At 46.0% G+C, this 288,358-nt stretch overlaps 4 protein-coding genes and 1 non-coding gene across 18 annotated transcripts; 3 read left to right on the top strand and 2 right to left on the bottom strand.

Moving 5' to 3' along the window:
- Nucleotides 1-43,819: 43,819 nt before the first annotated feature.
- TRNAG-CCC (transfer RNA glycine (anticodon CCC)) lies at nucleotides 43,820-43,892 on the bottom strand. The gene has a single exon. It is a non-coding gene; the product is annotated as a tRNA-Gly (tRNA).
- A 24,017-nt stretch (nucleotides 43,893-67,909) lies between these two features.
- On the top strand, nucleotides 67,910-103,918 carry GRHL3 (grainyhead like transcription factor 3). 2 transcript variants are annotated; one of them, XM_024982639.2, is made up of 16 exons: nucleotides 67,910-67,993; nucleotides 80,408-80,594; nucleotides 83,236-83,297; nucleotides 85,422-85,767; nucleotides 86,020-86,093; nucleotides 86,566-86,719; nucleotides 86,945-87,056; nucleotides 88,730-88,824; nucleotides 91,250-91,408; nucleotides 91,931-92,009; nucleotides 92,123-92,256; nucleotides 93,909-93,943; nucleotides 95,105-95,193; nucleotides 95,983-96,068; nucleotides 98,583-98,647; nucleotides 102,967-103,918. In XM_024982639.2, the coding sequence occupies exons 1-16, from the start codon at nucleotides 67,977-67,979 to the stop codon at nucleotides 103,079-103,081; spliced, it is 1,809 nt and encodes a 602-aa protein (XP_024838407.1). In that variant the 5' UTR covers nucleotides 67,910-67,976; the 3' UTR covers nucleotides 103,082-103,918. The 2 variants fall into 2 exon arrangements, with proteins under 2 accessions (XP_024838407.1, XP_002685819.3); XM_002685773.6 differs by lacking the exon at nucleotides 67,910-67,993 and adding an exon at nucleotides 68,974-71,600.
- Nucleotides 103,919-106,492: 2,574 nt separating this feature from the next.
- STPG1 (sperm tail PG-rich repeat containing 1) lies at nucleotides 106,493-170,277 on the bottom strand. Of its 8 annotated transcripts, XR_009491167.1 has the most exons (13): nucleotides 170,187-170,276; nucleotides 167,647-167,848; nucleotides 167,060-167,189; nucleotides 163,952-164,070; nucleotides 159,470-159,610; nucleotides 150,727-150,845; nucleotides 140,663-140,764; nucleotides 135,433-135,603; nucleotides 129,179-129,287; nucleotides 121,724-121,889; nucleotides 110,852-111,042; nucleotides 107,797-108,811; nucleotides 106,493-107,670 (listed from the first exon to the last, which is right to left on the bottom strand). XR_009491167.1 is itself a non-coding variant. In XM_059876823.1 (12 exons), the coding sequence occupies exons 5-12, from the start codon at nucleotides 159,540-159,542 to the stop codon at nucleotides 108,735-108,737; spliced, it is 1,008 nt and encodes a 335-aa protein (XP_059732806.1). In that variant the 5' UTR covers nucleotides 159,543-159,610; nucleotides 163,952-164,070; nucleotides 167,060-167,189; nucleotides 167,647-167,848; nucleotides 170,187-170,276; the 3' UTR covers nucleotides 106,493-108,734.
- Nucleotides 168,997-226,132, top strand: NIPAL3 (NIPA like domain containing 3). 5 transcript variants are annotated; one of them, XM_005203252.5, is made up of 13 exons: nucleotides 168,997-169,101; nucleotides 171,663-171,763; nucleotides 172,447-172,779; nucleotides 193,372-193,440; nucleotides 195,184-195,355; nucleotides 198,057-198,116; nucleotides 204,905-205,050; nucleotides 208,504-208,600; nucleotides 212,173-212,308; nucleotides 214,560-214,648; nucleotides 216,367-216,430; nucleotides 218,170-218,264; nucleotides 222,150-226,132. In XM_005203252.5, exons 3-13 carry the CDS (start codon nucleotides 172,687-172,689, stop codon nucleotides 222,347-222,349), a joined length of 1,221 nt encoding a protein of 406 aa, XP_005203309.1. In that variant the 5' UTR covers nucleotides 168,997-169,101; nucleotides 171,663-171,763; nucleotides 172,447-172,686; the 3' UTR covers nucleotides 222,350-226,132. The 5 variants fall into 5 exon arrangements, with proteins under 5 accessions (XP_005203309.1, XP_005203308.1, XP_059732798.1 ...); XM_059876815.1 differs by lacking the exon at nucleotides 168,997-169,101 and adding an exon at nucleotides 169,118-169,625; XM_005203251.4 differs by lacking the exon at nucleotides 171,663-171,763.
- Nucleotides 226,133-241,041: 14,909 nt separating this feature from the next.
- On the top strand, nucleotides 241,042-279,118 carry RCAN3 (RCAN family member 3). 2 transcript variants are annotated; one of them, XM_010802530.4, is made up of 5 exons: nucleotides 241,042-241,246; nucleotides 255,288-255,542; nucleotides 274,230-274,403; nucleotides 275,460-275,631; nucleotides 277,024-279,118. In XM_010802530.4, exons 2-5 carry the CDS (start codon nucleotides 255,348-255,350, stop codon nucleotides 277,206-277,208), a joined length of 726 nt encoding a protein of 241 aa, XP_010800832.1. In that variant the 5' UTR covers nucleotides 241,042-241,246; nucleotides 255,288-255,347; the 3' UTR covers nucleotides 277,209-279,118.
- The last annotated feature ends 9,240 nt before the right edge of the window (nucleotides 279,119-288,358 follow it).

Below are 288,358 nucleotides of genomic sequence, written 5' to 3'. Positions count from 1 at the left end.
ATCACTGACTCGATGGACACAAGTTTGAGTGAACTCTGGGAGTTGGTGATGGACAGGGAGGCCTGGCGTGCTGCAATTCATGGGGTTGCAAAGAGTCGGACTCAACTGAGCAACTGAACTGAACTGAACTGGAATTCCATCACCTCCACTAGCTTTGTTTCTAGTGATGGCCCTCTTGATTTCACATTACAGGATGTCTGGTTCTAGGGGAGTGATCACACCATCGTAGTTATCTGGGTCATGAAGATCTTTTCTGTATAATTCTTCTGTGTATTCTTGCCACCTCTTCTTAATATCTTCTGCTTCTGTTAGGTCCATACAATTTCTGTCCTTTATTGTGCCCATCTTTGCATGAAATGTTCCTTAGTTATCTCTCATTTTCTGGGAGATCTCTAGTCTTTCCCATTCTATTGTTTTCCTCTATTTCTTTGCATTGATCACTGAGGAAGGCTGTCTTATCTCTCCTTGCTATTCATTGGAACTCTGCCTTCAAATGGGTATATCTTTCCTTTTCTCCTTTGCCTTTAGCGTCTCTTCTTTTCTCAGCTATTTGTAAGGCCTCCTCAGACAAGCATTATGCTTTTTTGCATTTCTTTTTCTTGGGGATCATCTTGATCACTGCCTCCTGTACAATTTCATGAACTTCCATCCACAGTTCTTCAGGCACTCTATCTATCAGATCTAATCCCTTGAATCTATTTGTCACTTCCACTGTATAATTGTAAGGGATTTAAGTCATATCTGAATGGTCTAGTGGTTTTCCCTACTTTCTTCAATTTAAGTCTGAATTTGGTAATAAAAAGTTCATGATCTGAGCCACAGTCAACTCGGTCTTATTTTTGCTGACTGTAAAGAGCTTCTCCATCTTTGGCTGCAAAGAATATAATCAATCTGATTTTGGTGTTGACCATCTGGTAATGTCCATGTGTAGAGTCTTGTGTTGTTGGAAGAGGGTGTTTGCTATGACCAGTGCATTCTCTTGACAAAACTCTATTAGCCTTTGACCTGCTTCGTTTTGTACTCCAAGGACAAATTTGCCTGTTACTCCAGGTATCTCTTGACTTCCTACTTTTGCATTCCAGTCCCCTATAATGAAAAGGACATCTTTTTTGGGTGCTAGTTTTGGAAAGTCTTGTAGGTCTTCATAGAACCGTTCAACTTCAGCTTCTTCAGCATTACTGGTTGGGGCATAGACTTGGATTACTGTGATATTGAATGGTTTGCCTTGGAAATGAACAGAGATCATTCTGTCGTTTTTGAGATTGCATCCAAGTATTGCATTTCAGACTCTTTGTTGACTATGATGGCTACTCCATTTCTTCTAAGGGATTCTTGCCCACAATGGTAGATATAATGGTCATCTGAATTAAATTCATCCATTCCAGTCCATTTTATTTCACTGATTTCTAAAATGTCGATGTTCACTCTTGCCATCTCCTGTTTGACTACTTCCAATTTACCTTGATTCATGGATCTAACATTCCAGGTTCCTATGCAATATTATTCTTTACAGCATTGGACTTTACTTCCATCACCAGTCACATCCACAACTGGGTGTTGTTTTTGCTTTGGCTCCATCTCTTCATTCTTTCTGGAGTTATTTTTCCACTGATTTCCAGTAGCATATTGGGCACCTACTGACCTGGGGAGTTCCTCTTTCAGTATCCTATCATTTTGCCTTTCATACTGTTCATGGGGTTCTCAAGGCAAGAATACTGAAGTGGTTTGCCATTCCCTTCTCCAGTGGACCATGTTTTGTCAGAACTCTCCACCATGACCTGTCCGTCTTGGGTGGCCCTACATGGTGTGGTTCATCGTTTCATTAAGTTAGACAAGGCTGTGGTTCATGTGATCAGATTGGTTTGTTTTCTGTGATTGTGGTTTTCATTCTGTCTGCCCTCTGATGGAGAAGGATAAGAGGCTTATGGAAGCTTCCTGATGGGAGAGACTGACTGAGGGGGAAACTGGGTCTTGTTCTGATGGGCAGGGCCATGCTCAGTAAACCTTTAATCCAATTTTCTGTTGATGAGCAGAGCTGTGTTCCCTCCCTATTGTTTGACCTGAGCCCAATCCACGTCTCCACCAGACACTCCTGGACACACACAGGCAAGTCTGGGTCAGTCTCTTGTGGGGTCACTGCTACAGGTCTCTTGGGTCCTGGTGCACACAAGCTTTTGTTTGTGCCCTCCAAGAGTCTGTTTCCCCAGTCCTTTTTAAGTTCTGGTGGCTCTATTGTGGAGTTAATGGTGACCTCCTCCAAGAGGGCTTGTGCCATATCCAATTCTACTGCATCCAGAGCCCCTGCCCCAGCAGCAGTCCACTACTGACCCACACCTCCACAGGAAACACTTAAACACAGTTTTGACTCAGTCTCTGTGGGGTCTCTGGGTCTTGGTGCACACAAGGTTTGTTTGAGCCCTCTGGGCGTCTCTGGCGGGTATAGGGTTTGATTCTAAATGTGATTTTGCCCCTCCAACAGTCTTTTTGGGCCTTCTCCTTTGCTCTTGGACAGAGGGTATCTTTCTTTGGTGGGATCCAACATTCTCCTGTCGATGGTTGTTCAGCAACGAGTTGTGATTTTGGAGTTCTTGCCGGAGAAGAGTCACGTCCTTCTACTCCACCCTTTTGCCACGTTATAGTGTAGCTCTGTGTTTTTCTGCCTCTGCTGCTGAATGTATAATCCTCAAAAGCAAGGCTTTTGTTATTCATCCTATTGACCTCCCACTAGTCTCTCCTGCTATAGCTCTGGCCACACACAGGTACATTTGGTGAGTGGCTCAATGGTAAAGAATCCACCTGTAGAGCTGGAGACACAAGAGCCATGGGTTCAATCCCTGGGTCAGGAAGATCCCCTGGAATAGGAAGTGGCAACCCACTCCAGTATTCTTCCCTGGAAAATTCCACAGGCAGAGGAGCCTGGTGAGTTATAGTCCATGGGGTTGCAAAGAGTCAGATACAGCTGAGTGACTGAGCATGCTCACACACACACATACACACACACACACACATCAGTCAGTCAGTCAGTTCAGTTGCTCAGTCGTGTCCAACTCTTTGCGACCCCTTGGATTGCAGTGTGCCAGGCCTCCCTGTCCATCACCAACTCCCGGAGCTTACTCAAACTCATGTCCATCAAGTCAGTGATGCCATCCAACCATCTCATCCTCTGTGGCCCCCTTCTCCTCCTGCCTTCAATCTTTCCCAGCATCAGGGTTTTTTCTAGTGAGTCAACACACACACACACACACACACACAAATATGGTGCCAGGCACTGGGCTGAAGCCCACAAGCGCATTGCCTCTCCACCTCTCACAGAAATCCCCAGAGTGGGTCACGTTAACCACATTTTACTGATGTGGCAACTGAGAATCAGAGAGTTGAAGTGATTCAAGTCACCCAACAAGGAAGAAGCAGCATCAGGTTCCAAGGCAGGTCTGTCTGATTCTGGAGCCTACGAGGCTGATCACTGAGCCACCCAGCCTCGCTGAGAAGTTGTGCAGTTGAGTCAGTCAGCAGCCAGTGTGGCATGAGGCTTGTCACCTGCACTTCCTTAACTCCAGTGACACCTGAAAGAGGCTTTTCTCTAGTCAGACTCTCTTTCTCTAGGGCCCTGGAATCAGGCTGCTTTCATGGGGCCAAGACCCACCTCCCCTGGCCCCACCAGTGGGGGCAGAGGGCTTGGCACAGCGCTGAGCATAGGGCAGGCACTCCAGTCACCTTGTCAGCTGATGGATAGAGCAATTGTGTGACGCAGAGAGCCCATGGGTCACAGCCCTTGTTGTGAAATGGCTCTGGGTTCTAGAGCAGGGAAAATTCCTTCCTGCCCACCTTGGGAGGGATGGGTTGCCAGAGGGCCAAACACCCAGAGATTGAAGGCAGTCATAGGGACAGCTGCAGGTGTGGTAATGGTCATGTAATTTTCCAGTCCCTTCCCCTCTCCTAGTCCTGTGACCATAGCCAGCTGCCAGTCATCCCATGCACTGGAGTTCACAACACGCTTTCACATCCATGAGCCCGTCTCTAGGTAGGCGTGGATGGGAGGCAGCTTGGCCTGGTGACGGAACGCAGGTTGTAAAGTCCTCAGACCTGATTAGACCCCGGCTCTGCCACTCACTAACCTGAAGGCTTTGGGAAATTTACTAAACTTCTCTGAATCTGGGCATCTTTTGTCTATAAAATGGGGATAAGACTAGTCCCTTCATCATAGGGTCCTGTGGGAATTCAATGACAGTTGTCACAATTGCAAGAACTAAAAAAAAAAAAAAAGAATATTAAAAAATTAGGTATGCCTTCCATAATGATGATAAGAGTCTGTGGCCCATTGGATACGTGACTTACCCAAGGTCACCCAGCTCATATGTGGTGGATCTGGGACTCACCCTCAGTTCTGCTGATCCTGCTGCAGGGACAGTACCAATAGGTGTTTTTAATATAATCCAGCCAAGCTGAAGAGGCTTGGAGAAGGGTTTCAGGCTTCCCCTCAGCTTTTATCATGCTTCTCAGGGACAGGAGAGGGCACGAAGCTGGGAAGCAGTCTGGCGCTCAGAGGCAGCAATGTGGGAGCAGGGAAGGGTGGAAGAAAGCAGGGATCCCCTATGATGTGCTTGCCTCCTTTCCACAACCCCCCCAAACCCCCACTGCCTAAGGCCTCCTTCCTGCCAGTCTTCTGCCTGGTGGTGAAACTTTCCAGTCTCTTAGTGATTTCCCAAGAAGAATGAACCACACCTCAAAGAAGCTATTTGCCTAAATCATAGGATGTTCTTGGCTCATTCAATGAATGAATATTTATGAAATCTCTACAAAAGCAGACAACCCTATAATCAGGGCTAGAGGGCGGAGGTGCAAGACCGAAAAAGATCTGGGCCCGCAAGGATCTTCTGATATAAAGGTGGACCCAGGAAGTAGTACTGGGTGGAATGTATTTCTGTCCCCTCCACCTCATTCCTGGTTCACACACACTCAGGTTCTTTTAAAATCAGTGTCAGTCCTTCAGTTTAACTGGCACGCTGTGGGTGGAGTTTGGCTTCTTTTAGTCCCCAGGGTCTGTCTGGCTGGGTGGGTTTAGAGGGAGCCAAGAGCAGACAGCTATTTAACATTCCCTGGGAGAGGGCGGAATGACTCACAGGTTGTCTTGGGCAGTGAGTGCCAACTGGCCCGGTGTCAAATCAACACCCGGGAGTGGTAGACTCCATGCCCCTGGCTCTCAGGCCCTACCCTGAAGGCAGCTGACATTTCTGGGAGGAAAAGATGTCGGGCAGAAGCTTGGATGCTCTTAGCCTCGTATTGGCATCTTCTTAAGCCTGTGGTCTCCTTTGTCCTAGGTTTTCACCTCTACGGGATGTGACGAACTTGAGAATATGTTGTTGTCAAGGCCTGTTGGGCCCACTTTCGTTTTCTCTCTCCCCCTTAGAAAGAAATGAGATGTGGAGAAGAGGAAACCCTCTTTCACTGTTTGTGGGAATGTAAGTTGATACAGCCACCGTGGAGAACAGTGTGGAGGTTCCTTTAAAAACTAAAAATAGAGCTATCATATGACCCAGCAATCTCACTCCTGGACATACACCCTGAGAAAACCACAAGGCAAAAAGTTACACGTATCCCAATGTTCATAGCAGCACTATTTGCAATAGCCAGGACATGGAAGCAACCTAGATGTCCATCAACAGAGGAATGGATAAGGAAGATGTGGTACATATACACAATGGAATATTACTCAGCCATAAAAAGGGACAAAATTGGGTCATTTGTAGTGATGTGGATGGATGGATGGCCATCACACAGAGTGAAGTAAGTCAGAAAGAGAAAAATAAATATTGAATATTAATGCATATATATGGAATCTAGAAAAATGGTACAGATGAACCTATTTGCAGGGCAGGAATAGAGACGCATAGAGAATGGACATGTGGACACAGACGGAGAAAGCACAGATGGGACAAGTTGAGGAAGTAGCATTGACATAAATACCCTACCACGTGTGAAATAGACAGCTGGTGGGAAGCTGCTGCATAGCACAGGGAGCTCAGCTCGCTACCCTGTGATGACCTAGGTGGCTGGGAGGGGGCTCAAGAGGAAGGGGATATATGTGTACATATGATTCACTTTGACTGTACAGCAGAAACTAGCACAACATCGTAAAGCAATTATACTTCAGTTAAAAAAAAAAAAAGAAATGAGTCACTTGAGTATTAGACAAGAAATACCCATCTACACAATTTGAAAAAAGGGAAAAGTAAAAAGAATGTTTAAAAACCATATTTATACCCGCCACCCAAAGTCAGCTACAAATTTTGGCATATTTTATTTGAATCCTTTTTATTGTATCGTTTAATAAAAACTTGGATGCTAGGCTTAATGAAATAAGCCAATTACAAAAAGACAAATACTGCATGATTCCACTTTTCTGAGGTATCTCAAGTAATCAAATCAAAGAAATTGCAAGTAGGTGTTGCCAGGGCCTTGAGGGTAGGAGACATAGGGTGTTGTTGTTTAATGGGTTATAGATGGGTTATAATGGTTAAGATGAAAAAATTCTAGACCTCTGTGGCACAACAAGACACTTACAGTTAGCAATGCTGTACTATACCCTTAAAAATTGTCAAGAAGGTAAATTTATGCTCTGTGTTTCCTGCCATAATAATAAAAAAAAATTTGGTCTTACATGACTGTTCTGGTATACATGGAGCTTTTTATCCTGCCTTATTCATTCAATGTAAAATATGCAAGTAAATCCACATTCTTTACTAGCACTATTTTTAGCAGCTCCATAATATTTACTGGGTAGCAATTTCATAGTTAACATTCTCCTTTTGAATATTTAGGTTGTGACTTTATTGAATAAGCACAGATGTAGTGAGCATATCTTCTCTAAAGATTTTCTCAGTTTAAGAATCCCCAAGTTAGTCTCTCTAGAGAGAAGGTGCAGGATCAAAGGATGTAAACATACTGTGGCTTTTGATACATTGGTTGTTTTCCAGAAGGGCTGCACTAATTTCCACTCTGACTAGCAATGAAAAAGAGTGTTTCACCACGCCTTTGGCAATACCGGGTGTTATCATTTTCTCAAATCTGGGCTGATTTGGTAGGCAAACATTTGCATCTTGTCTTAATTTTCATTCCTTTGATAACTAATGAGAAGGAACATCTTTTGTGAATAGTTTGTTCCTATCTTCTAACCATCCCTTTCTTTCATCCCTTTAGCATTTGGCGTCTTCAGAGTGTTTTGGATGGAGTTGCATAAGACCGTCTTCCCAGGATTGGGCTTTTGATCCATCGCATAACCTCCATGGGGTGGTATGTGTCCCATCTTCTCTTCAGACTTGAGGTGGCCCTCTTCCAACTCCTGCACCTTCTTCAAGGCCCTATTAAGGCTCCTCTTTCCCTCTGAAGCCCACCCTGCTAGCCCCACTCTCTATTTTTCCTTTCCACTTTGTTCAGCACAATCAGGCTTTCATAACTTGGTTGTTGTTGTAGAATCGTTCGGGTGGGTCTCTGGTGTTTCACAGGGTCTCAGCTTCCCAGGGAGCCTGGTCTCCCCCGCACTTTTGCAAGATATGCAAATAAATGCACGTTGAATGGATTTGGCAGACACCTGCCAGGTCTGAAACTCTCAGACTTCCTCTGCTCGGTGCCCAAACCACAGCCAACCCACGGGTCCACTTCAGGGGAAGCAGTGATGAGTGCGGCTTGGGTTTGAATTCCAGCTTCTCTACTGACTTACGTGACTGAACTACCTATACTTGCTGGGTCTCTGTGCTTGCCCTTCCAGGGTCTCTGTTCCCTCAGCTGTCAAAAGGGGTGATGGTTTCTACTACACTTGCTGATGCAGAGGTTAGATGAGATATCTTGAAACAGAGGTTTGAACACTGTTTGGAGCAAAGTAAACACACATACACAGGAGTTCTTCTGAGTTCTTCACCGCTGATTCACGTCTCCTCATTCAGGAAACTCGACTATTCTGAGATGACACCCGTATTAGTTCCTTATTATTGTATTCTCTAGTACTTCTGAAGGACAGAAGTCTCAAACTGGTTTCTCTGGGCCTTAATCAAGATATTAGCAGGGCCCTGTCCCTCTGAGGCTCTAGGGAAGAACCTGTTTCCTTCCCTTTTCCAACTTCTGGAGGCTCCCTGCATGCCCTGTCTCATGGCCTAATCCCCCATCTTTAAAAAAATTAAAAAAAAAATTAAAACCGACTTCAAGTACTTTAATGTTTATTTATTATTAAAACAGTGACTCAGGGGGTAAAGAATGACTTCTATATCTTTAAATTTTCCTCATAGCATAAGCTACAATCCATTCCCCTACTTGTTCTTACGATTCTCAAATGCACTTTTCCAGAATCTGCAATTTGGGGAGCATCTACTATCTTCTCCTAGCCAGGTTTCCCTGCTCCTGCAGTTGAGACTATATTACACAGTCGGTGAGAAGTGGCAAAGGCAGTGATTAAAAAAAAACTAGCATCATCTTGAGGTAACTATTTTGAGTGAGTTTTTGAACGGGCTCAGGGCTCTTCCTCCATCTTTCAAGTATGGTCTCTTCTCTCGCACTGCTGACTGTCCTGCCTCTGTCTTATAAGAACCCTTGTGATTACACCTGATCCACCAGATAATCTTTCTATCTCAAAGTCCTTAACTTAATCACATCAGCAAAGTCTCTTTTACCTAGTAGGGTAATGTAGTCACAATTTCTGGGGATAAGAGGTGGGCATTTTGGGGGGTCTTATTCAGCCCACTGTATCCCCATGCCTGCTTGATTGGGCTCCCCACATCCTGAGCACTTGGCTGGTTTGCATTCATACTGGAAGAGACTTGGATGGAAACATGATTGATTATGGAGCGATTCTTGGGGTAGGTGACCTGATTCACCTGGGGATGGAGATTCTTATAATGCCACGAGGAAATCAGGACTCAGAGAGGCTCAGTGCCAGCCCAGGAGCAGACAGTGAACTGCAGACACAGCCAGAGCTGGGGCCCAGCAGGGCCGCCTGTGTCTGGGGTGTCCTCAGTTACCACCTGTGTGTCTATGGAATGATATTCTGCATTTATCTCCTTTAAGATGGGGCTCAAAGACTGCTATCTCCAAGAAACCCGAAGAAATTAATTTTCATTTTTTTCTGGACTTCTGCTTTTAAATATTTATATTTATTTTTAAATTGAAGTATAGTTGATTTACAAATTGTGTTAGTTTCAGGGGTACAACACAGTGAATATATATTCGCTCAGTCGTGTCCGACTCTTTGTGACCCCATGGACTGTAGCCTACCATGCTCCTCCGTCCATGGAATTTTCCAGGCAATAGTACTGGAGTGGGTTGCCATTTCCTTCTCCAGAGGATCTTCCCAACCCAGGGATCAAACCTGGGTCTCCTGCATTGTAGTCAGACGCTTTACCATCTGAGCCACCAGGGAAGTCACATCATATATATATATATATATATATATATATATATATATGCTCTTTTTCAGATTCTTTCCCATTATAAGTTATTATAAGATGTTGAATATAGTTCCTTAAGCTGTACAGTAAACCCTTGTTTATTTTATGTGGAATAATGGGTATCTGTTAAACCTATACTCCTAATTCATCCTTCCCTTCTCTTTCCCCTTTGGTAACCATAACTTTGTTTTCTTTGTCTATGAATCTGTTTGTATTTTGTAAATAAGTTCATTTGTATTATTTTTTAGATTCCACATGTAAGTAATATAGTATTTGCCTTTCTCTGTCTGGCTTACTTCTCTTAGAATGATAATCTCTAGGCCCATCCATGTTGTTGCAAATGGCAATATTTCATTCTTTTTTTATGGTTGTGTATATGTGTGTGTGTGAACACGTATCACATTTTCTTTATCCATTTATCTGTTGATGGATGCTTAGGTTGCTTCCATGTCTTGGCTATTATAAATGGTGCTGTTATGAACATTGGGGCATATGTATCTTTTTGAATTAGAGTTTTCATCTTTTCCAGGTATATGCCCAGGGGTGGGATTGGTGGATCATATGGTGACTCTATTTTTAGTTTTTTTTTTTTTTAAAGGAGCTTACATACTGTTTTCCATAGTGGCTGCACCAATTTACATTCCCAACAATAGTGTAGGAAGGTTCCCTTTTCTCTACAGCCTCTCCAGCATTTATTATTTATAGACTGTTTGATGATGGCCATTCTGATCAGTATGAAGAAATTAATTTTCCATGTTTTCAGAATAATATGCTTGGATCTCTACCATGCATAGCTGCATATAAGCACTGTAGTCTAGCATTTGAGTGTGGGCTCTAAAGTAAGATAAACCAAGCTTTGCACTTTACTAGCTGTGAAATGGGGGTCATAACTCCCCCCAACAGTGTTGTACAAACTAAATGCAAAAATAAACAGAAAACATCTCACAGTGGTTGGCAGACAGTAAGGGCTAAACACAAGACCATTCTCTCCTACTACCCTCTAAGTCCTTTTATGAGCGGAAGTAGACCTTATCCATCCCTCTATCTCCCAGAGAACTCAAAGGAAAAAAAGAAATAAAATAACCAGTGACACTCATTTACTGCATGTCAGCATCTTGCTGCATACACGTATTTCCTTTTAATTTCCACAACAACTGGTATTATAATTATCTCCATCTTACAGGTCAGGGAATAGAGGCTCAGAGAAGTGGAGTGACTTGCCGAAGGCCATGCAGAAAGTAACTGGCAGAGCTAAGGTCTGAGTCCAGACTGTGTGTGCCTTCAGAGTCCAAGCCGATTCAACAATTCACCCACAGTTCAACGCAGCTTCAGTTCAGTCGCTCAGTCATGTCCGACTCTTTGCAAGCCCATGGACTGCAGCACACTAGGCCTCCCTGTCCATCACCAACTCCTGAAGTTGACTCAAACTCATGTCCAGTGAGTCGGTGATGCCATCCAGCCATCTCATCCTCTGTCGTTAGCTTCTCCTCCTGCCCTCAATCTTTCCCAGCATCAGGGTCTTTTCTAATGAGTTGACTTCACATCAGGTGGCCAAAGTATTGGAGTTTCAGCTTCAACATCAGTCCCTCCAATGAATTTTCAGGACTGATTTCCTTTAGGATGGACTGGTTGGATCTCCTTGCAGTCCAAGGGACTCTCAAGAGTCTTCTTCAATACCACAGTTCAAAAGCATCAGTTCTTCAGTGCTCAGCCTTCTTTATAGTCCAACTCTCACATTCATACATGACTACTGGAATTATGTTTCCTTGAGAGCAGGTTCTGTGTCTTACTTCTCTTCACATCAGAACCAAGTATCTGTAGATACTGTGCCTTGGACATGGACATTTGCTGGATGGATGGATGGATCGATGGATGAGTGGATGGGTAAATGGATGGATGGATGGACAGGCGGATTCGTTAATGAGTAGAAGAACAGAAGAGTTCCCAGATAAAGTACTTTCACACCAAGCATTCCTGTTTAATAGCTTTCTACTCCTTTTCCCAGGGACAGGCTTAGAGTGGAAAAGACTACAGGAGACAAGTGTGGAAGGAAACACTCCTGTGATGACCAAGCCTCTTTCATATGTCATTGTGGGGTGGATACAACCGCAGTCAGATTCTAGCCATGACAGTCATGCCCGCCTCGTGGATGCCAAGAGGCAGACTTCCCAGGCACTCATCAAGCATGGCGCCAGAACCTAACTCATTCTTTAGCTCTTTCCTCCCCCTCTCCCTCCACCAGCAGCCACTGCCCTACTGCAATTCTAGAGCATATGAAGAGAGGCCGTGGATCACATTTTGCCACCAGAGCCACCAAACCCCCAGAGAGGCCTGAGACCAACTTTGGCCCAGGAAGTGGGTCAAAAGCCACTGCCTCATTATTGAAATAGTAGCAAAATCCTGAGATGCTTAATCACCATGCTGAGCTGATAGCATCTTTGCCTTCCCATGACAGATACCCCAGGAGGAAGGGCGGGAACCCAGGGCAATGAAGATATCTATCTTCAGCCCATACTCCCTTGGGAGGGATAAAGGAGAGGATGCATTCAAGCGCTTACTGCAGAACCTGACTCATAGTAAGTGCTCAATAGGTGGGAGCTGCAAATATTTGTGTTATCAATTATGATTTAAAGATGATTAACTGCTACTGAGGAGGCACCTTACTCTGGCTACATTTAGAAAGTATTTGAAGCCCATGGTTTCATATCCGAGTGCATGTCACACCCTAAAGAGGTGACAATAAACATAAAAAGGAAAGATTGGTTTTGACGCCAGGCAATCTATAGAGTTCTGGGGAGTTGTTCAGTTCAGTTCTGTTCGGCTGCTCAGTCGTGTCCAACTCTTTGTGACCCTACAGACTGCAGCACACCAGGCCTCCCTGTCACGAACTCCTGGAGCTTGCTTAAACTCATGTCCATCGAGTCAGTGATGCTATCCAACCATCTCATCCTCTGTTGTCCCCTTCTCCTCCTGCTGTCAATCTTTCCCAGCATCAGGGTCTTTTCCAATGAGTTGCTTCTTTGCATCAGGTGGCCAAAGTATTGGAGTTTCAGCTTCAGCGTCAGTCCTTCCAATGAATATTCAGGACTAATTTCCTTTAGGATGGACTGGTTGGATCTCCTCAAGAGTCTTCTCCAACACCACAGTTCAAAAGCATCAATTCTTCAGCACTCAGTCTTCTTTATAGTCTGACTCTCACATCCATACATGACTACTGGAAAAACCATAGCTTTGACTAGACAGATCTTTGTGGTAAAGTAATGTCTGTGCTTTTTAATATGCTGTCTAGGTTGGTCATAGCTTTTCTTCCAAGGAGCAAGCATCTTTTAATTTCATGGCTGCAATCACCATCTGCAGTGATTTTGGAGCCCCCCCAAAATAAAGTCTCTCACTGTTTCCATTGTTTCCCCATCTATTTGCCATGAAGTGATGGGACCAGATGCCATGATCTTAGTTTTCTGAATGTTGAGTTTTAAGCCAACTTTTTCACTCTCCTCTTTCACTTTCATCAGAGGCTCTTTAGTTCTTCTTCGCTTTCTGCTGTAAGGGTGGTGTCATCTGGGTATCTGAAGTTACTGCTATTTCTCCCAGCAATCCTGATTCCAGCTCATGCTTCTTCCAGCCCAACGTTTCTCATGATGTACTGTGCATATAAGTTAAATAAGCAGGGTGACCATATACAGCCTTGAGGTATTCCTTTCCCGATTTGGAACTAGTCTGTCGTTCCATGTCCAGTTCTAACTGTTGCTTCTTGACCTGCAGACAGATTTCTCAGGAGGCAGGTGAGGTGGTCTGGTATTCCCATCTCTTGAAGAATTTTCCACAGTTTGTTGTGATCCACACAGTCAAAGGCTTTGGAGTAGTCAATAAAGCAGAAATAGGTGTTTTTCTGGAACTCTCTTGCTTTTTTGATGACACAGCGAATATTGGCAATTTGATCTCTGGTTCCTCTGCCTTTTCTAAAACCAGCTTGAACATCTGGAAGTTCACGGTTGAAGCCTAGCTTGGAGAATTTTGAGCATTACTTTACTAGCATGGGAGATGAGTACAATTGTGTGGTAGCTTGAACATTCTTTGGCATTGCCTTTCTTTGGGATTGCAATGAAAACTGACCTTTTCCAGTCCTGTGGCCACTGGTGAGTTTTCCAAATTGGCTGGAATATTGAGTGCAGCACTTTGACAGCATCATCTTTTAGGATTTGAAATAGCTCAACTGGAATTCCATCACCTCCACTAGCTTTGTTTGTAATGATGCTTCCTAAAGCCCACTTGACTTCACATTCCAGGATGTCTGGCTCTAGGTGAGTGATCATCATGGTTATCTGGGTCATGAAGATCTTTTTTGTACAGTTCTTCTGTGTATTCTTGCCACCTCTTCTTAATATCTTCTGCTTCTGTTAGGTCCATATCATTTCTGTCCTTTATTGAGCCCATCTTTGCATGAAGTGTTCCCTTGGTATCTCTAATTTTCTTAGGGGAGTTGTTAAAACCATGAAAGTTATTGTATTTATTGCCAATATTTCTACCGCCATGCTTCAGTGTTCAGGTATGAAGTCAAGGGGACCTGTAAGCTTCTGTGGGTCACTTATACTCCCAGAGCCTCAGTTTCCATCTTTGTCAAAGTCCTCCTTGTGGACTTGTTAAATGATTTGATGAGTGCTGGTGTCCCTAAGCCTGACAATTGAATGAGAACTTCGGGAATAATGACACAAATACAAATCCTATATCTCCAGCAAGCCCCTAGGCAGGTCTAATGCAGTGGACAGCATATCTGCTTTGGGGAACCATGGAGTCAACATTTGCAAATGAGCTTAGCACTGTTCTTAACATTAGTGAGTACTCAGTAATGTGAGAATTGGACCACAAAGAAGGCTCTGCACTGAAGCTTTCAAACCATGGTACTGGATAAGACTCTCAAGAGTCCCTTGGACAGCAAGGAGACCAAACCAGTCAATCCTAAAGAAAATCAAGCCTGAATATTCTTTGGAAGAACTGATGCTGAAGCTGAAGCACCAATACTTTGACCACCTGTTGTGAAGCGCCGACTCATTGGGAAAGACCTTGATGCTGGGAAAGGTCGAAGGCAGGAGGAGAAGAGGGCGGCAGAGGATGAGATGGTTGGATGGCATCACCAACTCAATGGACATGAGTCTGAGCAAGCTCCGGGAGATAGTGGAGGACAGAGAAGCCTGGCATGCTGCATTCCATGAGGTCACAAAGAGGCAGATATGATTTAGCAGCTGAACAACAGCAGCAACAGTAATACGAATGATTACTGTCACCAGCAGCCTTAGGTGGCCTGGGCTCTCTATTCCTCACCTCTGCTGGCTGCCTTCATAACTAAGTCTAAATCCACACAGTGCTCGCCATGTCTGCTGTTACAGCTTAGCGCACGCCACGTGGATTCCTGCACTTGGTTTCCTCGCTTCCATGTTTGGTACCCCTGTAGTCTAGTACTCACCAGGTAGCACAATAATCTTGTTTTTCAAATGGCTAAAATCAGATCTTGATACATAAAACAAAACCCAGACCCCTCTCCATGATTTGCAAGATCTGGTCTCCCTCCAGTCTCACCAACTGTATCTTGATCTCTCACTCAGCTCCAGCCACACGAGCCTTCTTGCTGCTCTTAAAACAGACCAAACCTGTTCTCACCTCAGGACCTTTGCACTTACTGTTTCTTCTGCTGGATCCATTCCAAGGCTAGCCCATTCTCAACATTCAAGACTCAGTTCACCTCCTCAAAGAAGACTTTCATGACCACCTTTACAAATGTTCAGTTGTTTCTGACTCTTTGTGACCGCATGGACTATAGCCCACAGGCTCCTCTGTCCATGGGATTTCCAAGGCAAGAACACTGGAGTGGGTAGCTATTCCCTTCTCCAGAGGATCTTTCCAACCCAGGGATCTAACCTGAGTCTGCTGCATTGCAGGCGGATTCTCTACCATCTGAGCCACCAGGGAAGATTTTTCAGATGTTGCCTCAACATACTGTATTGCTTTCTGCATTTTTTTTTAATTAAAAAAATTTTATTGGAGTACAGTTGCTGTATACCTGTTAGGTTCAGGTACACAACAAAGTGTATTTGTTTGCATATCTCCACTCTTTTTTAGATTTTCCCTCCATATTGGTCATTACAGAGTATTGAGAAGAGTTCCCTGTGCTGCACAGTAGGTCTTTTTCATTACTTATCTATTTTGCATGTAGTAGTATGTGTACATCAATCCTAATCTTCCAGTTTATCCTCTCCTCTTTCCACCCCATCCCCCTGCTGGTAAATAACCATAAGTTTGTTTTTTACATCTGTGACTCTATTCGCATTGTTTTCTTTACAGCACTATCTGAAATGAAAATTTTAATTTATTTTAATTTTATGGTTATAGCCTGATAACTCCAGAGAGGAAGAGACCTTGTCTATTTTGTCTATTTCTATATTCTCAGTGTCTAGACAAAGGGCCTGGAAAATATTTATGGATATCATAAATATCTTCCTGAATCAATTAAGATATTGTTATTGTTAATATATTAAAATGTCTGTGATAGACTAGGAGTAAAAGGTGGATTTTAAGACAGAAGGTTGTGGGAACTTCCCTGGTGGTCCAGTGGTTAAGAATCCTTCTTCCAGTGCAGGGACATGAGTTTATTCCCTGGTCGGAGAACTAAGATCCTTCATGCCACAGGGCAACTAAGTCCTTGCTTCACAACTAAAGAGAAACCCTGCATGCTGCAATGAAGACTCATCACAGCCTCCAAATAATAATAAATAAAACAGTAGGTTGTGATTCTCTTTTTCCTAAACTTTCATTTCCAAAGCACACAGATACAAGTAAAATTTTACACACCCATATATGTATGTAAATCTGCAAGGGGACACATCAAAAAGTTGACTGTTTTTTGTTTACAGTCAAGATACACATATTTAAGATCAGAAACAACCTATAAAACAATTTCTATTTTGAACAAAACGATGTTTAAAAACTCTGTTAAAAAAAAAAATAGAGCAACCAACAGGAAAAAAAGAAGTCTCATTGTACCTAGAATTTGGGCTTACCATGTGAACATCACATTTCATCTCATTTCTCAACTTTTCATTTCCAAGGAGGTATGGAGCTGTCCCAAGGCAGCATGTGTATTAGTCCCAAGAGACACAATCTCTTCTAGAGTTTGGCTCTGGGCAAAATAAAGCATGGGAATCTTGAGATAAAGGAAATTGTGCAACTTGGTGAATAGCATGCTCACCAGTAACACCGACACATTCTTCAGCGGCTGTTTGTCATATCCACCCTCTATAAAAACCGAGGGAGAGTATCATATCGCAACTCAGCAAAGAAATTTTTGCATGTAGCAAAACTAAAGTAACTTGGATACATTGCCTAATATACGGCGCTCTCAGACACTCCTATGATGCTGACAGCAGCATCAGCTAGGCCACGTTCCAAGCACTTTATATGCATTTGTTGTTCAGTCTTTCGGTCGTGTCCAACTCTTTGTGACCCCACGAACTGAAGCACCCCGGGCTTCCCTGTCCTTCACCATCAGCTGGAACTTGCTCAAACTCATGTCCATCGAGTTGGTGATGCCATCCAACCATCGCATCCTCTGTCGTCCCCTTCTTCTCCCACCTTCAGTCTTTCCCAGCATCAGGGTCTTTTCTAATGAGTTAGCTCTTTGCATCAGGTAGCCAAAGGATTGGAGCTGCAGCTTCAGCATCAGACCTTATAATGAATATTTAGGACTTATTGGATCTCCATGCAGTTTAAGGGACTCGCAAGAGTCTTCTCCAACACCACAGTTCAAAAGCATCAATTCTTCAGCATTCAGTCTTCTTTATAGTCAAACTCTCATATCCATACATGACTACTGCAAAAACCATAGCTTTGATTAGATGGACCTTTGTTGGCAGAGTAATGTCTCTGCTTTTTAATATGCTGTCTAGATTGGTCATAGCTTTTCTTCCAAGGAGTAACTGTCTTTTAATTTCATGGCAGCAGTCACCATCTGCAGTGATTTTGGAGCCCCCCCAAAATAAAGTCTCTCACTGTTTCCATTGTTTTCCCATCTATTTGCCATGAATTGATGGGACCAGATGCCATGATCTTAGTTTTCTGAATGTTGAGTTTTAAGCCAACTTTTTCACTCTCCTCTTTCACTTTCGTCAAGAGGTTTTTTTAGTTCCTCTTCACTTTCTACCATAAGGGTGATGTCATTTGCAAATCTGAGGTTATTGATATTTCTCCCAGCAATCTTGATTCCAGCTTGTGCTTCATCCAGCCTGGCATTTCACATGATGTATTCTGCATATAAGTTAAATAAGCAGGGTGACAACATACAGCCTTGAGGTACTCCTTTTCCAATTTTGAACCAGTCTGTTGTTCCATTCCTGGTTCTAACTGTTGCTTCTTGACCTGCATACAGGTTTCTCAGAAGGCAGGTGAGATGGTCTGGTATTTCCATCTCTTGAAGAATTTTCCAGTTTGTTGTGATCCTCACATTCAAAGACTTTAGCATAGTCAATGAAGCCGAAGTAGATGTTTCTCTGGAATTCTCTTCCTTTTTCTTATGGTCCAACAGATATTGGCAATTTGATTTCTGGTTCCTTTGCCTTTTCTAAATCCAGCTTGAACATCTGGAAGTTCTCAGTTCACGTACTGTTGAAACCTGGTTTGAAGAATTTTGAGCATTACTTTGCTAGCGTGTGAGACAAGTGCAATTGTGTGGTAGTCTGAACATTCTTTGGCATTGCCTTTCTTTGGGATTGGAATGAAAAGTGACCTTTTCCAGTCCTGTGGCCACTGCTGAGTTTTCCAAATTGGTTGCTTTAATCCTCACAGTAGCCCTATGTGAGATAAATACTGTTATACAGCTATCATCATCCCCATTTTGTTGAAAACTTCAGCAACATGACTAAGCTTGCACAGATAGCAAATGGGTTTGGACCCAGGTGGGCTGGCTCTTAACCATCAAGCGATACTGCCCTCCAAATGAGCGGCTTCTGGGGAAATTATGCACCTCTTTCAACTCACGATGATTTCCTCTGTTCCTGTTCACTCAGGTATTTTGATGTTCAACTGTTTTAATGGTCATCATTCTAGCCAGTTCTCTCCCATATGGTCCTGTTCTTTATTGAAGTGTGCCTGAAGATGGCTGGGCTAGTAGGGTGGGAGGGTAGGAGTGTGAGCCTGGGGACCAGACTGCTTAGGGTTTGATTCCCCAGTTTAACACTTTCAGCTGTGTGACAAGTTTGTTTTTTTTTTTTTTAACTGCTCTTCACCTCAGTTTCCCCATCGAGAAAATGGGAGAGCCCACACCTACCTCTTATGGGGGTTGTAGAGATTAACCGAGATCATCAGTATGAGTGTGTTTGTTCGGCAATCTGGCTCTATCAGCAAGTCACTTGATAAAAACAAGTTCTTCTCTGCTGGGAGCCAAGTCCAGCAGCCATTCACTTATTCAGCTTCCTCTTCCATCATAAGCTTCCTTCCATCATTCAGCTTCCTCTCCCATCATAAGACCTAGTTCATGAGCAGTTCTAGTGACTTAATACAATAATGTTCCTGCAGTGCTTAGCAGGGTACCTGGTACATCGTCCACACTTAACAACCATTAGATACCCTCCTTGTCATCTCTGTGGTGTTCACATAAGAAGGTGGGTAAGAGTAGGGGCTCTCCAGGGTCACCCCGCCTGGATTCTGGGGCAAATTCCTTCACCCTTCTAAGCCTCTGTTTCCCCATCTGAGAAATGGGATACTAATAATACCAAATGTGACATTGTGTGTAATGCTTTGGCACACTGCCCTGGCAACGAAGCCCTCAGCTACCCCACTTACTGATGTGTGTTTACCCAGTGCCCACTTGGTCCTAGGCACCCGTTCCTCTGGGGCAGGAGTTGGGCTGATTCTCCATCTCAGGGGTCCTTAGCTTGTAGACCACCTGCCCTGTGCTTGCCACACACTCTACAACAGATGAATGGCTATCCCGGGGAAAGCTAGCCTGGGCCCTGGCTGAGTGGGCGGGTGGAAGAGGTTCTGGCTTGAAGCTCAGGCATGAGTGCATCCTGGTCCTTCTGTGCTTGGCAGACACTGTTGAAAGCTGAGGCCCAATTTCAGGGCTGGGCCCTGGCCCCCGGCCCAGAGGAAGCCCTTGGTCTTGCCGGTGCTCTGAGTGCACACCGGGTTTAGGCCCGAACAGAGCTTCCTTTGTGTGGTGACAGCGGCAGGTAGCTACTCCTGGGTGGCAAGTTCCTCGGTAGAGGGCAGCCATCAGCTCAGTAATTGGGGGATCACGGGGCTGAGCCAGCTGGGCCACCCTGAGGTGCCTGGGCCTGGAGACGGGACCCCAGGGCCTCAGAGCTCGGGCCCTTTCACCCCAGGATGTCCAGCCTCACCCAAAGCCCGAGGAGAGATGAACCAGAGACAGCACAGGGCCAAGGGACAGCTGTTATCTCCACAGTGGAATCTGGAAACTTCAAGGAGGGGATGGATGGTTCTCAAACCCCACTGAGGTCCTTAAGCCAGCCAGTCTCAAGTTCATCTAGTCCTCACAGCAAGCTTTGGCCAGGCAGGAATGATTCGCTTCACTTGGGTGCTGAGGAAGTGAGGCTCAGAGAGGTTGTGGCTGAAGGGTCCAAGGGTACCCAGCTGACCACAAAGCCCTCCCTCCTGCCCTGCCCAGTCGTGCTGAAACAAGAGGAAGACACAGAGGGCCAAAGCCGGTGTTTCACTCCACTGAACATTCGATGAGCCTTCCCTCTGTGACAGGTGCTAAGCCAAGCAGTGTGTGCCCACGTCTCATTCAATCTCAGCATTTCCTCTCCGAGGTGGGTATATTACCAGGCCTCTAACAGGTGAGAAAAACTGAGACCCAGAAGGCTATCTGTCCCAGGGCACACAGCTAATACGTGGCAGAATGAGAATTTATACCCTCATGTCTCTGGCCCCAAAGCCAGAGTCTTTCCTTTCCATTTTACATTACCACATAGTGGAGAGCCTGGGAGAATGCATTTCAGAATCAGGGTGGGGGCTGCATTGGTTGAGGAGAGGGTGGGGTGGGGGTGCTGGGGAAGAGGGTAAGGAATAAAGGCCCGAGGAAGTAAGCCCACGGTGAGTTATTACTGTATACTGATTGAAGCAGGTTGGTAGTAGTGTGAGTCTTTTTAGCATCTTTTTTTATCGGACTTCTCTGGTGGTGCAGTGGATAAGAATTCACCTGCCAATGCAGAGGACACGGGATCGATCCCTGGTCCAGGAAGATTCCAGATGACTCAGAGCAATGAAGCCCGTGTGCCCCAGCTACTGAAACCCACGCACCTAGAACCTGTCCTCTGCATGACAGAAGCCACTGCAATGAGAAGCCCGCGCACCTCACTGAAGAGTGGCCGCCACCCACTGCAACTAGAGAAAGCGTGTGCAGAGCAACAGCAAAGACCCAGTGCAGCCAAACGTTTTAAAAAAAATAATAAATAAATAAAATTATTTTAAAAACTCATTTCATTAAAATATAATACCCATACAGAAAAGAGTAATATACGTTAAAGTGTACCGATCACGAATTTTCACAAACTGAGTACTCCCATCAGCACCTAGATAGAGAAGCAGACTTCCGTCGATCCAGATGCCTTGTGCCTCTGTCCTGACCACGTCTACCCTCATCAACTGGGCATATCTAATTTGTTCTTTAGCTGAATGAAATCGCACATCATGGATTCTTTTGTGTCTGGCTTCTTTCGTGCAATATTATGTTTCTGCACAGCCAGTGTGTCCTTCAACATTTTATCTTAAATATTTTCAAACATAGAGCAAAATGGAAAGAATTTTACAGTAACTCCCACAAGTCTGCCCCCTATATACTGCTATGAATATTTTACTGCACTTGACTTTTTAAAAAATATTTTTATTTATTTATTTGGCCGTGCCAGGTCTTTGCAGTACGTACTTGTTTTTCTTACATATAAAGCTATCTCTCTATCCGTTCATTAATGCCTATTTCACTATTCACTTCAAATGAAATTCAGTACCCTTCCCCTAAATACTTCAGCACGTATGTCATTAAAGAGTTTAAGGCTTGCTCACAATGTTTGTATTTTTTATCAAAATTTATATACAGTGAAACGGACAAATCTTAGGTGCACATTTATTGAGATATGATAAACATACATGTGGAACACCCAACCCTATCATCCCATCACCTTAGGAAGTTCCCTCTTGCCTCATCCAAGTCAGTGCGTATGCTTACCACCTTCCAGTCCTCCACCCCACACCTCTAGGCAACCACCATTCTGACAGCTTTCTGTAATCGATTATTTTCCCTATTCTAAATGGAATCATACAGTATGTACTCTTCTGTGTAAGGCTGCTTTCACTCAGCTTAATGTTTCTGAGACTCCTCCATACTGTTACACACATCAGGAGCTGGCTCCTTCCCACTGGGTAGTATTCTGCTGTAGTGATGCACTGCAGTGTATTTGTCCATTCTCCCATTGATGGACACCCGGGCTGTTTCCAGCTTGGAGCTAACGTGAAAAAGATGCTATGAACACGCTTAAACAAGCTCATTTAGAAATATATGCTTTCCTTTCTCTTGAGTAAATACTAAGGAGTGTACTTTGTTCTTATTAAAAAACTGACATTCTTTTCCCAGTGGTTGTATCATTGTCTATTACCACCCACAGTGAATGAGAGTTTCAGTTGCTCCATTGTCTTGTCAACATGAGATATTGTCGGTTTGCTTTAATGTTTCAGATGGGTATGTACTAATATCTCATTGTTGTGTTCATTTACATGTCCATGGAAAGGTGGCTATCGGTCCTTGCTGAGGCTCACAGTTTAGTGAGTAGGGTCCATATTCTCTGTTTCTGGTCCCCCTGGCTACTGGGCACAATGAATAAGAGCCAGCTCTTGAAGTACCATCTTTATTTTAAAATAGCATTTATTGTGGTTGAGAATGGTTGGACTGCCTGGATTCAGATCCCAGCCTCACCACATACGAGGCGGATGATGGTGGGCAAATTGCTTAGCATTTCTAACTCGTTCTCTCAAATCTTTTCATAGGTTTGTAATGAAGACTAACAAGATAATACACATACTGTGCTTAGGTCCATGCCTGGCACACAGCTAACACCGGCAAATTCAGTTGTTTTGTTATTTTTGGGTCTGACTAGAAAAGTTATACGTAGTTACTGTAGAAAATTTAGAAAATGCGTAAAAGTAGAAAAAAGTTTAAAGTCATATTCACTCTACCACTCAACTGTTATGAATATTTAGTGCATCTTTTTTAGTATTTCCTATGTAAAATTTTTTTAAAAAACACGATTGGCATCATACAGTATATGCAATTTCATATTCTCTTTCCTACACTTAATGCTACGTGGTTGACGTCTTCCTACGTCACTGCATCTTCTTTGAACAGTCTACTCTTAAAGAATATCCAAAGAATGCTGATGTTCTGGGAAGAAACGTAGCACGTTGGGAGCGTGTCCTATGTGTGTAAGGCTGTAAGGCCGTGGGTTCAAGATCAACAACTCTAGATATGGCCTTGACCACACAGAATACTTCCTTAGAAAATTTTTAAAGTCTTGGATTAACACTGCCAAACAGGAGCACCATGTAAAAACGTATCTTTTCACTTTTGCCCGAACATAAAAGTATGAGGCGAGAAAAAAAGAAATGGTGAAGAAAAAAATGAGATAATATATAAAAATGTGAAAAAATAGAAAGTAGAATCTTCTCCTCCTTCTCCTGATAATTTCACCATTAAAGGGCAACACATGCTTCCAAACATTTTACCTATAGAGGTACAACCATAGGCATAAGGATACTAGTAACTGACCCCAGGGTAGGGGGGTTCTGGATCCGACCCAAGCCCAGTTCCAGTTCTGACTCTCTCTTGTGGTAACTATGTGACCTTGGGCAAGTTAATTAGTCTCATTGGGCCTTGTTTTATCTTTTATTTTTTCATTAAACATTAAAAAAAATTATTTTATTTCTGGCTGCACTGGGTCTTCATTTCTGCATACAGGCTGTCTCTAGTTGTGGTGAGGGGGCTACTCTCTAGTTTTGGCACACAGACGTTTAACTGCTATGGCTTCTCTTGTTGCAGAGCACAGGCTCCGGGGTGCGCAGGCACAGTAGCTATGGTGTGCATGCTTAATTGCCCTGCGGAATCTGGGATCTTCCGGGACTGGGATCAGTCTGTGTGCCTTATGTTGGGAGGCAGATTCTTAACCATTTAACCAGAGAAGACCCCCGGGCCCCATTTTAAAGACTTCAGACAGTCATTTCTGCAGAGATTTTCAAATGTCTCCAGGGCCCTCAAATTTCTCAACCCTGGAGAGAAGCAGGAAAAGTGGATGACAGCCCATGCTTGAAGCTGGGTGTCACCTGAGCCCCTTGGACCAGACTTTCTCCTGCTGAACTGCTTCCTCAGAGTCCTGGCACCATGGGCAAAGTTGGGGCCCCCTAGAATTTCAGCAGGTAGAATGGATTCACCTGAGCAAATGGGCAGTTGCACAATTGCCCAGGCAGATGGGTGTTCGTGTGGAGTTACCCAGTGCTCACCCAGGAGGACGTGTTTACCTGGGGAGACGTGGATGTCTGGGCTTCACATGCCGCCCAGAGGCCCCAGTCATAGTCACCCTGTCCTTGTCGAGGGGTGGGATGGGGAATGCCACCACTTAGAGCTTCTTTAAAAACAGCATCACCTTCTCTAGCCTGGGGAGTCAAGCTGTGGTTGTCACCATGGGAGAGGGGGATGACTCATCAGACTTTTTTTTAATTTAATTTTTATTTTAAATTAGAGTATAATTGCTTTACAATGCTGTGTTAGTTTCAAGGCTACAGCACAGTGATTCAGTTATATATATATATATAGTCACTGTTTTCAGATTCTTTTCCCATGTAGTTTATTCCAAATGTTCAGTAGAGTTCACTGTGCTATGCAATAGGTCCTTGTTGATTATCTATTTTATAAATAGTAATCAATCAGTTCAGTTGCTCAGTCACGTCCAACTCTTTTCAACCCCATGGACTGCAGCACACCAGGCCTCCCTGTCCATCACCAACTCCCGGAGCCTACTCAAACTCATGTCCATCGTGTTGGTGTGTTAATCCCAAACTCCTAATTTATGCAGGACTTCTAAAGAAAGGTGGTGCAATTCACAATGAGTGACCCTCATCTCACTTAGGTCTTCACCAGGAACTGCCAAATGCCACCTTCAGCTTACTCCTTCTGGAGCCCAGTTACTTCGGCGTTTTCATCACCTCTCCAAGCTGACCTTATTCCACAACACAGGGAAAATCAATGGTGCGCTTAATTATTAATCAATGTCATGAGGAATTAAACTAAAACCCCAAGACACTCTGTTTTGTCTGGAGACGTCACAGAGCTGCTTCCTCCGGGAGGAGGGAACTGGGCCTTTTGTTTGGTTTGTTTACTTACCTGCACACATCTGGCCTACTAACTACACGGCATGGTGATTCATTTCAGGAGAGGCTGATCAGATGGGATGGCATCCAAGGAGGAACCGGGCTGGGAAAGGAGGCTGGCATCCCAGAATTGCCTTCCCGGTAACCGTGACAGCAGGAGTCTCCGGCTTTCCATTCACCCTCTGTCTCCTTCATAATGAGTTTCCTCCCCAGAAACCTCATTAACCCTGAGACTTCCTGAACATTTTCCGCAGGTAGATGGGGCTGGTCTTTGGGGGGGAGGGGGGGGGTTTCCAGGAAAACCCTGCGTGCTCTGCATGCACCAGGGAAGGCGACCTAACCTCCTCGAACCTCAGTTTCCTCACCTGCGAGAGGAGTTTCCTTGTGGAGTGTTGCAGGGTTTCAGTGCATTGACACTGCGTCCCAGGCTTGCTTCTGGGCCTCAGCACATGCTGCGGACTCTCCCTGAGACACAGTTCCCCTCTGCTCGCCACAGCTGTGGCCCCTCCACTTGACTGACATTGTAACAATCCTTCCAGCCGGAAGCAAAAGCTGTTTCTTCAGAGAACACCCACAGCCCGGTCAGGCGCTGGGTAAAGAACACACACAGTCCCTCCTTCTTTCCCTCCCAGCCTCAGCACAGCTGGGGTTTGAGTAACGCCTGCCTCCTTGGCCCAGACTGGGGACCCTGCGGAGGAGGGTTGGATCTGCGTAGCTCATCCCTCCGTGCCCAGTCCCTGCACAGGTCTGAGCCTTGGCTCACACTCAGGAAACATCAGCGTCCCTTTCAAAACCATGGCCGGTGGATCTGAAACGTCCAATACCAGCCTGAGGCATTAGGCTTGGCATCTTGTGGGATAAAGTTTGGGCCGAAGCCAAGGAGGCTGTGGCAGAAAGCTCGGAGTTCAGCCTGGGGTGCCTCATGGCTCTGGGCCCCAGAATGGGCTCCCCTAGAACTTGGGGTTCAGTCGGTTCCCTGATTCTGTGGTGAGATTAAGGGTGGGCAGGCCCAGACAGGCCAGGTCTGAGGCAGAGGCCGCTGGGGCGGGCAAACCCTGGGCCTCACCCTGTACTCGGCGCACACGCAGGCTGCTACACGCCTGGCGAAACTCGGAGGGCTGCTCCCTTCCTGCAGTTCCACCTTGTGTCCATCTCGAGAGAAAGGAAATGCCTGAAGGAGAGCGCGGGCCGATCAGGCTCCTGCGCTGGAAGGAAGACACACACACACGTGGGCCACCGAGCACTTGCGTGCACGCAGACACGCTCCACTCAGAGCACTTCGGAGCAAGGCCCAGCCCTCTGCTGTGGTTTTTATGGGCCCAAATTTCTCTTCTCTTTGGGTTATGGGCTAAGTTGAGAATTCTGATAATCATGGCCCAGGGCCACGGGGACCTGAGTGTCCGTGTGCCCCGGGGAACTGTACTGAGAATAAGAATAATGCCAACAGTGGCAAGCCTTTTGTCAAAGACTTACAGTGTGCCAGGCCCTGCACAGACTCTTGAGAGACAGTAACGAACAAAAGAGGTAAGATCCTCTGCCCTTGTGGTTGGAGAAGACAGCCGATGAATGAACTAAATAAGTAAGATATAGAGAGTTCAAAGGGCTTCCCAGGTGGCGCTAGTGGTAAAGAACCCACCTGCCAATGTAGGAGATGTAAGAGAGGTAGGTTCGATCCCTGACTTGGGAACATTCCCTGGAGGAGGGCATGGCAACCCACTCCAGTATTCTTGCCTGGAGAATCCCGGGGACAGAGGAGCCTGGCAGGCTACGGTCCATAGGGTCACAAAGAGTCAGACACGACTGAATGACTTAGCACGCACACACAGTGAGTAGAAGGTGACAATTGCTTGTTGTTGTTCAGTTGCTAAGTTGTGTCCAACTCTGCTACACCATGAACTGCAGCACACCAGGCACCTCCGTCCTCCAGTATATCCCAGAGTTTGCTCAAACTCACGTCCAATGAGTTGGTGATGCTGTCTAACCATCTCATTCTCTGTCGCCCCCTTCTCCTTTTGCCTTCAATCTTTCCCAGCATCAGGGTCTTTTCCAATGAGTTGGCTCTTCATATTAGGTGGACAAAGTATTGGAGCTTCAGTTTCAGCATCAGTCCTTCCAATGAATATTCAGGGTTGACTTCCTTTAGGATTGACTGGTTTGATCTCTTTACTGTACAAGGGACTCTCAAGAGTCTTCTCCAGCACCACAATTCAAAAGCATCAATTCGACACGTGGCCTTTTTAGTGGCTGAGTGCTACAGAGGAAAATAAAACAGGAAAGAACGATGGGCCTGAGAGTCTAAATAGTGCAATCAGGAAAGGCTTCCCTGAGAAAGCGACCATCTACCATCTCATGTCATCTTTTTTAAACTTTTATTTTTTACTTTTCTGGCAGCACTGCAAGGCACATGGGATCTTAGTTCCCTGACCAGGGATTGAACTTGTGGCCCCTGCATTGGAAATGTAGAGTCTTAACCACTGGACCACCAGGGAAGTCCTTCTGCAACCTTCTTAACAAGCTCCTGATGTTGTTACAATTTCATTCCCATTTCATGGATGAGGGAACTGAGGCTGAGAAAGGAAATGACCTTGCCCAGGGACTCTTGGCCTGTGAGGGCAGAGTTGGGATTTGAACTGAGGTCTCCCTGATGTCAAAGCCTTGGCCCGCCCTGAGATCCTGCCTGCCAGGTCCTTCGGAGTGCAGGCCCCAGCACTCAGAGCTGTGTTCAAAATTCCAGCTGCTGGGTTACCTGAAGAGGGACGGGCATGTGTCTCCAAGTCAGACCTGTTTGGGCTGGACAGCCCGGCCCCTGAAAAAGTTCTTTTGTGCTTTCTCTAAGGGCCTCACAAGAGGGTTAAACGCCCTCACATTACTGCTAATTTGGGGCTGCCTTTCCTATTCAGCCAGTGACAAAGCTGGGTGTTTGCACAAGCCTGAGGAATGGGACCACACGCACCGCCGGGGAGCAGGCTCCGTGCCCACAGCCGCCCCGCCCTCTCAGGCACCTGTTTCTCTCAGTGGAGATTCCCAGTCCTCCGGCTCTAGCCCTGTAAGTGTTGTGTGTGTGCTCAGCCGCTTGTCGTGTCTGACTCTGTGCGACCCCATGGACCATAGCCTGCCTTCATCTGAACAGGCCTTTGTCTGCCTTCCCCGACCCTGCCACCCCGATCCCCGTGAAAACCTGCTGAGAAGGAGTGGAAGCCCCATCTACAAAGGATCCCACTGAGCCTTGATTCAGTAACGAATCCCCATTGCCGTGAGCCAGAAATGTCTGCCATAATGAAAAATGAGCAACCAAAATGTTCATCGAAGGGGGAAATGGTTAAATAAATGGGAGGATATGTAAGCCGCAGATATTTAAAAAGAGTGAGGCAGATCTGTGGAACAGGAACACAGAAAGTGCCACACAGCTTGCTGTTATGTGAAGAAGGAATATTGCAAAATAATATATATATATAGTTGTTGTTGTTACTGTTCAGTGCTAAGTCGTGTCCGACTCTTTGCAACCCCGTGGACTGCAGCACGCCAGGCTTTCCTGTCCTTCACCATCTCCCAGAGCTTGCTCAAACTCATGTCCATTGAGTCGGTGATGCCATCCAACCATCTCATCCTCTGTCACCCCCTTCTCCTCTCACCTTCAATCTTCCCTGCATCAGAGTCTTTTCCAATAAATCGGCTATTTGCATCAGGTGGCCAAAGTATTAGAGCTTCAGCTTCAGCATCAGTCTTTCCAGTGAATATTCAGAGTTGATTTCCTTTAAGATTGACTGGTTTGATTGATCTCCTTGCAGTCCAAGAGACTCTCAAGAGTATTCTCCAGCACCACAATTGGAAGGCATCAATTCTTTGGTGCTCAGCCTTCTTCATGGTCCAACTTTCACATCCACAGGCTCTCATTTAGGCTAATTCAAAAACAGCCCCAAGTAGGTGCCTATAGCCTTTAATATGATTGTAAATACATATGAATTTGATTAAAAAGATTTAAAAATCATTGCTTTTTCAGAAAAATAATAAAAATATGCTGTGCTCAGTTGCTCAGTCATGGCCACCTCTTTGCGATTCCATAGACTGCAGTCCGTGGGGCTCCTCTGTCCATGGAATTTTCCAGGCAAGAATACTGGAATGGATTGCCATTTCCTTCTCCAAAAAATATGTTACAAATGCTTAAAAATAAAGAGGGTCTGAAAAGAATCCTTCAGATTGTTGATGGGAAAAAAGCAATTGGCTGAGGGTGGGGATGGGAAAATGAAGGTGGACTTTCAATGTTTTGACATATCAGCGTTTTCTTCTGAGATATTTTTCGAAAGTTTTAAAATAATAAGAATATATGTGTATTTACACATATGTATTTATGTATGTTTATCTGTGGAGGGGGCAGGGGAGAGAGAGAGACTTTTAATAAAGAATTCCCATTTTTGTTATGCACAATTCTCATTATTCATGATAGTTATGTCCTCTAAAGTTGCCACGAACCAATGAATTGAATTGAATGAGCCAGTTCTGAAGCACTGATCGTATAGGAAATACAGAGTTCAGTTTCTGGGAGCCTCTGATCACAATATTTTCATTCACTGATCAACAGAACACCTGGTTTTGTGTGCTTCTGTTTAAATATATCTTGTTTAACATAAATGGCTGGGACTTCTCTGGTGCTCCAGTAGTTAAGAATCCACCTTCCAATGCAGGGGATGTGGCTTCCATCCCTGGTTAGGGAACTAACATCCCACATGCTATGGTGCAACTAAGGCTTTGCACTGCAATGAAAAATCCCTTGTGCCGCAACTAAGGCCCACACAGCCAAACACACACACACCCACCCACACACACACACACACACACGCGCGTGTATGTATAAATCGTTGACTCAGCTAATGTCGACCCCTGTAACCCGTGGCCAAGTGGCTTCTGACTCACGTGGGCTCTCCATGCACCCTGTCCTGGCCGTCCTGCTGCAGGCACCAGTCAGCACTACGCTTGGGAGCCATTTTAAACAGTGAAATCAGCAAGAAAAAGCACAAACAATGTGAAAAGAGCAATACCAAATAGAGCACAAAAAGGACCCAGCTTTATTTGCTTATTTTTCCTTTTCATTTTCCAGCCACACCCCATGCTTGTGGGATCTTAGTTACCCAACCAGGGATTGAACCCAGGGACTGAACTAGGCATGGAGAGTGCAGAGTCTAACCCACTGGATCGCCAGGGAAGTCCCCAGGACCCGTGTTTATAGTATAAGAACTGACACAAGAAATCAGAGCCATGGCCAGGAAGATGCTGCTGGGGGCAGCTTAGAGTTTTTGCCACTCTGAGCGTGTCCCGGGGTGATCATGAAAGTGCCCTGAGGGACTTCCCTGGTGGTCCAGTGGTTAAGACTCCACACTTCCACTGCAGGGCGCACAGGTTTGATCCCCGGTTGGGGATCTAAGGTCCCACATGCTGCTCAGCATGGCTAATAAATAAATAAGAAAGAAGGTGCTCTGAGTATTGATTTGGGGATTATAAGGAATTTTCAGCAAGGAGGCAAGTTCACAAAAAAAGAATCTGAAAATGATGAAGATCAACTGTGTATAGTTCAGCCTTCCTCCCACTCCCAAGATCACTCTCATTTTGGGTTTTTAAGGTTCTGTTTGGCTTCTGCACGTTCCCTAGTGCCCACCACTGGCAGGCTGTGTGATCAATGTCTGAGCTCCGTTTCCTCTCCCGTGCAGAGTCGAGCACCTGCACACTGCCTACAACATTGCCTGACACACAGTAAGCACTCAAAAATGGCGCTGCCACCACCACCGCTGCCACCTGTGGTGGGCACCGGGGGTTCCACTGAGGTTTGGCAAAAGGCTGTCCACACGGGAACTCCAGGCTGGCATCCTTTCCATGAACTCTTTGTCCCATCTTTCCCTTCTCCGGCTGCACCTACAAAAGCAGACAACATCTGATTACTGGATGTGAAGGGAAGTGAAAGTCTCTCAGTTGTGTCCGACTCTTTGCGACCCCATAGATTATACAGAACATGGAGTTCTCCAGGCCAGAATACTGGAGTGGGTAGCCTTTCCCTTCTCCAGGGGATCTTCCCAACTCAGGGATTGAACCCAGGTCTCCCGCATTGCAGGTGGATTCTTTACTGGCTGAGCTACCAAGGAAGCCCAAAAATACTAGAGTGGGTAGCTTATCCCTTCTCCAGCAGATCTTCCCAACCCAAGAATCGAACCAGGGTCTCCTGTATTGCAGGCGGATTCTTTACCAACTGAGCTATCAGGGAAGCCCATGATTATTGGACAACTGAAGCCCATAAAATTACTTTGTGACACCAGCTCCAGTGGGAACTTGCCCCCTTTGCAATGCCAACCCCCTCCTCTTCTCTCCCATCACATCTGGTGTGGCTCTGCTCTCTCCTTGGGAGTCCCGTGAGACTGCCTAGCACGGGATCCCTCTGGCTTATGGTTAACAGTCCAGAAAAGGCTCAGGCTCAGGGCCAGACTGGCAGCTCACCAGGGCTGGGCTGCCGCTTACTCAATACTCCCGGATTGAGCACAGGCCTGGTGTGGATCTGTGTCCTGTGAAAGGCTATCCGCTGAAAAAACAGGGCCCAAGTGTACCGAGCTTCCTGCTCCCAACCTCCCACGGTACCAAGTAGAAGGCAAAGAACATGTGAAGGGTAGACACAATAGTAGAGTGTTTGTTAGCGTTCTGTGCTCTAGAAGCGGTATCTCACGTTCCTGGGTTTTCAGCTTAGTCTAGTGCATCTAAATTTCCTAAATGGCCCTAAAAAAATTTTTTTTTCACACTAATGAAACTACTATTTCATCAGAAATTTCACTCTAAGGCAACCTGGGAGAATAATGGGAACTGCAATTTTTAATTTTAAGAAACTTTTAATACTGGAAAGAATGGTTAAGAAATGAAGGAAGCATTGGACAGAGCACTCAAAGAGTATGTTGGGTGGGTCAACGCAGGAAAAGGGAGGAAACTAAATGCCTGACAAATGGATGACCAAACTAGCAAATGAACCAACTTGTGAATGAAATGGAAACGCTGTAGCACTCCTTCCCCTCCCCCACCCCCACCAAAGGAAAAGGAGAGCAGTGAAGGGAGCTGGCCAAGCTGGGGAAGCACGGGCCTTAGCACACTGCTATGTGACTGGCTCTGTGCCATGCCTTTCGAGTATATTAACTAATTGAATCTTCATGTCAATTCTAGGAGATAAGTACTACTGTCCCCGTCTTACAGATGCGCAAACTGAGACCCCTGGGAAGCAAAGCAACTGGCCCAATGTCATAGGGCTGGTTAGCAGGGCAGCTGGACTTGAACCTGCATGGCTGGTTCTATGGGAGGTTACCTCCCCAGCCACTACCAGTTACTGTCCCTCTGGGCTGTGATGGCTCTTATCCCTCAGAGGCACTCCCAGGAGGCTGACACCCTACCGGGTGGTGGGAGAGTAAGGCTGTGTCCTGCTCAGGATGGTGCCCAGATCCCGCTGCCCAGATCACTGGGTGTCAACAGAATTTTTCAGATCTTACGTCTGTCCACTTCTTGCCTCAAAACGAATGCTGGGCCCCAACTCAGCTGCTCCCTGGCCACACCCATGCATTCCTGTCTCTCTGCCTCTCCCACTGCTGTTCCTGCCTCAGCCCAGAATGTGTTCTCCCATCCTGGTCTATCGCCGTCTTCCCCACGTCTCTGAGCCAAGCTTCAATGCCACCTAGTCCGTGCAGCCCTCCCTGGGTGTCCTTGCTGGAACACATCATATCTTGCCTGCCTGCCTCTGGGCGTCGGTAGTTAACTCTTCATCATTGCCCCTCCTCCCCCCTCCCCCCTCCCCCCACCATTCCCACCCTAAGAAAGTCTTATCTACCAGCAGCCTGAACTGCACCACTCCCCACCCCTGATCTTAGGATGCTGGAGAGCAGGGAGCTTTGTCTGGCTCATGCTCTTGTCCCCCAGCCTGGCACAGAGACTGACATAGTAAATGAACTCTTGGATACAAGGAGGATATTGACAGTAAAAGTCAATGACAGTTTAGGGCTTTCCTGGTCAGTTAAGAATCTGCCTTACGATGCAAGGGACATGGGTTCGATTCCTGATCTGGGAAGATTCCACATACCTCGGAGCAACTCAGCCCACCTGAGCCACAACTACTGAGCCTGCGTTCTAGAGTTCTTAGCTACTGAGCTCAGTCGTGTCCGACTCTTTGCGACCCCATGGACTATAGCCCGCCAGACTCCTCTGTCCATGGAATTCTCCAGGCAAGAATACTGGAGTGGGTAGCCTTTCCCTTCTCCAAGGGATCTTCCCAACTCAGGAATCGAACTGGGGTCTCCTGCATTGCAGGTGGATTCTTTACCAGCTGAGCTACCAGGGAAGCCCCTCGACCACCGAAGCCGGAGCCATCTAGAGTCTGTGCTTGGCAACAAGAGAAGCCACAGCAACAAGAAGCCTGATCACTGCCATGAAGAGTGATCCCCGACCGCTGCAATTAGAGAAAGCTGGAGTGAAGCAACAAAGACCCACCAGAGCCAAAAAATAAAATAAATAAATAAATCTTAAAAAAAAAATTGTTTAAAAAAGTCAGCGACGGTTTAAAAGTCACCTGCTCCATAAATTAATGTTCAGCCACTAGCTGCTAATAACATGCTGGTGTTTCAGATCTTGGAGTCCAGGACTCAAGGTCCCTCAGTGTACCTCACTTGTCATCACACCTCTGTGCCTTTGCCTTGCTGTTCTACTATATTTGAAATGGGCTTTCCCATCTCAGCTGTACAGAGAATCCAATCCTTGCAAACTTGGTTCAAATCCCCCTCCTTCAAGAAACGTTCCCTAACTACTCAGCCCCCTCCTTTGCCCCAGAGTGAACCACTTCTTCTTTTTTTATTTAGCTGTGCTGCGTCTTAGTTGCGGCATACAGGAATTTTAGTTTCAGCATATGGAATCTAGCTCCCTGACCAGGCATCAAACCCTGCTCCCCTGCACTGGGAGTGCAGAGTCTTAGCCACTGAACCACCAGGGAAGTCCCCAAACTACTTCCTGTTTCCAGTTGTCTCTGCTCTTCACACCAACCTGGGTGGTGACTAAGCTTGCTGCTGTACTGCAGTGGATTTGTCTGTGTCTGTCCCCTGACAGCTCTTTGAGGCCAGAAATATGTCACATCATCTCTCAGGCCCCAGGACCAAACATGGTAATTTTCAAGCATATTTAAGGGTAGACTTCTTTTTCCAAAAGATTCTTTACTGCTCAGTAAAGAATCTGCCTGCAATGAGGGAGACCCAGATTTGATCCCTGGGTGGGGAAGATCACCTGGATAAGGGAATGGCAACCCATGTATTCTTGCCTGGAGAATTTCATGGACAGAAGAGCCTGGAGGGCTACACAGTCCATGGGTTCGAAAAGAATCAGACATGACTGAGCAACTAACACTTTCAGTTTAAAACAAATACAAGAAAAGCAGTTCTGGATAGAGATAGGGAAGGGGGCCAGGGGGACTCCTCAGACCCTGCCTGAGGACCTCTCTTGAAGTTCCCAAGCTTCTGCTGCTGCTAAGTCGCTTTAGTCGTGTCCGACTCTGTGCCACCCCATAGACGGCAGACCATGAGGCTCCCCCGTCCGTGGGATTCTCCAGGCAAGAACACTGGAGTGGGGTGCCATTTCCTTCTCCAATGCATGAAAGTGAAAAGTGAAAGTGAAGTCGCTCAGTCCTGTCCGACTCTTAGCGACCCCATGGACTGCAGCCCACCAGGCTCCTCCGTCCATGGGATTGTCCAGGCAAGAGTACTGGAGTGGGGTGCCAGTGCCTTCTCCGAGCTTCACAAAAGCTTAAAAACTCCTGACTCAGTACAACGCCGGGAACAAGGGTTGTTGTTGTTTAGTCACTAAGTTGTGTCTGACTCTTTTCGACCCCAGGGAAGCACTCCAGGCTTCCCTGTCCTTTGCTATCTCCTGGAGTTTGCTCAAACTCATGTCCATTGAATCAATGATGCCATCCAACCATCTCATCCTCTGTCACCTCCTTCTCCTCCTGCCCTCAATCTTTCCCAGCATCAGGGTCTTTTCCAATGAGTTGGCTCTTTGCATCAAGTGGCCAAAGTATTGGAGCTTCAGCTTCAGCTTCATCTTCAGTGCTTCCAGTGAATATTCAGGGTTAATTTCATTTAGGATTGACTGATTTGATTTCCTTGCAGTCCAAGGGACGCTCAAGAGTCTTCTACAGCATCTCAGTTCAAAAGCACCAATTCTTCAGCCCTTGGCCTTCTTTAGGTCCAACTCTCACATCCATACATGACTACTGGAAAAACCATAGCTTTGACTAGATGGACCTTGTTGGCAAATTTAATATCTTTTCTTTTTAATATACGGTCTAGGTTTGTCTGAGGAGGCCTAACAAATAGCTGGGAAAAGAAGAGAAGTGAAAGGCAAAGAATAAAGGGAAAGATATACCCAACTGAATGCAGAGTTCCAGAGAATAGCAAGGAGAGATAAGAAAGGGTTCTTAAGTGAACAACAGAAAGAAATAGAGGAAAACAACAGAATGGGAAAGACTAGAGATCTCTTCAAGAAAATTGGAGACAGCAAGGGTGCTGCTCAACAAACGCTTTTTTTTTTTTTTTTTTTTTTTTTAAGAAACGGCCTTTATTTCTTTATTTTTTTTTAAGATGTATTTGTTTATTTTTGGCTGCACTAGCTCTTTGTTGAGGTGCCCAGGGGCTACTCTCTAGCTGTTTCTCATTGCAGTGGCTTCTCTTTCAACAAATACTTTTCAAATGATTTGAAGACCAAATAGAGAATTCCTTACAGTACAATTGCAGACCCCTTGCCTGGAATAGGGGACACAGGAGGGCTTCCGGTCAGCAGTGATGGGAGCAGCCCCATCACTCTCCAGCCAGGCAGGGACCTCGCCTCCTGGACCACATTTTTCTGTTTCATAAAATGAGAATAATGGCACCTCACCCAGGCTGGCCTGTGATTGTGGATTATTCCTGGGGTTGGGGCTGTGTGCCCCTCGCTTCTCTCCCAGTCATATCATCCGCGTCCACCTGAAGGAAGACCGCCTGGGAGGTAGGAGGTAGGAGGTACGCCAGTCTGGGATGATGATTTGAGCTGGGGCTCTGGCGCCAGTTCCTGATTCTGACATTGATTGGCTGTGGATCATCTCTGAGCCTGAGTTTGCTCACCCATCAAATGGGGACAAACAGCCGTTCACAGGGTACAGAAGTCTTACAGTGGAGGAGGTACACCTGCTTAGGTCCGCACTGCCCTGCTTTGAGTCCTGGATCTCTCATTTTCTAGCCCTGGGGACCTTAAGCAGGTTAGGTTATTTAACATCTTTGAGCCTCAGTTTCCCCATCTGTAAAAACAGGATAATTATAGAACCTACCTCATACAACTGGATAAATGACTGCTCGTGAAGTGTTTAGGACAATGTCTAGCGTGTAGTAACTGCTACAGATATATGAGCAATTGGTACCACCCAACGGGTCTGTGATGAGGATTAAATCAGAGACTACTTAGAATATGCCCTATCCCAGAGCCTGGTATATGGTAAGAATTCAATTGACAAAAGCTGCTATTAAGCATTAATTTAGCTCAAATTCAGCACGTTACGTATGAGCTCTTGGGGAAAAAACAAACAAAGCTGCACAGGAACTCCAAGGCTTTCGATCTCACTGTGCGATCTCCTGTGAAAGGGGCCTGGGTGGGTGCCCCGCGGTGTGGTTCTGGGTGTGTCCCACCCCTGCCTCAGAGAAAGGTGCCCCCTCCCACCTGTTCCCATCTGTCTCCCTCGGAACCCTGTGTCTGCCCATCCATGCAGCGATCAGACTTGACCCTGGAGAGCAGCAAAGATCCTATCGCTGCCCCGGGGCTGACAGGAGGGATTATAATTATGGGTTTCACTGAAATTGTGGATGATGAACAGTGCTTTCTGTGGCTCCTCTAAGGGCTCCGCGGGCCCCTCCCCGGCCCCTCCCGCCTGGGTGCCCCCAGAAGCCAGCACTCCCAGCCCAGAGACTGACTACTATGTGCGCTAGGCGTTTTATGTGAAGTATCTCATTTTGATCCTCACACAGGGCGTCATTTCCTCCATTTTTCAGATGAAGAAACTGAGGCTCAGGGAGGCCAAGTGATCCTCAGTGAAGGTGGTGGCCAAAACAGGCTCCAAGGTCTGTCCAGCCCCAGGGTCTAGGAGCCTAACCTCCACCCCAGCGTGCATCCCACATGGAACCAAAATCTGGTTGTAATCGTCCAGTTAGGAACCTGGCCTCCGAAGCCCAAGAGCCCTGGGTTTGATTCTTGGCTTTGACCTGTGTCATCCTGGGCTGTCACATCTCCTCTCTGAGCCTGGGTTTCTTCCCACGTGTGTTGCAAGGACTAGCTGAGAAAATGGATCTAAGTGCCTGAGACAGATAGGGGTTCAGCAAGAGTCAGATATCATTCAATCACTGCTGTTGTTAGGCTGCATCGATGAAGAACACGGAAATCACTGTCTTCACAGATATAGACAGAGCATTAGGAAACCTCTTGCTATTAGACCTGCTGCACGTGACATTTTCAGTTTTGTCCAGACCCTGAGTCATGAAGAAGTGGACTGAGTCACAGGGTTTCCATTTTGCTTTTATTAAGCCATCAAGTTGCCAGCCGTACAGTAAACAATAGGATCTTGAATGGAGAGCAAATGAAATGGATCCCTGGGTTGGCTGTGTGAGTGGCATTCAGTCACTGAACCTCTCTGGTTCTGAGTTTCTCTCTAGATGAACGTGTTGATCTTTTGCCAGGAGGCTGGCAGGGACCACAGGGTAAAGCCTGCAGCTCTCAGAGGGAAAGGGGTTTTAGAAGTCCTGTGTCATCCTGTCCTTGTTTCCCTTTTCTTGTCTCCTGTTTCCGTGATGACTATCTGGGAGGGGAAGATGCGCAATAGGGAAGAAAAGAGGGAGGGGACAGTTATTTACTGATCTGCGAGCATCTCTCCAACGCAGAGCACCGAAGCTGATCATCTCCTGTGACCCACTTCCTTCTGTGGCCCAGAGCAAATATCACCCTGGCTGGTGGTGACTATGCTACGATCGTTTTGTTCCAACTTACTCACCTCTCCCGGCAAGCCAGGAAGGAAATACCACACCTGGCATTGGGCAATGCCAAGGCCCAGGGAGGGCTCCATTAAGCCCCAAAATGAACCCCGATTCCCATCTGCTGGGCCCCACCCGCACTATGCTGGGGCTTCTTCGCTAATTTATGAGCTTCTCCACTTTGCCTGTTATTGTGTTTCTCTTATTAATGAGCGGGCTTAGCATATTCAGGACTTCCTTAATTAGCGCTTCCTCCTTCCTGAGCATTCTGTCTTAGGACTTTTATAGGTCCTTTATGGCCTTGCACAGTTTGGCATTGTGCCAGACAACTTGGTGTTTCCACTGGAAAGCACAAAGCACGGGATAAGGGGCCGAGATGCCCACCTCCTTCCAGTGGATGGACTGGGAACCACGTCAGCTCAGGCCCAGAGGGGTTCTTGCTCCCGCGGGCCACCAGCCCACCAGCTCCTTCCATGGAGGGCAAACACCACATATGACCAGCGTGGAACTAGGCGGATTCTGTACACACACTTCTTTCAAAATTCAGAGGCCTCAAGTTTGGTCTCTAAAGGTGCATGCGTGCTAAGTCTCTTCAGTGTGTCTGACTCTGTGCGACCCCATGGACTGTAGCCCACCAGGCTCCTCTGTCCATGAGGATCCTCCAGGCAAGAATACTGGAGTGGGTTGCCATGCCCTCCTCCAGGGGATCTTCCCGACCCAGGGATTGAAACCGTCTCCTGCACTGGCAGGCGGGTTCTTTACCACTGGTTCCACCTGGGTAGCAGAGTTCTACCTCGTTTACAGCTCTTTTGAGCTCCCTGGTTTCTGAGGTAGGTCTGTGGGGCAGCTTTTCACTTTGGGGGCGCTTTTCCCTCCATTTCTCTCTGGCTGAGGTGGGTCGGGGGAAGGGTCGGAGGTGAGGGGACACAGTCCCAGGCAACAAAAACGCCTTTCTTTTCATTCCATGGCGTTCCACACACCGGCAAGCTTAATAAAACAGGTGGCAGGCCCGGCGAATCCAGGTGCTGACTCAGCCCTGACACCTCTTCCCTTTCATCTTGGACCTCGGCTGTTTTAACAGCCGCGCTTAATGAGAAGCGAAGGAAGAGTTTATCTCCTTAACACACCGCCCTGAAGCTGCTGTGCGTTCCGTGTTCCTCTCCCAGGATACTGGGGCCGTCATTTCTGGTTGTATTAATAATTTACCTGGTCTGCCCAAGAACTACTGATCGGGTCATCCTGAAAACAGCAACAACAAAGCCAAACCATTGATAGGGTTATTTTTTTTACGGGACGGGGGGAAGCAAGTTTATAAAGCACAATGGCTGATGTGCAATTCCATATTTTTGGTGGAAAAAAAAAGTTCCACTTATGGACAGAAGTACAGTTAGGAAGGTTTAAAAGATTAGCATTGAACGGTGGTATAAAATATTAAAAAATTTTTTTAGTTATTGATTGCCTTTGGTAACTTTGAAAAATTTCTCCAACAGGGAGGGAGGTGGGAGGGGGCTTCAGGATGGGGGATACATGTACACCCATGGCTGATTCATGTCAATGTATAGCAAAAACTACTACAATATTGTGAAGTAATTAGCTTCCAATCAAAATAAATAAATTAAAAAAATTTCTCCAACAAACATACATTAGATTTTTTTTTTTTTAAAGAGAAATCCACAAACCCCAGGATATCCATGGTTATTCAAACCTGGACTTAGTTTAAACTGTCTCTCAGATGCAGACAAAAAATCTATATGTCAGTAGCTAATTTCCACTTTTATCCCTCCTTCCTCAATTTAGACCCACCCTGCCTCCCAAGCCCAGGGGGTTGTAGCTAATGAGAAATTATCGCTCATTATTTGTGTTTGTAGCACATTCCCCTCCCGCCTGAGACCTGGCTTCTTCCCATAGTGAGAGCTGTCACAGAAGTGCGCGGCGGTGGGAGAGGCTGTCTTTCCACAGCCCTAAAATGTTTGGTTTCCCTAACCTCTGCTTTCTCCTGAAAGGCCAGGGATTAGAATTACTATCTGTTTCTCAGAGGGGGTTTGTTTATAAAAATTTTCTGTTCAAACCTGGGTTGAGACAAGCAGAATCTTGAGTGTGGAACCAGGCTTCTCTCTTCCGTCTGTCTGGGGCTGTGTCTTCTGCAAGAGCCAGGAGAAGGCCAGGCCTCAGAGAGAAGCTTCTGGTCTAAGTGTCTCCAGTTTTCTCAAAAATGGCCTGCCTCCTCCTCACCTGAAGTTAAGCCTTGGTGAAGTCTTGGTATCACCCCACTTTAAGGAAGGAGAAGAGCTTATAAAAAAGATCTAGAAGATTGGGAAGATGACAACCAGTCATTTAGGAGTAAAACAGCATTTTTGGTTGATGAAGTTTGAAAACTGATTTTGAAACCCCAGATGGTAGTTCCCAGGAGATGAGGAGAAATGCCCTCCAAGCAGGACTCAGCTACTGGAGCCACTGCTTCCCGGAAGTTTTCCTGGGCCTCCCTTCCACTCACAAAGCACCGTGGTCTGCAAGGAGGGCCTTCTGAGAGGCCCAGTGCTGCCTCAGTCTTGCTGCCCTGCTGCTGTTTCAGCCGACAGGCTGCAAACTTCAGAGGGAGGCGACCTCCCAGGAGACTATATTCACCCCAAGGAAGGCTTGTGTGAAGGGGGCTGAGGGAAACAGTGTTTGAATGAATACCAGCTCCACAGTGGGCACTCAGTAAATGAATCTTGGAAAGTTGTCAATAAGAACATGACCTCTGGGACTTCCCTGGCGGCCCTGGGGTTAAGACTCCCAACCTGTGTCAGGGGAACACAGGTTGGATCCCTGGTTGGGGAACTAAGATCCTGCATGCTGTCCAGGGCAGGGGGAAAAAAAAAAAAGAATGCGGACTCAGGAGCTGGTGGATCTGGGTTCACATCCCAGCACAGGCTCTGAGAGCTGAGTAGCCTTGAGCAAAGGAGAGCCGTGTGCCCAGCACACAGGGCTGCTGCAGAAGTCAAGTAGGAGAGCTCTCGTGCCGTGCAGAAGTGGGAGCGTCAAACAGTAACAGGGCGGCGAGAGGGGACTTAGGGAGGGCCAGCACTCTTCTGCATCTTGACCGTGGTGGAGGACACACAACAGCCTACATTAGTCAAAACCCACGGTTTCTACACTACAAACAGTGTACTTGTTGTCGATTTTTTGAGAAATTGGTTATCTCGATGATTCCTTCTGGTTCTGACATTCTTTGGATTTCCTCACCTGTAAGAGCTGTTGTTGGAAAAGTGATAAAACTGACATGCTTTCACATATGGTGGGGAAGAAAAGACACGTATGCTCTTACAGCTTCATTCACTCACCTCAGTGTCCTGGTCCTGTCTGCCCTCGGTCCCTTCAGGATTTACCCAGGCCAGAGAGGGATAAAGATGCCAGTTGGAGTCTCAGGTGGTGACCTGGAGCGGCCATACCTCAAAGCTGCATCATCCAGGATGGAAGCCCTGGTACACCACTTGCCTAGTGCGGCTTAAAATGTGGCAACTGTGACTGACGAACTGAATCTTAAATTTCATTTCATTTTAATTAATTTACATTTAAACCTAGAAACGGAATCAGTGTAAAACATTTTCCTATTAAAAACAGCTTTATTCAGACAAAGACAAATATCATATGATATCACTTATCAGTTTAGTTCAATCGCTCAGTTGTGTCCGACTCTTTGTGACCCCATGGATTGCAGCACACCAGGCCTCCCTGTCCATCACTAACTCCCAGAGTTGACTCAAACTCATGTCCGTTGAGTTGGTGATGCCATCCAACTATCTCATCCTCTGTCATCCCCTTCTCCTCCTGCCTTCAGTCTTTCCCAGCATCAGAGTCTTTTCAAATGAGTCAGCTCTTCACACCAGATGGCCAAAGTACTGGAGTTTCAGCTTCCACATCAGTCCTTCCAATGAATATTCAGGACTGATTTCCTTTAGGATGGACTGGCTGGATCTCCTTGCAGTCCAAGGGACTCTCAAGAGTCTTCTCCAACACCACAGTTAGAAAGTATCAAGTCTTTGGTGCTCAGCTTTCTTTGTAGTCTAACCCTCACATCCATATATGACTACTGGAAAAACCATAGCCTTGACTAGGTAGACCTTTGTTGGCAAAGTAATGTTTCTGCTTTTTAATATGCTGTCTAGGTTGGTCATAACTTTTCTTCCAAAGAATAAGTGTCTTTATATTTCATGGCTGTAGTCACCATCTGCAGTGATTTTGGAGCCCCCAAAAATAAAGCCAGCCACTGTTTCCACATCTATTTGCCATGAAGTGACAGGACTGGATGCCATGATCTTTGTTTTCTGAATGTTGAGCTTTAAGCCAACTTTTTCACTCTCCTCTTTCACTTTCATCAAGAGGCTCTTTAGTTCTTCTTCAGTTTCCGCCATAAGGGTGGTGTCATCTGCATATCTGAGGTTATTGATACTTCTCCCAGCAATCTTGATTCCAGCTTGTGCTTCATCCATCCCAGCGTTTCTCATGATGTACTCTGCATATAAGTATCACTTATATGTGGAATCTAAAAAAAAAAAAAAATGATACAAATGAACTTATTTACAAAACAGAGACTGACTCACAGACTTTGAAAACAAATGTATGGTTTTACCAAAGAGAAAAGGGTGGGGGGGGATAAATCAGGAGTTTGGGTTTAACATATACACACTACTATATATAAAATAGCTAATTAACAAGGACAGATGGTAAAGAATCTGTCTGCAAGGTGGGAGACCTGGGTTCAATCCCAGGGCTGGGACAATCCCCTGGAAAAGAGAGCAGCTACCCACTCCAGTATTTCTGCCTGGAGAATCAGTCCATGGGTCGCAAGGACACGACTGAGTGATTTAACTTTTACTTTTTTTGACTGTGTAGCACAGGAAACTCTACTCAGCACTCTGTAATAACTTACATGGGAAAAGAATCTGAAAAAGAAGAGATATGTATATATATACCTGAATCACTTTGTAGGTCTGTTAGTACCTGAAATGAACACAACACTGTAAATCAAATAGACTTCAATATGAAAAATAAATTGAAAAAGGACAAAAAAGATAATTTCATTGTTTTGGTATGACTACATTTTATTTTTAATATATCATTTTTAAAATCAAGATAGAATTCCTATACCACTCAATTCACTATTTTAAAGTATACAACTTAATGGCTATCGGTGTATTCACAAGGTTATACACCCATCACACTTATTCCAGAGCAATTCATCACCCCCTAAAGAAACCCTGTCCCTAGTAGCAGCCACTCCACACGCCCCAACTCCTAGTCCCCTGACAACCACCATCTGTTTCCTTTCTCTATGGATTTGTCTATTCTGGACATTTCACATAAAAGGAATCATTCAATATATATATATATGGTCTTTTGAGTCTGGTTTCTTTCCCTTAGCCTCTGTTTTTTCCAAGCTTTCCTCCTATTGTACTGTATTCCTTTTTAAGGCTGAACAATGAAAGTGAAAGAGGAGAGTGAAAAAGTTGGCTTAAAATTCAACATTCAGAAAACGAAGATCATGGCATCCAGTCCAATCAGTTCATGGCAAATAGGTGGGGAAACAATGGAAACAGTGAGAGACTTTATTTTTGGGGGCTCCAAAATCACTGCAGATGGTGACTGTAGCCATGAAATAAAAAGACGCTTGCTCCTCGGAAGAAAAGCTGTGACCAACCTAGACAACATATTAAAAAGCAGAGACATTATTTTGCTAACAAAGGTCCATCTAGTCAAAGCTATGGTTTTTCCAGTAGTCATGTATGGATGTGAGAGTTGGACTATAAAAAAAGCTGAGCACCAAAGAATTGATAATTTTGAACTCTGGTGTTAGAGAAGACTCTTTTTTTAAATAAAAGCTTTTATTATGATTTATTTGGCTGCACAAGGGTTATTTTAATTGCGGCATGTGGGATCTAGTTCCCAGACCAGGGATTGAACCTGGGGCCCCTCCATTGGGAGTGCAGTGTCTTAGCCACTGGGCCACCAGGGAAGTCCTAGAGAAGACTCTTTAGAGTCCCTTGGATTGCAAGGAGATCAAACCAGTCTATTCTAAAGGAAATCCGCCCTGAATATTCATTGGAAGGACTGATGCTGAAGCTGAAACTCCAATACTTTGGCCACCTGATGTGAAGAGCTGACTCATTGGAAAAGACCCTGATGCTAGGAAAGACTGAAGGCAGGAGAAGGGGACGACAGAGGATGAGTTGGTTGGATGGCATCACCAGCTTGATGGACATGAGTTTGAGTAGGCTCAGGAAGTTGGTGATGGACAGGGAAGCCTGCTGTGCTGCAGTCCATGGGGTCGCAAAGAGTCGGACACGACTGAGTGACTAAACTGAAGTAAACAACTGTATGGATATACTACCTCTTGTTAATTTACCAGTTGGTGGACATGTAGATTTTTCCACTTTTTGGTCCCTAGCCCTTGAAAATGTAGCATCCAAAATGAGCTGTGTTGTAGTATTAAAATCCGTATCAGAGTTTAACAATTTGTACAAAAAAAATAAGTTCCCCTCATTAAGCGACTTAGCAGCAGCAGCATTAATGCTTTATGTATATTGACTACACACTGAAGTAATAATTTTAATATGTTAGGTTAAATGTATCGTTTTTTATAAAGACAGCCTAAGAACAAGGCAGGAAAGAGTGAGCTGTTGAGGAGGGGCAGGGGCCCGTTCTCCCAAGATCTCACACCCCCTGCCCAGTGCTGAGTCTGAACAGGGAGCAGCGTGGGCCTGGCAGCAAGAGCAACCAATCTCACAGTCCCCCTTCCTTGGCACCCAGGGGAGCTCCAGAGAGGACAAGTCCAGGCAGGAGCTGGTGGATGACCGTCTCCCTGGGAGGAGACCCGAGACTGGAATCCCTGCACAAAAGGAGTAATTGGAGCGGCCAGCGACAACAGTGGCTTCTCTGAGCACCTGGTCTGTGCCTGGCCGGAGAGTCGATCAAGTCCCCACAAGCTCCTGGGCTCCTCTCCTTGCCCAGGAGGGAGGGCAGTGACTGGGCAGAGACAGAGGCGTCTTTCTCTGGGCACCAGGCAGCAGGGTCCCGAGCAGCCATGGGGAGGCTGGAGCCCAGGCCCTGCTCGGTCAAGTACCTTGGGTGCGTGTCCGTAGGCAAGTCCATTCCACTCTCTGGGCTCGTCAAGACTGGATGAGATGACTTGGAAGGAGTTTTCCAGCTTTACTATTTCAGGTTTCTGCGAAAAGTCCTGAGTGAGATATCGTGAGCTCAGGGCAGGCTTTATCCTTCCCAGCTGTGTGACGTCTATGCTCCTCATTCCCCGTCTTTAAGGTGGAAAAGTAATCATTACCTCACAGTGATACCACAAGGTTTAAACCAGACAAGTCGTTGCTGACAGTGCTCACTGTGTACCAAGCACTGTCCTAAGGGATTTGGATAGATGAGTTGATTTAATCCGTCCACCAAACCCTCTAAGGCAGGGGTCCCCAACCTGTGCGATCTAATACCTGATGATCTGAGGTGGAGCTGATGTAATAATAATAGAAATAAAGTACAAAATAAATGTAGCACACTTGAATCGTCCGGATACCACCCACCCACCCCACACCACCACCATCCTGCTCCGTGGAGGTCTTCCCTGAAACTGGTCCCTGGTACCAAAAACTTTGGGGACAGGTCTCAGAGGAGTCCCATTGTCCAAATTCATATAGTGAGGATGCTACAGAGCAAGGGTTTTGAACCCAGAACGCCCAACTCCAGAATCTGTTTCTTCACCCACATGCCAACCTGCCTCCAGCATGGATAGGAGGCATCACATTTCCTCAATAAATGTTGGAAAGGGGAGGAAGGTGATATTCCATGATTGTTAAAATACCTCTGGCGGAAACATTACTAAACCTACAGGGACACCAAGCCCAAAAGGATGAGGTGACGTGTCCTGGGCCACCGCCAAAATGGTGACAGCGCGAAACCCGTCTCCTGGCTCAGAGCTCCCCTATGCATTTGAAACTGGAGTAGATCTCTAGTTATGCATGCAAATCTGCTGGCAGATACGTGGCCCTGGCCTAGGCTGATTTCGGCTGATTAAGACCTGAATACCAGGGCAGTGCTTCTGGAAGTGCCTTTGCCTTCTTCTGTGCACAGTCTCTGAATTTCTCCAGGTACCATTTTTAGTTGTTCAGTTTTGCGTTATTAAGAACTGGCTGTTCAGGGCGCTTAAAGTCACTCTTGTCTTCGGAGACTCGGTTTAGATAGCTCGTGAGTGTTTGTTGTGTGAAGAGCGTGTACTAGGCATGGGAGCTACACACGGCGGGAGCTGTTCATACCTCCCTGCCCTGCCCTCTGGGAGTTCCAGTTGAATCAGACAGACAGAACAAATCCCCTTGCTCAAGAAAATTGCTTACAGATGCACCAAAATGATAAAAACCAGTGTTGGTGATGATATAGGGAAACAGTCACTCTGGTTCCCTCGTGGTGGGAAAAGAACTCAGTATAACCTTTCTGGAGGGCAGTATGGTAACAGGTATCAAAAATCATAAAATTGTGCCTACCCTAAAACCCCCCTGAAATTCTACTTCTCGAAATTGGCTCCAAGGAAATAATGATGGCTGGACACAAATTAGTTTAGTCGTAGTTCATGTAGCATTGTTTATAAAAATAGAAATATTGGGTACATCCTGAATATCCGTCAGTGGGGGACTGATAAATGAGGCCATATCTCCCATACAAAGGTCATAATGGAACATTTGATGTTGGAAAGAGATTCACATCATCAGCTATTGGGGGTAACAAGCAGGTTATAAACAGGATCTATGGTGTGACAGCAATTTTTTCTCCCAAGAATCTGCATTTGCTATAAGAAGAGATAACATTTGTTGAACTATGGATGGAGGTTCGTGACATTGTACAGGAGACAGGGAGCGAGACCATCCCCAAGACAAAGAAATGCAAAAAAGCAAAATGGCTGTCTGAGGAGGCCTTACAAATAGCTATGAAAAGAAGGGAAATGAAAAGCAAAGGAGAAAAGGAAAGATATACCCATTTGAATGCAGAGTTCCAAAGAATGGAAAGGAGAGATAAGAAAGACTTCCTCAGCAATCAATGCAAAGAAATAGAAAAAAAAAAAGAATGGGAAAGACTAGAGATCTCTTCAAGAAAATTAGAGATACCAAGGGAATATTTCATGCAAAGATGGGCTCAATAAAGGACAGACATGGTATGGACCTAACAGAATAAGAAGATTTTAAGAAGAGGTGGCAAGAATACACAGAAGAACTGTTCAAAAAAAATCTTCATGACCCAGATAATCACAATGGTGTGATCACTCAGAGCCAGACATCCTGGAATGTGAAGTCAAGTGGGCCTTAGGAAGCATCACTACAAACAAAGCTAATGGAGGTGATACAATTCCAGTTGAGCTATTTCAAATCCTAAAAGATGATGCTGTCAAAGTGCTGCACTCAATATGTCAGCAAATTTGGAAAACTCAGCAGTGTCCACAGGACTGGAAAAGGTCAGTTTTCATCCCAATCCCAAAGAAAGGCAATGCCAAAGAATGCTCAAACTACCGCACAATTGCACTCATCTCACACGCTAGTAAAGTAATGCTCAAAATTCTCCAAGCCAGGCTTCAGCAATACGTAAACCATGAACTTCCAGATGTTCAAGCTGGTTTTAGAAAAGGCAGAGGAACCAGAGATCCAATTGCCAACATTTGCTGGATCATCAAAAAAGCAAGAGAGTTCCAGAAAAACATCTATTTCTGCTTTATTGACTATGCCAAAGCCTTTGACTGTGTGGATCACAATAAACTGTGGAAAATTCTGAAAGAGATGGGAATATCAGACCACCTGACCTGCCTGTTGAGAAACCTATATGCACGTCAGGAAGCAACAGTTAGAACTGGACATAGAACAACGGACTGATTCCAAATAGTAAAAGGAGTACGTTAAGGCTGTATATTGTCACCCTGCTTATTTAACTTCTATGCAGAGTACATCATGAGAAATGCTGGGCTGGAAGAAGCACAAGTTGGAATCAAGATTGCCGGGAGAAATATCAATAACCTCAGATATGCAGATGACACCACCCTTATGGCAGAAAGTGAAGAAGAACTAAAGAGCCTCTTGATGAAAGTGAAAGAGGAGAATGAAAAAGTTGGCTTAAAACTCAATGTTCAGACAACTAAGATCATGGCATCTTGTCCCATCAGTTCAGTTCAGTTCAGTTCAGTTGCTCAGTCATGTCCAGCTCTTTGCGACCCCATGAATTGCAGCACGCCAGGCCTCCCTGTCCATCACCAACTCCCAGAGTTCACTCAAACTCATGTCCATCAAGTTGGTGATGCCATCCAGCCATCTCATCCTCTGTCGTCCCCTTCTCCTCCTGCCCCCAATCCCTCCCAGCATCAGAGTCTTTTCCAATGAGTCAACTCTTCACATGAGGTGGCCAAAGTACTGGAGTTTTAGCTTTAGGATTGTTCCTTCCAAAGAACACCCAGGACTGATCTCCTTTAGGATGGACTGGTTGGATCTCCTTGCAGTCCAAGGGACTCTCAAGAGCCTTCTCCAATACCACAGTTCAAAAGCATCAATTCTTCGGCGCTCAGCTTTCTTCACAGTCCAAATCTCACATCCATACATGACTACTGGAAAAACCATCCACTTCATGGCAAATAGATGGGGAAACAGTGGAAACAGTGGCTGACTTTATTTGTGGGGGCTCCAAAATCACTGCAGATGGTGATTGCAGCCGTGAAATTAAAAGACGCTTACTCCTTTGAAGGAAAGTTATTACCAACCTAGACAGCATATTAAAAAGCAGAGACATTACTTTGTCCACAAAGGTCCATCTAGTCAAGGCTATGGTTTTTCCAGTAGTCATGTATGGATATGAGAGTTGAACTATAAAGAAAGCTGAGCACTGAAGAATTGATGCTTTTTAACTGTGGTGTTGGAGAAGACTCTTGAGAGTCCCTTGGACTGCAAAGAGATCCAATCAGTCCATCCTAAAGGAGATGGGTCCTGGGTGTTGATTGGAAGGACCGATGTTGAAGCTGAAACTCCAATACTTTGGCCACCTGATGTGAAGAGCTGACTCATTTGAAAAGACCCTGATGCTGGGAAAGATTGAAGGTGGGAGAAGGGGATGACAGAAGATGAGATGGTTGGATGGCATCACTGAGTCAATGTACATGAGTTTGGTTAAACTCCAGGAGTTGGTGATGGACAGGGAGGTCTGGTGTGCTGTGGTTCATGAGGTTGTGAAGAGTCAGGCATGACTGAGCAACTGAACTGAACTGAACTGAACATTAGTTGAGTCACTTTTAGGTGTTATTTCAATCATATAACATAGATGCTGTCTTTAAAATTAAAAAATATTTATTTTTTTAATTTTCATTTTACAATTGAGGAATTGAGGCTCAGAGGGTTCAAGAGACTAGCCCACATGTATACAGCTAGGGTTAGAGTCCAGTTGGAGAGGTTGTGCACTTAACTGCAGGGCAGTGGCCTTCCTCTAAACGGGTAAAGTGCAGGGAAGAACAGCGGTGGTTCTCTTTGGATAAAATTTCTTCGTTATGTGCACTGAATTTTTTTTTCCCTTCTCAAAGACCATGGGTCTCTTTTGAAATAAGACAAAATCATTTTTTTAAATTTCAAATAACCTGACCTGTTGAATTCTACACATCAGAGACCAAAAGCACGATCTATTGAGAAGACTTTTCCCTGGCAACTCCTCTACCTGCCACACAGTGATTCAGGTTGAGGGCAGAATGCCCTAAGGTCTGGTCTTTAAAACTACAAAGGGGGACCCTCATCCTCAGCCAGGCCCCCTCAGGCAGAATCCCAAAGGTCAAGGTTGCAGTTGGGGGGTTCCAGTCTTCCCGTCAGCCCCTGAACTCCAGGGTCTGGACTTCACCTGCAGTTCTAAGGTGGGCACTTGGGTCACAATGGCCCTGTTCCTGTTGTAAGGCTTCAAGCCAATCCACTTCAGAAAGAGTTGGGCAAGGAGAAGCCCAAAGATTCTTTTTTTGACCCAAATCATAAAAATTCCCTGGAGTCATTCCCACCAGGGAGTTGGCTAGGGTTTTTTCATTTTGTTTTGTTTTGTTTTATTCCCTGGGCTGACTGGCTACTCTGCTGTGCTTGTGATAGAAGTATCTGTCACAGTGGCTTAGACGACTGTATCCTGCATTTGGAAAGAATTCTGTGTGTGTGTGTGTGTGTGTGTGTGTGTGTGTGTGTTTGTAGCACGTGGGGAATGGGAGGAGGAGGAGACAGGGAGTTGTAATCATAATAGCAAAATGATAATACTAATAAACTCAACATTTACTGAGATCTTACACATGCTGAGAGGTTTACATGCATTATCTCATTGAAGGAATCCTCCCTTAAAAGCCATGAGGTAGGCACTGTTACACCAGTCTCGAAGGTGGGAGAACCCATGCTAGGTCATATGAAACAACTTGCCTATGGTGATGTCATGCAACTGATAAATGGTGAAGTTAGAGTTACAAACCCAAGTCTTCCTCTAGTTAAGCACCCACTTCCTGGGGCTGTGGGAGCCTTCCAAAGACTTTACACTTCCCAGAAATACACACACACACACACTGTCAATTTCAGGGAAACCACTGTTTTCAAGTCTCACATCTCACCTGGATTTAAATGTGCCACTCTGGAGCTAGTCCAGCTTAATGGCTCTGAGATCAGGCAGTCCTGGGCTTATATCCTATTTCTAGCACAACACATTCCTCCGACCTTAGGCCTCAGTATTCTCAGTGTAAAGTAGTAATAGTAACACACACACACACATACATAATCACATAAAGCTTGGACAGTTCAATTCAGTATCTCAGTAGTGTCTCTTTGCGACCCCATGGACTGCAGCACAGCAGGCTTCCCTGTCCTTCACCAACTCTCGGAGCTTGCTCAAATTCATGTCCATCAAGTCAGTGATGCCACCCAACCATCTCATCCACTGCACATAGATACTATTGATTAGTTGCAAAGTCATGTTCAACTCTTTGCAATCCCATGGACTGTAGCCCACCAGGTTCCTCTGTACATGAGATTTCCCAGGTAAGAATACTAGAGTGGATTACCAGGGGATCTTCCCAACACAAGGATGGAACCTGGGTCTCCTGCATTGCAGGTATTATCTTTACAGTCTGAGACACCCTTAATTTGCCTATAATGTAATATAGCTAAACCATTCACATTTGTGATGCAGACTTTTCTCTTTTCAGACTTAATGGCTACCCAGGATCTCATGGGGATTAAGTGTGTGCATACATATATATATATATATATATATATATATTTCGGGCTTCCCTCATGGCTCAGCTGGTAAAGAATGCACCTGCAATGTGGGAGACCTGGGTTTGATCCCTGGGTTGGGAAGAACCCCTGGAGAAGGGAAAGGCTACCCACTCCAGTATGATGAGATGGTTGGATGGCATCACCAACTCAACGGACATGGGTTTGGGTGGACTCCGGGAGTTGGTGATGGACAGGGAAGCCTGGCATGCTGCGGTTTATGGGGTCACAAAGAGTCAGACACGACTGAGCGACTGAACGATACTGAGCTGATATATATGGGGTCACAAAGAATTGGGGTCGACTGAGCGACTGAACTGCTCTTTGCGACCCCATGGACCGCAGCACGCCAGGCCTCCCTGTCCATCACCAACTCCTGGAGTTTACCCAAACTCATGTCCGTTGAGTCAGTGATGCCATCCAACCATCTCATCCTCTGTCATCCCCTTCTCCTCCTGCCTTCAATCTTTCCCAGCATCAGGGTCTTTTTCAATGAGTCAGTTCTTCGAATCAGGTGGCCAAAGTATTGGAGTTTCAGCTTCAGCGTCAGTCCTTCCAATGAATATTCAGGACTGATTTCCTTTAGGATGGACTGGTTGGATCTCCTTGCAGTCCAAGGAACTCTCAAGAGTCTTCTCCAACACCATAGTTCAAAAGCACCAATTCTTCGGGGCTCGGCTTTCTTCATAGTCCAACTCTCACATCCATATATGACTACTGGAAAAACCATAGCTTTGACTAGATAGACCTTTGTTGGCAAAGTAATGTCTCTGCTTTTTAATATGTTGTCTAGGTTGGTCACAGCTTTTCTTCCAAGGAGCAAGCGTCTTTTAATTTCATGGCTGCAGTCACCATCTGCAGTGATTTTGGAGGCCCCAAAATAAAATCTCTCACTGTTTCCATTGTTTCCCCATCTATCTGCCATGAAGTGATGGAACAACTAAATATACGTATAAGGAACTTAGCACACAGCTTGGCTCACAGCAGCTGAAATACGTGATAGCACTTGTTGCTTTTCAAAATTAAAAAAAAAAATCTTATAGTTTTATTTATTGTTTGACTGTGTCCAGTCTTAGCGGCAGCTCTTGAGATATTTAGTTGCGGCACTCAGACTCTTAGTTACAGCATGTGGGATCTAGTACTCTGAACAGGGGTCGAACCCAGGGCCTCTGCACTGGGAGTGCAGAGTCTTGGCCCCTGGACCACCAGGGAAGCCCCTACTTTTATTTTTATGAATCTGGCTTCAATTCAATTTTGCAAACATTTGATGAGTACTTGCTGTGGGAGGGCCCTGGAGGGAGCTCACATCAGGGAGGCAGACGTGTACACGTATAATTCTCACGGAAGGCGGGCTATGGTAAGTGGTGTGCTGCTGGTATAGACGGAGTGCTTTGAGAGAATAATGGACAATGGAGTGAATTCTTGTCAGGGTGACCTATGTGGTAAGATTTTCATTTCTAGATTAAATTTACAACACAGGGAACTGCACAGATCTTAAATGTACAATACAATGAATTCAGACAAATGTACACACTCATGTAACCACCGTCGGAATTAAGGTAGAGGATCTCTCCATACCCGAAGAGCCCCTGTGCACCCCTCCCCTTCTAATCAAATCCTATTCCCCAAAGGCAACCACAGTTCTGATTGTTTTTTTTTTTCCATAACAGATTAGTTTTCGCCTATTTTTGACTTTTGTCTAAATGGAATCATTCATAATGTTCTCCTTTTGTGTCTTGCTTTCATTTAACATGGGTGGCCGGTTCTGAACTGAGCCTCGAAGCATTGCTAGGACTGAATATGTGACAATGGGGGCCGGGGAGGAAATCTGAGGCAAAAAGAACAGCTCAGGAAAAGGAAGGAAGGAAGAAAGACTGTATCTGGGGAGATCGGTGCCACTAGAATGAGTACCCGATGGGAAGGAGTAGGAAAGAAGGATGAAAAGGTAGGTTGGAGTTCTGCTCTATAGAGTTTTAAATGCCAGGTCAAGGCATATAACCTTTATCCTGAAGGAAGCAGGGAACAGGATTCCTGGGCAATAAAGTGGACTGATGAGATCTGGGTTTTGAGACCATATATATATATATATATATAGCCGGTAGCATAAAAATGGAGTGGGAAGAGCCTGGAGGCTAGGAGACCAATTATTAGATCATTCATTGCTTCACCCTACAAGTATTTATCTGATACTGGGCTCTGCACTTTGACTATTTTCCATTGCATTCCATCCCTGGCTTGGTCCTCGGAAAAGGAAGTGAATAAAAGTTGGTAAACCCTGTCTGCTGGCTGTTTCAAATTCTACTCCTCCTCTTCCGTGCAAAACCCCTGATTTTTTTCTGGAAGTAGCATCTTCATCAAATTGTGTTAAGAGACTCTTCGTCCCCATTGAGTATGTCTTTCTTGAAGACCCTACAGATCAGATGTCACCTTAGATTATTTATCATGTTATGTTAGATCAGCGCAGAGAAATAGGAAGGTCAGCTTTATACTCTGGTGGCAGGCTGAGGGTAGCATCTAAGTATGTTCCACAGTGGATCACTGGTTCTACAGGTTTTATAGATATATAGTAGAGATGAGGGGAGATGATCTCATGGTCAGCTCAGTTTGTTGAAAAAACAAACGAAACAGGCTTTCTCACTGCAGAACTCTTTGGTGACTTGGCTTGATAGCTGTATACGGTTAATTTCTAGAAGAGTCTGGTATGAAGCTTTCCCCAAATGTTTCGATCCTAGCACCTTTTCTGCCTGGAGCATCTTGGGCATTCTTGTGTCTCCCAGGATACATTTCTGGGATTCCCTGAAATGACTTCAGAGGATTTGGAAACAGTTTGGGTCCAGGAGAGTTATGGAGCAAACGGCACAGGAAACTGGAGCCAGAGCAGGGCAGAGCCACCTGCTGTGAAGAAAAGGCAGCTACTTCCTCGGGAAGGCACAGGGACAGAAGGGAAGGAAGTGGGCTTGCCGTGGGCAGAGCAGTTACACAAAAGCAGGAAGAGGAAGACACTTCCCAGCTAGAGAAGGAACGGGCTCAGGGCTGGACTAGACCCTGGAAAGGGCATCCACACTGCAGAATTCTTCCAGACTCTTTATCCTCAAAACTGGCTGCATTTGGACCTGGCATTTGCTGGGCAGGGGGGAAAAGTCCATGGTAACTGGCCATTGGACATGACAGTGACCGGGAAACAGGGTGCTCCATCTATCCCTGGAAACAGCCTCTTCCACAGACAGAAGTGAAAGTAAAAGTCGCTCAGTTGTGTCCAACTCTTTGTCACACCCATGGACTATACAGTCCATGGAATTCTCCAGGCCAGAATACTGGAGTGGGTAGCCTTTCCGTTCTCCAGGGGATCTTCCCAACCTAGGGACTGAACCTATGTCTCCCACATTGCAGGCAGATTCTTTACCAGCTGAGTCACAAGGTAAGCCCAAGAACACCAGAATGGGTAGCCTATCCCTTCCTGAGGGGATCTTCCCGACCCGGGGATCTTCCCGACCCAGTGATCGAACTGGGGTCTCTTGCGTTCAGGAGGATTCTTTACCAACTGAGCTATGAGGGAAGCCCCAAGAGCCCTGAGCTATCAAAGGACTAAAAAGCGATCAGGTAGGTCTTCTGGAAAACTGAGCCTGAGGTTTCATAAAAGGTGGGCAGATCTCTGCCTGGGCACAGCTTCACCAACAAGGCTTCACTCAAGTCTGCACGAAGTCACGGCTGCAGCGGATGCCCTGCAGTATACAAGTGCCAGCTCCACCACTGACTCTGAGCAAATCACTTTACTTTTCTGGACCTCAGTTTTCTCACCTGAAAAATTAAAACCACATTCCCCACCCCACGCCCACCCCCCACACCCCCCCCCCCGCCACCCCACAGTGAAGCCAGTAATTTTTAAAGTAAGATAATGGATGTAAGGTGTTTGGCACAATGCTGGGTACTCAGGGCTTCATAAAAGGTCCCTCTGTTTGCTAGTTACCACCAACAAATTCCTCTTAGACCCACTGTCTCTGTAAAGGTAAATTTGTTCCGTTAAAATGGTTAAGTGATGTTTTACTGTAGAGGGTAAAAACTGGTAGAACGAGTTGAAACAAACTGCTTTTCATTTTCAGCAAATCCCACCCAGCTCATCCCCCTGCAGCTTCAAACAGAGCCTAAGAATAACTCAGTGGGACTCTGCACTCATGGAGACTATCTGGGGAGGGACTCCCCAGTCCTTAGGGATGCTGACTGCCTCCCCTTTCCCAGTATTTGTCTCCTGCAGGGGGTGGCTGAGACAGCCAGGCGGGTCAGGAAGGGGGGTAGGGTCAGAGGTCACCAGACCAAGAAGAAACTGTTCTATTTCCCTGGCGGGCCCTGTTTTACAATAGATCAGAACATTTTCAAGCTACAGAGGAAACATCCCTGGCCATAAACTAATCCTTTCTGATTAGACTCTTGCCTAAGGCACAGAAGGGTAAAATCCTGGGGTATGATGTTGGGGGCTGGCTGGTTCATTGTGATGCGGTTCACTGTGATGCCCGCTTTGCTTTCTTCCCTGAGGCCTGGCTGTGGCTCTAGTAAGCTTCTTGGGCTCTTTCTAACAGTTCCTTGGTTGAGAAGGCTCAGCCTAGAGGCTGCTGGATGGGGTGGCTTTTGAAGATGGGGTCAAGGGTCCTGGGATTTGTGAAATGTAATTTTGGCAGATGAAAACATCTGGTACTTTTTTTTCCTTTCTGGGTTTTTATATATATATATACCTTCAAAGTCACAGTTCACAGATATTACATAGGTAAAAAGAACCCAACTGACCTTCAAACCCCAAACTTTCATTTCACAGTTGAAGAAACTCAGAGATGGGGAGTTAACTTGCCTAAGGTCTACACAGCCAACAAGTAGCAGAGCTGGAACTCATACCCCAATCTCTTGACTCTGGGTCCAGCACCTTCTCCCTCATTGCATAACAACAGGACTATGTGCCAGGCACTATATTAAATGCTTCACATGCATTTAATCCTCATAACCACCCTATGCTGCTGCTGCTGCTAAGTCACTTCAGTAGTGTCTGGCTCTGTGAGACCCCACAGACAGCAGCCCACCAGGCTCCTCTGTCCCTGGGATTCTCTAGGCAAGAACACTGGAGTGGGTTGCCATTTCCTTCTCCAATGCATGAAAGTGAAAAGTGAAAGTCGTTCAGTCGTGTCCGACTCTTCGCGACCCCATGGACTGCAGCCTACCAGGCTCCTCCATCCATGGGATTTTCCAGGCAAAAGTACTGGAGTGGGTTGCCATTGTCTTCTCCAACCACCCTATGAGGTAAATAATATTATTATTCCCATTTTTACAGATGAGAAAACAGAGTCCTGAGAAACAAGTTATGAAGCTCAGGGTCCCAGCTAAGGAAAGGCGGAGCCAGGTTTTGAACCAGGGTCTTGAGACCTGGAGCTGGTCACCATTCACAGGAAACTATCTAAGGCGCAACAAGCCTTCTAAGTTGACAGCCCTAACTTTCAATCCCCCAAACCACCTCACAGGCCACAAGGAGCCCCAGAGATTGGAGAGTGGAAGAGAGTGAAACAAACATAAGCTCCCAAGCTTGTCCCATCCAGACGGTGCTTGTGTCTGAGTTGTCACTTAGTTCAAGGATAGCCAAATGAAATACTGTGACCCTAAACTGGGCCATCAGTCAATTCAGAGACCACTAGGAATTTGGAAGTACAGTCAAAGCCACTGGCTAGAGAGTCAAGTCTCTATCATCTGCCTATCAAGATTCTGATCTCCAGGGAGATTTCTCTAGGGTCCATCAGTGGGTAAAACTGTGGGGATCTGCACATGACCTAGGAGGGTATGAAGGACTGAGTTTATTGAGAAAGGGAGTGGGTTGAGGCTGAAGGAAATCTCTCTTTAGGGAGAGCTGCCGAGGCATGACTCAGATTTCAGAGGCGCCTGGGCAGAGGGGAACATTCATGCTCACGTCCCCTTGGAGGCTGGGGAGCCTGGTGACTAACTCCCAGGCACACCTGCCTTGGGCTGAGTGTCCTGGGTGGCAGGAGCAAGGGAAGAGACAAGACAGGAACGCACTGTTTCACTGGGGAGGCCGGAGAGGCCCGTCCCTAATGATAGCAACAATAGCTTACATCATAGGACTGAGTGTACAAGAGTGGTGTAAATGCTTTGCATGTGTTACCTCATGTAAAACCTTACAAAGTAGAAGTTTAAAGATGAAGAAACGGAGGATCAAAGAGATCAAAGGACTTGCCCAAGGTCATACAGGTAGTAAACGGCAGACTCAAGATCTGAACTCAGGTAGCTCATCTCCAGAATCGAAGTTCTCAACTAGATGTGCTTTGTCGTGTATGTCTGTGTGCACCGAGGCAGGTGCATCTGCAGATTACAGTGAACTCTCGTGGAATCCTCCAACACACACGAATCACTGTTATCTGAGAGTAAAACCAATTTCACAAAACTACAACCATAGACAGACAAAGGTGGAAAGGTTTTCCCCAATAGACAAATTAGATGAAGGTTCACCCGCCAGGCTTCCATGTGGGCAGAAGGAGACACATTATTCACTTCTCTGCCCACCCTGTGTATAGATGCTTGGCCAGAGCTGGCCCTCACTAAGTTCACTGAATGACCGCTTTTTCAGGCAACAGAAAATGGTGGTTCAGGGATTGAATTTATGAGCCAAACAGCCTGGGTTCAAATCCCAGCTTGGTCACTCAATTCCCTCACTCCTTTAAGCCTGTTTCCACACCTATAAAGCAGAGGTGATGACTGTACCTCAATCTTTGGGCAGTTGTAAGGATTGAGTGAAACAGGGCAGGTAACATGCTTAGCCCAGTCTGATATATAGTTACGTGTTCAAAAAATGAGAGCTACTATTGTAATTTTTAATGATGAAATTTAAAAAAAAATCATTATAATAGTACTTTGGCCACCTGATGTGAACCGATTCATTGGAAAAGACCCTAATGGTGGGAAAGATTGAAAGTGGGAGGAGAAGGGGACGACCGAGGATGAGGTGGTTGGAGGGCATCACTGATGTGATGGACATGAGTCTGAGCAAACGCGGGGAGTTGCTGCAGTCCATGGGGTCACAGAGAGTCAGACTGAGCGACTGAGCAACTGAACTGAATGATGAAGTAAGTCTCCATACTCACTGAATGAACAAATGAATTGACATGTGAACACAGCTGGATTCCAGAGCAATTGGGGTGGGGGTGATGGAGTCAAATAAATGAGCCTGTCTGGGAGGGAAAGCTGGCCCTGCCACCGCAGGACACGTGGCCAGGCCGTATGGGCAGCCTGTCTGGAACGCAGGCTAAAAGGGGAGCTGGGACAAGTGAGGCGTGGTGAGTGGTTGCTGACCTTCCAAGGTAACTGCCCGCCTGAGGGACCTGATCTTGGTGTAAGATATGGTTTGCAGGTCCCTCTAGGCCAGTTGCTGAACTATTCTCCTTTCCTTTCCCCACTGCTTGACCATCTTCACCCCAACTGAGAGACTTAAAAACGTCTTCTGGGCAGGCCAGCAGAGGATTCGGAAAAACCCTCCCCTCAATGAGCAAGGGCAAGCACTTAACCTCTGACCATGTGGCCTCTGCCTTCCCCAGCAAATCCCCTCCCCTCCGACTTCACCCTCCTCCAGTGAGATGAGATCTAAACAAACATCAGAGGCAGCCTTAGAAGGAAAACCCTTAAGGAAAAGGAAAGGACTTTATGGGTTAATTGTGCCTATCTGAACCTCCCTAAGCCCGGAGCAGGCCACACCTGTCCCACCCCCCCACCCTACCCCAGCTCCCTCTAACCTAGGATGGCAGCCCTGACCCCAGACACTCACTTCTTCTATTCAGCAACCGGGGTTCCAGGATCCTCTCTGTCCAAACCAGGCCTTGTACATTCTTCCTCTGTAGTTCCTCAAAGAGACTGTCATCTGAATACCCAAGTCCCCAGTGTGACCCCTTCAGATAGATGAAATACAGAAGAAAATGCATTTTCAGCCTTGCTTGCCAGGGTGGTGGTAGGGACTAAGGTGCTTCTCACTTACTTTTACTTGAAGCTCTCTTTTATTTGGAAGTGGGCAGTATCTGGTTTAATGCCCTTTTTCTGAAGTGGGCTGGTGATGGCCCACAGTGGTAGGAGGTGGGCTACTAGGGCCCGAGGCCAGGTCCCTGGAGAGAGTGAGCCTCAGGGGCTGAGCCAGCCGGGTTCTGTTCTTCCAAGTGGGTCCTCTCCTTCCAGGACAGCGGCCACATTCTTCCTGGCACGGCTCTCTCTGGCTGCCTCCTGTTCTGGCTGGTTCCTGGCAACAGAGAAAGAATCTCCAGATAGCAGTCTGGCCGCTTCTTCCTTCTCAGTTCAGGGATAAGCCTTCTCTGACTTGCTATTCCTTAATAACTATAAAGAGTCTCTCTCTCTCTCTCTTTTTTCCCCCTATTAATGGGAGAAATAATGTTGACAGATACACGAAAAGAATAAACTTTTTATAAATCACCCCTGATCCTACCACCCCTGATACTCTCTGGTGCGTACCTTTCCTATTCTTTCTCCACTCACGGAAATGGGTTTTAAAAATAGGAAAGGACTCATTTACTAACGGTAAAGAGTAGCTGAAAGACTTAAAAGTTGGGAATCTGACCCAGGTTCATTCGAGACCAGCTCAGAGGCCCCCCCTGGAAATGACCTTGGGTGGAGAAAGCACCAGGAGATGGTGAAGGACAGGGAAGCCTGGTGTGCTGCAGTCCCTGGGGTCACTAAGAGTTGGACTGAGACACTGAACGACCACCAGACATTTCACTTCGAGGCCTCACTTCCCTTGTTTGTAAAATCAAGATAATAGTACTTACTTCACTTGGTTGTTGTGAGGATTAAAGGAGACTAAACAACTGATCTCAGTGCCTCGAACACAGTAAAGACTCAAAAATGCTAACAATCGTGCTGTAAGCATAGGAAGTAATTTCCCCGGTGTTAAGGGGCTTTCTGTAGCATCCTTTTGAACAGTGACACAATATCCAACTATATTCAAGGATCTTAATTTACTTTACTGAGACTCTGCTGAAGGATATTTATATTAATTCTAATTTTTCAGAATTATAAACAATGCTCTGATGCATATCCTTGCAGATAACTTTCCACACACAGATTATTTGCTTAGGCTAAATTCCTATGAGTGAAAATGTAAGATCAAAGGATGAGTTGAAATCTAACTCCAAAGTCTAGACTGATTCACACTCCCTCCAGCAAGGAGACAGCTTGCTTTCTCTCACTCTTGCCAACACCATTTTCTTTCATCTTTATCAACTTGATAAGTGGAAAAAAAAAAAAAACAACAACCCTGCTTCTCTGTTTCCAGATTTTTCTTTTTTTCTTTTAAGGGAGCTCTCAGGATGACTTTAGACCCCATGATTCCTCATGTCCTTCCGTTCCTTTCAGAAGGAATGTAGGTGGTGTTATTGGCAGAACTGTGATAAAAATCTAAAGTACAGAGTGTAAAAGGGCCTGGAGGCTGCCCACTCCTTGTCCTGATTCTTCATGAGTACAACTTCCAGGTCCTTCCATGCCTTCTAGTTAGGACTATATTCTGCATGTTGGGTGTGCGGCCTGTCCCTCCACTTAAGTCCAGCGATGGGGTAGAGAAGAGTATTAGGATGAAATAGGGCTTTGGGTGCACACCCAGGACAGTATAACGGGACCCACAGGATCCATAATGGTATCTATGGTGATGTGAAGTTCCAATCCAAGCTCCTTTGCTTCAGTAGGGGTATTTTCTTTAAGCCTCAGTTTACATGGGGCCAGTGATAACATTCTGCCCTGCCTCTCTGTGGCTTTATCAGAGAAGATAAACCATAGGAAAACACTATGTAAGCTGAAAAGAGCTTTACACATAGAAGAGGCTTTTTTTTTTTTTCTCCTGACTGCACTGAGCAGCTTGCTGGATCTTATTTCCCAGACCAGGGATTGAATTCTGGCCTCAGCAATGAAAGTGCCAAATCCTAACCACTGAACCGCCAGGGAATTCCCTGAAGGAACTGTTTTGAAGGAAGGCTGAGTGCTGAGTGCCATAAACTGTGTAGTCAGGCCGGTAATAGGTGGTGGCTGGGGATCCCTTTCTAAGCTGGGTGCTCACCTATAACACCAGCTACCTACTCCGGGCCATTAGCTCTACATGGAGACCTTATTTACTCCACAGATCAATCCACTGAGGGACGATGTGGTCCCTGAAATTTACAGACTGAGTCATTGGCCCAAAGGTATATGCTAATAACAGGAAGAGCAAGGATTCAAACTTCGGAGGTCTTTCCCTGGGGGTGGGGACAGAAGGCAACAGCTGATATCCCAGAATGTCAATGACCTTGTGTAAATTATACACATTTGTTCATTTTTCATTTATTCAACAAATACTTCTTGAACACTTGTTGAGATCTGGGACAAAGTACCAAGGGAGGTTTTTCCTTGTATAGTTTCTGCAGTCCAAATGCTAACAAATCCTTCCTTATCTTGTAAGTGCTATCAGCCAACCTATCTATTTTCTTTCCCTCCTTCCTTCTTTCCTTCTATCCTTCCATGACTTTGTTCCAAAAGGGAACACAGGAGGTTGAAAGGACTGTTCCCATGGCTTTGGGGTCATGTAGAGCTTGATTTGATCCTACTTAAATACTAAGTAGATAGCTAAGTGATCTTTGATGAGTTACCTCACGTTCCTGAGGCTGCTCCTCCTCTGTAAGATGGGGAAAATTATGACAACCATGCCACAGGACTCAAGACAGTTACATGATATGTACATGTAACACACCTAGAACTGTGCCTGGCACATACTGAGGACACCATGTTATCTCCTTTAATTCTCATAGTGATCATTTCACTGAGAAGGAAATCTGAGTAATGAGGAGGTGAAGTTGCTTGTCCAAGGTCTCGGGCAGCTGACTCTGGAGTTCCTCCTTTAGAAACTTGCTCAATACTCTAGGAGTTGTCTGTCTGGAATGAATAACGTGATCCCATTTTGCAGGGAGGAATGACACAAAGCATTTAAAGAAAGCATCATAGGGTAAGTGCTCAATAAATGATAATAATTCTAATTAAGATCTGATCTGATTCCTGAATTCACTGCCCAGAGCCTTCGGGTTGGAGAGCCCTATTCTCCATTCATGCATCTTATAGGGAAGCTCTGAGCAAGGACTGGGAGCTTTTATTATCTTTATCTCCACTTTTACTCCAGGAAGAATGGAACACGATGACCATTTAGTCAAAGGGCATTCATTTTGATTTAATTATGGCAGAAAGTGAAGAAGAACTAAAGAGCCTCTTGATGAAAGTGAAAGAAGAGAGTGAAAATGTTGGCTTAAAGCTCAACATTCAGAAAACTAAGATCATGGTATCTGGTCCCATCATTTTATGGCAAATAGATGTGGAAACAGTGGCTGACTTAATTTTGGGGGGCTCCAAAATCACTGCAGATGGTGACTGCAGCCATGAAATTAAAAGACACTTACTCCTTGGAAGGAAAGTTATGACCAACTTAGCATATTAAAAAAGCAGAGACATTACTTTGCCAACCAAAGTCCATCTAGTCAAGGCTATGGTTTTTCCAGTAGTCATGTATGATGTGAGAGTTGGACTATAAAGAAAGCTCAGTGCAGAAGAATTGATGCTTTTGAACTGTGGTGTTGGAAAAGACTCTTGAGAGTCCCTTGGACTGTGAGGAGATCCAACCAGTCCGTCCTAAAGGAGATCAGTCCTGGGTGTTTGTTGGAAGGACTGATGTTGAAGCTGAAACTCCAATACTTTGGCCACCTTGTGTGAAGAGCTGACTCATTTGAAAAGACCCCGATGCTGGGAAAGATTGAGGACAAGAGGAGAAGGGGACGACAGAGGACAAGATGGTTGGATGGCATCACCAACTCAATGGGCATGAGTTTGGGTAAACTCCGGGAGTTGGTGATGGACAGGGAGGCCTGGAGTGCGGTGGTCCATGGGGTTGCAGAGAGTTGGACACGACTGAACGACTGAACTGAACTGAATGACATTTAAACTGGGATTTTGTTTATAATTCCTAATCACAAAAGCACAATCAATGCAGAAACTTTGGTCAGGGAGGAGAAGGATAGGGAAACAATTAAAATTCTGTCATCCTGGGGAATTCTCTGGTGGTTCAGTGGTTAGGACTCTGCGCTTTCACTGCTGTGGGCCTGGGTTCAATCCCTGGTCGTGGAACTAAGATCCCCAGTTGGGGATGTAAGATAACACAAGCCGCCACATGGCCAAACAAACCAAATAAATAAATAGAATCCTGTCATTTTGGCACCCACAGAGGAGCACTGTTGACATTTGGGTATTTGTCCTTTCCATGTTTTTATATAGGTCAACAAATTGTCATTAAGTGTGGAACAACCATAAAGTTTTAACGTGTTAGAAAAGGAAGAGCTGTTAGTAGGGCATTCACACTCAACACTGCAAGGCCCCTACTGTAAACAGTGCTGTGACTGTGCAGTGCACAAGCTGCAGAGACAAATAGAGCAGCTCTGGCTCTCAGCAGTCACCTAACTCAGGGGTCCTAACCTTTCAGTTCAGTTCAGTCGCTCAGTCGTGTCCGACTCTTTGCAACCCCATGGACCGCAGCACGCCAGGCCTCCTTGTCCATCAACTCCCGGAGTTTCCTCAAACTCATGTCCATTGAGTCCGTGATGCCATCCAACCATCTCATCCTCTGACATCCCCTTCTCCTCCTGTCTTCAATCTTTCCCAGCATCAGGGTCTTTTCAATTGAGTCAGTTCTTCCCATCAAGTGGCGTCCCATCAGACGCCAAAGTACTGGCGTCTCAGCTTCAGCATTAGTCCTTCCAATGAATATTCAGGACTGATTTTCTTTAGGATGGACTGGTTAGATCTCCTTGCAGTCCAAGGGACTCTCAAGTGTCTTTTCCAACACCACAGTTCAAAAGCATTGTTCTTTAGCACTCAGCTTTCTTTATGGGCCAACTCTCACATTCATACATGACTACAGGAAAAACCATAGCTTTGACTAGATGGACCTTTTTTGGCAAAGTAATGTCTCTGCTTTTTAATACGCTATCTAGGTTGGTCATAACCTTTCTTCCAAGGAGAGAGGGTCTTTTAATTTCATGGCTGCAGTCACCATCTGCTGTGATTTGGGAGCAAAAACTTTCCTAACAGTTACTGAGTGCTATGTGTCAGACTCAAATTCATGTCCACTAAGTCAGTCAAGCCATTTAACCATCTCATCTTTTGCCACGCCCTTTCCTTTTTGCCGTTGATCTCTCCTAGCCTTCATGGACATGAATTTGAGCAAATTACTGGGAGACAGTGGAGGATAGAGGAGCCTAGAGTGCTGCAGTCCACGGAGTGACCAAGAGTTGGACATGACTCATCGACTAAACAACAGCAACGATGTGCCAGGCAGGCTTCCCCGGGCGCTCAGTGGTAAAGAACCCGCCTGCCAATGCAGGAGACGCAGGGTTGATCCTGGGGTTAGGAAGAGTCCCCTGGAGGAGGAAATGGCAACCCACTCCAATATTCTTGTCTGGGCAATCCCACGCACAGTGGAGCCTGGACTACATGGACTGTAGTCCATGGGTTTGCAAAGAGTTGGACTCTACTGAGTGACTACACAACAGCAGTGCACTTCACATACATTATCCTATTCCCATAATAAGCTTACGAGGGGGATACTATTTTTATAACCATTTATAGGTGGGGAAGCAAGCTCAGAACGCTTAAGTCATCTGCCCAAAATCACACAGCTAGTAAACAGTTGGGCTGGGATCTGAACCCAGGTCAGCCAGTCTCAGAGTAAAGCTATCAGACAGCACAGATAACTCTTAGCACTATGCTTGCAATATACAAACATGAAATAAATTACAGTCATCATTACTTACTGTTATTATTGTGAATACAATCATTATGTCACATATGATTGGTGAGTCTCTGTTTTCAATCTCCTCTGCCAAGAAACCAAGAACTGGGCCAATCCAAGAAGGGGAAGAGATGCCAGCCCAGCTGAGCCCTGGGCTGTGCCCACGCCACACAGGAGTAGGAAATGGGCAGGAGTGGGGGAAAGCTTGGGTAGCGTCTCTCTAAAAAACCTGGCACCTCTGAATCCTTCAGCAAAGGCCTAGAACAGACCACGCCCTCAGACTGGGAGGCTTAGCTCCTGCTGGAGGGTCCTAGCGACCTTATAATCTGGCTCATGGTACCCTGCTGACCTACCCTGGACCACAGTCCTTCCATCTCATCCAGGTGCCTTCTGGACATTCCGTGTGTGGAGACGTTAAAAACCCTCTGCCTCACGACCTGCTGATCTCTGTAGATGGGTGAGGGCGATTAAAGAGACATGATCCACAGGTGTAGAGAGAGAGGACCCATTTAAAAAGCCCAGCGAGCACAGACACGCTGCCTGGGTTCCCAGTCTCCACCTGAGCCCAGCCAGCATGAGTCACCCCCATGGCCCTTTACCTGGGAGTTGCAACACAGCTGAAAGAAACTTCACAGCCTTCCAGGAGGCGGGCAGACAGGGACACAGACAAGTGTGCCATCCTTCGGGCAGTACTAAGCTCTGCAGTTACAACTGGCACCAATGGCCCTCCTGCCACCAATAAACCCTGCCAAGGGCTTGGGCATCCAGGCTCTGCTCTCTGATCAGATCCCAACTCTAGCGCTACCCTTCCTAGGCCATGCAGCTTGAGGAACTTATTTAATCACTTCATACCTCCGTCTCCTCATCTCTAAAACAGGGATAACACAAGGGCCTATGGCATACAGCGGTTTTAAGGGGGAGACAAGGTATGCAAAGGCTTAGCACAATGCCTGATGCATGAGGTACGCTGGGCACCGACCGTCTGCCAGACACCATGGAAGGCGCTGGAGATTCAACAGTGACCCAGACAAGGTCTCTCCTCTTACGGAGTTTACATTCTAGAAGAAGGGATGAAAGACAATAAACAATTTAGAGAGATTTCCAAAAGTCACAAGGGATTCAGAGAGCCAGAATTAAGTGATGTGATAGTGACTGAATGCCTACTTTAACAAGGGTGGCGGGAGAGGCCTGCTCTGAGGAGGTGGCTTCATTAGCAATTATTATGATTATTTACTGTTATTTGTCAGGACCCCCTCCATTATCCCCAACATAGCTTCCAGCGAGGAACCAACCTCTGACAATTCTCTCCACAGGCCTGACCACACCCCAAGAGGGCTCCTCTGGATTCTGGCCTTACCTTGAAAACCTCCATCAGACTGGCAGGAGTAGGTGAAACTCCGCCTTTCCCCGAGAGAGAAAGGAGTGGGCCAAGATGAGGCTCTCAGGAAGACAGAGCAAAGGGGTGATGTGTCAAAAGGTGTGTGTGTGTGTGGCGGGTGGAGGTGGGGGGTGGGGAGGAGAAAAGAGAGAAAACAAAAGATACCAAGACCGGCTTCGACTTCAGTTCAGATTACTCATGGTGGAAGCTCTATAAAAAGTTCTAGCGTTCTCCTGTTTGTTTGTGGATCTTCTGGGTTTACCAACCTTGTTCTTTACGGAAGACAGCTCATGGCAATCATTCCACAATTACTTAGTCTAACAGGCAACTGATTTCTCCTGCGTTTCCAACGCAGAATGAAGCACTTACTGGAGTTTGGGAAATGACCGGCTAGCTAAAGGTTTCAAAGGTGATCGACTTCAACTTTTCCATCCCTTGTGTGCTGGCCAGAGGTATGTGGTTTGCTGACATCTCATTCAGATCTGTATCACTCCAAATAAAAGGCTGCCTGCATCCTACACCCCCACTCCTGGCCATCAACACACACACACACACACACCCCCTCCAGATCATAAACTCCAAGAGCAGTGACCCTGTCTTTTGGGCCTGTCTCCCCAGAACCCAGATTAGGGCCTGGCACACATTAGGTGTTCCATAGATGTCTGCTGAATTGAGGCCACTGACTTCAGCTCAAAGGGACAGCCACATGCGGAGTGAGATGACTGAAGATTCAGATCTGGGCTCTGACACTCAATAGCTCAGGCCCTTGGGCAAGTCACGTTTACCCTCTGGCTTCCATTTCCTCACCTGTGAAGTGTGTGTGTAGGGGGAGGAAGAGAGCGTGCTAATAGCTACCACAGTGGGTTGCTGTGAGCCGTCAAGAGAAATCACCTGAATAACTGTAAAAGACTGTTCAGAAATAAGCTTTCCCTTAAAGGGAGAGCTTTAGGAAAAAAGAAAGGGAACTCGCACAGAGGCCCACAAGGGAAGATCTGCTCTCTCCTTTGGGAATTCCCTGGTGGCTGTGAAGTAGTCCATGCTGGGTAGGGGAGGAGGCCAAGGGAATCTGGCAGGGTGGCGGGGGTGGGGGGTGAGGGGGAAGGATGGTCCAATGTTCCAAGTATCCAGGATACTAGAAACAGGAATCGAGATTTCCTGCAGCCAAGTATCTGTTTGTCCCTGTACTTTTCCTCTGGCTATCTTCTCCCCAGCATTTTTTTTTTTCCTCCTCCCTCCTACCTCATCTCCACCCCCACCCCCTCACCAAGGAAGGAATTGGCCAGTTCCACCCAGCCAGCCCCCCAATGGCTCCGCCCCCAGCTCAGCAGGCCAAGAGTTAACAGCTGCACCTGTTGAGGTATACCTGCTGTCGCCGGCACCTGTACCTGTAGCCAATCAGCGCCAGCACTGCCGGGAACCTACCTGTCAGCAGAATCCCCACACTGAAACCTCAACATAAATCAAACAGTTCCCTGGGCAGGGAATGTCTGTGTCAGGCGAGAATTAGAGAGGAGCGGTCAGCAGAGCCTCGGTGCCCGGTGCCGATCCATCGTTCCAACCCGGGAGCCTGGGAGCAGGAAGATGTCGAATGAACTTGAGTGAGTAAACAACCGTGGATGCCTGGCGCTCTCTGAGCAGGGAGGCTGTATGGGGTTTCTAGAAGGGGAAAGGGCAGGGAGACCGGCGCCAAGATTCACAGAGCAATTTGTAAGGGTAAATGAATGGGCTGACGATCTCACTCTGGCGTGTTGAGGCAAGCCCCGTCTCAAGCGAGAGCTCAGTGTTTCCCTGGGAAAATCTTTTTTTTTTTTTTTCTCCTTTCTCTCTCTGCTGAGCAGTTTCGAGCCAGGTAGGGAAACACAGGACTGAAACTGTGAAGGCTTTCGGCACCACTTACATTGAAGGGGCCCTGGAAGTCAGAAACAGCGGCCAATCCCAAATAGGCTTTCCATTTTCTTGCCCCAAAGAACTTTTTTGAGGTGGTTCTAAGAGCTGTCTTAGGCAGAGAGTTGGGTTTTTTAAAAGGGACTTGCTTGTTCGGTTTGAATAGTCACAAGTGGGAAAGTTAAGTGTGCTGGTTAAACATATGCACTCTTTGGTTGGCTTGACCTATGTTTGAATCCAGGCTCAGCTCCTCGTGTGCTGTGTGATCTTGATTTGGACAAGTCATTGAACTGATCTGGGCTTCATTTTCCTCATCTAGAAAATGGGTACAAGAATGTTCTGTAGGATTATTGAGAGTTAAGTGTGATAAACTCTAAAATGCTTAGCACAGAGCCCAGGTCTGAAGAAGCATTCAATAAAACGTGGTTGACTTCATGCAGAGGCTGTTCTAAGGCTGAGGAGTTTGAGCTGTGGTTTTCAGTGAGGTCATCTCTATTGCCTGACAGGACGCAGGTGACTTCTCACCCACAGCTGGGATTTAGAATCCCTGCTGGCTGATGCTGACTTTCACCATGGACTCCCAGCTCGGGGTCCAGACCTCAGAGAAGGTGGGATGAGGCTGGGATTCTGGGCTGCTGGAACCTGACTTTAGGGAGCTGGCAGAAACCAGGCTCCTAAAACACAGACTGTCCTTTTCCTTCTACCCTCAGAGGTAAGAGGGCAGAGTCAAGGATTGAACAATCTTTTTTTTTTTCTAGCTACTCCTTAATAGATTATTTTAAGACCATGAAGACCTAACAGCATAGCCTGTGGTGGGGCCTGACTGCAGACAAGATTCCATGATACCAGTCAGCTCTTGGATTCTCCTGGGTTAGCTATCTATGTCCATGGTAGAATCACTGGCCATCAGATTTTTCTGGAATGGGTTTCCTGGGGTAGATAACGTGTTAACAACTGGAATAAGAGCAGGTCAATGGAGCCAACGCTGAGGTTCAAGTTCCAGCTCTGCCACTAATCAGCTGTGTGACTTTGGCCAAGCCACTTCACCTGAAGGTCAGTTTGCTCACCTGTAAATGGTGGTCATATTGGTACTCACTTAGTGGAGCTGTTGGGGTATCCAATAACTGTAGAAAAGCAATTGGTTTAAATCCTGGTTAAAGGGCAATCTAAAATACCTTTGTTACTTCATACAGAAATAACTCATCCATGAGCATTTCTTGCTATTATTCTTTATTTCTAATATTTTTAATAATTCTAATTTAATATTTCTAGTATTCTTTCAATATTCTATTATTTCTTGCTTTCTATTATTCTATACTTTGAACCCCATTTAGCTTTGCTGGTCAGCACAGCAGAGACTGCAGACAGAAATGTATTCATTGGTGTTGCTTAGGGGTAAGTGTCTTGAAGCTGGGCTACTTGAACAAAAAGGTTTCATGCATTTCTCCTCCTTAATGATTTGAGTCTGAAGTCAGAGTTCCTGACAGTGGAGGCTTCTCCAGTTGGGGTGGGGTGAGGGGAACCTGTGCCTGCTGAGTAATTGCAGGCAGAGTCTGAAGTCATCACTAAAGATTACAATGACAGAGTCTCAGTGCCTGGGGGCTCAAGTGCCTTTACTGATAAAGTGGGGTTGGGGGCGGAATCCACTGCTTAGCTTGCAAGTTTTGAGCTGCTTGTGCTGCGGGCACTGTCTTGCTGCTGCCGTGCCCCAGAAGTGCAGTTAAAGAGAACTGGTCCTCGTATCCATCTTGATCCTGAAGAAATGACCACCTCTTGCCAGGCCCTGGTGCAGTGGGAAAAGCCCGACTTGCACAAGAGTCTAAATTCTGCCACTTAGCAACTTCAGGATCCTAGTGAATCTGCTTCTCTTTCCTGACCCTCAGTTTCCTCGTCACTCCAGTAAGGATACAGACATCTACCTGGTCGGGAAAACAGCGGGCACCCGTAGGTGGGCCACCCAATCTCGTGGAGGAGCTCCATAAATGTGAGAGCCCAATTACCAGGCCACGTCGAAGACTGGGTCTTGGCGGGCATGGAGGCCAAGCAGTGTAGTTAAAAGCCAGCTCAAGGCAGCTGGCAGGTGGCGCACGGGACTTTTCATGTGGTTGGGGCTGGGCGCATCTGCCAGCCTCCAGTCCTCCACAAACCGCTGGTGCCTCCAGCCCAGTGGTTCCTACCCAGCGCCTCCGGGGCTGGAGTCGGTCGGTCGCAAGGGATCCTGGGGCGGCTGGGGCGCCGGAAGTCGCCGCCAGACGCCCTTTTCTCGCGGGAAACGGTTCCGTGAGAGAGCTATACGGGTCGCAGTCAGGCTGCCATATTTGGAGAAGCATCTTTGTTGGGCGCGAGGGCGTATTGGGCGCCTGGTTGGCCAGTGCTGTCCCGTCCAGTCCGTTGAGGAAATGAAGGGTGTAGAGATTAAGTATTCAGCACGCGGTAGGTCTGTGGAATGAAGGAAAGAGAGGGAAGTGAAGGAGGCACGCCAGGACACATGAGCCGCAGTCTGGCCCCCACCAGCTGTCTGAAACCATCTTCCTCCCCGAAGCTGTCTGAATCTGAAACCATCTTCCTCCCCGAAGCTTGGAGAGCCTCAAGGGAGGGTAGGAGGGGGACCCGACCCATCCCATCCCGGTCTGTGACCTCAGGCCTCGCCGCCACTCCACCCAAGCTCCGAGAGCGCTTGGGCTCCAGACTGCCTGCAGCGCTGAAAGAGTTAACCAGGAACGCCTCCCGCTGTGGTTTTGTGGTCGAAACCATGATTGCCAGGAGCAAATTTTTGTCGTGTTATTAAAAGTCAGAGCTACTCTGCTGGTGAATGAAAAGTTAAAAACCCTCGTTAAGACCGGGCTGTAAAACGGGCAGACTGAGCCGAGAGGCCCCTGCGACGACCCTAAGGGCGGTGGCGCCTGCCACTCGGTCTACTGCCGTCTCCTAGGAGGAGCCCCCTGTCGGTGTCTGGAGCCCAGAGGGTCTTCAGGGGTCCACACGGAGGACGACGGGAAGGAAGAGTCTCAGGGCTGAAAACGCAAAGAGCGTATCCAAAGCACCCTTCGGTTAAAACAAAAGTAACAGCCAAGTCTTTATTTGAGCGGGGACTTCACAGTGGACACAGGGTCCGGTATTTGAGAAGGACATCATCTCCTGTAACCCTCCCAGCACTCCAGTGAAGGATGGGAGTATAAATACAGTTTTGCAAGTGATGGGATTTAAGCTTGTCCGACTCCCCAGGATCTTGCTGAAGAGCTGGGATCTTATAAGGGGCCGAAAGAATGCTCCGCACCAATGTGTCATCCTGCTTCTCACCAGCATGGATGTTGAAAACTGGTGAGATACTGCCAGACTGTTAACTCTGCTTATCTCCGAGTAGAGGAATGCGGGTGAATTCTGGTCTTTGCTTCCAATTTTTCTGTATATTCCATGTTTTATATATTGTGTTTTACAAAGTGACCCTGTGTCACTTTTGAAATGAGGAGAGGGAGGAAAGAGTCATATTGGTTCACCTTAAAAAACAAAAAAACGTATTCTCAAAGTGTGGTCCTTGGACCAGCGTCATCAGCGTCATCACCTGGGAACTCCGTAGAAATGCAGATTCTCAGCCCCACCCTAGAGCTACTGAATCAAAAACTCTGGGGGTGGGGTTCAGCAATATGTGTTTTAACAAGCCCTCCAGGTGATTCTGATGCATGATCAAGTTTAAGAACCATGGGCCTAGAAGACCTGGCTAAGGATGGGAAGCAGGAGGTTCCCAATTCCACACTGACTTGCAGTGTAGTTGCTGAGTCAGCAGGCTGAGAGCTTTGCTATGGGGTCACACCTGTGTTTGAGCCCAGCTCTGCCAGGTAGGATCCCTGGTGGCTCAGACAGTAAAGAGTCTGCCTGCAGTACGGGAGACCTGGGTTCGATCCCTGGGTCGGGAAGATCCCCTGGAGAAGGAAATGGCAACCCACTCCAGTATTCTTGCCTGGAGAATCCCATGGACCGAGGGTCTTAGCAGGCTACAGTCCATGGGGTTGCAGAGAGTCAGACAGGACTGAGCAGCTTCACTTTGCTTTCACTTTTCCTGCCAGGTACAGAGTGGGTAACTTTTGGATGGGCTCTTTAATCTTGTCAGTGTTTCTGCATATGTAAAGGGGTGATAACACCTACCTCACAGGGTGTGGATGAGAATGAAAAAGCACAAGGCCTGACTTATAAAATAACTTAGTTGCTTTCCTTCCCTTGTCTTCCTTCCCCTGTCTGAAACTCAAGTTTTTGCATTGGTGGTGGTGGTGGTGGTTAAGTTGTGTCCAATTATTGGGACCCCGTGGACTGTAGCCTGCCAGGCTCCTCTGTCCATGGGATTCTCCAGGCAAGAATACTGACGTGGGTTGCCAGTTTCTTCTCCAGGGGATCTTCCCTACCCAGGAATCAAACCTGGGTCTCCTGAATTGCAGGCAGATTCTTTACCAACTGAGCTACAAGGGAATTTTTGTTCTATTAATGGAACAAATAATCCTGCCTGGCTACCTCCATCCCTCCCAACCCCATTCCTTTTGCCTCTTTAAAAAGGTCAGAGCAGCTGATCTAGTGAAAGTCTTGAAGGGAAAGGCTCTCGCCAATATCTGGGCCTTCCTAGGAGGTTTGCAAGATGGGGAACTGTTGAGGGCAGGGGCAGCATGCTATTTACCTTTGTGTCCCAGCACCGAGCCTGTTCAACACAGTGAGTGAACGAATGAAGGGATGTGGCGCCTTGGGTCTCTAGGTGGAGTGCAATTTCTTTCACATCTCAACTGAATTACAGGAAAGAATTAGGAAAATTGGATAGGAAACCAAGAGGAGAAAATAGCGTGAAAAAAAATTCCCATCGAGGGAAGAATTTTCAAAGAGGAGAAAGTGAGTTTCTGGTATAATTAGAAAATGGCACATAATTAATTTACATGCAGCTAAAAGTGTTGGCTGGAGCCTGATGGGTCTTGGTTAACTTGCCCACCTGGATCCAGATGATGAAGCTGGCAATGCTTGCAGCTCTTTATCTGACAATCTCTGAGTATCTGGTCTCCTTCTGTCAATAGTAGAAGGAAAAAGTGAGTCTGTGAGTTGTCATGCAGTTTTCTGGGGGCTACCCCACAAAGTGAGTATTAGTAAGAATAATTCATGTTATTATGTGTTGGCACTATGCTGATTACTTTGCCTTCATTATCCCTTTGCATTTTCCAACAGTAATAGCTCACAAAGGTGTAAAGAGTAAACAAAAAAGTGACTTGAAATTGTTGGGCCAGCATCTGGCACTTGATAAGCCCTCAATGAATAATAGCTATCACAGTAACTCTGATGTTATTGCTCTCATCTTCTCCCATTTTTTACTGGTAAGAAAGTTGAGGCACAGAGAGAGGTCAAGAGTCACACAGCTAGTCATAGCAGAGCTGAAACTAGAACCAGCTCTGCCTAGCTCTGATGCCACTCTATAACTATTTACAAAGGTAAATACCATGTTGTCCCTGCCCTCAGAAGTTCCCAATTCTTGCTAACCTCCTTATTCAAACTGGGGTCATTATAGAGCCATTCCCTAAGCGCTGCCATTTCCCCATGGAGGCCCCCAAGTGAGCCCCCAGCAGGTGACACGGCACATTTCACAACCTGTGCACCGAGAAACCAGACGGGCCACTTGCAAGCACGACAACCCCGGAGCGGTCTGCCATGCCCAGGGAACACCTTCCGTGAGGATGACTGGAAAATGATTCCTCCGTGAGCAGTTGTGGCAGGGCCTCCCCTGGGTAATTAGTGAGTGTGATTGATCACTGCTGATGAGCTGTGTGGCTTACAACAGGGTTTGACAAGTCATTGGGTGTATCTGGGTGTCAACACCCAGCTCAGGCAGCCCCTGGAACTCTTCCTCCTCAGGCTGGAGGGAAGTGGGGCCCAGGTGCCTGGATCTGTCCTGTTTCAGGGACCTCCTTTAGTGGGGCTTGAGGCTGCCCCCTTGGTGGTGAGTTTTCTTCCCCCTTCTGTAAAATTAAGTCAGAGGCCTTACTTTTCCATCTCTGAATTACAGAAATGCCTTTGAGATAAGGTAGTAATTGAGCTGAGTACTGGACAGGAAGCTAAGAGACTTGAATCCCAATCCTACTCTGTGCTGTGTGTCCTTCGGCAAGTCAGTTGCTGCCAGAGATTAGATTTCTAGGGACTTCCCTGGCAGTCCAGTGGTTAGGAGTCTGCGCTTTCACTGCTCAGCAGCTAAGTTCCATCCCTAGTCGGGGAACTAAGATCCCACAAGCTGGGTGATGTGGCCAAAGCAGACAACAACAGAAACTAAAGAAGAGAGACTAGATTTCGAAAGTCTCTTTGCACACTAACTGGAACGCCAAAAAAAACCCCTCAACTGGTAGCTTTACATTTACTTAGTCTCATTCGGATTCTTAAGTGGCTTGGCCAGAAAGCTGTGGGTATTCAGAATCTGAAAGGACTTGGGGTGAAACCATACTTCACCACTGTAGGCATTTCACCCCTCTAGGTGTCTGAGGAGACAGCCTTGTCAAGGTTCTTGATGCTAGAAGACAGAGACCTCTGTTCTATGCCTGGTGCCCTGAGATAACAGCTAGGTAGCCTTAGGCAAGCCAGTGGCCTTCTCTGTGGCTCATTTTTTTCCTGTTATCAAATGGGGATAGTCATACCCTCCCTCCCTACCTTACAGGAGCATTGTAGGATCAGAGATGATGACAAATGTATGAGAAGCGTGTTGAAAACTATAACACACTATGCAAATATGAGGGATTGTCAAATCTCACACTTGAGTTTCCTCCTCATGCACTGGCCTTCCTTGAAACAAGGCAGTATATGCAAAAACCCTGGCTCACACCTGGCACACAGTAGGCGGACAATCTCTGGGAGCTGTCCCAAGCTTATGCCTTTGATCTGGAAGGTCAAAAATCCTCCCACACCCATTTCCACATTTCTTCTTCCCCTCCACCCCTCTTTTCAACCAGCATCTAGTTATTCCCCAAAGTTGAAGCAGGTCAGAAGTCCTCTGGCTTCTTTCCCTTCATAGCTTTCTTCGCCTGATAGTAGCTGTCCGTTTGTTTTTGTGGTCATATTTGTCTTGCCTGCCACTAAACTGCAACCTCTGTGACAATAGAGATCTTATTGTCTCGCCCACCCAGGACAAAGCCTGGCTCGTAGTATAATAAATATTGACAAATATTTATTAAAATGAGGTGTAGATGGTTAGGTGGATGGATGCCATCCAGCTTTATTGTTTTTTCCCCTCTCTTTGGCATCCCTTCTTAGAAACTAGTGGTTGGTGGAAAAGTGACTAGTCATGGAGTTCGATTCCAGGAGGCTGGCTTTGTAACTCACTGGGCCAGTCCCTTGGAACAGGTCACCTAACGTCTCTGTTGTCTGTTTTCTGGTCTATAAAGTGGAGATAATAACACATCATGTATGTTGGGAGGCTCCATGAGATAATGAATGTGAAAGTCAAGGCAGGGGGTTATTACACTGTCTCTCTTGTTTTTGACATGGAACCTGGTTCACAGGCAGGATGCTGGGAGAGGATGTTAATTTAAGAACCTCAGGCAGTGTGTCCCCTGTACTCTTATTTAGGGGTTCTAAGAAAATGATGGTCATGATGATGATGATGGTGATGATGGCTGTTATTTACTAAGCAATTATTCTCTGGCAGGCTCTAGGCCTAGCACATTTCTCATGTTAATACACTTAATTTTCCTAACAACCCAGAGATTATCCCCACTCTAAAGTAGCCAGCCCTGGTGACTCCATCACATGACTGTGTTCTAATTTTCTTCACAGCACTTATCACTAACTAAAATTAACTCATTTACCTTCTTGTTTATGGTCTGTCTTCCCCAATTAGATTGCAAGTTCCGTGGGAGCAGAGCCTTATCTGCCATGCTTTTGGCTGATTCCCCAGTGTCTAGAAGAGTCCCTGGTTGGCACATAGAAGACACTCAATAGACCCATTTAACAGATGAGAAAATAAGCCCAGAGAGGCGAAGTGCCTCACCCAAGGACACACGGTTACTTCGGTGTGGCAGGCTATGACCCTGATGTTATAATCCTTTCTCCCATGGTACTATGGATTCTTCTGTGCTGTACCCTGGTGAAGATTTGATGACAAGAAGGCTGCCCAGAGTCATGTCCTCTCCCTACACCCTCCTCCCTCATCCCCCTTTCACCTCTGTTTGTTGAGGAGCTCTGCTTTGGACAGGGACACCAACAGAGAGTTCGCAGAGGCCCTCAGGGAAGGTGACTGGTCTCCCCTCTTTGTTCTGGCTCTGTCTCCCACTAGTAGGGCTCACAGCTTCCTGGAACCCTTTCACATCCATTCCCCCACCTCAGCCCTCAATTCTAATCTTTAGGAGAACAGGGAGCCACACATTTTTAGATTTCAGTATTTGGCACATGAATCAATGCTAATTAACCTTATCCATAGCCAAGTCTTTCTAGAAGCCAAATACTTTGTCTTGGTACCTGACATTGATTGGTAGCATGAACAGGCTTGGGAACCAGAACTCTGGAGCTCCCCCCACCACCCCTAGTGCCTGGCCAGAAACTTCCAGTCGTCTCACTTCCTCACTTAGGCCCCGTTGCCTTGTGTGGGTGGGAAATCCTTTTCTGTCTAGCAGTGGAGGGTTGTATTCCAGAGGAGGGGAGCTGCCAGAATAAGAAAGACATTTGAAAGGAGATTAGCATGGGGTTAAGAGCTGCATCTTGGAGTCCAACAAGGCCAGGTTCAAGTTGCGCCTCTGCCGCTTACTAGCGGAGTGACCTGGAGGTAATATCACCTGAGTCTCGACTTCCCCAAAACCTATTGTGCAGAGTAGATAAGACAATGCAGAAAAACAGCCGTTGGAGTGGTGTAAATGCTGGTAAATGCTTGAGGTAGGGTAGCTGCTGTGTATCAAAGGAATCAGACTTTGGGGTCTCCACAGGATGGATTAGAGACCCTCACAAGCCAGAAAAGCCTCCCGGATGAACAGCAAACATTGTCTGTCTTTCCATTTCTGATGCCACTTTATCATTGTCTTCTAAAATTTAATTTTTGAATAGGGTAAGATAACTGATAGCTCGTTAAAGCTGATAAGGGCCCTTCCACCAGAGTCAGCAAATTGGCCCTAGGAACAGCCCCCCGCTTCAATATTTTAGCCTGGAGAATCCCATGGACAGAGGAGCCTGGCAGCTACAGTCCATGGGGTCAAAAGAGTCAGACACAACTGAGCGACTTTCGATTCACTGCCACATCTGCCAACGACTTACAGGGTGACCATGTCTTGCACCACTTTGCAAGCGCTCCGTGTCTAGCTCCAAGCTGGGCCAAGAGCATGATTACATTTTTGCACATTGCTCCTTTATTAGAAATTATAAATGATAAATTATTTCAACACCTGAATACCAAACTACAGCCTAAGATTCCATAGACTCAAGATTTTTGACATTCTGGAATGAGCTTTCTGTAACACATATCCTTTCTGTGGCATGAAAGCATCGGTCTTTTTATATTAAGCACTTGTTATATTCCAGTTGTGAGCATTCTTCCCGTGACGGGGTCACTCAGTCCTCATTGTCCTACATGGCAGGTGCTTTTATTTGACTCATTTTATAAACAAGGAGCGGTGCTAAGTGCGGGGGTTCCCAGTTGACCCCTAGAGTGGGGTCCACCGGGCCTTTCCCTGTTCCTTCTGTGCCCCCTTGGTTTGGGAGTTCCATTTAGGCTGAGACTGGGAGGGTTGGGGGCAGCCACCTGGGCTGGCTCTGTAAGTTCCTGTAACCCCAGGCCCAGCAGGCAGCTGGGAGGGGCCTTTTCTCACCTCTCCATCTTAAGGCCCGTGATTTATCGCAGCAGAAACTTGGGGTGTGCCTCCCTCTCCATGTCCCTGGAGCAGGAAGGTTTCTGTCATTTCTCTTTCCTGTGTGACAGCTCCCTCTCCCTCCCTTTCAGAGCCTCATACCCCACACCCCGGGGCTCAGGGGGATGGGAGACACTGCCCTGGAAGAAGCCCCTGGGAGAGAGCCACCCCCGGCCTGTCTGTGTGTGGGCCCGGCTGCTGTTCCCACTGTGTCTGAGAATGCAGGCTTGAGCTGCGGGGCAGCATGAGGGCGCTTCCCACGGTGATTCGTGAAGGCCCTCGCCCACCCGCCAGCCTGCCACAGTGCCTGCAGTTCCATAACTAGAGCGTTTCCCTGTTGTGACAAGGACTGCCTTCTTGCACTGCAGGACAGCAGTGTGGCTTAGCGGAAAGTATGTGGCTTGGGTACTCGACAGTCCCGGTTGTGCCATGGGCTAGTTGGGTGATTTGAGGGGCATTTCCTCCAAGTCGCAGGTTTCTCCATCTGTAAAATGAAGCAAATGATCCTTACTTCTAATGTTCTTGTAAGGAGCCGAGCTGACGAGTGGAAAACATACATTAATAGCACGGTGAATGGTAGCTGACGTTACTCCTGTGTCCCTCAACAGGGGAGAAGCTGTGAGACTCACCTAGAAAGGGGGCTTCAGGGCACCAGCAGACCAATCTGTGTCCACTTCATCTCCAGGGCTCTCTGTTCCCATCCTGGCTGTCTGCTGCTTCTCACCTACCGCTACCCAACATTCTTTGCTCTAAAATGAACATAACCAGAACTTCCTCACCTCTGAGCCCTTGCTCATGATTAAGAGCATGTTCTACATGAATGATTCACAATGCGTGGTCCCCAGACTACCAGCATCAGCATTACCAGGGAACCTAGGTGTGGGGCCTGGAAATCTGTGTTTTAACAAGCCTTCTGTGCCATTCTGATGCAGCGAAAGTTTGAGAACACTATTCTGTATTACAGCAACATCCTGCTCGAGCTTGAATCCCCTCTGGGCCACTCACTAACCCACTAACTGGGACCTTGGGCAACTCCCTTAATTTCTCTGAGCTTCAGTTTCCTCATATATAAAATAGGAACGATAATAGTACCTGCCTCACAGGGTTGTTGTGAGAATTAAATGAGGTAATCCTTAAAAAGTGCTTATCTCAGTGCCTAAACCATGGTCAATGTTCAGTGAAGATTAGACATTCTTTTTATCATCACCACCATTATTCTATATTATGTGAATATATATAATATATATATGTGAATATATATTTAGAATATGTATGTGAATAAATATATAGAATGTATATATATTCTATATTCCTGGGACCCTCCCCATACATGTTACATAAGTGATATAATTCCCCATGTTGAATGTCCTCCAAAGAGTCTTGATCACTTGTCTTTGAGCCCATGTGGCTTGTATTTGTCCACGTTCTCAGTGAACTGCCCAGGTTCTGCCTGCATAGGTGTGCCCTGCAGCATTCCACTCCAGTTCCTGGCATCTGAGCAGCTGCTTGGGCACTGTACAATAAATGTTGGTCTGAAATGCCATTTACCAAGACTAGATCTGCCTATGGGCTTCCTCACTCTGGCTTTCTCTGTCACTTGCCACATTCTCTAAGTTGAAGTGATCTCCAGCCTGCTGTGTCTTTCACGGCCTTGAAGAGAATGTCATCAGAGCCCATGCTGAGTGATCTGGAAATTTATTCTTTGCACCTTGTCATTGTTTTTTCCTATCCTTGTTACACTGATTCCCCTTGAATAAGTATCTACCATGGAAGCATTTTCTTGAATCTTCTCTCAAGCCTCGCAAGGTTGGGATTGCAGTCTTTCTGTTGTAGCTGATGGAACTGAGGCCCCAAGCCTACAGCTTCTACATGGCAACATTTGGTGGTGACCCAGAGCATTTGGCTCGAGTTTAGGTACTTTCTACTGCCCCATCTGTCCAATGATGACAGAATAAGCATTTCAAGTTTTCAAGGCTGGTAGCTCTCTGAATTCCTGAATGTTGATCTGAGGCTGACCATTCACAGACCTTCTGCTGTGCATGCATGCTCAGTCGTGTCCGACTCTACAACCCCATGTAGCCTGCTAGACTTCTCCGTCCATGGGATTCCCCAGGCAAGAATACTGGAGTGGGTTGCTGTTTTCTTCTTCAGGGGATCTTCCTCACTCAGGGGTCGATCCCATGTCTCTTGCATTGGCAGGTGGATCCTTTACCACTGAGCCATCTGGGAAGCATACGCATGCCTTCTGCTGGGACAGCCTAAATTTGACCCTCCTTACCTGTCTTTCAGTTTCAGATCTGTTCGGCTGCTAAAGAACGACCCAGTTAACTTCCAGAAGTTCCCCTACACTAACGAGGATGAGGCCTGGAAGACCTACCTTGAAAACCCCCTGACAGCGGCCACGAAGGCCATGATGAGAGTCAACGGCGACGACGACAGCGTGGCGGCCCTGAGCTTCCTCTACGATTACTACATGGTACGTCCGCCACCGCTGACTGAGCGTGCGTCTTCGCTCTCGGGCTTCATGGCTCTGCAGCCCACTCTGACCTCCCCTAACCCTCCCCGCGTTCCCTCACACCTCTGGGCCTTTGCACATGCTGGCCCCTCTGCCCAGCACGCTCCCCTCTCCCCTGGCGAAACCCTGCTCTCAGCTTTAAGTTACCTTGTTCATCCCCTGAAGGTGGGGAAGGATTTCTGGGATTTCCCATTCTGTGCCTCCTCTGGGCACCCTCAGCAAGTACCATCATTTTCCGGGACGCCATCTTCAGAAGCTTGCTGTTTGTGCGTTTACTCCTCCATGTCACCTATGACACTGAGCTCCTGGAGGGCAGGAACCATGTCACGATCATGACTGAGCCCCCAGTACCCCACACTGCCTGCCACACAGCACTGAATATGTATTGACTGAATGGGTCAGGTCCTTGGCCACACACACCACGGCGATGACCTCCAACCCACCGTCTTCTTTCTGTCCCTTAGGTCATCCCAGTTGCCCTGTCAGCCCCACCTGCCTATTCCAGCCCCACCTCCTAGAGCATGCCTTCTGCTCTTGAGTCCATTCACTTCCTTCAGGGCCCTTCCCAAAGCCCAGCTTCTCTCAGAAGCCCTCCCCTCATATCGCCTCTCCCTCTCCTGAGTGTCTTACTGTTGTTCATACCCTTGCTGCCACCATGTGCATTGTACCACTTCCTGACATCTTTTATTGTTCTCTAATTGTTTCTGGAGCCTTGACTTTGAGACTGTCCGTTCCTAAGAACAGAAATTAGGCCTCTCACATAGGAGAAGTGTGCTTAAACCTATTAGTAACCACAAGTACATAACACACATGACATCACCCCCTTCCAGTGCCTTTGCCAGACACTGCTAATGGATTACAACCTGTATTCTCACTGAAGATACATGAGGCTACAAAATCTTTTTCAGCCTAGTAACTCCAGGCAACCCCTACCCATCTGTCTGAATTGTCATATGACAGCAAACATTCTTGCTATCCCTGTGCTGGGTTATTGCTTCTATAGACTTTCCCAGATTGGAGGCTGGGGACATGAATAGCTGATTGTTGTGATGACTGAGTCTGAAGTTGAAGATTTAAAGCCACCTTGTAAATAAATCTTCAAATTCACTGGCCCAAGAAGTAGTGTATTCTACACAAAGGCAGGCAAACTCTGCAAATTCAGAGACCAGGTTGAGGGAAGTGGTCTCAGATACAAAAGAAACCCCAAATTATCTCTCTGGCTTTTGGTTCTCATCTAGGAGTGGTATGGCTACCCTCCCTTCCCTTCTCCCAGAAGACTGATGATGGAAAAGAAATTTGAATTGAATGTCTCAGCCTGGGGACCTGGTAGGAGCCAGAATTCTAGGTCTGAGCTTAAACTCCAGCCTGGGATATATTGCTTGAGACTGGGCCGTAAAATAAAATCTAGCACTGTCTCCCCCGAGCAAGAGCCCATTCCCAGGGCCACAGTGGTGGGGCCAGGCTCTGAAGGTGACACTTGTTACTGCAGTACAGCATCCCAGGGAGATACACCTGCCCCCTCCCCCTTCCCAGAGCACATTAGGTCAGAGGAGCACTGCAGATAGTCAGAGCACAGTCTGACAGTGTGGAAAGAGCACCAAGTTGGGAGGTGGAGACCTGGCCATGTGACTTTGGGCAGAATAGTCCTAAAGGTGACCACTTACTATTTCTTACTGAATGCTGGACACTGTGCCAGGCACCGTTCCTCATGCTCTCCCATCAGTGTGATTGAAAACCCAGGCGCTGACCTCACTAGACTTGGTCGGAGACCTTGTTCTGGCTTTGTTAGCTTTAGAGAAAAAAGACCCAAATTCTCTGAGATACAACAATATTAGAATCATAACTGTGGGAGGCGACATTTACATAGTGCTCCCCATGTGCCAGGTGCTAGTCTAAGCACTCACAAAAATCCCAAGGGTTGGTATCACTGTTATTCCTGTCGTAAAGATGATGACAATAAGGTGAAGAAAGGTTGAGGGCCTTGCCCAAGGTCACACAGCCAATATGTAGCAGATCTAAGAACTATACCCAGGAAATCGATTCAGTCTGTGCTCCTAATCACTAAGATGACAAAGCCTCTCTGGACTTCGGTTTTCCTCACGCATGTAACGGGGATAGCATTAGTAGACAGCACAGAGTGGTTGTAGAGATTAAATTACAGCACAGAGAAGCCACTTGGCACAGGGCCCAGTGCATAGGAAGTGCTCCATTAAAAACAGTGGGCATTATCTTTATTAATAAGTCTTCACAACCCACTTGAGGGAGGGATTGTCATCCCCCACTTGACATATGAGGAAGCTGAATCTCAGAAAAGCACAATCATTTATCCAGAGTCACACAGCACTTTTACGTAGTAAAGCTAGAACTTAAGCTAGGCCTGCCTGACTCCAAATTCCATGATTCCTAAGTGCTCATTTCAGGGTACTTCTCACTCTGTAACTTGGGGCTCAGACTAAATGGCCTGCTAACTCAAAGGACTGGCAGGTTTTCTCCCAATGACCAAGGTAGCTCCCCTGCATGGCCGAGTCCCCTGGAGGGGGTTGAGGCTCGTGACAGATCTTACCCAAGAGCCACACATAAATCTTTCTTCCTTTCTTCTCAGGGCCCCAAGGAGAAGCGGCTACTGTCCTCCAGCACCGGGGGCCGGAATGACCAAGGCAAGAGGTGAGGTGTGCCCTCACCACCATCCCCGCCCCTCTGCCCTCCCCCACCCCCACCTCACCTCGGGCCCCTTATCCACTGGGCACAGGGGGCACAATGCCAGGACTAGGGTCCACATACCCTTGTGCTTAGGCCCTCAGTTGTGTCCAGCTCTACAACACCATTGTCCGTGGGGTTTCTCCAGGCAAGAAATACTGGAGTGTACCATGCCCTCCTCCAGGGGATCTTCCCAACCCGGAGACTGAGCCCAGGTCTTCCACATTGCAGGTGGATTCTTTACCATCTGAGCCACCAGGGAAGTCCATGGTACCCTTAGGGGCCCACAAAAGTATTTTATCTATTTTAAAATCAGAAGGAAACGATACAATCCAGTCTGGGTTATATTTGTATTTATACTGAGGATTGTAAAAGGTTTTTTAAACTGTTTTTTTATGGAGGAAGAGACCTATGATCACAAAAGAGACTGGGGCCCACAGAGTCACAGTGAGACCCTGCTTGAGTGCACACACGCACACAAGTTTCTGCGGGCCACGTGGCTAAAGTTTACTAAAAACAAACTCCAAAGCCACAGTGCTGCACAAGCCCTGCTGGAAGCTTTTCTGTCCTAGCTTCAAAACCCTCCCTGCAGCCTCAAGGGGAGGGGACAGCTATGTTCCCGTATTTCTTTCCCTTGGCTCTCTTGGCCTCTGTCTGGCACTGATGCCTCGGGGCATGGATGTTCCTTTTCTTGTAGAGAGCAGCCCAGGCCATACTCATGGCCAGATGGGCACTGGAAGGATACTGCCCCCCTTTCTCTACTTTTCCTTACCCCCAGTAGGCAGGGCTTCTGCTGGGAAACCTTCTGTGCCTCTCTCTTCTTTCCGGAAAGCCCAGACTGCTAAGGCAGGCATCGAGGTACTTGCGGCTGGCTCATGGCCCTCCACTGCTATGAACAGTGGGTTTTTGTGTATGACATTTCCCTCAAAACCAATTTTTTTTAATGTTGTTAGCTTTTCTGATTGTAAAATAATACCTGCTGGTTATAAAGTATTCAAAGTCTATAGAAATGCATAAAGCAAAAAAGGAAGGAAGGGGAGGAGGGAGGAATGAATTGTAGATTATGTAATGTATTTGTTCATTTGAAGAAAATTGTTTATAGGTGTATGACAATTTTAGGGAAATTATGAATAAATAAGTATAAAATTCTAAAATGAGGAAGCTCAAGTTAATATCATAACTCCAGTAGCAACAGAGGTTGTCCTAAGAAAACTTATCATAGTAAAATATTTAACCAGCTGGCAAACAATATTTGTGTAGTTATAACAACTAAACTATCTATTGTTGAAGCTATTTTTAAATTTAGTTTACTTTTCAAAAACAAATTTGATGTAGTAACAAAATAAATACCCATACTGAAGCTGGCCCTTGAGAATCAGAAGTATGGTGGTGGAAATGGAAGACTGGTGCAATTACAGGAGGGCACCCATGGATAATAGAATCATCTTATCGTAAGGTCTGTGTGTTCACTCAGTGTCTCTGATTCTGTGACTCTCTGGGTCTCAGGTGTGAAAATAGTTTATCTGGCTCTTTTGACAAAGTGAGGACTGTATGCAAAAATTCTTTGGATTCTGTACAATGAAATGCATTAAAGACACTGTTATTTTTGCTTAAAAATATAAAGTAAAAAAGTAAAAGTTTCTTGCAATTCTACTTTCTTGTTTCCATTAATAGTTTGGGGTATATCCTTCCAGATCTTTTTTCTTAATGTACACTATTATCCACTCACAAATACCCACTCTTGCCCTCACCAGGAATGACTCAGTACAGTAATTTTAACGTGGGGACATTTGACTCTGGATAAGGAATGAATAAACTTTCCGTTTTTTAAATGACCAAGTACTGTAATGGATAAAGCAGGCATTTGCCCCCTGAACCTTGATCCTGTACCTGGTTCCTCCCTGCTTCTCCCTGTGACACGTTGGGCCCACTGCAGTATCTCATCTCAGGCATGTTGCGAAGACCTAACGTTACCTTGGATTAAAGAAAGTCAATATGTCAGTGTGATGGTCACCCTGCAATCCAGCCAAGGACCCCCTCGAGGCTCCGAGAAAAGAGGTGTACCCACTTACCCCTCCTCTCTCTCCTCAGGTACTACCATGGCATGGAATATGAGATGGACCTCACCCCCCTTGAAAGTCCCACGCACCTCATGAAATTCCTGACAGAGAATGTGTCTGGAACCCCAGAGTACCCAGATGTGCTCAAGAAGAATAACCTAATGAGTGTGGAGGGAGCTGCACCCACGCCGGGCAAGGCAGCTCTGCTCCCTGCAGGCCCCAGCAAGCTGGAAACCGGCTCTGTGGACAGCTACCTGCTGCCCACCAGCGATGTATATGATAATGGCTCCCTCAGCTCCTTGTTTGAGAGCATTCACGGGGTGCCTCCCACACAGCGCTGGCAGCCTGACAGCACCTTCAAAGATGACCCACAGGAGGTGAGGGCCCACCCCCACACCCCTCCAGCATCCCTGGGTACTTGCATGTACAGAAGGAGAGAAGACAGTGAGGCGGTCGGAGCTTTGGAATCGCTGGGGGAAAGAGTCCTTGAGCTGAGGCAGGGCTGCCATGCACTGTTGTCCAGGTTGTGCACTGACCAACCCTCACAGTTGTATGTAGTGGCCCTGGGTTGAGGTGCCAGTGGAACTGAATGTGAGCATATATTTTCCCTGGATTGTGTTTCTCTGCAGTCTCTACTCTTCCCAGATATCCTGAAAACATCCCCAGAACCCCCGGGTCCAGAGGACTATCCCAATCCCAAGAGGTAAGTTAGCCTCTCTGACCCTTGACCACTGGTCAGTGGGCAGGGGACTATAGACAGAGCTGTACACTGCCCCCAGAGCAAACATCATCACTGAATGCAGAGAGAGAAGCGAAGGCATGTAAAAGAAAAGAGTGATTTCTACATCCCTTTCCCAGGTTGTGACAAGCCACTCAGAACTGAGCACCAAGTTAGAAAACCAAGGTTCCATTGTGTCCTGGTCTCCCTGTGACTTGGTCACCCCTCAGGGCTCTCTTGTTTCCATTATTCTTTATTCAGGAGGATTGTACCTCAACAAAGCCATTAAATAGAAGCCCTGAAAACCCGGAAATGGAGGCCCCGGAAAGTAGAGTGATTTAGTGAGGTCAGGTGGTAAATCCATAGCAGAGCCTCAGGCTTCCTGCCCCACTGCCCTCTGGGATACTCCATTCAGCCTGGGAGCCCAGCCTCACTGTCCTCTCCCGCCTCCCCGCAGTGACTTTGAGTACACCCTGGGCTCCCCCAAAGCCATCCACATCAAATCGGGTGAGTCGCCCATGGCCTACCTCAACAAGGGCCAGTTCTACCCTGTCACCTTGCGGACGCCGGCAGGCGGCAAAGGTCTTGCCTTGTCCTCCAACAAGGTCAAGGTACGTTGGCTGCCCTGGGACTGCTTGGGAAGTGGGCGGGGTGGTCAGGTCAACCCTGCCTGCCAGGGTCTCCAGGGAGAGGGTGCTTTAGAGGCCTGCCCATTGCCACGTAGTGGGGGGCAGCCCGGCCAAAGGGCAGGGCTGCCTGACCCCGGCTCCAGGAAAGGATGAGGCTGCCCAGGCCTCTCCTGAGGCAGGGGGTCACGGTGACCACTGTGCTTGCAGAGTGTGGTGATGGTGGTCTTCGACAACGAGAAGGGCCCGGTCGAGCAGCTGCGCTTCTGGAAACACTGGCATTCGCGGCAGCCCACCGCCAAGCAGCGGGTCATCGACGTGGGTGAGAGCCCGCTCATACCCTCCACCCCAGTGTCTCTCTCTCTAACTCTCTGTCTCACACCTCTCTCACACGCACACACGCATGCGCGTGCGCGCGCGCACACACACAAACACACGCCAGTCAGGTCTTTCTTGCTGTCCCCCTTTTCCCCACCCACTTCTGACCTCTGCAGGGCTTATTTCTGACTCCAGCCGCCTGCCTGGGCCCTGTCTCCAGGTCATAAGCTGTGGGGTTTGCGGGGATTTGCATGTTGACTGGAAGCAGTGACCTCTTTTCTTTGTTGCTTTGGGATAAACAAGGCTCTGGGGGCCCCAGGAGTACCACATAAACAGACTCCTGGGGTGCTGGCTGGCCTGTCTGCATCAGGGGTCTTGACCAACTGGGATACAAATGCACGAGATAACTGTGCAGGCAATGGGTGAGTTGAAAGCTGGGAGCACAGTGCCAGGGCAGCTCTGTTTTGGAAGCTGCAACCTTTGTGCTTTGAAGGCAGGAAGGGAGCTGGGGAAGGCCTTCTGTGTGTGCCACCAGTCCCAGCCCTGAGACCCGGTGGGAGGCGCAGCCCATCCTCAGATCTCCAGGCCCTGGCTCTGTCACTCTCTTCCTGGCTGTGTGACCTGTGTCACCTCCCCTTCCTGAGTCTCAGTTTCTTCAACTGTTACCTGGGAAAGTGCCAGCTGCCCCATCTGCCTGCTGTGCAATTGCCGCCTTGGAGCCACGTGTGCTAGAGAGTGACACAAATAGGGACGATGCGGTGACCTCTGAGAGGCCAGGTGGCACAGTGGTTAGGAGCCTGGGCTCAGGAGCCAGAGAGAACTGACCTCCAGACCTTGCTCTACCTTTTCTGAGCTTTGTTCTTCTCATGTGTAAGCTGAATATTCATAGCATTGTAAGTGTATGGCTCAGTTCAGTTCAGTTGCTCAGTCGTGTCCGACTCTTTGTGACCCCATGGACTGCAGCATGCCAGGCCTCCCTGTCCATCACCAACTCCCGGAGTTTACTCAAACTCATGTCTATTGAGTCGGTGGTGCCATCCAACCATCTCATCCTCTGTTGTCCCCTTCTCCTCCTGCCTTCAATCTTTCCCAGCATCAGGGTCTTTTCAAAGGAGTCAGTTCTTCACATCAGGTGGCCAAAGTATTGGAGTTTCAGCTTCAACATCAGTCTTTTCAATGAACATTCAGGACTGATTTCCTTTAGGAGGGACTGGCTGGATCTCCTTGCAGTCCAAGGGACCCTCAAGAGTCAAGTGTATAGTAGTATTATCATTTATTTAATGCTACGAGTTCAATACTGGTAGTACTGATGGTACTATGGTTATGACTTCCACTATGACTGCGATGACCATTTTACCTGGGAGAGCTCCTAAATCACAGTCCCACTGAAAAAAATAAGCTCCACCCCAAAATCATGTGGGCCCTGGCCTAGTTGGCAAAGTTAAGGAGTCCCTCTGGGATTTGGGCAGATCTCCTTCCCAGACTGGACCTCAGTTTTTCCATCCATAGCCCAGGGCACAATGAGTAACTTCCTCCCTAGTTTGAAGCACGGTTCTTGGGGGAGAGGATCCAAGTCCCTGCCAAGAACGGGGCCCAGGCCCTAATGACCCCTCCCCATGGTGCCCCCAAATCCCTTGTCTCCTGACTCTCCTCTGGTCTCCTGTGGTCTCTTTGCAGCCGACTGCAAAGAAAACTTCAACACTGTCCAGCACATTGAAGAGGTGGCGTATAATGCACTGTCCTTCGTGTGGAATGTCCATGAGGAGGCCAAGGTCAGTGCTGGGGGCATGGCTGGGATGGGACTGGGCTGCCAGCAAGTCCCAGGAAAGGGACTGTCCCTAGGATTGTGGTAGCTCCTCCAGTGAGGGCGCCAGGGAGGAGGCAGGGCACAGGAGTGAAGGAGAAGCACAGGCTCTCAGCTAGAGTGGCCGGGCCCTTATCCCACCTTCGTGACCTTGGACAAGTGCCTTAGCTGAAAATTGGGAGTGTAACCTTAACATGGATGGATAGGTTGGCATGAGGCTCAGGTGAGATAAGAGAAGGGTAGAGCACAGCCTGGCACAGAAGTGGTGGCTGCTGTTATTAGTCCAGTCCACCTATTTGCCAGATGGGAAAACTGAGTCTTGTGCAAGCCGCACAGCAAGCCCCTGCTGCTGCTGACGGGGTTTCCTGACACGTGGGCCCGTGCAGAGTGTTGCAGAAGTGCTGTGGAGTCTGGTAGATGAAGGCTGAAGTCTGTTACCTCACTCGAGGAGCCCATAGGAAGGGAAGAGCAATCTGCCTGCTAGAGTTGTGGTGAAGATCCAAGGAGATCATGAAGGATGGAGCAGTGGGCACCTTCTATGCCAAGCCCATTGGAGAGGCCTGAGAAATGGAGCCTCAGCAATATATTTTTTTCATGCCAGTGATGAAGCCATGTAGTGCTTGAGACCAGCCTCACACTCACCGGTGCTGCCGGGTCCCTCTGTGTCTCTGTCTTCTGTTTAGACAGGTGGTATCGTGGAACGGGCACTAGTCAGAGGGTCAGGGGCTGGGTGACCTTGGGCCTGTCCCATCACCTTTCGGGGCCAGGCTTACCCCATCAGACCAAGTTTGGGTCAGGCTCATGGCAAAGGCCCTTCTGGCCTGGGAAAGCCGGAGAGCTTATCCCTGCCTCCCCACCTCCCCGCCTCCCCTCATGGGGCGGTCCAGGCTGCCCGGAGAAAACCAAGGTGAAGGGGCTCTGAAAACAGCAAGGAGAGGCACAAAGGCAAGGGATTACTATTATTCACACAGACACCCGGGACTGGGGAGGAGCTGGGGCCTCCGGTTCAGGGAGTGGGGGAAGAGTTTCGTGGGAAGGGAGAGGTGGGTTTCGGTGGGGATTTTCTCACAGCCTCTTAAGCCCCCAGGCTTGGGTCTTTGTCAGGTGTGAGCTGGGTGGGGGCGGCATCAGGGCTGAGCTGGCTGAGGGGAAGGTATGTCTGGCATGCATCTGGGGGCCTGGCCCCCCACAGCCAGGGAAGGAAGGGGGTCTGCTCCAGCACCACCCCACCCCCACTTGTTGAAGTCAGGATCGTTTCCAAGGGAAGCGTCCCAAGGAATAGGGGCCAGCGTGGAGTGGGGTCTGGCCTGGAGTCCCACACAGACGCCAGCAGTAGGCAGTCAGTAGGCGAGCTTGCTAAGAGACGTCCAGCTAAGACTGACCCCAGGCTACCATCAGCTGGACACAGGCTTCTGGTTGAGACGCCATCTGTCCCACTCACAACAACAGTTACAAAATGTCCAAGACCCCTAGGTATTCTACAACCCTCACCGCCACAGGAGGTAGGTTTAATTGTCCCCATTTTGCAGATAAAGAAACTGAGGCTTCATGAGGTTCAAGGACTTATCTAAAGTCACATGGCTTGAGGGGCAGAGTGTGAGTGGCCCCACGTCCAAGCTCATTCCTCTGCCAGCCTGCCCAACTCCCTGTGCGTTAGCAAGTCACATCCATGCCCAGAGCCTCCGTCTCCTCAGCTGTAAAATGGGGGTGGCTGGTTCAGCTGTGGCTCAGCTGGTCGTTCAGGTGCACAGGGGCATGTTCCACCCTCCGTGGCCCTGGGCAGGGCCAGCAGGAACGTATCTTCAGGAGCTGGCCGGGAGGGGATTTGGGCCCTTCTCTGAGCGACTTCCCTTTCACTTTTCACTTTCATGCATTGGAGAAGGAAATGGCAACCCACTCCAGTGTTCTTGCCTGGAGAATCCCAGGGATGGGGGAGCCTGGTGGGCTGCCATCTAAGGGGCCACACAGAGTTGGACACGACTGAAGTGACTTAGCAGCAGCAGCAGCTACCTTCTTACTCCGAGTTGCAAAAAAAAAAGAAATGAGGCTCTGGATTTTCAATTCCTGAAGGACCCTTAATCTCCCTCCCAGGCCCTAGATCCTTTGGGCTGCCCTTGGCAATCTAGCGGGAGCTGCATTGTCCACTGGCGACAGCCTGAGCTCAAACTCCGGTTCCCTTATGTGCTCCCAGTGTCGCCCTCGGACAGCGGCCCTCTCGGAGCATGGGTTGTCCCTGGAAAAGAGAGGTGGTGAGGTTTGCCTTCCAGGGGCATTGTGAAGCTGAGGGTGCCCACCAGGCGCCCGGAAGGCCTCATGGTACTCAGGGAGGTGGTGGGACTGCAGGTCTGGTGACCTGGGCCGGCTGTTTAGTGAGCTCCCTCCTCTGTCCCCAGGTGTTCGTTGGCGTCAACTGCCTCAGCACAGACTTCTCCTCACAGAAGGGGGTGAAGGGAGTCCCCTTGAACCTGCAGATCGACACCTATGACTGTGGCTCCGGCACCGAGCGCCTGGTACACCGTGCTGTCTGCCAGATCAAGATCTTCTGTGACAAGGTGGCTGGGCGGACCCTCTGCTGGGCCCTGGGCAGGCGGGCCAGCCCGACCTGCGCGTCCTCCTCAGCCACGCTGGGTGCACCTGTCTCTGCTTGCTCTCTGAACGTCTCTGTCTTTGTGTGCTTGTTGTTTGTCCGTCCTGCTCTCTGTGGCTGTGTTTTCCTCTGCTCAACCCTTCCTCTTGCTACACATCTCTTTCTAGGTCTCTGTACAAAGCTCTCCAGGTCACGTTTCTCTTTCTTCTTACCTCTCTCTGAGCTCCTTTCTCGTTTCTCTGTTCCTCTCTCCCCACACCTGTCTCCCTCAGTTTCTTCTTTCTCTGCCTCTCTGTTTCTCTCTCTCCCAAGGCTTTGCTGACCTCAGACAGGGCTGGGCTGTGCTGGGTTGGGCTGAGTGCTGGTACCTTCCCATTTCCTGATCTCACTCTGGGAAGAAAGCAACCCTGGAAGTCCCATAGTTGCAAGGAAAAGCAGCCAGCCCTCCCGAGACCAGTGGTGACCCCCGGCCCCCTCTCTCCCACAGGGAGCAGAAAGGAAGATGCGGGATGATGAGCGGAAGCAGTTCCGGAGGAAGGTCAAGTGCCCCGACTCCAGCAACAGTGGTCAGTGGGCCTGGGCTGGGCTGGGTTGGGTTGGCATGAAGCGGAGAGGAGACTAGAGGGCAGACACATGAACAGAGGGATCTCAAGGTACAATGCCTTCCTCTTCCCATCAGGCATCAAGGGTTCCCTGTTAGCCGGCTTCAGGGGCAATGAGACCACCTACCTGCGGCCTGAGGCGGACCTGGAGACCCCGCCGGTGCTGTTCATCCCCAACGTGCACTTCTCCAGCCTGCAGCGTCCTGGAGGGGTGAGGGTCTTGGGCTGAGAGAGGGTCTGGGCCTCTGGGTGGGGCCGTCTTAGCAGAGATCGGCAGGCAGCAACCTGCCACTTAGCAGGACAGGCCAGTTAGAGGTTGATAGGTCCTGACATCACCAAAATGGAAATATCTTTATTGAATCCCAGGGGACTCAAAAAATATATGTACGGTCATATAAGTTCAGGGACCTTTTCTACTGAAGAGTGTTCATGAAGAAATGAACTTCATATGCACTGAAATGTTTACTCTTGAAGCACACACAGGAGGTTTCTAATGTCCGAGCCCCAAGTTAGACCACGGCCGTGTCAGAGCTGGGTGATAATTATCATCCCAGCAATGCTTGTGAGGCTCACTTTACACTAGGCGCTGCTCTTTGAGCTTTCCATGCATCATCTCCTTAACCCTCATTACCTCCTTATGAAGTCGGTAATGTTGTTCTCCCTGGATTCATGGGGTGGAAATTGAGGCATTTAGACCAAAATTACACAGGCCGTGGCAGAGCCAGAACTGGAGTCCAGGCAACCAGGCTTCAGAGACATTGCCCGTCACCACGGGTTACACCACCTCTCAAGACAGGGAGCCACTCACCAAGCGCCTTGACCGGCCAGCCCTTTGCTGCGCCGTCTTGTTTCTCTGTCACAGGCTTCCTCTGAGGTACAGGCTGTTATTCGCATTTTTCCCGACAAGGTCACACAAGTCAGCGACAGAATCAAGGTCCCAGCGCCTGCCTGTTACTTTGCTTCCATATTACACAGTTTGACCGTTTCCACCCATTGACCTCCCCACCGTTTAAGTGGGAATGTTTTCAGAAATGGCCATCACTTCACCAAGGCATTCAGTGCATTGACTCTGAACAATAAGACAGCTTATGGAGCAGCCAGTCCTGACGTCGTCTTGGCATACATTTAAAGCCTCTCAATGTCCACCATACCCCCTTCTCTGCCCTGAGGTGATTCTGTGGCCCCCATAGCCCAGGAGGCTGCATTAACCCGCTCTCCCCCCAACCCCAACCAGAGGCCTCAAGTAGGGAGACACCACTTGAGGGATGGAAGCCCCCATTGCCAGGCTGCCAGCTCTCCTGTGGGAGGAAGTGGGGGACCAGTCTTTGTACCTGTGAGCCTGAGAGAGGGGACCTGCGGAGTGGAAAGTCCCAGTCCTGCCTCCTGGGGGGTTGCCCTGGAGACGGCCCTCTCAGGGCCTGGGTGCCTTACCCCGAAGGACCAGCGATGGCTGCACCAGATGGGCAGTGGCAGGTGCACAGGAGGGCTTGACAAGGCTGCCTCTCCCCCTTCCACTTGCTTTGCCTCAGCTCCAACTACCTAGTTACCAGCTGCAGGCCAGCCTGCAGTCCCAGCCCTCCTGGGTGAGCTCGGACTCACTGATTCTGCCCCGATTCCTTTAGCACCTCGTGTGTTCACCGAGTCCTGACTCATCCAACTTGGGCTTGGTGCTTCCTTTCAACTCAAGATCTCAGCTCACTTGAGGGGACTTATCTGAGAAGAATGAGCTGGAGAGGCATTAGAATTGCCTCCCTGCCGCAACCCCTCACAAAGATTGTCCCAGAAAGCCTCCAGCAGCTGAGGGCTCGCCTCGTCTTCCCGTGTGTCTGTGTGTGATGGAAAATGTGTCTCTCTTCCTTGCAGGCAGTGCTCTCAGCGGGACACGGCAGCTCCAACAGGTATGGAGAGAAGCAGCCAAGGGCCTCGCCTCCCTCCTGCTGCCCCTCGTTTGCTCCCAGCCTGCCCTCCCCTTTGCTGTCCCCCAAGCCAGAGGCTGGGCCCAGAGGAAGTACCCAGGAGACTCTGCCCCCAGCCCCCAAGCTAGACTCACGCTCCTTTCTCACTGAAACTGCCCGAGTTTTTATGGGTTTGTTTTATTTGAAAAGTTGGCGAATCTTTGGCGGGACACCTGCTTGTAAAACGGGAAAGAAAAAGCCTCTGAGATGGTGATGCAGATTTGGAGTGTGAGGAGGGCAGCTGTGCGGGAGGACGTAGGGGAAAACGCCCCGCGCCCCGCCCCGGCAGACTCCAAGAGGCCCGGGAGGGGCCCGGCGCTCGGCCTGCAGCCCAGGGTGGGCCTCCGCGTCCTTCCCGCTGTCAGCTACAGTCGCTTCACCGCTTTCAGCTTCAGCTAGAAATCTGTCAGAGGAGGAAAATGGGCTCATGAGGATGAGGCAGATATGAGAGGCGGCATGGAATAGAACCTCTGTAAACAGGAAAGCACTTTACGAAGATCACGTATTGTTGGTATCAGTCTCTTCCGTATAAAAGGAAGTACTGTCACACCAAATTATGTCACTTGTCACCTCACAACAGCCCCAGTGAGTCAAGCAAGCAGGGGTTATTGCTTCACTTTATACACAAGGAAACTGAGGCTCAGAGAAGTGAAGTGACTTGCCAAAGGTCACACAGCTATGAGATAGCAGAGGCAGGCTGAGACCTACATCTGACCTACTCCAAAACCCACAAGAGTCCCTCCTTCCACTGACTCACATCCAACTTGATTCTTTCAAAAAAGAATAATGTTGATGATGAAACAGTAGTCCATATTTATTGAGGCCCTACTGCGTGTCGCACAGTGTTCTAAGAGCAGCGTGTACTCCTTCAACCGTACACCTTTAGGAAGTACCCCTATAGACAAGGATCCTGAGAAGCTGTCACCCGGCTAGGGAGGGGCAGGGCTGGGATGTGAACCCAGCAGGCCAGCTCCAGAATCTGCTGCTTTACCTCTGCCCCACTGCTTTGCACCCACCCTCTTAGGGTCTTCTTTATCTCTGGGGCCCGTCAGCCTCTGGGATCCCCCCGGGTTCCTCACAGGCCTCTCCCTGCCTTCCCCACAGGCTGGCTCTGAAGCGCACCTGCTCGCCCTTCACCGAGGAGTTTGAGCCTCTGCCCTCCAAACAGGCCAAGGAAGATGATCTGCAGAGAGGTAGCCTCCTGCCCCGCCCCCTATGTGTCCTCCGAGCTCACCCCCGCCCCAGCTCCCCACAAGGCCTCCCCAAAGCCTCCACCTGATCCTGGTCCAGGAAGCCAGGGCTGTACCCGCCCCAGCTGGGAGGGCTTGAGGGGTTCTTTACTCTCTGAGGCTGGGGCTGGGCCAGGATTTGAGAGAAGGGCAGACAGTCATGGAGCTGGAGGGCTTCTGCCTGCTGTGACCTTGTTGGATGTGGGCGTCCTGGGGCAGCCATAAGGCAATAGGCTTGTGGTGTTGGGCGGTCTCCCCACTTTCTCTAATGGGGGAGGAGTAGGTGGGCTTTCCATACCTGGCATTCTGGCTTTGACACAGTAAATCCGTGACTTCCTGGGAGAGAGGGACTGGAGCTAACCATCAAGAAGAAACCAACCACCGACTAAGATCAAAAGCTTCTAGCAGCCTTGAACTGAGCCTTGCGCCCTGCTGGGTGTCATATCAAAACCACCCACAACAACTCTGAAATAGCGGTGGAGCTGCCTCCATCTTCCGTCTGGATAAGATGAGGCTTAGTGATGTTAAAAGAATTTCTTCAAGGTCACAGAGCTGGCAGGTGGCAGGCCAGGGATTCAAACCCACCAGAATCAGCAGAGTCTGAGGAAGTGAAGGGATCTACAGAGCCAGGTCGGGTGTTTCCCAGCTGGCAACAGACCCGCATCAAGGATTTGCTCTTTTTGCAGAAATTAGTCTTGGGTTAGCCCCCTAGATATTCCCTTGCACCTCTAAAGCCACCCCTTTGCTTCTCAGTTCTGCTGTACGTGCGGAGAGAGACTGAGGAGGTATTTGACGCCCTCATGTTGAAGACCCCGGACCTGAAGGGGCTGAGGAGCGCGGTAAGAGGCCTAATGGACCCCGCCCTGCCCTGGCTGCACCCCACTCTGCACTCCCATTTCCCTGCCATTCTTTACCATACAGTTCTGATTTCCCACAGGAAGACTCCGGGAAGGAATATTCTGGAACGTTGACTTTCTGCTGGCCCACCCATCCCGCCCCATCTGAGGGCGCCTGTGGGGCCTGGCTGTGGGGTGGGGGTGTGGGGAGGTGTGCCTCTGAGATGTTATCTCCCAACCAGACCCTTGGCTCCACCCGGGGAGCTGCACACACCATAAATCCTCCTTAATCTGATGCCTGCTGTCTGACAGGCCAGAGCTTTTTGTTGGCTTTGCAAACCTGTTTCTGTTTTAATGGGAATGAAACCCCAAAAGGCCAGGCCCCAAAGATACTCTTTTTTTTTTTTTCTTTCCCAGAGGGCCTCATTTCTCCAGCTTGTGGTTGGCCAGGGAGGCACTGGCTGGGGCAGCTGAAGGTGGTGTCTGGGCAAGGAGACCTTCCCCAACACCCTGAACTGCCAGAGAGTGGGTGAAATAGCCCTAAAGCAAACCCACAGCAGCTCTGTGGCTCAGCTAAACACTGAGCAAGCACAGCCTCCTCCAGGCCGGCTGTGCTGACAGGGTGAACCATGCAGAAAAGCCAGGTGGTTCTAAGATGTTAGGATGGGGAAGGAAAATGAATGGGAAAGCAAAGCTACCTTTTACTGAAGACCCACTACGTGGCAGGCATCCTGTCAGGCACGCTGCATTTGCTAGCTTACTGCATTGATTTAACAACCCTGAAAAGTGGGTGCTAGTAACGATCTCCTCATTTCCCATAAGGAAATAGTCTCCCAGAGGTCAGGTGACGTGCCAAGGTTACTAGCAGTGACAGATCTGAGGCTCCAAACTCGAGCTCTCTCCACTCTGCTGTGTTACCCTCGTCTCTTCACACTGCGTCAGCCCGGCTTGGCACCAGGCCCAGGAAGTTGGGCTCACAAGAGGCCATTAACGTCACTAGGATATATAGAGACTCCAGAGCTTTGGGTTGGACAGTACCTTAAGGGGTCAGCTCCCCACCCAGTGCCCAGACTCTGTCCTCAGTAACTCTGCCAAGCGGATGCCCACTCCTGACTGTATGCGTCAAGGATGAGGGGGCTCATTGCCTGTGGGGCAGCCAGACAAAGCAATTGTCTGTACAATATATAGTTGGAAAGTTCCTAAATTCTTGCTTAGACTGACTCAAGACCTTCCTGAGAGCGTCTAGCCACATTGCCATTACAGTAAGTAGTCTGAGAACTTTTCTTGCCTGGAGCAACCTCTGTCAGGGCAGAGACCAGCTGAGGAGCCAAATCGGCTCCTCTTCTTTAGGGAAGAGAGGAAAGGCCCAGAGAGGAGGACCTGAGCCTCGAGCCTGTGGCCTGCGCTTCCCGGCGGCTCCATGGCAGCCAGCGGTCCTAACCAGCGCCATCTGACCTCACTCACCCAGGGATGGCGCTGGGCTGAGACCTTGACCTAACCGTCTCAGTTCCTGTTCAGAAGCACCCGTGTGTACATTCCCATCATGACCCATTTTACAAAGGAGGAAACTGAGGCTCAGCGAAGTTAGGGACTTGTTCAGAGTTCTGCAACCCCAGGTGGTGGAGGTAGGACCAGACCAGTTTTGTCTGCCCCATGGGAAGCGTCAGAGGCCTGGGGACACAGGGCTGATTGGCTGGGTGAGCTCAGCCAGGCTGCTGAGGCCTCTGAGCTGCAGTGTCCTCTCTGGTGGACTAAGCTCCAATGTGCTGGGATGTGATGGGGGCAGGAAAGCTGGGCTCCAGGCTAGGCCTTGGGCACACACCTTATCTTCTCCAAGCTCAGCATCCTCACCCATCAAATGGGGTAAATAATTCCTGCTAGGAAGGGTAAGTGGGTCACCTCCTCACCCCTCACAGCAAGACCAGAGCATCCTCATGACTCCACTTCTGAAATAATAATGACCATTTATCAAGTACTGACATCTATTTAGTACATAGAGGAGCTGTCCTAAGTGTTATACGCAGACCGGTTCATTTAATTCTTTCAGTGACACTATGAGCTAGGCCTATTTCCACCTCCAGGATTGGTTTGCACAACTGGTCAGCCCGCCGGTGAGTAGGGAGCCCTCAGTGCTGGAACAATCTGGATGTCTGACCATGGCAAGGATTGAGGGGAAATGGTGGACGCCCTTTGGGATAGTTTGCAAGCATTAATTATGCTATTTGTCAACAGTTTGTTGTGATGTGGGAAAACTTATACAATTATAAGTAAAGCTGTCTATGCGAGATATAAAAATACCTGTACACATGACCAAAAGGCAGGAAGGAATACACTCAGATACTAGTAGTGTTTATCTCTGGGGCACAGGATTATGGATGATTATCGTTTTCTTCATTGTATTTTTCTACAATCTGGGTATATATTTTATGATCGGGAAATTAAAAGCCATCATGTAAAAGACTGCTGTAAATTTAGTTTTTGGCAGCAGACATTGAATCTCCTGCCTTTCTCTTCCAGATCTCTGAGAAGTATGGGTTCCCTGAAGAGAATATTTACAAAGTCTACAAGAAATGCAAGCGAGGGTAAGTGCCCAGCACAGCTCTAGCTCCTCACCACCCCCCTCCCCCGACCCTGCGCCTTTCCCTCTAAAGCGTTGGCTCAGGGAGCTCCCAGAAGGTCCACTCTGCCTGGCAGAGGCCTGCGGCTCAGGGTTGAGCTGTGCTTGTACTTGGCTTTGCGGAGAGGTAGAGGCGAGGTGGAGTTGGGGTGGAGAACCTTGGCAGTCAGGCCGAGGCCTCCTGCAGAGACCAGACTCTGGTCACTGTTGGGAAGGAGAGGAGTGGGAGACAGTAGAGAGGGCAGCGCAGGGTGTCAGCAACCCAGGCATTTGACCATGATGGTGATGATGATTGTGGCTGTCATTCACTTGACCACCTGCCCGCCGTGTGCCAGACTCTGGGTTGTTTCTCTCATTTCACCCTCGCAGCCACACCATGAGGTAGATACCATTCCACATTTTTCACAGACAGAGAATTGAGGCTTGGAGGTGCCAAGCGGCGTAGAGAGGGCAGGAGCGGTGAATAAAGGCACAGAGGCGGGAGGCCCAGCAGAGCTGCTCCCAAGAAGGAAATGCAGGCGATGAGTCTGGGACAGGAGTTGTGACTGGACTTCGTGTTGAGGGCACCCAGCCAGGGAGGCTCCACAGGCTTCCTCCACCTGCAAGTCTGGATGAAGCTGTACCTTTCAGGGAGGCCAGGCAATGCCTGCCATGTCCCATGGGCTCCGGGGCATTAGGGCTAGGGATCACGGTAGCCTTGCTCTCTGCCCAGGAGACCCCTCCTCAGCAGGGGTGGTTTAAGGGGGTGGAGTTGGAGGTCCACATGGTGACCACCTTCCGAGGCTTCCACTCAGCTTCGGAGCCGGTGAGCCTGGCCTCTGCAGCCCTTGCTGCCTCAGTCATTTTGCCAGCCCAGCAAGGGAACCCCTGTGTGGTGAGGAACAGTGACTGCCACTCCCTGCTGAGAGGCCCCCGGACCAGGGCCCTGGGAACCAGCTCCCCCATCCTCACCCACAGCTCCGGACACCCTATGGCTCATTTCTGCTACTCTTCCTGGCTGTCCCTGGAAGGTGCTCAGGCTTTGCCCCGTGGCGCTTGTCTGTGGCTCTCCTTTTGGAGGACTGCAAACTGAGGCAGGTTTTGTACTCAAGCTGAGGCCCCAGTCCAGTCGGCCCGGGGCCCACCTCCTTCCTTCCCTCATTCCGCGCCCACCCCCCACCATCCCCTCCCCTTTGGCTCCCACCCAGCCTCCCTCCCAGAGAACGGCTGGGGCGGGGGGAGGTGGGCAGCCCTGCAGCCCCTGGGAAGGGATCCTTTGGTGTTGGTTGTATGTGTGTCTAGGGTTCTTTGTGTGTGTGTTTTTTTTTCCTTCCGAGTTTCGGTTTCAAACTGGGAACTGGAGCTCACACGCTCTCCGGAGCAGAATCCACCTCATTGCGGAGGGCAGGCTCTGCTGTGCCCAGACAGGCCCAGCCCTTTTCCCCTTTGGTGCCAGTGCCCACACCCCCTGGCTGCCACCCCACCTGCCGCCACTGGCCTCTCTTCCAGATCCCACTTCAGGCTGGGTGGATGGGCTGGGAAATGCCTTTCTTCCGGTTCAGGCTGGGGGGTATATACACAGAGATGCCCCACAGCCCCAGTGGCTGAGTTGCATAGTCTTTCCCTTAAGCCCCAACCAGACATGTCAACCATAATTATAGTAACTTCCATTTGTGGAGCACTTCCTGCTTGCCAGGCACTGGGTTGCTGCTAAGTCACTTCAGTCGTGTCCGACTCTGTGCAACCTCATAGACGGCAGCCCACCAGGCTCCTCTGTCCCTGGGATTCTCCAGGCAAGAACGCTGAAGTGGGTTGCCATTTCCTTCTCCAATGCATGAAAATGAAAAGTGAAAGTGAAGTCACTCAGTCGTGTCCGACTCTTCGCAACCCCATGGATTGCAGCCCACCAGGCTCCTCCGTCCCTGGGATTCTCTAGGCAAGAGTACTGGAATAGGGTACCATTGCCTTCTCCAAGGCACTGGGTTAAGGAACCCCAAGCCTTGTCTCATTGACCCTTAGAATTTGCTGTTTCTACAAATGAGGAAACGGGTTCAGAGGAGCCCCTGGGTGATAGAGTGAGTACCTGGCAGGAATCCTGGCCTGTCTAAAACCCATGCATGCACCCACTATTTTATCTTGCCTCCTACGTGTTCCTCTAACCGCTAAGCAACGTGCAAATAAAGCTTGTGGCCAGGCCAGCGCATTTATTTTCCCAGCCCCATAGCTCAGGGCATCACCCAGTGGCCCTTCAGAAGCACCCACACCCCATACACGCCCCAACCATGAAAACCCCAGGCCTAGGATTGTCTGAGATGCCTAAATGAGAAGACTCCCCCCAAAAGTCTGTCAGGAGAGCAGAGGCCAGGCTCATTAGCTGCCTCCCTCATCTTTGGAGCAGGCTATTGCCATCACTGGCCTCTTTTATTTTCATAGAACCTTCCAGAAAGTCCTTTGGACAACGGTAGATACCATCAGCTTTACAGGCACCACTGAGTGCTTGAAAGATTAACAAGTACCTTGTTTTTGCTGGCAGCTGGCCAGGGGTTCTCTGTGAACCAGGACAGAAGACAGCCTGAAGCTGGCAAGTGACAGGAAGCCCACATTCTGAGACAAGTCCCTGCCTCTAGGGCCCGGCTGTCACTGACCCCTGAGGGGAAGAGGTCTGGGGGCCTGTCTGGGATCCCTTGTGTGCGGGAGTGCGCTCTGGGCCTGCTGGGAGGCCCTGCCTGAGAGGTGGGTGCACACAGGGCCCTTGGCCAGTGCCCGGCGCCTAGAAGCGCTCGATAAATGCCACCATCAGAAGCTAACAAAAAGCCCCGACGCTGACAGAGCGCTCACACTTCCAGCCCCTGGTCCCCTCTGGTCTGTCTGCCGCCTGCATCCTCCAGACCACAATCCCTCTGTGAAGTGAAGGCACTGCACTCAGGACCCAAGGAAGCCAGATCTTAGAATTAGATGCTGGCAGTCAGCACCCAGGCCTCGGAGCCTGAGCCCAGACCTCCTTCCAGAGAGCAGCAGCTGCTCAAAGCTGCTGTAGAAACAGCTGGACACAGGCCACAGGCTTCAGCTTCCCTGTCTCCATTGCCTCTCCTGATCCAGGGGATTCAGGGAGGACAAGGTCACGCCTCTCCTGGGATCCCTGGGAAGCAGACAGCTGGCTACTGCCAAGAGGAGGACCATGGGCGTCTCAGCCCCACTCCTGCCCAACGCAGATCATCTTGCCTGATCTTGAACTCTCCCCCAGCCCTGGATTTTACCTTCCTTTTATATGCCCCTTCCTAGCTTGTATTTGTAGGGTTTTGTTATTTTTCTTAAAAAAAACGACGCAGTGGAATGAGACAAAAGTCCAGATTCCAGTTCTGCCATTTCTTAGCTGTGCGACACCAGGCAAATGAGTGCTCAGCTTCCCCATCTGTGAACTGGAGTAATACGATTATCAGGATTCATTCTCCCAGGCCCTGCTAGATTTGAAACTTCTAGAGGGATCTCTGTGTTTGGAACAAGGCCTTGTACTTGGCAAGACCTCAGCAGATGCTGGTGAAGTGAATGAGGGGAAACACCCACCCCCATCACAAAAAGAAAGCTGCCTTGCACAGGTCAGGTCACAGCCTGGCAGATCCTTCACAGGGGAGGCGGCTCCCAGAGGGATGCCCTTGGCTACACTGTGGCCTTGACCCTGGCAGAGGGCCACAGCCCCAGAGGCTCTGTCCCTCTCAGGTCGGCCCAGGTCCTTGTCTGAAGAATGTGAGGGGGAGAGGGCCATGCCCCTCAAATCCACGATGGCATCCCTGAGATGTCAGCTTCCGGGGGTGGAACTGGGGGGCCCCTTGTGGCACTGGCTTGGGGATCAGGCAGGCACCCCAGGGCGACATGTCACAGCCTCCTGTTGAACCCACCCCTCAGGGGCCCACCTGCACTTGAGCTCACACTCCACATCCAAGTGCACAGCCTGGCCTGGTAACTAGGAGCGCTCTGTCTTCCCCACATCTGTGTGTTATTTGCTCACATACAGTGCGTGTGGACACTTGTGAAGAGAGGCAGTCTGGTGCAGTAGGCAGGGGGTGGCCGCCCGCAGGTCCGAGTTTGAGTTGGGCTCGTCCCCTGGGGAATTGTGTCCCCTCCAGTAAAGAGGGGCAGTGAATGCCCCCCGTGAGGGCTGTTTTGAGGTCGGAGAGCAAGTCCAAGAGGCGCCGGAAGTGCTGGGGCCCCCACAGGTGGTCACCATGTCTGTCACCTTTCACTCAGAGGCCCTGTCAGGGAAGAGGCCTTTCACCCTCTAAGCCCGCCTCTCCTCTCCTCTCCCAGAATCCTGGTCAACATGGACAACAACATCATCCGGCATTACAGCAACCACGTCGCCTTCCTGCTGGACATGGGGGAGCTCGACGGCAAGATTCAGATCATCCTTAAGGAGCTGTGAGGCCTGAGTGTCCACACCCACAGGCCTCTTGACGTGGGCTCCGGGGGTGCGGAGCCAGCTGGGAGGGGCCCCGAGCCATGCACGACCTCTCCTCAGGCCCCAGCACCGCTACTTGAACGTCTTCCCTGAGTGAAAAGGCCCTCGACCCACAGACATCAAGGCCCGGAGATGCCCCGGGAGGTGTCCTGATCTGAAGCCCCACGTCGTGCTTGAATCTACCCTCTGCGCGTCCAGCCAGACGACGCCGTGTCCATTAACCAGCCCAGCGGCCTGTGTGCTCCTCCTCAGACCTTCTCCCCAGCCCGTCTCCCTCAGGCTGCCCGTGCAGGTTGGAGACACCAGCCCTGTCTCCCCAAGCAGACTTGACCCTTGGACTCATTCTTGACTCTTCCAGTCAACTTCAGACCAATGACTTCTCACCCTTTTGGCCACTGAGTTAACTGTCAAACACTTGATTTTCCAGCGCAAATGACTTTTAAAAAGACAGTGTAGTGGACAGACTCTCCACATAGACTTCACTTCCTCAACACGGGTTGGAAATCAGAGCTGGCTGACTGGAGCAAAGTGGCCCCTGTGTGGAACAACCTCCAATCCCACTCACTGTTGCATACATTTCTTATTTACAGTTTTCACTTATGTTATATATATATATATATAAGTATATATTGTATATATAAGCAACATTTTATATTTTTCATGGATACATTTTTATCATTTCAAAAAATGTGTATTTCACATTTCTTGGATTATTTTTTTAGCTGTTATTCAGTTATGCATTTTGTATACTCATATGCTATTTAGTAATAAAATTCTCCATATATATTACTTCAAATGTCACACTGGCTCCTCTTGTGAGAGTCTTCCAGAAGGAAAGGGTGAAAGGAAACAGGGACTCTCTCCTCCTCTATCCTGTGAGCAGTTTCCTCGGACTTGAAGGATGGTGGTCAATGCTGGGTCCCGGTGAACCAGAGGTGCCCCCCTGCAAGGCCACGGGTCCTGATTCCCAGCATGGGCCCTGTGAGGCCTGTCCTGTCTGGCCCCACAGGCGGACGTCACCACCTCAGGGTCACTGACTCTGGAGGTGAAAGAGGCCTAGGATGCCCTCGCTGAGGACCTCACAGCGGGGCAGCAGACAGAGCCCAGGACAGAGAGTCGTGGACCCAAGCTCTCCACCAACTCACTTTTCCTGGAGCTGGCTCCTACCTGCTTACAGACTCAATCGTGAGCTCCCCCCAGCTCTGAGGTCAGTGATGTCAGTATGCAGGAGAGAGTGTTTACACCCCAGGACTTGACAGGGGCTACAAATCGGTCTTCATTTTCCCTGGAGAATGGGACAAATCATCCTTCCTTCCTCCCGCCCTTCCTTCCTTCCTTCCTTCCTTCTGGCTTACCCACACACTCCGCCTCTAGTCCTCAACTTCTTTGGCTGTAGAATGACAGGCATGTTCTACCTGAGCCATCAGGTAGCTGTCATCTTTAGAGCCCTGGGGCTCACTGGTGGGTCTCAAACCCCCCACAGTGTGGGGCATGGGACAGCAGGCAGTCCTTGGGTGTCCTCCCCAGACTTCATTCACAGCTGCTCTGCTTTTCTTCATGTGCATGATAGATTTCTCATGTTAACTTCTGTCTGAACTAAACAAGTTTGAAAACCATGGATGTCTCTCCAAGGGCCTTCCAGCTCTGACAGCCAATCCAGAGTCCTAATTCCCATTGCCCTGGGGCCAGGACTCAGGTCAGGCCAGGGAGGCCCAGGCCTACCCAGAGAGCTCAGTAATCAAGCTACATCATTGTCCAATGCAATGCTTTTTGAAATTAAGGCAAAAAAAAAAAAAAAAGACAAAATATCAAAACTTTGAAGGGAGTGTCAGTATTGCAGATGTTTTCCTTTGGCCTCAGATTCCAGCATTGCTTCCCTAGCACTGGTAGGGACCCCGTGAAGCACCCAGACTGCTCAGCCCACTCCAGGCCTCACTGCTGCCATGACATCACCGTGAGGGTGAAAGCGCAGAGTGTGTGGAGTGTCAGCACGCTGACAGGCAGGCCAGAGGTGCTCAGCATCTGTTCCTTTCCTTCCGGAACCACCGGAAGCAGGAAGGTGGTCTTCTCAACCCTGACTGCACCTTGGAATTCATCACCCCGGCAGCTTTTATCCCTGCTGCCCGGATCGCACCCTACAGCAACTATATCAGATTTTCCGGGATTGGGGCCAGACCTCAGTACCTTTAAAGCACCGCCCCGCCAGCCCCAGCCCCGCCGCCGCCGTTACTACAACATGCACTCAAGGTTGAGAACCCCTGCTTTAGAGAGGTTTAGAGCAGTGGTTACCCCGGCCTTGAGCGCACATTGTAGTATCAGTGCTTATACAGACCTCGCCACCTCTGAAACTTGACAGGGTCTGGAAGGGACTCAGGCACACAGGGAACCATGGGGACCAGGGCACAGCCTGCTGCCGAGCTCAGGAGTGAGTCCTGGGGCTCCCCATATACGCCCTCCACTCACAGCCTCCAGCAAAGCCTCTGAGGCCCACTGCTCACCCCTCCACATGGAGAGACAAGGCAGTCAGTGCCTTAGGAAGGCTGTTGGGAACTCAAAGAAAGAGAACCCTGGAAGCTTTGAGGAAATGCTGCCCTGCCCTCCGAGAACATCAGGGAGCAAAGGGCAGCTCCTGAGCCCGACAGCGGCCGTTCGGGGCTTGCCTTTCCTTCAGAGTGGAAAAGGCAAGAGGGTGAAGGCAAGTCCTCTCCAAAGAGGGGCCACTGTATAAAGCCGGCTGGTGGCTGATAGAGATGTCATCCTCTGCCTGTGGGGAGCTTCGCGTGGTAGATAATGAGTAAGCAAGCGGAGAAAGGGATGGATGAGGACCTCAGGAGACGGGGATGACGGAGTAGTGAGGAGATGAGGGGAAGGAGGGAGGGAGGGAGGGGAGGACAAGTAAGCTGACAGGCAGATAGATGAACGCATGCAGGCCCAGATGAAGAGTTCAACAGTTGAGTATATTCATGGAAACTTTGGGCTTCCCCGGGGGCTCATTCGGTAAAGAACCCGTCTGCAATGCGGGAGACCTGGGTTTGATCCCTGGGTGGGGAAGACCCCCTGGAGGAGGGCATGGCAACCCACTCCAGTATTCCTGCCTGGGGAATCTCATGGACAGAGGAGCCTGGTGGGCTACAGTCCACGGGGCTGCAAAGAGTCAGACAAGACTGAGCGACTCAGCACAGCACTAGGCCTTTGCTACTTTTAAGTGTGGTCCAAGGACCAGCAGCATCCGCATCACCTGGCAGCTTGTTCAAAACACACCTAAAACTAATACAATGTTTTATTTCAATTATATATCAATTTAAGAAAAGATATGTAGGCTCTCGAGCCCCACCCAGGTCTTGGAATAAGATTTCCAAGTGATTTGCATGCACATTAAAATTTGGAAAATACTTTATTAAAATATCAGTGTATCCTAACCCTAACTAGACTCTTTGTAATCACACCAATAACTTTCACAAAGATACCACAGCCCAAACCCTACCTCAAGTCAGTTAAATCAGAACTGTGAGGCTCAGGCCTGAGCGGTATGACTCTTGAATAGCTCCCGAAGTGATCCTACCATACAGCTGGGGCCTGGGGACCCTGGGGCTGGACGGAGCCGTGAGCAGCCTACGAAATCTTCAGAGAGGCTGGGTACCACCCAGACACACCCTCAGAGCTCAGGGTCTCAGCTCCAGCCCTGTCTTCTATGGAACACAGATTCTGCCTGGCCAAGAGCAGCCCTGACGGTGGCCCTGCCACTCTCCTCCCAGGGTGTCCGCCTTCCTCATCCCACTGGAAGGAGTTTCTACAGAGACAGTCCTCATCTGCACCCGGTGTATGGCCCAGGTGTCCCCGAGGGGAGCAGCCTGTCTTCTTCAGCCTCAGGGACCCCAGGCCTGGTGGCTTCCAGCCCAGGGACCAGCTAAGGTCCGCTGGGGTCGGAGGGACCTAAAAGTCAAGGCCTTCAGGTCCGGCAGTATTGTCAAGAGTCAAAGAAAGGTGTGGCTTCAAGTGTCAGCCTTTGGGGTCTTCCAGAATTCCTAGTGCCCAAGTGGACAGCTGATGACTGCAGAAGAGTTTCCTTTTTAGCCTGAATAAAAAATTTTTAATTGAAATAAGGTTGTTAACATCTCCAATCGAGAAGTTTCAGGTTTTAAAATTTCACAGGTTCTCTTGAAGAATCTGCAGATCTGGTGATACGTAGCAGGCCTTTAGAGGGACACCGGGCTGAGCTCCCGGACCTCCTCTCGCCTCACCTGTTTCGCTCCCTGCCTTGCCCACCCAGCCCTGGAAGTGCTTGACCTTAAGCCTCCAAATTCTGCTCCAACCTGACCCCTAGGAGAAGCTAGGGTCAGAGCGGATGCAGCACAAGGTGTCTGCCTTCAGGTCCAGACCCTGGACGCTCCTGGGGCCACACTCCAGACTGCCTCCTGGTCACCCAGAGCAGTGGGCTGCTTGCCAAGAACCTGAGGCTTACAGCAAGGCCAGCTTTTGTGAGAAATGAGAACTCGGTTTAATTGGACACGCTGTTCCATCCTCCTCCTGCCCTCTTCCTCAGCAGCCCTTCCCTGAAAGGAGAAACAGTCAGTGGCCAGTTCCGAGCTAAAAGTCATGGAGCAAAGTCTAAGGAGAGAGTCAAGGGCAAGCGGGGGCACAGGGAGGTATAGGAGAGGGCAAAGGAGGCTTCCACTTACAAGTCAAAGCCATGCGGGTGGCTAGGGAAGGAGGGCCGTGTGGTTAACTCTAGCTCCTCTGGGTTCCTTGAGAATCCCTTTTCCTTGCCAAGGGCGACTGACTTGGCAGGCCCGAAAAGGTTCGGTCAAGGTCATATTCAACTTGAGCTGGAGGTGGGGGGACAGAGACTGGGCCAGGGAAGGGGAAAGCCGGGTGAAAGAACCTACAGGCACCCCTCAGAACATCTGTGCCCGGGACTCTGGCCCCCGAGGCTCCTGCCTGCACCTGCCCCTTGAGCACAGAGCCGATAAGCGGACGGGTTGGCCTCCCCTGAGGGCGGGTGATGAGCTCACGAGAACACAGCGATGCTGCCACGCTCTTCCTGAGGTGAGACACGAGGCCTGAGCTGGGGGGCAAGGGCCAGGCAACCCCTCCAGGTCCCTGTCACTGTGCCTCTGGGCCTTCCTGGCCCCTAGTATTCCGGGAGGGATGTGGAGGTCAAAGGCCAAAGGATGGGAGGGTGCCGGGGCCACAGCCCCAGGGCCCTGGCTCATCATCAGGCTTCGGGATGGGGCATCGGCTGGCGGCGGCCTCCTCTTGGAGGCCGAGCTTTGCGAGATGCTGGAGACTGAGCGGGGAGGTGTGCAGAGCCGGCCTGGACGGGTGCGAGGGGTAAAGCGACGGAGTGGGGGCTCTGTCCACCTCTCGCTTCTGCTCAGGAATCCACGGGGCTCAGTGCAGGGTCGGGGCGGGGTTGGGGGTCTCCACGCTCCAGGGGGCGGCTCAGGACACGGACAAGCATGGAGTCTGGTTGCAAAAGCAGGCCAGGGGTGAGGGGAGGGGGCGAGGCCGCCCCGTGCCATCGGCTGGCGTACACACACGAGATGGGCACTCCCTGCTGCCCCCCTGGGGTGCCTGGGTGGGTGGCCGGGGGTCTCCTTGAGCTCGAATGCGGTGACTACAACACTGGGATCCATTTGTTGTCCTCATTGTAGAGAAAGGACTGCTTGCCAGGGAATTCCGGCCTGTACGTGGCTGTGGGGAGAAAGAGAGAGCATTGAGAAAGAAAAGGCCAGTCCTCAAGACCCTAACACTTGGCATCAGAGAGGGCGGGACCCCCTGATCAGGCCCCCCGCATCTGGCATCGTGGGGAGTCAGGGAAGTAGGGACTGGCCCAAGGTCGTTGGGCTCTGAAACTGGCCCGGGTGGGACTCAAACTCTGGTTTCCCACCTTCTTCAACTCACTAACTTCTTTAACAGAAGAAAATTTGCAAAGGAGTTGTATAAAATTTGAGGGGGGCTGGGGAATGAGGATAGCAATAGTCTTAAAGAAGCTGAGGGTCAGCTTAATGGGGTTTTGCTTTGATTTAGTTCAGAAATTAAAAAAAAAAAAAAAACTCTGAAAGCCATGACAACAGCAGCCAGGATCACTCAGGGCTTGGAAACCACAGCCTGGGGTGACTGGAAACTCTTACACTGATGCAGATTTGGTTCATGAGGGAGCCGCTGACGGGAAGCTTCCATGGCTGTCTAGGAAGGTCTGCATACACCGGAAGCCAAGAAGGCTGATATTTGCAAGTGCTTAGGCTGGGGGGGCCCTCAGGGAAGCCCACCTTGGCCTAGGGGAACACAGCAGCAGGAACCAGCCTGCAGCTGCACTCCAGGCACCGGCATGGAGAAGGTGCTCAGAGAAAGCTCCTAGAGGACCGGGCCAAACAGGGGCAGACCAGGATCCTGCTGTGCCCGGGGTCCTCCCGCTCACCACTCTCACGGCACCTTAGTACACTTGCCGAACTAAGCTGAGTTCTGCCTGGACTGGCCAAATGAGCCCAAGGCCGAACCTCTGCCATCTTACTGGCTTGATTATCACTATATTTCCAGGAACAAAGCCATGGGAATGACATTCTCCCTGTCCAGTCTACCTTACATTTTACTCACCTGTGTATGTGGAGGGATGGGGATGCTTTGGGGGGCTGGCACTGGACTTAAGTCATCTTTTCCTCCCTAGGGTGGGAGCCTCAGAGATACTCATTGAAAGACTGACTTTCGCAGGCCTGGCAGTCCCCGAAGTCCTGCCCACCAGCCCGCTTGTCAGTCCCCAATGCCATCAACTCTGCCATCGTGGGGGCCGTAAATGGCTAAAGAGCTCCACTGAGAACTACAAGTAGGTGAGGGGGGGCAGTGTAGACCACCCGCTGGAGCAAGTCCCCCGGCTGTCAGCTCTCAGGCAGATCTTGGTGGGGAGGGTAACAGGGTCCCACCACTCAAGCTCACCTGTAAGAGGGAGCGGAACTAGGTGGCTTGAAAGAGCTGCTCAGGTGGAGCCCTGGTTTATTTCAAGACAGACAAGGCATCGAGGGAAGAGAGTCTGGGTCTCAGCCTTGCCGCTTCTCCTCCTCGGGCTGTGACACTTGCTCTCTGGGCCCTCCCCATCTGGGAAGTGACCTCGTCAGATTAGAACCACAGCTTAAACATTTTTAAGAATGTGAACTTTTTAGACAAAAGCTGTGGCTCTTTCCCCCAGAAAATAATGCCTGCGTGCTCCAAATCTGCAGACAATTTCAAGTCACAGACCCACTACAGCCCACCTTTGTGCCTCTTGAACATTCCTGTTGTCGTTGTTTAGTCACTGAGTTGTGTCCAACTCTCGCGACCCCATGGACTATAGCCCACCAGGTGCTCTGTCCATTGGATTTCCCAGGCAAGAATACTGGACTGGGTTGCCACTTCCTTCTCCAAGGGATCTTCCCAACCTAGGGATCGAACCTGCATCTCCTGCATTGGCAGGCAGATTCTTTACCACTGAGCCACCAGGGAAGCCCCTGAATGTTCACAGTTCTCAGTTACAAATCCTTGGCCTGGATCATCAATAAGAGCCCTTTCACCTTAAAAAAAAAAAAACAAAACAGAAAACCTTTCATACTCTAAAAGTGTAAGCTGAAAAGTCTTCTCTATCCACTCTAACCCCTGTAAAGTGTTTGGCAAACAGCCTATAAATCAGTGGCATTTGATGGCCCAGGAATGACAAACAATTCCAGATTTAGTTTTTACAATCATTGAAGGCAGTCCTCTGACCTGGGCCGGGCATGCCTGGCTGGGACGGCCCCGCTGTCCACCGTCTGGTGTTGGACACGAAAGACGCACTGGAGATGAAGTGCTTGCGGGGCCCCGTGTAGTCCACGATCTCGTATTGCCCGGGGCCTGGCAGAGGTGGCTTCGGGGGCAGAGGCAAAGGCTGGGCAGAGAAGTTCAGGATGGGGTTTCTCCTTTAGAAAAGACAAATCGGGAAGATGTCACTAAGTCAGTCTATGGGGGAAGTGGCAGGTTTTAGCTGTAGCGCTGAGCCGTCTGCGAGAGGCCTGGATGCTGCGTAGGAGACCGGTTTCTGCTTCCAGCTCCACCGCCAGTGGTCTGGGGACCCTGGACTTCAGTCTCCTCGCCTGCACAAGGGCGATCGCAACAGGACCTATCCCATAGGCTTGTTGTCAGGGTTAAAGGAGATGACGCCCTTAACACATGGTGGTCAGGACAGGGCCCAGCACAGAGCGAGAGCTCGGTACACAGTGCTGCTGAGGATGGCCGATGTCATCGAGCTGATCAGAAAGGCAGACAGCATCAAAGCCATGGGCCAGCTCTGATCACGTGATCGTGCCTGGCTGGAGCTCAGAGTAAGGAACTGAGAAAGCTTCCCTTCGGTTACACAGCTGGCTGAGGGAGGGATTAACTTTTCCTTCTAAATCACACGCCCTAGGCCTTGCTTCAGCCCTTCACTTTAAGGCCAAACTGAAACGTGAAAAAAGTACAGCGTGGACGCACAGTGCACATTCAAGGAACATACTTTTTAAACGAGAGCGAGTTTTCTGGAAACCGCTTTTAAATTGCTCCAACTTCACGCTTCCTTCCCTCATCCATTCCTACAGTAAGAAACAAGAAGTGCCAAAGAGCACGTATATTTTAAGACTAACAGCTTTATTGGTCTTTCAATTTACCATCTAATTTTTAAAGGGACTTTTACCCTAGTGCTAAAAATTCTAAAAACACATTTGATCAGAACAAAAGCAGATTTACTGGAGATATAAACTGCTACGGACAAGCCCTGCTGGGGTTGGTTTCACTTATCCTTCTAAAATAAATGTAAACGTTTCTAAGTGGGATTAAAAATAACTGACATAATTTGCTGGGCACAGCAAAGACATGAAATAAACTAATATTTTAATAGGAAAAAACAAAAAAAGAACTAAGGCCTCACTTGGGCTTAATGGGAAGAACATCAGTAAACCACTTGTGACGCCTACATGGCCAGGAAACGGGACAGGCACCCGGAATTCCAAGGGTTTGCCTTCCCAAGATTAGAGGTTGCCCTAGCATTGATGTTTCACAAACATATTCGATATTTTTCTGGCAAGGCAGGAGGTAGGAGTGGAAAAATACTGGGTTGGAAATCAAGAGACCTCTGGATAACAATCGCCAACAATTGAGATTTCAGTTGTTTTTAGTTCTGTCTCCCCCTCCTTCAGGAAAGGGAGTCTTGTAAAGCCTGTTATTGAGAGAATAAATTAAAGAGAGATGGAACCTGTACCCGAACCCTCACTCTAATTCACTCTGAGACTGAGTCTCCCCATCTGTAAAATGAGGGGGTTGGACATGACAACCTCTAAGCTGTGACCTCCCTTTGGGCCTTGATTCAAAAAGTCCCACTGGGGCAGGGGATGTGGTTCGACCCCTCCCTGGGGAACTAAGATCCCACATGCCACAGGGCAACTCAGCCCAGGCGTTCCGAAGCCCATGTGCCACAATTAGAGAGTCCACAGCTAAAGAGCCAGTAAATAAAAAGAAAATAATAAAAAGAGAAAAGCACTCAGGTAATGAGCACAGGTGGGAAAAAAAACAAAATAAAAAACCCAAAGAGGTCCACTGGGTTGCCCAGGAATCCTGAGATTACAGTGAGGATCCCTCTACTCCCCCAGCCATGCCATAGAAGGGCTGCTCACTCCCACCTCGCATTTGCAACTTCTCCTTAGGTCTTTCACCAAAAGGTAGGAGAGGTTTCTCAGAGCCCTGAATGGCCCCAGGAGATGCACCCCAGCTTGACGTCAACCCATCCAAACAGAAGAGGGACTGGGATCCCCAGCGCTGGAATTCTGGTGCCCTTTGGCCAACATCTTCTGAAGAGAGGTGTTCTCAGACTCGGAGAACTATAGGCGACCTAGAGATGTCTCATCCAACCTCCTTCTTTTGCCAAAGAAGTTGGGGCCCAGAGAGAGGAAGTAAGTCACCTGATATGACAGAGCGGGTGGGGAGTCGTGCGGCTTTGCAACCCAAGTCTTGATGCCCTGCCACGTGCAGAGGGCCTCTTGGCAGTGGGGTGTTTTTGACTTTCGGAGTCACATAGGCCTGAGTTGGAACGCCAGTCAGCCAAGTCCCTGGTCCTCTCTGTTCCCCGCTTATAAGGGGTTGGAAGACTGGAGAGAAGCTATGTCAGGACCCTAGCACAGCGCAGTAAAAGGAGTCATTGTTATTACTACCATCCCCTGCAGTACCACTGCCTGCCGCCGGATCCCACACGGACAACAGAGCCTCCGAAAGTGAGGTTAGGGGACCCCTCGCTAGAGTTACCTTGAGGCAGGGTGGACACTCCCATTGCCGGGGGGTGGAAGGGCTGCTGTGGGCAGCCTACTTGAGGCTCACATCTTGGGATGGAGGAACAGCTGGCTTGGATGCTTGTATTTAGAATAAAGGTGGCCATGGGGAAAGGAGGAAAACTACATTGCCTCCTGGAGCTTGGGGGAGAATGGATACGTGTATATATATGGCTGAGTCCCTTTGCTGTTCACCTGAAGCTATCACAACATTGTTTGTGAATTGGCTATCAGTTCAGTTCAGTTCAGTTCAGTCGCTCAGTCGTGTCCGACTCTTTGCAACCCCATGAATCGCAGCACGCCAGGCCTCCCTGTCCATCACCAGCTCCCAGAGTTCACTCAGACTCACATCCATCGAGTCAGTGATGCCATCCAGCCATCTCATCCTCTGTCGTCCCCTTCTCCTCCTGCCCCCAATCCCTCCCAGCACCCCAGTACAAAATTAAGTTAAAAAAAAAATTAACTGAAAACAACCATAGCAAGAAGCTAAATTAGTCCATGAAGTTTGAAGATGAAGATAAAAGTCTTAACAAAGTTTGAACTTCCCCCAGATCACACCTCCCACAGGGCCAGGTGACATCCCAGCCTTGCTCACTAATGTCAACACCACCCAGGGCTCATTTTGAGGGAAAAGCTTAGCCCAACCACTTCTACCAGGTCTAACCTGAGGCTGGGCTATGCCACTAGCCATTTTTGGGAAGTATATACATCTTTATATATTAGGAGTTGCCTGTATAGCATATACATTTATGAAAAATAAAAATCACAGATGTGCCTAAAAAAAAAAAAATACATTGCCTCCTTTCTTTCCCTCCAGTTTGCATGGAAGAACTGATAATATATAGTGTGATCCACCACTCTCGCCTTATAAATAAAAGCTGGAGTCTAGTTGTTCTGAGCACCTTCAGGAGTTTGATGAGTGTGTGACTGGCATCATGATTCCTCGAAGTTAGAGCTGGAATGGGCCAACCGCCATATGAGGTCACCCCGTGGGTCTGGGTCAACCCGAGCCCAATTCTTTGAGTAGACTGAAGTGTCTACCCTCCTGACCAGCGATGGCCTGCAGGTGGCTGGGCAGGTGGGATCAGTCTCTCACCAGATTCTTGCTGAGAGTGAGTGAGAGCCGTCCTTCTCCCACCCCTCCATCCACTTGTCCAGGAGAGGCTTGACCCCACCAACTCAACTTTTGGATCTCTGGAGAGTGTCAGCCCCATATATGGCTCTGTGCCAACACTGTGGGGAGTCCAGACTGTAGTGGGCTAAGCACAGACCCTGAATGCTCCACTGTTAGTGACAGTCACGACTGCTGATGACTCAAGGCAGGACAGGCTGCACTCAGACAGGCTTGAGTCTGAATCTCCGCCTCCCCATCCACTAGCTATGCATCCTTAGAAAAGTCTCTTAACCTCCCTAAGCTTGAATTTCTTTATCTGTAAAGCAGTAGATAATAATACCTGCCACCCAGGGCTGTTATAAAGATGAATGAGTGCTGTTCAGTTCAGTTCAGTCGCTCAGTCATGTCTGACTCTGAGGCCCCATGGACCACAGCATGCCAGGCCTCCCTGTCCAACACCAACTCTTGCAGCTTGCTCAAATTCATGTCCATCGAGTCGGTGATGCCATCCAACCATCTCATCCTCTGTCATCCCCTTCTCCTCCTGCCTTCAATCTTTCCCAGCATCAGGGTCTTTTCCAATGAGTCAGTTCTTCACATCAGGTGGCCAGAGTATTGGAACTTCTCTATCAGTCCTTCCAATGAATATTTAGGACATTTCCTTTAGGATGGACTGGTTGGATCTCCTTGCTGTCCATGGGACTCTCAAGAGTCTTCTCCAACACCACAGTTCAAAAGCATAAATTCTTCCCTGCTCAGCTTTCCTTATAGTCCAACTCTCATATCCATACATGACTACTGCAAAAACCATATCATTTTTCTAAAACATGAAATGTTAGAATAGATTCCAACTGGGTGAATCCAGAAATCTCCCCTAGAAGAGTTAACATTTGCCCTGGAAAGTCATCAGGGCTTCTTTGGGTAGAAAGTGTGGACACACAGCCATGCTCAGCGTGTGCACACTCAGCCATGTCTGGCTGGCTCTTTGTGACTCCATGGCCTGTAGCCCTCCAGGCTCCTCTGTCCATGGGATTTGCCAGACAAGAACACTGGGGTGGGTTGCCATTTCCTACTCCAGGGGATCTTCCCAAAGGGATCGAACCCGCGTCTCTTGTGTCTCCTCAGAAGGGGGCATTTCCTACAGAGGAAAGAGCAGGTGCAAAAGCCTGGAAGTGGGACAAGCCAGGACTGGGCACAGGGAGGCGGAGGCTGGGGCCCTGGACTGCCTTCAAGCCTCCATCCGCCCGTCAATTCTGGGTTGTTCGCTTGGGCTTCTGACCATCCCCCTTACAGACCCTGATGGGAGTGACAGGAAAACTCCTACCCATGGCCTCTCAAAGCCACCTAACTCCCAGCCGCCTCTCAGAAACACCCGGCACAGTACCATCCAACAATTCCACGCCTTGCCCTGCTGGTCCTTTTTCCGGGAGCACCTCCTTTCCCCGGGAGCTCTGACCTCCTCTTCGCTTCTCATCTCCTCCAGGGAAACTCTCCCAGCCACTTCCCTCTCCATTTCCCACCTTCCTTCCCTGGCTCCCCAGAGGAGCATGGGTTTTGGAGTCAGACCTGGCTTCTCTGTTCCACCGCCTGAGTGAGTCTGCATCCTCTGTGAACTCTGTGTAACCATCCTGACCAGTGGGGGAGCTGGAAAACACCAGGCAACGTGAAAGCTCTGAGCACCGTGTGGCTGGCCCCTCAGTACATGGCAGCCATTCTTCTCTGCAAGAAACACACTGGCTTTCCTGCACTTTTGACTTTCCTAGCTCTCTATCAGAGGGGACGGGGCCTTATGAGATCCCCTGGAGGAGGGCACGCCAACCCACTCCAGCATCCTTGCCTGGAGAATCCCATGGACAGAGGAGCCTGGCGGGTTACAGTCCACAGGGTCACAAAGAGTTGGACACGACTGAAGCGACTTAGCACGCACGCCTGGTGTCTTATCCATCTCTGAGGCCCTGGTCCCTATTCCTGAGAACATTTGCCTGACTGCAGAGAAAAGCAGGGGGGTTGAAGCAAGCAGGGGAGCCCAGGCATCTGAACCCCACCTGACAGTTTTACCGTCATCCGGGCTGGTCCTTCTGTGTCACTGTGGGGCTGGGCAAATCGCTGGGGGCAGACTGGCTCGATCCCAGGGCAGCCACAGTGCACTGTGACCAGGGCTTTTATGAGCCTCATCACCAACTGATAAAAGCCAATCTGGTTCTGCCCGGTGGAAAGAAAACATCTATCAAAGGCTCTGAGTTGGCCACAACTGGATTAAGTTGTGTTTGCAGCTTCCAGTGTGAGCTATTTGCAAATCACCCTGAGAATAATGAATGTCTCCCAGAACGACTCAGCAGGTCACTGGGGGAGGGCATCGGAGACCCTCGGGACACTCCCAGGCACAGAGTCACTCTGCCTCAGGGATTCCCAGGGTCGGGAGGAATAAAGGGGCAATTTTTTCTCTTCATTAAAGGGCAGCCGATTGCCTCTAGGGTGGAATGTGGTATCTGTTTAACAGGGTAGCGGGTGACAGATTACAGCCGCTTGGGAAGAAGCATCCCATATCTAATTGAAAATCCCAGGGGAACTTTAGGTGGGTCCAGCGTAATTACCCAAATTGGAGCAGGGCCAATGGGGCTTGATTCTTCGGCTCTGGCTGTGACAGGACAGCGTGTCTGAGCAAAACCAGTGGCTTAAAAACTCCAGGAAACAGATCAAGGGTTAGAAAGATGTCAGTGGGTGTTTCACCTGCTTGCTGGCGTGAGTTGAAGGCAGCACCTAGGAGGAACTATTTTGATCTCCAAAAAGCCCTCACCCTGACTCACCCTGAGCCCTTGAGTCATCACTGTGACAGATGCTGAAGACCTGAAGAAATGAAGCCCTAGCTGACGCCCCTCCTCCAAAGACCCCCTGGGAGCTGCGACATCCTCTTAGCTTTTGAGTCAGCAACGTGGCCATGGCAAAGAGATGCTTGGTGATGTGTTCTGCAGCTGAGGAGCCCAGAAATGACCACACCAACACCCCTCTAGCCCTGGCATAGCATCTGCCCTGCAGGGCCACTCGAGAAACATCAGGTGAGTGTAGAGGACTCGCTCGCTCACACATTTCAATAAAAATACAAGCCACTCATAGAAAGCTTATAGTGTGCCAGAACTAGTGAATTGCGTGGATGGACAAAGGAGCCTTGTGGGCTCCAGTCTATAGGATCGCCAAGAGTCAGACATGACTGAAGTGACATAGCATGCCTGCACAAGCCCATTACAAAGTGTCAGCTCAGTTCAGTCGCTCAGTTGTGTCCAACTCTTTGCGATCCCATGGACTGTAGCACGCCAGGCCTCCCTGTCCATCACCAACTCCCGGAGTTTACTCAAACTCGTGTCCATTGAGTCGGTGATGCCATCCAACCATCTTATCCTCTGTCGTCCCCTTCTCCTCCTGCCCTCAATCTTTCCCAGGATCAGGACCTTTTCAAATAATAAAGTGTTCTTGCCCCAATTCCCAGAGGGTGAATTTGAATTCCCAGGGAGTTAAGTGAACCCCAACCCTGCCCCCAGCCTCCCAGGGGCTGGTGATCGGGAAGACAGGAGTCTCAGGGGCCGAGCCCCTGCCTATGCTTATGCCCACGATGCCACAGCCTCTTCAGCCCATTCCCAGCTCAGGAGGCCAGCAGGGGTCGGTGACATGGGCTCAGCCACTCCCGCGAGAATGACCATCTCCCCTGTCCTTTCTGCATCCTGAAGAAAGCAGAGCCCAAAATACCATTTTTGCAAACTGGAACCCCACCCGAGAACAGGGAACCATGCACGTGGCAGCAAGAGAAATAAGGACAGGCCCCCCACGTCCTGTTGCATGCACGTGACGCCCGGGCTTCCGAAACAGAGACATGGTGACGATGCTCAGATTCTCCACCGCTGCCCCACGCAGCCCCGGGGATCTGCGTATGAGGAGGCTAGGTGGAGCAAAGTCTCAGAATGTTGATGGGGAGGAAACAGCGCAGACCTTCTCTGGGGCCTGGCAACCCCAGGACAGGACAGGTGCTCCTTCCTCTCCCTTCTCCTCAGGGTCGCAGGAAAGGAAACAGAATTTGAACGTGAGAGACTGGAGTTTCTATGCTCCTAAAATGTGAGAGACTGGCATTTGGATGCTCCTGAAATACTACCATATCCAGCTGTATCTTTTCTTTTATATTACATCCCTTTCTCCATCATCCGCCATCAACAGATGGATGCTATTTTGAAATAACCAACAACATGCTTTAGTTTTATCTCTTTGCTTTAAAAAATAAAATGATTTCTCGATTTCACCCTTTCCATGTCAACTCAAAAGGATATCCCGGACCTTCCTCTGTGGGTCCAGGCTGGCTCCATGTTCACTGTCCCCAAATGCTCTCCTGAGGGACAGACACAGTGAGCAAAGCTGGGGTCATGGAGTGTCAGAAATGGAAAGATTTCCCCTCTTTTCACACATGGAAAAACAAAGGCCCAGGGAGGCACCGAGGGCAGCCCCCGACCCCAGAGCCTGCCGTAGAAACTGGGGTGCCATCCAGTCACCAGGGTGAACCCAAGTTTAAGAGACACTGGGTCTGACGTGTCCCTTTACTGCAGGACTTGTCAGAGCCTTGAACAACTTAGCAGACCTTCTCAGAGCCCTTAACAAGTTCGTGTGCACTGTGATGCCGCCAGGGGCAGGAGGATGGTGTGCAGCGACTCCTAGGTTTAGTGAGCAAGCATCATCCATTCAGGAGGCATCACGGAGAGCCAGTGGGCTCCAGAGCCACCCCGGACATGCCAGCAACACTGCACTGACCCTGCTGGAAAGACAGACCTTGAGGATGTGTGTGGCCACACAAACTCGGGGCCCACACCACCCCGCATTTGGGCGTACATTCCTCTGCCCTGCTCTGGAGTTGTTCCTGGAGAGCCTGGCTGAGGAATGGAGGGTGTTCTGTTCCCCTGAGCTCCCCCACAGCCTCCAGCTCAGCACCAGAAACAGCTAGGGCCTGCGGACCGACAGAGGCAAATGCCATAAAATGAGACTGTTTCAAACCACTCGTCCAAAGTCGAACGAAGGTCAAATGACACAGCTCTGAGGAAGACGTTAATCGTCCAAAGTCGAACGAAGGTCAAATGACACAGCTCTGAGGAAGACAGTTAAGCGTGCAGCACTCTCCCCTCTCCTCTCGTCGGTTCCCTGAAGAAGCTTCCAGAGTTGGGATGGGGGCTTGAGCTGCCACGCCACAAAACAACCACCGCCTCTACCCTCACAAATCCCCTCTGGGATATAGCAGAATAGCTGCTGTAATAAGAAGAGTGAACTATTTTCAAGCCCTTTCTTATCTAATCCACACAGCTTCTTGTGCTTAGTCACTCAGTTGTGTCCAACTCTTTGCAACCCCATGGACTGCAGCTCGCCAAGCTCCTCTGTCCATGGGGATTCTCCAAGCGAGAATATTGGAGTGAGTTGCCATGCCCTCCTGCAGGGGATCTTCCGAACTCAGGGACCGAACCCACGTCTCCCGAATTGCAGGCAGATTCCTTACCGACTGAGCTACCAGGGAAACCCAAGAATACTGGAGTGGGTAGCCTATCCCACTCTTTGCGACCCCATGGACTGCAGCCTGCCAGGCTCCTCTGTCCATGGGGATTCTCCAGGCGAAATATTGGAGAGGGTTGCCATGCCCATCCCACTGGGGATCTTCCCAACCCAAGGATCAAACTGGGGTCTCATGCATTGCAGGCAGATTCTTTACCAGCTGAGCTACCAGGGAAGCCCTGGTTCTTATCTGCACTTAATTACATGGAGACATGGAGGCTCAGGGAGGAGGAGTTTCTGCTAGAGACGGAGCTGTGATTCCCACTCAGGTCTGCTAACCCTGAAACCTGCCCTCTTGCCCACTCCATTGAGGGGCAGCATTGCACAAGCCAACCCGGAGGCAGGGAGCCCCTGACATTTGGAAACAGCCTGTTCCTGGAGACTTTCCTTTCCCGGTCCCAAGTCTTGCAGCCTGTGAAGAGTGTCAACATACAGAACCCCATATCCTTAGGGCATCAGGGACTTAGCTGGTGGGCTCCATCTGAGGTCTGAGTCCCAGATCCAGGCCCTGGGTTGGACACAGCAGGCTCACATCTTGCTCCTCTCCCTGACCCCTGACCCCTTGTCCTGGGCTGATGGTCTGATCAGACCCAGTGTTGCCAGTGTTCCTGGGCTGCCCACCCTCTCTGACCCCCTGTGGCATGGGCCCCACCAGCTGCCTGACCTCTCTGGAGGTTCCCAGGTGGCTACCCTTAGTCCCAGCCCCGCTGGTCAGCCCTCCCTACAATCACTGCTGCCTGGAGAGAATTATGCAGGGGTTCGGACTCAGAAATGACAGGATGACTGACCTTGATGGTCTTAGTTCTAGAAGTTCTAGACCCGTTTTGAGGAATATTAAGCCCTGTGAATTTCTGAGTCTCTGAGGGGAAAGTAACATTAAATGTATGGGAGATTAAAAACAGTAACAGAAATCCCTGTCAGCACTTTCAAAATTTGTTTTGAGTCACCATTTTTACCTACTATGTCAATACTTGTTTTTCAATCTGAAAGCAACATTCAGATAAATTATCCCCACTTTACAGTGGAGGGCATGGAGGCTCAGAGGGGTTAGCGCAGGGCTGATGGGCACACAGCACAGAAACTGCAGAGCCAAGGTTCAAATGCAGCAGGTCTAACCAACTCTAGAGTCTAGGCTTTTAACCTATCAGTACAAAACTATGAGAGCATCATTGCTCCCATATATCCTGCCACCCTAGTGGAGATTTTCTAAAAAATAGGATAATATCAGCACCAGGGGAGTACAGCACTGTGGGGAATGTTGGACGATCCAAACAGTCCTGAGCCTGAGCCCCAGAGGCACCTCCTTTTAGCTGTGTGGACTTAGGCAAGCCTCTCAGCCTCTCTGAAGCCTGACTTCCTTCTCTTTGAAGCTGAAACAATCATTCCTACAATAGAGTTGTCATGATCTTTGAAGATGTTAAGTTCCTGGCACACAATAGTTGCTCAATAAATACGATGCACTCAGCAAGTAGTTCCTGAGCGCCTGCTGTGTCAACAAGGGCTCCATGAGAGCTGCCCAGCCCGTGTCTGCCAAACTGTGACGCCCTCCCTTTCCCCCCATGTTAGGGTCCTTCCCCAGAAACACCTTTCAAAAGAAAGATCAGAATGATCAGGACTCACGGGATCAGAGTCTTTTTTTGAACTTTAGGATGACCATTTGGGTTGTAATAACCGGGTCCTGGGCCTGTTGACGTCAGCTTTAATCCACGGTCGGTTTTTGATTTAAAACAAGACATCAATATCTTTGGCGACTGCTTCACAAGGGATTCGTTGACATCATAATGCCCTGAGAGGAAAGAAATTTTAAGACAGAATAAAGAACCCTTCTCAAATAAATAAAAAGCGGTGCCTTACGCCTAAGAATGCATTTAATGACTCTAAGGCAGTATCGCTCCAGGATGGCCAAGTAATAGGGTCCGCCTGGAATAACTGAAAATAACATTCACCATTTAGAGAACATGTGTCCATGCAGCACAGACTTAACTCATTTAATCCTCACGGCAGCCCTGCAAGGTGGGTGTTAGCACATTGATTCTGAGCATGAGGAAACAGACTCACAGACATTCAGTACCTTGTGAAAAGACATTCATCTAACAAGAGGCTAAGCCTAGCGTCTTCCTGTATAAACTAAGGACAATAATTCTTCCAACAACCGGGAGGCTATGGTAGTAAAAGAACCTTTTAGGTTCCTGGAATGTGGTAGTTGTTCAGTAACTATTATGCAGTTTGTTGTTGTTATTTAGTTGCTAAGTCACACCTGACTCTTTTGGGACCCCATGAAGTATAGCCTGCCAGGCTCTTGTGTCCACGGAATTTTCCAGGCAAGAATACTCAAGTGGGTTGGCACTTCCTTCTCCAGGGGTTCTTCCCAACCGAGGGATTTAACTTGTGTCTCCAGCACTGCAGGCAGATTCTTTACTATTGAGCCACCTAGGAAGTCCAGTAATTCTTAATTATGTAATTCACAAATATTTGTTGAGCACCTTCTGTGTGGACCCAGAACCATCTGCCTTCAGTGTCCACTCATTCCTATAATACCCTGTCTCAAGAAACTGTGTCAGAAGAAAAGTACATTGTGCACATGCTATAAGGAAGAAGAGAATGATCTGGGCCGAGGTGAAGAGGGGGCAGTCTCACCCCTAAGGAGCTGGTGGATGAGTTACTTAGTTGTGTCCGACTCTGCGGCCCCACGGATTACAGCCTACCAGGTCCCCTGTCCGGTGGATTCTCCAGGCCAATACTGGAGTGGGTTGCCATGCCCTTTTCCAGGGGATCTTCCCCTCCCAGGGATCGAACCTGTGTCTCCTGCGTCCCCTGCAGTGGCAGATTCTTTACCACTGATCCACCAGGAAGCCCAAAGAGCTGGCAGCCCTGTAAGTGGGTGCAGGCATTTCGGGCTGCCAAGCAGCACTACTAGGCAAAGGCCCTCAAGATGCTGCACACTTTAAATATACATGTATTTTGATACACAAAAATATATGAAAGAAAGTGAAGTCGCTCAGTCCTGTCTGACTCTTTGCGACCCCATGGACTGTAGCCAACCAGGCTCCTCCGTCCATGGGATTTTCCAGGCAAGAGTACTGGAGTGGGTTGCCATTTCCTTCTCCAGGAGATCTCCTGACCCAGGGACTGAACCTGGGTCTCCTGCATTGTAGGCAGACGCTTTACTGTCTGAGCCACCAGGGGAGTCATAAAATATATATATATATATATATACTTATTTGTGTCAGGTCTCAGTGGCATCACATGGGATCTCAAGCTGTGCCACACGGACTTTCCAGTTGTGGTTCAGTAGCTGCGGGCTCAGGCGTACTTGCCTCGCGGCACATGGGATCTTAGTTCCCCCATCAGGGATCGAACTTGTGTCCCCTGCATTACAAGCCAGATTCTTAACCTCTGGACCACCAGGGAAGCCCTCCAAGATGCTGCACACTTTGACCCTGGTTTCCCATTACTTGGAAATTGAGAAAATTATTCAACATGATGGAAAAGCTCTAAGCCTAAAGGTAGACAGCACAGCAGTAGCTACAGTGTGAGAAATGGTGACGAGCCTAAAGGTTCAAGTACAAGGCCACAGTTATGGGGAAAAAGCCCACTCTGGTGGAAATACCAGCCCTGCGAGGGGTAAATGCAATGACCGTGAGACCCATGGCAGTGTTCTTGAAAATCAAAGTGAGAGAAAACAAGTAAAATAAAGCCTAACAGTCTATACTGTACTATATCAATGTACAACTGGATACACATAAATTAAAAATAGGTGGGAACCCAGAAAAGTGGGGGAAACTACACTAATGGTGGCATTGTGCATGCAAAAAATATTTGAAACCCTTCTAAACATCCTAAGGCTAATTTTGTTTTAAATGAAATCAACTTTTCCACTGCAAGATCACTGAAAACAGCAATATGGGATCTATTAGCAAGATTTTACTTAAATGGGAATAGTGGTAGCAAAAGTGAAGGGAAGAAGAGTCTTCATGGAAGCAGGTGGATAGATTATCTCTGTGCTGAAGGGCAATTTGGTCACAAATATCAAAAACCTTAAATATTTTACATACCTTTCGACTTAGCAGTTTCACGTTAGGCAATTTATCTAAGGAAATAATCTCAATTGTACACAGGTGTGAGCTACAAGGATGTTTGCTCCCACTCTATTTATATGAGTAATCAGTTTAAAACAACCTAAATCTCCAACAAGGGAGCATTTTTTCCCTTAAGTTATGGTACCACTGGATACTGGAATACTACATGACCATTTGGGCTTACCGGCTGGCACTAGTGGGAAAGAACTCGCCTGCCAACGCAGTAGACCAAGAGACATGAGTTCCATCCCTGGGTTGGGAAGATCCCTTGCAGGACGGCATGGAAATCCACTCCAGTGTTCCAGCCTAGATAATCCCATGGACGGAGGATCCTGGTGGGCTATGGTCCATAGGGTCAAAAAGAGTCAGACACAACTCAAGTGACTTAGCACGCTAAAAAAAGATGTTCTAGGAGAATTTTTATTTTTTTAAATCAGAGGATAATTGCTTTACAAGATTTGTGTTGGTTTCTGCCATACATCAACATGAATCAGCCACAGGAGGGTTTTTAATAACATGAAAAAATAGTCCCAGTATACCCTTAAATAAAAAAAACAAAACAGCTGTCCAGTTAGCAGCATTTATAATACTGGTATCTGAGATGGTGAGATAGCATCACAGACACAGTGGACATAAATTTGAGCAAACTCTGGGAGATAGTAGAGGACAGAGGAGCCTGGCACGCTCCAGTCCATGGGGTCTCAGAGAGTCAGACACAATGTAGCGACTGAACACTAAAACAATGTATCTCTCAAATTAGCTTCCTGTTTCATTTAGGCACATATTTATTTTTAAATTTTTATTCCCCTTACCAAAAAAAAAAAGTTTAAAGCAATGCTTGATTATAAAATGTTAAAAAGCAGAAGCAAGCAGGAAAGGCATTTATGCTCTCCCAGCCCAGAAAAAATCAGGTGAGTACTCTGCTGTAGTTACTCCTGGTCCTTCTCCTGTGCTCTAGATGCTGTCTCGTGGAGCTGGGCCCACGGTTCGGATTAAATTGTGTCGCCCACCCTTATTTTTTGGAAAGCTATTCTTTATTTTTTTTTAATTCTTTATTTTTTGTTACATGAACAATATTTTATTGCTGCTTTAATTTGTATTCCTTTGGCTTTTATTCATTTTTTATAGTTTATTTATTAATTATTTTTGGTTGCACTAGCTCTTCATTGCTGCTCTCAGGCTTTCTCTGGTTGCAGCGAGCAAACCTACTCTTTGCTGCAATGCGTGGGCATCTCATTTCGGCGGCTTCCTTGTTGCAGAGCACAGGCTCTAGATTTGTGGGCTTCAGTAGTTTCGCCACGTGGGCTCTAGTTGCTCCATCACATGCGGAATCTCCCCAGGCCAGGGATTGAACCTGCATATCTAATTCCCCGCATTGGCAGGCAGATTCTTATCCACTGCGCCACCAGGGAAGTTCACCCCTGTTTTTCAAGTGACACTTTAAGATAGAAGTATTTCCCCATGTTCTTATAACTTTTTTTAAAAAAGAGGAATAGAGAGGAGATCTGGAAAAGGTCAGTTTTCATTTCGGTCCCAAAGAAGGGGGTTACCAGAGAATGTTCAAACTACTATACAGCTGTGTTCTTTCACATGCTAGTAAGGTCATGCTCAAAATCCTTCAAGCTAGGCTTCAGCAGTTGGTGAACCGAGAACTTCCAGATGTAGGTTTAGAAAAGACAGAGAAACCAGAGATCAAATTGCAACATTTGTTGGGTCATAAAGAAAGCAAGGGAATTCCAGAAAAACATCTACTTTTTCATTGACTACACTAAAGTCTTTGACTGTGTGGATCACAACAAACTGTGGAAAATTCTTAGAGAGATGGGAATACCAGACCACTTTACCTGTCTCCTGAGAAACCTATATGTGAGTCAAGAAACAACAGTTAGAAGCAACCGGACATGGAACAACTGACTGGTTCCAAACTGAGAAAGGAGCATGACAAGGCTGTATATTGTCCCCCTGTTTATTTAACTTCTGTGGAGAGCACCTCATGTGAAATGCTGGGCTGGATGAATCAGAAGCTGGAATCAAGATTGCTGGGAGAAATATCAATAACCTCAGATATGCAGATGACACCACTTTATGGCAGAAAGTGAAGAGGAAGTAAAGAGCCTCTCGGTGAGGGTGAAAGAGGAGAGTGAAAATGCTGGCTTGAAACTCAGCATTCGTAAAAGTAAGATCATGGCATCTGGTCCCATCACTTCATGGCAAACAGAAGGAGAAAAAGTGGAAGCAGTGACAGATTTTATTTCCTTGGGCTCCAAAATCACTGTGGATGGTGACTGCAGCCATTAACTTAAAAGACACTTGCTCATTGGAAGGAAAGCTATGACAAACCTTGACAGCATATTAAAAAGCAGAGACATCGCTTTGCCAACAAAGAGTCATCTAGTTAAACCTATTGTTTTCCCAGTAGTCATGTATGGATGTGAGAGTTGAACCATAAAGAAGACAGAGTGATGAATAACTGATGCTTTCCAATTCTGGTTTTGGAGAAGACTCTTGAGAGTCCCTTGGACAGCAGGGAGATAAAACCAGTCAATTCTAAAGGAAATCAACTCTGAATATTCATTGGAAGGACTGATGCTGCAGCTGAAGCTCCAGTACTTTGGTCATCTGATGCAAAGAGCTGAATCATTGGAAAAGACCCTGAAGCTGGGAAAGATTGAAGGCAAAGGGAGAAGGCGGCTACAGAACATGAGATAGTTAGATAGCATCACTGACTCAATGGACATGAATTTGAGCAAACTCCGGAAGATAGTGTAGGACAGGGGAGGCTGTTGTGCTGTAGTCCATGGGGTTGCAGAGAGTCAGACATGACTTAGCGACTAAACAACAATGTCCACAAGAGAGGAGGACGGTGGGGAAGTGCCTGGCCTTGTGCTTGGAGCCTCCAGACTTTAGAAAATCCTGTCAGTCAATGTGTAAAGGTGGGCATTCTACTCAGAACTGAAGGCAGACCAAACAGGGCCCTCAGCCACTGGGGGGCCAGGTGCTCAGAGCAGCTGCAACACAGCGGGAATTCCAGTCACAGTTCCACACCTGGTTTCTTTCCACACCCGGAGAAGCTGAAACCACAGCGTTTTCCCAAGAGGTCTAACTAAGCAGATTGCTTCTCTCAGAGGAGCCGATTCCCCAGGCTCTGGCCCCTGGCAAGCTGGGGGACACCGGGGGAGTCTTTAAGGAACCAGGCCTCAGAGCTGGATAACGGGCCTGGATTCAAACCCAGGTGTGGAACCCTGTGCTAGTCACCTGCTCTCTGTATGTCATTTTTGCATGTTAAGTAGGGATGCTATAATAATAATGCGTGCTAAGTCACTTCAGTCATGTCCGACTCTTTGTGACCCTATAGAAAAGATTTGTAGCCTGCCAGGCTCCTCTGTCCATGGGATTCTCCCGGCAAGAATACTGGAGTGGGTTGCCATTCCCTTCTCCAGGGGATCTTCCCAACCCAGGGATCGAACCCGCATCTCTTACGTATCCTGCATTGGCAGGCAGGTTCTTTTACCACTAGCGCCACCTGGAAAGACCAATATGGTAATAATAATAACCCACATTCTTTGAGCACACAGGTGCAATGATCCCTGGGGCTTTGGAAGCTTGTGGCACACAGTAGGAGCTTAACAGATGCTAGTGCCCACCTGTGCCCTACCTGCGTGTTTCAAGGGGCCCCTGAGGACCCTCCCAGAGGGAGGGGCTGCCCACATTCCTAGGCTCACTGGTGGGACCTCTGGCCCAAACCCAGAGGTTTGTTCTCCTGTCTGAACAAACAAGGTGGGGTTGTGCCCGTGGTGATGCAAGGCAGGGAGCTTTAGCTGGGGCTCAACCTCCTAATTAGGGCTGGTTTTGTTATTCAGCCTCAGACTGATCTTCTCAACTTTAATCTGGATTTGCTGAAATCTGACATGTGCTGCAATTTTATCCACACCCTGCTCCAAGAAGCGTCACTGCAGAGGCACTCCTTCCCGGCTCCTCCTCTGGGCTCTGGGGCTCGGAGCTCCCTCGGGGGTCTCTGGGACCCATTTGGGAAGGTCTAGTCTAACCAGTGTTCCTGGAGTGAGGACTGTTATGTCACCAGCTCTCCCTGGAAACTTTTCACTGAGGCTAGTGTGGGGCACAGGACAGGGGCAATGCCTGTCCCCACCCAGCAGGGAAAACATTTGCCAGCAAGCCCTGTGCGTTCCTGAATCCCAGAGTCAGAAATTGCCTTGGGAGGACGGGGGTAAGAGGCTCCTCTGGGCTGAGACCTGCCATTTCTTAGCTGTGTGGCACTGAGCCAGTTGCTTCGCCTCTCTGGGCCTCCTTTGCCTCATCTGAAACACAGGACTAAGAGTTCGGCTCTTGGAGGACAAATGTGTGAGGACCACGTGCAAAAAGCACGGCGTAGGCACTCTGTGAACAGAGCAATTTCCCAGTGATTTGATGTTAAATGATGAAGCTGCTGGCTGCCTTGGAAGGAAAGGAATATTGCAGCCCAGTGCTCAGGGGTCACCCTGCCTTCCCCCAGGGTCTGCAATGGCAGCTGGGGTGTGCGCACGGGCACTCTTCAGGCTCAAGAAGACACCTCCCCAGCGGCTGCCCGAAGCAGGTGTGCTGGGTCTGAAAGGGAGGCAGACCCCAGGGGCTGGCCGTTCTTCCGCTGAGTAGGGAGCCGATCCCCTCCTCCTCCTATAACACCTACCTGCACCCCCACACCCCCAAAGTGTTAGTCCCTCCATCGTGTCCGACTCTCTGTGACCCCACGGATGGTAGCCCACCAGGCTCCTCTGTCCAGGAAATTTCTCCAGGTCAGAATACTGGAGCAAGTAGCCATTCCCTTCTCCAGGGGGTCTTCCCAACCCAGGGATCGAACCCAAGTCTCCTCCACTGCAGGCAGTTTCTTTACCATCTGAGCCACCAGGGAAAGAGACTCCCTGTGAAGGAACGGGTGCCCTGATGATCAGACCTGAAACAGGAAGCCTCAGGTCAAGGCCAGTGCAAAGCAGCTGCTTACCTGGGGCAGGTCCTGTTTTAGAAACAGTGAAAAGTCCTCTCTGGGTTTTGGACACGAACCCAGCTCGGGCACAGACGTTGTTCGCCTGCTTGCAGCAGGAGTCGGAGGCCTGGGGGAGAAAACAAGCACAGTGTACTCAACGCCTTCCTTTTGTGCCTCTCATCATGTCAGGACGACTGCACTTTGGGGTTAAAAAAAAATTTTTTTTTTTAAACCCATTCTCAGAAAATGAGCGGATGTGAGTGGAAAGGGTCATACTGGCTGTGCCCTCACCTTCGCCCCAGCTGCAGGGGGCGACGACTTTCATCAGCAGCCAGGGTCTAGGGACCCAACACAACACCGAGGCCGGCGCCCTGGGCCAGCCTGCAGACCCGGCTTCCCTGATCACCTCCCTCACTCGGGGAGGGGCATCCTGCTCTAGCTGTTTAATTTCTCTGGATTTGAGTTTTTTTCTCATCTGTAAGATGGATCAGATCATTCTTGCTCGACTTGAGGCAGAGAGCTGTTGGGGTGGGGATGGGGGGACGCCTAGTCAATATAAATCACCTGCTGGAAAGTGGGCTTTTTAAAAATGTGTAATGTTACATATAACTAGAATATGAAGAAAATCACTAAAATTTTTACTGAAAGACATAAAAGAAAACATAATAAATTAAAAGATAGATTGAGTTTCTAGATTACCCAAAGCTATAAAGATTTCCACCCAATTTATCTGTAAACTCAATGCAATTGAATTTAAAACCCACTAGGACATTTGTAAGTTGACAAAAGAATCATAAACCTACGTGTAAACATGTAGGAAAACTTAGAATACGTTTAGCGATATGGAATTGGTTAAGATAGCCACAGTAAATTCACCCAAAGCAACACTTTGCACTTTGAAACATTTGCATAGCGAAAAAGTTATTGACGTGGGAAGATGGTCACAAAATAGTATATTGGAAAAAAACTGCAATATGTTTAGTTTGAGCCCAGTGGGTAAACTAAATACGCAAATAGAAAAATAAAGTTTAAAAAATAAATAAATAAAAATAAAAAGTGTGTAAAGCTACCTAGGCAAATTATTTTCATTACTTTTTCTCTATGATTCTCATTCTTTTTGAACACTGAGTCCTACATATCCCCACCCTTATTCCTCACTGTTCAAACAGTCCTTCTATACGTGCAGGATATAGGACTTACAAAGAAATAGTGTAACTTAAGATTGTGATAAGATTTACAAAGCACTGTGTCGTCTTGACTTTTCTGGACTGACCAGAAGATAAAGATTTTGGTCGACTCAGGCAGTATACAGTTGAAAGTGTTCAGTGTGTTCAGAACTCTAAAAATAATTTTGGAAAAAAAAAAAAGAACCCTGAGATCATTCTTATGATGAGTCATAAATATGTTAAATGCCAGTTGGCAGTCAGTCTCCTGTATTCGTTAGATAAAAGATGCAATAAAAGTTGTACCTGCCATGGCTGGGACTATTTACTGAATGAGTGAAACTGTTTGCTGGGGCCAAGATGGCTTGATTTTCTGTGATACTCCTTTGTCAAAAAAAAAAATTTCTGAAGAAATGCAGATGGCATTTTGATTTTGTGTTGACAAAGGTAGAGGAATTCAGTTTTTCCCAGGGTACCAAATGGCCAGACTGCCTGCAGAGAGGGCAAACAGAAAGATCAGACAGGCCAGGCTAATTACTGGACACGGGGAGAGGAGCCCGGATGCCGGAGAGGAAGTAACAACAGGTACCGGGGAAAGGCTTCGAGTAGAGAAGCAAAGCCAGAGAGAGGCCTTGACAGCCTTAAAGCACAGCGTGGCTAACAGGATTACTGCATTTCTGCTGCTCGCCCCTTGACTCAACCATTGTTCTCCAGGTCTGAAAAAAGCCTCCTGTAGACAAAACACTGCTTCAGCTTTATTCTTCGCCCAGACAGAAAAGCGACAGAAAAGGGGGACATTTTTGTATACCGACACTGACTGTATGTCACGTGTGTTGCACCATTAGACTAAGAAAAGAGTCAGCTCCACTGGCAGGTTAAAAAAGAACGAAACAGATTTATTGCATTGCCATAAGAGAAAAAAACTCAGATATTATTAAGCAGAAATGCATGCATATGAGGGACAGTATAATCCCAAAACTGAGGGAGGGAAGAGGAAGAGAGTATGAACAAAACTGCCCCTGGTTTTGTTTTGTTTTGTAATGTATTTACTTCTTTAAATTGGAGGATAATTACTTTACAATATTGTGATGGTTTTTGCCATATATCAGTATGAATCAGCCACAGGCATACATGTGTTGCCCTGGTATTTGATGGCTATTTGAGGAGCAGAATGATAAGGGACTTCTACTCTCCGGTTTGTGGGTTTCTGTGATGCTTGGACGTATCTTATGATGAGTGTGTCTTACTTTCAGAGCCACATTAAAGCAATAATGAACAAAAAACCTGCAAACTAAAATCCATCTGTTGGCAGGAGGACAGAGTTCTGACTTGGGGAATGGTCATTCCTTGATTAACAAAGGAAGTCATGCCTTTAAGCCATAAGCATTTATTGCATGCTTCCTGCATACCAGGACTGGAGGGGAGCCTTCAGGGACAGTGGACTGGGGACATGAAGCATGAAGCAGTAACTAGAGCACCTTCAGCTTCCCCAGTAGGTCGCAGAGAGGGGGCGCTCACCTTCGCTGACCACTCAGTCTAAAATATATGCCTTCCTCCACACCGCGTACAAATTCTCTTTCTTAGGCGCCAACTCTTTGTCTTCCTCAAAGCTGGCCACAGTTTCAATCATTTTCCTTCCAGGTCTACTAGCTCTCGCCTCGAGTTCCCCAGTGGATTCTACATTATATCACGGGCACAGAGAAGTCACACGACTTATGACAGGAAGCTCAGCAGGGCTGGAACATGAAGACTCTGATGACCCCCCAGTTTTAAACCTCAGCGCCTAGCTGTTCTCACTGGTGTGCAAGTGGTCTCTTCAAGCTGGGTGACTTTGGGCAAGTCCCTTCCCCTCTCTGAACCTCAACTTCCTCTTCTGCAAACTGAAAATAAGAGAATCCACTTCCAGGTCCTTGTGAGTATGAAATCAACGAATACACAACTCTGAGAACAGAACACGGGCCACGAAAAGTGCTTCGTCATCTCATCATCATTATTTTCAGGCTCTGATTACCCTAGGAGAAGAGTATCTGGAGCTATACTATCCCAAACAGAAGCTACCGGCCATATATAGCTACTGTCCAGCCATGCTGGGCACACGGCTGATCCACGTGCAGACGGGCTGCAAGTATAAAATACACGTGGAATTTTAAAGATTTAATATGAGGGGAAGAATGTAAAACATTTAATTAGTACTTTTTATATTGATTAGATATTGAAATATCTTGAACATACTGGGTTAAATAGAATATATTATTAAAACTAATTTCACCTGTTCCTTTTTACTTTTAAATGTAGCTACTAGGAAAACAGCAGAGATATCACTCTGCCAACAAAGGTCCATATAGCCAAAGTTATGGTTTTTCCAGTAGTCATGTACGGATGTGAGAATTGGGCCATAAACAAGGCTGAGTGCTAAAGAATTGACGCTTTCTGATTGTGGTGCTGGAGAAGATTCTTGGGCGTCCCTTGGACTGCAAGGAGATCAGACCAACCAATCTTAAAAGAAATCAACCCTGAATATTCATTGGAAGGACTGACGCTGAAGCTGAAGCTCCAAACTTTGGTCACTTGATGCGAAGAGCCGACTCATTGGAAAAAACCCAGATGCTGGGAAAGATTGAAGGCAAAGAGAGAATGAGGGCGGCAGAGGACAAGATGTTTAGATAGCATCACTGACTCAATGGACATGAATTTAAGCAAACTCTGGGAAATAATGGAGGACAGAGGAGCCCGGCGTGCTGCAGCCCACAGGGTTGCAACTCAGTGACTGAGCAACCCAAACAACTAGGAAAACAAATTACTTCTGGGGCTCCTGTTGTATTTCTTTTGGACAGTGCTGGCCTACCAGGCACTTATATTGCTTTGAGCACATTATAATTGATTGGATCCACTGAAGAAGGTGGGCAGGATCTTTGTAGTTGGAAAAATAACTATTATTTATAAGTATCATAAAAGAAAAAGGAAATTTAAACTGAAGCATTCTAAGACCAAAATATTTGGAAATTCTAGCGTAATAATATTACTGCCTTATGTGCACTTCATGTCTTAGGTATTTCAGAGTGCTTTCATATTGAGCTCTCATCTGCTTCTTATAATAACCCTATTGGGCAAATATAATTAATTCCATTTTACAACTGAAACCTGAGAGGTATCTTGACTTCCCCAAAGACAGTTCTACTGATTTCCATGTATTGCGGAATCCTCATGCACCAGGGGCTGTGCTAAGTAAGTACTAGGCCTAGATTACCTTGTTTAATGTTTGCATTAGCATCAGGGAGTGGACATAAAACCCCACTTTGCGTGTGTTTGAACTAAGTTACTTCAATTGTATCTGACTCTTTTCAACCCTATGGGCTGTAGCCCACCAGGCTCCACTGTCCAAGGAATTCTCCAGGTAAGAATACTGGAGAGGGTTGCCATGCCCTCCTCCAGGGGATCTTCCTGATCCAGGGATCGAACCCATGTCTCTTACATCTCCTGCATTGGCAAGTGGGTTCTTTACCATTAATGCCACATGGGAGGGCATAGCCCCATTATCCCACTTTACAGATCAATAAACTGAGTCCTGAAAGGCTAATGGACTTTCCCAAAGCCACACACACATAGAAAATGGCAGAGTCAAGATTTGACCCCAAGCCCATCTCTCATCCATTAACCACACTGTTCTGCCTAAGCGACTACAAAGTGATGGGAACTGGAAAAGCACTGAAAGTGAAAGTCGCTCATTCATGCCCGACTCTTTGTGACCCCATGGGCTACACAGTCCATGGAATTCTCCAGGCCAGAATACTGGAGTGGGTAGCCTATCCCTTCTCCAGAGGATCTTCCCAACCCAGGGATCTAACCCGGGTCTCCTGCATTGCAGGCGGATTCTTTACCAGCTGAGCCAAAGGGCAGCCCAAGAATACTGGAGTGGGTAGCCTACCCCTTCTCCAGCAGATCTTCCCAACCTAGGGATGGAACTGGGGTCTCCTTCATTGCAGGTGGATTCTTTACCAACTGAGCTATCAGGGAAGCCCTGGAGAAGCACTACTGTTAAAGAAACCAGTTTTCTGATATGGAAAGATAGAAGTTTATTTTCCCTGTAACAATCTAAAAAGTAAGTGAATAATACAATCACTGTTATAGATGAGAAAACCATCCCAGAAAGTTATGTGATAGGTTGTTGTTTAGTTGCTAAGTTGTGTCTGACCCCATGGACTGCAGCATGCCAGGCTTCCCTGTCCTTCACTGTCTCTTGGAGTTTGCTCAGATTCATGTCCACTGAGTCAGTGATGCTATCTGCTAAGTCACTTCAGTCGTGTCAGACTCTGCGACCCCATAGACGGCAGCCCACCAGGCTCCCCCGTCCCTGGGATTCTCCAGGCAAGAACACTGGAGTGGGTTGCCATTTCCTTCTCCAGTGATGCTATCTAACCATCTCATATTCTGTAGTCCCCTTCTCCTTTTGTCTTCAATCTTTCCCAGCATCAGTCTTTCCTAATGAGTCGGCTCTTTGTATCAGGTGGCCAAAGTATTAGAGCTTCAGCTTCAGCAAAAGTCCTTCCAATGAATATTTAGGGTTGATTTCCTTTAGAATTGACTGGTTCGACCTCCTTGCTATCCAAGGGACTCTCAAGAGTCTTTTCCAACACCACAATTGGAAAGCATCAATTCTTTGGCACTCAGCCTTCCTTATGGTCCAACTCTCACATCCGTACACAACTACTGGAAAAATCACAGCTTTGACTCTATGGACCTTTGTCGACAAAGTGAAGTCTCTGCTTTTAATACACTGTCTAGGTTTATCATATTAGCTTACCTTCCAAGGAGCAAGCATCTTTTAATTTCATGTCTGTGATAGAAGCGACTACAGTAAGAGTTTTCCGGGCCAGAGGTTTTTCCACAGCTCCATACTGACCTCCGTGTTGCCCACAGCTTTCTCTGGGTTCAGAAAATTCCCTATGAGAGCCTTGCACAGCCTCATGTAGCCACTGCATAGTCAACAAATGCTAAATAATTTACCAATTGGGTTAAAGGCTATTTTGCAAAGCTCCCCACATCCCTTCTTTTATTTTTAGTAAACCATTCACTCAATATATATCTAAGAAGCATAAGAAGTGTTCTTACATTGTACTGGTTTGGTGCAGGGGTTTCAAATTTGAGCACTTTCTCATAGCTTGGCAACTGGAACATGCTGGAACAGGAATTGCTGAAGTCTTTCTTTGAAACAAGACGAGATGGGATAGTGTATGCATTAGCTGCCGGGAATTTAGAAACGATGGTGTCCAGTCGGGCACACTGCAAGGAGAAAGTCAAAGGAATCCACATTATCATGTATCTTATGACTTCCAAGGCCAGGTATCAGGAAGATGGTGCTCAGCACCAGGTCTAAAAATATTTCATATAAGGTGAAACCCTGGCAGGTAACGCAGATAAAATGACCTCAGGCTTTGAGGATTTGTCTTGGGAAATGCAAGTTCAGACATGTGTTAACTTCTGTAAACTAACTCAAATTATTCATCTTATGTTTGGGACTTGGCAAAAGTAATTTTGCCATAAAAGCATTTCCACCCAATCCCGTTTCAGGCCACTTACACTTGACTCATCAGCTGATGGGTGATTTATATGATGGGAAGCTTTCTGCTTTCTTCTTCCAACCTTGGTTTTTCCTTTGAGTGAAACTCTCACTTCTTGTTTCTAAGGTTAAATAATCTGAATTTCCTAAATAAGAAGCTTGCTTCTCGCACCTTAAAGGTCCCAGGGCTTGCCTCCTCCCTATGCCTCCCATCCCCCACCAACCCACTGATTTCATAAAACCTTACAATTTTTTTTTTTCCTGCTCTTTCAACAGAAACCAATCCTACTCCTTCCAGGAAGCCATGATTAACTATTTTCAGTTAAAAAAACAAACAGAATCAATGTTTGCCAAATGAAAAGGGACAAAAGCCATAAAAACTAGAAGATAACATCACCTTACCCTGGGATAGTATGGTAAGTATTGAAGTCTGATTTAAAAAAACACAACTTTTTTTTTTCATTATTTTATGGTTAAAAGCTTGAGAAAATTGCCCTTGGTTTCCTTCACTTGACGGGTCAATAACCACACAAGCACAGAAAGCGGAGGAGGCCGTGGGAAGGCCTGAGCAGCCCACCAGACTCCTCTCTGTACATCCGGCCATGCTTCTCACCATCTGGGTCATTGGCCACCACCTGCCACCAGAAGCAGGGGCGCTCTGTCCAGAGTCTAGCCTGGGCTCGAGTCCCAGCTCTGCCTCCTCCTAATTGCAAGGATCCATCTATGTTCCCAGAAGTAAGGTCACCCCAGCCTTGGACTCACTTTACCTGTGCATTTGGGGCAACAGTTAACTGAGTACCTTGCAGGGGATGTTCCATCGAATCCATATGACAAGCCTGGATCAAGGAAATTATGATTATCCCTGCTTTACAGATGAGGACCCCAATCTTCCTCAGCTAGCGAAGTGGTGGAACCAACATTCTCACCTCCATGAGACGATACGGATCAGACACCCATTCCGAGGAAGAATGGGCTGAGAGGAGTCACAGCTGCGTGTTCTCAGCTACAAGATGCTGCTGCTGCTGCTGCTAAGTCGCTTCAGTCGTGTCCGACTCTGTGCGACCCCATAGATGGCAGCCCACCAGGCTCCCCCATCCCTGGGATTCTCCAGGCAAGAACACTGGAGTGGGTTGCCGTTTCCTTCTCCAGTGCATGAAAGTGAAAAGTGAAAGTGAAGTTGCTCAGTCGTGTCTGACTCTTCATGACCCCATGGATTGCAGCCTACCAGGCTCCTCCATCCATGGGAGTTTCCAGGCAAGAGTAATGGAGCGGGGTGCCATTGCCTTCCCCGCAGCTACAAAATGAGTAGCTGCTAAATGCCTGTGGGAAGTTTTAGTTCAAGAAGGATCACTATCTGAAACCGCCTGTGCTCATCGGTACAGACACACCTGTGCTCTCCTTCTAACTTCCAGGGAAGATGGGTGGCAAGGTCAGACCATCCTCAGGGCTGCTGCGTGTAGTGTGTCTCTCCTGAGTCACCCAGAAGGCTGGGCAGAGCGTTTTGCTAAAGCGCTGTTTCCCTGAAGTTAAAGCAAAACGTTATAGACAAAGTTTGAATGGAAGAGCCTGCCACTGTTGCCCCCATCTGGTTGTTGCTGTTTACACCCCTTTATTGAGCCTACATCTTCATGAGCTTTTTGGCAGCTTATATACTGAACACTTCGGTTTCATGGTCAAGAGAGGATCAGAGGCCATGGACATGGACAACAGATTTGTCTGTTTTCTTTTGTCTTTTTCCATGACTGTATCTATTGCCTCATCTTGATTTACAAGCAAAACCTAGCAGACCTACAAAAATAAGTGTTTTTGTTTTGTGGTTTATCTAGGAATAATACAGAAAATATTGATGCTGTTTTTGGTGAAGAAAATCAATTTTGTATAGTTTTATTTCAACTTAAATAAAATGTGAGTTTTGTTTAAAGTTCAGGTACATTTTTTTGGTGGGGACAAAACAGATTCTTGGGGTAAATTATCTTTTCAAAAATATTTATCACCTTCACAGTTGAAGATAAATTTGCTTGGTTATTTTTTTTTGGTAGGTGGTTTACTACTAGGGAAATTTAAAAATCCATTTTAATTGTGAAATTATTAAATGCAAGATTTATCTAACTTTTAAAATATTATATGTTGTAGGACCCCTGAAAAAAAAAATAAACAAAGCACTATTTTCCAAAGTGTGTTCCTTGGCCTTCTAGTTCTATGAGATAAGGTTGTGTTGGTGGCCTCTAACTGTGTTGAAACAGACATTCCCAAACTTCTTCCATCATAGGATCTTTTTGGCTTAGAATACCTACTAACATTCTCTTTAGGAAAAACTGCTCCAAAAAATTCCCATCTGAGGCAAAGTTTCATCAAGCATCACAACAGAATTAGCCTGAGTCTAGCTGAAATGACACTCACTCATCAGCCTACGCCTTGGCTTTGTTTTAATTGCCAGGCCTCCGGTCTCCAACCTGGCCACATGCTGGCATTCGTGAACCTCTCTCCAGCACATAATAGCTCTTCCAGAGACACTGAAGCCACCGCACATATACAGAAAAGCCATGGAAATACACCCCACCACACACACACACACACACACACACACACCTGCCTCATTTGACTTCCTACCCAGTCCTGTGAATAATTCTGGAACAAAGCTATAGAGTATAGTCATGAAGCTCTTCAGATTATCTGAATTTAGAGAGATGAAAGGTCCTCTCAAAAGGCTGGGTGCAGTTGCTCCAGTAGTCATCCAGAAGTTTCTAAAATGTATTGACCCACAGCATTTTTGGGTCAGCGCCACCGGGAGTCACGCTTCTGATGGCCACACCAGCATCAGTAAGGCAGATCTTTCTCTGATGTGGTGGTTTTTAGTCACTAAGTCGTGTCTGACCTTTTGTGACCTCATGGACTGGAGCCTGCCGGACTCCTCCGTCCGTGGGATTTCCCAGGCAAGAATACTGGAGTGGGTCGCCATTTTCTCCTTCAGGGGATCTTCCTGATCCAGCGATCAAACCTGTATCACTTGCACTGCAGGTGGATTCTTTACCGTTGAGCCACCAGGGAAGCCCTCTCTGATGGGGACTGCTTTTAATCCCTGTAGGGTCTAGGATCTGGGAACAAGAGCCTCTAAATGTGAAAGGCAGCAAAAGGAGGGGTGGAGGAATGAAATTGGCGGCCAGTTCTGGAAGGAACTAGGCGAAATGTGGGAAGCTCCTGATAGATCTCCACTTAAGGCCCCTGCCCGAGGACACAGGAACTCATGTGTTTAGAAACATAAATATAAACCCGTATATCCATCACAGCAGGAAGAAGAAGCCTGAACAACTCAGCGTCTTTGGGGTTTGGTCTGAATTTTGTAAAGACCTGATTAGATCCTGTCACACACAGATCTGCCCTTGGGCTCCTTCTCCTCCAGATGGCCCAGCCTGGTCATTTGGAAAGTTACTGCACGTACAGCCTAGCAGGGAATTGATGGTGTGCTCTGATTCAGCACCTGCTCTGGCACCAGGGAGGAGCGGGCAGTGCCACTACTCGGCAAAGCTCTCAGAGAAAAAACCTAGGTGTTGCAGGAAGTATTGTTTGTGACTCAGGTGGCAACAATCATAACACTGAACATGTTTATAAGGCTCCGCAGTTTCAAAGACTATTTCACTCATTGCAACGTCAATTTGCCCGGGGCCTCTGGGGAGTCTTCACTCTGTGAGGCAACTGGGACACAGAGGGTGACGTGCTTGAGGTCACATCGAGGTTGAACCCACAGCTGAGTCAGGATCAGGTCTTAAGTCTTGTCTCTAGTGCCAGGCCGTTGTGAGATGGCACTACTTTGGCCCATTGCTTTGTAGTGTCTTTACTCACAGGGCTGGAGGTAGATGGGGGCTGTCGTGAACTGGCTCGGGGCTTGCGCAGCCTGAACATCTTAGCTAGTGAGGAGTTAACTCCCAAGTCAGTTTGCTCCTTGAGTATTCAGCTCAGTCAGGCTCGAATTCCAATGAGTGGCTGCATTCAGTGTGACTTAAATGGCCTCTTTGTGTGTGTGTGTGTGTGTGTGTGTGTTTTAAATCAATTCCAGTGTCAGGTATCATAATACATTTTTGCAAGAAATTATTCTAACTTTTAAAGGGACAGATGGCATAGGCATCTTATTGATGCTGGAGTTTGGATTTGCTTTCTTTTTCACTTTCCTACCTCAGCGAGTCTTACCCTACTTTGACTGCCCTTGTTGTATCTATTTTATCTTGCCAACAGATAGATGTTCAAATAAAGACTATCCTTGCCCAGGTCTGGTCAGAGACACTGGCACTTCATTTAGCTACTTGAGGTTTGGAACCATCCTCAAAGATAAAGACCCACATCTTACAAAGAAGAGAAATGGAGAGGAGAGGAATATTGCCAAATTCCCGGCCTGCTGTCTGCTTTCTTTCAGGTCCCGTCAGATTTCTCAGTAACGTGAATAACCCAGTTAGACTAAGAGGTGTAAAAAGTCCTGCTGGGGCAAGATGCATCATAAGAATTTTGTCTTGGTTTGGGAGTCCACTCCATGCTGACAAAATTGGTGATCAGGTTCTGAATATGCTTCTAGCTTCTCTTCCCACTCAGGGAGTGGGTAGCAGTGGGGGAAAAAAATTACTTAAAGATCTAGGCTCCAGTTTACCTGCATGAAACCTGGGCAGACCATTACTCTCCTAATTAGAACCACAGGTCTTTGGAGAGAAGGGCCCGGATGTCCAATATATGATTAAGCCATGAAGGAAGCAAAGTACTGAGCGATTAGTGCCCTTATTCAGAGAAGGTTCTCACCATAGAAGGGAAAGTGCATGTCCCTTTCTTGGACAACGACACGCTGTCGAACACAGGGGACTGATGAATGACGTTGTAGAACCCCGGGCCTGGGATATCATCCTGAAAGGGAAGAGAGCATGGTGTCATCGCAAGACTTTCCATCCACGGTGCTTTTCTGCGAGTTTTACATCCATTTAACCCTAAGCTTCATTGGAATCCTCTGGGACAGGCGGAGATGTTGCCTCCCGGATGACAGCCCAGCTCCACCAATTCTTGACCTGCCCAGTCACCATCTAAGTTCACAAGTGCCGGGGCTGGGACTCCAGCTCAGGTCTGGGGCCACCCCCCACCCCCACCAACCACAGCCCTTGTTCTTTCCACTACTCTGTACTGCATTCTAGGACGATGCTATGGTTTCTGCGTGCCAACAGACGCACGAGCAGAAAAACGGATCCCGAGTGCATCAGCGGCTGTGCAGGTGAGCGTGGGTTGATGGGTCCGCCAAATCCAGGGCGAGGGAAGGGTGACCGATTTCACGTTCACCACACCCCACCTGACTCAGCTTCCTCCCCAGCCTATCAAAGGAGAAACCAGGGAGTGTTTCTGTTTATAAAGCAAAGTGAAACAAAAACCACCTTCATCCCAAACAAGACCATCTCTAACTCTCAGACAAAAAGAGGTGGGCTCATGGGGCTCAAGTGCTCAGTGATGTGGGTGTGTTACACCGAAACAAAAGCTTGATTTCTAAGCTCATTTCTGCTGCTGCAGTTAATTGGGTTTGCATCTCATTTTCCGTGCTGGTTACCAGGGGGAGGTAAATGTTGACAGAAGTTGGCCAAACAAGTGACGTGAAATGACAAGGATGCTCCTCTGTCTCGAGGGTTTACTGGGTGCCTCCTTGGTGCCAAGAGCTTTTCAAAGGTTGTCCCATTTAATCTCCAATGAGAAAGGGATGCCCCCATTTTATAGATGGAGACACTGAGGCCCACGGAGATGAACTTGCCCCAGGGTCCCACTGCTGTCAGTGGCGGCGCCTGAGTTCAGTGTTACGTGACGGTGTACAGCCTTTTGCAGTAGAAATATTATCGGGTCCATTATAACGAAAGTGAGGCCCAGAGATGTTGGGGCCACAGCTAATAGATGGGGAAGCATAAATTTAAACCTGAGCAGTCTGATTCTCCTCGCTACTTCCAAGGTCTGCCACCCGGGCTCCTCTTGTCCCCAGCCATCCCTACTGCCTTTCACAGAGCAGAAAGAGAGCTCAAGTCCCCATGGGGCCCTCCCCGGACTCTCCAGTCTGGATCCAGCCGTGTGTGATGATGGGTTAATATAAGGATGTGGTCATCGGGGCTGTCAACAGATTCTTCTGGGACTTCGCTGGTAGTCCAGTGGTTAAGAATCCACATTCCAGTGCAGAGCATGTGGGTTCAATCCCTGGTTGGGGAACTAAGATTCCACGTGCCTTGGAGCAACTAGGTCCTCCCACCACAACTACTGAGCCAGCGCTGCGCTGCAGAAGCCTGTGCACCACAGTGAGAGAAGGCCGCATGCTGCAACAAGCATGCAGAGTGTTCAAAAAAGAAGAACAACAAAAACCAAAACCACACACACAGAGCAGGTTCTCCTGTGCTGTTTTAAATGCAGTGAAGCCTTTGAGTCTTGCTCTGTTGAGGTGGGGGCATGGAGGCTGACTCCTACCTTGCAGGTGAAGGTGATCCCTAGTGGACAGAGTGGGGGCTGACTGCCGGGGTGGGGGGTGAGGCAGGCTGCAGGGAGATGTAGCCCAACCAGAACCCTGGCCTGTGGGTACGATGTGAGGGGCTACAGGAAGAGGAACAAGAAAGAGGCTTTTTTCTAGGGGGCTGTTTGCAGGACGGACGTGTTTATTGATGGTCACTGAGTGCCGGGCACTGTTCTAAACTCACACATTTAATCCCCATGTTAAAGATGAGAAGACAGAACCCAAAGGGATGAGGTTCAAGGTCATGAAGCTAGTAATGGTCAGAGCCCGAATCTGAATCCAGGAGAGTCTGCTCTTGACCATTAAGACAAACTAACTCTCAGACGAGTGTGGGATAACATGTGCATGACAGAAGGAAAAACAGTCCCACTGAGTTTGGAGTCAGGAATTCTAGCATCGGTGCGGCTACTAGCTAAGTGATCTTGAACTCTCTAGACTTCAGTTTCCTCACATGTAAATTGAAGATGCTGCACTAAATGCCTTTGGGTACCTTGTAGCTTCCGGAGTCCCTCCAGGGAGGGAAAGCTGAAGCAGGAAATGTGATTTTTCTAGGTTTAAAGAAGAAAGAGTCTTGTACCTCTCCAGACCCCAGTCTCCTGCCACACTCCCAACACCAGCATCAGCCCACAAGAATTTTCTGCCCACCTCTGTGAGTCTGAGGGGTTAGGATTGCCAGCCAAAGAGCAAGCCTGCAAGGCTGCTCCATCCCACCCTGCCTGGTCAAATGTCTATTTCAGATAAACAATAAAACACTGTTTTAGTATAACTAGGGCCCAATCAATATTTGGGATACACTTATACAAAACAGTTTGTTATTTATCTGAAATTCTAAATTTGTTAGGAATCCTGTATTTTTACTTGCTAAATCTGACAACCCTACTGGGCCTTAATCATATTTTAATTGCACCACATTGCAAAACTGGTTTGCGTCTAGGACAAACAGGACGAGAACTGTTGTCTCTTACCCTGCAGGGAGAGCGTGCTGTCTGTCTGCACTTAGTGAATATCCTAGAAGGGGCCTCCAGGCAGCAAGTTCGCTGGTGGCGGCTCATACGGGTGACTTAAATATTCAGAAACGTTGCTAGTGGTAGCTTGAAACTGACCAGGGTGGGGGTGTTTACACCACAGACTTTGGCAAATGCTATACATCAGGACTTTTCTTTGTGGAGGGGAGAGGTGGTTTACCAACACACCACCACCGGCGCTCTACACCGAGTAGGTTTCCAAGCTGCCCAGAGGGAAAGGTCCAGCTGCAAAGAATTTAAGTGTTCTCCAACAAATGTTAGAGGTGGCAGACCGCTCCCCGGGAGGGAAATGCCAGTCCAGTCTTTCACTTCTGGGATAACAGTTTATACGACTAACATCACAGGATGTGGATGAGTTCTGACCTCTCAGCATCTCCCAAGGAGCAAGAACCCAAGTCAAAGCTGGTGTAAACTCAGCCAGCCCTTGGCTTCTTGGCCAAGATGAAAACCAAGAAGGTGAAAATCCAATAAACCAATCCAATAAAATGGGTATATGGAGGGAGAAGGGAAGAGAACTATTCATTTGAGCTTTACTGACTGCTTTTTGAGTGTTTGTTACAAGAGAAGATCTGGGCAAGGACTACACCTGTTTTCCCCTGGGTCTGCATCACAGTGTGAGGATTGAATGAGTTGATGGACATCCCATCAGCTTCATCATTACTAGTCCACAACAGCCTCAGTGAAACTAAGGCCTTCCCTCTGGGGTTCAAAGACCTTCAGAGTAAGGATGGAGTGAGAAATGGCTGGCCAATGTCCTCCCATCCCCCACCCAAGACACACGGGCCACATTGGGTGGAAATGTACTTTAAGCACCCTTTTGAAGGAGGGGCTTCCCAGGTGACAAAGTGGTAAAGAATCCGCCTGCCAATGCAGGAGACAGAAGAGGGTTCAATCCCTGGGTCAGGAAGAGCCCCTGGAGCAGGAAATGGCAAAGCACTCCAATATTCTTGCCTGGAAAATTCCAGGGACAGAGGAGCCTGGTGGTCTACAGTCCATGGGGTTGCAAAGAGTCAGACACGACTGAGGGGCTGAGCATGCACACACACACAAAGTCCCGTGGGCAGCCTTAGCACTTGCCAAGGGCCGGACACAGATCAACGTTCATTTGACTTTGGGACAGATTTAAGGAGGTGACGAGGAGAAGGGGAAGAGAGGGAGCTGGGCATTGACCTCCTCACCGTGGAGGGTATGGGGGGTATGGGAGAGGCTAGTGACCACAAGCTGGAGCCAGTTACATTTGCACACAACCTGGGTTCTTTAGTCTTGATTTCATAGGCTTTGTCCAACCAAGACTTTCAGGTTTGCCAAGCCATTTCCAGATTGGAAAGTGTGGTCTCTGCTGGATCATTGGCCGAAGCTCCCACCAGAGCTGCCTTTTGAGCCTTCAGGGATGTCTACCCTGTTTTGGTCAGCTTAGGGGTGGCTAGCTTGTGTTCTCAGGAGCACACTAGACGAGCAGAAACTAGGCTTCTGCTGAAGGGCTGGAGGTATACAACAGGAGGACGACACACTGCAGGGGGAGACAGAGCCCCGGCCGGTGGTAACCCACCAGCAAAACTGCACAGAAATGTGGGGCTCCAGAGGGAGCAAGCTCCTTTTACAAATGCCTCTGGTCTCAGGGTCTCGGGACAAAGCATCCGTCTACCTATTGACTTCATCGAAGGCTAGAATACAGGCTCATGTGACCACAGGGGCAAGGCGAGCACAGGCCAGCAGACAGGAGAGCCAGCATCTGCCCCCAGGGCACGTCCCCTCACTGGGCCTCAGTCTCCTCATCTGTGAACCTGCGAAGAGGCAAGTGTGGGTGTCAAGACCTAGGGTTTGCATCTAGGGTTAGGCCTCCATGAGGAGTCCAGGGAAAGGAGGCCTGAGTTGGCAGCGGCTTCAAGCAGCAATTCCCCACCCAGAGAAAGCCATAATTTGAGAAGATACATGCAGCCCAATGTTCACTGCAGCACTCCTTACAATAGCCAGGACACGGAAGCCACCCAAGTGTCACTGACAGAGGAAGGGATAAAGAAGGTGTGGGGTACCTATATACAATGGAATACTACTCAGTCATATAAAGGAACAAATTGGGTCATTTGCGGAGACATGCATGGACCTAGAGACTGTCATACAAACTCAAGTAAGGCAGCAACAGAAAAACAAGTATTATGGATTAACATATATATGTGGAATCTGAAAAAATTAGTATAGAGCATCTTATTTACAAAGCAGAAATAGAGACACAGACACAGAAAACAAAAGTATGGATTCCAAGGGGAAAGCACAGGGGATGAACGAATTGGGAGACTGGGATTGACGTATATACACTACTGATACTGTGTCCAGAATAGATAACTGATGAAAACCCGCTGCACAGCACAGGGAACTCTGCTCAGTGCGCCGCGGTGACCTCAATGCGAAGGAAATCCAAGAAAGGGAGGATATATGTATACACACAGCTGATTCACTTTGCTGTACAGCAGAAACACAACGCTGTAAAGCAACTATACTCCAATAAAAATTAATGTAAAAAAATCATTAAAAAAAGAAAAGCAGCAGCGACTCTTTTTTACCTGCTCCACCAAAGGGCATCAGCACGGGATGCTGTCACAGATGGGCCCCCTCTGCTGTGCCCAGAGATTCAGGGGTCACTGAAGCCCTTCTGGTTCAAATTGTCTACAGTTCTGAGATGTGCCCCTTATAAGACACCCTTCTTCTTTTCTGCTTTCTTCCCCTTCCTTCCCACCACCTCCCAACTCCATACACGAATGTCTGCCATCAAAGTTCTTTGCCCATCACTGGCCTGGCTGGGTTGGAAACACAGACAAGAGAAGCCAAACCTGCGTTTTCAAAGCATCAGATTACATGGGCCTCAGCTCTGAGCACCCCTGGCCCTCTCTTGCAGAGCCCTCCTCTCTGTTAGGGCTTCTCGGGTAGTACAGTGCTAAAAAAGCCTGCCTGCCAACGCAGGAGACCCAAGACACATGGTTTTGATCCCTGGGTCAGGAAAATCCCCTGGAGAAGGAAATGGCAACCCACATCAGTGTTCTTGCCTGGAGAGTTCCATGGACAGAGGGGCCTGGTGGGCTACAGTCCGTGGGGTGGCGAAGAGTCGGACGTGACTGAGCAACTGAGCATGTGTGCCTCCTTACTGAATCTAGTGTCAGCTCATTAGCAGTCCCTGGAAATCCCAAGTGGAATGTGGGCAAAAACTCAATTCAGCAAGCACACACTCAAGCCTGCTGAGGGCCAGGGCTGGGCTAAGGAGCCAGGATACAGGCACGACTGATTGGCAGCCTGTATGTACGTTCTAGGAACAGAACAGAGGTGACGTGGCGAAACAATGTAAGGTGGATGGCATGAGTTACCCTGACTCGATGAGAAGGCCTGGACTTGAGATGGGGCCACTCATTCAACTGACTTTTGAGGGGCTCTGGGGCCTGGAAAGGACACTGATAACATGTGCACATCCATTACCGCCCCACCAAACTGAAGGTGGTGGGGGGCGTTCAGGGGAGGGGGTGCGTTCTCCATTCCTCCCGCTCCCCCTCCCATGACCCACCTCCCCTTCCCCCAAAGATGCCGGGAAACAGTCTGGGAGCTAGGACCTGCCTCCTGGGTGGTCCTCAGTCCACCTGACCCTGGCTATGCAAGTTACTTAACCCTCTTTATGTCTCGGGGTTCATTATCTGAAAAGTGGGGATAATGGTAGGACTTAGCTCATGGTGATTACGGGGATTAAATGAGGTCAGAAATGCCACATCTTCAAGGGGAGCCTGGTGTGCTATCTGTGTCGGCCAAGGGTTTGCTATTCCCACCCATGTGCCCTGCAGACCCCTGAGGAAGGGGTGCTGGTGACTGATGTAGAGGAGAGGCTTCCAGAGCAGGAAGGTCAGGCAGAGCCCACTGCGGCTTCAAGCATGCAACGGAGGGCACGTGTAGGGGGGCTTATCCCCCTGAACAAGGTGGTCTCTGCAAACTGAACTTCCTTTCATTGAAAAATCTCTGACATGTGAAATATCCCTGGTCTGGTGCCTGATCCAGGTAATAAGCGAACAGTGCTCACTTTTCACAATTTCATCACAATTAAACACAGTTCTGCTTACCACGAGGAGGGTGGATTTGCTGTCAGGCTCTGTCTGAAATTAACATATATTTTAAAATCGTGGCTACTGGTAGGACACGCACACCCTACCCGAAGAGGGGTGTCTGTATAATACCAGTACCCATTCATCTGTGCCAATCAAGTTTAGGATTATGGAATAGGAATCCCTGGCAAGGGCCTACCTAGATGAATATAACATCCTTATTTTTGAGATGAGGAAATGGAGATGCAAAGACTTTCAGTGGGTGTCCTTAGTGTTAGCCAGCTTGGGAAATAGTGACCACAGTCCACGGTGACAGGGGGACAGAATTGGGGAGGCAGGGGAGGAAAGTGTCCTTCGGGTTGCTAGGCTAGGCTTGGTCCTAGATTAGGCATGTCTCTTCATGCGTGCAGAGTCTGTAAATAATTGTAAAATGTTTGGGGAAGCAGACTTCACTCCTAGCAGCCGAAACTGCCAGTCCAGACACCGAGCTCAGGAAGGATTCCTTGTACCCAGCAGTCAGATTCTTACGGGGAATTCGAGTTGGGCTGTGGCACTCTGAGGTCTCTCTGCAGAAGTCTGATTAAGGTAAGTGCACGTTTCAGAGGCCACTCATTGTCTGCGTTAAAGTTGTACTAAATGGGTCACAGGCCTGATGTGAGGACACAACCAAGTTATGAGATCAAGCCCAGGGTGTGTACAATTAATGCTATAAGAAGGGTGGTGAGACACTGGAGTTTTAAAATCTGCTTTTAATTTGTATTGCCTCACTAAATTATTGGGCGATGTTAAACAGGATTCTTAGCTTCTCAATGCTCAAGTTTCTTCAGGAAGAATGAGAATTGTGAGTGTGGATTAAGGTATTTTTTTTTCCTGTTTTTACAGCTTAAAGAACCTAAAAAATTATAATAACCTGAATTGTATATTTCAGATGAGGAAACTGAAGCCCACAAAAAGTCAAGGGAGTAGTCTAAAGCCACGTAGCTAATAACAGAATTCCGGGGACCTGGTTTATGGATCCCATGCCCTTTTCATAAAGTTCCATACTTATTTACAAAATGCTTTCAAATGCTTAGATGAACGTTTTCACGTTGTCGAACCAGCACGACCTCGTTTAAAAAGTATGAATCAAATTTCTGAGCTATTTCTCTCTATATCAGATGCTGCCTATAGCTTTGGCTGGCTGGCACCTTGATTCCTTCAGGAGAACAATTTCTACAAAGTAGAAAGTAGAAATTTCTACTTTCTCAATAGTAGTTGAAAATGCAGACTTTAAAAACCAGATCATCCACATCCCTGGATTTGAGTCTTCGGACCGTGATCAGGCGGGGCCTACACACGTGACACTCTCCCGTTTTGAGCTTGGTCTGTCTGGGGGAGGCCTTTTCAGTGAGCGCTGGCTCCCTGTCACAGATGGACTTGATGACTCTGCAGGCCACGGAGGGACGTGTGGTGTCATGTGTGGACAGAGCGTGAGGTTTTAGAGTGAGTTGAGCCTGGGTTTGAGGTCTAATTCTTTCAACATTGATTCAGCAAATATTCATGTGAGGGCTCTTATGTGCCAAATCCTGCACTGTGAGACCTTGGGTGGATCATTTAACTTCCCTAAGCCCCGGTTTTTTCTTCTGTTAAAAGTATAAACCCTTCCTTTTAGCACTGTTCTCAGGATTAGAAATACGGTCTAAAACTGATTTCATACAAAGGAGGGATCGGTAAATGGTGGCTGCTATTTTTTTTTTAATAAAAAAATTTTTTTTAATTGAAGGATAATTGCTTTACAGAATTGTGTTGTTTTCTGCCAAACGTCAACATGAATCACCCAAGGGTATACCTATGTCCCCTACCTCTTGGAGGTCGGGCTGCAGATACTGGAGAGATGGACAGTATATGCTCAGTAAATGGACAAACGGAAAACCAGACCAAAAGGGAGAGGCAAAGGGACAGTTAAAACATAAGAGAGAAGGGAGAAAACTCTTGAGTAAATAAATAGCTTATTTATCACCTTTGGAGAAAACCTACAAGTAATTAAAAATATGTGTGTGTGTATGTATGTACACACGCTATATTATTTGCTCTCTTGGAATCCTAAAATAGCAGAAGTAGAAGGAACTTAAACATTCTCTAGCTGAGCGCTCTTGCTTAAGAAGGAGGAAACAGGCCAAAGGGCATGCGGCTTGCGAAGGACTCATCCGAGTTCAGGACCCAGACCTCCCTGTTCCCTCTCGCCACCGTGGCCGCGGGGGTAGGATGAAAAACATTTTTAGAATGCAGCGAAAGGTAACTGACATGACGACTCCTCCAAAAGAATGCTATTCTGAAGGTCCTAGTTAGAATAAAGGAATGATTTTTAAAGGCTCTGGCGTCTGTGGGTTGCTTCCGCCCCCTGCTGGTGAGAGGAGAGTACGTCAGACCTGGGCCTTCAGCGAGTGAAATTTCAAGTTACCAGGGGACCACCTCCCCCAGGAGCCAAGCAGAATCTTCCAGATCAGAGAGGAAAAGAGACACAGATATTTGGGAAAGAAGGTGAGACTGGGGGAAATGCATAAACATTATATACACGCTGTTGAAGCGTAAGAAAAAGAGTGGATGTGTCACCACAAAGGTAATTGTACATTTATTGTGTGTGTGTGTGTGTTAGTTGCGCAGTTGTGTCCACCTCTTTGCGATCCCATGGTCTGTCCATGGGGTTCTTTGGGCAAGAATACTGGAGTGGGTAGCTATTCCCTCCTCCAGGGGATCTTCCCCGCCCTGGGATCGAACCTAGGGTTCCTGAATTGCAGGCAGACTTTTTGCCGCCTGAGATACACAGCTCGTTTATTATTTGAAGAAAGTCTTGTTAGTTCCTGTCAAGTTTTGAATAAGGCTGGGGAGAGAGAGAGGAAAGGGTTTTTTACTTTTTACTTCATATACCAGAGATTTTTGTATTTTTCATTTTCATAATAATTAAAAAAATACATTTTTTGTTAAAATTTTTTTGGTTTCAGTATGGCCCAAGAAACCAAAAAAATTTAAGAAGAAATGTATATTTTAAATTATTATGAAAATGAAAAATACAAAATCTCTGGCATATGAAGTAAACTCATGTTGTTTCCCGGGGACTTCATACCCTTTCAGCTCATTCTTACAATCCGGTCGGAGCGCACCGGCGTAGAGGGCGCTGGGCTCCTTGGGTGACACTGCCCTCTACTGGTCATGGCGACGGACTCACTAAAATCCGGACTAAAAGTAAGACAAGTTCATTACCTGTTTGTGGTAAAATCTTTTGGCTTGACTATTAAATCCCTTTTTTTCTGATTCTGGAATTATCAAAGGCTGATATTTATAAGGGATGGAGGATTGTGTTGGATACGCAGCAGTAAAACCTAAACAATAAAAACAGAATAAAAATGAGATCAAAACAAAAAATGACTGACATGTGCACAAAACACAGAGCTATATGCTAACATTTTATTTTAAGTGGAATAAAAGCGAAACCTGCCTTTGGACAAGAGATAAACGTGAAACTGGATTTTTTTAAAGACCCTCTTGGTAAGTTTTTGGTGTTCTCCCCTCCCCCTCCCTGCCCCCCTCTTCTCTGCCCCCCCGCCCCGACAGCTCTTACACTAGTGAGACTCCGTCACATAGCTGAAGCATTTTGTCCCAGAGAAGAGGAAGGATCTGACAGGAAAGGCATTCTTGCCACAAAACCATCTGGGGCAATCTTGAAGAGAAGCACGCAGGGCAACAGAGAGCTTTCACTCTTCCTCAGCCCAGTCACAGGCGAGCAACGCACCATAAAGATGCAGAGAGGCTGATAAATCTCAGAATGGGGCTCCTGGCCACTCTTCAGGACACAATGCAAGACAAATGTAAGTTTAAGTTTCTGCTTTGAGCAGACTTGGGGAGAAAAAGCAGAAGAGGACCATTTGTAGAAAACAAGTTAAGTTTTTATCCATCTGGATTGTGAGGTGTCAGTGATAGATGAACTCCCCCTTTTCTCCCTCCCACTCCCCACGGATGGTGCAGAGGAGACAGCTGCACAGAGGAAGGGCTCTGAGGCCTGCACCGGGCCCCCTCGAGCAGTTTCTTCAGAGTCGATTAGCACAGGCACGCGAGAAAGCTCCACACGGCTGGGAAAAGACTCCGCTGAGAAACATCAGAGTGGGACAACGAGGCCTGAACACCGGGAACAGCAGCCGTTCCCGTCCCCCAAGTCAGAGTGGAAAATTTCACAATTCGTGCAACAAAAGGAACATATGCAGAAGGGTTTTGCTTCAGAGATAGGGCAGAATTGTGTGCTGTGCGCTCAGTCACGCCAGACTCTGTGCGACCCCGTGGACTGTGTGGCCTGCCAGGCTCCTCTGTTCATGGAATTTTCCAGGCAAGAATACTGGAGTGGCTTGCCATTTCCTTCTCCAGGGGAATCTTCCTGACCCAGGGATCGAACCCTTGTCTCTTGCGTTTCTCCTGCATTGGCAGATGGCTTCTTTACCACTGCACCAGCTGGGAAGCCCAGGGCAAAAGTACCCTTGGACTAAGTGTTGCTCTGGTTCCAGCTAACAAAACTTAAAAGCAAGACTTGCAAAGGTCAAACTGTTTCCAAGTAATTTAACTGCATCCCAGAACAAAGCATAACAATTTATAGGACTACTAAAACATACAGTACTCAACAGGTAAAACTATCTGGCATTTGATTAAAAAAAAAAAATGATGGGCATGCAAAGAAGGAAAAAAATGCAATTCACAATGAGGAAAAAAATAAACAAGTGATTAAATCTAACTCTGAAATGACATAGATGATAGAACACAAGAACATTATTACATTATTAATAAAACATTATGACAATAATAATTGTATTCGATATGTTCAAGAAGCTAGAAAAAAGATTGAACACATTAAGAAGGTACATGGAGGATATAAAGAAGATCCAAATCAAACTCCTGAGGGTGAAAACGAAAAAGTCTGAGATTAAAAATACACTAGATAAGGGGCTTCCCTGGCAGTTCAGTCAGTAAAGAGTCCACCTGCCAATGCAAGAGAGCTGGGTTCAATCCCTGGGTCGGGAAGATCCCCTGGAGAAGGAAATGGCAACCCACCCTAGTATTCTTGCCTGGGAAATCCCATGGACAGAGGACCCTGGTGGGCTACAATCCATGGAGTCGAAAGAGTCAGGCATGACTTAGCAACTAAGCCAAAACCAAGATAAGATTAACAGTAGACTAGATACTGCAGAAAAAAGAGTGAACTCGAAGATGTTGAAATAGAAACTATCCAAAACAAAACACAGAGAGAAAAAGGACAAAAAAAAAAAAAAAACCCAGAGTATCAGTGAGCGATGTGCAAATGTCAAGGAACTAATATACATGTACCTGGGCTCTCCAAAGAAGCAAGGTGGGAGAGAGGAACTAGAAAAAAATATTTCAAGAAAAAAGTGGCTGAAATTTTCCAAATTTGATATAAAAAAACCCACAGACCCAGGAAAGTCAGTGACCCTCAAGCACGTGAAATAAGAATTAAACTATATCAAGGTACATAATAATCAAATTTCTTTTTAAAAGAAGTAGAAAATCTTAAAATCAGGCAGAAGAAAAAAAAGACACATTATACACAAAGGAACAAATATATTTACTGTCAGAAACAACTTTTGTAAAATACCAGAAGGGGAAAACTGTCACTCTAGAATCCTGTACCCAGTAAAAATATCTCTTAAACATGAATGCAAAATATTTTTGAAGACACAGAAGAACTGAAAGAATTAATCACCAGCAAACTGGAGCTATAAGAAATGAAAGGAGTCCTTCAGGCAAATGAAAAATGATAGCAGCCAGAAATCTGGAACTACGTAGAGGAATGAAGAGTGCTGGAAACAGTAAATATGTAGGTAAATGCAAAGTATAGAACCTTGAGTATAAATGGATACATTTAGATGTAAATATAATATTTGAATCATTTCTAACTGACTATTTAAAGCAACAATAACAACACTAATATGGCATTTATAATGTATGTAGAAGTTTGACAACAACAACTCAAAGGCAAGGAAGGAAAAGCTAAAAATATACTGTTGTAAGGTTCTTCTGCTGTACATGAAGTGTAATAATATTATTTGATGGTAGAATTTGATAAAATTAAAGATGTACATTATAAACTCTATAGTACAGATCAGTAAACGTTTTCTCTAAGGGCCAGATAGTAAATATTTAAGGCTTTGCAGGCTGGATAGTCTCCGTTGCAGCCATTCAGCTCTGCCATTCTAGAGCGAAAGAGCCACAGAGCACGTAAACAAACAGGCTTAACTATGTTCCAATGAAATGTTACTGATAGAAACAGGCAGCGTGTCCAATCGGGCCCAAGTGGCCAAAGTTTGCAATCCTTGCTCCAAAGCAGCACTATGAAAGCACTGCAGAGTTATTCCTAAAACACCAACAAAGGAAAGAAATAGAAACAAACAAACAAAAAAATATTCAGTACAGAAACATCCAGAAAATGTAAATAAAGAACAGATGGGGCTGAGACTTCCCTAGTGGTCCGGTGGTTAAGGATCAGCCTTCCAGTGCAGGAGATATGGGGATCGCTGGTTGGAGAACTAATATTCCCACATGTCTGGGGCAACTAAGCCTGTCTACTCCAACTTCTGAGCCTGAAGAAGAGCCTGTGTTCTGCAGCCAGAGAAGCCCCCTCACGACAACCAGAGAAAGCCCACATGCCACAACAAAGACCCAGCGCAACCAAAGTCTTTTTAAAAAGTTATAAGAAAGAGCAGGTGAGACAAATAGAAAGCTAACAGATGGTAGGATTAAGCTCACACACCAATAATCACATTAAATTTAGAGTCTAAACATCCCAGTTTAAAGACAGAGATGGTTGAGATGGATAAAAAAGGGAGACCTAACTACAAGGTGTCTGCAAGAAACAGACTCTAAATATTGATACAAACCCAGGATTAGGTTAAAAGTAAAGGTATGAGTAAAAGATATACTATCCTATCAAAGCAAAACTAGATATTAATGTCAGACAAAACAGATTTCAGAGCAAAAAATATTACCTGCAATAAAGAGGGTATAGTAATTTCATAATGATAAAGCATTCAATTCTGAAAAAGAATATAGCAATTCTAAACTCTGATATACTCAATAATAAGAAATTCAAAATATAGGAAATAAAAAATGATAGAACTGCATGAAGAAATAGAAAGTCCACAATACTTGTCAGAGATTTCAAAATCCCTCTCTCAATAATTTAAACAAGTAGGTAGAAGATCAATAAAGATATAGAGACTTGACAATAATTACCTAACTTGACCACACTGACATTCATAGAACCCTTCACCTATCAATTCTATACAATCTATTCTAGAAAACTGAACAGAAAAAGTCTCCCAAATTATTCTATGAGGCCACTTATTACCCCGATACCAAAACCAGACAGAGTTACTGCAGGAGGTGAGGGGGAATCATTATAGATCGTTAACTCATAAATATACATGCAGAAATTCTTATAAAAATGTTAGCAAATTAAACTCAACAGTATACAAAAAACGATGATATGCCATGATCAAATGAGGTTCATCCGTCATTTGATAGATTAACATTTGAAAATCAATGTAATTCACCATATCGACAGACTAGAAAAGAAAAACTATATGATCATCTCCACAGATGCAGAATGGAATCACATAATATATACTTTTTTGGGTCTGGATGATTATACATTTTTGGGGGGAAGGGCTTCCTTGTGGCTCAGACGGTAAAGAGTCTGCCTGCAGTGCAGGAAGACCCTGGTTTGATCCCTGGGTCAGGAAGATTCCTGGAGAAGGGAATGGCAACCCACTCCAGTATTCTTGCCTGGGGAATCCCATGGACAGAGAAGCCTGGCAGGCTACAGTCCATGGGGTCGCAAAGAGTCTGGCACGACTGAGCAACCAACACACTTTCATAACTTTAACTTTTTAAAAAACTGCCAAACTCTTTTCTAAACTTGTTGCACTTTTGTGCACCTCCACTATTAGCGTGTAAGAACTACTGTTACTTCATATCCTCAGTGACAAGGGGCAGTCTTTCAAATTCCAGCCATTCCACGAGGTGTGTAAAGGCATCTTACTGTGGCCTTAATTTGTTTATTGGCTAATGATGCTGAGCATCTCTTCATATGCTAATTGATGTTTATCCTTTTTTTGTGTGGTAAAGTGTCTGTTTAGTAGATGGAGAAAGCCTTTTATAAAACTCAGTGTTCTATGATTAAAAGAAAACCCTAGCAAACTAGGAAAAGAAGCAAATTTCCTTAATCTGATAAAGGGTATCGATGACAAAAGCCTATAGCAAACATAATTCTGAAAGATTTCTCTTGAGATAGAGCATGAAACCAGGCTAACTGCTTCTGTTCAACATTTTCCTGAAGGACTCTAACCAGTGCACAGGTTGAGAAAAACAAATAAAAATATATAAGATGAGAAAAGAAGGAAATAAAGGTGTCTTTATTCATAGATGATAAGACTGTATATGGAGAAATTTCAAAAGAATCTGTAGGTAATGTATTAAACATAATAACTGAATTTGGCAAGGTCAGTATAAAAAAAATCAATTTATTTTGATACCAGCAGCAAGCAATAGAAAATGAAATAAAAATAGTACTATTTACAATGGTATAAAAATCAAATGCTTAGAACAGATATATAGAAGATATGCAAGTCCTCTACATAGATAACTATAAAACGTTATTGGGAAAAATTTAAGAAGACTTAGATAAAAGAAAGGATATACGTGGACTGGAGAACTCAATGCTGTAAAGATGTAAATTATCCCTAACATGACTTCCAGAATCAATGCAATCTAAATCAAAAAGACAATAGAGATTTTTTTAGGACATGAATGTGCTGATTCCAAAATTTATATGGAGGGACCCGCCACTGCAGCGGACATGGGTTCAGTCCTGGTCTGGGAGCTGAGATCCCGCAAGCCGAGGAGCGACTAGGCCCGCTTGCTGCAAACACTGAGCCCAAACCAGTGCTCCACAAGAAGCCGCCACAGTGAGAAGCCTGCACCCACGACCAGAGAACAGCCGCCCCTCACACAACTAGAGAAAACCATGCAGAGCGACCAAGACCCAGTGTAGCCATAAAGAAAGAAATCAATAATGAAATTTGTATGGAAATTCAGTGCAGCCAAGAGTAGCCAAGATAAATATAGTACACGGTTGAAGGACTTACGCTACTAGACTTAAAAAAAAAAAAAGCTTGTTACATAGTTACAGTAATTAAGGGTGGTATTTGAACAGCCTAAAGAATACAGAAGCAGACCTGCATATACATAGACAAGGTTAACAACAATGATGGCAATGCAGAGTGGCCGAAAAAGAATGTTCTTTCAATCAATGGGGCTGGGTAATTAGATATACATATTGGAAACAATAGATTTGGACATTTTCATATCCTACACACAACTCCAAGTGAATCATAGGTCTAGATATGAAAGGTAAAATAATACAGTTATTAGAAAAAAACTATTTTGAGATAGGCAAAGATTTCTTAAATAGGACAGACATAAACACTACCTAGGGGCTTCCCTAGTGGCTCAGATGGTAAAGAATCTGCCTGCGTTGAGGGAAACCTGGGTTCAGTTCCTGGGTTGGGAAGATTTCCTAAAGAAGGGAATGGCTACCCACTCCAGTATTCTTGCCTGGAGAATTCCATGGACAGAGGAGCCTGGCAGGCTACAGTCCATGGGATTGCAAAGAGTTGGACACGACTGAGCAACAATTTCACTTTCATATACTAACTAAAAGGGGAAATACTGATATTAATAAAATGCGCTATAGTAAAATCAAGAGCCTCTGTTTATTAGCACACCACCAGTCCATCCTAGAGGAAATCAGTCGTGAATATTCATTGGAAGGACTGATGCTGAAGCTGAAACTCCAATATTTTAGCCACCTAAAGTGAAGAACTGACTCATTTGAAAAGACCCTGATGCTGGGAAAGATTGAAGGTGGGAGGAGAAGGGGTCAACAGAGGATAAGGTGGTTGGATGGCATCATGGACTCAATGGACATGAGTTTGAATAAACTCCGGGAGTTGGCAATGGACAGGGAGTGCTGGCGTGCTGCAGTCCATGGGGTCGCAAAGAGTTGGACACGACTGAGCAACTGAACTGAAGAGAATGTAAAGGGAAGTTACAGACTCAGGGAAGGTATTTGCTGCTGCTGCTGCTGCTGCTAAGTGGCTTCAGTCGTGTCTGACTCCATGTGACCCCATAGACAGGAGCCCATCAGGCTCCCCCGTCCCTGGGATTCTCCAGGCAAGAACACTGGAGTGGGTTGCCATTTCCTTCTCCAATGCATGAAAGTGAAAAGTGAAAGTGAAGTCGCTCAGTCGTGTCCAACTCTTAGCGACCCCATGGACTGCAGCCTACCAGACTCTTCCATCCATGGGATTTTCCAGGCAAGAGTACTGGAGTGGGGTGCTATTGCCTTCTCCAGGGAAGGTATTTACATATAGCCAAAAAGGATGTATCTCTAGTATGTTTTTAAGAATGCCTAAAAGAAGAAAAACCCAGTAGAAAAAACTTGAACAGTCACTTCTCCAAAGAGAATATCCTAAAGATAAGCCAACATATGAAAAAGTGCTCAACCTTACTAACCAAAGGACAATACAGTTTAAAAACATGAGCTAAAAATGATGGTGACGATGTGGAGCAACTGGAATTCTCATACACCGCTTGCAAGGAAGTACAACTGGCACATCCACTGTGGAAAACTGGTAGTATCGACTAAGCTGATCATAAACACACTGTGACCCAGCAATTCTCCTAGGTATAGATCCAGAAAGTATATACACGTATGTCCCAAACGACAAGAACAAGAATAGTCATGAAAGCTTTCAGTCATAGCTCAAAACTGGAAACAATCCAAATGTCCTTCAATAGTATAACGGATAAACAAATTATGGTACATTCAGTCAAAGAAAAACTTCACAGCAGTGAAAATGAGCTAATTACTGATAACAGGAAACATGAAGTTACGTCTCTCAAACGTACCATGAGGGAAGAAAAGAGCCTGAAAGAGTTCATACTGTATGATTCCAATTTATAGGAAGTTCAAAACAGACTAAAGTAATTAATGATATTAAAATGATAAAGTAATGAAAGTAACCTGACATTAAAAGTCAGGTGAGCTATGGTGTTGACACTTGCAGAGAAGAGGGACAGTGCCCATGAAGGGGCAAGATAAGGGCTTCTGGGATGCTGTGGAGTGTCCGTTTCTGGGTCTGAGAAGTGACTCCGTAAGTGGTGCTTTCTTTGTGACCATTAGGCTGAACAATTATGATTTATTTTCTGAATATACATGAAGCTTCAATTTGCAAGTATTCAAGAAAAAGAGACAGCAATAAATCAAAAGGTGGGAGGAAGGAAGAAAGGTCCAGCTCTGGGTCTGAGAGCAGCAGAGACTGTAGAAGCCCACCAGGGAGGTGGTAATAACCTGCGCCCACCCCCCAAAAAAGAAACAGTGGTGGAGTGAGTGAGGATGTCAAAATGTGCAGCCTCAGCCGTGATTCCCCAAGTCCAGGTGTAGTCCAGGATTAGTGCATACTAACAAAACCAGAGGAGTACATGGGCTGAGAGAGAGCATCTCCCACCTGTCTGCAGGGGTGACCCATGACCACATCACCTCTCTCCACTGAGCAAGATCGAAACCTTGAAACAAGTCATTTGCGTCAAATTTTCCAACAACCCAGCATGGTGGGGACTTGGGTTAAGTTTTAGGAAATAAAGTAAGATCTCTTCCTCCTTCTCTCCCCTCCATCCTTTCTTCTCACAGTTTCTTTCCAATCATCACCCTCGAAGCAGTGGAGGGATGACTAAAGCAATCTATTTGATATCCTCAAGAACAGCCTTGCGGGCATAAACCAGCACTTAAAATTCCCCTAAAATTTGCTCTTACATACTGAAATAAACATACGTCACGAGCTTGCTCCTCCCCTCCCAAAGACCTCTGTTACAAAGTTCACTAGACCTTTCTGGACTTTGTTAGCCTTTCTGGAATATTTTTTGCCAGAGTGTTGGTCTTTTTGTGTGGAGTTGTCCATCTTAGCAAAGTTCTGTGATATGTTCCATTTGTTTGATGAAAAACTTGACTACATGTTCCTCTAAGCACCTGAAACAGCAAAATACAGCATTTGTAGGAATCATTTCACGATTTTGTTAATTGTGTTAATTGGGTTCTGATGTATTTGTTGGGTAAACTGAAGTCTGTGGGTAGAGGCTGAGATTTACCAATTTCTACAACCCTAAATCCCACATTGCACTGTCTGTACTGGAACTCTGTAAGTGTTCTTTGTTGATATTGTTTACAGAGCTCCTGAAGCTTGAATTTTACACATTTATCGTATTGATATAACTCACATACATGGTAATTCATTAATTCAAAGTGCACAATTCTAAGTTTCGGTGAATGTTTACAATTGTGTAAAATACCACCAAAATTAAAATATAAATATATTCGTCTCCCCAAAAAACTCCCTATGTCTCTTTGCAGTCAATACCCACCCCCCCAACTCTGGCATCTGGCAACCACTGCTCTGCTTTCTGTCACAATAGTTGCCTTTTCTAGATGTCATAATGGGTAATTATATAGAATGTACCATTTTGTGTCTCTTTTTTCACTTAGCACAATGCTTCTGAGATTCTTCCATGTGGTTGCATGTATCAGTAATTTCTTACAATTGCTAGACATCCTCACCAACACATTTGGCAAATCATCAGTTCAGTTCAATTCAGTTTAGTCGCTCAGTTGTGTCCGACTCTTTGCGACCCCATGAATCGCAGCACGCCCGGCCTCCCTGTCCATCACCAACTCCCGGAGTTCACTGAGACTCACATCCATCAAGTCAGTGATGCCATCCAGCCATCTCATACTCTGTTGTCCCCTTCTCCTCCTGCCCCCAATCCCTCCCAACATCAGAGTCTTTTCCAGTGAGTCAACTCTTCGCATGAGGTGGCCAAAGTACTGGAGTTTCAGCTTTAGCATCATTCCTTCCAAAGAAATCTCAGGGCTGATCTCCTTCAGAATGGACTGGTTGGATCTCCTTGCAGTCCAAGGGACTCTCAAGAGTCTTCTCCAACACCACAGTTCAAAAGCATCAATTCTTCAGTGCTCAGCCTTCTTCACAGTCCAACTCTCACATCCATACATGACCACGGGGAAAACCATAGCCTTGACTAGCCGGACCTTTGTTGGCAAAGTAGTGTCTCTGCTTTTGAATATGCTATCTAGGTTGGTCATAACGTTCCTTCCAAGGAGTAAGCGTCTTTTAATTTCATGGCTGCAGTCACCATCTGCAGTGATTTCGGAGCCCCAAAAAATAAAGTCTGACACTGTTTCCACTGTTTCCCCATCTATTTCCCATGAAGTCATGGGACCAGATGCTGTGATCTTCGTTTTCTGAGTGTTGAGCTTTAAGCCAGCTTTTTCACTCTCCTCTTTCACTTTCATCAAGAGGCTTTTTAGTTCTTCTTCACTATCTGCCATAAGGGTGGTGTCATCTGCATATCTGAGGTTATTGATATTTCTCCCAGCAATCTTGATTCCACCTTGTGCTTCTTCCAGTCCAGCGTTTCTCATGATGTACTCTGCATAGAAGTTAAATAAGCAGGGTGACAATATACAGCCTTGATACACTCCTTTTCCTATTTGGAACCAGTCTGTTGTTCCATGTTCAGTTCTAACTGTTGCTTCCTGACCTGCATACAGGTTTCTCAAGAGGCAGGTCAGGTGGTCTGGTATTCCCATCTCTTTCAGAATTTTCCACAGTTTCTTGTGATCCACACAGTCAAAGGCTTTGGCATAGTCAATAAAGCAGAAGTAGATGTTTTTCTGGAACTCTCTTGCTTTTTCCATGATCCAGCGAATGTTGTCAATTTGATCTCTGGTTCCTCTGCCTTTTCTAAAACCAGCTTGAACATCAGGAAGTTCACGGTTCACGTATTGCTGAAGCCTGGCTTGGAGAATTTTGAGCATTACTTTACTAGCACGTGAGATGAGTGCAACTGTGTGGTAGTTTGAGCATTCTTTGGCATTGCCTTTCTTTGGGATTGGAATGAAAACTGACCTTTTCCAGTCCTGTGGCCACTGCTGAGTTTTCCAAATTTGCTGGCATATTGAGTGCAGCACTTTCACAGCATCATCTTTCAGGATTTGAAATAGCTCAACTGGAATTCCTTCACCTCCACTAGCTTTGTTCATAGTGATGCTTTCTAAGGTTCACTTGACTTCACATTCCAGGATGTCTGGCTCTAGGTCAGTGATCACACCATCGTGATTTTAAATTAAAAGATGCTTGCTCTTTGGAAGACAAGGTATGACAAATGTAGACAATATATTAAAAAGCAGAGACATTACTTTGCCAACAAAGGTCTGTATAGTCAAAACTATGGTTTTTCCAGGAGTCATGTATAGATGTGAGAGTTGGACCATAAAGAAGGCTGAACAACAAAGAATTGATGCTTTTGAACTATGGTGTTGGAGAAGACTCTTGAGAGTCCCTTGGACTGCAAGGAGATCCAACCAATCTATCTTAAAGGAAATCAGACCTGAATATTCATTGGAAGGACTGATGCTGAAGCTGAAGCTCCGTTACTTTGGCCACCTGATGCGAAGAGCTGACTCACTGGAAAAGACCCTGATGCTGGGAAAAGATCGAAGGCAGGAAGGCAGGAGGAGAAGGGGACGACAGAGTACGAGATGGTTGGATGGCATCACTGACTCAACGGACATGAGTTTGAACAAGCTCCAGGAGATGGTGAAGGACAGGGAGGCCTGGTGTGTTGCCGTCCATGGGCCTGCAAAGAGTCGGACATGACTGCATGACTTTCACTTTCACACGTGGTGAATCCAGAGCAGTTTTTATTCTGAGAATAATTTAGCTCCACTTCTAAGACATGATGTTTCTATGGACTCTACCCAATCAATTCTCATCTAATATAGTGTCTCTCTATTCTGATTTGTGGGAACATCAAGTAGTCCCAGTTCTGTATAAGCAAGACCCAGAAATTGTTCAGGTGATGGGATGAATTGGGCAATTGGAGTTGACACATAATCGCTACTATATAAAACACATAGCTAAGGAGAACCTACGTTACAGCACAGGGAGCCCTACTCAGTGCTCTGTGGTGACCTAAGTGGAAGGAGATATGAAAGAGTAGAGATACGCATATGTACAATTGCTGGGCCTTACGCTGCTTTCGGTGGCTCTTTCCCCAGTCTTAGGTTCTTTGCATGCATGTGTCCATTATTTCTCTTCCTATTTCTGAACTTTTTCTGTGCAGGTCCGTCCATTACCCGTAAATTCCAGCCTCTTTGTTCTCCCTGAATCCTGACTTCTATCTCCCCAACTCAAATAGCTGGACTTTGTGTGGGTTTCCCTCTCCCTGAACCGTGGCCTAGAAACTCTCTTCAGCATTAGCTGGAGCAGTTATGGGGCTCACCTTGTTTTTTTTCTCTCAGGGATTACAGAACTGGGGTCCCTGTTGTTCAGTGTCTAAAAACCATGCTTCATGTATTTGTCTGTTTTTAGTCGTTAATGGCAGGAGCATAATTAAATTTGCATACAGTTAATCTTTCATAAACAGACTTGAGTTTTATTTTGTTCATCTTTTTTTACCCCTAAGTAATTTATATCATTTATAAATACTAATGAAGGATAGAATAAATGATGTTATACTCTACCAATTCTTTGGTCCTTCAATATTTATTCTTCACTTTATTCCATCGCCCTCACAGCAGCAATTCTCAATCCTTTTCGGTTGACAATCTATACTAACTATTTAATATAATTATTGGCAAAACAGTCAAAGAAATTTAAAACAACAGAAATAAGTCAGTATTGATCACAGCACAGTCACTGCTTCAGTATCAGAATCTCTTTTAGGGACTATAAAAGCAGCCACTATTCACTTATTCAGAGAAGGCAACGGCACCCCACTCCAGTACTCTTGCCTGGAAAATCCCATGGATGGAGGAGGATGGAAGGCTGCAGTCCATGGGGTCGCTGAGGGTCGGACACAACTGAGTGACTTCACTTTCACTTTTCACTTTCATGCATTGGAGAAGGAAATGGCAACCCACTCCAGTGTTCTTGCCTGGAGAATCCCACAGACTGGGGAGCCTGGTGGGCTGCCGTCTATGGGGTCGCACAGAGTTGGACACGACTGAAGTGATTTAGCAGCATTCACTTATTACCTTTCAATACACTATTGTTGTCTTGGTAAGAACCATCTACTTCCCTGGCTGCAATAAAGCTGTAATTTTTTTTAAGGCATTAGTGTGCTAGAATTGTGGGTGATTAGAAAAAATTAAACCTTCCTATGACAATGGTGATATGTGCCTATTGTCCAGTTTTTGGAAAGATAAGAAGTTTAAAAGATTTAAAAAACAATCCATTCCTACCACCCAAAGACAGCACTATTACTAATGCTTTCCAGCCTCCTTACTGCATACCTGTGAAGCCAGGATGAGAGAAGGCGCAGCCCAGGTGTGGATGGAGCACTGCCCAGGTGTGCCTCACTGGTGCACTTGCTTGTGTAACTGTTCATGACAGGATGTCATGGGCCTGGAATCTAAGAAAGAGCAATGAAGACATATCACCTTCCTAATCAACAGCATATGCTCAAGCAGTTCTCAGGTGAGGGCCAGTGCAATGATCAAGAGTATCCATTCCTGTGTTCAAGGTTAACAGTCCTGGGTTCTGCCACTTAATAGTTCTAATTTTGGATGAGTCACTTGACCTTTTGAATTCATTTTCTCCTCGATAAACTGAGATTGGTAACAGTACCTTCTTCTTAAGATGCTTGTGAGAATTAAATATGATAACCACAAGAAGTAGTTAATGCTGCCTGGCCTACAGTAGGCTTTTATTAACATTAGGTTTTAATATAGGCACATTGATAATATATTAACAGTTTAAAATAATAGCTATCATTTCTTGAGCCCTAACACTCCTAGATGCCTTTATAGAATATTTTATACAATCCTTCAAATAATCCAGTGAGGTATTATCCCCATTTACAGATAAGAAAACTGATGGTCAGAGGGAGGGGTTATGTGACTTACTCAGGGTCATACCACAAGAGGTAGAATCAGACTTTGAACCCGGAAGTCTGACTTCTGCTTACTCTGAACCACTCTAATAATCTCTAAAGCAGCACACATTAAATGTTAGCATGCTGAATGTTGACATTGATCACCCCTGAGTGTGTATGATTGGTCTCATAAAAACTAGGACATTGCATAGCGTTTTCAAAATGTAATTTTCCCAGGATGCTGGGGTTCCCCAGAACTCAGTTTGAAAATTCCTGAGGCAGTTCACTGTTAAAAGAGTTCTAATTGCTAGGAAGTTCCTGCCTGAATGAGCTCAGAATAAGCTTCACTCCTCTTCCACACTGGTAAGTTCTGAAATGTAGGTCACAGCTTAACGGTCTCTTGTGAAGTTTCTGTTACGTGAATATGCATGTATGCTGGGTCACAATATAAAATACATTTCTTACCATGGATCACAGTCAGAAAGGTTAAAAGACACTGTTCTGCGTGACTATTCTTCAGATATTTGAAGGCAGCAGTCATAACCTATCTCCTAAAAACTAATCGTCTTCTCCACAAGGGACCTCTTCAGCTTCTGTGAAATACTTGTGACATGGGGATTCCTCCCTTCGCTATACTGGGCACCATCTTACCCTGTCACCAGATTCATCTGGGCCTGTCCTCAAACTGCCTTTGGGATGACTTCCTTGGCCTCTCTCTCTTGGGAAGCACCACCCATGTCTCTCTAGCCCCATCTGACTCTGTTTTACTTTTCTCAAAGCACTTTTCACTACCCACATTATATTTTATATACAATATATAAAATATTTTTTGTTTATGATCTTCATCAATAAGACATTCATCACTGAATCCCCAGACTGTTTCCTGGCACACAGCAATTGATCAATAAATATTTGTGGCTTGAATGAATAGATGAATACTAGGAATAGACACATTTTATCTGGAATGAATGGGCTTCCCTTGTGGCTCAGCTGGCAAAGAATCTGCCTCCAATGCGGGAGACCTGGGTTCGATGCCTGGGTTGGGAAGATCTCCTGAAGAAGGGAAAGGCTACCCACTCCAGTATTCTGGCCTGGAGAATTCCATGGACCGTATAGCCCATGGGGTCATAAAGAGTCGGACAAGACTGAGCGACTTTCACTTCACTTCTTCATCTAGAATGAATACAGATGTACTCATAATACAACTCTTTCCATCAGGGGCTACATTCTTTAAAGATTTAACTCACATGACTACAACTATAGGCATGTTTTAATTCTATCATCTCTGTTTAAAAAAAAACCTTTCTGTCTGAGCCACTAGGGAAGCCCCATTTATCTTATAGTATTACATATTTCAGGTTTCCCTGGTGGTTCAGATGGTAAAGCGTCTGCCTACAGTACGGGAAACCTGGGTTTGATCCCTGGGTCGGGAAGATCCTCTGGAGAAGGAAATGGCAACCCACTCCTGTACTCTTGCCTGGAAAATCCCATGGACGGAGGAACGTGGTAGGTTACAGTCCATGGGGTCACAAAGAGTCGAACATGACTGAGCTACTTCACTTCACTTCACACTACATATTTCATACATTTAAATGTGTATATTACTGTATAAGTATACCAATATAAACTACAAGTATATACAATATATATTATTAGTATATATTGGTACAAGTATACCAATATATACTAATATATCATGTATTGTTACCTTTTATGTAATTGTATGGGGTTTACATGAGCAGTTTTGACTATATGAGGTTTTTATTGATTCAGTTATAATGCTATAGTGCATCTTGGAAATATTTTACATTTTTCTAAGCACTCTCAGGTAAATAATCCATTTGATATTTTTCTTTAGCTGAGAAAAGTGTTTGTAAGAGCTGGAAGAAACATTTGGAGCTGGCTAGTGTCCAGGTTCAATTCCTGGGTCCGGAAGATCCCTTGGAGAAGGAAATGGCAACCCACTCCTGTATTCTTGCCTGGAGGATTCAATAGACAGAGGAGCCTGGCAGGCTACAGTCCATGGGGTCACAAGAGTCGGACTTGACCTAGCCACTAAACCACCACCACCACCAGTCATCTCTAGATTCTAATCACACCCTTTCGTTTTACAGATGAGTAAACCAAGGCGCCCAGCAAGGAGGAGGGACACCCGAGGAGATAGATGGAAGTGGGCCTGGGATTAGAACTTAGCTATTTGCCGTCCACCTGCCGCCAGATGCCCCCAAATGTTTGTACACTCGCCTGGACCGAGGTGGGTGAATCAGTAGCCTACGCCCCTCACCGGAGATCCACGGGGAAGGCACGCCCTGGTTATTATCGCCACTTTTCAGGTGGGGACTCCGAGGGCACACTCCAGGGAGGGGAACTTCCAACAGTGGGTTTTCAGGCTCTCACGGTACCACCTAGCTTGGTATCGGAATTACGCACGAGGCAGGCGCGGGTCTCAGTCGGCGTCTAATGCTGTGCGCCGGGTCCTCCTCCCCACGACCCCAGTATTCGTCCCTCGAAAGGGACGGCTTCCTACCTCGTCTGTCCGCCTGGGCTGAATCTGGTCGGCCGGCCTCCTTGTCGCTATGGCAACCACAAGCCTAGCGTTCTAGCTTCCATCTTCTGCCCGCTTCCTGATGAACTCGAGCCAATGGTATCCTCCGTTTCTTTAGCGTGAAAAGTTGTTGGCCAATGATCAGAGGAATTTCAAAAACCGCTGAGAAGCGGCCAGAATTTGGGGGTTCAGGTTAACTACGTCAGGATGGGCGTGGAAACTTAATACGGGTTTATCTAGACAACCTCCTAAATCTCGTGATAGGCGCAAAGCTTTAGAATTTTGCTCACCCAGAAACCCTGCTTCAAGGAATAAACCTAAAAGAACTAACATTAATTGAAGCCCTCTTTATGATAGTCAAAGAAAAAAGACATAATGGGCAACAACATACAAGGACAGCCATGGAGTTGCCCAGGTCCGTGGGCAATCAGTGATCTTGTCACTCCCTCACTTAGAACCCTCCAAGGGCTCCCCTTTAAACTTAGGGTGAAATCCAAACATCTTCATGTCCCTGGCCCGGCCCTGTGATCTCAGCTCCTCCTTCCCACGCTGCCAGAAAAATCTCGCACCTGCCACGCTGTCCTTCGGGCAGCTGCTACAATTCTGTCAACCTCCTTCCGCTGACTGGAGTTCTCTCTGAGCTCACTCGGTGTCGGGGTCTGCACCACAACTGCCTCTTTCTCACGGTTGAGGTCTCTGTCCAAATATCATGTCTTCATCTGTAAAACAGGCATGAGCCCAATGTCTCACTCAGTGGGTTGTTGGGAGGATCTGGAATGAAATGTGAAAAAGCGAAGCTCCCTGCACCTGTTAATTATTTTTTAAAATACATTTTATTTTTCAAAAAATTAATTTTTAGTTGAAGGATAGTTGCTGTATGTTACAGGTGTGCAGTATAGTGATTCACGATTTTTAAAGGTTATACTCCATTATAGTTCTTATAAAATATTGGCTAGACTGTCATTCAATATAGTGAACAATATATCAGTTCAATAACAAGGATATTTTGTTCAATATATCCTTGAAGCAGTTAGGACTATTACAGTGGTACATTACGGAAGCATTCATCAAGTGCTAGGCTTATGGGAGGACTTTTAAGTATTGCCATTGGAAGGACTGATGCTGAAGCTGAAGCTCCAATCCTTTGGCCACCTGATGAGAACTGACTCATTTGAAAAGACCGTGATGCTGGGAAAGATCGAAGGCGGGAGGAGAAAGGGACGACAGAAGATGAGATGGTCGGATGGCATCACCGACTCAATGGACATGAGTTTGAACAGGCTCCGGGAGCTGGTGATGTACAGGGAGGCCTTGCGTGCTGCAGTCCATGGGGTCGCAAAGAGTTGGACACAACTGAACGACTGAACTGAACTGAGACGCAGATGTTACCGGGAGGGTATATTGTGCTGCCAACAGGTGTTCCAGGAGGACAGGCAAGGAGAGATTTTTTTATGGCCTCGGGGCTTTGGTGGCAGGGGGAACCGGGCCTTGAAGGATGTGTAGGATTTGAATGCCTGGTGAGATTGTGGGGTCGGGGAACAGCAGGAGCAAAGCCCGGGAGAGGGCTCCGAGGGTAAAAGCGGGGGGAGGACACCCGGGCAGGCTGCCCATCTATAAGGGCAGATGCAGTGAGCAAGTCACCCGGAGCCTTCCAGACCCAGCCCGACGTGGCCGCTAGAGGGGCCCCTCGCCAGGTGAGCTCGGCGCTCCAGTGGAGCACCACTTCCCCAGGGCTCGCCCCCTACGCGTCCAACGAGCTCCGCGGTCCAGCCAATCAATGCCCGAGGGCTGTCCCGCCCGCCTCCTCCTCGAAGCCGCTCGCGGGCGCCTGATGCCCGTCAGCTTTCGACTGACAGGCGGCCTGGCAAATCGAATCGCGCCTTTGGAAAGCACAACACGGCAGCCGCTCTGCATCTCTTGAGTCGGGGAAGGAATTTAGGAGGGCTGTGCCTCCGGCTTGCTCGAGGAGTCCAAGTCGTGTCTCGGAAACCTCTGATCGGTGGGCCTTAACGGAAACGCCGCCGGTGAGTAGTGATTTAGACTTAAGGCCGGGGTGGGGATGGGGTTGAATTCAGCCTTCGGTTTCAGGAAAAGCCAAGGCGTTTGTGACCCTTGACGTCCCCAGTATACACATCTTCCTTCTTGCTGTCACCAGCCTTGTCAGTTTGGGTCTCGTTGGCTCAGAATGCTGCTTTTCTTTTTCTTTTTTTCATTTTCGCATCAAGGAGAGGGCCATGGGTTTGCCTTAATAAAGGCGATGCCAGGTTTGACCAAATCAGGAAGTGAAATGGGGTGACTTCGTCACAATTGTGCCTGTACACACCGGCTCGGGCTTCCAAGGGATAGCAGATAGTGGAGTTAGCAGGTGGATGACGAGGGCTGGGGTGGGGGTGGGGGACGCATTCCTGGTCCGTGCTGGTCACTGGAAGTCGTTTCCAGCGCATTGGGTGGGGACTGAAGAGTGTAACCCTTTCGTGAGCCAAAGCCCAAGAAAGGAAAAGCGCTTACCCTGTAACTGGCACTCAGCAACCAGAAGCTGAACCGGCAGGTGATGGGAAAGGGCGTGTTTGAATTATTTCTTTAGAGAGAGCCAAATTCTAATACAGACCTTACTCTTAGCAGCCAAGACCGCTGGTTCTCTAATCTAGGAAACCTACTTTGTGGGCTGATGAAATAATTCTCAGATGAGGACTAGGGGGTGGAGTGAAAGTCATCCCTTAGTGGATTTATCTTTCCCTTTTTGAGTCAGTAACCCCTGTGCTCACGGATAGCTGTGTGGGCCTCAAACTTAAGGGGTGGTGAGCAACACAGAGTTGGTTTTCTTGCCTCTGGGGCATATGTTAGACCTGGAAAAGTGTTTTGCAGTCTGGAAAAGAAAGTCATTAGGCCAAGAATGTGTGCCTTAAAAGGGAAGACAGCTTGCACAGAATTCCTCCAAGGCTTTCTGTCCAAAATGCTACCTAGCTGAAGGGGGAGTTTTCTATGTTTGTGGGCCCTGGTGCCTCAGAGGCCTGGGGGTTCCTGAGGCAGAGAGGGAAGCTGCTTTTTAAAAGATAATTAAATGAGAGCAACCACAGCCACCACAAAGGAAAGCAAATACAGAACCCACCTGGAGAAACCAGCTGATCTGAAGAAGGTTAGGTGGCCTGGATTCCCATCGCCGTCTTGGCACATCCTGTGGCTTCTCTGACGTGCTGTGGGTGGGGCTGGCTCTATGGGTTTTATCTCTGGAGTTGCGGTGGGTGGGGCCTTGAGTAAGCCATTCCCTTCTCCACTGTGAAGCAGCCAAGGTGTACCGGGTGCTTCACTGGCCTGTCTAGAGCCAGTCAGTAGGTGTGTATGGAGGGCCCCATGCCAGGCTCTAGGCTAGGTCTTGGGAGGCAGCAATCAAACAGGGGATTCAGCAAACAGCTTCCAGGAATTTTTGCTTCAGTGCCCCTTCACCTCCAGGCTGAAAGCCTCTAGGAGTGTCTCAGAGGCTGAAGGAACCACTCTTCCTTTCTAAGGCATAAAAGTATAGTGAAGAATAATTATGCTTTTCACAAGATTACAAACATTCATAGGGCTTTACAGTCAGGGACTTCTGGTTATGGGAATGAGTTACAAGCTTGTCTGATAAGTATATTTCAGGTATATATATATATACTGATTATATAACCTCATCTAGAGGCAGCAGCAGTCATTTAACTTTGAGGCTCTTTGACAAAGTGAGCCTGGGTTAAATGGTCTTTGTGCTGCCCTTGGCTTGAGCCCTGCATCTGATGTCTCCTAGACACTGAATGCAGTGTTAGTCCTATATCATAGGACTGTGCTGTTCACACCAGGAGCCAGAATTCCTGGGCCTGGGGCTAGATAACAGAAGGAACTGGAGGCTACTGGTAGGATGGTGGCGGTTTAGTCACTAAGTCATGCCCAACTCTTTGCAACCCCATGGACTGTAGCCCAACAGGCTCCTCTGCCCATGGGATTTTCCAGGCAAGGATACTGGAGTGGGTAGCCGTAGGAGGCATCTTTCTGATGCCTTGAAGCATGTCAGAAACTTTGTCTGTTTGGAATGTAATAAACCCTCAAACATTTGTTGCTTGAGACAAAGAAAGGTATATTTGTAGGTAAATTAAATCAATTGGTAAGAATAAAATTAATATATTCATTGACCATTTGCTGTACATGCATTTTGTATGCATTATTTCACCAAATTCTCACAACAACACATGGATATGGAATATCCATATTTCATAGCAGGGGAAACTTGCTGAAAAGTTAAATGACTTGGCCAAGGTAAAACAGGTAAGCACACAACAGGTAAAAGTAATGTAAAATATTTTTATATTAATATAACAGGCTTTGCAAGTATAATACTCATTTGTATGCTTATTTTTTTTAACATGAACCTCAAAGAAACCCTTAGCGCTTGTGGTAGGTGTTTTGACCACGCTCCCCAAAACACTAGGGGTGTACTTTCTCTTTCTTTTCTGTTTGGTAGAAAAGCTTGAGATGCCCTGAAAATGTCAGTCCAATGAAGTTAATGAGCATTCCCATCATTGCTGGTTTTACTTAAGGCCATATTATTACCCCTGTTCTACAGGTTTTACAGCTGAGACTCCCAGAGGCAAAATGATCTGGTCCCTTAGGTCTTCCGCCTCCTGGTCCAATGTTATATCACCCTAGGCAGACCCTCAGGAGCAGGTCAGTTTGTCCATCTTCCATGGAGATAACTTTTCTTCTCATTCCTTCTTTCCTAAGTAAGAATGCAGATGGTTTGTTGTTTTTTATGGCAGAGGAATTTTTTTCTTCTTTCTTTCTTTGTGGAGTCCTAGAGAAGTCGGTACAGGCAATGTTCTTCTTATGTAGGGGAACCTATGGAAAGGTAGCATTTAAATTAGGATATGATGGAAGGAGGGCTTCCCTTGTGGCTTAGATGGTGAAGAATCTGCCTGCAATGCAGGAGACTCCGGTTTGATCCCTAGGTCAGGAAGATACCCTGAAGAAGGAAATAGCAACCCACTCCAGTATTCTTGCCTGGAGAATTCCATGGACAGAGGCACCTGGTGGGCTACAGTCCATAGGGTTGGAAAGAGTCGGACATGACTGAGCAACTAACACACACACACACACACACACACACACACGTATGATAGAAAGAAGGAAGTGAAGAAGAGGAAAGGGGATTTTAAAGGACTGGGGAAATGGTTTTGAGGTAGGTGAGCCATATCTTTACTAACTGGCCAGAGGCACAATGTAATTTTTTAAATGGCCTCACTTCTCATGGCAGTTTGTGTTTCGTCCTAATAGCAATCTTTTCTCAGGTAACAAATCCGGCTCAATGTTTCATTGTACATGCATTTTTAATGTTCTTCCCCTCCTGCTAGGGCACCACGAGAATCAGGAAACGCGTCCCCGTCTGCCTGCCTGAGAAGAAACCTAGAGACTGGCACGTCTCTGAGTGAAGATGAGGAAAAGGCTGTAAATTGGCCAAAAGAGCCTTGCAGTACTCTTTCCACGTGAGAAGGCGATGGCTGGTGGAAGGAGGTGAACCCCGCCGGGAAAGATGGCTTAGCAGCACCTCCAGCTACGGATCCAGGCCAGCTGGTCTGTGCCCTTAGCCCGCCATGGACGGAGCTCACGGTGCAGCCCTGCAGCTCCAGCAGCTCCTGCCCACAAGCAGTGCCAACCCCGTGAGAGAGGCTTCCTTCTCCTACAAGGCAAGAGCTTTTATTATTTTTTAGGTTGGGGATTTTATATTTTTCTTATGAGACAGTCACACGGGGAAGTATTGGCTAACAGATACATCCAGGGTCTGCGTGCTTATCACTGACAGAAACAGGCAGCCCCTCCATGCGTACAAGAGAATGTGTAATCTAAAGAAATGTTCATTGAAATACATAAAAAGGAATTCATTCCCCCTAAGAAGGTTTGACTTAAAAAAATCACCAGCTCCATTACTTGGAGACAACCTTTGTTCCTGTTTCTGTAAATTTCCTTCCTGTCTTTTTCCAGTATTCCAAATTTGGGGTTGGAGAGTTTTATATCTTGGTTGTTTTCCTTAACTTTGTTGATGGACTATTTCCCTATGTCACTGAGTGGTGGTTGGAAGTGTGCTTTCTGAATGATTGCCCAATCTGTTGAGCTGCTGTATCAAAGTCCGTGGGACAGAGCCTCCTATTGTTGGCTGATTAGATTGTTTCTAATCTGGGGTGACTGCAGATGCTACCGTGAACATCTCTGAGTGCATGCCCCTTTGCTATCTCTAAGAATGGGTAACTCTGAGAGAGGCAGTTTCTCCCCACGTAGCAAGGTCACAAATGCCAGAGCATCGAAAATACAGAAAACAAGAAAGTAGAGTTCATATAATTAGCCTTGTGGTGAATGGATGCCAAATAGACAAACACAGAATCTAAGAAGACATAGAACACGCTCCCTGATGAGGTGTCTAATAACTTTTCATTTTTATCCTCAATTCAGTTATTTATTACAGAAATATCTTCCTGCCAGAACAAAGATAAATAAGTCATAGTGACTCTCCCAAAAAGCTTAAGAATTGAGGTGTCAGACAGGCATGTGAACAAAGGGTGATGAACTGACCTAAAAGGGTGGGGGGAGCGGGGATAAAGGAAAGAAGATCAGTCTTCAAATCCCTACCTGCTCCCACCTCAGTAACCTTAGGCTTAACTAACCCTCAGAGCTTCTCTTATGGGTAGGATGATGGTAGTAATACCTCCCTCCACCCTTCATTCCTTTAGGGCTGCATAAATCAACGAAAAAGCACCTAGCCCAGCGCTAGGCATGCGGGACGGGTTTGACTCACTGCTTGACTCAGAAATGTCTCATGGTTACAAACAGCAACAGGTGAAGATGCACAGAGCAGAGGAAGGAGTAGTTAATTCCACCTGGGGGTAGGGAAAGAGGTTTCTAAGGGGAAGCTTGCTCTTTCTTCCTTGATTTTGTTCAGGCTCTTTTGGTCGCAAGAAATAAAAGTCCATTTCAGAGAAGTTTAAGCAAAAGGAAAAATTAATATAAGGCTACATGGTAGCTCACAGAACCCAAGGGCAGGAACGGCAGTGAGGCTTGAAAGGTACTGCTGCTGCTGCTAAGTCGCTTCAGTCATGTCCAACTCTGTGCGACCCCCATAGACGGCAGCCCACCAGGCCCCACCATCCCTGGGATTCTCCAGGCAAGAACACTGGAGTGGGCTGCCATTTCTTTCTCCAGTGCATGGAAGTGAAAAGTGAAAGTGAAGTCGCTGTCGTGTCTGACTCTTAGCGACCCCATGGACTGCAGCCTACCAGGCTCCTCCGTCCATGGGATTTTCCAGGCAAGAGTGCTGGAGTGGGTTGCCATTGCCTTCTCCTTGAAAGGTACTAGAACTCTTCAACCCACCTTCAAAGGAGGGAGGATCTGATTGGCCCAGCTTGGGTCAGGTGTCTACATTGATCCAATCAGTAGTGGCCGGGGGTGGAGTCCTCCAGCAAACAGGATTTTTGCTTGCTGTGGGCTTGAGGCTGGGTGGGCTGCTCCAGTGTCCTCTCTTACCTTTGGGGAAACCCTTAAGAGGACACAAGTGCACCTTGATCAGCAGGATGACCTCAGAAACAAGCATGTGCCCTGAGTTTCAGCCCCGTCCTCGTCCACCCCAGCAGAGAATGGATTCTGATTGTTGAGGGAGGGTGGTCTGTGAAAGAGACCAGCAGGCTGAACTGCTGATGACTAGCATCCCTGAGGGTCTCTGACTCTGGAAGCTTTACCTCAAACTGCAAGAGTTGGACCTCAGTTTCTTCTGTTTAGCAAGTAGGAATTTCAGCTGAACTATATGCATAGTTATATGCATGCCTGTGCTGAGTAGGACAGGAGCTATATAGGTCATTGAGATGGCTCTTCCCTAAAGGAGTCTAGGAGGGAGGCAGGTAAACATTTCCATAAGTAACTACCCTTCCAGACAGAATTTGGCACAAAAAGAGAGATCCAGTAGGGTGTTAAGAGCACGGCCTTTGAAATCTGGGAGACCTGGCTTCTAGCCCCAGTTCTGTCAGTTTGTGGTATTATATGTGTGTGATTAGTTGCTCAGTCATGTCTGACTCTTTGCAACCCCATGGACTGCAGCCTGCTAGGCTCCTCTGTCCATCGGATTCTCCAGGCAAGAATACTGGAGTGGGTTGCCATGCCCTCCTCCAGGGGATCTTCCCAACCCAGGGATCAAACCCAGGTCTCCTGCATTGAAGGCAGATTCTTTACCGTCTGAGCCACCAGGGAAGCTCTTGTGGTATGATAGCTTGGGGAAAGTCATGTAATTCCTTTGCACGTCCGTATTAAGTTCATCCTATAGGGTGGTTCAGAGAAGGCATTGGCACCCCACTCCAGTACTCTTGTCTAGAAAATCCCATGGATGGAGGAGCCTGGTGGGCTGCAGCCCATGGGGTCGCTAAGAGTTGAACACGACTAGGCGACTTCACTTTCACTTTCCACTTTCATGCATTGGAGAAGGAAATGGCAACCCACTCCAGTGTTCTTGCCTGGAGAATCCCAGGGACGGGGGAGCCTGGTGGGCTGCCGTCTATGGGGTCGCACAGAGTCGGACATGACTGAAGTGACTTAGCATAGCATAGCATAGCATAGGGTGGTTATGAGAATGACCTGAATTTACAGATTAGGAAACTGGAAACTGCCTGCACCATTCCCTGTTTTCTGCCTGTGGAAATCCTACCCACCCTTCCACCTCCAATTCAAATATCGCCTTATCCATGAAGCCTTTGTCAGTCTTCCTGGCGGGAAATAATAGGTCCTTTATACTTTTATAACCAATTCACAGTTACTATGGTCATCATAATAACAGCAGCTAACATTACTTGTGTTTGCTATAACGGACTGTTCATTCTCTAAGACTAGGTACAAGGTAGGTACTTGTATTTCTGCATTTTACAAATGAGGAAACTGGCACACAGAGATTAGTTAACTGGCCCAAGACCACACAGTTACTCGGTTGTAAAACTGGGATTTGAATCAAGTCTGTGTGCTGCCAGAGCCCTTAGTTTTATCCACCACTTCCTGCTGCCTGGGCTTCCCTGGTGGCTCAGCTGGTAAAGAATCTGCCTGCAATGCAGGAGACCCCGGTTTGGTTTCTAGGTTGGGAAGATCTGCTGGAGAAGGGATAGGCTACCCACTCCAGTATTCTTGGGTTTCCCTTGTAGCTCAGCTGGTAAAGAATCTGCCTATAATGCAGGAGACCCCGGTTTGATTCCTGGGTCAGGAAGATCCCCTGGAGAAGGGATAGGCTACCCACTCCAGTATTCTTGCCTGGAGAATTCCATGGACAGAGAGGAGCCTGGCGGACTACAGTCCATGTGGTCGCAAAGAGTCGGACACGACTGAATGACTTTCACACACACACTTCCTCCTGCTGATGTTGTGCCAGGCACTGCATGAGGCCCCTTCTCTCCCTGATACTGTTTAGTAAGTGTCGAAATGGCAGTGGAGAAGGTAATGCCTCACTTGCTGGGGAAGGTAAACGTCAGGGAGGTGGCTTGAGGCCAGGTCACAGGTGCTGCAGAGACTGTTAGCCGGTCTGCTGCGTCCATTGCATTTGAATGTGAATGACTCAGACAGTAAAGAATCCACCTGCAATGAGGGAGACCTGGGTTCGACTCCTGGATAAGGAAGATCCTCTGGAGAAGGGAATGGCAGCCCACTCCAGTATAATGGCCTGGAGAATTCCACAGACAAAAGAGCCTGGTGTGCTGTAGTCCATGGGGTCCAAAGAGTTGGACACGACTGAGAGATTAACACGTTCACACTTCCAACCCTCAGAGCAAGCCAGAATGCAGTTTATACTTAACTGTTAGCCTTTTAAGTTCAAGGGACTATGGGAAGTCAGCTTAAATAGCAGGCAATGACAGTCTTGTCAGCATAGTACGGTAAGTCCCCTCTGTACGAACCTTCAGTTGTGAACTTTCAAAGCTGCAAGCATGCCCCTGGGTGCCAGCTGTTGTATTGTCCTACTGGACTCCTCAAGGTACTGTGCTGTAAGGTTAAAGATGTTTTCTTTATTTTTTATGTTTGTTGGTTTTTTACGTACTATCTGTATGAAAAGTTTCATAAACCTGTTACAATACAGTACTATATAGCCGATTGTGTTAACTGGGTACCCAGGCTCACTTTGTTGGACTTACAAATGAATTAGACTTTTGAATGCACTTGTAGGTAGGGGACTTACAGAATTTAAATAGAGACTCTTGTTGGCAGATGTGAAGAAGACATTAAAACAGGAGATCTGAATTGAGGTTTCACTCTGATACCAATATCCAGGGAATCGTGCCCCTGTGACCTTTGGCTGCTTTTCTGAGAATAGTTTCTTTTCTTTCAGAGTTATAGCTGGTGAAAGATCAATTCTTGGATCAGAGCATATCAGGGCCAGAAGGGTCCTTAGAGGTGTTGCTAATCATAATAATGATAAAAAATGAAAATTATAAAAATAATAATAGCAGCAGCTAGAATTGTTTTAATATTTATTACCTGTCGAGTGGTGTTTAAGCATGTGCCTTATAACATGACATTCCTAAGAGTGTATAGTCAGCTCCATTTTTCAGAGGGGATGCTGAGGCTCAGAGAGTTAAGGCGATTCTTTTGAAGTCACACAGCCGTCAGTGACAGAGGCAGTAACCCCAGTCCAGGTCTGCTGGTCTGCAAAGTCTGTGCTGGTAAGCTGAAGCAGAGAGGAAGAAGACTGTGGGTTTGCTGGTCCTTCCTCTTCGCCTTTGGGTCTATCGGAGCCTTGGCTGGAACCTGCGCCTTGGTGGGAGCACCGGGGTTCCAGTCCTCACCTTTTGTTTTCATAACACACAGAATCACTGATCCCAGGGTCAAATCCCTGTTCTGGGTTAGCCATTCAGATGTACTTAAGAGCACTTAACACTTTGAATAACTTCAGTGAAAACCCCTGGGGTGGTTCTTCAGCCAAAAGCAGAGCCCGATGGGTGGAGAAAGCTCTTATTGGTGTTCAGAGATGAAGGCCCTGGCCCTGTCCTCTTCCCTCCCTGCCAGCAGACCTGGATACTATTTCAGATTCCAGTGCTGAGGTTTGGAGGAGGAACTTAATGTCAACTTCTCTGAGCCTTCCTTTGGTCATCGCTAAACTCCTTCAAGCTTGTGTGCTAAAACAGGACTCAGAGTAATACCCACTTCATAGGGTCATTTGTGGCTCAAAGGTGATGTGTAGAAAGGCCTTAGTGCCATGCCTGACATATATACATATATAATACGTATAACTGCTCCATAAATAATGTCAGGTGCCCTGCTGGTTGTCATCTCCACTCCGGATTGCCCTCCACCGGGCACTTGAGGGCGGCTAGTAGATGTGTGTTCAAATTGTGTAACCCCTGGGCTGCTGGCAACTTCCTTGCTTGACTTTAATTCTCTTGAAGTTGAGCCAGTCACAACTTCACAAGGCTTTGGGGCGTAATTAGGGTTGACGAAGCCCTTTGAAACACTCGGATGAAAGGGTATTAAGTTATATTGCTGTTACTAACCATGTCTGTCTGTAGCCACTTGTTAGGTGTGGAGATTCATATGCTTGTAGAAATGGCTTTTAAAAGTAACCTCAGCTGCTTGTGTCATCAGTGGGAATGTAGCACTTACAAGGTGGGGACCTTTTTTTATTTTTGCCACCTTTGAAGCCCTTCAACCTCAGAGAACACAGTGGGAGACAGCATAGAGGAGTGATTCTCATCAAGAGACTGGAAGTCAGACCTCTAGTCTCGCATCCTCTGGTCCTCACCTTGGGCACCTTATTTCACTTCTCTGAGCCTTGAATTAAAAGACACCTACTCCTTGGAAGAAAAGTTATGACCAACCTAGATAGCATATTGAAAAGCAGAGACATTACTTTGCCAACAAAGGTCCGGCTAGTCAAGGCTATGGTTTTTCCTGTGGTCATGTATGGATGTGAGAGTTGGACTGTGAAGAAGGCTGACCGCTGAAGAACTGATGCTTTTGAACTGTGGTGTTGGAGAAGACTCTTGAGAGTCCCTTGGACTGCAAGGAGATCCAACCAGTCCATTCTGAAGGAGATTAGCCCTGGGTGTTCTTTGGAAGGACTGATGCTAAAGCTGAAACTCCAGTACTTTGGCCATCTCATGCAAAGAGTTGACTCATTGGAAAAGACTCCGATGCTGAGAGGGATTGGGGGCAGGAGGAGAAGGGGACGACAGAGGATGAGATGGCTGGATGGCATCACTGACTCGATGGACGTGAGTCTGGGTGAACTCCAGGAGTTGGTGATGGACAGGAAGGCCTGGCGTGCTGCGATTCATGGGGTCGCAACGAGTCGGACATGACTGACTGAACTGAACTGAACTGAGCCTTCCTTTGGTCATCGCTAAACTCCTTCAAGCTTGTGTGCTAAAACAGGACTCAGAGTAATACCCACTTCATAGGGTCATTTGTGGCTCAAAGGTGATGTGTAGAAAGGCCTTAGTGCCATGCCTGACATATATACAATATGTATAACTGCTCCATAAACAGCAGCCTTTATTATTTTTAATTTATTTTATTGAAGTATAGTTGAATTACAATGTTGTGTTAATTTCTACTGTACAGCAAAGTGGTTCAGTTATACATATATATATTTATATGTATAAATATATGTATATACATATATAATTATATTCCGTATATACATACATATCCTTTTTCATATTCTTTTCTACTGTGGTATCACAAGATATTGAATATAGTTTTCTGGGCTATACGGTACGACCTTGTTTATCCATTCCATATAAAATAGCTTGCCTCTGCTAATTCCAAACTCCGAGTCCAAACTCCCAGTCCATCCCTCTGCCACACCACCCCTATTCCTTGTTAGTTTCACAATTTTCATTCTGGGTTTCACACCTCCATAGCCTCTTCTCTGATTGACTTGTCTGTTTGGCCACAGCTGCTTATGTCCTGTCTTTATCTCTTTACTGCCCCTAGGCAAGTTGTTAACAACACTGTCAACCTAAATAAACCTAGGGAGAAATAATCAAAGAAAAAGAGTTCATTTGGAATTCGAGAACTGCAGTCCAGGGCACACAGATTCAAGTATCAATTCAAACAGTAAAAGTCAAGGGCTTTTAAAGGTGAAGGGAGGCTTGCGTTACAAGGGATTTTCATTGGAGTTAGAGACAGAAGCTCATTGTGGCTAAGTGTGATTGAGCTCTAAGGCCATCACTAGAGCTGGGGGAAGTCGTTACTGTGACAAGTTGCACGTGGGTTTACAGAGTCCTTGGAGGTCATGGTTCCGTCCCGTGAGGATGTATGTAAGGTCCATCTCCTTAATGGCCTCACAGCCCCATTTTAAAACCCCTTGACTTAAATGACTCCATTTTGTGTCACATTTCACAGCACATTCTCTAACAGCCACGTAGACTTAGTCTTTTCAGAGGACAGCTTGGTCTCCCTGGTAAAAATAAGATAGCAACTACCAGTTACAGGTTGAACCATATGAATCTTCCACCTTTGTAGGTCAAAACTGGTTGGATATCAGTCATTTCATATGGTTCACCCTAATTCTAAGTTGCTGTGTTAAGTGTTTCTTCCAAACAATCTCAAGAAGTTTCTGCACCAGCTCTGGCAGAGGAGTACTGTCCTCCCGCCCAGCAGAGCAGAGAGGAACCGAGGCTCAGTGAAGCAGATCCCACCGTCCTGCCTACCCTGAACCTGCATATGTGTGTGGCCCACACCTGCCCTCTGAACAGCATCACCCACAATTCCTGGAGCCTGTTTCAGCTCTCCTCTGTCTCCCACTAAAGTTTAGAAAAAGCAGCTCTGAGGTGTTGTTGGAGCAGGAACCAGTCTTCTACCTGCCCAAGACAGTTCCTGCAAAATTACTGCCAGTTTATAACAATTTGCTCATTAGCATAGGTAAACTGAGGTATTAGGGTACCTGTCTGGCCCCAGGATCTTTGCCTGTTATGAAGCTGATGTTCTTGCTTTCAATCCTAAGAGCCAAACACAGAGGGAAGGACTTCCTTTGAAGTCCTCAAACTTGACCCTCCAAGGAAACAGTGTCTTTTCTCACACTTTCTTTTAGTAGACATCTAAAACTTCAAACTTTTCAGTACAGATTTAAATATCTGCAAAGCATATAGTTCCTGGTGCGTTTAAATTCTATTTTTTTAACTCTTATATATGCTTAACTAAAGCCCCCAAAGTATAAAGACCACTTGATAACCTACCATCAGTCTTCTAAAAAAACTCTTCTTTAACAGTTGGAAATTTTACATCTTTCCTTTTCCTCCCTAAGTTCCATTTCCCCCACAGAATATTATCCCAAAAATGTGTGTTGACTTAAAATTTCACATTGCAAGAGTTGTGAGTTTAAGTTTTGTTCAGAGACCTTACTGAGGACTGTAGCCCAGTAGACAGCTTCTCAGTAGCTCTGAGAAAGCTGTTCTGAAGAGGTAAGGGAGATAAGCAGTTTATATGTGATTTTTTACTAGGAAACACATGCAGTAAAATATACATCTGGGTAAAAGATTATTGCTAGTCCCCAAAAAATCTCAAGTTAATGATTTTAGTGCTTTTTTTTTTTTATGTGTGGGAAGATACAAGAATCTGGATTCATTAAATTTTTTTCCTGAGATATGCATTTAACTCTCAAAGGGGCCTGTTTGTCCAAACACAGAACATCCTGTTGTTTTCTTAATGTTGATCGGCAACTGCAACAGATTGCAGCCTAATCCTTGTAGAATTGGGTGGTGAGCAAAAACACTCTTTGTTCTTCTTTGTTTACATGTGTCTGCTTTTTAACACTTAAAATTTTTATGGAAATACCTATCATACTTCTACAAGAAAAAGTGTAGAGTATGTAACCAAATTTTGTTTAAAAAATTTTCCTTTGACATAAGGTTCATAGGTGTTGATTCAATACAGAATTCTTTATATAATTGAATAAAAGCAATTGATTAATGCAGTATAAATTTTATCATTTTTGAGCAAAAAATAATATTGTTTAGAAAAATATATCTGAATGAGAAAAATAGGACTTTATTTTCAATATTTAAGATGCATATTACTAACTGGTAGAATGAGATAGAATTTAGCATCTGTTCTATTGCAAGCTTTGGTTATTATGGCTAGAAGAGCTTCTGTACATAACCAGAATGGAAGAAGTGTAGTGAATCACTGAATTCTTTCAACTCCTTCTGAGTTTTGTGTTAAAAATCAGGTAGTGATAAACTATTTTTATTGACCTATCAGCTAACAGTATGTTTAAGGCCTCATTCATTTGTGTTCACAACGACATACTAGACACACTTAATTTAAAAAGGGGTTTGTTTTTGCTTTTACAGTTTCCATGACGTTTACCAAAAAAGCACTATCAATATGCTAGTAACTTTTTTCACTTAGGGCACCTTGCATTAACCCAATCTATTCAGAAAAGATTGGGGAAATTGAAATATTATAAATTTAACTATACTTTGCCCTTCAGTTCAGTTCAGTTCAGTCGCTCAGTCGTGTCCGACTCTTTGCGACCCCATGAATCGCAGCGCGCCAGGCCTCCCTGTCCATCACCAACTCCCGGAGTTCACCCAGACTCACGTCCATCGAGTCAGTGATGCCATCCAGCCATCTCATCCTCTGTCGTCCCCTTCTCCTCCTGCCCCCAATCCCTCCCAGCATCAGAGTCTTTTCCAATGAGTCAACTCTTCGCATGAGGTGGCCAAAGTACTGGAGTTTCAGCTTTAGCATCATTCCCTCCAAAGAAATCCCAGGGCTGATCTCCTTCAGAATGGACCGGTTGGATCTCCTTGCAGTCCAAGGGACTCTCAAGAGTCTTCTCCAACACCACAGTTCAAAAGCATAAGTTCTTCAGTGCTCAGCCTTCTTCACAGTCCAACTCTCACATCCATACATGACCACAGGAAAAACCATAGCCTTGACTAGACGGACCTTTGTCGGCAAAGTAATATCTTTGCTTTTGAATATGCTATCTAGGTTGGTCATAACTTTCCTTCCAAGGAGTAAGCGTCTTTTAATTTCATGGCTGCAGTCACCATCTGCAGTGATTTTGCCCTTACTATGTTGTAAAACATATATTCACAAATGTATTTTAACTATATGGGCTTCTCTAGTGACTCAGTGGTAAAGAATTCACCTGGTAATGCAGGAGATGCAGGTTCGATTCCTGGTCTGGCAAGATTCCCTGGAGAAGGAAATGGCAACCCACTTCAATATTCTTGCCTGGAGAAACCCATGGACAGAGGAGCCTGGCAGGCAACAGTCCATGGGATCACAAAGAGTTGGACACAACTTAGCGACTGAACAACAACAATATATATTTTAACTATAGAATATAATTCAAATATTTACTATAAATATTTGTACATGTATTTTAATTATAAATACTTTATACTTTGCCTGAATATATTTTTTTATCAAAAGTTAGAACTGTGGGTGTAACCTAATTAACAAAGCTAGTCTTTATTGTCCAAACATCAGTTAAATCAGACTCTCTGATTTCAAATATCCTAACAAGGGCCAGAGTATCCTATTCTAATGTCTGTCATACCTTCACAGAAATATGTATGCGAGAGGAAGAGAAAACAATTCCAGGAATTGGCATTTATCACTAAAGAAATCTCCCAGGAAACAAAATTTCAGAATTCCCCTGGGTTCCTTAGTGGTTTTACAACTTGGGGCAGTGTACCAGCGTAAGATTCTACGTGAGTGAGAAACAGGCCCTTCTTTGATGAACTGGGAAGAAGCTATTGAGAAAAGTGAGAAAGGGACGCAATAGGAAGCCAGCAAAAAGCCTGGATGCAAATGAGGGTCTGGTGGCTGAATCCCTTACAATGCTCATCAGCAAAACTTTTGTAAAAGAAGGCCTCCAGGGCCCCCAGTCTGAAGATTACGGCCTTCTAAACCTTGCCATCCTGATTTCTCTCTTAGAAGCAGTCGTAATGACACAGAGTCTCCCTATTATCTCCAAGCCCCAAACCAAACCGTATGAGATAGAAAAGCCCCCTCCCAATCCGGCCAGCCCACCCCTTAAGCCTTAACCCTCTACACTCAGTTTTCTTCTCTCTTTGCTAGAAGATAGCCCCAGCTAGAGAAACCCTCATTGGTCCTCAGACTCACACACACACACGTCCCTCTTTACGTCTCAGTGCCTCTGAGCCCATTTCCCCCTGGATTGTATCTCTCCACAGCACCTTTCCATCCCTCACAAGGTGCCATGCTCATTCCCACCATACGGGTTTCCCACAGGATGTAGAATGGCTTTCTCCACCTCACCACCACCAGTGTACATCTTCAGATGTCCTTGTGAAACTGTTCCTCAGAGGGGCTTCCCTGACTTCCCTTAATCCTGCGTCTCTCACACACTGAATCAGGCCTCTGTGCTTCTCTAGGTAGCTCTAACTGAAGTGTGATTGCTAATAATCAGGTGTTTAATATGTATGACCTGAGGGCAGGGACAGTGCCTGGCACATTGACAGTCAGTGCATGGCATACACTAGGCACTGATTAAGTGAGTAAGTGTCTGGAATGCTATTCTTCCCTTCTCTGTAAAATGTCTGTATTCTGCACTAGCCTAGGAGCCTTTGAGTCAAGAACCGATTCCCCAGTCCTTGATAATAGCTACTAATTACTGAGTACCTATCCTGTGTCAGACATTGTTCCAGAGCTTTATATATTACATAGTTTGACATAACAGTTAAGAGTATGGGCTCTAATGTCAGACTACCCAGGTTCCAATTCTGCTTCATCAGCTTACCAGCTACCTCATACCCTCGGTGCCTCAGTTTCCTTCAGTTCAGTTCAGTTGCTCAGTCGTGTCCGACTCTTTGTGACCCCATGGACTGCAGCACACCAGGCCTCCCTGTCCACCACCAACTCCCGGAGCTTCCTCAAACTCATATCCATTGAGTTGGTGATGCTGTCCAACCGTCTCATCCTCTATTGTCCCCTTCACCTCCTGCCTTCAATCTTTCCCAGCATCAGGGTATTTTCTAATGAGTCAGTTCTTCACATCAGGTGGCCAAAGTATTGGAGTTTCAGCTTCAGCATCAGTCATTCCAATGAATATTCAGGACTGATCTCCTTTAGGATGGACTGATTGGATCTCCTCGAAGTCCAAGGGATTCTCAAGAGTCTTCTCCAACACTACAGTTCAAAAGCATCGATTCTTTGGCACTCAGCTTTCTTTATAGTCCAACTCTCACATCCATACATGACTACTGGAAAAACCATAATTTTGATTAGGTGGACCTTTGTTGGCAAAGTAATGCCTCTACTTTTTAATATACTGTCTAGGTTGGTCATAACTTTTCTTTCAAGGAGTAAGCGTCTTTTAATTTCATGGCTGCAATCACCATCTGCAGTGATTTTGGAGCCCCCCCAAAATAAAGTCTGTCACTGTTACTATTGTCTCCCCATCTATTTGCCATGAAGTGATGGGACCAGATGCCGTGATCTTAGTTTTCTGAATATTGAGCTTTAAGCCAACTTTTTCACTCTCCTCTTTCACTTTCAAGAGGCTCTTTAGTTCTGTAAGGGTGGTGTCATCTGCATATCTGAAGTTATTGATATTTCTCCTGGCAATCTTGATTCCAGCTCATGCTTCATCCAGCCCAGCATTTCTCATGATGTACTCTGCATATAAGTTAAATAAGCAGAGTGACATTATACAGCTTTGATGTACGCCTTTCCCAATTTGGAACCAGTCTGTTGTTCCATGTCCAGTTCTAACTGTTGCTTCTTGACTTGCACACAAATTTCTCAGGAGGCAGGTCAGGTGGTCTGGTATTCCCATCTCTTTAAATTTTCCACAGTTTGTTGTTTACTGTAAAATTAAATAACAGTACCTACCTTATGTAGTTATTATGAGGATTAAATGAGTTAATATATATAAAGTACTTGAAACAGTATTTGACATGTAGTAAATGCTCAATAAATGTTGTTGTTTGTCATTATCATTTCTAATCTAAACAAGCCTGGTCTGTCAGTTTACAAAGACCAAGCTATCTCTAGTAGAAGAGCTGGCCAGCCCTTGGAAAAGAACTCAGCCATGTAAAAATCCAAGACCCTGGATTTTGATTATGGCCTTCCACTGCATCTGCCACATGACATTGAGCCAAATACTTTCTTGTGACCAGAATAAGTTCCTCCTTTAAAATTCTACCCCTTCTTTTGTGGCATGTATCACATTCTTCCATTATTTCCATTTATTTGTGCTCAGATTAGGCCATTTATTCAGGAAACATAAATTATCAGCAAAGATAAGTGAGATATGGAGAATCCAATACAATATCTTTTTAAATGAAAGAAATGCAAAAGATAATGAAGAAGTTTGCAACATAAGTGGAGAAGGGAGAGATGCTATATAGGAGCAAAGTTTTGTATACTACTGAAATTAAGATGGTAATTATAATCACTAGTATAATCACTAGGAAGACAACTCAAAAATATATAGTAAAAGGGAATTAAAATGGTACTCTAGAAAATATATCTATTTGACATGAAAGAAGGCAGTAACGGAGAAACTGAGGACTAAAAATAGACATACGGGGGAATAATAAAGAAATGGCAGAAGTCTTTATCAATAATTATATTAAATGTAAATGGATTAAACTCTGCCCAATTAAAAAGCAGAGATTGGCAGAAATGACTTTTTTTAAATATGACCCAAATATATCCTATCTATAAGATGTCCTTTAGATTTAAAGACACAAATAGGTTGATGGTAAAAAGATGGGGAAAGATATTCCATTCATTGTAACCAAAGGAGAGCTTGAGTGAGTATATTAGCACTGGGAAAAATAGACTTTAAGACAAAAATTGTTATGAGCGACGAAGAAGGACATTATATAATGATAAAAAAGTCAGTCCATAAGAAGATATAGCAGTTGTAAAATATATGCACCTAACAGAGCCTTAAAATATATGAAGGAAAAATTGACAGAATTAAAGGAAGAAATAGTTCCACAGTAATAGTTGGACACTTTAATACCACGTTTTTAATAATGGATAGAACAACTGGACAGAATATCAGCAAGGAAATAGAAAACTTGAACAATACCATAAACCAATTAGAGCAAACAGGCATCTATAGAACACTCCACTCAACAGTAGTAAAATACACCTTCTTCTCAAATGCACATGGAACAGTCTCTGGGATAGAGCATATGTTAAGCTACAAAACAAATGTCAAATAAAAGATTGAAGTCATATAAAGCAGGGGTCCCCAACCTCTTGTCGGTGAACCGGTACCTGTCCATGTCCTGTTAGGAACCAGGCCCCACAGCAGGAGGTGAGCAAGGGCAAGCAAGCAAAGCTTCATCTGCTGTTCCTCATCATTCCCATTACTTGTATTACCATCTGAACTGCTTCTCTCCTCTGCCCCCATCCTTGGAAAAATTCTCTTCTACAGAAGTGGTCCCTAGCTCCAAAAAGGTTAGGGACCACTGATACAAAGCATGTCCTCTGATCACAGTGGGATGAAATAAGAAATCAATAACAGAAGGAAATTCAGAGCAGCAAACAGGGAAACTCACAAATATGTGAAAAGGAAGAAAGAGAAATTAGAGACCAGCTGATCCTACAATCCCATGGAAATACCAGGGACTCTAACTAGCCAAAACAGTCTTGGGAAAAGAAGAACAAAGTTGGAAGACTCACACTTCTTGATTTCAAAACTTTTACAAAGCTACAGCAATCAGTGTGGTATTGGCATAAGGATAGATATGCAGATCAGTGGACTATATATAATACAGAGATCAGAAATAAACCAATACCTCTGTGGTCAATTGATAGTCGACGAAGGTGCTAAGACCACTCAACAGGAAAATAATATAGTTTTTTCAAACAAATGATGTAGGGTCAACTAGGATACCCACATGTAGGAAGATGAAGCTGGACTCCTTCCTCATATCATGTAAAAAAAATTAATTCAAAATGGACCAAAGACCTAAATATTCTTGGAAAGAGTTTTTGGAAAGAAAGAGTCTTGGAAAGAAACATAGGTATAAATTTTTGTGACCTTGTATTGGACGATGTTTTTTAAAATTATGATGCCAAAAACCACATAGCAACAGAAGAAAAAAATAATCAATCAATCTTAAAAACTTGTGTTTGTCAAAGCACACTGTCAAGAAAATAAAGCTTTGACCCATAGAATAGGAGAAAATATTTGCAAATCATACATCTGACAAAGGTTTAGTATCTTATAAAGAAAGCTGAGTGCCGAAGAATTGACGCTTTTGAACAGTGGTGTTGGAAAAGGCTCTTGAGAGTCCCTTGGACTGCAAGGAGATCCGATCAGTCCATCCTAAAGGAAATCAGTCCTGAATATTCATTGGAAGGACTGATGCTGAAGCTGAAACTGCAATACTTTGGGCACCTGCTGAGAAGAACTGACTCGTTGTAAAAGACCCTGATGCTGGGAATGATTGAAGGCAGGAGAAGGGGAAGACAGAAGATGAGGTGGTTAGATGGCACCACCCACTCAATGGACATGAGTTTGACTAAGCTCTGGGAGTTTGTGATGGACAGGGAAGCCTGGCATGCTGCAGTCCATGGGGTCGCAAAGAGTCAGACACTACTGAGCGATTGAACTGAACTGATATAAAAAAATCTTACAACTCAATAATAAAAAGATAATAAAAATAATAAAAATCTTTTAACAAATGCACAAAGAAATCTTACAACTCAATAATAAAAATTTAAAAATAGGCAAAGGGTTGCACAACATTAAAAATGTACTAAATGCTACTGAATTATATGTTTTAAGATGACTAATAGTCCATTTTATTACATGTGAATTTTAAAAAATAGGTCAAGATTTGAATAAACAATTCTCTGAAGAAGATATAATAATGGCCAATATATAGCTGAAAAGATACTCAACATCATAAGTCATTGCTGCTGCTGCTGCTGCTAAGTCACTTCAGTCGTGTCCAACTCTGTGCAACCCCATGGACTGCAGCCCACCAGGCTTCTCCGTCCATGGGATTCTCCAGGCAAGAACACTGGAGTGGGCTGCCATTTCCTTCTCCAATGCATGAAAGTGGAAAGTGAAAGTGAAGTCGCTCAGTCATGTCCGACTCTTAGCGACCCCATGGACTGCAGCCCACCAGGCTCCTCCATTCATGGGATTTTCCAGGCAACAGTATTGGAGTGGGGTGCCATAAGTCATTAGGGAAATGCAAATCAAAACCACAATTAGATACCATATTCATACTCTTTGGTATGGCTATCATAATTTTTTTTTTAAAGAGGAAAATAGCAAGTGTTGGCAATGATGTAGGGAAATTAGAACCCTTGTTTGGTGGGAATGTAGATTGTTGTAACCACTATAGGAAACAACTTGGCAGTTCCTCAAAAGTAAAACATAGAGTTACTATGTGACTGAGCAACCCCATTCCTACTAGAAAAATCCCAAGAAAATTGAAAACACACACACACTTATATATACATATATATATACACACACACATATAATGTACACAAACGTTCATAACAACAATCATGATAGACAAAAAGTAGAAATAATTCAAATGTAATTGACAAACAGATAAACAAAATGTGGTATATCCATATAGTGGAATATTACTTGGCCATAAGCAGGAATGAAGTGCCGATTTTGTTAGATGAACCCTAAAAACATTATTCTAGGTGAAAGAAGCCAGTCATAAAAGACCACATATGGTAAGGTCCCATTTATGTCCAAAATAGACAAATCCATGGAGACAGCTAGCAGCCTAGTGGTTTCCAGAAAATGAGGGGAGGCGAAATGGGGAATAAATGCTAATGGGTTTGGGATTTCTTTGGGGGGTGATGGAAATGTTCTGGATTTAGTTATCAGTATGGCACAATTCGAGGTTATGTGGCAACTTTGCCTAGAGGTCCAGTGGTTAGGGATGTAGTGCTTTCGCTACTGAGGGCCCAGGTTCAATCCCTGGTCAGGGAACTAATATCCCACAGGCTGTGCAGGGTGGCCAAACAGAAACAGGTTATGTGGCAACTCTGGAAATCAGATGCACCCCACCCCTGCACCCCCCGTTTGTGGTTGCTGTTTGTTGTGGTTTGTTATTGTTTGCTTGGTTAGTGATTTTTCTCAACTTTTTTTGGTAAAGTCTATTTTCTGTTGTGTGTGGCTCACCCAAGTCTGTGTTTGTTAGCTTGGTGGTCAGTTTGTGTTTCAGTAGAGTTCCTTGAATGCCTAGAGCAAAAGCAAAACAAGACAAAACTCTCCCAGGCTTTGCAGACTGGCTCTGCTGGGGCACTGCTCCAAGCTTTACCAGTCTGTTTACAACTCTGTCTGAATTCTTGCTGCTTCTCCTCTGCCTGAAGGCTACCAGAGGTGAAGGCTTAGCATCTTCTCAAGTGTTTTATGGAGCACATATCCAGCCCTGGGTATGTGAATTGTCTTCTTGATTCCGCAGGATCCTTGGGAGCTTTTAAAAGCCCTTCCCAACTCACCTTGTCCCCCTGTATCTTCCTTCCTGGCCTCTTCCTGCCCAGCCTTTCCCTTCTGTCTATTGTTCATCCCTGTGCTATCCCTTGCTCCAGGCTGCTGTGTCCAATACTTGTACGTTTAAGTGCTTTTGGCAATAGCATCCTGGAAGCTTCCCAAATCAGGCAAAACAAAGGCAAGCCTTTGTGCCAGACAGGTCAGAATCCACAGCCACAATTTCTAACAAATAAAGTCCTTAGTGCTCCCTCTGTCCTCATGACGACCATGGGTCTGTAGTTGAAGGAATAGTTGGCAGGTGATTTAAAATGCCGCAGTGCTCTCTGCCCATAAAGCAAATGCTTCTTTCTTTACCAGGCCTTCCCCTGCTTGTTATAAGTTTTTAACTAGACTCCAGAGTTGTATAAAAATTGATTTAGACAGTGTTTACGAGTTCATTCACGGTTTTTCTGGAAGGATGGTTCCCTGGAGTTCTTTTATTCCACCGTTTTCAGTGCCATTACTTGTAACAACATTGTGAATACACTAGAAACAAAACATTTGAAAAGGTCAAAATGCTGGCTTTTATGGTTTTTTAATTTTGTCTCAATAAAAAAGATAGTGACAAGTTAATTTAAGATATTCCGGGTTCATGGAATGGCCTTAAAAGGCTTTTAGAGCCAGACATTAAGATGGGAAGACATTAAAATACCTTCACAGAGCAAAAAAGTGGGAAACCACCCAACAGTAGAGTGATCCATACTCAGATCAGTAGAAGATGAAAACCACCCACTTGTAAACATCTGGAATAGAGTCACATCTTGAGTCCCAGCCCAGAACTGCTGGATTGTTAGGCGGCCTTGGTCCACCAGGGAAGCGCATCAGTTAGCTGTCACTGTATAACCAACAACCTAAGTAGCTAAAAACAACAACCATTTTACTGCTCACAATTCTATGGGTCAAAAATCTGGGCAGGATCCAGAAGAACTGAAATCAAGACTTCAAAGAGATATCGGTGCTCTGTTGTTGATTGCTGCACTATTGGCAGCAGTCAAGATGTGGGAACAACCCAAATGTCCATTGATAAATGAAGAAAGAAAATGTGGTATATACTGCAATGGAATGTGGGATGTTGTTGTTTAGCTGCTAAGTCGTGTCTGACTCTCTGCAACTCCATGCGTGGACTGTAGCCCACCAGACTCCTCTGTCCATGGGATTTCTCAGGCAAGAATACTGGAATAGGTTGCCATTTCGTCCTCCAGGGGATCTTCCTGACCCAGGGATCAAACCAACATCTCCTGCATTGGCAGGCAGATTCTTTACTACTGAGTCGCCAGGGAAGCCCACAATGGAATATTACCCAGCCTTAAAAAAAGAAAGAAATCCTGTAGTATGCCACCACATGGGTTAACCTTGAGGACATTATACAAACTGAAGTAAGTGCTAGACTAAATGTGCCTGTTGTCCTTCTACCCTAATTCATTTGTGGAAGTCATAATTCCCAATGTGATGGTGTTTGGAGATGGGGACTTTGGGAGGCAATTACAAGAATGGGGCATCCATAAATGGGATTAGTGCCATTGTAAGAGAGACAAGACCGAGTTAGTTCTCTTTCTCTACCATGTGAGGACATAGCAAGAAGGTGTCCATCTGCAAGCCAGGAAAAGGGCTTTCACCAGGAACAGAATCACCCAGCACCTTAATCCTGCACCTCTTAGCCTCCAGACCTGTGAGAAATAGTGGCCACTCAGTCTGTCACATTTGTTACAGCAGCCCAAATTGACTGAGGCAATCAGCCAGTTACAGAAAAACAGATACTGCATGATTCTACTTATATGGGGTATCTTAAATAGTCAAACTCATAGAATCAGGGGCTTTACAGGTGCTAGTGGTAAAGAACCCACCTGCTAACACAGGAGACATAAGAGAAGGGTTCGATCCCTGGGAAGATCCCCTGGAGGAGGAAATGGCAACCCACTCCAGTATTCTTGCTTGGAGAATCCCACGGACAAAGCAGCCTGACAGGTCACAATCCATGCATGTGGTCGCAAAGAGTCGGACACAACTAAAGTGTCTTAGTACACACATGCATGGGGAGTGCGTTTATAATACCTTAGGTAAAGGACCAGGTTATCATCTTATTTCTATAAAATATATTAACATTTCTATTGACATCTAAATTTATGGACGGAAAATTTTTTTTACAAAAAACAAAACATTTGCAGTAACTGTCTATGATTTTTTTAATCTTGTATTATTCTTTTCATTTATATTTCCTAATTATTCTATAGTGAATATATATTTGGTTATCACTGTATAAAGTTTTCTTTTAAAAAAATGTCATGCTAACGAATCTGAACCTCATTCTTAAGGTGACATAAATTAGATTTTTATAAATTAAAGAAGTAAAAGTGTCATCAGCAACTTTGCCAGTTAAAAGAGTCTCACTGAGACCCCTCTGGGAAGAGGAAGACTCCATTGATTAGATGGCGAACATATCCCTGCCTGTGTTTTTCCTGTAAATTCTGACTTCTGTGCCAGCCTGTGCCAAGTCAATATAGTAAGGGGACTGGGAGAGCAGACTTGGGCCTTATCAGATCCTTGGGGTCAGTGGGCAGAAGTTGGTGCTTTCTGGTAGTGTCCAGTTCTTAGGCTATGTTCTCTAAACTAGCAAGGCAGCCAGATGAAACTCGGGCAGAAAAATTCCAGTAGAGGGTCTGAGGAGGCGTGGTTTTGTAATGAAGGTTGTTTTTCTGATTTTGTTTTGGAACAGCAAACAGTTGGGTTCAAACTGTTTGAACAGTTTGTGTTCTGGGTCCCCTTGGCTTAGGCCCAGCTCATTCATGTCTGCTTCTGTGAACTTTCCTTACAGGAAAACTTGATCGGTGCTCTCCTGGCCATTTTCGGGCACCTTGTGGTCAGCATTGCACTGAATCTCCAGGTATGTTTCCATCGCCAGCACTGCCTAGCGCAGAGATGTAGCCAGAGTCGGGTTATCTGGGGCAGGCATGTCTGCCTCCTCCCAGTGGGATGTTGCCCCCCATCCCGGGGTTGGGACAATACATGGTGGATGGTTCCAGGATTCTCTCTTGTTTCTATGCCCCACTTCATCCCCCATCATCCCTCAACTATGAAGACAGCGCTCTCTGTTATTTAGAAGTCTCTAGGTGGGGTGGGGAGTGCCCTGGAGCAGCTGCTGTGGACGCCCTGCCCCACATGCCCTTGGCCTAGTTGAGATCCCAGGCAGCTGTGGTTTGGAGTGAGCTCAGAACACCGTGGGAATGACCCCCACTGGCTGCAGGTGCAGCTAGACAACCAGCTGCGTGTGTTGGGTGCTGGTGTGGTTGTTAATGCCCCAGGGCAGCCTTCAACCCATGGGGGTTGGGGTTCAATGGATAAACACCCCCAGCCCCCCGTCCTTGGGTTGGATGGTTCTGAGGAGCGTTCACAGGGTCGCTTAAAGGGTCCTCAGTGGAATTGAGCCCCAGTTGCCTTAAGCACTAACTCACCCTCTAGTGTACCCGTCAATGACCTTCTTCCCTAGCCTGTCTCGCTTTGCACCTCCCTGATTTTGCTTCCTGGAATCACCTCCCAAATCTATGCCCTGCTTCCTAGCCCTTGTTTCAAGGACTGCTTCTGGGAGGCCCAGCATAAGACTTGACACCTGAGACCTCCCTGGGGGTCCAGTGGCTAAGCTCCATGCTCCCAATGCAGGGGGCCCGGGTTCAGTCCCGGGTCAGGGAACTAGACCCCACATGTTACAACTAAAGATTCCACATGCCACAACTTAAAAAGAAAGAAAAAAACAGACTGGACGCCGGCAAGCCGGACAAACACAGCACATGACTAATCCTTTCCCTCCATGCTGCCCCAGCTTCAGCGAGCAAGCTGCTCCGCCTCTCTAGAGCGGGCACATGGAAACTCTGCTTCCGCGTGTGCACACGTGTGTGTTTCTGAGGCTGCGTGGTCTCCTGGCTCCTCGTCTGACTCCCTCTCCTCCCTCTGCACACCAGCTCCTCTGCTTCCGTTTCTGCTTCTACACAACCCCGCACCATGATCCAACCCACGTGGCAGGCTTGACCCTCTGAGTCAGCATGCCTTTGGGGCTTTCCTTAGTCACTGCCTCAGGGTCTGTGTCCCAAGTTCACATTTCCAGAACTAGGAACACTGTCCCTGCTTGGGCCAAGTGTCCTCCCAAGGGAGGGGAAGACCCACTAACACTCACAGTCTGCCCAGCAGCGCTGTGGGCATTTCTCCAAAAAAGAGTGTATCCAGGTGGGCACCCTGAACACGGGGACTTCTGAGCCTTGCAGTTAGAGGGTCAACCCGAGGGCCAGGCTAAAGTGGGGGTCCATAGGTCATGGCTCTCACCCCAGACTGCCCGTTGCCTGTGATGTACATCAGAAATGCACATTTCCAGGCCTTGCCCACACCTCCCCTCTGAGAATGAGGCCCAGACACATGTATTTTTTTAAAGCTTCCTGGAGAATGTAAAGCCTTGCAGCCAGTTTGAGAGCTCTTGTCTCAGTGTTTACTCTTCTCTGAGGGAGGACTCAGAAAAATCTGACAATCTCCCCCAAGTTATTTTTAAGAGTTGGGGGAAGGGTGTGGATTTAGGATTCGTGTGCTGTAGCATCTTTTCCCCAGAGATCTGGATGAATCGTGTTCTTTCTTGGACTTCTAGAAGTACTGCCACATCCGCCTCGCAGGCTCCAAGGACCCTCGGGCCTATTTCAAGACCAAGACATGGTGGCTGGGCCTGTTCCTGATGCTTCTGGGCGAGTTGGGCGTGTTTGCCTCCTACGCCTTTGCTCCTCTCTCTCTGATCGTGCCCCTCAGCGCTGTCTCTGTGATAGGTAAGACACAGCTCCCACCCCACCCCTCCCCTGGGACTCGCCCACCTCTGTGATCAGTGTCACCACCAGGATCAAAGAGACCTGTTCAACAAGCCAGCTTTTGCTTTGCTAATAAAACCTAACACTTACAAAGGGCTTCGTACACAGCAGCCCCTACTCTAAGCACTTACAGATACTGATTCTCCTGGCAGCCTTTTGAGGGAGACACTGTTATTATTCTCATTTTACAGATAAGGAAACTGAGGCACAGAGTGGTGAAGCTGCTTTTCCCAAATCACACAGCTAGTAAGGAGCAGGGCTGGGATGCACACCAGGCTATTTGCCTCCCAAATCTGTTTAAGATTCAGAACGTTCATCAGAGTTGCTTTTTATTTCTACTGCAGAAGGAAGATTAACCTTGACCCGTTCATCCTAACACCATGAAAATAAACTAAGCTTTCATAGAATTCAGATATCTCACACCATGTGAGCCAGCAGAGAAGCCCCTGTAAGGAATGCATATTCACCTAATTCACTGATCTTTTTACATCCACTGATATAATTTTAAAAACATCATCAACTTTCTCATCTGCCATTTTTTCTGTAATTTTTGTAATCACTGAACCAGTGTTTCAGAATGTTTAAACCATCTAGAAGATGAAGGAGTTTTGATGTTCATGAGGTCACAAATAAAATAGAATTAGAAAAAATTCTTTTTTCGTTAAATAAAAGATTTTAGTAGATTAGTGGACAATAGTTTTTTTGTACATAGGAGCAAGAACAGTGAACTTGCTTTGAAATATTTCCTTTCATCTTACTGGCAAGGACTGTAGTGCTGAGAAGCTCTTCCCTGCTCTTAAAGGAGAAAATCATATTTTGAGTCTTAATCCTCCTGGAATTAAGAGGCCCTTTTAAGAGGGCCAGCAGGGATGGTGTATGCCTGGCAATTATGGCCCTTCCTGTACCCAAGGCAGACATCACTAATCAATCATAGCCTTCCTTCCTCGTGAGCCTGGATGGGCCCTCAGAATCCTCAGGGCTTCAGGCAGTCATTACCAATTACCAGGAGTTGGCAAAGGAGTGGAAACTTATTTCCTTTCCCTCATCCTATTTATTGAAAGCCCCTCTTTCTTGACCAGGGTGGGTAAACAGGCAGCCTACAAGATGACCAAGATCTTCAGGTATGCCATGTTCTTACCCACACAATATTGTTTCAAAATATCATTTGAGTGCCTTTCACTGAGGCAAGTTGTCTACCATAGTCATGACTTCTCCCTACTGTCTTACATCTGGCCCACGTTTCACACCTGTGTTGTTGCTCATCCCAACAGGGTTTTAATAGATTTGTCCTCTGTGCATTGCTGATCTGTCCAAAGGGCTCTCAGAACCTTTATTCACAAAGAGGAATATGTGACTGAATGACAGGTGCTTTAAATACTAGCCTTTAAAGTTTAATAAGGATCAAATAACCAAATTCTTTAAAATAGAGCAAATTATAATGATGAAATTCAGGGATCAGCCCTTGGAAATTACAGAGATCTTAGAGCTTCTTAGTCACCCAGAAAAAAATAACATTAAAAATAAATAAATATTAAAATAATAACCACCATTTGTTGGTTACCTATTACATATTAGTCACTGTTCCAGATGCTTTAATAATAATAATAGCTCAGTTATTGATCACAAACTGTGTGATAAATAATTTGCATGTGTTATCTCATTTAATTGACCCTATAACTCTGTGTGCTCAGTTGCTTAGTTGTGTCCAACTCTTTTGCAACCCCATGGGCTATAGCTTGCCAGGCTCCTCTGTCCATGGAATTTTTCCAGGCAAGAATATTGGAGTGGGTTGCCATTTCCTTCTCCAGGGAGAAGTAGGTATTTTCAGTGATGTGCTGATAAACGAACTTGAGAGAGAGAAAATGAAAGAAGAGAGAAGGTGAAAGGAGGTAGGGAAAGGACAGAACAGTAAGAAAGAAAAGGAAGACCTGATTTGTAGTATTTCTGGTATAAATACTCACACTGTGGCTGATTCCGAGCTATTCGTGGTTTCCTGACTACTAACGCTCAGCCCGCTGGTGCAGGCTGAATCAGGAAAGGAATTCTCAGGTGAAGTGACCAACCCAGAAAACGCAGCCAGAAGAGGCAGACCTGAGACAGTAATCCAGGGCTATTCACAATCAATGCCAGCCTCCTCTTTTAGGACAGTCATGAGGACGTTTGAACATGTCTGCAAGCTTGGAAGAGTCAGGGAGAGAAAAGAACCAGGGGGAAACATCAGAAGTGGACATTGCCGTGAAGGAGCAGGACCCCTGGCCTCCAGCGGTCCTAGATTTGAGCCTTTTCTTGGCAGCTGCATGGTCTTGAGGGGTTCCTTTCCCTCTCTCAGCCTCCGTGTCCCCATGTTTCACATGGAATCATAATAGTGCCCACCCCAAAGAGTGGATGTGCCAGAAAGAACTTCTGTGAGTTGCTGGTCATACAGCAAATAGTCAACCGCTGGTGCTCCTGGCCTTGTAGGAAATCCTCAGGGAGGCTCAGAGAGGAGCCTCTGTTTTGAAGATGGACATTGCAAGGGACTGAGCTCTTGGGGGCATGAGTAAGAGCTTAGAAAGTACCAAGCTCCAGTGCAAATGAGCCGACCCAGAGGGCGTGGGTGAAGGGACTCGCATTTGACTGACAGGAGCTTCAGTTCTCTTCTTCTGCTGTTCTTTCCTTACAGCCAGCGCCATCATAGGAATCATATTCATCAAAGAAAAATGGAAACCTAAAGACTTCCTGAGTAAGTTCATTGGTTTGAGCCTGTGTTCATAGTTTTATTCTTGTGTCTTTTTTCACTATAAATCCAGCTCCTCCCAATCTAGAGATCATCTGTCTCCTTCTCCTCCGTGTGGTTCTATATCCCACCCTCAGCAGGCTACTGAGGGCTGGGTTTTCTAATCAGTGATTCCCAAACCTGGCTATCCATCAGAACCATCTGTGAGACTTTTTAAAATGGGCTTTCATTCATTGCATATAATCAGTATTTATTGAACATCTATTGTTGGGATTTTAGTAGGCCCGGTAAAAGGCTCCCTCTTTCCCTGAGTTTTAAAGCAATGGGAACTAAACAAGGAAGCCAAACAGGAGATCAGAAGTTATGCCTTATTACTAACGAAAGTTAGGTTAGAACATGCAGCCGCATGAACTTGTTTACATTCTCCTCCGGTATGCCCCAGCCCCCACCTAGACCTTAGGCCAGCCTCCCAAGGAAATATTTAGGTTTACAGAATGGAACACTTATCCAGAATTACTGCCATACATTCATATCCTGTGGCAGAGAAGGGAGAAAAAAGAACAAAACCCGAGTGTTTAAATTCTTTTCATAGATTATCTGCATTCAGTTGAGAAATGTGGACCAATGGGGCAAGAAGCAGAAGTGTGTGTCCATTGGAGGCCCCTCCACACAGAAACCCAAGGGGTGGGGAAGAAGTTACCTACTAAGTTCCACTCTCTGCCGTGGGTGCTGAGGATATAGCAGTAGGAGAGATGGAGGTTACAATCTAATGTATATATTATATATATATGTGTGTGTGCGTGCAGACATGCTGAGTCGCTTCAGTCGTGTCCAACTCTTGGACGCTATGGACTGTAGCCTGCCAGGCTCCTCAGTCCATGGGGTTCTCCAAGCAAGAATACTGGAGTGGGTTGCCATACCCTTCTTCTTCCCAGCCCTGGGATCAAACCTGAGGCTCCTGCATTGCAAACAATTCTTTACCACTGAGTCAACTGGAAAAGCCCTATATATATATATCTGTATACATCTGTATACATGTTTATATATAATAAACAAGTGAACTATATGACTAAATCAACAAGATAATTCTGGATCTTAGTGAGTGCTTCAGAGAAAACAATGCTTTTTGGTGGGGCACTGGGAACATGGGGATACTTTTCCTAGACTGGTCAGGGATAGACTCTCTGAAGAGGTGGGGCCCAGACCCAAGTAATACTGAAGAGACTACCACTGCCAAGGTCTGTGGGCAAAGTGTTCCATGCAGAGGAAGCAGCAGGTGCAAAGGCCCTGAGGCTGGGATAAGTTTGGCATATCTGGTATCAGTAAGGCCAGCACAGCTGTAAGGTGATGAGTACAGGAAGAAGGAAGACATGAGAGCAAGGACACATGAGGACTGGATGATGTAGGACCTTACAAGCCATGCTAGGAAGTGACATAATGGTGGGTCCAGGCTGTATTCCCAGAGACTTTGAATCTGGGCTGAGGGCCCTAGGCATTTGCATTCTTACAAAGCTCCCCAGGATGAAGTATATTTGTCTGCAACTTGCTTTGGAATATATCCAAAAATAACCTGGCTTGAAGAATGAGTGGAGGGATGAAGAAAATGGATCAATAGCCGATAGAGCAAGTATAAGAAAATGTCAATTTAGAATCTTGCTGTGGGACTATGAGTGCTTTCTATACAACTCTTTCAACTTTTCCGTGTGTCTGAAAGTTTCTAAATACAAAACGTCAGGGAGAAGAAACTCCCAAGATGCTGCAGACATACAGCCAGGTTTGAGAACCACTGTTCTGAATCATTGGTGACGAGTAAGAGCAAGACTGGAAGAGGAGGTGGAAAAAGAAAAGAATCTAACTCTGGAAAAAGCAGAACTACTGTTCAGCAAGTCTAATCAAGGCTATGGTTTTTCCCGTAGTCATGTATGGATGTGAGAGTTGGACTATAAAGAAAGCTGAGTCCTGAAGAACTGATGCTTTTGAACTGTGGTGTTGGAAAAGACTCTTGAGAGTCCCTTGGACCACGAGGAGATCCAATCAGTCCATCCTAAAGGAAATCAGTCCTGAATATTCAATGGAAGGACTGATGTTGAAGCTGAAACTCCAATACTTTGGCCACCTGATGTGAAGAACTGACTCACTGGAAAAGACCTTGATGCTGGGAAAGATTGAAGGCTGGAGGAGAAGGGGATGACAGAGGATGAGATGGTTGGATGGCATCACCAACTCAATGGACATGAGTCTGAGTAAACTCCGTCAGTTGGTGATGGACAGGGAAGCCTGGTGTGCTGAAGTCCATGGGGTCGCAAAGAGTCAGACACAATTGAGCGACTGAACTGAGCTGAACTGAACTGTTCAGCAAATAAACCACGCTGCAAAGACTCAGAATGATTTGTAGTAATTCTGAGAAGGAGAGGGGTGGGGCTGGGCTGATTCAGAGACCAGTGTAAAGGTTTGTGTCCCTTCCAGGGTCAGTCTAGGTGGTCCTGGAATGAGCAGCACACCCTATGTGAATTGGAAAAAGTTGCCCCTCTGGCCATCTGTAGTTCTGTGGGCACCTGCCTTGGTGAGCAGAGCTTGGGCTAGATTTTAGCCCTCCTCGCTGCCATTGTGCAGTGAGCAACCTGCACAGTTGTGTGTGGCCACCCTGCTTAAAGTTCCATGAAATTCAGCAAACATTCACCCAGTGCTAGTCCTTTGCTGGACAATGCAGGCATATTGATGAGTGAGACCTGTCCCTGCCTGCTGAGAACTTAAAGAAATAGGCTTGCACAGAACTTACCCTGTTGAGTTTAACCATGGCTGCTTCATTTGCTGAGCAATTTAATAACTAGTTTTTTTTTAACACCTTTTGAGGCCTAGAATGTAAATCAGTTCAGTTCAGTCGCTCAGTCATGTCCGACTCTTTGCGACCCCATGAATCACAGCACACCTGGCCTCCCTGTCCATCACCAACTCCCGGAGTGCTGGGGACCAGCCCCAGCTGATCCAGGGTATTCGAAGGAGAGACGGCCTAGGCGACTATTTATATGCTAATTAGAGATATAGAGAACAATAGAATGAGGATAGCTCAGTAGGAAAATTCAGTGGAGAAAAGAAGCTGAGTAGCTTGGTTTACGCGGGAGACCAATAAAACTTCAAGACAAGAAGTTTGCACCACTTACGTAGGCCGCAGGCGCCCTCTCGAATAGCGGAAGGTGCCTCACCCTAGACACCTTCTCGAGTGGGTCTTAGAAGCCCAGGCATAATTAGTAAGCGTGGTGGGTTCCGCGCTCCAGATGGAGACTCAGCTGGAAGTTAAAGGGAAGAATGACATGGGGAGACCAAGCGTTGGTGAACAAGGCCCGTAGCTTTATTTTTAACAGGGGCTTTTATACCCTAAGTTACACATAGAGGATAATAGGGGATGCAAAGTCAGCAGTCTTTGATTCTTATCAAAAACCAAGGTTTCTTTCCTGCAAATTTATCTTATACAAACGGTTTAGGTGATTTACATCATCTTCTGGCCAGAAGGCCTACTAACATTTTATGACTCTTGACAAGGACTTATCAACAAAGACTTATTTTCTCTAAGAGTAATTATTTTAAGGTTTGGCACCATCTTCCAAAGATAAAATTGCATTCCTATAGGGCGGATGTGTAATGGGCTTACAACAAAGAAAAGAATTTATTACCTTAAGGGTCTAAAGTTACTAACACCAAGGCCACTACTTATTTTTTCTATATACCAACTATTAATTAATACACATTCAAGGATACAATTCAGGGGATGTGAAAACTTGGCAACAAGTATTGACTCATCAATGAAATCCTTTACTAGTTTATTCTGACAGTTTTTAACTCTCTGAGAGGCTCTAAGCTATTTGAATATCTTAAGCTTCCCGTGCCTCTGGAGGCTAGGAGACTGTAAACAATCGTATGCATAGCTGCAGGAGTCTGGGTAAACTTGTCAGGCGAGTTAGAGAGCCATCTGAGGGGTTTGGATTTAAACACTCCTAATTGCCCAGGAACTTTATTAATTGGAGCTGTAAGTTAACTCTTTGACAGAGAGAGAGAGATGGCAGTAGGGGACAGCCCCCAGTAAAGTCAGAGGTGAGAGCACAAAGCAATAAAGTAGGCAGACTCTGGTTTTTTGGGGGGAAATGCTCGAGAATATCCGGGCGGACTCCTGAGGCTCGATCCCGCCTTTGCGTATGCCGAGCCTCCTTCCTCATGACCTTTGTCACAAGTGGAATGCCTCACCGGCTCCCGGCACTGGAGTTCACTCAAACTCATGTCCATCAAGTCAGTGATGCCATCCATCCGTCTCATCCTCTGTCATCCCCTTCTCCTGCCCCCAATCCCTCTCAGCATCAGAGTTTTTTCCAATGAGTCAACTCTTCACATGAGGTGGCCAAAGTATTGGAGTTTCAGCTTTAGCATCAGTCCTTCCAATGAACACCCAGGACTGATCTCCTTTAGGATGGACTGGTTGGATCTCCTTGCAGTCCAAGGGATTCTCAAGAGTCTTCTCCAACACCACAGTTCAAAAGCATCAATTATTTGGTGCTCAGCTTTCTTCAAAGTCCAAATCTCACATCCATACATGACCACTGGAAAAACCATAGCCTTGAGTAGACAGACCTTTGTTGGCAAAGTAATATCTCTGCTTTTTAATATGCTATCTAGGTTGGTCATAACTTTCCTTCCAAGGAGTAAGCATTGAAAATAAAGGACATTTAATGTGGTATCACATTTCCTAGATACGGTAGAATGGAACTGCTGCTGCTGCTGCTAAGTCGCTTCAGTCATGTCCAACTCTGTGCGACCCCATAGACAGCAGCCCACCAGGCTCCCCCGTCCCTGGGGTTCTCCAGGCAAGAACACTGGAGTGGGTTTCCATTTCCTTCCAATGCATGAAAATGAAAAGTGAAAGTGAAGTCACTCAGTTGTGCCCGACTCTTCACGACCCCATGGACTGCAGCCTACCAGGCTCCTCCGTCCATGGGATTTTCCAGGCAAGAGTACTGGAGTGGGGTGCCATCACCTTCTCCGGGTAGAATGGAACAGGTATAGTTATTTCTATCACAGGAAAATCCAGAGTCCTGTGGTCACCATATGTGCAGCTCAAAAGTCATAGCCCTTTTCAGCTTGCCTGGAGCTGGGCTCCCTCAACCTCGGAAGCTTTTCAGCAACCCCACAGGGTTCAGCCAGAGTGTGACAGGACCCTGGGGAAGAGTCAGGAGACTCTGGACCTTCACCCAGGAGCATGTTCCCTGGGCCACCAACAGTCTCTGACAAGTCTGCGGAGCAGTGCTGATGGTACTTAGATAGTTCCCTGGGAGTAGTTCAAACAGCCAACTGGGAGAGGATTAGACAGTTTTTTAAAAATTGTCTGTGTTCATGCAAGATTGTGTTTGTGAGATTCTTCTGTATCTCGGCCTGTGGTGGTAGTTCCTTCAGTCTCACTGCTGTATGTTGGTCTGCGTGTGAATAGGACACAATTTATCATTTCTACTGTTGATGGCATTTAAGCAGTCTCCAGTCTTGGATTATAATAAATCATGTTGCCATGAAAATTTCTGTGCCTGTCATTTGGAAAACATAGGCTCTGAAGGCTTGCTTTTGAGGGTTATATATATATATTTTTTTAAATCTTGCCCATCTAGCTTTAGAATGTTCCTTATAAAATACACGTTAAACCAGAGCACAATACCAAAACAACTAGAATGAAAAAGAAAAAATATGCAGTTTTACTCATACTGTACTGGTGGGAGTGGAAGTTGGGGTACAGCTACTTTGGAAAACCATGACAATACCTACTAAACTGAACATCTGTATGTCCTGGGACCCAGGAATTCCGCTCCTAGTTTTATGCCCAACAGAAGTACATGCATTTGTTTTCCAAATGACATGCACAGGAACCTTCATAGCAACATGATTTGTTATAACCCAAGACTGGAGACTACTTAAATGCCCATCAACAGTGAAAATGATAAATTGTGTCCTGTTCACACGTGGGCCACCATGCAGCAGTGAGAATGAAGAAACTATCACCACAGGCCAGGATACGGATGAACCTCACAAACATAATCTTGCAAGAACACAGGCACGAGAAAACACAGTGTATGATTCCATCGATATAAAGTGCAAACCCAGGCAAACGATCAGTGCCGGCAGAAGTCAAAGTGTCACCCTGGGGTGAAGTCTACTGACGGGAAGGGGACACAAAGTGAGGATTTGGGGGTCCTGCTAACATTCCTTTTCTCCACCTGGGTGCTGGTGACATGGTGAGTTCACTTTGTAAAAATTCATCCAGCACTTTTTGTTATGCATGCTCTACCTCGTTAAAATTTTTTTTCATGTTAAATGTTATTTTTTTAAATGACATTCATGGAGATATCAGAGAAGGCAATGGCACCCCACTCCAGTACTCTTGCCTGGAAAATCCCATGGACAGAGAAGCCTGGTGGGCTGCAGTCCATGGGGTCACTAAGAGTTGAACACGACTGAGAGACTTCACTTTCACTTTTCACTTTCATGCATTGGAGAAGGAAATGGCACCCCACTCCAGAATCCCAGGGACGGGGGAGCCTGGTGGGCTGCCGTCTATGGGGTCACACAGAGTTGGACATGACTGAAGCAACTTAGCAGCAGCAGCAGCAGCAGCATGGGGATATTCTCTCTTTTTTTTTTTTTTTAAGTAAAGAAAAACCGAAAATTCAGAGAACAGCAGGTCCTCATGTGTTGCCCCAGAGGCACGTGCTGGCCTGGCCAATGGCTGCAGTGAGCCATGCGACACCTCCTTCTCCCTGCAGGGCGCTACATCTTATCCTTCGTTGGCTGCGGTCTGGCCATCGTGGGTACCTACTTGCTGGTGACATTCGGACCCAACAGTCATGAGAAGATGACAGGCGATAACATCATCAGGCACCTCGTGAGCTGGCCTTTTCTCCTGTACATGGTACGAGAAATTCCGGTCCTTCCACCTGAGGTGGTGGGTATGGGGATGGAGTCCTAGAAACCGAAAACCTGAATTCCCAGCAAGACGGGGTTCACAGGCACCATGCAGTATTTCACAGCGCTGAACACCATGCTCGCGGGAGTATGTCGTTCCCGGTCAAGTGTTTTCTTTTTTCCCCACTGTGTCCTGAGTAATGTCTAAAACTGCATGTATAATATGACAACTTGATTTTTTAGAGGTATTTGTAGGTCTGTACCATATCTGTAAAATAATGGACAGAAAAACAGAAACTCCATGAGTAGTTGTCTCTGGGAGATGGAATTATGCTTGTGTTTTTTATTTTGTCTTTGTCTTTACATATCGCTACATTGAGCGTTTAAAACAGTTAAGGTAAGAAAAAAAAGTTAAAATTGTAAGCAGTTATTTCTCTTTGGCCAGTATCACACAGCTGATAGAAGCTGATAGAAAAATGAGAGACAATGGGAACTTTATTTCCTAAACCCCCAACTGGAGCTCAGTCCTCTGCTCCAGTTACATCCTGGTTGGGTCTACGAGTAGACTAAACAAGGACATTCAAGGTATTTGATAAAGCTACTGGTATATTCCTGCTCCATGCATGGCACCATGTTAAATGTTTTTTAGTATATTATCTGTCACCAAAAATAATCAATAAACCAAGAGTTTTATGTGAGCTAGACTATGGACCATAGCCCTGGAGACAGCCTCTCAGGTCACACTGAGGATCTGCTCTGGGGAAGCCTGGTTTTCAGCACAATTTTGTATCTTGTCAGGTCAAAGAACATTAAACAAGTCAAAGATGTGCTCTTTCAAGTTAAAAAAACAGATCAGCAAACAGCAAGTCCGTCTGTCCATGGTACCTGGGGAGGGAATCTTATCATCGAAGGGGTAGCAGAAAAGAAGGCATTTAATTTTTTTTAACATGAACATTCTTTACTTCTGGTCAGTGTTCCCTTTTCTTTCATAATTAAAGCAGATGTACGATGCATGTAACAAGCTGTTTTAGTTAGCGTAAAATTTTGAATTAAACCATGTATAAACCAGAACGACTTCCCCAGACCTCAGGATGTGAAAATGTGTTTCATCACCTCTCAGATTCCCTCAACAGTCCTATAACACAGGCGTTCTTCTCTCCATTTTATGGACTAGAAAACCGGATCTCAGGGTTAGGAGGTTTCCCAGAGTCCCCTGAGGGCAGAGCTGGGCCCGAAGCCTGCCTGCCTGGCCTTGCGTGTCACCACAGCCTGCTGACCACGGCATTCACTGGTGTTGCCTCAGCCGCCTGGGCCTGCTTCAGAGGCCCCAAGCGTCCTTTCCCCTCAGATTTCCCACAAATCAGAGGACTTAATGTTTCTGCAAGGTTGGGGCTGTGTTATCTCCAGACCGCCACCGGCCCCAGCTTTGACCCGGTGGGCCTAGAAAAGTGTCTGCCGGGCAGAGCCAGACACCCACCTTTTCAGGAAATGCTTGACCTCAGAACACAGACTTCTCTTTACAGAGTCCTGGGCTCGAGTCCATTCCTTACTGTGTAGCCATTACCAAGGCCCTTGGCCACGTGTTCTGCCTCCTTCTCTGTAAATCAGCGGATCCCTGGACCTGCAGTGGTTGTCGGGAGAGACACAGATGGTGTGGGAACCACCTGGCCCGTGACTAATGCTCAGTGACCCATTCAGTTTATCTTCCTCCATCATGACTGTGAGGCAGCTGGAGGAATTTGGCCAAATCAAATTCAATAAATGAGTGTCTTCTCTGTGGCAGACACTGTGGATACAAAAACTAAATGAGACATACTCACAGAACTCGTGGTCCATCAGGAGGCAGCAGCGCATACACAGTCAGCTCGCACTAGGATGCCAAGCGCTCTCCCGGAATGCATTCAAGCATCATGAAAATGGTGGGGAAACTGGCCCCACCCCTACCCCCAGCCAGAATCCACACCCATCAGTTGGAAATACTGAGGAATAACTGTGCATCTGCTTGATGGCGTATTCTGCAGCAATGAAAGATAATTATGACAACTTCATAAAACATGAAAATTGTTTATGTAACTAAAAATGGCCCAGCACAAAATTGGGCTTGGACGGTGATGGCAAGTAGATAAAACAGGTATTCACTGTGACAAAGACCGGAGGACACAGGAAAATGAAAGCTGCTGTGTTTTGTGGTCTCATAATTATGAGGAATTTTAAAAAATGGTTTTCTTCTTACAATGCCGATTAATATTTCCGTATTGGTTTTTATGGTAAACAAACTCCGGTGGGAGGTCAAGGCAGGCAAACGGAGCTGAGCTGTTGTTTTAGTTTTGCTAAACTAAAGCCCAGTGATGCTGGGCTTGCTTCACTCCCTGGAAGAGTATTGCCAGTGTCTGGACCTTTTTAAGGAGTAGAAAGGATAAGTTGTTGCCGTAAGGGCGGGGAACTTCTGAAACTTTAGAGTTCTCTAATTTTACATTTTCTGGTAGGATTGTTTGCTTGTAGCCCACGAGGCTTCTCTGTCCATGGAGTTCTCCAGGCAAGAATACAGGAGTGGGTAGCCATTCCCTTCTCCAGGGAATCTTCCAGACCCAGGGACTGAACGTGGGGAGCATCTTCTGAACACAAGACACAGGGCTGCAGGCAGCATAGCCTAGTGGGAAAGCTCATGTGTCCTGGAGCCAAACTGTCCGGGTTCGAACCCCATTTGCTAGCTTGGGATTGCAGTAGTATCTGCTTCCTAGAATTATGGCACTGATTTAACGAGTTGAGTGAGTAAAGATAACATGCTTAGAAGACAGCCAGGCAGGTTCATGAGCTCGTTAAGCATAGGCTGTGATCACGGCCCTGTGAGTTAGGAATTATTGTCATTATCCCCATTTCACAGAGGCGGTAACTGAGGTTCAGAGAACTTAAGTGGCCTGCCCAAGGTCACCTGGCTAGTTTAGAAGGAGGTCCAAGCTCAGAACCGGGCGTCCCTGACTCCAGATGTCCTCTCCTTCCAACTCTGCCAAGCGGCACACAGTAGTGCCCTGGTTAGCGAGCGACTGGTATATATAGACCTACATACTTTACCGAAGAGCTCGTCTCAGCAGACAAGCGTCTCCCTCTGTGACCGGCTCCCCAGTTTCAGTGGGCATTACCATGGAGCAGTGAAGGGGGTCACCAGCCCAGCCTGGTGAACCTTGACCATCCAGGACAAGGTGGACGTGAGGCTGGCACAGCACCCTCAGAGCCCCCCAACGAGGTGGACTCCCCCGCAGGGTGGGGGTTAGAGGGACTCAGCGTTCCCTGCTTCCCTGCAGGATGTGTAGCAGGGCTCTGGGAAATGTTTCAATTCTCTTTCCACACGGAGGGCCTGCAGCTGGTGCGGTCCGCAGCATAAGCTCCAGCCCAGCCCACCAGGGTCTCCTGGTCTTGCCCGTCGCCCCCCGCTGACCTCCCCTCTTGCTGTTCTCCGCAGCTCGTGGAGATCATTCTCTTCTGCCTGCTGCTGTACTTCTACAAGGAGAGGAACGCCAATAACATCGTGGTGATTCTCCTCTTGGTGGCCTTACTCGGTAAGTGAGGGTCCGGGTGGTTGAGTTTTGCCACTTCCCTGGTGGCTCAGCCGGTAAAGCATCTGCCTACAATGAGGGAGACCTGGGTTTGATCCCTGGGTCAGGAAGAGCCTTTGAAGAAGGAAATGGCAACCCACTCCAGTACTCTTGCCTGGAAAATCCCATGGACGGCGGAGCCTGGTAGGCTACAGTCCATGGGGTAGAAAAGATTCGGACATGACTAAACCACTTCACTTTCTTTTCTTTTTCTTTAAGTAGCACCAAAAGGAAATAATGGGTTTTGTTTACCGAGCTTCGGGCCACTGGACCCAGGAGCTGCTGGAGGCCGGCTCAGGCTGGTCCCTCTGCATCAGAGGCTACCAGGGCTGGGTTCCTGCTAACCGGACACAGACCTTGTTAGTTTCTTTTTTTTTTTTTTTTGATTGGAGGATAATTGCTTTACAATATTGTGTTGGTGTCTGCCATGCATCAGCATGTATCAGCCATAGGTATACATCTGTCCCCTCCCTCTAGAACCTCCATCCCACCCCTCTAGGTGGTCACAGAGTCCTAGTTTGAGTTCCCTGAGTCCTATAGCAAATTCCCACTGGCTATCTATGGGCCTCGTCAGTTTCTTCGTTAGGGTTAGGGTTAGGGTTCAGCGTTTGGTGTTCTTGCTCAAATACCAAGTCTCCTAAGTGCCAAGAGAGGTGCTGCAAACTAGCTAGAGCAGTGAGCCAGACAGACCCCCCTCCACTCAGGCTGCTGTTATTCTAAAGGGAGGAGAATGACAGTAAGTGAGCTGACAAATGTATAAACAGTGTTAAGTTTGAGCAGTGACAATTAACAGTGACAAAGAAGAAAGCAGAGTAAGGGTGGAGGGGGCGACTGGAAATTAATTCAGAGAAGTCAGGGGTGAAGCGGGCTCCAACGGCGGAGTCCCTAAGGATGCTTGTAAGACCTGTCAAAGGTGAAGACTTAACTCTGGATTTAAAGGCAAGAATTGATTTCGATTTCTCTCTCTCTCTCTCTCTTTTTCCTTTTAGAGGCACAGTGGGTACAGTGGGGGAAATGGCTCCTAAATCAGACTGGGGCAAGGCTCTCAGCCCGCATAGGGTTAGAGCTGCTAAGAGGAGCCGTGAGAAGCACCCCTTCCTCCTGGGGAGGGAAAAGTGGATGCCGCCCCACCACTGCCTCCTAGGGACTGTGTGTCAGCCACATGGTCCCCTAAACATGGGCCTCAGAGAACACCCAGATCTCAGGGCTGGGAAGGGGGTCAAACAAGGTGAGCACTGATCCCCAGTGTCCTGTCGAGAGCGAGTCCACTCCAGTAGCAGGCCGTAGACCACGCAGATCCGAGTCATTGTTTGATAGGGTTCCACTGTTTCTTCTTTAACAGCTTTGTGCATGCTGAATCGCTTCAGTCGTGTCCGACTGTTTGCCCATGGACTGTAGCCCACCAGGCTCCTCTGTCCATGGAATTCTCCAGGCAAGAATACTGGAGTAGGTTGCAATACCCTCCTCCAAGGGATCTTTCCAACCCAGGGATCGAACCCACATCTCTTCTGTATCCTGCATTGGCAGGCAGCTTCTCTACCACTGGTGACCACCTGGGAGGCCCTTAAACAGCTTTACAGAGATCTTATTTGCAGACCATAAAGTTCACCTGTTCAAAGTGTATAGTTCAGTGATTTTTAATATATTCACAAAGGATATGACCATCATCATAATCGAATTTTAGAATGTTTTTGTAGTCCCTCAAAAGAAACACCATGCCCGCTGGCAGTCACTCCTCATTTTCCCATCCTCCCAGCCCATGGAAGTGGAAGTAGAAAGTGAAGTCGCTCAGTCGTGTCCGACTCTTTGCAACCCCATGGACTGTAGCATGCTAAGCTCCTCTCTATCCATGAAATTCTCCAGGCAAGATTACTGGAGTGGGTTGCCATTTCCTTTTCCAGGGGATCTTCCCGACCCAGGGATCAAACCTGGTTCTCCTGCACTGCAGGCAGACTCTTTACCGTCTGAGCTACCAGGGAAGCCCATGGCCAGTCACTAATGTACTTACTGTCTCTATGGATTTGCCTTTCTGGACATACTATATAAGTGGAATCATACACCCTGTGGCCATTTGTTACTGGCCTCTTTCACTGAGCATCGTGTTCGAGAGGATTCATTCCTGTTGTAGCATGACTCAGGGGCCCATTCCTTGATGATGTTGTTTGCAAAGTGGGTTGGAACATCATGGTCCCAAACCTTATCTCTTGGTGAATCAGAAGACCAGAGAGTTCCGAGGCATGTTGGCCAGTTCCCTTCTGTCCCCTCCTCACTAACAAGGGCAGTCTGGAGGAAGCGCTTGTCTAAACTGGCTGCTGACATTTGAAAACTGCAGCCTAAGTAGCTGCTTGCTGCTAAATCACTTCAGTCGTGTCCGACTCTGTGTGACCCCATAGACGGCAGCCCATCAGGCTCCCCCGTCCCTGGGATTCTCCAGGCAAGAACACTGGAGTGGGTTGCCATTTCCTTCTCCAGTGCATGAAAGTGAAAAGTGAAAGTGAGGTCGCTCAGTCGTGTCCGACTCTTAGCGACCCCATGGACTGCAGCCCACCAGGTTCCTCTGTCCATGGGATATTCCAGGCAAGAGTACTGGAGAGGGGTGCCATTGCCTTCTCCGCTAAGTAGCTGAGGGGCCACCAAAAGTCACCATGTGTGATGGGCTGTTGGCAGGAGAAGGCAAAATGTGCAGAAGCTGAGAAAACAGTAAAGCAGAGCATTACAGCCAGGACAAGGACCTTTAGTTGTACCATACTTGGGAGCTTCTTTTGACTCCTGCTATGGCAGGGGAATCTGATAGTTTAGAGTGAGAGGTCATTTCTGCAGTGCTGGGTAAAGCAGTGGGCTCTACAGTGAGGTGAGCAAGACAGTCCACTGGGCGTATGGGAAGAAAAAAGTATTCAAACCGGTATTCATTTTTATCTTCACCTTTTAAGTGAAGGACATATGTTTCCTGCATATGTTTTATAATATACATACTATAAAAGCCCAGAATTAACTTGACTCTAATTTTAAAATAAATAAGCATACATATTTGAAAAGTATATACATATGCGTAGGGGTGTGCATTCTAAAACCTCTAGTCTAGGAAAATGTTTTTAAAAATACAACTGGTTAAGCATTTTAAAAGACCGAAAAGGGACTTCCCTGGCATTCCAGTGGCTAAGACTCCACGCTCCCAGTGCTAGGGACCTGGGTTCGATCTCTGGTCAGGGAACTAGATCATACATGCAGGCAGCTAAGACCTGGGAGGCCAAATAAACACATAAAAATAAAATTTAAAAAAGACCAAAAAAGCTCTTTACGCATTTTCCCTGTGATTGCCTTGAGGTCGTGTTCCAGACCCGGCGCCGCCGCTCTAGGGTTCCATGTGGACTCACTGCCCTTTTTTGGTTGAGTCCAGAAGGGACATTTGGAAATACCTGTTGGTGCTGTGCTTGCCTAGCTGCTTCCACGGGAGAGCACAGAAGACCTTCTCACTGTGTGAATCTCGGGCGGGGCTCTGCCCTCGGTTCCCACATGTCCTTGTTAACCTTCCGCAGGCTCCATGACTGTGGTGACGGTGAAGGCTGTGGCCGGGATGCTGGTCTTGTCCATACAGGGGAACCTGCAGCTCGACTACCCCATCTTCTACGTGATGTTCGTGTGCATGGTGGCGACCGCCATCTATCAAGCCGCGTGAGTTGCAGAGTCTTTTTTCCCTGGGCCTCCCCACAAAGGTCTCTTCCAGCTTCTGGGTCCTATCACGGTTGTTTTTGAAGCTGTAGGGAAGGGAGAACATTCACAGGCAGCCTGTCACCAGGGTTTGGCATCCACTGTGGAGCGAGAAGTTTCACTCATTTGCTGAGTTATATGGAGGGCCTTTTGTGCCACTTGAAAAGCCTCGAGTGGGTGTGTTTTCCTCTGTGCCTCAAAAATGTGAGACCTGCACGATCCGAGTCAGCCTCCCTTCCCACCTGGACCGAGACGGATGCCCGTTTCAAGGCTCTCCAGAAGGAGCTGTGCCATCCCCAAGAGGCATTTGTTTGTGATCCAAGAAAGAGCAAGCAGTTGTTATTTCTTGTCCTCAAGAAATCTGTCCAAGTAGAAGAACAAGATGACAGTTTCTCCCTCAAAAGCAGGAGTTCTGAGGGTGGGAGGCCTGGGCCTCATTCACGTTTGAGACCAGTGACCAGCAGAGAGCCTGGGTGGGTACGTGGCGGATCTGCGTGGGGACAGAGGGTGGACAGTGCAGGACTCAGTATGGTGTGTGTGGCAGGTCAGGCGCCAGACTCCAGCTGCTGGGGCTCACCATCTCCCCACAGCGCCTTAGGGGGGCAATCGGGGTGACCACCGCTGCCCAGGTGCTCTGCTCTCACTGCCTTCCCACAAGCTTGAGTTCATTTGGCCCCCACAACAATGAGGTCATCCTCATTTTGCACATAAGGAACTGCAAGCGTCCAGAAAGTGGTGGAGCTGAGAGTGAACCCAGCCATCTGGCTCCCTCCCCTTCCCTTGCCCCTCACCCCTCTGCCCTAAGCCCCCTCCTCTAAGCTTCTCTAAGACAAAGAGTCCTCGTCTACAGATGAGAATACCCATGTGCATGCGTGCTCAGTCATTCAGTCTTGACCAGCTCTTTGTGACCTCGTAGACTGCAGCACGCCAGGCTCCTCTGTCCATGGAATCTTCCAGGAAAGAATATTGGAGTGGGGTGCCATGTTCTACTCCAGGAAATCGTCCTGACCCAGGGATCAAACCCACGTCTCCTGCATCCCTGCTTTGCAGGTGGATTCTTTACCACTGTGCCACCTGGGAAGCCAAACCATAGCTTCTTTTATGATTTTTGTTACTATTATCATGCCAGTTATTATTTTGTTACTATTATTATGCCAATTATTAAGATGTTACAGAAAAGCCCGAATGAACTTTTTGATCACATCATGACTATGCTTAGTCCTCCTACAGTGATTCTGGTCATCATCCCTGAGCCCCTGCCCAGTGTAAGGCTCTGTGCTGTGTCCTCCAAGGGTTACAGAGATGACCGGGAGGCTTCTCACTCGTGCAGTCAGCACACGTTCCCCGACACCTGCTGTGTACTAGACCTGTGCTGGGCCTTCTGCACACAGAGGTGTGAGCGGCAGTCACTGAACTCAAGGCGCTCACAGCTCTGGTGGGGGGACAGCTTGGTAAACAGATGATTACAGTGGGTAGGAGGTGTATTTTGGTGTAAGCAACTTTGCAATAATAACCACAATGCTAGGCAGTACAATTACAATTCAGTCGCTTAGTCGTGTCCGACTCTTTGCAATCCCATACCGCAGCATGCCAGGCCTCCCTGTCCATCACCAACTCCCAGAGCTTGCTCAAACTCACGTCCTTTGAGTCGGTGATGCCATCGAATCATCTCATCCTCTGTCGTCCCCTGCAGAGAATGGACAAAAAATATACTCCTAAATAACAGAGAGTTTTTTGTAGATGGAGAGATGGGGAATGACTCTAATTTCCTCTCTCCTTTTTCTTATATTTATCTCAGTGACTGTTGAATTAAGAAAACTTGTTTAAAAAAATTAATGACAGCACAAGGAAGTTAATGATAAGTGCTCCAAGAGTTTCTTGGCATGTTTAAGGGATCAGGAATGGCTTTTTAGTGGGTTGGGAATGCAGGTCACACAGAGGCGAGGAGAAGGGCATTGCAGTGATGAGAACCATGTGGGCAGAGGTGCTGGAAGGAGAAGGGGGTGAGCTTCAGGCTGTGTGTCCAGGGGAGGAATGGGAGCTAAGTGTGGACCCCAGCTCGGGAGGCACACGAGGCTGGCATCTTCGTAAACCCGCAGAATGCCCCTTCGTGCCTTGTCTTCGTTCTTCACACCTAGCCCGCAGTCACTGGCTTTGTCCTCTGCCCTCTGACATCCCCCCACAGCCCGCTGACTAGAGCTCTTTTGTGTTGAAGGTTTTTAGGTCAAGCCTCACAGATGTATGACTCCTCTCTGATCGCCAGTGTGGGCTACATTCTGTCCACCACCGTGGCCATCACAGCAGGTGAGCATGCGGTGGCCAGATTTCTGTCTTCCGCCTCGACAGCAGGTTTGTTACCCTGGGGTCCGGGGAGGGAGCACCACCTCCGTCAGAAGGCCAGTTCTGCTGAGCTGTTCTGCCCGTCACAGTTGTAGATGGTCTCATGGGAAAAGAGAGACCTGGGTTTTCACCACAGCACAGACACAGAGCTGTGTGGCTCTGGGAAAATCACTTCACCTCTCTGAGCCTCAGTTCCACATTCATAAAATGGAATACTTTCCTCCTAGAATTGAAATATGAACGTGTTAGTTGCTCACTCACATCCGACTCTTTGCGACCCCATGGACTATAGCCTGATAGGCTCCTCTGTGTCCATGGAATTCTCTAGGCAAGAATACTGGACTGGGTAGCCATTCTCTTCTCCAGGAGATCTTCCCCACCCAGGGATTGAACCAGGGCTCCTGCACTGCAGGCAGATTCTTTACTGTCTGAGCCACCAGGGAAGCCTAGAATTGAAATATGTATAGTCCAAGTGTCCCTTACTTTGTACTGCTTGTGCCAGGTTTTATTAACAATTTTTACCCTCATCTGCTAATTCCACAGCCCCCACTGGCCAAGTGACCACATATTTCCTCTATATAATTTTTAGAGATCATTTATATATACACACACACACACACACACACAATTTTATATATACATATAAAACAAGTGCTCAATAAGTGATTTTCATTATTACACTCCGCTTTTCTTCTATTTCACCTCCATATTTTTGTTTCTTTTTCTTTCTGAGGTGGCTTCAGAGGCTAAAGACGTATCAGAGTTTGTTGTTTGTAAGAAGCAGTGGTGACTAAACTTTTCAGAGTAAAAAGACCAGTAAGAGCCAGTGTGCCTCCCCTTGCGGAAGGCCCAGCGGTATAGCCGTCTGCTTTGCCCTGCAGTATGTTCAACTGGTGCCCAGACCTTGCTTACAGAGATCAGGATAGGAGGGCATACAGCCTGCCAAGCCTGTGCCATGAGCGGGACCAGGGATTGAGTAGGGCTTGACCCAGAGCAGCTGGAAAGCTAACCTCATGTGGATCCCGTGGGAGTTTCAGTCATGGTCAATGACTTCAGTCCAGGCAAGGTTGAAAGGAATATGAACACCGTGGTTGAGCTGGGAGTCTAGCGGGAGCTCTGGGTGCAGCAAGAGGCGAGCAGGGTGGGGGGGTGAGGGGGTGCAGAGTGGTGAGATGAGTCCAGACTGACGCCAGCTGCAGGGTGAGGGCAGCAGGCCCTTGGCACTTCCACGCCACAGGGCGTGACATCTGCCAACCGCATGAGGCTGGAAAGCTCCAACGGCTTAACCACAAAGCCTTGGTTTTCCATCTTAAGAAAGATGAGGGAGAAGAGTTGCATAAAAACTGCTAAGTAAGGTTCTTGGCTCATAGTGTCATGTCACTGGGGGGTGCCGGGTGAAGGGTACTCGGGAACTCTGTGCTGTTCCTTTACATCTATTACTAATACTATTTCAAAAGAAAAAGAAAACAAAGTGGAGGTAAGAGGGACGGAAGGAGAGGAAAGGACAATCTGTTCTCCCAAAGGGCTTTTGGTCCACTCTTCAATACCTTAGCGGGCGCAGGCCTGGTATGTTGGGTCCCTTTGGTTTCCTGCAGGGAGGGCAGGCCACCAAATGCTAGGCAGACTGGCCAGCAGGTGATCTGAAAAGAGCTCACTTGTATTTTCCACTCTTCGCTGCTCAGGCGCCGTCTTCTACCTGGACTTCCTCGGGCAGGACGTGCTGCACGTCTGCATGTTTGCACTGGGGTGAGTCCTGTCCTGCCCCACCCCTGCCCCCGTATTGCAGGCAGGTTGCCCCTCTCCCCACACCCCTGCTCCAGCCTCTAAGCCAGTCCCTTCGAGCCAGAGGAACAGCTGGCAGTGGGAGCTTTGTCCCCAGAGGTGAGCGTTTCGCCCCCTAAAGCGTTTTATTTTTCCTCACTTCTCTTTTGGGCTTTCATCTCCTTGTCATTTCGTACACATCACATTTTGACCCGTGAAAAGACTCTCAGCCTCACCTCCGATCAAAGAAATGCATATTGAAAAAGAATTTTAATAAAAAGAAATACAGATCGAAGCCACACAGAAAAGTGAAGTCGCTCAGTCGTGTCCGACTCTCTGCGACCCTGTGGACTGTAGCCTCCAGGCTCCTCCATCCATGGGATTTTCTAGTCAAGAGTACTGGAGCGGGCTGCCATTTCCTCTCCAGGGAATCTTCCCGACCCAGGGATCGAACCCAGGTCTCCCACATTGCAGGCAGATGCTTTACCATCTGAGCCACCAGGGAAGCCCCAAGATGCCCATAACACGCCACGGTTTTGCAAGATCTAACAGGATGGGTAATTTCACATGTTGGTGAGAGGAGGAGACCAGCTCTCTGCCACAGTGAGAAGTTCTTTGATGTGGGAGGACAGTTTGGCAATGTCAGCAATGCTTTTTTCTTTTTAATTTTCAGTTGGAGGATAATTGCTTTACAATGTGTGTTAGTTGCTATTGTACAACAGTGTAAATCCCTTCCCTCTTGAGCCTCCCTTCCACCACCACGCCCCTCCCACCCCTCTAGGCCATCACAGAGCACTGAGCTGAGCTCTCTGTGCTGCACAACGGCTTCCCACCAGCTATTTATTTTACACACGGTGGTAGCCTATATATGTCAATGCTACTCTCTCAGTTAGTGAGATGTTTAAGTGAGCATGCCTCTTGTTGCAGCTTTCCATTTCTAATCATTTATCTCAGAAAAGTAATTGAAATGGGGCATAAAGGCACATGTATAAGGGTGTTTATTCATTTTGAAATCAATGGAATACACACATAATTGAAAGCAACCTAAATGCCCATCAGTAAGATACAAGTTAAATAAATCACACTGGGGTGGGGAGGATAGAAATGACTCCTCTGTTGACCTGGGTGGTGATCCCACAAGTGTGTGCACAGGCAAGATTCACTGAGCTCCACATTTCAAGACTGTGCATTTTGTTGCATGTAAATTATACCTCAACTTTTAGAAAGTGTGCTTGTTTATCTAAATTCTGGAGAAAAGAACAAAACAAAACGAAAAGACTGGAGACTCTGGAAGAATATACACCTATGTTGTGGACTGGGGTTTGTACAGGGACTTTGCAGTTTTTACTTTCTCTATTCCTGTACTGGTTGAATTTAGGCTATAAAGAAATTTTTAATTAAACAACAACAACAACAACAACACACTTTTAAAGGCAGAGGACTGAGATGCAGGGTAAGTGGAGGTGAAGAATTGTGAGGGTTTGGCCCAAGAGAACCTGGTTTGTTCTGATTGAGGCTTGTGTGGGCCACACGGCCTGTGGGTATTCACCTCCCATTTGCTCTCTGCTGATCCCAGGCCTGGCCACTTCTCAGGGCCATTCAGCAATGAATCCCGCTCTGCAGCTTGAACCCACCTTGTCCCTTTCTCCCATTACTTGTGTTTGAGTGCATCCCTCCAGCCTCACTCTGGCCTTGCTTCTCTTCCTCCCTCGTGTGTTCGCCAGGTGCCTCATCGCGTTCTTGGGCGTCTTCTTAATCACACGGAATAGGAAGAAGGCCATTCCCTTCGAGCCCTATATTTCCATGGATGCCATGCCAGGTAACGTCAAATCCCACGTGTCTAGCTGGCCAGCCCATCCGCATAGAATGACTGCTACTTTCTATTTAAAAAGAGACAGCCGGCCTCTGGGTTTGGTTACAGGGAAGATGTGCTGTGCTATTATGGTGTGACCGTCTCTCTCTCTTTTTTGTTTTTAGTTTTTTGTTTAATCTCGGTTTGCAAAAGAGGAGGCAATGGCTAAGGCACCTCGATTGGTTTTGAGCACATCTTGTCAGTTGTCATGTCTGCTGGGGGATCTTTTAAAGACCATCCTGATTCACCCTGGGTATAATTATGACCCCCAGTACGAGACTTCCTGCCTACAAAAGGAAAAATCCATTCATCTCAGTGGAATGGAATGATCAGAGAGGGGAAGGAAAACAGGATGATTGAAATTCAAATACCGTAACTTCATTCCTCAGGTTCACATGGAAGTAGATTGTTCTGGAAAGCCTAATACCACAGGGAGCTCAGGGTTCACACCAAGAAGCACACGTTCACACAGGAGGAACGTAAATGTACGAATCAGCCGAATACTGCACAGAAGGGAGTGGTAGGGCTTTGGAAAACTGGACAGTCCTTTCCAGCCTCAGGGGATTCAGGTGAGACGTTTAGGATGTTGGCCCAGCCCCGTCCAGATTTGCTGGTCTCAATTCGGGATGCAAGTGACCACTAGCTTTCACACTTTAACTCAAATTTAATTTTTATTTTAGATATAGGAGATGGAACTCTCTCCAAAACATAATCTCCTACCTTCCATTAAGACAGTCTCATGAAAATACAATTGCAGTGATGGTATAGAATTCTCCTTAATAAAGCACTTGTGAGGCAGGCATGTGCTCAGGGCTGACCGAGGTGCCCCTGATCTAATTGGCCCAGGATTTATGTGTCTACTTTTTATATTATTTCCTCATCTCTTGCTATTAAGCTGTTGTCTGTTGTTCTTGCTGTTACCAGCCTGCCTGTTAATAGCAACTCTGTGTCAATCTTCTCATTTGACCCAAGTTGTGCAAATTGCATATAAAATTAAAATAAATAAGCTCTGAGTTGGGGCCTTAAGGTTTCTCCTAGGAGTTAAATGCATGAGCTTTGGTGCATGGACCTTTGAAACATCTAATCTGGCTGCTCAGATGCCTTTTTTGCTTACTTCCTTGTTTCTCGGCTGTGTTCCGGATAGATGAGGGCGCTGGATAGCTGAATTCCAGATAGGTGAGGTGTCAACTCTGTGTGTGTGTGTGTGTGTGTGTGTGTGTGTGTGTGTACATGTGTGTTTGTGTGTTTTAAACCGTGTATGTGTATACATCTATATAAGTATTTGCATATGCGTATATACCAGATGTGTTTTCTGGTAGAAGATAGAAGGTAACCTAAGGTAACCGTAGATATCCACATTCTGTGATCTGTTTGTGGGTGTGGCTCTCGCTTTCTCTTTGTGCCTCATGACCTGTGGGAAGTTGGATGTTGGAGAAAGGAGACCCTGCCCTCCTGCCATGGCATGTCAGGACTGAGTAGGCCTGGGTTCTGTACTATGAGGTGGAGCATGGGCTTGGAGTTCAGATGACCTGGATCCAAATCCCATCTCCCGTATCTCAGTGGGATAGTACGTTAAAGGTCCCTTGCACAATGTTTGGGATATGGTAGATGCCTGGTTCAATTTCACTTTACTTTTGCTTTAAAAAAAACTTTGAAATTTCCAAACCTTTGTTTGACCTGATGCCAGGTAGAACAAGAAGAAAACCCTTAAACAGAGTTTCCTTTCCAGCTGCTTGGTTTCCCTGGTCAGCATCAGGACCTTCCTGGCTTTTGGTCTCACCAGATTGACATCTTCACAACCAACCAGTAGCCACCATTCAAGAGGAACTCAAGTTCCAGAGATTCAGTCTATGTCACAGTTGTGAGAGGCTTTAAATAATTCCAGAACCTGCAAGACTTCTAGAAACTGAGAAGGAGAAAAACAGTCCCTGACAGCAAGGAGCTGGCCTGGCTCTCACAGTTAGGCCTTGGGGCTCCTGGTTGAACATAGACCATTTCACAGAACTTCAGCATCAGACGAGGATGTTCTGTGACCATGTTGGATCAAAACACAAACAGGACCACACCACTGTCACGTCCAAACCCAGACAAAACATGAACCATTGTCTGGACGATAAAGACCAACCATCCACCTAACATGAATGACTCCTGGTTCTTTACCAATCACAGTTTTAGACTCCATCTCGTCTTCTTTCCTTCTAGATAAAAATCATTAAGATCCCCATTTATAGAATTAGCCCCACTTCCTGACAACATCTAATCCAAAGCAAAGCCCTGCTTCCTAAAACCCTCCTAACATCACCCTTCCCAACCCTGATCCTATAATAGTTTCTTTTTGATACCCACTTACTGAAACAGTTCCCCATGTTATACATCTCCTTCACTGCCATGAGTCAAGAAACCCAAATGTGTTAGACTGTACTTGTATTCCTGGTAGGTTTGGGCTGGAGAGCATTGACAAAGCTAAACTCTGCCTGTGAAGCCAACTCCCTTCTCTGAGAAATAGGCATCCCCTCATCTCCTCCAATTTCCTCCCCAAAATCCAAACTACACACTTTCAACTGTACCCTTCAAATTCTCATCAGCCAGGGCTTATGTGGGTGAAGGCAAAGGGCCTCCCACAGACCAGGACTTCCCAGGCTGTTAGTAGAACAGGTGAAGAGCAAGGGCTTTGGTGTCAGATCCCAGCTCTGTCTCTCATAGCTGTGTGTCCTTGGGCAAGTTACTTCACCTCTCTGAATCTGTGTTCTTACCCATAAAAGGAGGATAGTAGCATATTTCTGTCCTAGGATTTGGGGGGACTGAGGTCTGTAGGGAGCCCAGACAGCAGTCTGGTTAAGGGCGTAGGCTTCAGAATTTAAACCACTGAATCTGAACCCTAGAACTTCCACTTACTAGCTTGTGACCTCAGGCAATCTCCTTAACCTCCAACTGCCTCATTTTCCTAAATAAATAGTTGTGAGAATCAAATGAGAGAAAACTTTATAACGTTATAACATTATGATGTATGCCACCAACTAAATGCTCAGCCCCTTTATATAGGGCCAGTAACATTATTGCTCTTATTGTTACTGTTTAAAGCACTTAGCCTAGTGCATCAGGCATAAGAAGCAGTCAGATGTCAGCTGTTATTATCATCATAGTTTCATGGGAAGCAATTTGCATTCAGAATTTTTATTACTTAACCAAGGGGCAAGATAATTTAAAGTGTCTTAATTCTCTCCCAGGAAAAAGAATTGGCCTCAGAGGAGGCCAGGTCCCACCTGACTAGGGGAATTATAGAGTACATTTAAAGGAATTAACAACTAAGATATTTGCCCTCAAATAAAAGTAGAAATTCAATATCAATGTGCCCAGAAGTAATAAGAAAAACCACACCTAACCCTGTATGTGGATCAGGGATGATAATGTCAAAACTCTCCCTCTGAGCATCATGATATCTGTGTGTCACGTATCTGTGACACAAAAGTTATCCTCTTAACAGTATAATGAAATTTTTCTGGATCCTGATCTAAATCAGCAGTAAAGTGTGGCATCTACCATGTTCAAAGCACAGTGCTGGTTCCCCTCTGTCCCAGACATTCCCACCTCCTTCGAAGCCAACCAGTGGTTCCTCTTGACAGTGGCTGGCCTGTGTGCATATTTCCTGAAGATTCATCCCTTGTTGCTTAGCAACTGTAGTATTTCTAGTGTGTATTTATGGGTGTTCTTTTTTTCAATCTAAAGCATTCAGGAAATTGACAATGCACACGCTTAGCTCCTGAGCACCATAGTTAGTCCATGATGGGATAGACCCAGCCTCCTTTGGCTCCCTTATCACATAATGATTTGGGGGGATGGATTTTGTTTCAGGTATGCAAAACATGCATGACAAGGGGATGACCGTCCAGCCTGACCTCAAAGCTTCTTTTTCTTACGGGGCCCTGGAAAACAACGACAACATTTCTGAGATCTACGCTCCTGCCACACTGCCCGTCATGCAGGAAGAACATGGCTCCAGAAATGCCTCTGGGGTTCCCTACCGCGTCCTGGAACACACCAAGAAGGAGTGAGCCCGCCTTGAAGGAGACCCCTTTCCTCTATTCACAGCTGCTCAAGCGGTACTGACAGTGGTTCAATCCTTAATTCTAAAACTTGCCTTTCAAGTCTTTTTTTTTTTTTTTTTTAATCCACGAACTCTGTAGACGAGCATCTCGAAAAGCCTTTGCCTCAGACAAAGAATAGATTACCTTGGTCCTGGAAATTTCAAATGATGAGGCTGGGAGTGGGGGGATGAAAGCAGTGTTCTAGGGAGGCAGGACAGTTCAGCCTCTGCCTGCTTTAGCCCAAGCAGACTTGGAAAGCCTTCCTCATCTGCGGATGGTACCTGGGCTTTCCCAGGCATGACCAAGGGTGGCCATGTTCTTCAGAGCTAAAGCCAGGCAGAGGTTCTGCCCCTACTTTCCAAATCCACTGAAAGGCTGGAAAGCTCTAGATCTAGTCTTCCCTCACCTCATGTGCAGCACCGATCTCTACCCACCTCCCTCTTGAGTCTGTACTTGTGATAACCTTCGTGTCACCTTCTCGTGGCATGGTGAGCCAGCCCCGGCTGTCACATTCTGTCACTCACCGGTAAGGAGTTCACATCTGCTTTCTGAGTGTCTGTGCCTCTCCAGGGAAGATGTGCTTGATGTGTTTGTACTGGGTTCTTTCTGGAAACTAATTTGATTCTGGTTCTGCTGCTAATTTTTTGCCCTCAAGGGAACTGAGAAATTAAGAGAAGGGAAAGAATAAGAAAGAGTAGGAGTGATGAGACTTCAGCCCTTAAAGGAAGAAAAATCCCTTTCATTTGACAAGAGGTGACTGCATCACTTATCAAAGGACAGACAGACAATCTGGGTGTTTTGTGTTGCATTTTCCTGTACACCAGTGCCCTCTGGGAAAACTAGGGGGGTGGAGGGGGGAGGTGCTTATTTTAGAGACAGCCTTGCTCACTTCTCCTCCATCCTCTCCTGTATTGATCGACTAACCAAGCTTGAGTCATTGGCTAACTTCCTTGGGGTCAATAGACTCTTTGGGTCCCCATACACATACATCCTCGAGAAGCAGGAATTCTCAGAAATGGGGCTGCTGCCGGCTGGCTGCATACACAGCTGTCTTCCCTTAGGCTGACTGTATACTTCTGAGAATAGCAGCTAAAGTTCTGTAAACTTTAATGAGAGTAAGGATCCCTTAGGGAATTTATTTAAAACGCAGACTCCCACACCCCAACCTCAGATTAAGTGGGACTGGGACCAGGCCCAAGCATTGCATTCTTGGGACTTTCCTGGTGGTCCAGCGGTGAAGACTCCACACTTTCAATACAGGGGCACAGGTTGGATCCCTGGTCCAGGAACTAAGATCCCACAAGCCGAGTCGCGCAGCCAAAAAAAAAGAGTCTGCGTTCTGAACTGGCAGCGTAGGTGATTTTGAGGCTGGTAATCCAAGTATCACACACCTTAAAAGTCTAATAACTGAGAGAGCCAGTCTGCTAAAATCCTGACACCCCCACACCCAACCCACCCCCCGGTGGAAAGCTGGAACTATCATTCCTTGTTTCCTCTTGGGGGTGCATTTGGCAGGCTCAATAATCCCCATAGGATCCGTGGCATTTCTCCATCCAGTGATTACCTCTTAGAACTGCACTTCCTGCTTCTCTAGGCAGCCTTGAGCTAACAGGCAAGATAACAGTGTTAACAGACCAGTGTTGATAGATCATTAACCTTTATGGATTGTGCTTAATACCGATTTAGTACCTTGTCTTTGAAGCTGGTGTTTGTTGCCTGGGATAACCAGTTCTGTATTGTGTCTTACATGCCCAGGAAGGCAACAGACAATGGCTTTTTTTTCCCCTTTAGGATAGGTATCAACTCAGTTCAACAATGTTTGTGAGACACTGACTATATGTTAAACATTTGGACGGTGAGGGCTACAAATAATAAGACCTGATTTCTGCCCTCCAAGCCAGCAGCAAGAGACACAAATATGTGGTCGACTATGACAGGGCAGGCCGAGTGTGATAGCAGACCACAGAAAATGACAGTTACGGAGGCCCGCTAAAGGCAGGCCCTGAGCCCAGAACTGGGTATTCAGGATTGGAGATGATTTTGGCTAGACTCCCTGGTGGGTGGCAAATCTAGCTAAGATTTGAGCAAAACGTAGCCAGTAAAGTGATCACCCCCAGGCAGGGGGGCCAACATTTGCAAAGGCACAGAGATGGATTGGGGTGGGGGCAAAGGAAGAGCCAGGGTAGGTGATGGGAGATTAGCCTGCAAAGATCAGCAGTAAGAGGTGGAATCATGGAGAAACTTGAAGGCCTGGCTGAGGAGTTTAAAGCGTATCCTAGAGAACACAGGAGCCATTGATGGTTCATGAGGGTGAGAATGGCAGATTGGAAAGGAGGCTTTATGCAGAGCAGAGGAAGAATTTGAAGGGGTGATAAAAGTCAGTGTTCAAGGTCAGGCTGCACGCCTGCAAAACAAAACACAAAAGGGGAATTAAAATCCCTTTTCACTGCCACTCATATTTTCCCGATGATGTTTCCAATGTGGGTCGTAGACCAGGAAGGGATGTGAGGGTGGAGTGGATGGAAGAAAGGTAAGCAAGGAGGCCATTTAAATGTGTCGGACCCAGGTGATCAGCCGGCACCTTGTAGCCCCCAGCCTCACACTGTCATCTGCCCTTTGTTTGGTGACGTCTTTTGGAGTCAGGCAGGAGTGACGAATGGATACAAGCGCGCTGTAATCCTCGGTCAGCCGACGATCGTGGGTTCAGCGCCACCCGGGAGCTGCTGCTGGAGCCTGGGCAGCATCTGCCTCCAGGTTTAGGATAACAGCATCATCTTACGAGGCGGAGTACAGGAGGGCTGGGCAGAGCTGCTGCCGGAGTGGAAGCCAGGGGAGGTCACGTGGTCCCAGGAAGAACAGCTGATGTGGAGCCATGGCACCCAGAATTCCGACTGTGGTCTTGGGCCGGCATCTCCCAGTCTGTGTGCCCGAGTGTAAATGGACTGTTTGCCGGTGACCAATAAGCAGCACTTGCTGTTAGGATGGGGGACAAGGACATCCATTTTCCATCCGCAGCCCTGATTCTTTGTTTCTCTCGTGGTCCTCACATCCCCAAACCCTCTCAAAGGCTCCAAGCAATGTGACATGTCCCAGCAGCATCCCGTTCCCTGCCACCAGGACGTAAGGCAAGGTCACCAAACTTGGGTTTCAACTTTCCAGTTGTTCTCCAGCTTCCTCTGCCCGCCCCACTCCATCCCCCTCTCCTAAAGACTGGGATTCTGGAGTCCCTACTCAGACATCAACATCAGTTCACAGACGGGCACCTGCAGCTTTTAAAGAGAGCTTAGCCCCACTCCACCGGCCCCCCACCCCTCCCATGGAGCTGCAGGTCTGAAGATGCCATCACATGAAGCCTCAGGTGGTGGAGGGTTTTGCAGGGTGGAACTGGATGCTGGGTAGACGAGGGTGAATCGACCTCTCTCCGTCGCTTTGCTGGTGGGAACCAAGCAGCTGGATGGCACAGCATGGCAACGAGATGCCCAGCAGGGTAGTGTTGGGGAACCTCCAACCTGCAGCCTTGCGAATCCCAAATCCGGTCCCACACTGGCTGGTAGGCGTACTGATTCTACTGTGTGTTTCTCTGAGAAGTTGTGTAAGTGAAGTCACCTTAGACTATATTCTATGGGGATGCTCACATTTTGTTAATTTAATGACTAATGTATGGCATGTTCTTATTTTTCAAAAAGGTGTGTGCTAGGTACAAATAACATTATGAAGTGGTATTTAATTAAAAACAAAATCCACATGACACCTGTTGGGTTTGGGTCTTTCATTTGATTAATACTTTCTAGAGTTGCCTGCCTCAGTGCTGTCCAGCAAAACTTCCTGCCGCGACAGAGATGTTCTGTGTCTGCTGCCCAAACGGCAGCCACTATCCACATGTGGCTATGAAGCATTTAGATGTGGGGATGAAACCTAGGAATTGGGTTTTTCATTTGATTTAAATTCAGTTCCCTGAAATATCCCCATATATAGCTAGTAGCCACTGTAGGAACAGCGCAGATCTAGAGGTGCCCAGGATCGCAGTTAAGGATGAATTAAGCCCTTTTTTTTTTTTTTGTAGCAGTGAAGAGTATAGACTCTATGGCCACTCTGCTTGGGTTTGGTTCTTGGCTCCACTACTTATTAGCTGTGTGGTACTGAACAAGTTGGTTAAATTCTTTGTGCCCCATATGTAATACCAGGATAGTAACAGTAGCTTTCTAAGGATTATTATGAGGATTAGGTGAAGTAATAGATGTAAAGTCTTAAAACTATGTCCAGCACTCTGGACATAGTACACTCTCCATCAGGACACTATATTACACTGACCAGTGGTTTTCCTGTTTACTTATGCACTTCGGGGTGGTGGTTTAGCCGCTAAATTGTATTTGACTTTTTGTGATACCATGGACTGTAGCCCGCCAGGTTTTCTGTCCATGGATTTCCCAGACAAGAATACTGCAGTGGGTAGTCATTCCCTTCTCCAGGGGATCTTCCTGACCCAGGAATTGAACTCCAGTCTCCTGCTTGGCAGGTGGACTCTTTACCACTGAGCCACCTGGGAAGCCTTATTCCCTTTGAAATTGTATAGTGAACACTTGCGACTTTTCTTAGGTAATTCCAAGCACGTGTGTCTTTCTTCATTCTGAGTTTCCAATCTGTAAGGCAGGTGTGGAATAGTGCCTAAACGTTTATATCTGCACACACACAGAATAATGTGTACCCATATATTAACAAGCACTTATATGGCACAACGGAGAAGGCAATGGCACCCCACTCCAGTACTCTTGCCTGGAAAATCCCATGGACGGAGGAGCCTGGTGGGCTGCAGTCCATGGGGTCGCAAAGAGTCAGACACGACTGAGCGACTTCACTTTCACTTTTCACTTTCATGCATTGGAGAAGGAAATGGCAACCCACTCCAGTGTTCTTGCCTGGAGAATCCCAGGGATGGAGGAGCCTGGTAGGTTGCCGTCTATGGGGTCACACAGAGTCAGACACGACTGAAGCGACTTAGCAGCAGCAGTAGCAGTATATGGCACAAACTATACTAAGACCTCGTGTACATCTCGATTATTTTTTATAACAATTCCGTGAGGTAACTTTTAATATTATCCCCATTTTACAGATGAAGAAACTGAGACTCAGGTCATATAACCGGTAAGTAGTAGAACCAGGATTTGAGGCCAGAACTGCCTCCAAAACTTGAGCTCTCTACCCCTCTGCTGCACTGCCTTTCCTGCCGTGTGGTTGGCTTCCACGGGGTAAAGCCCACCACATGTTAGGATTTCACATCTGAAACAAAGCATGTACAGTTTCGCTGAAGGATACAGACTTACGGAACAGAAGCTCATCAACTGAGTCTCTCAGGATCACAATGGCAATGTCACCCATGGCAGGGACACGGCAGTAAAATTCAGAACAGGGCAGTGGGAGGATTTTAGAATTCGCCATGAGTCTCAAACTTTCTGATCTCATAAAACAGTTCAATTTAAAAATAGAGATTGGGGAATTCCCTGGAGGTCCAGTGGTTAGGACTGCAGTTTCACTGCTGAAGGCCCGGGTTTGATCCCTAGTTGAGGAACTAGGATCCTACAAGTCATGTGGCGAAGTCAAAAAAAATAAGAGATTAACAAAGCATTGCCAACTCTTTGTAGTTACTCTTGTTCTCATTAAATTTTCTGTTATTTGTTTTAACTTTCCTTTTGCTAAAGATTTGTTCATTTATTTTTGGCTGTGCTGGGTCTTCTTTGCTGCATGCTGGCTTTCTCTCATTGCAGTGAGCAGGGGCTACTCTCTAGTTGCAGGGCTCAGGCTTCTCATTGCAGTGGCTTCTCTTGTTGCGGAGCACTGGCCCTAGAGTACACTGGCTTCAGTGGTTGCAGCACACAGGTTCTAGAGTGCTGACTCAGTAGTTACGGAGCACGGGCTTAGTTGCCCGGCAGCATGTGGGATCTTCCTGGGGCAGCGATTGAACCAGTGTCTCCTGAATTAGCAGGAAAATTCTTAACCACCGAACCATCATTACCAAAATCTTGGCTCCCTGTCCACCAATGCCAAATAGTAGGCTAGGGCCTCAAGGATTGTGCCCCCCTCTCTTGGGAATAAGGAGAGGTTTTTATATCCTCATGAAGGTTTGGATTTTTTTTTCTTTTGCAAAGCTTCAAAACGGTCACAGCTGGCATCAGACAACTCAGCAACCAGGTCTGGTGTCCCTGAAATGATTAACCCCTGACAATCTTTCTGAGATGCAGAATGTTACCAGAGAATATAGGGGGAGAAGAATGCCACGTGAAGAGTATAATCTATTTGGAGTCAGAGAGTAGTTAATGAAGCTCTGTGAAGAAAAATCTAGCTGCAAGTGTTCGTCAGCAGTAACAGCTAAAAACTAACCAAGACTGTTTAACTCTTGCGGGTCTGTGTGGCTTTATTGTTGTTCAGTCGCTCAGTTGTGTCCAACTCTTTGCGACCCCATGGACTGCATCATGCCAGACTTCCCTGTCCTTCATTATCTCCCAGAGTTTGCTCAAACTCATGTCCATTGAGTCGATGATGCCATCCAACCATCTCATCCTCTGTCACCCCCTTCTCCTCCTGCCCTCAATCTTTCCCAGCATCAGGGTCTGTTTGGCTGGTATGTGCCAAAGGCTGTTCGCCAATTTCTGTTATGGTTCCATAGAATCATAAAATCTAAATAGAGGTTGGCAAAGAATCACTAACTCTTTTTGTGGTTAATCTTGTTCTCTTTAATATTTTTAATTTTTTATTAGTTTACTACAAAATAAATTCAGCTTTCTTTCAAACAAATAAACAACAACAGGAAAGAAAAGAAACTATGGCCCAAGTCCTGTTCAAGAGAAAGACTGTGTTTGGTATAGACGTGCCAGTGTTCTTTCATAGTCTTGTTAAATATAATAATGCAACTAGCATTAAGGTTGTCAATATAAACAAATGCAAACCAAAAAAAGAATCTTTTTTTTTCATTGTGAGGCTATAACTCCTGGAGACAGTGAATGACAAGGAAGCCTGGACTGTTGCAGTTCATGGGGTCACAAAGAGCTGGACATGACTGAGCAACTGAGCAACAACAAAGATATCCCTGCAGGAGCACAGTTAGTTCTGTGAAGATCGCGCAGGTGCTATAGGCTAAATGTTAGTGCCCCCACCCCGCTCCCCCAGTTCATGTGTTGAAACCTAATCCCCAGTGTGATGCTTTTGGAGGTGGAATTTGGAGGAAGTGATTAGGACATGAGGTTGGAACCCTCATGAATGGGACCGTTGTTCAGTCTCTCAGTTGTGTGTCTGACTCATTGTGACCCCATGGACTTCAGCACTCCAGGCTTCCCTGTCCTTAACCATCTCCCAGATCTTGCTCAAACTCATGTCCATGGAGACGGTAATGCCATCTAGCCATCTCATCCTCTGTCGTCCCCTTCTCCTCCTGCCTTCAATCTTTCCCAGCATCAGGGTCTTTTCTAATGAGTCACTTCTTCACATCAAGTGGCTAAAGTACTAGAGCTTCAGCTTCAGCATCAGTCTTTCCAATGAATATTCAGGCTTGATTTCCTTTAGGATGGACTGGTTGGATCTCCTTGCAGTCCAAGGGACTCTCAAGAATCTTCCCCAGCACCGAAGTTAAACAGCATCAATTCTTCAGCACTCAGCCTTCTTTATGGTCCAACTCTCACATCCATACAGGAATACTGAAAAAAACCATAGATTTGACTAGATGGACCTTTGTCGACAAAGCAATGTCTCTGCTCCCATTCACATGAATGGCATTAGTGCTCTTATAAAAGACACCCCAGAGAGTTCCCACCCCCTTCCATCCAGTGAGGACACCAAAAAGACTATGACTATTATACTATTATTTCATTAAAACAGGACATTAACACCAAAATAGTAAGGGCAAAATCTCACAACAAAGGATACTCCTTGAAACTGAATAATTTGGTACATATAAACAATGGAATATTCAGTTCAGTTCAGTTGCTCAGTCGTGTCCAGCTCTTTGCAACCCCATGAATCTCAGCACGCCAGGCCTCCCTGTCCATCACCAACTCCCGGAGTTCTCTCAAACTCATGTCCATCGAGTCGGTGATGCCATCCAGCCATCTCATCCTCTGTTGTCCCCTTCTCCTCCTGCCCCCAATCCCTCCCAGCATCAGGGTCTTTTCCAATGAGTCAACTCTTCGCATGAGGTGGCCAAAGTATTGGAGTTTCAGCTTCAGCATCAATCTTTCCAATGAACACCCAGGACTGATCTCCTTTAGGATGGACTGGTTGGATCTCCTTGCAGTCCAGGGGACTCTCAAGAGTCTTCTCCAGTACCACAGTTCAAAAGCATCAATTCTTTGGCGCTCAGCTTTCTTCACAGTCCAACTCTCACATCCATACATGACCACTGGAAAAACCATAGCCTTGACTAGACGGACCTTTGTTGGCAAAGTAATGTCTCTGCTTTTGAATATGCTGTCTAGGTCATAACTTGGTCGTCACATTCCATCCAAGGAGTAAGCGTCTTTTAATTCATGGCTGCAATCACCATCTGCAGTGATTATTTCATGGTTGCAATCACCATCTGCAGTGATTTTGGAGCCCAGAAAAATAAAGTCAGCCACTGTTTCCACTGTTTCCCCATCTATTTGCCATGAAGTGATGAGATGAGATGCCATGATCTTCGTTTTCTGAATGTTGAGATTTAAGCCAACTTTTTCACTCTCCACTTTCACTTTTATCAAGAGGCTTTTGAGTTCCTCTTCACTTTTTGCCATAAGGGTGGTGTCATCTGCATATCTGAGGTTATTGATATTTCTCTGAAAATCTTGATTCCAGCTTATGCTTCATCAGCCCAGCGTTTCTCATGATGTACTCTGCACATAAGTTAAATAAGCAGGGTGATAATATACAGTTGGAACCAGTCTGTTGTTCCATGTTCAGTTCTAACTGTTGCTTCCTGACCTGCATACAGGTTTCTCAAGAGGCAGGTCAGGTGGTCTGGTATTCCCATCTCTTTCAGAATTTTCCACAGTCTGTTGTGATTCACACAGTCAAAGGCTTTGGCATAGTCAATAAAGCAGAAATAGATGTTTTTCTGGAACTCTCTTGCTTTTTCCATGATCCAGCGGATGTTGGTAATTTGATCTCTGGTTCCTCTGCCTTTTCTAAAACCAGCTTGAACATCTAGAAATTCATGGTTCACATATTGCTGAAGCCTGGCTTGGAGAATTTTAAGCATCACTTTACTAGCTTGTGAGATGAGTGCAATTGTGCAGTAGTTTGAGCATTCTTTGGCATTGCCTTTCTTTGGGATTGGAATGAAAACTGACCTTTTCCAGTCCTGTGGCCACTGCTGAGTTTTCCAAATTTGCTGGCATATTGAGTGCAGCACTTTCACAGCATCATCTTTCAGGATTTGAAATAGCTCAACTGGAATTCCATCACCTCCACTAGCTTTGTTCGTAGTGATGTTTCCTAATGCCTGCTTGACTTCACATTCCAGGATGTCTGGCTCTAGGTGAGTGATCGTCAAGATCTTTTTTGTACAGTTCTTCTGTGTATTCTTGCCACCTCTTCTTAATATCTTCTGCTTCTGTTATGTCCCTACCATTTCTCTCCTTTATTGAGCCCATCTTTGCATGAAATGTTCCCTTGGTATCTCTAGTTTTCTTGAAGAGATCTCTAGTGTTTCCCATTCTATTGTTTTCCTCTATTTCTTTGCATTGATCGCTGAGGAAGGCTTTCTTAGCTCTCCTTGCTATTCTTGGGAACTCTGCAATCAAAGGGGTATATCTTTCCTTTTCTCCTTTGATTTTCATTTCCCTTCTTTTCACAGCTATTTGTAAGGCCTCCTCAGACAGCCATTTTGCATTTCTTTTCCATGGGAATGGTCTTGATTCCTGTCTCCTGTACAGTGTCATGAACCTCTGTCCATAGTTCATCAGGCACTCTATCAGATCTAGTCCCTTAAATCTATTTCTCACTTCCACTGTATAGTCATAAGGGATTTGATTTAGGTCATACCTGAATGGTCTAGTGGTTTTCTCCACTTTCTTCAATTTCAGTCTGAATTTGGCAATAAGAAGTTCATGATCTGAGCCACAGTCAGCTCCCAGTCTTGTTTTTGCTGACTGTATAGAGCTTCTCCATCTTTGGCTGCAAAGAATATAATATATAGTATAAAGAATATAATATAGTCTGATTTCGGTGTTGACCATCTCGTGATGTCCATGTGTAGTGTCTTCTCTTGTGTTGTTGGAAGAGGGTGTTTGCTATGACTAGTATGTTCTCTTAGCAGAACTCTATTAGCCTTTGCCCTGCTTCATTCTGTACTCCAAGGACAAATTTACCTGTTACTCCAGGTGTTTCTTGACTTCCTACTTTTTCATTCCAGTCCCCTATAATGAAAAGGATATCCCCTATAATGAAAAGGACCAGGGAGATAGGGAGGGATAAATTAGGAGATTGAAAATAGCAGATATAAACAACTGTATATAAAATAAACAAGGTCCTACTATATAGCACAGGAAACTAGTCAATATCTTATAATAACCTATAATGGAAATGAAGTGAAAGTTGCTCAGTCCTGTACAATTGTTTGTGACCCCATGGACTGTATAGTCCCTGGAATTCTCCGGGCCAGATTATTGGAGTGGGTAGCCTTTCCCTTCTCCAGGGTATCTTCCCAACCCAGGATCGAACCCAGGTCTCCCTCATTGCAGGCAGATTCTTTACCAGCTGAGCCACAAGGGAAGCCTAAGAATACTGGAGTGGGTAGCCTATCCCTTCTCCAGCAGATCTTCCCAACCCAGGAATCAAACCAGAGTCTCCTGCATTGCAGGCAGATTCTTTACCAACTGAGCTACGAGGGAAGCCCCATGATGGAAAAGACTATGAAAAAGAATATGTATATGCATATATATATAACTAAATCACTTTGCTCTACACCAGAAACTAACAGAAGAGGAAGAGGTCAGAGAGCTGACTTGTGCTCTCCCCACCACGTGAGGATATACAAGGAGACGCCTGTAAACCAGGCAGAAGGCACTCAGCAGAGCCTGATCATGACCTTGGACTGCTAACCTCCAGAACTGAGAAACAGTTGATAAGCTCCCCAGTTTATGTTGTTGATAAGCTACCCAGTTTATGATGTTTCGATACTGCAGCCCAAGCTGATTAAGACAGCACATCCTTATCAAGCTTTTCTCTCCACTCTAAACCCCCCCTTCCAGGAGATGGCTTTGAGGGTGCCGGGGCTGAAACAACCTTTCTGCTTTGCCAGTTGCTGCTCCCCGTAAAGGAGACTGTGAGGCTGCAGGAGGAAGAAGGGGCTTGCTCCTTCCTGTCTGTCTCCTGTTCTAACATAGCCCAGTGACACCACTTCATTCTAGCACAGCAGCAGCCTCCCCTGGTTTTGCAGTTATTTCCAACTCCTGCACAACCAGCTTCATGGTAACCTCTTAAAGACATCAGCACCCTCTCCTTAGAGACCTGGGGCCCAGGTCTACTGTATAATCCCATTATATATAGATATTGTAACAGCTTTATTGACATATTCACATACTATACATTTCACTCATTTAAGTGTACAATTCAACAATTCTTAGAATACCCATGGATGTGTGTGACTATCACCACCATTGCAGGGGTTAATAGGCAGCCATCTGTTGCCCTGGCTAAGCCATGAGAAAATCACCATGGGAAATGATTAAAAGCAAAATACAGCAATGTAACATAACCCAAATAAAAGTAAACTGTGTTGATTGTTGGGGTCGTCATACCCTAAGGAAAAACAGTGTGTGGATCTTGGAACGCCGGGTCAGCACAAGTTCAGAACACTGTTTGTGCATACACTAAGATGTTTTCCCAAGGCATATGTGAGTCTATGACCTCCAGCTAGGTGATAGCCCTTGTACAAGAAAATAACAAAGATAGTTTAAAGTAATCGATAAAATAGGAGACGTGACTGGGGACATAGGAGGCTGACTTCATCCGGGAAACAGGGGGCTGACTTCATCGTAGCATAGCAGATATTTCTGCTTGCCAAGACACTAAATAAAAGTGATGTGGCTCCAAGGAACAGAGCTCTTGATCGAAGAGGTCTTGAGTCCCCTAGTCCCATCTTTCAAACTTTAATTCTGTCTCTAGTTTCTTTTCCCCAAACTGTGCATCGACCACTTCCAATCCCTACCTGCTGCTCTGGGTGCAGCTCACCGTTAACTTTAGAACATTTTCATCACCTCAGAGAGAAGCTCTGGGAAAGAAAACCACAGGTGTTGGTAAGGACGTGGAGACGCTGGAACCCTGCGCACTGCTAGTGGGAAGGTAAAATGATGCAGTCACTCTGGAAAACAGTCTGGCGCTTTCTCAAAAATTTTAAAGTAGAGTAACCGTATGATCCAGAAATGCCACTTCTGGGTATATACAAAAAAGAACTGAGGCTTCCCTGACGGCTCAGTGGTAAAGAATCCACCTGGCAATGCAGGAGACACGGGCTCAATCCCTGATCCGAGAAGATCTTACACGTCACAGAGTATCTAAACCTGTGTACCATGACTACTGAGCCTGTGTCCTAGAGCCTGGGAGCCACAAGTACTGAACCCACATGCGGCCAACTGCTGAAGCCCTCACAGCCTAGAGCCCGTGCTCCGCAACAAGAGAAGCCACCACAGTGAGAAGCCTGTGCATACAACTAGAGAGTAGCCCCTGCTCACCACGACTACAGGGAAGCCTGTGCAGCCAAAAGTAAATAAATAAATGAATACTTTTTAAAAAGGAATTGAAAGCAGGAACTCAGATATTTGAATATACATGCAGTAGCATTATTCATAATAGCCAAAAGAAGGAATCGACTCAGTGTCCATTGACAGGTGGGTAAACACAATATGGTGTACAGATAAAACAGAATACTATTCAGCCTTATGAGGAAAGAAATTCTGACGTGCTGCAATATGGATGAAACTTGAAAACATTATACTAAGTGAAATAAGCCAGACACAAGAGGACAAATACTGTATGAGTCCACTTACCTAAAGCACTTGCTGCTAAGTCGCTTCAGTCGTGTCCGACTCTGTGCCACCCCACAGACGGCAGCCCACCAGGCTCCCCCGTCCCTCGGATTCTCCAGGCAAGAACACTGGAGTGGGTTGCCATTTCCTTCTCCAATGCATGAAAGTGAAAACTGAAAGTGAAGTCGCTCAGTCGTGTCCGACCCTCAGCGACCCCATGGACTGCAGCCTACCAGGCTCCTCCGTCCATGGGATTTTCCAGGCAAGAGTACTGGAGTGGGGTGCCATTGCCTTCTCCGACCTAAAGCACTTAAAGTAGTCCAATTCATAGACACAGAAAGTAGGGGGCGGGAGTTGCCAGGAGCTGGGGTAAGGGGCAGTTAACTGAGTAGAGAGTTTCAGTTCAGAGTTTCAGTTTCACCCATTACTGGAGTGGGGTGCCATTGCCTTCTCCACTAGTAACCACTAATCTATCTTATTTGTAGATTTCTCGGTTTGGGACTTTGCATGGATGGAATCATATAATATGTGGACTAATGTCACTGGCTTCTTTCACTCAGCATAATGTTTTCTCAGTTCATCGAAATCGTAGCATGTATCCATGCTTCATTCCTTTTTATGGCTGAATATCCTCTTATCTTCTCAGTTCAGTTGCTCAGTCGTGTCTGACTCTCTGCGACCCCATGAACTGCAGCACGCCAGGCCTCCCTCTCCATCACCATCTCCCAGAGTTCACTCAAACTCACGTCCATCGAGTCAGTGATGCCATCCAGCCATCTCATCCTCTGTCGTCCCCTTCTCCTCCTGCCCCCAATCCCTCCCAGCATCAGAGTCTTTTCCGGTGAGTCAACTCTTCGCATGAGGTGGCCAAAGTACTGGAGTTTCAGCTTTAGCATCATTCCTTCCAAAGAACACCCAGGGCTGATCTCTTTCAAAGTGTTAATAATTAAGTCTCTTCTTTTCTTGGTTTCCTTCATCTTAGGAATGGGAAGCTGCTTCCTATAGTTGCTACCTCTGTGATCCCTTAGAGGTTGTTTTTTTTTTTTTTTTTTTAACCCATTTCCCTGGCGACTCAGTGGTAAAGAATCTGCCTGCAATACAGGAAATGTGGGTTCAATTTCTGGGTCGGGAAGATCCCCTGGAGAAGGAAATGGAAACCCACTCCAGTATTCTTGCCTGGGAAATCCTATGGAGAGAGGAGTCTGGCAGGCTACAGTCAATGGGGTCCCAAGAGTTGGACATGAATTAGTGACTAAAGAAGTTACTAGTTAATATCTTAATATGTAGGGTAACAATTTATCTTAAATTCTTTTTGTTCAAATCACTGGTGTGATTTCTGTCTCCTGATCAAACCCTGATAGTCAAGCAAAATCAAAATAATTTGAACTCCTGGGCTATTCATGCAGCTGCTGGCATGAATAATAATGTTCCGTTTTCTTCCTTTGCTCTGTGTCCCACCCCCTTTTCTGATTAGGGTCATCTAGTTCTTATTATCTTCCACCCATCTGCAGCTCAAATTAATCAGGAAATAATATCTCCTCCTAACAAATTCCAGGAATGAAATGTTTAAAGAATGGCTCCTTCCAGCATGGAGTGGTTCTGCTTCTCCTGAACCAATCTGCAGTTAATTTTGCAGCCTTTGAGTCTGCAGGTAAATAGGACTGATTCTTTCTAATTTGAAGAACATAACTGGATGAAATCTTTCAAAGCATTCAGGCTTCAGAAGCCACTAATATACCTCATCTTACAAAAAGATTGCAAAGAAATATAGCAAACTATTGAATAATCTCTAGACCATGGGGTTGTAAGTGATTTTCATTTTCTTATTTATCCTTTTGCTTTCAAACTAGCCATAAAAGCCAAGTCTAGCTTTGATAATGAGAAATTTCTAAATATTAAAAATTGACATCACTCATCCTCCAACCGGTGTTGAATACGGTGCTGGTTGCGTTGTAACTCCTTCTTGGGGGAATGACTGATTTTTCCAGGGGGAGACAAATTAAGGTGTTACCAGGGAAGCAGGCTAATTTAAGGCTCTTCAGGAAAAGGTGAGATCTAGTGTGTGTGGCAGGTCATGAATTTAAATACCTACTATACCCCGCTACTATGAGCCTTTGAGACAGAGACTGAGACCAACTGGCAGGCACATTTCTATTTTCAGGCCTCCTGCTTTATCAGTACATACGCTCAGAAGCAGCTGTTTCCTCCCTCCCTTTCTCTCTTCCACATTTATTAGCACCTACCATACACAGAGCCCCGGTGGCTCAGACAGTAAAGAATCCGCCTGCAAAGCAGGAGACGTAAGAGACGAGGGTTCAATCCCTAAGTGAGGAAGATCTCCTGGGGAGGGAAATGGCAACCCATCCCATTTTTCTTGCCTGGAGTATTCCATGGGCAGAAGAGCCTGGCAGGGGTCCATGGGGTCGCAAGAGTTGGACATGACTTAGCAACTAATACTTTCTCTTACTACTTACTTACCATATACTAGAACCAGATATTGTTATAGAAGCTGAGTATGTATCAGTGAACAGATTACTCCCTGCCCCCATAGAACTGATATTCCAGTAATGTGTGCTTAGTCGCTCAGTTGTGTCTGACTTCTCGCGACCCTATGGACTATAGACGTCCAGGCTCCTCTGTCCATGGGATTCTCCAGGGAAAAATACTGGAATGGATTGCCATTTCCTCCTCCAGGGAATCTTCCTAACCCAGGGATCGAAGCTGCATCTCCTGTGTCTCCTGCATTGCAGGCACATTCTTCACCAACTGAACCACAGGGGAAGCCCCTTTAGTAATGAATTTAGGTCATTAAACCAGTAATGGCATAATTATTTTCTTAAATACCATTGTGACAGATGCCATGAAAAGTAGTATAGGGAACTGTGGGGTCATGCACAAGGTATATCAGCTGGGATTAGGTTCGGCTGCAACAGACAAACGGAGAAAGAATATTTCTCTCCCGGGTAAAGGCAGTCTGGAATAGGTAACCCAGGGCTGGTATGACAGCTCCAGGTCACAAGGGATCCAGGATCCTCATCTTTTGGATCCACCACCCCAGAATGTGGCTTCTATCTTCAAGGTTACTTCCCAGTCCAAAATGACTGCTGGAACCCCAGCTATCATATTCATATTTCAGGCTACAAAAAAAGTGCATAGGGTACTTCTCTGACCTAAGTCAGCTTCCTTTTGCCAGTATCTCACTGGGAAAAATTCATGCTTAGCTGCAAGGGAGGCAACACCAGTCCATCCTAAAGATCAGTCCTGGGTGTTCTTTGCAAGGACTGATGCTGAAGCTGAAACTCCAATACTTTGGCCACCTGATGCGAAGAGTTGACTCATTGGAAAAGACCCTGATGCTGGGAAAGATTGAGGGCAGGAGGAGAAGGGGATGACAGAAGATGAGATGGTTGGATGGCATTACCGACTCAATGGACATGGGTTTGGGTGGATCCTGGAGTTGGTGATGGACAGGGAGGCCTACCGTGCTGGGGTTCATGGGGTCACAAAGAGTCGGACACGACTGAGCGACTAAACTGAACTGAATGTTTACTGAGCGATTGTAATGTGTCTGGCACTTTATAAAACAAGCCTGCAAACTTTCGTGGTGGTGCACTGATTGGAAGTCCGCCTGCCAGTTCAGGGGACATGGGTTTGATCGCTGGTCCAGGAAGATCTCACACGCCGTGAGGCAACTAAGCTGGGACCCCGCCACTATTGAGCCTGTGTGTCCCAGGGCCTGCGTGCTGGGAGAAGAGAAGCCACTGCAATGAGAAGCTGGGCACTACCGCCAGGGAGCGCCCTCCCACCCCATGCCACAGCTAGAGAAAGTCCACGTGCAGCAGCATAGGCCCAGCACAGCCCCAAATAAATTAATTTTAAAAAACAAGCCTGCAGTGCAGATACCATCACTGTCATTCAACAGATTGGAAAAGTGAGGTTCAGTGGGTTTTAAAAAACTGCTCGAAGATCATGCCACCAGTGATGGAGGAGCTGACTTCCCGAAGCCCGCCAGCTTCGGAAGTACAGCGCTTTGAACTGTATTTTGCTGCCTTTCCACCAGCAACTGGAAAATGGAGAAGAAAGTTCCTCATACCTGTCATTGGCTATATTTAAAGAAAGGCTACCTTTGTTTTTTCTATTTAAAATGCGTAGGTGCTTCGCAGTCACTGTAAAGAGCTGAGGCAGATCTGAATAAAAGCAGGAACTTCATTTGTTTTGTTCACCGCTATCTTCTCAGTGCCTAGAATGGTGCCTGGCAAATAGTGGAAATCCAGTAACTATGAATGTTCCCAGAGTGGTCTTTTGTATCCCTTCCCAATCAATCTCTAGCCTTCAGCCCATCCACCATCCTGATGCTGATCACCATAGTCTGGCCTTCTGTTTAAGTTCATATGCATACATATTGTACATCTATAACTCTGTGATGTCTGCCTTCTTTTGGCCCAACAATTGTTTTGAGATTTATTTATGTTGCTAAGTGTCTCAGTAGTTTATACTTTTTATGGCTGCATAGTATTCCGTTGTTTGAATACACCATAGTTTGTTTATCCATTTTTCTTTTCATGGACATTTAGACTATTCCAAGTTTGGAGGTATTATGAATAAAGATGGTAAGAAAAGAACATATATCTAAAAGTGGAATTTCTGTATCACAGGGTAGGTGTACATTTAGCTTAAAAAACTGGCAACGTTTCCAAAAATTGGTTGTCTCCTTTTACATTCCACCAGCAACACTAGAGTGTGGGATGGAGATCTTTTACCATTTCCATTAATTCCAGAGCACAAACCAATAAGAACTTTTTAAAGTTATGAGTTTTAAGTCTACTTAAATAAGAATAACCAAGTCTGAAATAAAATGATCTGTCTGGAAATTCCCCTCCAAGGCAAGAAAGAGATACTCAGGATCTGACGGGTTCTGTTTGAATTTTTCAGGACAGAAAAATGCTTATCAACCTTGGCCCAGGTTTCAGTGGACTGAGTCACAAGGGATCAATTTCTCTCATGTTTTTCTCTGCCTGTAACTCAAACCTCACAGTGATGCAGAGGAGAGGGAGTGACTGTTAGAAATGTAAAATCATGTGAAGTTCATTCATAACAAGCACTTATCACACATTGGGGGCACAGTGGTAAGAGGAAAAATGTGGAAGATTCCATCCTTGCTCTCAAGTTACCGACAACCTAGTTGATGTCTACAAGATGGCACTTCTTCCCCTGCTCACCATGTAAAGACTGAGGTTGTTTTGGATTCTGCTCTTTGCCCTTTCTGTGTTTTTTCCCACCTGCTCCTCCTGGGTCATCTCACGTGAGTCAATAATTTCAACTACCCAGCACACCTCCTTCCAAAATCACTGCCCTTCATCTGAGCCCACTCCTAGGCTCCAGATCTGTGCCTTCTAGCTGCTTCCATCTCTATTGCTGATAACTTGCATTAATTCATCAGGAAATTTTGTTAACTTTGCCTTTAAATATCACCAGGAACATACTATTTTTTACCACTTCCTTGTCCAAGCCACCATCATTTCTGGTCTGCCTTATTGTAATAACACCACCAAACCAGTATTGCCATCTTATCATTGTTGCCTGATCTTTACTCATTTCCCTTTCTTTGGGTAATAAAAACTTGAATTATCTTTGGTGAGTGTAACCGTCAAAGTTCCAGCAGAAGGTTAATCTGAGCTGAGTTTGGTAAAGGGTGTGTACAAATGTGTGGGCAGGGTTAAGGGAAACAGGAAGAAATGATGGGATGAAACCCCAAGACTGCCAGCAGAAGGGAGCTATTAATACCACCACTTCTAGGAGAATAGAAGGGAGAATCTACCAGAACCAGGAGCGAGAGCTGTGTGAAGGGCGGCACACGACAGAAGACTCAGTAGAGGTATGTAGCCAACCTGCAATGACTCAGAAGGGCAAGTCCTGTACAATAATACTCTTACTTCATCCTCCTCAACTCTCTGAGTTCTTCCAATGTCTTTTATGGATAAATCCAACAATAAGCCAGAGTATAAGGGACCCATTGAAGCAGTGTATGTAGGTCACCTCCAGAGACACAAATTAGGAAGAAAAAACGTAGAGTAGATAAAGGAACCCCAAAAATTTTTTTGGTCACAGAGAAAGTCCCCTTTCCCCAGTTCTCAGAGATTTAAGAGCTGCTGATCACACCTTAAGGGCTTCCCAGTGGCTCAGTGGTAAAGAATCCACCTGCCAATGCAGGAGACATGAGTTCCATCGTGGGTCAGGAAGATTCCCTGGAGGAGGAAATGGCAATCCACTCCATATTCTTGCTTGGAGAATCCCATGGACAGAGGAGCCTGGTGGGTTACAGTTCATAGGGTTGCAAAGAGTCAGACATTACTGAGTGACTGAGCACACACACGTGCACACACGACCACATCTTAGCTCTAGAGGTTAGCACATGACCCAGATCTGGGCTGTCAGAGTATTCAATCCCCCTTCTGAAGAGAGTGGCTTAATGATGTACAAGAAACCCAAGTTAGATCAACAAAATGCAGTTCTGGGACTTTCACTGATAGCATGGAGGGAAAAAAACCTCTCTGCTGTTAAGGATATGGTTTGAAGTTGTTAGCAGTCATTCTGCCATCTTCTGAGGAAAGACAGCCTGAGAATGAAGTCAACACAAAGGAAAATGGAGTCAAGAAATGGAGATCAAATTCTGATGTCATACTTTTAAACCCCCAGATCCAGCCATGCCTGAAGCCCACATTTCTGAGTTACATGAGTTAATGAATTCCATTTATTGTTTAATCCAATTTGAGTGGCTTATTACATGCAAAAAAACTTTTGACTAATATTTAATACTTATCCCAGAGACCAATGCAAAGACATACCTTTATATCTCTAAATATGCCACTATTTCTAGGGAATGTCCTTTTCCATATTCTCCACCTAGGAAACTCCTCCTCAAATAACTTCTTAATGCAAAGTCTTTCCTCAGTTTTCCGGTAGAACTGCTTTCGTCTTCCTCTGCATTGTCAACACTTCGCAAATGTCTCTATTTGTATATATAAAACTGTATTGCGGTTAGTTGTTTGCTTATTGGTCTCCCCTCCCTGTGAACTCCTGAAGATTTGTATAAGCCTAGTACCCAGCACAAGGCCTAATATCTCAGGGAAACCCTGAGTCGAACAAGGCTCAATCAGTCTCTTTTAGCTTTGACTAGACGGACCAAGAGGTCCATCTCAAGGCTATGGTTTTTCCAGTAGTCATGTATGGACTTGAGAGTTGGATCATAAAGAAGGCTGAGTGCTGAAGAACTGATGTCTTCAAACTGTGGTGCTGGGGAAGACTCTTGAGAGTCCCTTGGACATCAAGGAGATCAAACCAGTCAATCCTAAAGGAAATTAACCCTGAATATTCATTGGAAGGACTGATGCTGAAGCTGAAGTTCCAATACTCTGGCCACCTGATGTGAAGAACCGACTCATTGGAAAAGACCCTGATGCTGGGAAAGATCGAAGGCAGGCAGAGAAGGGGACAACAGAGGATGAGATGGTTGGATGGCATCACTGACTCAATGGACGTGAACTTGAGCAAGCTCTGGGAGCTGGTAAAGGACATGGAAACTTGGATGGCTACAGTCTGGGGGTCTCAAAGAGCTGGACACGACTGAATGACTGAACAACAATAAACCAGTCTTTTTACTTTAGGATCTCTCAGAGCCATTTCTGTGGTAAGATGCATTAATGGATCCCCATGCAGGGGTACAGAGTGCAGCAGTTTCCAAATTCATTTTAAACTAAAAACTCAATTTTTGTTGAAGTTGCTGTGTTCGAGAAATTTAGAGAAGAAAAACTGCAGTTCTTAGGGGGACTGTAACAGATGAAGTGGCTCTTGGTAGATGTTTTTTAAGCGTATAAAGGCGAGAACTTGGTAGGGGGTAGAAGGCAGCAGGGTTGGAAGCAGTAGAAACATCAGAAGCAATGAACAGGAAGCCAGAGGGGTGATCCCCTGGACATATCTCTGTGATAGTGCCAGGTCAATTGTTAAGAGTGACTGGGACCATAATGCAACCTGTTTCCTTAGTTTAAATCTAACAGATTACACATATTCTACACATACTATTTTTTAATTTTTATTTTGTTTTCATTGGAATATAGTTGTCTCACACTGCTGTGTCAGCCTCTGCTGTACAGTAAAGTGAATCAGCCATAACTATTCATATATCCCCTCTTTTTTGGATATCCTTCCCAGTTTAGGTCACCACAGAGCACCTAATAGAGTTCCCTTTGCTACGTAGTAGGTTTTCATTCAGTTCAGTTCAGTCGCTCAGTGGTGTCCGACTCTTTGCGACCCCATGGACTGCAGCACGCCAAGCTTCCCTGTCCATCACCAACTCCCGGAGCTTGCTCAAACTCATGTCCATTGAGTCCGTGATGCCATCCAACCATCTCATCCTCTGTTCCCTTCTCCTCCTGCCTTCTATCTTTCCCAGCACCAGGCTCTTTTCCAATGAGTTGGCTCTTTTCATCAGATGATCAACGTATTAGAGCTTCAGCTTCACAGTCCTTCCAGTGAATATTCAGGGTTGATTTCCTTTAGGATTAACTGGTTTGATCTCCTTGCAGTTCAAGGGGAAGAGTATATATATAAATACACAATAGATCTTTTTCTCTTTCTGACTTATTTCATTCTGTATGCGTCTCTGGGTCCATGTATTCTACACACCTTAAACCTTCCGTCCCCTGAACCCAGAGGCTAAGTGCCTAACAGCGGGGCTTCCTTGATTTTGACCCTCAATTTGCTTCACTTTGCCTCAAAGGCGGCTATGTGTGAGAGATCAGAAACTGGTTTTCTTCTAATTTCACATCCTTCAGATAAATTCCCTTCTTGTTCTGTGCCACTGTTTACCTCTCTGTGAACTAAGAGAAGGAGACACAGGCTGCCTGCAAGGCTTGGCTCAGATGCCTGGGGGGAGGAGGGGGAGATTTTTTTTTAATAACCTGCCAAAGGAAACCTCAGTCCTAAGACTGTAACTTTGGACAGCTTATTGAACAGCTTAGGCCTTTGGTCTTTCTATTTGTAAAATAAACATAATTATGCCCCACTGTTTCCAGAGAATTCAGGGAGAATCAAGAAAGACTGTGCCATGAAAAGTGTTTTGCAAACAAGAAATAAAATATTAGAAATGTAAATATTATTAGTATTGTACATACGATGGAGAGAAGGAAGGGGAGAGTGGAGAGGAAAGGCAGGTGAGAAGGCGCCAGAATTCCACCTTGGCTCAGAGCCCAGAATAAGGCACAGCACTCCCATGCAACCTATATCTCAGCCACGCACATAACTAGCTGTCTCTCCATGGGCAATTAAGCCCCTGGAAGCCCATCTCGTCTATAAAAGGAGGATAACAATGTTCGGTTCGTTGCTTGCGACGTTACGTGAGGTAAATCCTGCAAAGCACGCGGTGCAGTGTACATAGTAATTGGCTCGCAGTAAATGTTCGTAATATTCCTACTAATTATTCTTGCCATCGACATAATGGGGCCAAACAGGGAAAAAAAAAAAAAAAGAGAGATAGAGAGATAAGCTATTTTTGGTCACGATGCAAGACGCAAATATCGCCTAAGGTCCAGCCGTCGGGGGAACCTGAACACCACGCACCCAGCATGACAGCCCGACCCCCAAGCTCTCCGCGGAAGAGAAAACCCGGGGATGCAAGCCAAGTGCGCACGGCTGCGCCCCGCCCACACGGCCGCGCCCCGCCCACACGGCCGCACGCGAGGGGCGTGGCCGCTTCCTGTCGGCGTCGGGGCCCGGCGCGCCCCTGCCGGGCGGCAGACCTCGAGCGCCTGCGCCGAGCGCGCTCGCCAGAGGCGGAGCTGAGCCGCGCGGGGCCGGGTGCGCGCGCCCAACGCCAACCGCCCAGCTCGCCCAGTCGCGGTTCGCGCCCTGCGCCCAGGGAGTAGCTCGCGCCGGGGCCGAGGGCGTGGCGGCCCGGCAAGCGGCGCCGCACAGATTCAGCCGCGGCCACCTCCCGCCGTCTCCCCAGAGGCCCAGCCCCTTTGCGACCCCGAGCTCCCGCGTAGCCCGTCTGGCAGCCCCGGCCTCTCCTTCCCTTACCTGCCTGCCTGCTGCGGCGACCACGCGCGCAGGTGAGTCTCCGCTTCGCCAAGTGGGGCCCGCGCCCGCGTCTCCGAGCAGGCTCTGCACCCGGCTCTGGGGAGGATTGGGGTGCACTGGGTGTGGAAAGTTACAAAAAAAAAAAAAAAGAAAGAAACAGTCCGCCTGTGCCCTGGAGAGGTGGGCGCTCCTGTGCGCCAGACCCCAGAGATGCTGCGCCTTTGCCTCCGGGGTCCAGCCCTTCTCGCGCCCAGGGTGTTCTCTGACAGCTCTGGGGTGGTGTATTTGCAGAACACAACCAATAGAAAGGGTCTGTCTCCCAACAGCTGTTTGACCTTTTGAAAAGCTGACAGGTCCAACCTGCTCCTGAACGCAGAAGGGGGGCAGGTGGTAAAACGGGGCGACCAGAAGGTGGAAGCCCATCTTTGTTGTTGCTCTCCTTTCTCAGTGATGCGTGGGTAACCATCGCATTACCTGTTGGATAACTTCTTGAAACTTGTCTGTCTGCTTCCTTCTGCTGCCTGGGCCAGTAGAGCAGTAGTGGTCTGTTTTCAGCTTGCTTGTCTCAGCTTCCGTGCAAAATCTGATCATCTCCTTCAGGAGATTAGGAGTCTAGTTCAGGTCCTTGTTGCAGATACTAACAGTTATTTAACGTGACGCTTTACTGCAGTGCTCAAAAGTATTAACTCCCTCTTATTGAAAGTTACCTGTTGTTGTTTAGTCTCTAAATCGTGTCCGACTCTTTGCGACCCGATGGACTGTAGCCCACCAGGCTCCTCTGCCCATGGGATTCTCCAGGCAAGAATACTGGAGTGGGTTGCCATTTTCTTCTCCAGGGGATCTTCCCGACCCTGGGATGGAACCCACGTCTCCAGCATTGGCAGGCGGATTCTTTACCGCTGAGCCACCGCGGAAGCCTGGAAGTCTCTGCATTTCATAGAGTTTCACATGTACTATTTGATAATCGATTGAGGGATTCCCTGGTAAAGAATCCGCCTGCCGGTGCAGGAGACTCGGGAGACGCAGGTTCGATCCCTGAGTCGGGAAGATCCCCTGGAGGAGGAAATGGCAACCCACTCCAGTAATCTTGCCTGGAAAGTCCCATGGTCAGAGGAGCCTGGCGGGTTACAGTCCATGGGCTCACAAAGAGTCAGAACCGTTGGAAAACACACGCATGACTCATTGTAGCTGTGATTACATAGGATTTAAAATGATTAATTTTAAGACTGTTTCATTAGTTGTGGTTCAAAATACTAAATTATAAAACACAAAATATTGAGACTCAGAATATAGATGTTTGTGTATCACCCGACGGTCGTGCTTTTTGGTGGCGATTTTGTACTGGTTTTCTAGAAATGGACATTTGATGCAGGAAGACAGTGAAAGGCTTGAAAACTCAGGTCCCCTTCTTTAGCCACTCTGTCAGCTTTATGTTTTACTGGGTTAGCAAAACTTCTTTCTTAGAGTGGGAAGAGATCTCAGTGCTTTTGGAGAAGGCAAGATTTTTTTTCCACTATTGAATTACAACATTTGTAAAACTTTTAAACATGTGCATGTTACAAGTGAGTACAGATTTTGTATGGGGCCGGAGGATATAGTGGTTGAAAGACTTCAGCAAAGCATCATGAAAAATAGGGTGATTTGGAAATCCATTAGACTGAAGTCTGTGAAATAATGGGAGCTCTAAAGTTCAATGCCATTTATTATTTAGACCCAGAGAACTACAGGAGGTGAAGGTCAGACAGACAGTGGATCTCCACTTTTCCCCTCGAATGTAAAGGTTATAGTGAGGGGAAATGAATTATATGCTGTGAAAGAAATAGCATCAGTCCTTATATCTGTACTTCAGTTATTCTTTAAAACCAGTTATCTTCGTTTGTTCTGCCAGTTGGTTATTCTTACTTCTCTCTCCCGCTGGAAAGTACTTCACTGCATTGCAGTAATTATAACAGGACCCTTTCTGAATTACATATGAAAAGCGGGCACAGGTCATTGAAACATACAAAATTCAAAAATCTAATTTTCACCTTTACTATGGCACCGGTTTTTTTCCTCACCACAACTACTAGAAAGGAGTAAGATTTTCTGCCTGTAAGCAGTGAATGGGGAGGAAGTGAAAGATAACAGCTTTGCAGGATAGCTATTGAAACCCTCACACTGACAATCCAGAGGGTTCTTTTTTTGGAGAAAAAAAAAAAGGAATTAAACTTATAATATGGAAATTTTAAAAAGGTATCTAGTAGTTCAACATCATCTCTGATTATTTTCCTCATTTTATATTGAGAGGAAAAATGTAACTCAAAAAGCCAGATGACTTTTCCCAGGTTATTCAGCAGGGCACTTGTGGAGCTGGAAATGAGGTATTTGTTTGCTTCCAGTATTGATTGATCACATCAGAAAATAATAAATTGCATCTAGCTAAGGTATGTTAAACATTCACCAAGCTGAGAAGCATACTGTTTTGAAAAATTATTATTATTATTTAATCCTGAAAGAGCAATTTACCTTTTCCTGATCAGAATTTAAAATGCAAAGTCAGATTCACGTGCTTGACATTTTCCCTTGATGATTACTTTTGTCACAAGGCTTGTATCCGAGCAGATGGTCATGCTACTTGGAGTTTTCCACTCATTTGATATTTCCATGAGGAAACAATTTGCCAGAAGCCAGCCACAGCTACAGTTGTGCTGCAGATGATGCTAAACCCTGATTACCACAGACTTTTGCTTATAAAAGCTGATGGATATTGGTCTAGCCCTTTCCGATCCATATTTCCCTGAGTTAGGAAATTGAGGGACACCTTAGTCTTGTAGGAGTTGCAGTGGAGCAGAGTTAACAGACTCCAGTAATATCAACATTGAAGCAGTGTACTTCTGTAAATTTTTTTCTTAATAAAATCAAGCTATTTCTTAAGTACCAGCTGAAATAACTTATGATTTCTTTACAGATGTGCTAAGATTGTTTTTCCCACTGGTTGATTCTGATCATATCTCTGTTCACATCTAGCTGCATTTGTGATATCAGAAAATTATGAAATGGTTGACAATGTTGATTTAAGCTATATCCAAAAAAAAAAAAATCTCACAGCAGGCCTTCAGCAAGAGAACCATCAGGTGAAAGATGATGTCTCTAATACTGCATGCACTGAATTACAACATAAAGTTCTTTGAGGTCCTTGAAAAGTGCACCATGGACTTTTTCAGCTAGCTCTCTGTTTTTAAATGTTTACATGATTTCATATTGGAACTATATCACCACACCAGTGGTTGCTCTGGAGCTGGTTTTATTGATAGCTGCCACTGAACAGTTTTCTTGAAATGATTCAAAGTGTTAGTTTTGTTTTTGTAGCTTTATTTTTGTGTCCTTTTTGCTCCCTGGCATTAGATCATTTGGGTGTGTATTTTTCTCATTTTGTAATTTTAATATCAGTTCCATCAAAATTTCTGATATTATTGGGATCCTTTCCACCCAAAAATACGTTGGCATAGATTATGCCTATGTAAAAATAATTGATTATTGAGCACCAACTGTATGCAAAGCATCATTCTGAGCACCCAGCATATATTCTCTGATTTAGTGCTTCTAATATCCTTATTGGATAAGGATTTATTACCCCCATTTTATAGTTGAGGAAACAGAAAAGGAGGCGCACTAACGTGCCTGACATTGAGTCCTGGGGGCAGGCTTCCCGGGTGGTGCAGTGGTAAAGATTCCACCTGCCAGGGGAGGACGCAGGAGGCGTGCGTTCCATCCCTGGGTCAGGAGTACTCGGGGCAGGAGACAGAGTTTAAATCTAGAAAATTCTGATTATTGAGCCCGAATTTTCCTGAGATATGTATTTAAAGATTGTTCAGATTTATTTGTAGTTACTATGGGATTTCATTAATCCATCCTTTTAAACGGTATCAAATATACACTAATGTATAAGTGAAGAAAATGTAGCAATACTATAAAGATTATTGAAATAATGTTTGATGAAAGGCAAATAATTTAACAATTATCTAAAAAAACTGAAGGGGAAATACCTATAAAATAACCTATGTAAGTTATAGCGAATAACTGGCAAAACTTGAAAATAGACTCTGATTTCAATAACAGTGTTATATCATTGTTAAAGTACTTGGTTTGATAATTGAACTGTGGATTATACAAGAAAATGATCTTGTTCTTATACAGTGAAGTATTTGAGAGTGAAAGGAGCAATACTGTCTTAATCTCAATGGTTCCAGGGAAAAACGTGTATATAAAAAAATGAGGGAATGATTTTTTAAATGGGCCAAAATGTTAAGTAGTTGGTAACTCTTAGAAAAGGGTATACAGGAATTTCTCGTACTGTTCTTATAGTTTTTCTGTTTGAAATTATATCAAAAGAAAAAGTTGCCCTGAAATGAAGGTAGAAAACAGGAAATGAAGGTGTAACATTCTAAGAATTTTTTTTTAAGTCAGCTGAAGGATTGTTTCTTGTGCTCTGATTTTTTTTTTTTCTTCTTCTTTTTGGAGGTTGGAAGAAGGTACTTGAGACCAATAGAAAATCTTACCAAACATAGCTTGACTTTCTCAAATTTTAAAATCTAGCCATTTGGAGCTCCCTGACTCTCCAACCAGGCCCAGTGTTTTCCTTGCCTCCTCTTAATGGGGTGGGGAATAAAGCATTAGTGTCTCTTAAAAGATAAGATAAAAAGACCACCCACTTGTAGTCACACTGAAAGTTAAATTGCCTAAAACCTTCACTACCATGCTAATATTGACTAATTTTTTAATTTTTATCTATTTTTGTCTGCACTGGGCTCTCGTTGCTGCGCACGGGCTTTCTCTGGCTGTGGGGTGTGGGTTTCTCATTGTGGTGGCTTCTGTAGCTGGGGAGCTCCGCTCTAGAGTGCAGCTCAGCAGTTGTGGCGCCCGTGGTCAGCTGCCCTGCGGCGTGTGGAGTCTTCATGGACCAGGGATCTAAACGGTGTCTCCTGCAATGGATTCTTAACCACCGGACCACCAGGGAAGCCCTAAACTTGACTAATTTCTATGTCAGAACTCTGCAACCCTGCTTTCAAGGCAGCCCGGCCCGAACCCACCTTTCTGACTTTGTCTCCCGCCATCCCCACCAAACGTGGTCCGTTCCGGCCATGGCAGACCTCCTGTCTTGGTGCCTGCTGACCTTTTTGTCTCCCCACCTTTGTCCATGGACTGTTGGCTTCGCCTGGAATGCACCCCATTCTTTTCTTGCTGAAATTCTCTTCTGAGAAGCTGTCTTTCATCCTCACGCAGAATTAAATTTTCCTTTGTCTGTGCTGCCGTATCACAACGCTGTCTGCTTTCATTCAGCAATCCTTATTAAGCATATACTGTGAGCTAGAAACTGGGCCAGGGACTAGGGATTCAAAGGCACTTATGCTCTGGTAGCTAAGAGTGATTTGTAAACAAACAATCGTAAGTACTGTAACAGCGAAATGAACTTAGTGCTGTGAAAGCTACAGACTACCCTACACAACTTGGTCTTGAAGAAAAGGTTACAATGAAAGTCACAATGAGGTACCATGTGCCCCCTATCAGGCCCCTTTCCAGACTGGAGATGTCCAGCACAATAATCTACTGGAAGAAGTTTTAAACAGTTGTAGTTGCCTGTGGGCTACCCAGTTAGGCATATTCAGTGGAAAGATAAAAAGGCTAGTCTGCAAGTCTAGATCTCAGGAGAGAGAGGCGGAGTCCAGGTATGTAACTCACACAGACCTGTGATTTTCCGTGTGCAAAGGCAGGAAGGACTTGGGGGCAGATTAGAATCTCTCAGGGTCACGTTGTTTTTCAAACCACCATCCCCTCTAGTGCCCAAGATCCTGCTTCCCCCTTCACTTCGGTGACATCTTTCCTGGCTTAAGAATAATTGTCGGAAGCGAGAGACGGTCTTGATAGACACATGTCATGCGGGTGAACCACAGGGAAGCAGGAAGCAGAGTTGAGAAACACTGGTGGTGGTGTAGTTAAATGCTGGGGCGTGGATGAAAGCACTCAGGAAGAGTAAGATGACGAAGATGATGGGGTTGAAACCTCAAGGAGAGAGAGTTGTAAAGGGTGAGTGGAGAGAGAGGAGCCACTTTGAGGACAGATGAGGAGGAAGGAGAGCTGGGAGGCGGGGGCACAGAGACATCCCACTGTGGATGGGTGGGACCAGAGGCTGCCCAGAGGCAGGTGCCAACCCCAAGAGGCTGCTGTTGTCCATTCGGGGCCAATTCAGCCGGAAGGTGGTGGCAGGAGTCCAGCTGCCCAAAATTCAGGAGTGATGGGAGTCAAGGAGATTCCTCTTTCCAGGACGCCTCTAAAAAAGGGGAAGCAGAGACAGAGGGAGGTGGATTGAGGGGCAGGCAGACTCCAAATGGAAGATTTTTCTTTTTTCAAAACTGGGGCGGGGTGGGGGCAGGGACTCGGGTAGAAGTATGTTTGCTAAGGAAGAAGAAAGACTGGGTGGAGACCAATACATTAAAACTATAGGAGGCAGGACTTCCCTGGTGGTCCAGTGGTTAAGACTGTGTGCTTCTAATGCACGAGGCACAGGTTCGATTCCTGGTCAGGGAACTAAGATCCTACATGCTGTGCAGGGCAGCCAAAGAGGGGGAAAAAATTCTGAGCTCTAAAACAGTGAGAGAATAAATTTATGTTTAAAGAAAAAAAAAAAAGTATAGGAGCCAATGGTTAAGAGCCTGTACTCCCAATGTAAGGGACCCAAGTTTGATCCCTGGTCAGGGAACTAGATATCGCATGCCGCAACCAAGAGTTCACATGCTGTGAAAAGGAACGAATTTGAATCAGTTCTAGTGGAATGGATGAACCTAGAGGAGTAAGTCAGAAAGAGAAAAATACCATATAACAACACATATACATGGAATTGAGAAAAATGGTACTGACGAACCCATTTGCAGGGCAGGAAAAGAGACGCAGACACAGAGAACAGATTTGTGGACACGGGGTGGGGGCGGGGGCCGGGAGGAAGGAGAGAGAGGGGGCAATGAGAGATTAGCAGAAACATATACATATGCAAAATAGCTAGCTTGTGGGAAGTTGCTGTGTAACTCAGGGAGCTCAACTAGGTGCTCTGTGACAACCTAGAGGGGTGGGATCGGATAGGGGTGGGACGGAGGTTCAAGAGGGAGGGGACCTATGTGTAGCTACGGCTGATTCATGTTGTTGTATGGCAGAAACCAACACAATGTTGTAAAGGAATTATCCTCCAATTAAAAAAAAAAAAAAAAGAGTTCTCATGCTGCAGCCAAGACCCAGTGCAGCCAAATTAAAAAAAAAAAATGTGTAGGTGCCAAGATCCTTTTGAGGTGGTTGGTGTCGTTGAGGAGAAACTCTTGCTGGGTGGAGCTCCTTGAGGATGGGAATCATGCTTTATTCATCTCATAGCTCCCTGTATCTAGCACTCAGTATACATTTGGAAAATGTTTATAAAAACAAGTGAAGATTTACTTTTTAGAATTAGCCTTTCCTGATTGATACAGTGGAATAACGGGGGGAAATCACTATTTTTTCCCCATAATTAACATTCTATATTGTACTCTTTGTAAGCAATCTATTTGCAACTTCATGTTCTTTGAAATAAAAGAGAAAAATCACGGAGAAGGCAATGGCACCCCACTCCAGTACTCTTGCCTGGAAAGTCCCATGGATGGAGGAGCCTGGAAGGCTGCAGTCCATGGGGTCGCTGAGGGTCGGACATGACTGAACGACTTCACTTTTCACTTTTCACTTTCATGCATTGGAGAAGGAAATGGCACCCCACTCCAGTGTTCTTGCCTGGAGAATCCCAGGGATGGGGGAGCCTGATGGGCTGCCGTCTATGGGGTCGCACAGAGTCGGACACGACTGAAGTGACTTAGCAGTAGCAGCAGAGGGATAGGGTGCTAATTAAAGTCTGAGAACCACTAAGGCAAATATGGAAGGCTCTGCAGAGCCCTTCTGTTTGTTTGGGGTCCAGCAATGTCTGATGACAAGGTGATTCTGATTCATTTCCTTCGGCTGGGGCAGCTATAATCTGGAAGTAGCTTTTCCATCCAAGATGAGATTCAAAGCATTTTCATGGTCTGGGCTTTTACTCATCACTGCCTACCCCACATTGGTTTATAATTGATCTTTGGTCCCTGAGCTTTTTTATCTTTGATTCATATCAACTGCTGTTTAAAACAGATGACCTCATTAAGAAACTTCTCTGCTCCCCTCAAGGTCCTGCCTTTGTTTTTATTCAAGTGTGTATATCTTAATTGGAAAATGTGTCAGACCCAGATTAGAATGTGAAAAATCTGGATCCTGGGAAGTGTAGATTTACCATGTGAATTTAATGAAGGAACTTTCTCCCCCAAGACAGAGGGAGACCAACACCACAGGGAAGAAGTTAGTAATTCAAAGGAAGTGAAAAAAAAAAAACAGTGAAAAAGAAAAATATTAGATACGTGGAATTAGGTCTTTTTCACAAAAAAGGGAAACTATATCAACCTGAGATGGGAAGCCACTTGGTTATGCTCCTTTTGGTTCTTTTTTTTTTTTCTCTTTCAGGTAAATGCTGGCTTGAGACTCCACTTTATGTGACTTTCAGTTCATTTAAAGAGACATCATGACCTTAGATGGGGTTTGTGGGCAAGAGAGTAATCAAATAAATTTGAAACATGCTGTATATTTAAAAAAAAAGGAAAAGAGAAAAATCACAAATTAGGTAATATTGTGGTAGTAATCGGAGAAGGCAATGGCACCCCACTCCAGTACTCTTGCCTAGAAAATCCCATGGATAGAGGAGCCTAGTAGGCTACAGTCCATGGGGTCGCTAAGAGTTGGACGCAACTGAGCAACTTCACTTTCACTTTTCACTTTCATGCATTAGAGAAGGAAATGGCAATCCACTCCAGTGTTCTTGCCTGGAGAATCCCAGGGATGGGGGAGCCTGGTAGGCTGCGGTCTATGGGGTCACACAGAGTCGGACATGACTGAAGCGACTTGGCAGAGGTAGTAGTAATCATGCTTATTTAATTTTCTTGTGCCTGATAGGTAATGACTTAAATTCCAGCATCTTGAAGTGTGTAATGTCAAGGCACCTGCCTGGTGGGTGTCTCGTGCAGTTCATTAGAAGAGATAAAAATGGATAAAAACAGTCTTATAAGGCAGTCGCTGTTCATTATTAACAGGGGGACACTATCCACTCCATGCTGGTAAAGTGATTTATTTTTAAGCATTCAGAGAAAGGACATTTTTAAAATTGTCTTCTATGTCAGATTTTGCCTGTAGTTAATATTGCTGATATTAACGAAGACTGACTTTATATAGAGCTTTCGGTTCTGTGTAACTTAGTTCTTCGAGAGTATATTCAAAAGAACAGATTGGTTAAAAAAGGTGAAGTCAGCTCTTTGCAGGCCATATTCAGGGTGCAGATGGTGAGTGAATCTGTGAGGGTTTTCTTCTGCTCTGCCAAGTGTTGTGGACCTAAATCCCAAACAAATCTGCGAAGGAGGTTCTGGTTCACATTTTCCTTCCCCCTGCTTGTAAACTGATGTATATGTTGATAGTATCTCCTTTTATATTATTCCCACCCACCCCCGCCACCTCATTTCACTATAAAATGTCCAGCCTTTTTTTTTTTCATAATAAGTCATTGCTTGTGAAATATCTTATGTAAAATATGCTAAGCAAATCAAATTAGTATATATAGAATTCATTGCTGAGGACTGTGATGAGTTGATTTCAACGTTGATTGATCTTTCCTGAATAAAATTGCCTCCTTTGATGAATTGCTGTCTTGAGGATTAATTGGAACCTTACTGAACCTTCAATATCTTATCTCTGTTGTTTTCTCTTTTTTTAAACAGTTGATGCCTGGTAGACATCTTTGAACTTTAAAAACAGAGAAGACCTGCTTTTAGAGGAAAATGCTGAGGGACACTATGAATTCGTGGAATGATAGCCAGTCAGATCTTTGCAGCACTGACCACGAAGAGGAAGAAGAGATGGTTTTTGGTGAAAATGAAGATGACTTGGAAGAGATGATGGATTTAAGTGACCTGCCTACCTCACTTTTTGCTTGCAGAGTCCATGAAGCAGTGTTTGAGGTGCCGGAGCAGAAGGTAGGCATACACCCTAGCTTTCTCTGCCTTTGGTAGTGTGTTGAATGTGTGTGGATTCGGGGAAACAGTTGATGGCGGCCTATTTGCAAAGTTTTTTATTGGTCCATGGCAGGTAGAGAAGCGTGCACCAAACTTTAGACATTGCTTTGGCATTTTGGGGCTCACTGGTGGCTCAGACGGTAAAGAATCTGCCTGCAATGAGGGAGACACAAGTTCGATCCCTGGGTCGGGAAGGTCCCCTGGAGGAGGGCATGGCAATCCACTCCAGTACTCTTGCCCGGAGAATCCGATGGACAGAGGAGCCTGGCGGGCTACAGTCCATCAGGTCTCAAAGATTCAGCCTTCTGGCATTTTTATTATGTTTTATGAGAATATCAGCCTGCAACAGATAGGAAATGCTTAAAATCCAGTCCTAGCCCACGAACATTTTGAGAAGCACTGGTTTATGGTGAATGCTGAATGAAGTCTTAACAAGTTCATCCATTGATACACTCAGTCATTCATTTTTGTAGCTTGTGGTTAAAGAAAAGCTATGTGACTTTTAGCCTCACTTCTTATTACTTGGTAGTAAATTCACAAAAGAAAAACTTACTTTAAGCCTTTTTCTGAGGCTAATAACATAATTAGGACTGTTTATGATTTCATTTGGGGCTTCCCAGGTGGCTCAGTGGTAAAGGATCCTCCTGCCACTGCTGGAGATACAGGAGACATGGGTTCAGTCCCTGGGTAGGAAAGATCCCCTGGAGGAGGAAATGGGAACCCACTCCAGTTTTCTGGCCTGGACAATCTCATGGACAGAGAAGCCTGATGGGCTACAGTCCACGGGATTGGAAAAGAATCAGACACGACCTAATGACTGAGTATGAGTACAGTAATTTCATTTTAACAGAGTTCTCGGTATTTCTTTTCTTACTTCCTGCAGCCTGCCCAGGGCAAAACGATTGAGTTTATTTATTTATTGTTTTGAAGATGTCTACTCTGTGGTTCATTCATTATTTACCTATAAAAAAAGAGAATGTGTGTGTGCGTTTCATTCCACGGTGGCCTCACAAAAGCCTGTAGATCTTAAGTTACACAAAAATAAAATATTTCTACCATTGGTATGAATTTTGCATGTTCTAAGACTTTGTTTCAAAATCCCACCACGCTTCCTTTTAATTTGTTATCTATGTCTTCCAAGTATTTTTCTTTCTGGTGACTCTCGTGGAGCAGAACTTGAGATGATGAATAGTTTGACTCAGTACATACTTGAGTGCCTCGAGTGTGTAAGGCACTGTACCAGTGGCTTCAGGGGCTAGAGTAGGGACTTAAACAGTTCTGCCTTGAGAGCCCTGCAGTGGAGAGGATAAGTAATTTGATGTAAAATGGAATGCTCATGCCGTTAGAGACGCTTGAAAGTACTGAGTGTAGGGAAAATTAAATGTTCCCTTTGTAGTTTTCGTCTGTCAGTGTCTTCTTTTGCTTTAATTTCTCCTGGGCTAACCTGTTTGTGCAGGTTGTCCACACGTGTGCAAAAGACAAAGCAAAATAAAAAATACCTCTCTTGGATTACGGGGAGAATAATTCTGATTCCAATTAAATGCCTTATTTTCAAAAGAATTTTCGTTTTTTCCTGATTTGAAAAGGTGTTTGTTTCTTTTTAACTTTGTAATTGTTGGAATGAGCTTTTACCCTCTTCTGAGTGGTCGACCGAGTGACACAGGGACCATTGTCAGCTAAAACTGAATCTTCATTTTAGACTGCTGGATTTTGGCTCTACATTTTCACCAGTGCTTCTTGAAAATGGTGTGAAGTGGCAGAGGAAAAGTAAAGAATATAGTAAACTGTAAGAAAAAGAAGCCACAGGAAAAGTTTATCTCATAATTTCTGTTTCTGCAGCAGCCTGGTCGTTAGCTTTTTTCCACGTGCTCAGCTAATCAGCGGCTCAGTCCAGAGCACAACAGGTTTAGTACCTAATTTTTCTATAACAGATTGGAATTCATTCCAGTGTTATTGACTTGTCGTTTTTAACCCCAGTTTTCCCTTTCTTAAAATAAGGAAAAATTAAGCAGCCTTCTGATACGAACATGAGAGATTTTCAAGATTTAATTTAGGTTTTTATGGTGGGGGAAATTGGAGTGCTTCTTCTTTCTGCTTTACATCTGTGTGTCTGAGGGATCTTGGTAAATGTTGATGCAAAGCAGCACTCCAGCTGGAACCTGACTTTATAAAGAAATGCGTGTCGCTTTTACATTAGTCTGTTCACAAAGCACTACCCTTTGTACATAAAACTGTTTCTCCTGACCTACTTACCGTACGATTTTGGATTTGTTTTTCTAATGACAAAGGTTGGGATATATTAGGACATCTCTACTTGCTCTCCTGGTCCTGCTTTTTGATCAGTGATACCTAGCATCTAATACAGTTGCCTAGTACAGAGCAACACCTCTTAGGTTGAATGAATGGATTCTGCAAGATATTTGTTGAGGATTAGTGATACAGAGTTGTGATGGAAAGACAGACGTACCGAGCTGAGTGAGGTTCAGTAGTACGTAGGAGATTTAGCCTGAAATTATGATTTTAGATACACTGGCCCAAATTTCTCTGGTCTGTGTAATCATATACATGATACAAATCTTCCTGTCGAGCATCTGGTTTCTATATCCTCAATTTAAAGATGAATAGAACATATTACTTAAGAAAAATAAATGATATTTAGAAGTTAACTGAAATCCTCTGATTCTCCTAATCAGTTGCTAAATGTTCTAATTACAACGTTCAATCCAGAAGAAGTAAGTCTTTTGAGAAAACTGATTTGTTTTAAATCTGGAAATTGAAAGGGGAGATTCAAAGGAAGAATGTTTCTATTTAGTGAACTGTATTTTTAACAGTGCTTGGAAGGTAACACAGTTTGAGTAAATACTTAATTGAATCTGTAGTACCATTCTGGCCAAGAATTAGTAAAAATTTAGTTAACTTCAAGGCTAGATTAAATACTAGAGAATCATAGAAGTTTAGAGCTGAAAGAAATCCTATTCAAGTCGTTTCAGAGTAACAGAGTAATTGAGCTTGCTTTTAGAACCCGTTTTTCACTTATTCACTGAAAACTACAAAATATTGCTGAAAGAAATTAAAGACAATACAAATAAATGAAAAGATATTCACATCCGTGGGTTGAAATACTTAACATTGTTAAGGTGTCAGTACTACCTAAAGCAATCTACAGATTTGGCACAGTCACTGTCAAGATCCCAAAGATATTTCCTGCAGAAGTAGGAAAACTCTTCCTGAAATTTATAGACTCTCAGGAGACTCCCAAATAACCGAAACAATTTTGAAAAAGAACAAAGTTGGAGGACTCAAACACTTTCTGATTTCAAAACTTAATACAAAGCTATAGTAATCAAAGCAGTGTGGTACTTAATGTCAATTGTATCTCAGTTAAAAAAAGAACAGTGTGGTATTGGCATAAAGATGAACAAACAGGGGCTCTGTGTCAACCTAGAGGGGTGGGATGGGGAGGGTGATGGGAGGGAGGTTCGAGAGGGAGGGGACATGTGTACACCTATGGCTGATTCGTGTTGATGTTTGACAGAAAACCACAAAATTCTGTAAAGCAATTATCAATTAAAAAATTAATTAATTTAAAAAAAGAAAGCCTCCCCCAAAGGTAGACATATTGACCAGTTAAATAGAACAGAGAGTCCAGAAATGAATCCTTGCATATATGGTCAAATGATTTTCAACAAGAATGCCAAGACCATTCAATGGAAAAAGGACAGTCTTTTCAACAAATAATGCTGGGAAAACTGGAAATTCACATGCAACAGGATGAAGATGGCCCCTTACCTTACACGGTATACAAAAGTTAATTAAAAATGGATTCAAGACCTAAATGTAAGAGCTAAAGTTATAAACTTAGAAGAAAACATAGAGAGAAAGCTTCCTGACATTGGATTTGGCATTAATTTCTCCAGCAGGACACCAAAAGCACAGACAGCAGTAGAAAAAACAGACACATTAGGACTTCATGAAAACTAAAAATGTGTGCATCAACTGACACTATTCATAGAGTGAAAAGGCAGCCGACAGAGTGGGAGAAAATGTTTTCAAATCATATCTCTGGTAAGGGATTAATACCCAGAATATATAAAGAACTCCTAAAATTCAACAACAAAAACCAAATTGGGTATATACACCCAATTATTGGGCAAAGGATTTGAATAGACATTTCTCCAAAGAAGATGTATGAATGGCCAATAACCACAGGAAAGATGCTCAGCATCACAAATAGGGAAATGCAAATCAACTTCACAATGAGATACTTGACACCCAATAAAATGGCTTATCATAAAAACAGAAAACAAGCATTGACGAGCATATAAACTGGAACCTTTGTGCACTGTTGGTGGGAACATAACATCCTGTGACTGCTGTGGAAAATGGTATGGCAGTTCTTTAAAGAATTAAGCATAGAATTATCGTAGATCCCATGATTTTGCTTCTGGGTTTATACACAAAAGAAAGCAGAGACTTGACTATATATGTGTACAGCAGTGTCCACAGCAGCATTATTCATAATAGGCAAAATATGGAAACAACTCAAATGCCCATCAGTGAATAAATTAATAAACAAATGCAGTGTATACAGACAACGGAATATTGTCCAGTCTTTAAAAACTAATGAAATTCTGATCCTGTGGGTAAATCTTGAAAGATATGCTCAGTGAAATAAGCCAGGCACAAGAGGATAAATAATGTGTGATTCCACTTACATGAGACAGAAAGTAAATGGTAACGGCCAGGGACTATGAGAAGTAGGGAGTCAGTAGTTACAGTTTATGAGTACAGGGTTTCAATTTGGGATGATGAAACGTTCTAGTGGATAGTGCTTATGTACAACAGTGCGAAGATACTTAATGCCTCTGAATTGTACACTTAAAAATGGTTAAAATTTTATGTTTATCACAATCAAAAACTGCCACCTCCCATTTTTCTTGAGTTGATTATTCTTTGTAGCATGCTTTTGTACATATGTATAGAATATGTACACATGCGTGTACTGTGTATGTATATATGTATGTAAGGTGTTGGAGAAGACTCTTGAGAGTCACTTGGACTGAGAGGAGATCCGACCTGTCCATCCTAAAGGAAATCAGTCCTGAATATTCATTGGAAGGACTGATGCTGAAGCTGAAGCTCCAATACTCTGGCTGCCTGATGGGAAGAGCTGACTCATTGGAAAAGACCCTGATGCTGGGAAAGATTGAGGGCAGGAGGAGAAGGGGATGACAGAGGATGAGATGGTTGGATGGCATCACCGACTCGATGGACATGAGTGTGAGTAAGCTCCAGGAGTTGGTGATGGACAGGGAGGCCTGGCGTGTTGCAGTCCATGGGGTCACAAAGAGTCGGACACGACTGAGTGACTGACCTGAACTGATATGTATATGGGCGCCTCTCATGCCCTACGTTACGTCCTGTTGGCCCACGCTTGCACCCCACTTGTTGCCAGAGCACTCAGCTGTGTGTGGATGTAAGCTGGCAGCAGCTGTCCTGCATGGCACGGGGACATCTTGCCTTTGTCTCAGTGTTTCTCTGCTGCCTGTGCAGTTGCTTGGCCGTGTAGACAGGGCAGTCCTTGACCAGTGTGGGGCTGAAGCCAGTGAGTAAGTCCCTCCTTCTCTGACTCTCCAGCCCCCAATTCCTTGGCTCCTTCCAGGGCTCCTCACAGGATCAAGCCCCCGTTGCTCACAGAGGTGACCAGCTTGGTAACACAACCTGGACGGGAGGACAACCTGTCTTCCGTCTTCCAACTTTATCCCATGGGGTTACTTCCCAAAACAAGCTTCCTGTGTGTGCCCTTGCCTTGGATTCCACTTTCTCTAGGAGCCCAGGGAAGACACAGGCTAATGACTTCCAAGTTTGGTGATTCTTCCTGTGCGGAGGCACTATCTCAACCTCTCAAAAAGGGGGCATTTTCTAGGTTGTGTGAAAAGGTAAAGACTAATGTAAAGAAAAACCACAGGCCCACCCAATATAGCAAATAAAATTTTACTAATACAGTTGAGCCTCTTGTCTCTTCTCCCAGAGATAACCATTATCCTGAACTCTTGAGTTTATCATTTCCCATGCAATTTTAACCTTTTATTATATTTCATTTCAGTTCAGTCGCTCAGTTGTGTCCAACTCTTTGCGATCCAATGGACTGCAGCACGCCAGGCCTCCCTGTCCATCACCAACTCCCGGAGCTTGCTCAAACTCATGTCTATCACGTCGGTGATGCCATCCAACCATCTCATCCTCTTTCGTCCCCTTCTCCCACCTTCCATCTTTCCCAGCATCAGGGCCTTTTCCAGGGAGTCAGCTCTTAGCATCAGGTGACCAAAGTATTGGAGTTTCAGCTTCAGCATCAGTCCTTCCAATGAATATGAAAGTGGTGTGTTTGTAGGCCAAAATGGTCTACTTTCCCCCTCTCTCTGAAAGTAGTTTTCCTATGAAATCTTTTATAAGCTGAAATGGTATAAAGCAGAAAAGCAGTTCCTTGGGGCAATCTTGCTAACAGATGCACAAAATAAATTAAGGTAAAGCACAGATGCTCACGGACCCAGTTCCAGGCGAGTGCGCTTGACGCTGAGAAGCTGAGGGTCGTTTCCCAGGAAGGAGCTTGGTGGAGCTGCTCTCACCACTCGGGGGGCATGCTGCCTCCATGACAGCTGCTGCAAAACAGATGTTGAATGTGATTTTCACCTTTTTTCATAAAAGGAAGAATCCTCCTTGGACTTCTTTCTGTTACGGAAAATAGGTACTGGTGCAGGTCTTTCGTAAAAGCAAAGTGGCATAAAGCAAACTTCTGAAAACTGGCAGATGCCTGTATTGGCATTTCTTCTAGTTCAAGCTTAATACTCTGTATATGTGTATATACAGTTTTTAAATTTTGCTCTATTTTCAGTTGACATGATTGTCTCTTTAGAAAGAAATCTACATAAAAACTCTACTAATAAGTGAGTTTGACCTTTTATACAGGCGTCCTGCAGTCCATGGGGTCACAAAGAGTCGGACATGATGGGGTGGCTGAACAACAACAATAAGTGAGTTTAAGAAGCTTGTAGGATACAGGGTCACTATAGAAAATCAGCCACGTGTCTGTTTACCAGCAGTCAACATTTGGAAGTTGAAATTTAAAAACATTACAATACCACTATGAGGTACCATTTCACACCAGTCAGAATGGCTGCGATCCAAAAGTCTACAAATAATAAATGCTGGAGAGGGTGTGGAGAAAAGGGAACCCTCTTACACTGTTGGTGGGAATGCAAACTAGTACAGCCACTATGGAGATCAGTGTGGAGATTCCTTAAAAAACTGGAAATAGAACTGCCTTATGATCCAGCAATCCCACTGCTGGGCATACACACTGAGGAAACCAGAAGGGAAAGAGACACGTGTACCCCAATGTTCATCGCAGCACTGTTTATAATAGCCAGGACATGGAAGCAACCTAGATGTCCATCAGCAGATGAATGGATAAGAAAGCTGTGGCACATATACACAATGGAGTATTACTCAGCCATTCAAAAGAATACATTTGAATCAGTTCTAATGAGGTGGATGAAACTGGAGCCTATTATACAGAGTGAAGTAAGCCAGAAGGAAAAACATAAATACAGTATACTAACGCATATATATGGAATTTAGAAAGATGGTAACGATAACCCGGTGTACGAGACAGCAAAAGAGACACTGATGTATAGAACAGTCTTATGGACTCTGTGGGAGAGGGAGAGGGTGGGAAGATTTGGGAGAATGACATTGAAACATGTAAAATATCGTGTAAGAAACGAGTTGCCAGTCCAGGTTCGATGCACGATACTGGATGCTTGGGGCTAGTGACCCAGAGGGATGGTATGGGGAGGGAGGAGGGAGGAGGGTTCAGGATGGGGAACACATGTATACCTGTGGCAGATTCATTTTGATATTTGGCAAAACTAATACAATTATGTAAAGTTTAAAAATAAAATAAAATTTAAAAAATAAAATAAAATAAAAACATTACAATAGCACCATGAAATACTTAGGTCCAACAGAGGATATGCAGCATCCATATGCTGAAAACTGTAACACCAGTGAAATACATAAGATTTTACATTTTTAAAATTTATATAAAAGGGATAATTAGATCAATTTTTCTCAATGTTGTATCTATAAGATTTATCCATATTGAAATATATATTCCATTTCCCTTGCTATATATACTGTCCTAGTCTAAAAATACAGCATTATTTATTTACTCATTCTTATGTTGGACATTTAGGTTATTTTTGAGATGTTGTTATTGCAACACTGATGCTGTGAATGTTCTGTATGTGTCCTGTGTACATCCTGCTGGAAGTAGGGGAGTCTTCTCAGGGTATGTAAACAGGCATGATGTTGCTGGCTCATCAGGTTGTACTTTTTCACAGTCTTAGCAGAGACTGTCGAGTAGTCTGTGAGGCTACAGCTGTGCACGTCCTACCAGCCATGCAAAAGGGCTCCATTGCTCTGTAGCGTCACTGGGACTTTATTTTTTCAGAAATAAGCATTTTTGCCAGTCTGGTAGTTAACATTTTTATTCCTTTTAACATGCTTTTGCATAAACTGTAGATAAAAGCTTCTCAAATGTAGTGCTTTGTGAAGGACCAGGTTTTCCCCCAGACTATCACAGATTTATAAAATGCAGTAAGAATATTATAGCAGTGCAAACTTGTATAATGTTCCTAGACGCCCCATCTTAGATAGAACATTTAGGAATTTTCAGATGTAAGATTTTGAAATGAAGCTATCTTCATTTATCTTCTATTATATTTGTAGCTTCCCTTGTGAATACTTTGTCTCAAAACAAGAGTTGAAAAGTGTCTTAGATCACTTAGTTAGGAATTTAGTTATCCTAATTGTCAGGCATATTAAAAGATCACTGAACAGTCAGATCAGCTGTCATGTTCTTGGAGACCATCAGTTTACAGACTCTACAACTGACCTCGATTTGTGTATTCAGTAAGTGTTTATTGGGTGTTGTACCAGTCACGGTTAAAGGTTCTAGGGAGACAGTGGTGGACGCAATGAAGCTCTAGCTCCAACAGAACATTACAAGAGGAAACTATTTAACATGCAAACAAGTGAATCAGAAGTTCAGATAATACAAGTACAGTGAAGAAAATAGGCTTCCTCAGTGGCTCGGTGTTAAAGAATCTGCTTGCCAATGCAGAAGACATGGATTTGATTCCCTGAGTTGGAAAGATTCCCTGCAAGAGGAAATGGCAACCCACTCCAGTATTCTTGGCTTGGGAAATCCCATGGACAGAGGAGCCTGGCAGGCTACAGTTCACCGGGTGGCAAAGTATCAGGCACGACTGAGTGACTGAACACACACATGAAGAAGAAAAAACAGTGGAGCAGGGCCTCCCTGGTGGCTCAGTGGTAAAGAATCTACCTGCCAATGCAGGGGACGTGGATTCAATCCCTGACCCGGGAAGATTCCACAAGCGGCGGAGCAGCTAAGCCCGTGCACCACAATTCCTGAGCCTGTTGTGCTCTCGAGCCCAGGAGCCGCAACCGCTGAGGCCGCGTGCGCTGTAGAGCCTGTGGCCCACAAGGAGAGAAGCGTCAAAACGAGGAGTCCGTGCGTCACAGCTATCGAGTAGCCCCCACTGGCTGCAACCAGAGAAAAGCCTGCCTAGCAGTGAAGGCCCAGCACTGCCAAAAATAAACAAAATCACTTAAAAAAAACAAAGACAGAGGAGGGCTAGAGAACGGCTTGATGGGTGACAGTGTTTAACTAGAGTGCTCAGGGAAGCCTGTCTGGAGGAGTGACACTTGGGGTCACTGAATAATAGAACTGCTTTTCCTAGTTTGGGTGTACAAAGGACTTTTTCTCTAAACCATTTTAATAGTGAGTTGCCAGCCACGGTGGCCATTACCACCAATATTTTAATATGTATCTGCTACAAACAAGGGCGTTCTAAGAAAACAAAACAAAAACAAAATTCAGGAAATTGACGTTGACACATTACATCATTCTAATCCTCGGACCCCATTCAAGTTTGGCCATGGTTCCTGTAATGTCCTTTATAACAACAAAAATCCAGTCCCTTATTACTCAGTGTGAACTTCCAGATGTTCAAGCTGGTTTTAGAAAAGGCAGAGGAACCAGAGATCAAATTGCCAACATCCGCTGGATCATGGAAAAAGCAAGAGAGTTCCAGAAAAACATCTATTTCTGGTTTATTGACTAGGCCAAAGCCTTTGACTGTGTGGATCACAACAAACTGTGGAAAATTCTGGAAAATACCAAAAAAATTCTGGTATTCTGGGAATACCAGACCACCTGACCTGCCTCTTGAGAAACCTATATGCAGGTCAGGAAACAACAGTTAGAACTGGACATGGAACAACAGACTGGTTCCAAATAGAAAAAGGAGTACATCAAGGCTGTTTATTGTCACCCTGCTTATTTAACTTATATGCAGAGTACATCATGAGAAACGCTGGGCTGGAAGAAGCACAAGCTGGAATCAAGATTGCCGGGAGAAATATCAATAACCTCAGATATGCAGATGACATCAACCTTATGGCAGAAGGTGAAGAGGAACTAAAAAGCCTCTTGATAAAAGTGAAAGAGGAGAGTGAAAAAGTTGGCTTAAAGCTCAACATTCAGAAAACGAAGATCATGGCATCCAGTCCCACCACTTCATGGGAAATAGATGGGGAAACAGTGGAAACAGTGTCAGACTTTATTTGGAGGGGCTCCAAAATCACTGCAGATGGTGACTGCAGCCATGAAATTAAAAGACGCTTACTCCTTGGAAGGAAAGTTATGACCAACCTAGACAGCATATTCAAAAGCAGAGACATTACTTTGCCAACAAAGGTCCGTCTAGTCAAGGCTATGGTTTTTCCTGTGGTCATGTATGGATGTGAGAGTTGGACTGTGAAGAAAGCTGAGTGCCGAAGAATTGATGTTTTTGAATTGTGGTGTTGGACACACACACCTTGGACTGCAAGGAGATCCAACCAGTCCATCCTAAAGGAGACCAGTCCTGGGTGTTCTTTGGAGGGACTGATGCTGAAGCTGAAACTCCAGTACTTTGGCCACCTGATGCGAAGAGTTGACTCATTGGAAAAGACCCTGATGCTGGGAGGGATTGGGGGCAGGAGGAGAAGGGGTCGACAGAGGATGAGATGGCTGGATGGCATCACCGAGTCGATGGATGTGAGTTTGAGTGAACTCCGGGAGTTGGTGATGGACAGGGAGGCCTGGCGTGCTGCATTCATGGTGTCGCAAAGAGTCGGACACGACTGAGTGACTGAACTGAACTGAACTATCACTCAATGTATTAGGTTGTCAGGTGTCTTTTATTTCGTCTCTTTCAGCCTGAAACAGTTCCTAGTCCTCCCCTTTCAGGATGAGCCTTTCAGGATGCTCACACTCTTGGAGACTGCAGGCTGAACCTGAACTTCCTGATGTCTCTTGCTTCGTGGGCAGGGAGAGCAAGAAGGAGGAAGTGAGGATCCGGGTGGCCACCCTAGAGAGGGCCTTTGCAGGTCTCCTTGTGCAGTCGCACTGGTGGACAACACCGCCCTTGACAGCTGCAGCCTGAGCACTGGGAACAGAGCAACTGAAACTGTTTTCCTTGTTCCTGGGGGGATTCTCATGGTTTTTAGGGAAAGAACTCATGTTTGTGGTTTTCCTCAACCTCTGATGTTTTAGATCAAACTTGTTGGGAACTTCCCTGGTGATCCAGTGGCTAAGACACTGTGCTCCAATGTAGGGGGTGTGGGTCAGGAAACTAGACCCCATATGTCCCAACTAAGAACCCAGTATAGCATAAATAAGCACATAAATGTTTTTAGGGGAAAAAAAATGTTTGAGCCCAAGTACCTGGATGCGTTTGCAAACCTGAAGTGTTTTTGCAGGCCATTTTGAGTCTTAGATTGGATAACTGCCCTGTAATCGGACTGCTTCTTCAAAGTGCCCGTGAAAACAGTAGCTCAGTGGGGTGGCCAGAGGACTGTTAACAGGAGACAGAATTCTCTGCTTCTCCATTTGTCCTGTCTCCCTACTTCTGTTCCACCTATTCTTTCCTCCAGGAGGCCTTAAAATCTGCTACTCTGTCTTCCCTGCTCTTTTTAGTAAACAACTAAACAAACTTTAGGCTGAAAAAAAGAAACAAGACAAAAGCCATGGTGCTGCTGGGGGGCTGTCAACAGCTGGGACCTCATTAGACGCTCTCATAGTCACGGTTTTGGAGACTGACTGTCTCTAACAGATATTCCCCAGAAAAACCAAATGAAGTGTGTCTGTTTATTGATGGGCTGCAGGGCTTGAGTATCGTTAATTGAGTGCAGTCAGTACCTTTGTAACTTGCAGATGTGTGAGTGAGTGTGTGAGTGAGTGTGTGTGTGCGCACATGTGTGTGTGTGTCTGAGCTTAACTGTTAATGTGACCAGGTGGTGGCTGTGGTTGTGGGTCTCACTGCCCTCCTGAAGTGGCGGTCTGCATTTTCTCGGTGTTTAGGGTGAGCAGTTACCCCCTCAGCTGCTGGAAAATGACTTCTGCATTGTGTACACATCTTCTGTAAAGCGTCATCACGGAATTCTTTCCACCTTAGCCATGGGGAAAAAAGGCAAAACCAATAACCTTGCCTCTGGCATCGGTGAACCTGGAGCCACTGGACTCTGAATGGGTGGAATTTTCTATCTCAGATTTACAGAAAGAGAATGTGAAATTCTCTTGCCTTAGGACTCCAAAGATAATTTCACTGCTGAATGGATTGAAACGTCACTTCTGTGCTTCCCTGATAGCTCAGTTGGTGAAGAATCCTCCTGCAATGAGGATTCAATTCCTGGGTCGGAAAGATCCACTGGAGAAAGGGATGGGCTACCCACTCCAGTATTCTTGGGGCTTCCCTTGTGGCTCAGCTGGTAAACAATCCGCCTGCAATGCAGGAGACCTGAGTTTGATCCCTGAGTTGGAAAGATCCCCTGGAGAAGGGAAAGGCTACCCACTCCAGTATTCTGGCCTGGAGAATTCCATGGACTGTATAGTTGCAAAGAGTCGGACACAACTGAGCAACTTTCACTTTCCAACTTGATGTACAGAAATGATGGATGCCTCATGATTTTTTGGTTCAAAGCAGACGGGTGCAGCACAATCATTTTCATAGTTTGTTCCTCGGTGAAAGATAAACATCACCTTCTCTGCCTTGGGCAGGGGACCAAAGAGTAGAGCAGCCGTAATTCTGGAAAGATTGAGAAATGCGCATCTAGCAGCCGTCCTTATCTGTCACTCCCTGAAGCCTATTTTCCTATCTGACCTTCCCATTTTCCCCTTCCGTGATTTTAGTGCACCCAAGGCCCAGCTGCAGAGTAACCCTGAGTTCCCAAGAAACTGTGTTGTTATGTGTTATCCTTAACATATTTTAGGTGCAAGCTATTTGTAGTCATTTTTACTGCTCACTTACTGCACGGGTGATTTCTGCATATGAAGGCAGCTCAGATCTCTATTTTATGGAAAACTTACATAACAGGAAAAGCCTGGGTTTTTAAGCCAAATTGTTTTCGTTATAACTGTTGTACTGCCAGAGATGAATACTACGTGACCTCTGAAGAAGTAGAGTGGTCAGTGATGCTCTGGGTTTTATGGGATCCCCGCGATCTTCTAGGGAATAAATGTGCAACTGTCACCTGTTTAACAGGATGGTGTTACTTTTATATCATTAGGGAATTCAGAAACCCATAAAAGGGAATTATTTCTACAACTTCCCTGGTGGTCCAGTGGTTAAGCATCTGCCTGCCAAAAAATACGATCCCACAGGCTGCGGGGTAATCAAGCCCGCTCAGCACAAGGACTGACCATGTGTGCTCTGGAACCCATATGCCACAACTGCTGAGCCTGAGGACCCTAGAGCTCCTGCTGCACGACAAGAGAAGCCCACGCGCCACAGCTGGAGAGTAACCCGCCCTCTGCAACCAGAGAAAGCTCGAACCCAGCAGTGAAGAGCCCACGCGCCTCATTGAGGGCCCAGTGCAGCTCCAGGAAATTATTTCTAAAACAATTTAAGGAGGGGAAAAAAAAAGAATTTGGTTTCTGAATGGATTCTGTTTGTCCTGAGTGCTTTCAGTCCGTGTCCATATATGAAGCCCTCACCTCCTGTCTCCATTCTTCTAAAGCCCTTTTGTGCTGTTCCCGGGATGTTAGGGACAGCTCAGGAATCCACGTGCTGATGTCTTGGACACAGTGAGGGGCAGAGCTACCAGCTAAGGGCGCTGACCTTTTTCCTCTAATAGGAAACAACAAAAGTTTTGCCTCTACATTAATTGTTCATATTTTCTGCTCACCTCGGACCTTAAAGTCACACAGTTCATAAGCTGTGTTTATGCCACATTAAGGGGGAAATGCATGTGAAAGAGAGGGGAAAAAACCCAGCAAAACTTAGAAGAAGTCTCATCAACTCCTGCATGGCTTCATTTTTGAATAATTCTTCATCAGTTCACACATATTGGGATTTAGAAGAGAAAGATACGTATAACTCATTGCTGTCGTCTGCATGTTAATTCAGTTATGGTGTCTTTCTGGAATGATTTTAATAATTGTTTTGAAAGGAAATAGGAAGAAGGATGTGATTATCAAGTAGCTAATTATCTACACACATTTTTAGGAGGTATATTTAAAACAAAAGAATACATAAAGTTCAGAAGTAAAGGATAGGAGTTGAGTTCTGTGCAATATACAGTTGACTCTTGAACAACACAGATTTGAACTGCACAGGCCCTCTTCTATGCAGATTTTTTCCCAGTAAACTACAGTGCTATGCAGTCTGCACGGTTGGTTTACTTCACAGGTGTGGAGTCATGGATACGAAGGGCCCCTGCAAAGGTATATGCAGACTTTGAACTGGGCATGTTGGTGACCCTAACCCTTTGTTGTTCGGCAGTCGACTGGATGACCAACAGAAAGCTACACCAGCTGTATTAATATCAGACAAAACAGACTTTAAGACAAAAGACGTTCCTAGAGAAAGACAGAGGCTACTAATAATAAAACATTTAGTTCACGAGGAAGACAAAACAATTCTAAACTTGCTTTTTGTTTTTCTTGTTTAGTCGCTAAATTGCATCTGATGACCCCATGGACTCTAGGCCGCCAGGCTCCTCTGTCCATGGGATTTTCCAGGCAAGAATACTGGAGCAGTTTGCCATGTCCTTCTCCAAGGGATCTTCCTGACTCAGGGATCAAATCTTAGTCTCCTGCATTGGCAGACAGATTCGTTAACATATCTGTAAAAATGTATGAAGCCAAAGTGAGCAAATTACAAGGCAAAATAAATCCACCTGAGTGGGAGATCTGAACAAACCTATTGGTAATCATTAGTTCAAACAGACACCCCCTCTAAAAGAAATCAGTATATAGAACTTCTAAAGAACACAAGCTTAACATACTGAACATATTTATGGTACCGCAGGCACCCAACAGCTACAGAAAGATGTTTCAAGCACGCATAGCAGATTTATGAAAATGGATGAAATATTGTAACAAAAGCAAGTCTCAGAAATATTGAAGGATTGATATCTCTATGGATAAAAACCTCTGATCATAGTGAAAATAAATGAGATGTTAAAAAGATAACAAGCAAAATCTCCCACCTATTTGGAATTTTAAGAAATATCTAAACAATTCATGAGACAAGAAATCATAATGGAAATTAAACTAAATACTTAGAATCAAATAATAATGAAAGTAATATATATTCAAACTTGTGGGAATAGCTAAAAAATAATATTTAGAAATATATATTCCTTAAATGTTTCTATTAAAAAGGAGAAAATTGAAAAATTACAGACTCAGCATCCAACTTAAGGCAATAGAAAAAGGAAAAACTCAAAGAACAAAGAGTAGAAATTAATGAAATAGAGAGTAAATATACATAGAATCAATAATGTCAAACAGGTGATTCCCTGAAGAGAAAGTGGTGTGTGTCTCTACTTATTTGGGTCTTTAATTTCTTTCAACTATGTTGAATAGTTTTCAATGTACCGAGTGAAGGATAATCATTTCAACCATGGGAGCTGGAACCAAGGGATAGCCATATGGGGAAAGAAAAAAGTGAACTCTGACTCTTGTCTCACATACAAAAATTAACTTGAAGTGGATCCTAGACCTAAATGTAAAAACTAAGCTAGAAAACATAGGAGAAAATCCTAGTGACCTTGGGTATGGCAGAGATTTCTAAATTTGACACAAAAAGCACAAAGTAGTTTTTTAAAGTCAACACATGGACGTGTGAATTCACATTCACACGAGTGAACTCGAGGAGTCGGTGATGGACAGGGAGGCCTGGCGTGCTGCGATTCATGGGGTGGCAGAAAGTCGGACACGACTGAGCGACTGAACTGAAAACTAGTAACGACCCAGTTGCCTGTCAGCAGGTACATGCATAAATATCCTTACAGTGGAATTCTACTTGATAATAAGAAGGATCATAAAAGAGAACCCAGTAATATGACTCTCAAAATGATTATGCTCAGGGAAAAAACCCAGGACCCCCCCTCCCCGGCCAAAAGTACATTTATATGAAATACTAAAAAAATATGATCTGATCTAGAGTGACAGAAAATAGACGGTGGTTACTGGTGGGAGTGGGATGGGCATCTCATACACTTTAGTTTTATGGAGAGTACAGAGTTAAATATGAAAGGTGAAATCATAAAATTTTAAGACCATCTGGGAGAACATCATTGTGATCTCAGAGTATACAAGGATTTCTCAAGACACAACACAAAAGGAAGAAAACTGATACATTTAGTAAGGTTCAAATTTAAAACTTGTATATCTCAAAAAAAAATTGGGAAAAAGTACTTATGGCACCTATAATTAACAAAGAATGAGTACCCCAATAGAACTCCCATTCCTCAATTAAAAGAGACAGCCCAATAGAAGAACGGACAAAAGATATGAGCACACATATGGATTCTGCAGGCAAGAATACTGGAGTGGGTTGCTGTGCTCTCCTCCAGGGGATCTTCCCAACCCAGGAACCTAACTGCTTCTCTTTTGTCTCCTGCATTGGCAGGCAGGTTCTTTACCACTAGCGCCACCTGGGAAGCTATATCATATTAAGAGGAACCCCAGAAGACCCATAAACATGAAAAGAGGTTCAACGTCTTTATTTTTCAAAGAAATGTGAATTATAACCAAAATTAGAGCTGATTTTCATATCCCTTACTTTGCATTGGTAAAAATTTAAAGGTCTATATCAAATGTTGGCATAGATATGAAGCAACCAGAACACACTTTCACTCTTAGACAGTAAATTGGTACAAACACTTTGGAAAACTACTTGGCATCGTCTACTAAAGTAAAAGATACGTCAGTGTTGAGGCCCAGGACGCTTGCTTAAAAGACGCTTGCTCCTTGGAAAGAAAGCTCTGACAAACCTAGACAGTGTATTAAAAAGCAAAGTTGCGACTTTGCCGACAAAGGTCCATATAGTCAAAGCTGTGGTTTTTCCAGGAGTCATGTACAAATGTGGGAGTGGGACCATAAAGAAGGCTGAGAACGAAAGAATTGATGCTTTCGAATTGTGGTGCTGGAGAAGACTCCTGCGAATCCCTTGGACAGCAAGGAGATCAAACCAGTCAATCCTAAAGGAAATCAGTCCTGAACATTCACTGGAAGGACTGATGCTGAAGCTGAAGCTCCAGTACTTTGGCCACCTGATATGAAGAGCTGACTCACTGGAAAAGACCCTGATGCTGGGAAAGACTGAGGGCAGGAGGAGAAGTGGGCAACAGAGGATGAGATGGTTGGATGGCGTCACTGACTCAATGGACATGAGTTTGAGCTAACTCTGGGAGATAGTGACGGACAGGGAAGCCTGGTGTGCTGCAGTCCATGAGGTCTCAGAGAGTGGTGTATAACTTAGAGACTGAAGAACAAAGGCCCAGTAATGCCACTTACAGTGTGCACACCAGAGAAACCATGCATATGGGCACCAAGAATGTTCCTAACAGCATTGTAGTAACAAAAACTGAAGGCAGTCCAGATTCCAGCAGCATTAGCGGGATTGTGGTATAGCTGTACAATGGAATATTATACAGTCCTGAAGAGGGTGGCTCACAGTTACAGCAACAAGGAAGAATCTTAGGAAAAAAGGCAAGTTATAGAAGAATACATGCAACACGATTCAGTCTTTAGGGGAGCTTATAAATGTTGTAAAACTATAAAGAAAAACAAAGATAAGCTTGAAATTCCAGAAAATAATTACTTTGAAGCTAAAAAGGAATAGGATGGTGGTAAAAACTCTGGCATGCTGAGGACTTCAAAATGATAGTGATGTTCTTGTTCTATCATTGGGCATGTTCTTATCATTTTATACCTTACATTCATTTTATAATACTTTACATTTGATTTTATAATATGAACTCTACATAATATAACCTTCAATAAACTTATTTTTAAAATAAGTGCAAACTGCAGAATTTAGCATATGACTAACAGGACACCTGTTCTTGTGCACCTACAAGAAAAGAATGCTTCTTTGGGGAAAAAAACAAATTATAATGAATTCTACTCCACTACTTATGTTTAATGATTTAGATTTCCTCTTGGTAAAGGTTTTCCTTCTCCCCCCAACCCTTATTCTCTCTGCTGTGCTGCCCCTCACTTTGTAGGAGAGATTTGAAGCGCTTTTCACCATCTATGATGACCAAGTTACATTTCAGTTGTTCAAAAGCTTTAGAAGAGTCCGAATAAATTTCAGCAAGCCTGAGGCAGCAGCAAGGGCTCGAATAGAACTCCACGAGACAGACTTCAACGGAAGGAAGCTGAAGCTGTATTTCGCACAGGTACTTACTTCATTGTGCAGAGGGCAGAGTGGGCTGAACTTGTTTTCCTCCATCCAATGATACTGTCAGTTCTCCGTCTTCTCTATCATCGTATCAGAGATCTTTGAAATGAACAATCCCAATCATCAAATCATGTAAACATATTTTTCCTTTGTTTTACAGATATATAAACATATACATTTATTAAGCATATTTGCCCTCCTGACTTTGTTTTGCTTAGCCTAACAGAGGGTTTCATATTTTTCTGGCAGCTTTTCTCAACTGGGGTTGAGAGGATTAAGCCCTAACACCGTAAGGTCACTTTTCTCCTGTCGTCTAGAATGGCACTTGGGATGGGACATCCTTGGAAGATGTGAGAAAAGCAGTCTCTGGACTCATTTCCATGGGCTGTGATTCCTAAGAGGTGCCCTGTTGAAACGCTCCCAGCCCAAGGGGTGAGCAGGGAGCAGACAGCACATGCAGAAAGGCTGTCCTAGACTTTGGAATTGCAGAGGATCCTGCAAGTTAATGAGAATTGGCCATCCTTATTATTTGAATCCTCCATTGATAGGACTCTGACAAACCAAGTACTTCTTGGAAGAATTAGTGAAATAAAAGCATTAGATCAGCTGTTAGGTATACTGTTTTATTTTTCACAAAGCATTTTTTTCCCTTGGTCTAGCTTTCAAAATTAAAAAAAAAAAATTAAGGTGGAGTTTGCTGTCTGACATTACAAATGAAACCTATGTTTGGACACGTCTTGGTGGAGTCGATGGTGACGGTATAACCTAATCTCTTCTAAAACTGGAATTCAGTGCTCAGTACGATTCATTGTCCATTCGTCTACTCATTGCTTTTTCTTTCTGTTTGACGAATATTTATTGGGCACCTAATGGTCTGTGTCATGCACTAAGTGTTCAGTGGTGAACCAGACAGACTCTGACCCAGCCCCTGGAAGATATGTAGCCTGTCAAAGAGAAATTTTACATTTTCTCCAAAGAGGTGTTATAGTTAATGGGAAGATGAAAGTGAAACACATAGCCTGGCCATAAACTGTGAGCATCTCCCCCGCTGCAGGTACAGATGTCCGGCGAAACGCGAGACAAGTCGTATTTACAGCCGCCCCAGCCTGCCAAGCAGTTCCTCATCTCCCCTCCCGCGTCGCCTCCGGTGGGGTGGAAGCAGGGCGGGGACGCAACGCCTGTTATAAATTATGACCTACTCTGTGCTGTTTCCAAACTGGGACCAGGTAACCAACTTCTCTCTCTCCTGTTTTTTTCTCCAAACTTTTGCTTTAAAGCCCTCATTCAGCTAGCTATCCATGTTCTAGCCAACTAGTAGCAACATGATCAGCATGGAAGTTAGTCACACAAACCTGGGTTCAGATTCTAGCCTCTGCTAACTTTGTGATCTTGAGCAGGTTATTTAGCTTCCATTTTCTGAGCCTCTGTTTTCTCATCTAAAATAGCGATCAGGTACGAAAAAGTCGGTTGGTTTGCACTGGCGGCTGAATGGCCCAATTAATTCAGGGGAGGGAGCTTTTGAGCTCTAGAAAAAAAAATAAAAATAAAATAAAATAGCGATCATAGGAGCTACCCTTCAACATGGTTATAAGGACTAAGGGCTTTCCCAGGTGGCACAGTGGTAAAGAATCTGCCTGTCAAAAAAAAAAAAAAGAATCTGCCTGTCGATGCAGGAGACACAGAGATGCAGGTTCAATCCCTGAATCGGGAAGATCGTCTGGAGAAGGAAATGGCAACCCACTACAGTATTCTTGCCTGGGAAATCCCATGGATAGAGGGGCTTAGTGGGCTACAGTCCACAAAGTCACAGAGCTGGACACGATTCAGCAAGACTGAGTGCATGCACGCGCCCACACACACACACACACACAAACACACACACACAAGAACTAAGTGATATATACGTAATAGTAAATCTAACTGCAGTTTTTACTGTTCCAAATTCTAGTACATGACAGATCATTAGAGAATATTAGTTGCCATCGAAATAGCAGACAGACAACTTCTACACTGAATAGTTTACCAAGGTATTGGTGGTGATACCATATCATCCCTTCAGATTCTTCTCTTGTATTTCTTTTCCACTCTTCTTTTCCTTCTGTTTAATTTCTCTCTCTCATCCCTCCAAAATACTATAATAAATCAGTGCCATTGTTGGTTCATAGTAGTCATCCACCTAAAATAATGTTGTGTCTTCATTAACATTAGGGGATACAAAAGGCATTTGAGGGGAAGTTGTTTTTAGACATGAGAGCTATATCTTGGATCCCTGAGGTCCTATAAGAGATTGCCGATGCTGCCTGAAACCTTACAGGTGTCTCCCAAGGGGAACCCAGAAACCATTACGAAGTTAAGCGGGAACACGTGCGTTGTTCATAGAACAGGAATTCGCACTTGCGTTTTAACTCCCAAGACCTCAGTACTCCTCACTACTAATTTCTCGAAATGCCAGAATTTTTTAAGAACCTTAAAAAGCATTAATTCTGTAATGTCTAAACAAGATAAAGTACTATGACATAGGATTTACAGATTGAAAAGCCAGTAATCAGCAATGAAAACATGAGTAGAACAAGAAGTTTCAAGGTTCAGAACCCTTTCTTTGCTATTTACCTCTGCAGGAGAGAAATATGAACTTCACGCAGGAACCGAGTCCACACCAAGCGTGGTGGTTCACGTCTGTGAAAGTGAAACTGAAGAGGAAGAAGAAACAAAAAACCCCAAACAGAAAATCACCCAGACACGGCGCCCAGAACCTCCGACCGCAGCGCTGAGCGAGCCCCGGGCCTTCGACTGTGCGCTTTGAGGCTTTGGTGGTGTGGCGTGGAGCCGCTGCCCACCTGGCCAGGGATGGCGGGGACATGCCCACCCATGACCGTGACCTCTGCTCAGCCAAGGGGAGGCCAGGGGGCACGGAGCACCCACACTGGGGACAGTAGAACATGGAGTAGCAGTTTTAACAGATCAGTTAAAAGCACAATTTTTAACTGATGTTCTGAACAGCATGTTATTTTAAAGGATTAGCCCCCACCACGTGGCAACTCTTGACCATTTTTAAACAGCAAATTAGGAGAATGGCTTCCTCCAGAAACATCGATTTCCCTGATTCTGGATAGCATGGGGTACCCCAAAGTGAAAACGGTAGTCACCCAGGGCAGTTCCATTTTTGAGAACTTAAAAATAGTCTTAAAATAATAATAATAATAAAAAGTATTACAGTTTTAATAATCTAGATGAGTATGTTTGTAATGGTCTGTTGGCTCCAAACAAATCTTTTGGTCAAAGATTAATTGCTATTCAATATACATGGAATTTTTTGCCCAGAAAGAGACCTGACGTAGAGAATAATTCACAGAAAATCATTTTTTTTCTCAAGTGGTTTTTTTTTCTTTAGCTTTGGGGAAGAAATGCCCGGTTCCCTTCAACTGTCAGAATCAAGGTGCCCAAATCTACAAGCACACTGTTCTCATCACAAAGTGATACATAATAGACCCCAGTTCCGGATAACGCCCCCCGGGCAAAGAGCTGCTGCTTTGGAAGCGAGACGCATCACCTGTGACCCTGATGACTGTGATCTCAGGCGGCTACCACGCTGTCCCATTTGTGACACGTCCTGGCCTGTAGCTCGGGCCGTCTTCAACCACCACTTGAGTGGCCATTATTCATATTTGTGTGTCATCATTCATAGACTTTAAATCAGAAAAAGTACTGATAAGATTTTCTGAAGACTGTTTTTAATTGTCCATTTAAACATTCTTCTGTTTGCTTTGACATAGAAGTCGCACACATTGTTTTTCTGTGAATTAGGGAAAGATGGAGCAGATAGGGATAATTCATTGGTCAGAGTTTCTTTTGGGTGAAATTTGTTTACCGTGGCCTCCAGTTGGCATTTTCCCTTAAAACAGAGTTGTTTCCTACTTGTATTTGAGGGTGTATCATTGAACAAACATCTTCTTAGTTACTCTTTTGTGGTCTGTGTGAATTTCGAAGTCCTTTTTGTAGAAAAGTGTTGTAACTAAGAATGCTTTGCTTCAGGTCAGGTGGCCGTACTGGCTTTCTGCTCCCCCAGGTTTTCTTTGTAAGGCAAGTGTCTGGGGCTCCTTGCTGTGTCTGTGCAAGGACTTGTGAGTTTGGACTAATAAACCAGTGTGGCTGCCACGACAACGAAAGAAAAATGCAGAAATTCAGATCATGCTATCGATACATTTTTGGTAACGTGTTTCTGTGGTCTAGATGTTCTTATTGTGGTAGAATTTATTTCTAAGGACTTAAACTTTATTGCAAAAAAAAAAAGTTTCCTATATTTTCCTTACCTTCAAATATGCTGAGATGATCAACTCTTCTGTTTGTATATATCCACCACTTACGGTAAGCCTCGATGTAAATTCAGTTGAAATTTGTGATTCTGTAAGCTGTTTATTAAACTTATTAAATTTATTATTTGGCAGTTTAACTGGCAGCCACGTAATAAATTTACTTTGCAGTTCTAAATTCAGCCAGTTTTTAATCTTATTTGGGTGCACTAATTTATCATTGCAGAACAAACTCTGTAAGTCAGGAAATGTATGTATTTTCAATGTTTGGAAATTTTTGAATTTTCTTTTAGATAATATTTATTCACTGTAATTTTCTAAGTGATCAAAAGTCATGATGTTTTATTATTTGGCTTGGCTTTCATGCTGTACCTTCCAATTAAAGAATCAGATCAGTCGCTCAGTCGTGTCCAACTCTTTGCGACCCCATGAATCGCAGCACGCCAGGCCTCCCTGTCCATCACCAACTCCCGGAGTTCACTCAGACTCACGTCCATCGAGTCAGTGATGCCATCCAGCAATCTCATCCTCTGTCATCCCCTTCTCCTCTTGCCCCCAATCCTTCCCAGCATCAGAGTCTTTTCCAGTGAGTCAACTCTTCACATGAGGTGGCCAAAGGACTGGAGTTACACCTTTAGCATCATTCCTTCCAAAGAAATCCCAGGGCTGATCTCCTTCAGAATGAACTGGTTGGATCTCCTGGCAGTCCAAGGGACTCTCAAGAGTCTTCTCCAACACCACAGTTCAAAAGCATCAATTCTTCGGCCCTCAGCCTTCTTCACAGTCCAACTCTCACATCCATACATGACCACAGGAAAAACCATAGCCTTGACTAGATGGACCTTTCTTGGCAAAGTAATGTCTCTGCTCTTGAATATGCTATCTAGGTTGGTCATAACTTTCCTTCCAAGGAGTAAGCGTCTTTTAATTTCATGGCTGCAGTCACCATCTGTAGTGATTTTGGAGCCCCAAAAAATAAAGTCTGACACTGTTTCCATTGTTTCCCCATCTATTTCCCATGAAGTGATGGGACCGGATGCCATGATCTTTGTTTTCTGAATGTTGAGCTTTAAGCCAACTTTTTCACTCTCCACTTTCACTTTCATCAAGAGGCTTTTGAGTTCGTCTTCACTTTCTGCCATAAGGGTGGTGTCATCTGCATATCTGAGGTTATTGATATTTCTCCCGGCAATCTTGATTCCAGCTTGTGTTTCTTCCAGTCCAGCGTTTCTCATGATGTACTCTGCATACAAGTTAAATAAACAGGGTGACAATATACAGCCTTGACGAACTCCTTTTCCTATTTGGAACCAGTCTATCCCTAACTTAAACTGTCTTTAATAGTCCAACAATGCAAATTTAAGTGTTAGTTGCTCAGTTGTATCTAACTCTTTGTGACCCCATGGACTATAGCACACCAGGCTCCTCTGACCATGGAATTCTCCAGGCATACTCCAAGAATACTAGAGTGGATTGCCATTTCCTTCTCCAGGGCCTCTTCCTAACCCAGGGATCGAACCCAGATCTCTTGCATTGCAGGCAGATTCTTTACTGTGTGAGCCACCAGGGAAGCCCCACCAACAATGCAAATTACCTGAATATTTCTTTTTCTCTTTATTTTTTTCAATGTTGAATAAATTAAAAACTTAAACCAAAATTAAGTATATATTAAATAATATGTTTTTAATTTAATATATTTAAAACTTTTCTGAGGACTTCCCTGGTGGTCCAGTGGTTAAGACTCCAAGCTTCCACTGCAACTTTTCTGAATGGAAAACATTAATATTTTTGTTCTTTCTAGTATAGTGTTTCCACAACATGAGCTCTAAAAGAAAAACTACTAAACCCATTAACTTTTTAAAATTTTTGACGGTACCCCACAGCTCGAGAGAATCTTATTTCCTTGACCAGGGATTGAACCCAAGCCCTTGGCAACGAATGCACCAAGTCCTAATCACTGGACCTCCAGGCACTTCCTACCCATTAACATTTTAATATTGTGAAATCAACCAGAATCTCCCCAGGTATTATGATCTTTTTTGACTATTCTGTATCCAATTCATGTATCCATCTTGTGAGAGATGAGTCTCATTAATCTTTTATTTAAGTACCTTTTAATAAGTTCATGTATATGAACTCAGTTTCTTCTTTGAAACTGAGTCATCACTTAGATTTAACTTAAGTATAATAGCCATGGTTTCTTTAGACACCATAATCTCGAATCAGGTTAGGCAGTTGTGAGGGAAGAAGATGATGCTTTTTGTTAGGAAAAACATTTGTAGAAGATAAGAAAATTATAATACAATAAAAATAGTTGACAGAACTTGCAGTGCGTGGGCTCTTGTGGTCTAGGTTCTTTCAATTTACCCACCTGATGAAACCAGAAGTGAATCTGTTATATTTAGAAGTGTATGCCTCTGAGCATCTACTGGTTTAGGTGCTAAGAGGCAGAAATGGTAAAAACAGTTCCCTTGCCTTGGAGAGCTGAAAATCAGGTGAAAGCAAACTAGTCCTTTCACATTCTGCTTCTCCAAAATGTTGTACACTAAAGCCTATCGGTAATTAAGAGCCAAAGAAAAGCTACTGGGAACTTTTAAGTTCAACGTAAAGGGTATTTCTTTTAATTGAAATATAGTTGATTTTACAGTGTTGTGTTAGTTTCTGCTGTAGAGCAAAGTGATTCAGTTACACATACAGATACATATCCTTGTTTATATTCTTTTCCATTACGGCTCATCACAGGGTATTGACTATAGCGCCCTGTGCTATACAACTGGACTTCGTTGTTTGTAGCATAAACGTTTAAATCAACATTTTGGTTTATGGGATATTCAAATCAAAGAGATGCCAGGAGACAGCGTCAGTCTAGCACTTTCATTCTTGTAGAATATGATTGTTTTTCCCATTCACATTAATCCCATCTTTTTAAAATGTTGTGATATAAAGTGGAAATATTTGATTTCTCAGAATCTCAGTTACAGAGCTGAGGGCAGCTTTGGAATCGTCGAATCCTCGTGTTGCTTAGATGAGAAAGCAGGCGATGTGACTTGCTGCGAAGCCCACAGAAGGCAGCCCAGGTTCTCGAATTGGCAGTCCCAACGTCCAGGCTGTGGCTTTTCTCTACTTTTTCTTGCACTGACTTCTTAAAGACACTCAGAGGCCACGATAACCAGTCATAAGAAACAAAAGGGGAAAAAATTCCTTTTCCCCAGTGAGATACAATGAATAAGAAAAATCTTATCTGACGAAGTCAGTGACTTCGTAATTTCAATGAGTGAATTTCATGTTCCATGTTTTGTATTTTCGTTGTCCTTGTACCATTGGATTTGGAATCTACTTAATGTTATTTTGGTAGCCAGGAATTGTGGTGACATTTTGTGTAGGCCTTCCTAGATTTTCATAATAATCGGATTAGAATATAAATAGGCATACTTGAGACATGACTGTAATGAAGCAGAATGAGACCTAATATGATTCGGAAAGGGCTTGCGGTGGAAGGGAATGCTCACTCAGTGTTTGTGAGATGCAGTTCTGTCAATGACTGAAGGCTGACCTGTGCTTCGTGTTTTTATACAGACTTGTTTACAGTCCATGGCTTTTTTTTAGAAGGGAAAATCTAAAACATAATTAAGCTTTGGAAACAACAAAATTCTTTGGTGCGTCAGGCTCACTGTCTGGTGGATGTCTCTCTTTTCTCCAGAGTTATGTACTTCATACCTCTCCTGCTGGTGAGATCAGTCAGTCTTCCCTTCTTGGCTCACCTGCATTTTTATCTTCCTGTAGGAAAGGAATTTCTTACAGTAAGTACTCTAATATAAAGAAACTAAAGACTTGGAGACGTAGTTGCCTTCTAGCTTAAGAAGTAAGTTCGTGTTGTAGAACTGTGTCTTTTAAAAGGTTCAACAAATTTAAAGAATAAGATTTATGAACCTTGTCCAACAATTTGATAAATACATGTTTTTTAAACTTCCATTGGTGTGGGGTCAGTCAGAGCACCTTCATTGGAATGCCATTGTTTTTTAACCATGAATCAGGGGGAAATTGTAATAATTTGTAGAGTGTCATTATTAATGAATATACAAGCAACTAAGCAACTGAAATTTCCAATTCCTAGATTCACTGATCAAAAAAATTCAAAAACGGTTGAATTAGAACTTTCCAGCGAGGGTTAAAAAGAGCTAATCTTGGGCTAAGTCAGAGTATCCCTGTCCATTTAAACAAAAGTTTGAAGACCTTTTGCTAAACCAGTCATGTGATCTCTCCTGTAAACCTACATTTCCTTTGGAAACAAAACTGTGTTCTGCAGGCTCTTGGAACTCCTGTGGCTTTGACTGACTGTCCATTCCTGTCATACGGGAGGACACATCTGTGCACCTAATCTGTGGTTTTCTGTGTTGTTTTCTATGCGGTCCCCAGTCTTCCTAACTCGGACTGGGGACTGAGGAGAGAGAAAGGTGGCTAGTCCTGCTGGTGTGCCATACTCCTCCCAACGCTTCTCAGCCCAAGTCGGGGCCCCGTGATTTCAATCCTCCTATACTGTGCTTCGGAGAAGGCAATGGCACCCCACTCCAGTACTCTTGCCTGGAAAATCCCGTGGGCGGAGGAGCCTGGTGGGCTGCAGTCCATGGGGTCGAGAAGAGTCGGACACGACTGAGCGACTTGACTTTCACTATTCACTTTCATGCATTGGAGAAGGAAATGGCACCCCACTCCAGTGTTCTTGCCTGGAGAATCCCAGGGACGGGGGAGCCTGGTGGGCTGCTGTCTATGGGATCGCACAGAGTCGGACGACTGAAGCGACTTAGCAGCAGCATACTGTGCGTAGCCTCCAAGTTCAAGAAATGTTTCTCCACCATTTCACTTCTGTGTTAACTGAACCCAGGAGTCAGATTTATTATTTTATCTGCAAATGTCCGACCTTCTGTTACATTTTGGGGGACATTACCTTTCTGCTACTATCATCTGTAGTGGATATTACTGTACTTCCAAAAACTGGCCGATAATTCACAGGTGTGTATTCCACATTTTAGTGTGCTTACAGTGGCGATTCATAGTGTGTAGTACTGTGTTATTTGTCAACTTCAGCTCTTCTGTATTTTGAGGACATTTAAACATTCCTTGTCAAGGTGACAAAAGCAGAATGCAATTTTGGGGGAAATCTTTGTGATTAATGGTAACAGTTTTGTTTTTAAAGCTAATAAAGTTAGTTGTTTTTTTTTAAATCCTGTGAATTGAGTTTTCTTTGTAGTATTTTCAATAAGTATCACTTACGTTTAGGTAATAACACAGAAAAGGCAGAAAAGTGAGATATTATGTTTGATTCTTTAACCTGATCCCACTGCAGGTTAGTGCTGTGTTTGTGCCGGAGTTAAAGGTGGTGGTGACTCGCCACTGACTCTGGAAATAACCACTCTGGTTTATGTTCTTCGCCAAGAAAAGTTTTTACCCTGGTTTGCTCCTCAGCTAGAAATGATTTGCCTTTGGGCTTCCCAGGTAGTCCACTGATTAAGAATCTTCCTTGCAGTGCAGGGGTCACCAACTCCATTGCTGGTCCAGGCAGACCCTGCATGCCATGGAGCAGCTAAGCCTGTGCACTGCCTCTGCTGAGCCCATGTGTTGCAGCTACCAAAGCCCAAGCACCCTAGAGCCCATGCTCCACAGCATGGAGAGAGGCCACTGCAATGAGAAGCCCACATACTGCAACGGACGGTAGCCCCTGCTCGCCTCAACTAGAGAAGCCCACACACAGCAGCGAAGACCCACCACAGCTAATAAATAAATACATCTTTTTAAAAAATTATTTATTTTTGGTAAAAACCTATTTTCTGTCTTAGTTAAAAAAAAAAAAACAAAAACTCCAAAATGTTAAAGCTAGAAGGAGTGACTGTAGAGATTATTTAGTACAGTGATTTTTTTTATATATACATACCACTTTTTTAAAAATATTATTTATCTGTTTATTTATTTGGCCTCATTGGGTCTTAGTTTCCAGGCTTCTCTCCAGTTGTGGTGCTCGGGCTGACGAGCACATGGGCTCGGTAGTGGTGGCGCCAGAGCTTAGCTGTCCTGCAGGATGTGGGATCTTAGTCCCCTGACCAAGGATCGAACCTGTGTCCCCTGCATTGGAAGGTGGACTCTTAAAAACTGGACGATGAGGGAAGTCCCCATACCAGTTTTTAAGCCATCTGCTCTTTATTCAAATAAAATCTTATATAAATCCCAGTGTAAACCGGTTACCAAAAAAAAAAAAAAGGTAAACAAAGCTGCTTCTTTTGAAAGGAGGCAGAGTGGGAGAGTGGAGACCCAGGCCCCGCTCCAGCACCTGTGAGAACCCACAGGACAGTTCAGAACGCACGTATTTCAGTGGCTTCCACTCCCCCGGCCCACACCTCCTACTCACACCTTTGCAAGCAAACGGCCCAAGAGACATCGCCAAGTTCATACATCTGGATGGTCGCCCACTTGGGAGATCTGAGTTTCTTGCCTCTGTCCCCAGGTCCTCTCTACCACACTCTTCTACTCTGTTGAACTGATATCTTTTGTTTTTCAGGAGGAAACATACTAGGATTCAAAGGTTCTTAAAATTAGTAGTGTTTTTCTGTTTTAATACCACTAACTCAGAGTTGCTGGGGACATTGCCATTGTCCCAGATGTTTTCAAGCTGTGTTCTGGGGGTGGCCTCCAGGTGGAGCTGGGCCTCCAGGTGACCGGGGCCTGGCAGTCTGTTGTATGTAATGACCTTAAAATAAGATTTCACTGGAGCTAAAAATTCTTTCCTGAAACAGCCAGTTGGAAAAACACTGCAAATAACCTAAAAATAAAACACTGTTGTAATGCAGAATAGAGAATACTAGAATTAAGCTTTAGGTAGTTTACCTCATAATAGTAGACTGACTTAAATAAAAGAAAGAAAATGGGGGGAAAAAAATAGACTGCTTTAAAAGTTAAATTCAACAATGTTTGTATTGGAATTGTATTATCACCAAGAAACATGTTAGAACAGATATGAGGAGTGAGCAGTAACCCACTCTGCCTTCACTGAACACATCAAAATATAATTCTAATCTAGATGAAAAAAAAGATTTAAATCTAAAGCTTACAGGAAAGATCTAAAATCTTGCCAAACTTCCCCTGGTCTTCTGAAACATAGAGAATATAAATATAAGTAATTTGTAGGTTAAGTATTTAAATAGAGTGTATCAAAATTTGTTATTTGGGAAAAGCTTGTTGTCTGAAATATTTGGAAAAGTTAAACAGCTTCTATATTGTTGTGCTTCTAGGAACTTACAAATTTGTACATTCTGAGTCTCCAAAACTCTGGTCAACTATGGAGCCCTTTTGCTTAGGAGTGTTTCATTGCACTGGTGCATGAAGAACACTGAAAGAAATTTTCTACTAAAATCCTGACTTTAATCAGTTAAAGGATAGGCTTACAAATTAAAATTTGTTTAATAATTTCTCTAAGTAAGAGTATTCTTAGACTGGGACATCAGAGGGAAACTTCATGGTTTGATAAATGTAAAAACCAAGTGAAACTATCAGAATCTCTAAGAAGGTGCAGTGATGTTGCTGAATAGAATAATTTCTTTTCAAAATCAGTAGCATTTTCTTCCACTATTAATAGCCAAACTGTAAGTAATAAGATACCATTCATAATTGCAACAAAACAGCAGTGGAAATAAACTTTCAAGCTCTAATCGGAACATGGATAATTAAGCATATGCTTTTAAATGTATATGTAATTAAGTATATGCTTTTAATTATCTAAGTATACGCTTTTATGCTTTTAAAACCACAATCACAGGAAACTAATCAAACTGATCACATGGACCACAGCCTTATCTTGTTCAATGAAACTATGAGCCATGCCATGTAGGGCCACCCAAGATGGACTGGTCATGGTGGAAAGTTCTGACAAAACGTGGTCCACTGGAGAAAGGAATGGCAAACCACTTCAGTATTTTTGCCTTGAGAACCCCATGAACAGTATGAAAAGGCAAAAAGATAGGACACTGAAAGATGAACTCCCAAAGTCGGCAGATGCCCGATAGGCTACTGGAGATAAGTGGAGAAATGCCTCCAGAAAGAATGAAGAGACAGAGCCAAAGCAGAAACAACACCGAGTTGTGGATGTGACTGGTGATGGAAGTCAAGTCTGATGCTTTAAAGAGCAATATGGCATAGGAACCGGGAATGTTAGGTCCATGAACCAAGGCAAATTGGAAGTGGTCAAACAGGAGATGGCAAGAGTGAACATCAACATTTTAGGAATCAGCAAACCAAAATGGACAGGAATGGGTGAATTTAACTCAGACGATCATTATATCTACTACTGTGAGCAAGAATCCCTTAGAAGAAATGGAGTAGCCATCATATTCAACAAAAGACTCCCAAATGCAGTACTTGGATGCAATCTCAAAAACGACAGAATGATCTCTGGTCGTTTCCAAGGCAAACCATTCAATATCACAGTAATCCAAGTCTATGCCCCAACCAGTAACACTGAAGAAGCTGAAGTTGAACAGTTCTATGAAGATCTATAAGACTGGCTAGAACCAACACCCAAAAAAGGTGTCCTTTTCATCATAGAGGAAGAGATACCTGGAGGAACAGGCAAATTTGGCCTTGGAGTACAAAATGAAGCAGGTCAAAGGCTAACGGAGTTTTGCCAAGAGAATAGCTGAGAAAAGAAGAGAAGCTAAAGGCAAAGGAGAAAAGGAAAGATATACCCATTTGAATGCAGAGCTCCAGAGAATAGCAAGGAGAGATAAGAAAGGCTTCCTCAGTGATCAACACAAAGAAATAGAGGAAAGCAATAAAATGGGAAAGACTAGAGATCGCTTCAAGAAAATTAGAGATCCCAAGGGAACATTTCATGCAAAGATGAGCACAATAAAAGAGAGAAACGGTGTGGACCTAACAGAAGCAGAAGATATTAAGAAGAGGTGGAAAGAATACACAGAAGACCTATACAAATAGATCTTCATGACCCAGATAACCACGATGATATGATCACTTATCTAGAGCCCGACATCCTGGAATGTGAAGTCAAGTGGGCTTTATGAAGCATCATTATGAGCAAAGATAGTAGAGGTGATAAAATTCCAGTTGAGCTATTTCAAGTCCTAAAAGATGATGCTGTGAAAGTGCTGCACTCAATACACCAGCAAATTTGGAATACTCAGCAGTGGCTGCAGGACTGGAAAAGGTCAGTTTTCATTCCAATCCCAAAGGCAATGCTAAAGAATGCTCAAACTACTGCACAGTTGCACTCATCTCACACGCTAGTAAAGTGATGCTCAAAATTCTCCAAGCCAGGCTTCAGCAATACGTGAACCATGAACTTCCTGATATTCAAGCTGGTTTTAGAAAAAGCAGAGGAATCAAATATCACACTGCCAACATCCATTAGATCATCAAAAAAGCAAGAGAGTTCCAGAAAAACATCTATTTCTGCTTTATTGACTATGCCAAAGCCTTTGACTCTGTGGATCACAATAAACTGTGGAAAATTCTGAAAGAGATGGGAATACCAGACCACCTGACCTGCCTCCTGAGAAATCTGTATGCAGGTCAAGAAACAACAGTTAGAACTGAACATGGACCAACAGACTGGTTCCAAATCGGGAAAGGAGTACATCAA

Source organism: Bos taurus, chromosome 2 (assembly GCF_002263795.3).
Source record: "Bos taurus isolate L1 Dominette 01449 registration number 42190680 breed Hereford chromosome 2, ARS-UCD2.0, whole genome shotgun sequence".
Classification (NCBI taxonomy): domain Eukaryota; kingdom Metazoa; phylum Chordata; class Mammalia; order Artiodactyla; family Bovidae; genus Bos; species Bos taurus.
This window is presented reverse-complemented; position numbering and strand designations above follow the sequence as displayed.

Excerpts from the sequence above, each read along its gene's own strand:
- GRHL3 (XM_002685773.6), top strand. The coding sequence starts at position 71,476 with ATGGGATTTAAGCTTGTCCGACTCCCCAGGATCTTGCTGAAGAGCTGG. Across the intron at positions 80,595-83,235 it reads TCCTCTACGATTACTACATG|GGCCCCAAGGAGAAGCGGCT; the intron begins GTACGTCCGCCA and ends CTTTCTTCTCAG. Across the intron at positions 85,768-86,019 it reads TCAAAGATGACCCACAGGAG|TCTCTACTCTTCCCAGATAT; the intron begins GTGAGGGCCCAC and ends GTTTCTCTGCAG.
- STPG1 (XM_024978030.2), bottom strand. The coding sequence starts at position 159,542 with ATGGACAACTCCACACAAAAAGACCAACACTCTGGCAAAAAATATTCC. Across the intron at positions 140,765-150,726 it reads AAAGATTTTACCACAAACAG|GATGATATCCCAGGCCCGGG; the intron begins GTAATGAACTTG and ends CTTCCCTTTCAG. Across the intron at positions 129,288-135,432 it reads CTGCACCAAACCAGTACAAT|GCCTCCGACTCCTGCTGCAA; the intron begins GTAAGAACACTT and ends TTTCTCCCCCAG.
- NIPAL3 (XM_005203251.4), top strand. The coding sequence starts at position 172,687 with ATGGACGGAGCTCACGGTGCAGCCCTGCAGCTCCAGCAGCTCCTGCCC. Across the intron at positions 205,051-208,503 it reads GGCCTTTTCTCCTGTACATG|CTCGTGGAGATCATTCTCTT; the intron begins GTACGAGAAATT and ends TGTTCTCCGCAG. Across the intron at positions 208,601-212,172 it reads CCTCTTGGTGGCCTTACTCG|GCTCCATGACTGTGGTGACG; the intron begins GTAAGTGAGGGT and ends AACCTTCCGCAG.
- RCAN3 (XM_010802530.4), top strand. The coding sequence starts at position 255,348 with ATGCTGAGGGACACTATGAATTCGTGGAATGATAGCCAGTCAGATCTT. Across the intron at positions 255,543-274,229 it reads TTGAGGTGCCGGAGCAGAAG|GAGAGATTTGAAGCGCTTTT; the intron begins GTAGGCATACAC and ends CTCACTTTGTAG. Across the intron at positions 274,404-275,459 it reads TGAAGCTGTATTTCGCACAG|GTACAGATGTCCGGCGAAAC; the intron begins GTACTTACTTCA and ends CCCCCGCTGCAG.